General features: G+C 35.0%; 21 protein-coding genes, 3 non-coding genes and 3 pseudogenes across 32 annotated transcripts; 15 read left to right on the top strand and 12 right to left on the bottom strand.

The window, feature by feature from the left end:
- The first annotated feature begins 5656 nt into the window (after positions 1–5656).
- Positions 5657–6588, top strand: LOC132623014 (uncharacterized; annotated as a pseudogene).
- A 149-nt stretch (positions 6589–6737) lies between these two features.
- Positions 6738–10642, top strand: LOC132623013 (AAA-ATPase At3g28610-like). Its single transcript, XM_060337713.1, has one exon. The coding sequence runs from the start codon at positions 8789–8791 to the stop codon at positions 10319–10321; it is 1533 nt and encodes a 510-aa protein (XP_060193696.1). The 5' UTR covers positions 6738–8788; the 3' UTR covers positions 10322–10642.
- A 3338-nt stretch (positions 10643–13980) lies between these two features.
- On the bottom strand, positions 13981–15434 carry LOC132624748 (AAA-ATPase At3g28510-like; annotated as a pseudogene).
- Positions 15435–19852: 4418 nt separating this feature from the next.
- Positions 19853–21711, bottom strand: LOC132622533 (AAA-ATPase At3g28600-like). Its single transcript, XM_060337139.1, has one exon. The coding sequence runs from the start codon at positions 21573–21575 to the stop codon at positions 20058–20060; it is 1518 nt and encodes a 505-aa protein (XP_060193122.1). The 5' UTR covers positions 21576–21711; the 3' UTR covers positions 19853–20057.
- A 2804-nt stretch (positions 21712–24515) lies between these two features.
- On the bottom strand, positions 24516–26438 carry LOC132621397 (AAA-ATPase At3g28510-like). The gene has a single exon (XM_060335650.1). It carries the CDS (start codon positions 26347–26349, stop codon positions 24832–24834), a length of 1518 nt encoding a protein of 505 aa, XP_060191633.1. The 5' UTR covers positions 26350–26438; the 3' UTR covers positions 24516–24831.
- A 21180-nt stretch (positions 26439–47618) lies between these two features.
- LOC132623973 (AAA-ATPase At3g28610-like) lies at positions 47619–49769 on the top strand (annotated as a pseudogene).
- A 7860-nt stretch (positions 49770–57629) lies between these two features.
- On the bottom strand, positions 57630–57792 carry LOC132625267 (U1 spliceosomal RNA). The gene has a single exon (XR_009576712.1). It is a non-coding gene; the product is annotated as a U1 spliceosomal RNA (small nuclear RNA).
- Positions 57793–57930: 138 nt separating this feature from the next.
- LOC132621630 (beta-glucuronosyltransferase GlcAT14B-like) lies at positions 57931–62168 on the bottom strand. The gene is made up of 4 exons (XM_060335967.1): positions 61304–62168; positions 61123–61198; positions 60708–60823; positions 57931–58873 (listed from the first exon to the last, which is right to left on the bottom strand). Exons 1-4 carry the CDS (start codon positions 61887–61889, stop codon positions 58359–58361), a joined length of 1293 nt encoding a protein of 430 aa, XP_060191950.1. The 5' UTR covers positions 61890–62168; the 3' UTR covers positions 57931–58358.
- A 2721-nt stretch (positions 62169–64889) lies between these two features.
- Positions 64890–67133, top strand: LOC132621980 (pentatricopeptide repeat-containing protein At5g39980, chloroplastic). Its single transcript, XM_060336489.1, has one exon. The coding sequence runs from the start codon at positions 64975–64977 to the stop codon at positions 66991–66993; it is 2019 nt and encodes a 672-aa protein (XP_060192472.1). The 5' UTR covers positions 64890–64974; the 3' UTR covers positions 66994–67133.
- A 647-nt stretch (positions 67134–67780) lies between these two features.
- LOC132624747 (LOB domain-containing protein 27-like) lies at positions 67781–68134 on the bottom strand. Its single transcript, XM_060339476.1, has one exon. It carries the CDS (start codon positions 68132–68134, stop codon positions 67781–67783), a length of 354 nt encoding a protein of 117 aa, XP_060195459.1.
- A 1731-nt stretch (positions 68135–69865) lies between these two features.
- Positions 69866–74158, top strand: LOC132621979 (uncharacterized). The gene is made up of 4 exons (XM_060336488.1): positions 69866–70598; positions 71249–71860; positions 72983–73531; positions 73631–74158. Exons 1-4 carry the CDS (start codon positions 70008–70010, stop codon positions 73922–73924), a joined length of 2046 nt encoding a protein of 681 aa, XP_060192471.1. The 5' UTR covers positions 69866–70007; the 3' UTR covers positions 73925–74158.
- A 1076-nt stretch (positions 74159–75234) lies between these two features.
- Positions 75235–77940, top strand: LOC132623855 (pentatricopeptide repeat-containing protein At3g28660-like). The gene has a single exon (XM_060338663.1). It carries the CDS (start codon positions 75574–75576, stop codon positions 77119–77121), a length of 1548 nt encoding a protein of 515 aa, XP_060194646.1. The 5' UTR covers positions 75235–75573; the 3' UTR covers positions 77122–77940.
- Positions 77941–81811: 3871 nt separating this feature from the next.
- Positions 81812–99006, top strand: LOC132622651 (inositol hexakisphosphate and diphosphoinositol-pentakisphosphate kinase VIP2). Of its 5 annotated transcripts, none has more exons than XM_060337294.1 (31): positions 81812–81830; positions 82313–82480; positions 82621–82680; positions 83106–83152; positions 83323–83406; positions 84405–84468; positions 84954–85107; positions 85496–85566; positions 85908–86012; positions 86927–87019; positions 87570–87644; positions 88177–88262; positions 89672–89878; positions 89959–90058; positions 90151–90221; positions 90454–90535; positions 92122–92277; positions 92409–92451; positions 92773–92855; positions 93071–93133; positions 93221–93295; positions 94264–94389; positions 94650–94891; positions 95093–95137; positions 95303–95369; positions 95661–95732; positions 96215–96465; positions 96622–96679; positions 97232–97399; positions 98069–98143; positions 98363–99006. In XM_060337294.1, exons 2-31 carry the CDS (start codon positions 82325–82327, stop codon positions 98624–98626), a joined length of 3243 nt encoding a protein of 1080 aa, XP_060193277.1. In that variant the 5' UTR covers positions 81812–81830; positions 82313–82324; the 3' UTR covers positions 98627–99006. The 5 variants fall into 5 exon arrangements, with proteins under 5 accessions (XP_060193277.1, XP_060193278.1, XP_060193276.1 ...); XM_060337295.1 differs by lacking the exon at positions 81812–81830 and adding an exon at positions 82012–82168 and having other exon boundaries at positions 82313–82462; XM_060337293.1 differs by lacking the exon at positions 81812–81830 and adding an exon at positions 82012–82168.
- Positions 99007–99617: 611 nt separating this feature from the next.
- On the bottom strand, positions 99618–100819 carry LOC132622652 (thioredoxin H2). Its single transcript, XM_060337298.1, has 3 exons — positions 100627–100819; positions 100419–100541; positions 99618–99973 (listed from the first exon to the last, which is right to left on the bottom strand). Exons 1-3 carry the CDS (start codon positions 100771–100773, stop codon positions 99824–99826), a joined length of 420 nt encoding a protein of 139 aa, XP_060193281.1. The 5' UTR covers positions 100774–100819; the 3' UTR covers positions 99618–99823.
- A 989-nt stretch (positions 100820–101808) lies between these two features.
- Positions 101809–108274, bottom strand: LOC132622019 (uncharacterized). 2 transcript variants are annotated; one of them, XM_060336526.1, is made up of 10 exons: positions 107980–108274; positions 107605–107666; positions 106708–106851; positions 106468–106578; positions 106139–106343; positions 105893–105951; positions 105271–105323; positions 104953–105175; positions 102767–102875; positions 101809–102644 (listed from the first exon to the last, which is right to left on the bottom strand). In XM_060336526.1, exons 1-10 carry the CDS (start codon positions 108185–108187, stop codon positions 102382–102384), a joined length of 1437 nt encoding a protein of 478 aa, XP_060192509.1. In that variant the 5' UTR covers positions 108188–108274; the 3' UTR covers positions 101809–102381. The 2 variants fall into 2 exon arrangements, with proteins under 2 accessions (XP_060192509.1, XP_060192510.1); XM_060336527.1 differs by lacking the exon at positions 107605–107666 and having other exon boundaries at positions 107980–108113.
- A 25-nt stretch (positions 108275–108299) lies between these two features.
- TRNAA-AGC (transfer RNA alanine (anticodon AGC)) lies at positions 108300–108372 on the top strand. The gene has a single exon. It is a non-coding gene; the product is annotated as a tRNA-Ala (tRNA).
- Positions 108373–123276: 14904 nt separating this feature from the next.
- Positions 123277–124478, top strand: LOC132623640 (uncharacterized). The gene is made up of 2 exons (XM_060338423.1): positions 123277–123680; positions 124105–124478. The coding sequence occupies exons 1-2, from the start codon at positions 123425–123427 to the stop codon at positions 124317–124319; spliced, it is 471 nt and encodes a 156-aa protein (XP_060194406.1). The 5' UTR covers positions 123277–123424; the 3' UTR covers positions 124320–124478.
- A 4132-nt stretch (positions 124479–128610) lies between these two features.
- Positions 128611–131648, bottom strand: LOC132624896 (auxin efflux carrier component 8). Its single transcript, XM_060339636.1, has 6 exons — positions 130475–131648; positions 129568–129748; positions 129346–129431; positions 129093–129250; positions 128949–129025; positions 128611–128853 (listed from the first exon to the last, which is right to left on the bottom strand). Exons 1-6 carry the CDS (start codon positions 130980–130982, stop codon positions 128787–128789), a joined length of 1077 nt encoding a protein of 358 aa, XP_060195619.1. The 5' UTR covers positions 130983–131648; the 3' UTR covers positions 128611–128786.
- A 14908-nt stretch (positions 131649–146556) lies between these two features.
- LOC132622401 (probable pectate lyase P59) lies at positions 146557–150056 on the top strand. The gene is made up of 4 exons (XM_060337008.1): positions 146557–146901; positions 147570–147982; positions 148634–149145; positions 149647–150056. Exons 1-4 carry the CDS (start codon positions 146714–146716, stop codon positions 149872–149874), a joined length of 1341 nt encoding a protein of 446 aa, XP_060192991.1. The 5' UTR covers positions 146557–146713; the 3' UTR covers positions 149875–150056.
- A 944-nt stretch (positions 150057–151000) lies between these two features.
- LOC132621686 (FACT complex subunit SSRP1) lies at positions 151001–159422 on the bottom strand. The gene is made up of 16 exons (XM_060336035.1): positions 159266–159422; positions 158287–158472; positions 156920–157025; positions 155766–155902; positions 155529–155612; positions 155318–155412; positions 155128–155236; positions 154891–154977; positions 154722–154814; positions 154374–154571; positions 154141–154286; positions 153908–154052; positions 153412–153507; positions 153150–153320; positions 151717–151795; positions 151001–151529 (listed from the first exon to the last, which is right to left on the bottom strand). The coding sequence occupies exons 1-16, from the start codon at positions 159317–159319 to the stop codon at positions 151402–151404; spliced, it is 1914 nt and encodes a 637-aa protein (XP_060192018.1). The 5' UTR covers positions 159320–159422; the 3' UTR covers positions 151001–151401.
- Positions 159423–161986: 2564 nt separating this feature from the next.
- On the bottom strand, positions 161987–164552 carry LOC132621489 (uncharacterized). The gene has a single exon (XM_060335777.1). It carries the CDS (start codon positions 164396–164398, stop codon positions 162368–162370), a length of 2031 nt encoding a protein of 676 aa, XP_060191760.1. The 5' UTR covers positions 164399–164552; the 3' UTR covers positions 161987–162367.
- Positions 164553–165149: 597 nt separating this feature from the next.
- Positions 165150–189164, top strand: LOC132623117 (uncharacterized). The gene is made up of 9 exons (XM_060337824.1): positions 165150–165256; positions 165406–165588; positions 166216–166402; positions 168365–168462; positions 171410–171515; positions 172158–172375; positions 187247–187289; positions 188039–188301; positions 188458–189164. Exons 2-9 carry the CDS (start codon positions 165422–165424, stop codon positions 188858–188860), a joined length of 1485 nt encoding a protein of 494 aa, XP_060193807.1. The 5' UTR covers positions 165150–165256; positions 165406–165421; the 3' UTR covers positions 188861–189164.
- A 26222-nt stretch (positions 189165–215386) lies between these two features.
- LOC132622522 (plant cysteine oxidase 2-like) lies at positions 215387–219501 on the top strand. Its single transcript, XM_060337128.1, has 5 exons — positions 215387–215841; positions 216844–216962; positions 217411–217564; positions 218288–218515; positions 219154–219501. The coding sequence occupies exons 1-5, from the start codon at positions 215649–215651 to the stop codon at positions 219258–219260; spliced, it is 801 nt and encodes a 266-aa protein (XP_060193111.1). The 5' UTR covers positions 215387–215648; the 3' UTR covers positions 219261–219501.
- A 2864-nt stretch (positions 219502–222365) lies between these two features.
- Positions 222366–222454, bottom strand: LOC132625380 (small nucleolar RNA snoR116). Its single transcript, XR_009576812.1, has one exon. It is a non-coding gene; the product is annotated as a small nucleolar RNA snoR116 (small nucleolar RNA).
- A 521-nt stretch (positions 222455–222975) lies between these two features.
- Positions 222976–227106, top strand: LOC132621219 (ubiquitin-conjugating enzyme E2 2-like). 4 transcript variants are annotated; one of them, XM_060335395.1, is made up of 6 exons: positions 222976–223133; positions 223924–224057; positions 224161–224186; positions 224784–224873; positions 225571–225659; positions 226746–227106. In XM_060335395.1, exons 2-6 carry the CDS (start codon positions 223933–223935, stop codon positions 226872–226874), a joined length of 459 nt encoding a protein of 152 aa, XP_060191378.1. In that variant the 5' UTR covers positions 222976–223133; positions 223924–223932; the 3' UTR covers positions 226875–227106. The 4 variants fall into 4 exon arrangements, with proteins under 4 accessions (XP_060191378.1, XP_060191377.1, XP_060191379.1 ...); XM_060335394.1 differs by having other exon boundaries at positions 222981–223133; positions 223858–224057; XM_060335396.1 differs by having other exon boundaries at positions 222993–223133; positions 223842–224057.
- A 5408-nt stretch (positions 227107–232514) lies between these two features.
- LOC132623800 (protein IQ-DOMAIN 31) lies at positions 232515–238950 on the top strand. The gene is made up of 8 exons (XM_060338615.1): positions 232515–232661; positions 232783–232830; positions 233825–233946; positions 234506–234790; positions 235306–235509; positions 235807–235857; positions 237049–238072; positions 238701–238950. Exons 3-8 carry the CDS (start codon positions 233869–233871, stop codon positions 238727–238729), a joined length of 1671 nt encoding a protein of 556 aa, XP_060194598.1. The 5' UTR covers positions 232515–232661; positions 232783–232830; positions 233825–233868; the 3' UTR covers positions 238730–238950.
- A 1813-nt stretch (positions 238951–240763) lies between these two features.
- On the top strand, positions 240764–243593 carry LOC132623802 (uncharacterized). Its single transcript, XM_060338616.1, has 5 exons — positions 240764–241072; positions 241625–241674; positions 242333–242456; positions 242557–242664; positions 242769–243593. Exons 1-5 carry the CDS (start codon positions 240901–240903, stop codon positions 243383–243385), a joined length of 1071 nt encoding a protein of 356 aa, XP_060194599.1. The 5' UTR covers positions 240764–240900; the 3' UTR covers positions 243386–243593.
- Positions 243594–246494: the final 2901 nt, after the last annotated feature.

Genomic DNA, 246494 nt, shown 5'->3' with positions numbered 1-246494 from the left:
TTAGGTTCTTGTTCTCCATTATAATTACGGTTGGTTGTTTCTATTATGATAAAACAAAATGAGGCATCAGTCTATCTCTTGCTTCTCAATGTTCTGTTCCTTATTTTCGCTTCTCTTTGGTTGCTACTAAAGCCATGTGTGGTAGAGTATGCAGGGAGTTTGGTTCTCTGTCCTTTCTTGTTATTCCATCTACAATACTACATGGCTAACAAAAAAAATTTCTTGGAAATCTACATGTTTTAAGAGTAGTGACTGATCCAATATTTGTTCACAGGGATACAGATTTGTCAATATTATCTAACTCAAAAAATGTGAGATTGTGGGTAGGGAAGTGGAGGGGAAGCCAAAAGAAAAAGGTCTTAATATATATGTTTACTGTCTTAGTTTCTTTCTGATGTAACAGTCACTTAATTGAAAGGTTTTGTTTGAAGTAAAACTTGGACAAGCTTCAAGTAAAGGTTAAAGCTTGTTGTCTTATCCACTTTTGTCATTCCTAATGCATATTGTTTTTTGCTACAGGCCCAATCCACTTTTAATTGTTATGTTTTTGACTTAAAATTTGGTGGTGGATTGGATTGTAATTTGGTGTAAAACATGATATAAATACAAATAAAATAATTGAGCTCAATTCTTGTGTATTCGCTATAATTGGTAGTCCTTATATTCTACAATCTCTGATTTAACTTTTCAACCTTTTTCTTTTAATTTTAATATCTTACCTGATTAGTGTGCAGAGATTTATAATTTTCTATCGGGCCCATTAGTAGGTTATAGGTGCTTCCTATATTACTTATCGTTCAATACTATTTTATGGATAGCTCTTACAGAAGCTATGTGGAATTCTTTTGCAAGATATTGCAATCCGCAATCTTGATTATATATTTACGGTCTCAGGCCATGCAGTTGCAAATACTTCACTTGACGTGTTGGTCATGCTTGAGAAAGTGTGGGGTTCCAACAAAGGTAAATGTTTTTCTGATTTTCATATCATGATATTTACCAATTATGTCAGTTATCCCAAGCAGCTAATATTGCTGGAAAATGTTTATGTCCTTGATGTTATTTTAGGTGTATCAAAATTGTCACGCTTCCTCGTGGGCTATAATATAGTGCGTAGGAACTAGTATTTGTAACACGTGTCCTTGCAGTTAATGTGTTTTTGGCTTTCATGCCAAGTGCATATTGATTGATTTGGTGATGATGCACAGAGGATCAACTTGGGTATACATCCCGTTGAAGTTTCATCGTAAGGAATGTCTTCATGTGGTTGCAGTAGCTGCCGGGACTACACATAGTATGGCTCTTACCGAGGATGGAACGTTATTTTATTGGGTGTTATCTGATCCTGATCTGCGTTGTCAACAGGTTTCAGCTGCTGCTAATATTGTGTATACTGTTTCTAGCACTTTGTGAATGAGTCTAACATATCTTAATTATTTGTAGTTATATTCACTATGTGGCACAAATGTAGCGTGCATCTCTGCTGGGAAATATTGGATAGCTGCGGTTACTATGATAGGTGATGTGTTTATGTGGGATAGGAAAAGGGGAAGGAGAAACCTCCTGCTTTAACTCAGTTACATGAGGTTAAAAAGGCAACTTCACTTTCTGTTGGGGAGACCCATTTGTTGATCATTACTTCTCTATATCATCCTGCAGTTGATAACCTGAGTTGGATGGTAGAAGCATTTGATGCTCCAATCATCTATTTATCTTTATTGCAAGGCTTATGCCCTTTAACATGACATATCATTTGATCCCTACATTCTACCTTGTGAACTGATGGAGGTAGTGCTGCTGCTTTCAGGACTCTTCTTAGAGAACATAACATAATATGTTTCCTTTTTAACATGGTAACAGGACTGATGTGTTCTAGGTTAAGCCTATCTCTCTTTGTACCTGCTAAAAGAGTTCATTCACGATTTTTCTTTTTGATGTGTAGATGACAGGTCACGACATCGAGAGGTTGGTCAAGAACACCGACTTGTAGATGAGCCCAGTAGTGGTGATGATGATAGGGAGCACGTGTCAAACACACAACTGCGTGGATTTTAAGTAATTTACTAACTTATGAATTTTTTGGTGGATTTGTAAAAAATGTGAAAGTGTTTGGTGGATGTTTTTGAATGTTGAAATAGTTTGATGTTGTAGACTAACTTAATGTAGACAAGTTTAATGTTTTGTGGATGTTTGTAAAGGTTGAAGTAGTTTAATGTCCTTTGTGAATGTTTGAATTACGTTTTGATTCAACTTTGAATTAGTTTCGAGTTGAATTTTATGTAGCATGTTTTTATATGTGCTTGTTGGATAGTTGGCAGCTCTTTGAGTTGGTTTTGAAAAAATATAGAAATTGTTTATGATTTTTGGTAGGGGGGCAGCTGCAAAAGCAGCAAAATACAGCCAATTTTTCTACAGAAAACCGACCTCATGCGGTTGGTATTCTTAATTTAATTTTCCAGATTTTAAAGAAACCGACCTCATGAGGTCGCTTCTGTTCATATCATTTCCCAGATTTTAAAGAAACCGACCACATGAGGTCGATAAATAAATTACATTTTGCAGAAATCAACCTCATGAGGTCGCTTCTTGATTATCATTATTCATAAATTTATAGTTACCGACCTCATATGGTCGGTTTACTTAAGAAAATATATATATTAAAGTAATTTTCCGACTACGTGTGGTCGGTAAAATTAAACAATAAAAAATATCTTGGACAAAACTGACCACATGTGGTCAGTAAGACAAAAAATAAATAAATAAAATTTCAACATACAGACCTCATGAGGTCGGTAGCTTCTAAAAATAAACGAAAACTAATATAATTTACTGACCTCACGTGGTCGTTAATACTTTTGCTAAAAAAAAAAGAGAAAAATTTAATATACCGACCTCATGAGATCGGTATATTAATTTTCTTTTATTTTTGGACGAAACATGTACCGACCACATGAGGTCGGTTATTACTGACCTCATGAAGTCGCTAAATATTTGCGACCTGCCCATACCCGACCTACTTTTGTGGTCGGTTTTGAGGTCGCTTTTTTTCGAAAACCGACCTCATGAGGTCGGAAAAATCAATTTTTTTTGGTCGGTTTTTAGCATTTTTTTGCGCGGATTGCCCTTCTTTTGGGGTGGTCTTTAAATTTTGCCCCTCATATTTGTGGTCTTTAAATTATGCCCCTCATATTGCTGGTCTTTAATTTTTGCCCTTCGCATTGCAACACTGAGCGTTCACGCAGAAATCATGAGGTTCTGAGTTCGAACCCCCGCTCAAGCATAAATTAAAAAAGAAAACTGCAAGGCAAGGTTTGGGTCGCGTGTATGCCGGACCCGGCATAAACTTATGAAGGAATTACCAAAGTTATGCCGGACCCGGCATACTCATGCCTTATGGGCAGACTTGGCATAAGTATGTCGGGTCCGGCATAACTTTGGTAATTCCTTCATAAGTTTATGCCGGGTCCCGCATAACTTTGAGATCTCATGTCAACTTTTTACAGATTTTTAGTGACATCAAAATGCTCTATTAAAATTCAAGTGGTTTTTGTGTCAATGTGGCCTAAAGACTTTTTTTGCTACATTTCCTGTATTGGATATATTATAACTGCTCTTGTTAATATATTATGGGGTAGTGTTAGAAAAGATTAGTTGTCGTAATTTTGTTCCATTATATCTAAGCCTAGTTTTTCATGAGTATTAACACTATGATAATTGTTGACAGCATTTGCATGACGATGAGTGGAAGAGGCCACGCACAAAGTTTTTACCATGAAGCCTTTTAGTTCTGTAATAATATTGGAAAGAGGACAATGAAATTCTTCCTAGGTACCCTCATCCGGTGGGGGCATATGCCGGACCAGGCATAAACTTGTGAAGGAATTACCAAAGTTATGCCAGACCCGGCATACTTATGCCAAGTCTACCCATAAGACATAAGTATGCCGGGACCGGCATAACTTTGGTAATTCCTTAACAAGTGTATGCCGTTGGGGGCATACTTTTAATGGGCAAACTTTTATGCCCGCACCGGCATACACTTGTGAAGGAATTACCAAAGTTATGCCGGACCCGACATACTTATGCCAAGTCTGCCCATAAGGCATAAGTATGCCGGGTCCAGCATAACTTTGGTAATTCCTTCACAAGTGTATGCCGGTGGGGGCATAGCGAATTTAAACTTTGCCTTGCGATTTTTTTTTTTAAATTTTGACTGTGTGGGGGTTCGAACCTGGAACCCATGGGGTTTAGCCGAAGGGCAAAACTTAAAGATTTCAAATATGAGGGGCAAAATTTAAAGACCACCCCAAAAGAAGGGCAATTCTGCGAATTGCCCTTTTTTTAGTAGTGATGGCCCAAAATCTGCTCCATGGATATTATTATCACTACTTCCTCGATCAAACGCTCAGCATAGAGGTCATAATGTCCTCCGATTAGTAAATAAAACACGAGAAATTTACGCTTCACGTTAGCTGTACAAAAAATAACTTAAATCTTATTTTTTTTCCGAATTTTAGTCGATATGCTAATGTATGAACTGGATATAATTAATGTGTGCACTAATTATATATATTTATTATACATTGAGCATACACCCATGATAGCTACAAATTATCACTAAGTGGGGTGATGTTTGTTTAGTTGGCTAAAAATGTTAAAGATCTCATAAACCCTGGTATCTGGGCCTAAACGGTGAAAGCCCAATTTTATGAGCCCAACAATCAAATTCCCAAAGAAGAAATGAATGGGTCATTTCCACTTTTGGCCCAATTATTGGCCTTCAAATGAACTGGTCTTTAATTTTGGTTTTCAAATGGGTGGTCTTTAAAATTTTCCCTTCAACATCGAACTTATACCTAGAGGGCATAAGTTACACACAATATCTATAAGTTTTGTCAGCTCTCTTAGGAGCCGTCTGGACATAATTTGAAACCCTGAGATGAAATCATATTTGGGCATGCAATTTAGATATCTTAAGTTATATTTTTTCTTATAGACATAAATACCTCACAAGGTGTGAAATCTATCAAAACTTTCCCAATTCTTATACAATCTTATCAAATGAGCAAGTCATAGTTCATAACAAAATTATTACGCTACTAGAAGGTCTTTCTAAAAAATACAACATCAATCGATCAAACTTTAGCTCAATTAAAAAGAAAATTTAACATGAATAGTAATGTAACTATGACTTGGTAGAATTTAGAACATAAATAAAGGTTGGTAGAAATTAATGAGGTTGGTAAATTATTGTTGGGAGTAATTTTTAAAAATATCTACTAACTTATGAGTCTTTTTTTTACAAAATATAAACTTATGGGCTAAGTTTTACATTTAAAATTTTAAAAATCATGATTTGAAGCCCCAACTCATGCCTTTTTGAATGATTTGAGATTTCATCTCATGACATGAAATCGCATGTCCAAACGCTAATTTAATCTCATGTCCAAACGCCTACTTAAAGAATTTATGTCGTACTAGGCATAAGTTCGATTTTGAAGGGAAAAATCAAATAACAACCCATTTGAAGAGCAAAATTCAAAGACCAGTTCATTTGACGGACAAACCGTGCAATTCCCTTACTTCGACTGCGCTCCGTAAATAGGCCCAGTTCCAGCTGGGCTAATTTTTATTATTAGTTCCATCTCAAAGCCCAATGCCACATATCCGCCCGCTCGAAGTTTATAGAACGCCAATATGACACTTAATCAAGAACCCTAGTCTTGTTCCCTTCCCTTTCCTCAATCACTGCAACCATGGAAATCGACAATCCAACAACCCTACCGGCAAAACCCAATTTCCAACCCTTAAAAGCCCACGAAATCTCCGACAACCAAGTCCAGTTTCGCAAAGTAACAGTACCACAACACCGCTACACTCCACTAAAAAAAATATGGTTGGAAATCTACAACCCAATCTACGAACAAATGAAAATCGACATACGAATGAATCTCAAAAAACGCCGGGTCGAACTAAAAACCCGACCCGACACACCCGATATCAGCAACCTACAAAAATGCGCTGATTTCGTTCATGGTTTTATGCTAGGGTTTGATGTTTGTGATGCAGTTGCATTGCTTCGTTTAGATGAGTTATATGTTGATTCGTTTGAGATTAAGGATGTTAAGACATTACGTGGTGAACATTTGTCTAGGGCTATTGGTAGATTGTCGGGGAAAGGTGGAAAGACGAAATTTGCGATAGAGAATGCTACGAAAACTTGGATTGTAATTGCGGATTCGAAGATTCATATATATGGGATCTTTTACGAATATTAAGGTTGCAAGAGATTCACTTTGTAGTCTTATTATGGGTTCACCTGCTGGTAAGGTTTATTCTAAGCTTAGAGCTGTTACTGCCAGATTGAATGAGATGTTTTAACTTTTGTTTTATTTATTATAGAGTTGCGATGTTTAAATTATATCAATTTTGAGTAATACGCGAGTTTATGAAAATTAAGAGCTGATTTTGAAATGATTTGTGATTTCTAATTATGAGATGAGCATGTGTATTATGGTTAACTACTCCTATTACCCGGTAACAGTTTGTATAATTAAGTTAATATGTGGAGTAAGTATTTTCTGTTTTCTTTACTGCTTCAGCATAGATGGATGATTTATGAAAATTATTCACACGTGTAAGCAGAAGCTATCTGTGGTCTATTAGTTGCATACCTTCTATTGTGCCTTGATTATCATAGCATCACCTCTCTCAATTTCATAAGCTTCCCTTATCCCAGCCGGAATCAATTTACTTAAAAAGTCTGTGTTAACAATTTATTGAAGTAATAGGAGTAGTGAAGGGAAAAGAAAAAACATGCCTAATAATGATTTTACCCGCAAGGGTGGCTCAGTTGGTTGAGCATGGGGCTTTCATAATGGAGGTCTCAAGTTCGAAACCCCCTGCCTACGACAGCAGGGGATTTGCCTTCTGGGTCGAACTCGTCGCACGGGGCTTGCCTAGTGCGGGTTACCTTTCCTGTGTGGTTTGCGAGCTATTGCACAGGAGCTGGGTTTACCCTGTGCGCACCCGAAGGGTAGCGGCTGCGGGTTCCCATGTCATAAAAAAAATAATGATTTTACCGGTGATTTTAATACTATAGACTATAATGTTAGTATTATTAAGACACCTAAAGAGAGGTTGATACAATTCGAGAGTTATGTGTTGATACAATTTTGTTTGTTGATAAGAATTTGTTTGGAAGCAGTTCTTTATTTCGAGGGAGTAGTGTGTGTCGAATTAAGGACAGAAAAGGAATAAAAGAAGAAGATTTGATAGCATAGAAAGAGACGACAGCAACATAGAAATCAAGTTGGAATTGTAGTAGTGTTACAATTTTGTAATGAAGAAGGTAGATAAAACAATTGAAAAATTAGATCATTGTCCGAACTCTGAAGTCATATTTAGGTTGTGTTGTTGCACTTCATTTGCGAAGATCAAATTTCCAAGTAAAACAATAGAGAGAAATATGAGTCGAGCATTCATTGGAAAGGAACCTGTTATCCATTTAAGAGGACTTCGTAAGTTCAATAATGTGAATATTTCTTTGGAAATTCAGCATGTTCTTTTTGGTCAGGAGTGAGATGAGCAATTTATGTTTGTGTTGGCGCCTTTAACAGTTTTAATTACTAAAAAAGAAGAAATTAGATCATGAATACTCAAAATTTGTCTAAACGGATCTAGAGATCAATGATGCGTCTGACCCAATTCGTGATTTGAATTTGAAAATCTAGGGGAAAAGAGTATAGAGATAGCAAGGCAACACATTGGCACATAACAAGTTTACCGGAAGATAAGAACTTCTGTTTACACGGAAAGAAGCAATTAACCTGAATATTGCCTTGGTAGAGTCCCAAGTATGAAGTGTTCTGATGTAAAAAGCTTTTTAATTTTCCTCCAGTAACACTAGCATGTATGATGCAAGTGAAAAAAGCCATCAGTGAAGTTTTGTTCTTTGTTCCGCTGGCTACCTTATCTATGTTTCTATGATGGCCCAAGAGCACGCTCACTAAATTGCGGGCTTCATCAAATCAATTTATCTCAGTTTTCTCACATCAGTTCTCTATTTATTATTAAGGATATTAAGGTTACAAACAGTTAGGAAGAACACTCAGTTCTTTAGACCGACATATATGGACCAAATGATGACAAGTCAACTTGTTCTCATTGTCATGATAATCAGTCACTGGAATAATTTTTCTTAGTATGGATGCCAAATATAGTAAAGTTTTTTTGAAGTACGAAAAAGGTTTTTTTCACAATTTCTTTCAATTAAATTACTTTTGCTCTTATGCAAATTAACTAAATCCTAAATTACTTTAGGACAACTGTAGAGTTAATTTTTTGTTTGTTGTAGAGGGAATTATTTCCTGTCGGTGCTTGACCTTTTTTGCCAAGTTATTTCCTCCGTTATTTACATTAGGAACCTTAGTAAACAATTTGATTCTTTCTTGAAAATGTATTAATTTTAGGAACACAAGACAATTTCTTTCCTTCTTGAAAAGGTGTTTTCCTCTTTTATTTATTGTAGGAATAGAAGACATTTTGTAATAAAAACACAAAATACACATACACGTACATACGACTAAACTTACCATGTATATAATTCGAATCCTACTAAAATACTGCAGACAAGGCTGAATTGTGGCCTGGTTAAACTGATGAACTTCCTTGTTTCCCACGAACTTGATCACTATATATATCCTTGCATGTATTAAACCTCAATTGCATTCACAAAAATACACCCCTTCAAGAATACCTTCATATTCTTGAAGGTGAGGAAAAAACAATGGGAGCTTCATTGACTGACGTAGGGTCCAGGCTTGCTGGACTAATGTTCATATGGGGCACAATTCAACAACTCTTCCCTCAAATACTCCGCAAGCGTCTCGAATCCTTCTGGAATCGACTCGAAAATTATTTCTATCCTTATGTCCAGATTACCATTGACGAGTTCTCCAATGAAAAAAGCAACGAAATTTACAGATATGTCAACACTTATTTGGGTACTAAGTCCATCGACAATGGTGCTAAGTATCTCAAAGCTGAAAAGCCCGACAACAGCAAGTCTTTTGCTGTTATCTTGGACGAAGGAGAAGAAATAATTGATGAATTCCAAGGGGCCAGACTCTGCTGGCGCAGTCACACGGAAAAATTCAACAGCAATTCTCAAGGCAAATCCAAAATACCGATTGAAAAGAGAAGCTACACAATAACTTTCGATCAGCAACATAGGGAGATTGTCACGGGAAAATACTTGAAGCATGTGATGGAAGAAGGCAGGGCAATCGAGTTCAAGAATAAGAAACAGAGGATTTACTGTAATGACAGTACTAGTTGGTGGGTTTTGGGTTTGTCCACTCTGTGGAAGCACATCAATTTCGAGCACCCTGCAACGTTTGATACTCTGGCTATGGACCCTAAGAAGAAAGAGGAAATAATTAACGACCTCATTGCTTTTAGCAAGGGCATGGAATATTATTCCAACGTTGGCAAGGCGTGGAAGCGCGGCTATCTTCTTTATGGTCCACCAGGAACTGGAAAATCAACTATGATTGCAGCTATTGCCAATTTCATGAACTATGATATCTATGATCTTGAGCTCACATCCGTTGATGATAACTTGGAGCTTAAGAAGTTGCTCATGGAAACAACAAGCAAGTCCATTATTGTCATTGAAGACCTTGATTGCTCCGTTGATCTCACTGGTAAGAGAAAGCAGGAAAAGAAGAAAGAGGCAAAGAAGAAAGAAGAAACAAGCGACTCTGATTCTGATTCGGACTCGGACTCGGACTCAGACAGAAAAAAAAATAAACGAAAAAAACTTACACTTTCGGGGCTGTTGAATTTCATAGATGGAATATGGTCAGCCTGTGGTCAAGAGAGGATTATTATATTTACCACTAATTATGTGGACAAACTTGATCCTGCTCTTATACGTCGAGGACGAATGGATATGCACATTGAGATGTCGTATTGCAGATACGAAGCATTCAAAGTGTTGGCTAAGAATTACTTGGGCATTGAAACACACCCTTTGTTTGAACAGATTCAAGGTTTAATAGAGGAAGTAAACATGAGTCCTTGTGATGTGGCAGAGAGATTGATAGTCAAGAATGCTTCAGGAGGGATTGAGATTTGCTTGAATAACTTGATTCAGGCTTTGAAAGAGGCCAAGCAAAAGGCAATACAAGATTCAAAAGAGGCCAAGGAAAAGGCAATACAAGATTCAAAAGAAGTCGAGAAAGAACCCAAGAAAAACAAAAAGTTGTCAACAAATTTAGTCAGGAGTTGTGGCCGTTTAAAAAAGCTTTTTAGATGATGTTTTCATATTTGTCTTCTTAGGTAGCTGTTTATTACTATGTTGTTATATACACGATATAGCTTATTATGTTGTTATATACACACGATTTAGTTTATTTTATGTTGTTATGTTATTCATGGTTGTTTATAAGTTGCTAATTTAACAGAATGGCTAGTTACCCTCCAAAAAAATTAATTTCTTTTCAAAAGAAAAAGTTTTGAAAGCTTTTTATTTTTTATTTTGAATTTTTTTTCTTTTTTGATTTTTTACACCCCCACCGTCCACCCTTACCCCTTACCCCCTTCCGAATTTTCTACTTCATATTTAATTTTACCTTTATAAAAAATTTATAAAATTGAAAAGTTTGCGTGGTTAAATTTGGTGTGGGTGGTTGTGGGATGGATAAGAAAAAAATTCGCATTTTTATAAAAGTTATATAAAATATATGAAATAGAAAATTTAGGAGGGGGTGGGTGAGTGGGAGGGTTGGATAGATCGGTGGGTGAAGATGTGTGGTTGGAGGGTGGTGGTTGGGGTGGGTGGTTGGAGGTGGGGTGGGTGTGGGGGTTTGGTGTCGTATGGGGTGGTGGGGGCTGGTGGTGCATGGGTGGTATTTTCCATAAAAAGTTTTCTACCAACCAACCAAACATGAGAAAATAAATAAGAAATTCACTTATTTTCCATTTCTACCAATCAATCGAAAATTAGAAAATAAGTAAGAAATTCACTTATTCTTCACTACCCAACCGAATATGAGAAAATAAGTAGGAGTTCCCTTATTTTTTATGAACATATTTTTTAGGAAAACATTTTCTCCGTACCGAACACACCTAAAACATGGTTAACACGAAAAGAAGCAATTAGCCTTAATTTTGCGTTCGTGGAGCCCAAGTAGGAAACGGGCCTTCTTTGTTTTTTGGAGTAGGGAGGCCGAATACAACAGTACTACACCTACGTCTTTCTTTAGGACAAATGTAGAGGAAAATGTTCCCTGTCGGTGCTTAACCGTTTTGAAAAGGTATTTCCTCTTCTATTTACGTTAGAAACCTCTGTAAACAATTTGATTCCTTGTTGAAAAGGTACTAATGTTTTAGGAATAGAAGCAATTTGTTTACTTCTTGAAAATGTGTTTCCCTCTTTTATTTATTGTGGGAATAGAATTGTAGAAGACAATTTCTTTTATTTTGTAATAAAAAAACAAAATACACGTACACGTGCACAAGACTAGTTTTTCTAATAAGTATTATAGATTATAAGATAAAAATAGAAACTTGCCTTACTTCATAAAAAGAAAAGAAAAGAAACTTACCATGTATATAATTCGAATCCTACTAAAATACTACAGACAAGGCTGACTTGCGGTGTAAAAAAATATGAAAAACCGACCGAACCGACCGAATCTAACTATACCGAACATATTTATAGGGTTTTTTTCAATAAAATCGTGGATTTTTATTTAAGCTTATAACCGTCCCGAACAATTAGGGTGGTATTTTTAATTTATAAAAAATCCGAAAAAATTCCGAACCGAACCGAATAGCCTTACATGTAGAAATATATTTTATATATTATAAATAATTAAATATATAAAATATATTTTATAAGTTATGTTTCAATTAGGGTGGTATTATAAGTTACTGCCTGTCATAGTTTTTCATTACCATCCCTATTGTATATAAATAACATCATACTAAAATAATACAAACTTTCAATAAAATCTAGAGCGGCATCTTATTACATATTTCCAAGATTTAACACCGAAGTTCTCCAATTTGGTCAGGTTAAATTTTACGGGCAAATCTTTTAGACTTTTAACATAAGTTTGCTTTTGGTTGCAGATGTTCCATTCATTTGTTGTTCGTTAAGATCTTGAAACAAAGATCTTGCCTTCAAATGTCCTTTTTTTTTTCTTTTCAAATTGTGCGTTTTCATGATTTGTTCCAATTCAAATTTTGCTTCCTTAATTTATTGTTGATTGATGGTGCAGTTACACTAATAATAACCTTTCACAACTCTTTATTGTAGCAGAAAAGATATTATTGTTATATGACTGTTATGACGTCCAAATACCAATTCTTATGTAGTTGTTATTGAATAAATGCGTGTGTTCTTGTTCGTTAGTCCTTGATTTAATTCTATGACCTGGAAGATTATAAGTGTGAAGTTGAACAAGAGTTCGTGAGAGGTGTGCCAAGATAGATGTAAAAATTTAAAATACGACCATTATGAAAGAAGGATATGTTGAAACTCAAGAGCAAGAAATGGCTAGAAGAAAGGTGATTATTATTGGTAAAAGTTCTCATTTATAATTGATTTGGAAATTATCTACAATATGGAGATATAAGGATATCTCATATCTACTTTGCTGGGATATCATGATGAAGAAGATCAAAAGCATTGTACATTATATTTATAGAGAGTTTGAGTTTAAAACAATGATAAAGAGGAAGTTGTAAATATATTTCAAGAATTGGCTTTCTCTAATGTCAAATCCCATTGACTTTAATCTGCCAATTTTTTCCAATTTTTTGGTCCATCGTATTCCTACATAGGAAAACTATTACATCGTCAAGTTTGAAATATGATGGGAAAGCCGGTTTAGATTTACAAATTATTATAGAGAATTCATTGGTAGAATGAGAAACACTGGGAAAGAAGGGCTCACAAGGAATGAATGGGAGCATCAAAGTGATTTTATTTCGGAAGGCAAATTTGCCGAGTTAGTCGATCGTAGCGTAAATACTTTTTATTCATATGTTAAACTATTAAGGATATTGAACAATGCTAACTTTTTGTGTATTTTAATTCTAATATATAGTTTGATCAAATATTGTTAGAATATGTATGCATAAGTTCTACCCAATTTATGGGATACACATGCAAAACACGTGTCCAAGAACTAGTATAATAAAAACTGAAAAGGGTCAAAAATCATAATATTTGTGTTTGCCTACAACTCAACCAAATTGCTTCATAAATGCAACTTTATAAGTTGTTGCATAATTGCAGTTAGAAACTAAATTGGATCAAATAAGCTCTTAATGTATGCATGTAGGTTCAAATATGCTCTTATTAGTCTTCTTTATGGCAAATGTTTATCAATTTCGCATACTTTAGAAGCGGTTTTGACCTTGTTCCGCAACAAAAATGATATCTTATAGAAGGATCATATTTTCATATACTAATGAAATCTATTTCAGAGATTTCTGTCTCACACGCACTCTCTCCCTCTCACACACTCTCTCAAAACATGTTCTTTTCACAACTTCTTTTAACAATTTTGCACTTATCCAAAAGCATATATAACTCAATTAATGTATCTTCTTGTATTGTTGAGCTCTCTGCTTGTGACATGCCCGAGTTCTTGTCTTACATCAAATGATCTTTGTGCTATGCGTTAGTTACATGATCCGAATAAAACTTTTCTTCTGTTATTTGTATTTGTGAGTTGTGACGGCAGATGAGTCTATTTTAAGGCATGATGTTAGACATAACAAAATTGGTCAATGCTTTTGGAAACAAAATGAGTCTGTTCTGTTAGACAAATACTAAAACGAAAAATAGAGAAGGAAGAGTACAACATCTTATTTTTGCTAAGAATCAAAATGGACAGTATACATGGAAAAAGCCTACCATAAAGAAGAGTAGGAAAGCCTGATTAAACATGATAACATCATTCAAACTACATTTTGAGATGGCCACAAGTTTTTGAGTAATTTTGTGGGTAACTTTTTGTTCTTCTGGGAATTCAAGCTGGCCTTTTTCTTGGCCTTGTTCAAAACTTGGATCAAGCTCTCCAAGCAAACCTCAGGCCTTCCTGAAGCATTTTTAGGCATCAAGTTCTCGGCCACATCACAAGGACTCACGTCTACTTCCTCTATTAGACATTGAATCTGTTGAAACAAAGGGTGTGTTTCAATGCCCAAGTAATTCTTAGCCAACACCTTGAATGCTTCGTATCTGCAATATGACATCTCAATGTGCATATCCATCCGTCCTCTACGTATTAGAGCTGGATCAAGTTTGTCCACATGATTAGTCGTAAATATAATGATCCTCTCTTGACCACAAGCTGAATATTCCATCTATGAAATTCAACAGCCCCGAAAGTGTAAGTTTGTGTGATTCCTTATTTCCACTTGCTTCCTCCTCATCTTTTGTCGTTTCCTTATTTTTCTTCTTCTTATTCTTTCTCTTGCCTGTGAGATCTATAGAGCAATCAATGTCTTCAATAACAATGATGGACTTGCTTGTTGTTTCCATGAGCAACTTCTTAAGCATGGAGTTACTATTAACTGATGTGAGCTCAAGATCATATATGTCATAGTTCAAGAAGTTTGAATTGCTGCAATCGTAGTTGATTTTCCAGTTCCTGGTGGACCATAAAGAAGATAGCCACGCTTCCAAGCCTTTCCGACGTTGGAATAATAGTCCTTCCCCTTGCTAAAAGCAACGAGATCATTGATTATTTCCTCCGTCTTCTTAGGGTCCATAGCGAGAGTATCAAATGTTGCAGGATGCTCGAAATTGATGTGGTTCCACATGCCATACCAATTCGAATACCCATTGTCATTAGAGTAAATCCTCTGTTTCTTGTTCTTGAACTCAATGGCCTTGCCTTCTTCCATCACATGCTTCAAGTATTGTCCATTGACCAAGTCTTGAGGTTTTTTATTGAAAGTTAGCGTGTAATATTTCTTTTCAATTGGAAATTGGGAACGGCCCCCTGGAGAATTATCAGGGAATGTTTCCGTGTAAGAGCGTCACCAGAGTTTGGAACTTTGAAATTTATCAATGACTTCTTCACCATCATCCAAGCTAACAGCTAAAGACTTGCTCTTCTTGAACTTCTCAGCTTTGAGATACTTTGCATCCTTATTGGACTTAGTACCCAAATAAGCTTTGACAAGTTTGTAGACTTCATTTCTTTTATTATTGGAGAATTCATCGATGGTAATGTAGACATAGGGGTAGAAATAGTTTTCGAGTCGATGCCACAAGGATTTGATGCGCTTGTAGAATGAATGGGGAACAAGTTGATGAATTGTGCCCAAAATGAACATCAATCCAGCAAGCTTGGAGCATAATTCAGTCAATGTATCTACCATTGTGTTTTCCTTCTTTAGCTATATTTGTGGGCAAGATTTTTAATGAAGAAAGCAAGTGTATTTTGTGGTTAATGATGGTGATTACTACAACTAACTCATACAACTATATATAGAAGGGGAAATTGATGTCCTTCGCGTGGCACAAGTACAAGATAGTTGGCCGGTTGTACGCGGTCCCCTTTAAAGGAACTTCACTACTGTAAGATTTTATAAACTGTTATATAATTCTTAATTTAGTGTGAGCATGGAGAGAAAAACAAATATTAATGTATTTCCCTAAAAGATGGGTTTGACTCATGTATTCAAAAGGAAAAGATAGAGCCAATATGTTCGTTTTCGAAGCTTCGGGGTGGCTTTTCACACAACTTTGTGGAATAAAGAAAGGCAAAAACTGAAAAGATAGTCCAACTCGAGCTATTAACTTATCACTTATCACTTTTGCTTTTTCATTCAATAGAATTTCTTTTGTAAGCCTGGCTTCAGTTTTTCAGTATAAAATTGGACATGTCTGCATTCTGCACGTTCCAATAGCCTTGCATCAATCGGTTAGTGCGAAATAATAGTATATATTATACAATGGAGTAACTTGGGCACGAAGCATTTCGTGGAAAGATTTTAATTAATTACATGCACTGATAATTTACAATTTTTTTACATTATCAATGAATTTTAACAAGTGATGGCAGATTACTTACTCCCTCTGAGTCTCCGGCTCATTTTTATATGAAGGGGTTTGGCTGGGCACGGAGTTTAAGAAGGAAAGGAAAGACTTTTGAAATTTGTGGTCCAAAATAAGTCATAAATATTTGTGCGGCTATAAATCATTGAGGGTAAAATGACAAATTTGAAGTTAAATTGTTACTGAATATATAAATGTGTCATTCTTTTTTGGACTAACTAAAAATGAAAGAGCATATAAATTGGGACGGAGGGAGTACCATTTTCAATAGATTACCAATTAGGGTTTGTTTGGAAAGCCACGTGGTAATTGGATTGGTGTAATTACTAGGGTAGTAATTACACAGTATTGTAATTACAACGACCTGTTTGGTTGCACAAGTGTAATTACACAGTTTGTTTAATTTAAAAATAAAATTTAATTATCAAAAATTTAAAATTAATATTAAAAAATATGTGCCTTTATAAATGATATAAATTAGTTATTTAATAACACGTTGTTTCTAGAAAATATATTAATTAATAATCATATATTTGTAACTAATGTTGTAAAAAATAATCGATATATATTTTTCAAATTAATAATATTTTTATTTTAATTAATTATAAAACTTAAAAGCAAACTTTTTTTGGTGAGAACATCATGGATGGGATGTCCGACAAACAAATTATTTATAAATATAATGCCATAGCATTATTCAAATGTTTGACAAAAAACTCTATCAACTGTAAGTGAAAAACAAACAACATGCAGCGTGAAATAACAAGTCAATAGTACTAAAGCAAATAAATTAAAATCGAAAATATAACCTAAATTCAAAATCCAAAAGAAAAAGTTTAACGTAATACTCTTATGTCAAATTCCAATATTACATAAGTAAGTTCCAACGTGACTTAAGTAAATATAATTCAAAAGAAAAGAAAAAATAAAGTCTATAACCTCATTCATAACGAAATTCTACTTTAATAACGTCACTCATTATATGTCAAGTTTGTTAATGACTCATTCTTTCTAATATTAAGAGGTGTAGTTTCAAAAATTAGAATAATAGCACAGTTATGTTAAGTTAATAAAATTAAAAAAAAATACGAGCAATTATATGGAACCACATGAAGTAAAGGCTGGGACTGAGAAGGAAGGAAATAAAAGATAAATAATACTGCCTATGTTTCAATTTATGTGGACCTATTTCTTTTTTAGTTCGTGCCAAAATTAATGACCTCTTTCCTAATTTGGAAACAAATCCACATTATGAAATGATTTATAGCTACACAAATATTCAAGACTTATTTTGAACCACAAGCTTCAAAAGTCTTCACTCTTTCTTAAATGTCGTGCCCAGTCAAATGAGTTCACATAAATTGAAACGGAGGGAGTATAAAAGAAAAATATTTATTTAAAAAAATAATTTAAAAGTAAAAATAAAAAGAAATTATAATAATAGAAATAAAAAAATAAGTTAAAAAAGAAAAGAAAGAAAAAAAAACCTAAAAAGTAACTCTGGAATTATAGGGTGTAATTACACCTAATTCTCAGCCCCCTTGAGAATTGAAGAGTGTAATTACACTCAATTCTCACCTAACTGTGTAATTACTTGGTCAAACAAACAGATCAAACTGTGCAATTACATCCAATTACACCCAATTCCAATTACCTGGGTGGCTTTTCAAACAGGCCCTCAATGTTTATCAAGAGACTTATAGATAATTATGTTCTAAATGACATGATTGTGTAAATATTCTTAATACCGTTTAGTGTGTAGAACTTAAACTTCTGGAGGAAACTTCTTTGGCTAATTTACCACTATCACACATTCTTAATTCCTGTACTACATGAAATGAAATGAGAGTGAAACAATTTTATGGAAGGATTTAAGTTATACATACAACGTCACAAGTATTTATATTTTTAGTTAAACTCTTTATCTAGTTTTGCATTTAAATTCCAAATTTTGCAGACTTGGCTCAATCAAAAAACCCCAAAATTCAATTGGTATTATAGGATTACCTATGCAATATATATGAACAGGTTACTTTTTTTTCTGTTTAAATCACTAGATTATCCAGCTTCTTGGACTTAATTGTCAAGATATCTAATGAACTCTTCAAATATTATCCTTACTTTTACTTTTGATAGAATGAACGGAAAACGGCCTAAAATACCCTCGAACTATTGAAAATGGAGCAAAAATACCCTCCATCCACCTTTCAGCCCCCAAATACCCTTACCATCCACCTATTGGGTCTAAAATACCCTATTGCTAACAGAATATTCTGGTCAAACACGTGGCATTTTTTTATTGGTTGACTTATAAAATTAATTAAACTAATTGACCAGATAACCCAACGCAAAAAAAAATTAATATTTTTGAAAAAAAAAGTTTTGACGTTTTTTTTTGGGTTTTTTTAGCTAGGAGGGGAGGGGGGCGTAGGGGGAGGGTGCGGGGTGGAAAAAAAGCCAACTTGTGCCTTTTAGATTTTTGGGGGGTGGGGGGGGGGTGCGGGGGAGGTGTAGGGTGCGGGGTGGGGTGCAAAAAAAATATTGTAGTCTACACTTGTGCCTTTTAGATTTTTGGTTGAAAATATACCATGTTTTTTAGGGTGAGATATTTTTTTTTTGGTAACTTAATTACATTAGACATTTTAATTTATCAAGACATTTCACAGTACTTGTGCTTTTTACTAGGGAGTTGAGAAGCGTAACAATATTTTTTTTGCACCCCACCCCGCACCCTACACCTCCCCCCCCCCCCTCCCAGCTGAAAAAAAAAGTTGACTTTTTTTTCCACCCCGCACCCTCCCCCTCCCCCCACCCCCCAAACCCCGCACCCTACGCCCCCCTCCCCTCTTTGCTAAAAAAACCCAAAAAGAAACGTCAAAATTTTTTTTAAAAAAAATATTAATTTTTTTTGCGTCGAGGGGGGGGGGGGGGTAGGGTGCAAAAAAAATGTCAACTTTTTTTTCAAAAAAAAAAAAAAAATTCACGGGGGGGAGGGGGGCACTATCTGGTCAATATTGCAAAAGTTAATTAGTTTAATTAATTTTATAATCCAACCAATAGAAAAATGACACGTGTTTAATGAAAAGATTCTGTTAGTGATAAGGGTATTTTAGACCCAATAGGTGGTGATAAGGGTATTAGAGGGCTGAAAGGTGGATGAAGGGTATTTTTGCTCCATTTTCAATAGTTCAAGGGTATTTTAGGCCCTTTTCCATAGAATGAATTACTTATCTCATAAAGCCTTCCGAGGTAAATCATGAGAACTATGTTGGAACAAAAGAAGTTAAGTACAAAGAGCATATCACTAGTTGAGATTAACACTAGTAGATACGTTATCATAAAACCTCAAATGAATCGAACATTAATCTGAATTACAAAGAGATAATTTTAAAACTCTTAACAATCAATTATTCTATGGTTATATTGAGTTATAGTGGCAAAAGTACTCTTAAAACAAAACCAAAATAAAGGAATACAAGATATAGCAACAATTTAACAACTCTTAACAGTCAATTATTAAGATGGTTAAGATAAATATATTAAAGGAGTCACAAATGTTTTACATGGTTCTGCCAGCAGACCTATGTCCACCAGTGCAGATGAGCACAATTTCAGAGATAATACAAGAGATAGCAACAACTTTGAAATTACACGATACTTAGCTCGAAAGTATCGGACATAATAACCTCATGAAATGCCTATTACAAAGTCAAATTGAGCATGCTGCCTACAGATTTCAATTAAGGATTGCAAACTAGATAGTACACCAAATACCTAAGAAATGTTATTAATTTTGACGTTTGACATCCTAAGTACTTCATTGCAGTTGCCAATGCCTCAAAGAGCAAACAGCATCTTACTTCTGGTAACAACAATACAGGACTATACATGGAGAAGCCCCAATTCCCTAGCCACCAAAAAGAGAAGGAAAGATCGGGTAGTTGGAAGTTAAAAATATATGAAAACATCATTCGAACAAATTTTGTACACTGCCAAAACTTCTGACTAATTTTGTCGAGAACTTCTTAATTTTCTTGGAATTTTGCTTGGCTTTTTCCTTGGCTTGTTTTTTGTCTTTATCGGCCTTTTCTTTGGCCTCTTTCAAAGCTTGAATTAACTTCTCCAAGCAACTTCCAGGCCCTCCTGAAGCATTCTTGAGCATCAAGTGCTCTGCTACATCACAAGGACTCATGTTTACTTCCTCAATTAAACCTTGAATCTGTTGAAACAAAGTGTGAGTTTCAATATCCAAGTAATTCTTAGCCAACACTTTGAATGCTTCATATTTGCAATAAGACATCTCAATGTGCATATCCATTCGTCCTCTACGTATTAGAGCTGGATCCAGTTTGTCCTTGTGATTGGTGGTAAATATAATAATCCTCTCTTGACCACAAGCTGACCATATTCCGTCAATGAAATTCAACAACCCCGAAAGTGTAAGTTTGCCTGATTCCTTGTTTTCAGTACTTTCTTTTTCTGCAGACGAGTCCGAGTCTTCTTCCTGATCTTCACTAGTTGTTTCCTTTTCCTTTTTTTTTTTTTTTTTTCTCTTGCCAGTGAGATCGATTGAGCAATCAATGTCTTCAATAACAATTATGGACTTGCTTGTTGTTTCCATGAGCAATTTCTTAAGCCCCGAGTTGTTCTTAACAGAGGTGAGCTCAAGATCATATATGTCATAGTTCAAGAAGTTGGCAATAGCTGCAATCATAGTTGATTTTCCGGTTCCTGGTGGACCATAAAGAAGATAGCCGCGCTTCCACGCCTTACCAACCTTGGAATAATAGTCCTTCCCCTTGCTAAAAGCAACGAGGTCATTAATTATTTCCTCTTTCTTCTTCGGGTCCATAGCCAGAGTATCAAACGTTGCAGGATGCTCGAAATTAATGTCCCTCCACATACCTTTACCATACCAATACCAACCTTCACTACAACTGTTGGAATAAATCTTCTGTTTCTTATTCTGAAACTGAATTGCCTTGCCTTCTTCCATCACATGCTTTAAGTATTTTCCAGTAACAATTTCTCTGTGTCGTTGATTGAAAGTTATTGTGTAACTTTTCTTTTCCATTGGAACAAAGTTATTAGACCGACGCCCTGTAGAATCATCAGAAATGTTTTCCTTGTAAAAGCGCCACCAGAGTTTAGCACCTTCAAATTCATCAGTGATATCCTCTCCTTCATCCAAGCTAACAGCAAAAGACTTGCTGTTCTTGGATTTTTCCGCTTTGAGAAACTTAGCATTCTTGTTGATTGACTTAGTACCCAAATAAGTGTTGACCTGACTGTATATATCATTGCTTTTACCATTGGAGAATTCTTCAATTGTAATTTGGACATAAGGGTGGAAATAATTTTCCACTCTGTGCCACAAGGATTCGATGCGTTTACGGAGAGAATAAGGGAAAAGTTGCTGAATTGTGCCCCAAAGGAACATCAGTCCAGCAAGCCTGGACATCATTTCAGTCAATGATGCTTCCATGGTGTTTTTTTGTTCTTTGAGCTTTGAGGTATTTTTGGGGGAAGATTTTGAATGAGGATGAGAAATGAAAATTGGTCTGAGTGTATTTTTGTGATTTGAAGGGGTACTTAGTACAACTATATATATGAATATTTTTTTGCTTAAGTTACATCAGAAGCAGTAAATGACGATAATACTTTTATATTGTGATTTGCGTCAAACTTTCATCATCCAACTCATTGAGAAAATTGATGGGGTCCAGCCCCATATTGTTGAAATCCCATGTGCCAATTTACTTGGCTGATTTCTTTTGCCTTGGAGCCAAAGTTTTGCAAGCTGTGGAGAAAAGTTATTTTCCTCCTGTAGCATTCTTGGAGGCCACTCTTTGGAGAAGGTTTCTCTTCATCTCAATCACGCCAATAAAGAGAGAAAGAAGAGTGAGTTATTCACAAATATAGAAATAGTTTGTAAGGAAAAATAGAGAGCGTGAGCGATATTATAGTGAGGTGGAAAAATCTTAAAAGATGCTTATTTCTTTTGAGTGTTAAGTGATCTTTAGAGTATTTTACTCACACCTACAAAGTGTAAAATCCTTGCTATAGTGATATCAATTGTTTCTCTCGGCCCGTGATTTTTTCCCTTTTGGATTTTCACGTAAAAATCTTGGTGTCATTATCGTTCTTTTGTTATTCTTGTTGATTAGCCGTATCACAGTGCTACATTATTATTCCGCTGTAAATACCGTGAATATTATTTATGTGGTGGGTTTATTCCCAACAACTGGTATCAGAGTACAGGTCTTGCTCATTTACAGAAATATTTTTTGCGGTCGGTTGTACTATATTCAGTGGAAAAAAAATGTTCGTAGTAAAATACGAGATGACAAAATTCAACGGTGATAGTGGTTTCTCAACATGGCAGAGAAGGATGAGGGATCTGCTCATCTAATAAGGGTTGCACAAGGCACTAGTGGGACAATCCAAAAAGCCCGAATCCATGAAACTTGAGGATTGGGAACTTCACTACTGTAAGATTTTATAAACTGTTATATAAGCATGGAGAGAAAAACGAATATTAATGTATTTGCCTAAAAGATGGGTATGACTCATGTATTCAAAAGGAAAAGATAAAGCGAATATGTTCGTTTTCGAAGCTTCGGGGTGGCTTTTCACACAACTTTGTGGAATAAAAATAGGCAAAAACTGAAAAGATAGTCCAACTCGAGCTATTAACTTATCACTTATCACTTTTGCTTTTTCATTCAATAGGATTTCTTTTGTAAGCCTGCCTTCAGTTTTTATAAAATTGGACATGATCTGCATTCTGCACCTTCCAATAGCCTTGCATCAATCGGTTAGTGCGAAATAATAGTATATTATACGATGAAGTAACTTGGGCACGAAGCATTTCGTGGAAAGATTTTAATTAATTACATGCACTGATAATTTACATTTTTTTTTTTACATTATCGATGAATTTTAGCATGTCATGGCATATTACTTACTCCCTCCGTCTCATTTTATATGAAGGTGTTTGACTAGGCACAAAATTTAAGAAGGAAAGAAAAGACTTTTGAAATTTGTGGTCCAAAATAAGTCATAAATATTTGCGCAACTATAAAATCATTAAGGGTAAAATGATAAATTTGAAGTTAAATTGTTACTGAATATATAAATGTGTCATTCTTTTTTTGGACTAATTAAAAAGAAAAAGAGCATATAAATTGGGACGGAGGGAAGGACCATTTTCAATGGATTACCAATTAATGTTTATCAAGAGACTTATAGATAATTATCTTCTAAATGACATGATTGTATAAATATTCTTATACTGTTTAGTGTGTAGAACTTAAACTTAAGGAGGAAACTTCTTTTGGCTAATTTACCACCATCACACATTCTTAATTCCAGCACTACATGAAATGAAATGAGAGTAAAACAATTTTATGGAAGGATTTAAGTTATATACACAATGTCACAAGTATTTATATTTTTAGTAAACTCTCTATCTTGTTTTGCATTTAAATTCCAAATTTGCAGACTTGGCTTAATCAGAAAACCCCAAAATTCAATTGGTATTATAGGATTACGTTATGCAATATATATGAATATGAATAGGTTCGACGAAATCCCGGTATTATTTTCTTTGATTTCTAGATAAGGAGCAATATGACGAGCGGTAGTTCAAATTCTATACAATGTTAGTATTGTTTTTTTCTCTCTAAATCAATTAAATTATCCAGCTTTCTTTTTCCCTTGAAACTAGTCAATTACACAAATTCTCTAGACCGTTGCTTCGTGGAAGTTGGGATCTTTTAAATGCATTACCTTTGGATAACATTTTAAGTGAAAAAATCGTTAAAAATGATGTCAAAAGAACTTTTCTTTAGGAACATGTGGAAAGAACCTTTCTGCAGTTTCTGGGAATATATTCGTTTTCACTATCATCCCAATCTTGGACTTATTTGTCAAGATATCTAATGAACTCTTCAAATATTATCCTTACTTTTTCTTTTGATAGAATCAATTACTTATCTCATAAAGCCTTCTCAGGTAAATCATGAGAATTATGTTGGAACAAAAGAAGTTAATTAAAAAGAGCATATCGCTAATTGAGATTAACACTAGTAGATACGTTATCATAAAACCTCTAATGAATCGAACATTAATCTGAATTACAAATAGATAATTTAAAAACTCTTAACAACCAATTATTCTATGGTTATATTGAGTTCTAGTGGCAAAAGTACTCCTAAAACAAAACCAAAATCAAGGAATACAAGATACAGCAACAATTTAACAACTCTTAACAGTCAATTATTCAGATGGTTAAGATAACTATATTAAAGCAGTCACAAATGTTTTACTCGGTTCTGTCACCAGACCTATGTCCACCAGTGGAGATGAGAACAATTTCAGAGATAATACAAGAGATAGCAACAATTTTGAATTTACACTATACTTAGCTCGAAAGTATCGGACTGCATAACCTCGTGAAATGCCTAACTATGATGAATTTATTACAAAGTCAAATTGAGTATGATGCCTACAGATTTCAATTAAGGATTGAAAAGTAGATAGTACACTAATACCTATTAATTTTGACATGTTTGACATCCTAAGTACTCCATTGCAATTGCCAATGCCACAAAGAGCAAACAGCATCTTACTTCTGGTAAAACACCAATACAAGACTATACATGGAGAAGCCCCAATTCCCTAGCCACCAAAAAGAGAAGGAAAGATCGAGTAGTTGAAGTTAAAAATATATGAAAACATCATTTGAACAAATTCTGTACGCTGCCAAAACTTCTAACTAATTTTGTCGAGAACTTCTTAATTTTCTTGGAATTCTGCTTGGCTTTTTCCTTGGCTTCTTTTTTGTCTTTATTGGCCTTTTCTTTGGCCTCTTTCAAAGCTTGAATTAACTTCTCCAAGCAACTTTCAGGCCCTCTTGAAGCATTCTTGAGCATCAAGTGCTCTGCCACATCACAAGGACTCATGTTTACTTCCTCAATTAAACCTTGAATCTGTTGAAACAAAGTGTGAGTTTCAATATCCAAGTAATTCTTAGCCAACACTTTGAATGCTTCATATTTGCAATAAGACATCTCAATGTGCATATCCATTCTTCCTCTACGTATTAGAGCTGGATCCAGTTTGTCCTTGTGATTGGTGGTAAATATAATAATCCTCTCCTGACCACAAGCTGACCATATTCCGTCAATGAAATTCAACAACCCCGAAAGTGTAAGTTTGCCTGATTCCTTGTTTTCAGTACTTTCTTTCTCTGCAGACGAGTCCGAGTCTTCTTCCTGATCTTCAGCCGTTGTTTCCTTTTCCTTTTTCTTTTTCTTCTTTCTCTTGCCTGTGAGATCAATAGTGCAATCAATGTCTTCAATGACAATGATGGACTTGCTTGTTGTTTCCATGAGCAACTTCTTAAGCCCCGAGTTATCCTTAACCGAGGTGAGCTCAAGATCATAAATATCATAGTTCAAGAAATTCGCAATAGCTGCAATCATAGTTGATTTTCCAGTTCCTGGTGGACCATAAAGAAGATACCCGCGCTTCCACGCCTTACCAACCTTGGAGTAATAGTCCTTCCCCTTGCTAAAAGCAACGAGATCTTTGATTATTTCCTCTTTCTTCATCGGGTCCATAGCCAGAGTATCGAAGGTTGCAGGGTGCTCGAAATTAATGTCCCTCCACATACCTTTACCATACCAATACCAATCTTCACTACAATTGTTGGAGTAGATCTTCTGTTTCCTATTCTGAAACTGAATTGCCTTGCCTTCTTCCATCACATGCTTTAAGTATTTTCCAGTAACAATTTCTCTGTGTCGTTGATTGAAAGTAATTGTGTAACTTTTCTTTTCCATTGGAACAGAATTATTAGACCGACGCCCTGTAGAACCATCGGAAATTTTTTCCTTGTAAGAGCGCCACCAGAGTTTAGCACCTTGAAATTCATCAGTAATTTCTTCTCCTTCATCCAAGCTAACAGCAAAAGATTTGCTGTTCTTGGACTTTTCAGCTTTGAGAAACTTAGCATCCTTGTTGATTGACTTAGTACCCAAATAAGTGTTAACCTGGCTGTATATTTCATTGCTTTTACCATTGGAGAATTCCTCAATTGTAATTTGGACATAAGGGTAGCAATAATTTTCCACTCTGTGCCACAAGGATTCGATGCGTTTGCGGAGAGCATAAGGGAAAAGTTGCTGAATTGTGCCCCAAAAGAACATCAGTCCAGCAAGCCTGGACATCATTTCAGTCAATGATGCTTCCATGGTGTTTTTTTTGTTCTTTCTGTTTTGAGGTATTTTTGGGGGAATGAGGATGAGAAATGAAAATTGGTCTGACTGTATTTTTGTGATTTGAAGAGGTGCTTAGTACAACTATATATATGAAAAAAAAATTGCCTAAGTTACATCAGAAGCAGTGTCTGCATCGTGTAGCGCAAGGAAAAAAAAAGGGGGCGTAGGTTCAACGCGGCCAGAGAGCTTTGACGTCGGTACTAAACGTGTCAACCGGTTCCGTGTAACCGGTTTTAACCGGTAACCGGACCGGTTAAACCGGAATCGGAACCGGAACCGGTATAACCGGATATTAGTTAACCGGTCCGGTTCCAATTTTTTTTTAACCGGAACCGGTTTAACCGGAACCGGACCGGTTAAACCGGTTAAAATTAAGAAAAAAAATTAAAAAAAAAAAGTAAAGAGCCGTTGGGCCTCGCCTCGGTAATTGACCGTTGGCAACAGTCCATTTGCAAAAATGGCCGTTGCCAAACGGTCATTTTCTTAATTTTTGGCCCCCAAATTATTATTTTTTAACACTTTAACCCCTCCCCCACCCCTATATAAACCCTTCTTCATTTTCATTTCAATTCACTCTTCTTCATCTTTCTCTCAAATCTCAATCTCTCAATTATAGTTACTTTGCAATAATTAGCCACAAAGTCTTATTATAGTTTCAACTTTCAATTATTAATTTTGCAATTATAATATTGTTGGTGGAGTTGGTGATATTGCAACAATCCGAAGTAGCTTTGGTGGATTTGCAATTCTAGCCGTCTTCGCTTTGTTAGAAATTAATCCGGCAATTTGGTACCTTCGTTCCAACTCTGTCTTTAATTTTTGCAATTTAATTCTAGCAATTTATTTTTCGAAATTTAATTTACGCAATTTAATTCTACCAATTTATTTTTTGAAATTTAATTTACGCAATTTAATTCTAGCAATTTAATTTGTTGTAATTTATTTTCTTGTGATTTATTTGATTGTGATTTAAATTATTTCTATTTAATAATGTCAAAGAGATTAAGACGTGGTGCCGGTAGTAGTAGTCGTACTGTTAGGGGTGCGCTTAATGAGGAAACTTTTGTGGAAGAAACACCTAATTTAGGTATTGATGTTGGTGGAAATAATCCACTTTTAGGTCATGAGGCAATGCAACAACATTTTACCGACACTTTTAATGAAGACTTAGATGATGATGATGATGAAACACAACCCCCCGAAAATCCCATAGGAGATACAGGTCCTGCACAATCACATACACAAGACAAACCGCCTAGAACTCGTAGGCCAACAGCTAAAGTTTGGAAATTTATGACTAAGGATAAGGAAAATCAATCAGTTACATGTACCCTATGTGGACAAATATTTAGTTTTAAGCAAGGAACTGGTAAGGATGGTGGAACGGGTACACTAAATGCTCATATGAGAACCAAACATATGGATGTTTGGGGAGAGCAAACGGGTTCAAATGTGGGGGGGATTCAAATGACGATAGACCCATGAACCGGTAGAAATTTTAAGTATGACAAGAAAAAAGAACGCGTAGAAATAGCTAAAATGGTAGCTTATGATTGTTTACCATTTTCCTTTCCCTCGGGTTTAGGGTTTGTTACTTACATTCAACGTTGTTATAACCCGTTATTTGAGGGTATTCCTAGAAGTACTTGTAGAGCCGATGTTATAGATTTGTTTAAAAAATATAGATTTTATTTGCGCCATGTATTTAATTCTTTAAATTGTAATGTTTGTCTTACCGCTGATTTGGGTCTTAGTATTAACCATTTAGATTTCTTTGCTATTACATGTCATTGGGTTGATGACAACTGGGTTATGCAAAAAAGAATTATAGCTTTTTTATATGACGAAGGAAAAGGTCGTCACGATGGAAAATTTTTAGCCGATTCAATGTCTACTATAATGAGATTTTTTAACATTTATAGAAAAACACTTTGTATTGCTTTAGATAATGCTTCTAATAATACAAAGGCAATTGGTCTTTTAAAAAGAGAAATAAACCCTCCTCTAAGAAATATTTTTCATGTAAGATGTAGTTGTCACATTTTAAATTTAATTGTTAAAGATGGTCTTATGCATTTTGATGATTCTGTTCAAAAAGTTAGAAATGTTGTTGCGTTTCTTTTTTGTAATGCTAATAGGGGAAGAATTAGAGATTTTAAGAATGCTTGTGTGGAAAATAACCTTAGACCTAGGAAAATTCAAGTACAAATTGAGACTAGGTGGAACTACACTTACATTATGCTACAACAAGCATATGAGTATAAGATTCTCATACAACAAGTTCACAACAAATATAATATTGATAGTGAGGATTGGTTAACTTATAGGCATTGGGAAGATGTTAAAGAATGTATTGAACTCTTAGAAAATTTTTATAATGCAACTCTTGCTTTTTCTAGACAATTCTATCCCACGGTAACCGGAATTTTAGCCTACTTAGCGGAAATAGCTAGAGTTTTACAAGAGTATAAATATAAACCCGATTATCAAGTGGCTATTTTTGAAATGATAATCAAATTTAAGAAGTATTTTTTTCCCATCCCAACTTTATTTATATTGGGTTCCCTTTTAAATCCTTGTTTAAAAGTGTCTTATACTAAAAATTTGGTTAGTCAAATTTATACATTTTTAGAAATTGAAGAGGGAGTTCAACCATCTTTAGCTGAAGCCGATCTCGCTATTGATGATGAGTTTAGAAAAGTGTTTACTCATTATTCTAGTTTGGAAGAACGTGCTACACCAGTTGCTCCACGCCCTACTACTTCTCATAGTAGCAAAAAGGACTTGTCGGGTTTAAAAGTTTTACATTCACAGCCTACTTCTTCTTCTACTGCAAACTTTGATGAATTTAACTTTTATTTGATGCAGCCAAATGTGGATATCAGCCAACTGGATGAGGTGGACGTCTTAGCATGGTGGAAGAAGTACAAGGCAAGTTATCCGATACTTTCAAGAATGGCTCGAGATATCCTTACGGTTCAAGTATCAACCGTGGCTTCGGAGAGCGCATTTAGCCAAGGAAGACAGCAAATTGGAGACCATAGACATTCATTATCCGGCTTTAGCTTGCAAGTACTAGTGTGCATTCGAGATTGGATTAGATCGGAGCGACGCAACCAAAACTCAGAAGCGGAGCAAGGCGAAGAGGAAGAAATTGAAGATTTGATAGCTAGTGGACCGGACCAAATGGAAGACTTTGAAGATATTTCCATGACCGAATATGATGTGGGGGAAATTAACGAAATGGTTCAAAATTGGTGATTTTATTATTCTACTATTTTTGTATAACTCATGTATTATTTGCAAGTTAAAAAAAAAATACAACTTGCAAATAAATGTTATCCAAGAATGAATAAAATATATGGCTCATTGAGCTTTCTTCTATTTACTTGTGTTCATATTTTTACTTTTATTAAGTTAGGAATATACCTAAAATATACTAAGAATATACTTATAAGTATATTAAGTTATATAGTATACTTAAACATATATAAGTATATATAGTATATATAGAAAAAATAGTATATATAGTATATAAGTATATATAGTATATATAAAAAAAAAATAGTATATATAGTATATATAGTATATTCTTAGTATATTTTAAGTATATATAGAAAAAATAGTATATATAGTATATAAGTATATATAGTATATATAGTATATAAGTAAGTATATATAGTATATAGTATATAAGTAAGTATATATAGTATATATACTATATATATTAAGTTATACACATATATAAGTATATATAGTATATAAGTATATATATTATATAAATATATATAGTATATAAGTAAGTATATATAGTATATAGTATATAAGTAAGTATATATAGTATATATACTATATATATTAAGTTATACACATATATAAGTATATATAGTATATAAGTATATATATTATATAAATATATATAGTATATATATTAAGTATATATTGTATATATAGTAGATATGTATATATAGTATATATATTAAGTTATACCTATATATATATTAAGCTATCCTATATATAGTATATAGTACATATATATAAGTATATATAGTATATATATTAACTTATACATATATATATATAAGTATATAGAGTATATAGTACATATATATAAGTACATATAGTATATATATATATATATATATATATTAAGTTACATATATATAAGTATATGTAAGTTATACATATATATGTGTACGAAAAGCACTATTCTGTATTGCTGACTTGCTGACTTGCTGTTAGGCTGTTAGTCAGTAAATATTTAAACTTTAATTATAAAATTGTATAACATATGTAAATATACCTACAATATACAAATAAATACTATAATATATATATATAATACAAAAAATAAAAAAAAATATTTTAACGAATCCAAACCGGACCGGTTCCGGTTTGGACCTTAAAACCGGTTAACCGGAACCGGTTAGGCGGTTCCGGTTTTGGAACCGGAACCGGCCGGTTTCCTAACCGGTTCCCGGTCCGGTTCCGGTTGGAATCGGTTGACAGGCATAGTCGGTACGAAGTGAAGTGATAAATGACGATAATACTTATATTGCGATTTGCGTCATACAAACTTGCATCATCCAACTCATTGAGAAAATACATACTCCCTGCGTCTCAATTTATGTGATACAGTTTGATTGGGTTACAAAGTGTAAAAAAAATAACTTTAAATCTTGTGGTTTAAAACAAGCGAAAGATATTTGTGTGGTTATAGATTGTTTCGTTAAGCGTAAAATGTAAAGTTTAAAGTTAAATTGTTCACAAATAAGGAAATGTATCATTCTTTTTGGACGGACTAAATAATAAAGTGTATCACATAAATTGAAACAGATGGAGTATTTGTTTTACAAAGACAGCTCAAATAAGACACATACAAATCATAAGTGGATTCATGATTTGAACTTTATGGTTCCGAAATACTACTTGATGCATACATATTTGAATTATATTGTACAATATTTATTATGTGTATATATTTACTAAATATCTTAACATATTATAAAAGTTTTGCGAAAGTTAGTGGGTTAAGTTAAGCCATAACTTATACGGAGTTTTCTCTATTTGTCCCTGTTACAAATTATTTTTTGTAAACTCTAAAACAAATGCCACTTCTCACCCCAAATTTTCATATGTGTGACTGGTCATGCTGTTCAAGAAACAAAAGAAGTTGTTCTATTAAAGTAAGTAATGTTTGTCGAATTTAAGTTTTTATAAGCTTACAATTTGTTTGAATTTTCACACAATTAATATAAAATGAACCAATTCTAGCATGGTATTTACTATGTTTTCAAGTTTTTAATTTAGCTTAATATAAAAAATTACCTTTAGTTGATTATAACTAATAATGCAAAATGTTGAAGGTTGCTCTAGTAATAGAAATCTCTCTTTGTAATTAGAGTTACAAGCCACTCGAAAGGCAAAAATCATATGCTCTCACTGATGAGCCGTGTGGATTTTTGTGACTTGGGAAAAGGGTTAAGGGTTGGTTAACATAAAACAAAAGGATAATGCTTCTTTTTTTGTAGGGCCACGTTGGTACATAAGTTACTCTAAATTATTTGCAACGTTTGTGAGGATGTTTCCCCATACTTCCAATGGGGATAGCTTTTCTCTCAACAACCCTCACAGAAAGGCCACAAAGTCAAAAGATAATTCATAGCGTCAAACTCTAGCCGTTAAAATACTCACTCTACTAAAAGGCAAAAGCTGTCACTCTCGAAAGACTCGTGTGGAACTAACATGCTTCGTGTTCTCATTTACATTAGAGAGGAAACTTCATAGGTAAGTTTCATTACATTTTTAAATTGTAAATTTAACTTCAATTGTTTCACATATTAGTTATGCGAGGATATAATGTAGGAATTGTAATGATTAATAATGTAATGACTAATAATGACAGAATTAGTATGCAGTGATTAATAACGATGATTTATTATGTATAAATTGCCTATTTTCATAAGGTATTCTTATCTTTAAATAAGTTTAATCTCTGCATTGTTATATGTGTTTTTATTTCATACTGCTAGTCAATATTATAATTGTATAGTTATTACAATAGATATTCCTTCCTAGAATAGAATAGGACTTTGATTGTATAGTTATTACAATATATACTACTTCCTAGAATAGGACTTTAACCCTACAGTTGTATAGTTATAAATATTCCTATGATATTATTGAACAAGTACAGAAAACAATTCTAAAAGTCTTGTGTTTCTTCTATCATAGTATACAGATCCAAAATCTATTTTTTTTTCTTGTGCTCTATATTCCTCTACACAGGTACTTTGCTACCTTCTTGTTTCTCTGTTTCTCTAAACAGGTACCCTGTACCTTTTTTTTCTTTCTTTTTCTCTCAGTCGTATTTTGTCGCTCCATGGATTCGAAATCATCCTCACATGATTTGCTCTCCACAAAATTGGACGGTTCCAATTTCGCTCTATGGGAATTCCACTTCGGAATCTTTGTTCAAGGTAAGGGCCTTTTTGGGTTGTTAGATGGTTCTACTCGTCAGCTAATAGATCCAAAAAAGATGGATCTATGGAAATTAAATAATGCAAAGGTAATAACTTGGATGCTGAATTCGGTACATGTTGACATTGCTATGGGACTTAGACCATTTAGGCATGCTTCTGAGATGTGGCTCCACCTCCGTACAGTCTATCAATAAAGCAATCTTGCGCGAGAATTTGAAGTGGAGCGAAACATTGCCGATTATACACAAGGGGACAAGAATGTTCACTCTTTTTAAGCTAGTGTTCACTCTTTTTAAGCTAGCTTGCAATCACTCTGGTCAGAACAAGATCAATTTTCTGGGCAGAATATGTCTACGGCAGGGCTCAAGGAAGTCCTGAAAGAAAGGGAGAAGACAAGAATGGTGCAGTTCTTAATAAAACTCAGGCCTGAATTCGAGTCGATTCGTGGCAGCTTGTTGAACAGAGAAGTCACACCTGCTCTGGACGTTGTGTTGGCAGCCGTTTTGCGTGAAGAGACCAGGCTTGGAACTCAGGCTGCCATGGAGTCCACGCCATTACCTCTTGTTGCATTACTTGCAGAAAAATCAAATTGTGTTACTTCGACAGGAAATACTAAGCGAAGTGTCCAATGTTATGAAAGCCACGACTTCGGTCACATAGCAGCCAATTGTCCAAAGAATAAAAAGTATTGTGCTTATTGCAAGATTGCTGGCCATCATATTTCGGACTATTGTCGTCGCCCAAACTGTTATATCCCGTAATTTTATACGTCGAGTTATTCGCAAAAGAATCGACTCAAGTTAAAGATGGGATCATTTTCAGGCACGAAGTAGAAATCTTTAATTTCCGGTCTCTATTAGAAAATGAATTGTTTAAAAAATTTTACCTAGTGTAAAAATATTAATGGAAAGTTGGATTAATTTACCATGATTAGATTATTAAGTGGGGATTAAAATTTAATTATTCATTAAACAAGTCACTAGTGCACTAAGTGGGCCCCACCAAGACATGTGGCCAAATTTGATAGGCTCTAGCCTTGAGTGGGACACTTGTCACTCTTAGGGGCTGCTATATAAGAGAAAAATCTGCACTAAGGAACCATTTATCATCTTCAACATTACAAGAAAAGAAAAACCCTAAAGATTGAGAGAGGTGCTCACGGCTATGGTGGAAAAATCAAGTTCACCAAGCTTGATTCAAATTAATTTTCCATGGTGTTCTAAATCAAATGAAGGTCTATGGTGATGTGAATTGGTCCTTGAGGGCAGCAAGGGTAGCCTTTAATTGGAGCCATTAAATTCAGAAAATTAAGGAGCCAATTTGCTAAGGTAAGAGTTGATCATTTTCTATATGTTTTAGGATGAATTTGCAAGTGTTGTGGAATGCCGTAGGGCTGTTTTTTTTTTAATTGAAATTTGATGGACTGTTTTGGGTTTCCTATTGAAACAAAATTGAAGTAATTCTTGTACATGGATGGTTGTTGTTATTAATGTTATGGATTATGTAAAAGGTGAAAGGAAAGTTTAAATCATGTTAGAACCTGTTGTGAAGTTAGACCAGTTTCCTCGCACATAATAGTTGATGTTGTTGTTGTTGTGGGCTGTTTTGATAAGGTTTTTGGTGGAAAATCTCATGTGATTATATGGCTATTTGAGGTTGTCATTGTTATGGTTAAATTATAGTTAGGGGTTGTTCTTGAGGAATTGGAGAACTAAGGATAGTTAAGATTTGTATTGTGACGTTATAATGGGTGGGGCTGTTTTAGAACTTGTTGTAATGTTACGATAGTTTTCTTGCATATAGAGGTTGATGTTGTTGCTGTGTTGTTGCTGATGTGAATCATCACACTTGGAGGAAAGAAGCGTATAAAATATCGTATGCGAAGTGTGTGCGATCTGCTTGGTATATTCTTAGATGTTCGTGAGATTATCGGTCATTGTTATGTGGTAACTAAGGGCTGTTTTGTGATGAATTTCATGGCTGTTTTATGATAAATTTTGTGGCTGTTTTGGGGCTGCTTGTTATAGATTTTGTGGCTGTTTAGTAGTGACATTTTGGGGGCTGTTTGTTGTAATTTTCGTGGCTGCTCTTGTTGAGTCGAAACGCAGGGATTATAATTATGATTATGTACAATATATGTAGTATATTTGCTGGAGTATGGGTTGTTCTTGATGGCTGGTCTAACATTGTTAAAGGGGCTGGATAAGCATAAGGAATTAGTGTATTAATCACTTTGTTGTTGTGATTGTTGATTTGGCCGAGCTAGATTCTCAGGGTTGGCCTATTTACAGGGGAAATGCTGCCGAATTTTCTGTAGAATTTAACGTTAGTTTGGAATAAATGACTTAAGTACCCTTAGCTAATGTTTGATATTTGTTGGCATACTTGTAGACCTTGGGGAGCCCGAGGCGTAGATTGGGATTAGCTTTAGTCGGGTTAGCTTGGAGTGCGTACGAGGTATGTAAAGCAACCTTCTTTTCTTGGCATGTCATAGTTTCACATAGGCTAGATTAGAGCCTTAAGGAAATTCCAAATCCGAAATCCGAGCATGTTATGATCTGTATATGTTCCTTGGCACTCTTATGTATAATTTGATGAAATATGAACCTTTATGTATTTGAAATATTCGCTTTCCGAACTTTGCGCAAAAAGGTTTCACTTTAAAGAACTTCGAAATTTCTGAATGCCATACCTTTCGCATGAATGCTCGGATTGTTCCAATATTTTTATAAAAGTTTGCATTACGTATAATGAGTATGTTTTCCATAAGCGGGCCCGACTTGGGTAAATTCCCGTCTGTGGGTCCCGCGACTTTCCTTTATGTAATTCGGAGAATCTTTAAAAGAATTTGGTATGACTATTATTCCGATTTCAAATATGATCATTTTACTTATGTTTGAATTTATGATAAGGATTTTATGCATATGACTACTCACGACTCTATTCGTGCATTCTGTTATTCCTTTCGCCGAGTCTCGGGCCGGTTCTATTATCGTGCGCACTTTGATATACTCTGGTGTTATGCTGTGTTTATGGTTCAACGAGCTACTCGATAAGGGGTTCGGGTTCCACTTATATTTGGTGTTATGTTGTGTATGGCGTTATGCTGTGTTGTGATATGTGACGGGGATACGGAGATTTGAAACTTTCTGGTGTTATGCTGTGTTATGGCGCCATCGACGGGCGGGCGACCATATTCTTCTGTACCCTACGCATGACTTATGTTTTAAAGTAAACCTTTTGATATGTTGGATTTATACTTATGTTCTGTACTACTATTTCGTTTATGCCTCAGATTTGTTTCTGTATTTTCTGCTTTGTATACTCAGTACATATTTCGTACTGACCCCCTTTCTTCGGGGGGCTGCGTTTCATGCCCGCAGGTACAGACGCACAATTTGGTGATCCACCGGTTTAGGACACCCTCTTTTGCTGTTGGAGTACTCTTCTCCTTTCAGAGCATATCTTTTGGTATACACTTTTGTTCGATATGTATGTATATATTCGTTCAGGGGTACGGCGGGGCCCTGTCTCGCCATATGATTCGTTTGGTCTGTTTAGAGGTCTGTAGACGTATTTGTGGGTGTGTGTGCCTACTTCTGTACAAATGTGTTTGTATGACCCTGTTCGTTATGGCAGCCTTGTCGGCGTGCACTTTGTATATGTTTTGGGCCGTTGCGCCATCTGTTAGCCTTGTCGGCTTTTGATTCATCTGTTAGCCTTGTCGGCTTTTGATACATTTGTTAGCCTTGCCGGCTTTTTGATATATATATATATATATATATATATATATATGTCCGCATACGGTTGCGTTGAAATGTGTTTGATACAGTTTGATATAGTTTGAGACGGCATATAGTATTTGTGGCCGTATATGCTATCTATATGTATTCGATTTGGATAAGTGTGTTACGATTTGGTATGTTTGTCTGTCTGGGTGTCCAAGTAGGGCACCAGTCACGGCCCACGGGGTTGGGTCGTGACACAAACCGTTCGCGACCTACTCACCAAGCATATCAGACAGATGTCACTACACCATCTGTTTCCTTCTCTGCTGGTCGTGATCTCGAAAGACTAATTCGAGATTCTATAGCAATTGTCCTTCCCGCTGCCATCTCAAGTGCACTCTCGGTATCCTCTTCATGTACAATTAATTCTATTAAATCTACTTGGGATCTCGATTCAGTTGCTTCCAATCATATGACGGGAGATTTATCTCAATTTTCTTCATTATCTGATGATGTTTCTAAACATGTTATTCATACGGCAAATGGGCACACATTGCCCGTGTCGGGTATTGGTTCTGTTGGAAATCTGTCTAACATTCTTTATGTACCAAAGTTGAAGGCTAATCATGTTTCAGTTGGTCAACTAGTTAATCAAAATTGTGTTGTGAAATTGTCACCTAACGGTAGTGTTGTTTAGAATCTGAAAACCTGAATGAACATGGCCACGGGGCGTAAAGTTGGCAGAATGTTCTACTAGAGTCAGTTCATCGTCACTTGCATCATTGTTTTCTTTCAGTTTCTGCAACAGATGTTACTCGCTCGAATAAGTTGCTCACTCTTTGGCATAATAGGATGGGTCATCCTCATTCCTCTTGGCTTCAGCACATGCTTAAATCATGTCTTCCAGCAGCACATGGCATCCATTCCAGTCTCTCTCTGTCATGTTCTAATTGTGCCGGTTCGAAAAGTCACAAGCTCCCTTTTCCATCCAGTTCATCTGCTTATAAAGATCCGTTTGATCATTCTCCTATTTTTTCAAGGATGGGATATAAGTACTTTGTTTTATTTATTGATCATGTATCTAGATACACATGGGTGTTTTTTATTCGAAATAAATCTGAGGTTCCGGCTTGTATTATGAATTTTGTTGAGTATGTGCATGCACAATTTCATAAAACTATAAAAATATTTCGTTATGATTCCGGGGGAGAGTACATTAAGACTTATCTTGTTGAGTTTTTCAAAAATAAGGGAATTATAGCCCAACGGACTTGTACTCGTACTCCAGAAAAAAAGGGCATCATAGAAAGGAAAAATCGACATGTTTTGGAAACTACATTGGCTCTTTTGGGTACGTATAATATGCCAAAGAGTTTCTGGCCTGAAGCTATACATACTTCTGTCTATTTGATCAATAGACAAACTTCCCCAATCATTGGCAATGAGACTCCATACTTCAAATTATTTCACGGGAAGCATGATTATTCTCACTTGCGAGTTTTTGGTTGTGTTTGCTTTGTCTATCTTCCAGCACATGAACGGCAAAAGCTTTCAGCAAAAGCAGCACAATGTATTTTTGTTGGCTACAGCTAGAGCTGTAAATATGGGCTTGGCCCGCGAGGCCGGCCCAACCCAACCCTTTATTTAAGTAGGGTTGGGCTAAGATTTCTTTGGCCCATATAGAAGTGAGGCTCAAAAGCCCAGTCTCTCTTAGCCCTCTAGCCTCAAGGGTTGGGCTGAGGCCAGCCCTTGAGGCCAAAAAAATAATAAATTAATTAATTTTAAAAAAAATATAAGTAAGTTAAACAAAAAGATAAAAAGTAATGAGAAAAAATAATATACTTACTGCTAAGTAGTAATTAGAAAATGGAGTAGTACTTTTTAGTCTTAGAATTTATATTATGTTTAATTTCTTTTGAATGTGATCTGAATTAGTGATTAAAAATAATAATTTTTATTTGTTCTTTTGATTTTTTTTCTTCTATGATATGGATTAGCGCAAGAATGGGTGGTAAGGATTCTATTTTGCAAAAGTTTCATGTTCAAAATGTACCAAAATTCGCTTAGAAAATGTTATTTCGGAACACTAAAAAACTTAAAGGGCTGGCCCGTCCTAGCCCGCGGCCCGCTTAGGGTTGGGTTGGGCTGCCATTTTGCAGGCCCTTCAATTAAAAGGGCCAGCCCGTCCTAGCCCATTTAATTCTTTGGCCCTTTAGGGCTAGGTTAGGTTGGGCCGGGTCAGCCCATTTTGACAACTCTAGCTACAGCGACACGCAAAAAGGGTATCTATGTTATGATGCCTTTTGTCTTCAACTCCGAGTATCTAGACATGTTATTTTCTTTGAGGATCATTTTTCTTACAAACAAGATTCTAAAAAGCATGATTCGGAATCTGTTTCTTTTATGTACAAGTTTGATGATGATGCGGTAGCTACTAATCCTCCGCTTGACCCTCCAGAACAGCCCGTGAACTACGATAACAATGATCCCCAGCTCTCTTCTACTTCCAGTATCTACTCTTCATCTGCATCGTCAACTTCGGAAGAGGTTTCATCCCATTCAGTTACTCCCCCATGCCGGTTTGGAAGGACAAACCGTCACGCACCTGAACGGCTTGGTTACTCTCCAGGGAAATTTGGTAAATCTTACGCCATGCATACTACATTACATTTTGTTGATGTTCCTACATCTTGCTCACAGGCTTCTACACAAACCTGTTGAAAAAAGGCAATGTCGGAAAAGCTCCGTGCACTAAATGAGAATTCTACTTGGGACTTCGCTGATAAACCAGCAGATGGAGTTCTCATTAGAAGTAAGTGGGTGTATTCCATTAAACTCCAGGCAGACGGTACAATTAATCGCTACAAAGCTCGGTTGGTTGCTCAAAGGTACAAACAGGAGTATGGTGTGGATTATGAGGAGACATTTGCCCCTGTTGCTAAGATGACAACAGTACGAACATTATTGGTTGTGGCTTCGATAAAAGGATGGACCTTACATCAAGTGGATGTGAAAAATGCCTTTCTCCACGGCGACCTGCAAGAAGTTGTGTTTATGAAACCACTACCTGGATGTGTTTTGCCAAGACCAAATACAGTTTGTCATCTTCGTAAATCTCTATACGGCTTAAAACAGGCTCCCCGAGCTTGGTTTGATAAATTTCGATCAACGATTCAGACTGCGAGCTTCTCTCAGAGCTCTTCAGATCATTCCTTTCATACTTCTCCGACAGGTATCACAATACTTCTCATTTATGTTAATGATATCATTATCACAAGAAATGATCCAAAGAATATTACGAAGTTGAAAGAGTTCTTGTATGCCTCATTTAAGATGAAGGACTTGGGACGACTGACATACTTTCTTGGGCTTGAGGTTTTATACTTGCCTATTGGGATCATGCTTACACAACAAAAGTATGCTAGTGATCTTGTTGTGACGGCTGGTCTTACTGATGACAAGGTTGTATACACCCCGATAGAGATTAATATGAAGTATAAAGAGGCAGATGGAGAACTATTCAGTGATCCTACATTGTATCGGCAGTTGGTGGGATTATTAGTTTATCTCACTATGGCAAGGCCGAACATCTCATATGTAGTACAAGTTCTAATTTAGTTTGTGGATAATCCTTACCGTGTACATTACATTGCATTACTTCGTGTCATTCGGTATGTTCGGGGTTCTATTAGTCGAGGTGTTCTCTTCCGTTCTGATTCTCCTTTATGACTTGAAGGTTATACTGATGCAGATTGGACTGGTTGTCCAGATTCTCATCGCTCCATTACTGGTTGGTGCATGTTTCTTGGCACATCCTTGATATCTTGGAAATGTAAGAAATAATCTCGTAAGTCTAAATCATCTACAGATGCTGAGTATCGAGCTATGTCGGTAGCAAGTTCAAAAATTGTTTGGCTACAACGCCTATTATCTGAGCTCGGTATTGCTTTTACAACTCCTATGGTGTTACATGCTGATAACACTAGTGCGATTAAAATAGCCACAAATCCGGTGCAACATGAAAACACAAAGCACATACAGGTGGACCGCCACTATATTCGGGAATTGGTCGTCGATCGGCTCATCACTCTACAATACATTTCTTCTCATGATCAGCTTGCCGATTTGTTTACAAAGGCGATGACACGTGCACGACATCACTATCATATGTCCAAATGGCTACTGTGTGATCACCAGTATCAATTTGAGGGGAGAAGTTAGTCAATATTATGATTGTATAGTTATTACAATATATATTCCTTCCTAGAATAGAATAGGACTTTGATTGTATAGTTATTACAATATATACTCCTTCCTATAATAGGACTTTAACCCTATAGTTGTATAGCTATAAATATTCCTATGGTATTATTGAATAAGTACAGAAAACAGTTCTAAAAGTCTTGCGTTTCTTCTATCACATACTAGTTTTGGATACGTGCGTTGCACGTGTATTCCTTGCTAATTAATACAAATATCTTAAAATGGTATAAATAATTTTAGAAAGCGTGTGATCAATTATAGCAACACATATAAATATACATATACATATCAAAAAGTTGTTGATTGTACAGAATTTCAATTAACATATGTTTCCGGAAGACTAGTAGATATTGTCAATTTCATGGCATATACCGACAAAAAATAGTAGTTATTTGTGATATGTTTATTTAATAGTCATTGGCATCAGAAAACTGAATTAATGTATATAAAATATAATTGCACGTAAATATACCTTTTGTCTAATCAAACTTTTGAGTCCTTTCATATGTAAATTTAACATAAAAATAATATTACTGCTGAATTGTATAAATATAACTCTATTACGAAATATAACAAAACAATCGCGAGTAAAATGTTGGTAGTTTGATATTTTAAAAACCATAAAAGAACTTGACAAACAAAAGCGCATACCTAGATGCATGAGAAGGGTCATATCATTGAATTCGGGAAAGGAAAAAATCCCCAAACTCGATCATGAGTTAAACAACAGCTAAACCAAGTCTCTCAATTTGCAAGCTTATTTTCATTCTCTCTTTCTTTTTAAAGGTGAAGAGAGAAATCCTGATTGATATATATTTAATATTTCTATGTTGCATTATTCAGTGCAATACTTAAATTGATAACTGGGGTCGGAAATCGAAAGAGTTGGGATGGACTTGCTGAGTAGATGGAAGCCATGGGAATACTGGGTGCCGTGCATGAAGAGATTTAAACAAATTAATAGGAAAATAAAAAGACTTCATCTAAAAGAGATAAATAGTACTCCCTCCATTCTAGTGGTTTGGGATTTCAAGAAGAAATTGGTCTTCTTCTTCCAAAATGACCCTTATTTAAATAATCGAAAATCATTAAGCTTTTATTTTTCTAGGCATTTAATTAGGAGTAAGTTAGTAAAAATACTCCTAATTTTCTAGGAGTAAGCACTTTCTTAAAGGGTGTGCATAAGCCTAAAAAGTCACTTATTATGCAATGGAGGGAGTAGAACTAATAATTACTAAGAGAGACATAAATGGAGTATGAAAACTGAAATTGAGAATTGAAAAGGTCGGGTTGAACATGGTGGATAGATGAAACAGTGGCCTAAGTTTAATGTGTCATAAAAAGAGATCTACATAATTAAAATATTAAATAGGATAACAGAGAGACTCTAGAAAAGAGATTATCAGTGATAAGTGATAACTAAGAAATAGATAAATAGAGTATTTTTTAACTTTTTGCCAATTATTTAAGTGAAAAGTAACGGAAAAAAATTTTAAACTTCAGGTGGCGTTCCACATTCCCTTCTTTATAACCACAATTATTGCATCTCTACATGTTTACAATGGTAGTAATTGATCATTCATTGGATTTCATCAATTAAGCCAAATTTTAAGCAACAAAATTTAATATTTAATAAGAGGTTATATTGGTCAATTAACTTTTGAAAGGTATTATCGTAATTCAACTATGATGCTTCCCACTTTTAATATAATATGATTATACCATGTATAAAATAATAATAATAATAATAATAATAATAATAATAATAATAAATTCCCATATAATTAATGTAGGTTTATTTAGTATTGCTACCAAACACGACAATAGTTAGAAGCAATTATTATATTTTTTTCCTAACGTGGCCAACTAGCTAGGCGTATCATCATCTGCATAATTTCATACTGGAATAATTTTGCCCATACCTTCAACCGAACGACCCTTAAATGAAAGTTAGAATTTTATTAAGTAGTCCTCAAATGAACATCATAAGAAGAAGAAAAAAAATTAATTAATTTTGCAAAGTGTTCACAATACTTTGTGAGAAGTTTAGGTAAACAATTATAAGTACTTGAACAAAAATTCTGTGACATGTATTATGATTCCCTGTACTTTTCCACCGCAAGTTCTCAACTTGCATGGTATTAATGTTAAACGATTTGATAACCTTTTTTTACAAATCCTCAAAAATATTGTGAGGTTTACTGAAAATTTTGTATCATGGGTTGAGCGCCGGCGGAAGGGGGAGCATATTACTCTGCGACAAACAAGAAATATTGTACAGTTGTTTAATTGACCAAAATAAATCAAAGACTATGATCTGTTATCAATTAGACGAATCAGCATTACGTTTACCTAAAAAATCACCAGTGAGCTTCTTGGAACATCCTAAAAGCATGATATTTGTTTTGATAAGTGCAAAGTAGATTAAAGAAGTTGTGAAAAGAACCTTTATCGTACTTCTAGATTAAAGACGTTGACTCATTTGTCATGACTCATTTTGCCTCCAAAGTCCGAACTGATAAGCCATGCTGTCATGCTGATCATTGATCATCATGAAATATTTGTTCACACTCAGATCAATGTATGACACAGTATTTGTCCTTTACATACCTTTACTTAACATGATCAATCATATACATATATTTCCACCTCAATTTATAACTATCATACTATATTAATTTTGTTGTTGTTAAGGACAATGAGGATTCGAGCAATTATGAAAAAGAAGAACAAACAATTTTAACATGGAAATTCTCGAGGGAAAGAAAATCACAATTGTCACCACTCTTGTTATTCAATGAAAGATGTATTAACAAGGATACATAATTATAAAAGAAAGACATGTATATATAGCCTGCGAAAGATCCTAAATCTAGTCTAAATAGGATATCCCCTGCAACCCCTGCGATCGATCCAAGAAACTGGTCCTTACATCAGTCCTACAAACATAACAGTTATAAACACTAAACACTAAAACATAACGGTGTATAGTAAATTTTCTGAACAATATTATTTGTTCGAAAAACAAAATGGCTCTATTACTTACTGTTTACTTGTAGATCGATTGCAACAAAAAATAATTGTGATATGGCGGTTGAAAATTTGGTTTAGCGGTAAAAACGTTTAGCTGCGGTTTGGACTGTCGCTAATAAAGCCATCATTGAAGTATTTTGCGGTAACTTTTCGTGAATGCTGGAAAACAACTACAATTAGTTCATTTAATTTATTTATACCATGTTTGGCCAAGCTTCTATTAATTTATTTTGAAAAATGTTTTTCAAACAAGTACTTTTGATGAGAAGCAGTTTGTGTTTAGCCAATTAATTAAAAAACACATTTGAACAACAATTAGTGTTTGACCTAGTGGTTAAAAACTCTTTATTTTGAAAATAGCTTTTCAAAAAAGTACTTTTAATGAGAAGCATTTTATGTTTGGCTATTCATTTGAAAAGTGTTTTTGATTGCATATTGTGTTTGGCTAATCTTCTTTAAAAAAAAATGCTTTTGAGTGTCAAATTACGAAAAAGGACATGTATCAATAAACGTTTATTATCAAGATTATTTTATAGAGAGAAATTATTTTAAATATCAATTATGAAAGACTTTTTTTAAGTTTTACATTTAACTAATTAAAATTTAAAATTACATATTAAATTTTTTAATTAATATATACATAAATAAATAAATAAATAAAATATTAAACAATGATATAATATCAACACGATGATTTAAATATACTCAAAAACTACAACCAAAATAAAATTCAACAGAAAAATAAGTAGAATCCTTCGTACATCACGAAGATCCTCAATTATTTCATTCCTAATGGATTAATGAGGGATATACTTGGTAAATATGTATTTGTGGTAGGGATATTTTTGTCTTGAAGAAAATTAATTTTTGCTTCTGCTTTTTTCAAGAAGCAGAAATTTTCTACTTCTCCCTAACCGCAGAAAAACTTCTTCTGCTTCTACTTAAAAGCAGTTTAATTAGCATATTTGGCCAAACTTATTTTTTCCTAAAAGTACTTATTTTTTTCAATAAATGCTTATTTTTTAAAAAGTGAGGTGTTTGGCTAAGCTTTTAAGAGAAAATAAGTGCTTCTGGAAAGTAGCAGCAGTTTTCATAAGGATTTAATTAATTAATGTAAAGTCTTATGTTTAATGATGAGTACTTGCCCTCAGCATTTTAGAATTTATGATCAGACTCCACTCACTTACTTACCACCGAGTCAAAATTTCTAATTCTTTATTCAAGATTCAAGAGGTCTTTTTGCCATCTTCTCCTCAAGTTTACCCCAAATACTTCGTGGCCAAGGTACTGGAAATCATAACGTGCATATAATGACAATATTTTAATAAGGCAAAATCAAAGCCCGACGTTCAAATTAAAAGGTGATCTACGGACTGAAAAAGTGAAACACGTAGCAAGACACGAGGTTCCAATAGAATTAGTTAATAGCTCGAGTTTGTCTATCTTTTCACTTTTTGCCTTATTCATTTCACAAAGCTTTGGGGGAAAGTCACCCAACCGAAGATCAGGGAAACTTCGAAAACAGACATTAGTGTATTATTTTTTATATTTTTTTTTAACAATTCTTAAAACATTTCACAATATTTCAAAGTAAAATATATTCTATACACCTTTTACAATTTTCAAGAGTTCGAGTTGTTTTCATATTTTTATAACATATATTCTTGTACGTGTGCCACATGAAGCAGACGTAGGAACTTGGCTATCTCCTGTCCTATATATATATATATATATATATATATATATATATATAATATACTAGTGTTGTTTGGCCCGTGCTTAGCCCAAATTAACATTAAAAATTATATTTGTAGATTTAAATTTTTTCTGCCCTTACTTCTCTGTTTTTATAACATTAGTTTGACATTTTTTAAAAAAATTCTAAAATTTTAAAATACAAAAATGTATTTGAAAATTATAAAGGGAAATATTTTCTTAGTTTATATATTAGACTTAAAAGAATCAAACAAATGAAAGCTCTCCTAATTTCTATTTTACTGAATTTTTTGAGAATATAGTCTCTGATAATTCAAATTGAGCATTTCACCTGTTTCTATGAATTGACTCCACAAGCTGACTTATTTTTGTAAAAGGATTTTTCAATATTCAAACTGTTGTATGATGAAATAAAAAAAGTTCACGTATAAATAAAGATAAAGAGCCTTGATATTGTAAGATACTTTTGTAGATATTTTTTCAAATTAAATCACAACAAAATATATTAAAACGTCAATGAAATTAAATTATTCTTATTCGAAGTTTTCTTTTTCCTTCCAAAGATACATGTTAACAAATAATTTTTTTTTTTCCTTTTCCTTAATTTAATGTAAAGAAGCAAACTTTTAGAGGTTTAAACCAAATAGAGAGAAGAATATGGAGAGGAACATATGAGATGGGCCATGTTTTGTATGTAAAGTAAGCCCTAATAAATACTTCAGTTAAAAAGGAGATGTTGCTCCAAAAGTTATCTAAATTAATGTATAAGGATAACATAATGTAAAAGATACTCCTTCGGTCCATATAATAAGTGCTTTTAGCTTGGGCATACACATTAAGAAATAACTCACCCCTTAATGTAAGAAGTGTTTTTCCAAAAATATTCTTAATAAAATAATATCAATGTAATATGTGTTCTTAATTATGTAAAATTCACTTACCTAAATAAGGATAAATTTGAAGAAGAAAAACTACTACTATCTTTTTAGTTATATAGAAAAATTATTTATTTTGAATTAGATATAAAAAAATAAAAATACCACACACTCCCAAGTAAATTTATACTGAAGTAGATGAAAAATAAAACTGTAGCAAATTTTTGAAGGACTAAAATTGCTTTTAAGCTTTTAGATATAGTTATAAAATTGTCGTTTACAAAGTATGTTACTTCTATATTCAGATCAAGAATGTTTTAGGAATTAAAGGGTCAAAAACACCCCTCTACTTTTAAAAAAAGGCTAAAAACATCCTCCAAATTTATTTTAGGTCAAAAATATTCCTCCCATCCTTAAAGTTTTCAAATATACCCCTGTCTTGACTGAAATTATCCCCCAAAATAACCCAAAATTATTTTTTAAACCAGCTCTATCATTTAAATCCTACCCAACTAAATAATAATCCATAAGATTCCCTGATTCCCTCAATACGTAGGTATGAAGTTTGAGGAATTGGGGGAATAAGGGAATCTTATGAGAAATTATTTAATTGGATCGGGTTTAAATGATAGAGCTGGTTTAAAAAATGATTTGTTTTTATTTTGAGAAATAATTTCTATCAAGATAGAGATATATTTAAAAATTTTAACGACCGAAAAGATATTTTTTACTCTTTTTTCAAATTAGAGGGGTATTTTGACCCTTTTGCATTGTTGGATTGCCTCTATGGTTAAAAGAAGGCCTTAAAAGATTGTGGTCCGTCTGATAGCACATGTCATTTCTTACAATGGAAAATGACAGTTAAGTTTTCTTATAGAAAGACATGTAAAGATGACCTTATTTACAAGAATATACAAGGCAATTGAAGTAATAAGATGGAAAGCAAGGGTAATAAATAACGCGTAAAAGTAGAATCGGATCATTGGACCCACTACCAAAAAAAATGACTCAACATACCAATTGTAAGGTCACCGGTAGTGCTCTTCCGAAAATGAATTGAGGGCAACGCAATCAATAGCCAAATTACAGCCACGTGTAAATAATCAAAATTCCTATACAGTCCCCTGTGAGGGTGACAAATTTTGGCAATCCTTGTTTATATATAGTACTAACTAATACTAATATATTTGTATATTACAGCAAGATTTAAGTACCACAAAGTCACTCATTCTCATCTTTTTTCATAATCTTGTCTGGAAACTTAACCTCAAAAAAGAGCAACAACATGGTAGATACACTGACTGAATTATGCTCCAAGGCCCAAGCTTGCTGGATTGATGTTTATTTTGGGCACAATTCAGCAACTCTTCCCCGATGCACTTCACAACCGCATCGAACATTTGTGGAGGCGATTGGCCAATTTCTTCTACCCATATGTCCATATAACCATTGATGAATACTCCAATGACAAAAGAAATGAAGTGTACACGCAAATCAAAGCTTATTTGGGTACTAAGTCCTTCAACAAAGATGCAAAATATCTCAAAGCTGAGAAATTCAAGAATAGCAAGTCTTTAGCTGTTAGCTTGGACGACGGAGAAGAGGTCATTGATGAATTCCATGATGTCAAGCTCAAGTGGAACTATTATAAGGAAACATTCCTTGATAATTCTTCGAGGGGTCGTTCCCAGCTTCCGATAGAGAAAAAAATGTTACACGCTAACTTTCAATAAAAAGTATCAAGACATGGTCACGGGACAATATTTGAAGCATGTGATGGAAGAAAGCAAGGCCATTGAGTTCGAGAACAAGAAACAAAAGATCTACTCCAACGACAATGAGGATTGGTATTGGTATGGTAAAGGTAAGGAGATAAATCAAGAGGCAAATGAGCAGGTTAGATTAAAATAAATTGGGTCGAAATGTATTAAATAACAAGTCATAGCCCAATCCGTCCAACTTGATCATCGTCCCTTCCTTTTTAATTTGCTTTACACATGTACTCCAACCTGATTGATTTATTATGTTTGGGTTGCATTTTGACCTATTAGATTGCACTATTTTGACCAGTTTGACCCAATAATTTGATTTTTGTCATTTTGGGTTCAAGGTGTTGAATTGAGTCGACAAACATGGCCGAACCTGTTTAAACTTGGATGAATTACTAAAAGATTGGTTCTTTTTTGCCATCTCTAGGTATGTGGACGCACATCAACTTCGAGCACCCTGCAACGTTTGATGCTTTGGCTATGGACCCTAAGCAGAAAGAGGAAATAATTGACGATCTCATTGCTTTTAGCAAAGGGAAGGACTATTATGCCAAGGTTGGAAAGGCATGGAAGCGCGGTTACCTTCTTTATGGTCCACCAGGAACTGGAAAATCAACTATGATTGCTGCAATTGCCAACTTCTTAAACTATGACATTTATGATCTTGAGTTCACCTCTGTTAAAAATAACTCGGGGCTTAAGAAGTTGCTCATGGAAACAACAAGCAAGTCCATCATTGTTATTGAAGACATTGATTGCTCTATAGATCTCACGGGCAAGAGAAAAAAGAAAAAAGAAAAAGGAAACGACAAACGCTGAGCAGGAAGAAGATTCGGACACGTCTGAAGAGAAAGAAAGTCAAAACGAGGAATCAGGAAAACTTACGCTTTCGGGACTGTTGAATTTCATTGATGGAATATGGTCAGCTTGTGGTCAAGAGAGGATAATTATATCTACGACTAATCATGTGGACAAACTTGATCCAGCTCTAATACGTAGAGGACGAATGGATATGCACATTGAGATGTCGTATTGCAGATACGAAGCATTCAAAGTGTTGGCTAAGAATTACTTGGGCATCGAAACTCATCCTCTATTTCAAGAGATTGAAGGTCTAATAGAGGAAGTAGAAGTGAGTCCTTGTGATGTGGCCGAGAACTTGATGCCCAAAAATGCTTCAGGAAGTCCTCAGATTTGCTTGGACAACTTAATACAAGTTTTAAACAAGACCAAGAAAAATGCCAGCTTGAATTCCCAGAAAAGCAAAAAGTTGTCCACAAAATTAGTCAAAACCTGTGGCCGTCTAAAAAGGTTGTTTGAATGATGTTATCATGTATACTGTCAGTTTTAATTCTTAGAGAAAATAAAATGTTGTTGTACTCTTTCTTCCGTTAAGAGTGTTTCATCTACGTACGTAAACAATTCGTGTTTCTCAATACTTTCGCTGTTAGCCCAATGGGTTGTATCCAACATCCTGCTTTTGAAAATAGACTCGTCACAGTATGGCTAAAAGAAAAAAAAGTGTAACTTGGATCATGTACTAATACTGAGCCCACAGACGATTAAATGGATGTTTGGGCCAAAAGTCTTCCACCGAGAAATAGAAAAAATAAGGTTCTACGACATGGAACTTAAGAAACTTCATGATATTGTAATCTTTAAACTCTAAGTAAGGTGTTTGGCCATGAAAATCTAATATTTTTCACTTTATTTGGAATTTTGAAGTTGGAGTTGAAGATGGAGTTGTGTTTGGTTATAGATTTTACAAAGAATATTTGGTGTATGAAGGTACTGGAAGTGAAAATAAGGTTTTAGGTGTTTTTCAAATTCCAAATATAACTTCGAATTTTCATGGCCAAATGCTGATTTTCAAATAAAGTGGAAAAAAATTTCAAAAAAAGTGGAGTTATGTACCAATATTTCAGCACCCTGGCGTTCCTAATAGACTTCTTCTCCTGATTGGCTACCAAATGAAGATAAAAGTACGCTGTAACATACAGCTAACATTTTCAAATTAACTGATCTGGGTTCAAGTGGCTAATTAAGTTCACTATGATAGGAAGTGTGGGAAATTCAAGTAAGCACTGGGCAACTTGGACAACCTTATGTCACCCACAAGAAGAAGGTGGCATCGGGTTTTGAAGCCTACAAGATATATCTAAAGCCCTCTTTGCTAAACTGTGGTGGAACATGAGAACCAAACAATCCTTATGGAGAACTTTCATGAGTAATAAGTACTTAAAGAAGTTTCATGCTGTGATAGCCCCTACCGGATCAGGTACTTATGTGTGGAAGAAGATGATTAAATACCGAGATGAGATGGAACATGAGATATGGTGGAAGCTTCAACAAGGTAATTCTTATTTTTGGTTTGATAATTGGACAGGACTGGGAGCCCTATACCATATTACTCCACCAGATTTTGAGTGTGATCCCACAATCATCCTTGTAAAAGAAACTGGAGAAGTGGGGCAATGGGATGAACAGTTGCTAAGAAGAATCCTTCCTGAGGATCTAGCAGACCATATTGTGAAGCACATTAATCCACCAAATGAAAATGGCCAAGCAGATAAGGCTTTCTGGAAATTAGATTCGAGGGGGAAATTCACAGTTGGGTCTGCATTTCAATTGCTCAGACAAAGAAAAGACCCCAGTAATTTGTATAAGCATATGTGGATCAAAGGACTACCAATAAAGATAGCTTTTTTTATTTGGAGATTTTGGAAGTTCAAGCTACCACTGGATGATAAGTTGAAGAAATTGGGACACCAATTCCCTTCCAGATGCTATTGTTGTCAACATCCAGAAGTGGAAGATACCTCCCATGTCTTTTTACACTCACCAACAGCGCAAGCCATCTGGAAGTATTTTTGTGGACCAGTGGGAATAAATACTGAGAATTTGCAAGTTACCCAAATAATTAACAGATGGTGGGATATGCCTAGTAGATTACATGTCAAATGCATCAACCAAGTTGTCCCTGCTATTATTATTTGGGAACTCTGGAAGAGGAGAAACACTATGAGACATGAAGGGAAGGTGTCAATCACAAAACCCATTTACCAGGTGATGCATACTTTGATTCAATTCATGAAGGTGAGAAGGAGAAATTTTAGGTATGCACCATATAATTGGAGTGTGATTGTTGAGGCATTACAGAGATATTCTCCAAATATAAGAGTAACACCAGTGACTTGGAGAACTCCAGATATTGGATGGATAAAAGTCAATACTGATGGAGCCTCAAGAGGAAACCCGGGTATGAGTTCATGGGCCTTTTGTGTAAGGGATGAAAGGGGAGATGTGATACAAGCACATGCCAGAGAAATAGAGGATCTTCAAAGCACCAACACCGAGGCAGAGGCCCTAGCCATTTTACAGGCTCTCAGGTATTTAAAAGACAATCAATGGGATCAAATAAGGATAGAGACAGATTCACTTTTGCTGAAGAACTCTATTCAAAGGACATGGGAAATTCCTTGGCAAATCATTACTATGGTGGAAGAAATTTGAAGAATAAGTGAGGAAAAAGTGGTGGTGATAGAGCATATTTATAGGGAAGGAAACAAATTAGCAGATCACTTGGCTAATTTAGCTTTGGACACAGGGGACATATAATTCAATTCCTTTCATGACATGGAGAGCCACTGTAAAAGAATTGTGAACAGTGACAAATTACAGCTGCCCTATCTAAGAATTAGGTCATGTTAAGGAGACTGAATATAGGGGGAAGGTGGGAGAAAAGGAGGTCCTCACACTCAAATCCTTTGGGAGGAGAATGTGAAGGGTTTGGTTTACACTAATTGTTTGCTAATGGTTGCAGGTACACAAACTAACATAAATAGAGGATTTTAATTCAACAGGTATCACAGAACAACCACACCGAAGGAATACCAACAAGCAGCGAAACACAGTGTAATCAGGATGTTGAGAAGTTTTACCAGCATAAATTGCAACTGGTTGGAGGCACTTTTGACAAATGACATGAAGTGGAATTACTGCTCTTAATAATTGAGCACATCGAACACAACAGACCTCTTGAGTACACATGGGCATATAGTTTCTATTTAGTGGTTGTTTCTTAGTTAGTGGTATTAGCACCCCGGGATGCTCATCCTACTGAGAACTGGTCATTAGTTAGAAAATGTACTGCCTTGGTACATATAGAGGGCCAAATATAGAGCATGTGAGATATAGAAACAGAAGTTCTTTATGGAACAATTATTTCAATTTCCATTCTATTATTAATTTTTTAACAATTTGTAATATCAAATTAAGACAAGTTATAAGTCTTATTTGATCATTAGTTTAAATTTTGTATTTTTCATTAGCCTTTTTGGCTACAATTGTACAGACTTCTGGATTTTTTGATAAAATTTATAAAATTAGCCCTAGGCCAAAAGCCTAGTGGACTTTAATTTAAAAAAAAAAAAAAAAAAAAAACTAAGCACGCCTTTCAATTCATTTTCAATCCAATAAAATTTCATGCACCATAAGATCAATGGTGTCAAACTGAAAATTTGTCTTACTCCGTTTGATTAAAATCCAGCTAATTAACAGCTAACAGCTGAATTTTATAAAATTCGCACTAAAAAGTAAACCAAGTACTATTTTCTTGGAAAATAAAATGTTGCAGTAGATAATAATTTCTAACTATATGTTGGACTTTCCCTCCATACGAGTCATACATACAGAAAAAGAAAAGAAATGAAGAAATTAAGATGACACTGAAGGACCAATGACCAGGAAGTCAAAGTCTTTTGGTCTTAAGGCAATGTGAAATTGAAAGAACTATTCAAATGTGTCCACATGACACAGCATAGACCGAAGACTATTTGACTCTTTCACATGCATCAATCACTACTCATTCAAGCTCGTGGGTTGACTTGGTTGTTGGTTTTATCACACATAGAGCTAAATAATTTGTAAATGTACTTAATTTGGCTCTATAAATGGAGGATTTTGTGTACTCATCATAATTCATTAGTCATTGAAGCAGGGAAAAAGAAGAGATTTAGGGGATCTTGTCGCAGGAGAGATGGCACTTAACATTCCTTTAATTGGTAAAATGCCTAAAAGGAAACAATTAAGTGCCTCTGTCTTTCGACACGATGCCCACAATTTCTGTTGCATGATACATCAATCGTCTGCTCAATATATAAGTCCTTTACAACTATACAAGATGAGCATCTCCATTTTTTGGTTTCAATAAGGTCAGGTCTAATTGGGTTCTTTCTCCTTCGTTATCTGTAGGCAGTAACTCTTCGTTTTGATTGTATATGTTTCTAGATTTCTTTTTCTATTTTGCATTTGAGTAACAGACACCCATAGTCTTCACTAGTATATGTAAGTGCATTTGCAGTCCCTACAATGTCTATATCTCTTTATATTGACATTTGCATCTCCAAGAAGCCGCATAAACAAATGTGAAAAGGATTCATTCAATGTTTCATCAGCTGCATAATTTATTTACATTAGAACTCATATATTTCCAGCTCATTGGAAGCTCCAAAAAAAAAAAAAAAAAAAAAAAGGAATAGTTTTAGACACGATGCGACCAAAGATGGACAAAGTATTTGAAATAATTGCCAGTTTGCCCTTTAAATGGGCTGCTCTTTAATTCTTGTTCTTCATAACCGAACTTATAGGCATAAGTTGTTTAAAGCGCCGGCAGTGGCGAAGCCAAATTTTTTGTCTAGGGGTTCAAAAATATGAAGCAGTAATACAGGAAGAAGCCGAGGGGGTTCAACATCTACTATATATACACAAAAACAATATTTTTAACCTTGTTATATACAGTGTAATTTTTCGCCGAGGGGGTTTGGATGAACCCCTTGAGCCTACTTACCTCCGCCCCTGAGCGCTGGAGTTAACTTGTGAGATATTATGATGTGATAATATTAACTTATGCCCCACAAAAAATTGTTTGTTTTGAGGGACAAAATTAAAGACCAGCACAAAAAGGGACAAAAGTGCAAATGACCCAATTATTTTTGGATTAGTAGCCTGCCATTATTTAAGGGCAATTTGCAGGATTACCCTTCGCTGGGGATGGTCTTTAATTTTTATCGCTCAAAATCCGCGCAACTTATAGATTATTTGTTGAATGTGATATGTGAATTCCTTGACTGTGATAAAGGAATCTTGAAATTCTGCAAGACCGAGTCCTGTCACTGTGAAATATAGTTTTATTTAGCATTTGGGCTTCTAGATGTAATGGATCAGATGGAGAAATGAGGCCTCTACTTTTGGGCTATAAAAAGCGGCCGGCCTCCATGACGGGTCATTTGCACTTTTGGCACTATTTTGTGCTGGTCTTTAATTTTTGACCTTCAAATGGTCTGGTCTTTAATTTTTGTCAAAACCGAACTTATGCCTGGAGGGGCATAATTTACCCACAAGTTATGTCAGTTCCTTTTTAAAAAAAAATGGGCAAAAAAATATATGTATATGGTAAGAAGGTATATTTATAAAACATGATGATATTTTTCAGTTTACAAAATATATCAATAGACTTGTTACAAATCTATACGAATTAGGTAAATTAAAAAGAAGCAAATAAAACACATTAAATAAGGTAATAAAATCATTTTACTTATTTTATCCACTTTTCTCTCTCCATTCAAAATTTAGAGATATAGTTTCCTACTTTCTCCAACTTTTACTTTCTTATTTCATCCACTTTTCTCTCCTATTCAAAATTAAAAGATATTGTTACCTAATTTTCTCCAACTTTTACTTAAAAAGTCCATTATAATCGGTAATTTTTATGTAAATAGTTCATACACCAAAAAACATATTTGTATAATTTTCGTATGCAATATGTATAACTGTATAGATTCTTATAATTTTTATATATGAAATATGTACAAAAAATTGTATGTGTATTTTGATTAATATAAAGTACATATAAATAGTATAAAATCTAATCAAAGTATGTATAAATTTTGAGAAAAATATGTATAATAAACTTGTAATTGATACAAACCAGATTCTATACAAAATTCATACACTAGAAAATTAATATATATTAATTTTTGTATGCAATATGTATAAATGTATAAATTCGTTATAATTTCTACGTATGAAATATGTATAAAAGTTATATATATATTGTGATTATGATAAAGTACATATAAATTATATAAAATCTAATCAAAATATAGATTATGAGAAAGTATACATGTATAATAAGTTTTCTGATTGATACAAACCAAATTCCATCCACATTTCATACACATATCAGCTATCAACATTTTTAAGACTAATTGATATCGAATTTGTTCGAATTTCATATACATTGTGCCGCATATATCTAAAAAAATGACATATAGCAGACTCCATACACATTTCATACATATATTAGTTTTCAACATTTTTTAAAACTACAGTTTATATAATTTATACAAATTTTCAAAACACACAATGATCATATATATAGCAAAATGATACAAATCAATTTTTACATACAATTAATACACAAGTTAGTAATCAAAAATACTTTGTAATATTGATTTGAAAATTTATATTACGAGACAAGATGGATTTTAGGTATGAAAATGGTGTCTATCATAGAAGAAGAAAGAGAGAGAGAAATATTTTTAAAAAGAAGAAGAAGTTGAATGGTAAGTATCCTAAAATTAAGTCCACATTTAAAATCAGATTTTCTTCCTTAAAAAAAGCCTAAAATCGTGGGTATCCCATTAAGCTCAAATCTAGTATACGTTGTAATTTTGTTGGTATGTTTTGTAAATAAGGAAAAGTATACTTATGTTTTGTAATACAAAGTCTTAAATAGGTATTATTAGGTCATTTTTCCAAAAAAAAATCTCTGCTAGGCATTAGTTCAATTTTGAAGGACAGGAATTACAGACCAGCCCATTTGAAGGGAAACCGGTGCAATTACTTGCTTCGAGACCAAGCACATAAGCAATAATTTAAGTTTTATGCTTTGCTGTTCAAAAATAGGATCAGGATATGTATTAAATTATTACCAGTAATTCTTTTGATAAATATTATTGAAAATCTGGTAAAAGTATTTAATAACTGATATGTCACCACAGATTAAGTTCACAAATAATATAAAGAAATCATTTACATTATTAGTATATATAACATAAATCTCGTAAGGAATAAGGGACCACAAAGTGTAAAGTAAATTATGTAGCAGGGGCAATGGCACTGTGTGCCTACAAATATGGTAGCAGCAAACGTACCTTCCGACACCCAATAGCGATCCGAATAATTTATAATTTGGATATTTTAGGTTAGAGTTAAAAGTGTAAATTGTAAATTGTAAATTCTATATACCAAACATTATTTATAATTATTTTTCGCGCACGTATGTCAAACTACATTCGTCATGGTCCACCTAAATCTGTCACTATTTGACAAGGAAATTATGACATGCATTAGATTATGTGAAGGTGAAAATCAACGTTGAAACTCCCTTTACATTACACAAGATTTGGAGCGGTTTGGATGGGCTTATGCGTATAAGCTGTTTGCAGTTGATAAGCTAAAAAATAAGTTGGGTTAGTCTAATTTTTTTTTTTTGGCTTATAAGCTGCTTTAATAAGTTAAGTTAAATGGGTCCAAATATTTTTTTGAGTTTATTTTAAGCCCAAAATGACTTTAAGTTGACCAGCCAAACACTCAAAAAAACTGAAAACAACTTATAAGCAACTTATAAGCCAATCCAAACGGGCTCTTGATCTTTTCATGATGATGAACTCATTATTGACAGCAATTTCTGTATTTAATATCTATTTTAATCAAGCCGGCAGAGGAAAATAAATGGTACGGATTGGTGGTTTGGTACATAGGGTCGGTATGGCTAATGAACTCATTTTATTATGCTTCTAGATTTACTACTTGCTAGATTATTAGTTAAGGTGCCTTTTTTATTTATAGTTGGTCGTTAATCTGCCAATTAGACGTTGATTTGCACATTAAAAAATAGGAGTGCTTAGTAGGAGAGATCTGGTACAGATGCTTAGTTTATACATGCAAAGATTCGGTAGACAACTCACCTACTATAGTTGAGCTCAATATTCTAAGTCCTGATATATATAATCTTGTTAGTCCACCTAACTTATAATTTGGTGACTATGTACCTCCCACTCTCCGCCAACTTCTTTCATTGACCAACCAGTTGGTATATTAATCAAGTATGGTTGCCTTAAAAAGTTATAAAGCTATATGGATTATAGATAAAGGGAAAACCAGGAACTGTCTTTACTACTCCACTATTACATAAATAAGAAATAAACAAATATTTAATATATAGAATTCCGGAAATTGGGAAAACCACATTGCCATTCTAGACCAGAGGGTTAGGAAAGGTAGAGGGGAAAAAAGTAGACCGTGAAAACTAAACACACACATTGGGGGCCGAGCAGATGCAGGCCAGCCCCTGTTGCCACAAATTATGATGTAGGTCAAACACTCAGGTTGACCTTAGGCGGGCACCCAGCCGAAGTGCAATAAAAGTAACCAGCCTAAGCCATGGGTCTTCTTGGTCGTCCATTGACTCCATCAAAGTAAGTTTTCCACAATGTACAAGCCATAAACATACGTTGGGGAAGCTATGGCATTTTCCCATGCAGGCAATTAGAGTCTTTACATGTGCAACAATAGGGCAGCACTTTGACAGTAGTGAAGATAGCATTGCAGATTAAACATAAAATAGAAATATTTTACCAGATTAAATCATGTGCAAACCTCATAAAAGAGACTCCAATTAGTCTTGTTCTACAAGCCTATAACAAAAAGAAAATATCACTACACAGTAGTTTCACATGTGAAGCGGAAAGGAAACCTGATACACTTCTTTCCTTCAAAGGTCTCACGTTGTCAAAATGCTCCATTATAGTAAAGTGACAAGAAGTTCAAAATGAGGAAATTGTATCCTTTGTCAATGCAGGGCAACCTGATTCATACAGTGAGGAACAAAGAACAGATACACATGCCCTTGTGTTCCCGGAGCATTACTCTGCATGTTTTTTCTTTTCTGCAGATTACAAGAATTACTGCAGATTGGATACATTTAGATATTCCTTGCTTTCCTCTGAAGACTATGATTAAGAAAAACAACCTTCTAAGGCATGCTTTTTGCTATATGCACTGTTTGGGGCGGAAATTCTCATTTGATAGGAGAGATCCTATCAACTTCTCCAACCTCTTTGCCCCTGAAGTTGGTTTGAGGACGGTGATATTACCTGCGACGGAGCAAGGATCTGTCCCATTCTTCTGACTTCCAATGCACCACCCACCAGGAACAAGCCTGTCTTTACCTCGAAATAGGAGTTCAGAATCAATTTTGTCAAGCACGGGATCATCCCTATGGAACTTTCTAGCAAAAGGAGCATTACTGTCAACCATCCTTTGCATGTCATTAAGTGTAAGGTAGTGAGGGTGCTGCTTTGGAGGGTTATCCCACGATATATAGTGAAGGTCACTGTTTACTGTGGTGTTGCGAAATTCATGAGCATTACAGATGACAGTATGGAAATAGCCTTCTGGAGAGGAGATGAAATTTGCGTAGTACATAAGAACAGTCCTGGGCAAGTTGTCCCATCCCCATATGCAGAAGTCAATGAAAGGGCGAGAAAGAACCACCCAAGCAGACCCTGTAAAGTGAGCAACCGTAATGTTTTATACCTAGTATGTGGAATTCAAGCAAGCAACAATTATACTATTACTAATAAAAGTCAACAACAAAAATAAAAAATTCAGCTTTCTTTTAAACAAATCTATTTTAGCTAGATAGGGAATAAATGAAGCAATATTTCCCCATGTTAAAATATTGCCCATTGTATACTGCTTTTTCAGCCCCCTCCAATTATAAGGATAGTTTCCCTTATGTTCCCCTAAAGTAGCTTTCAGAAAGTCATGTTAAACAGAAATTTGAGCTGCTTATATTTTGTACTGGCATAAAGAATGAGACTTAAAAGTTTCTTTTAGAAGTCACGAGATATAAACTATATTTACCGAATGTAACAAGAGATAAAATATACAGCGTATCAATCCCCACACTTGACAAAGTTGGCAATATTCAACAACATAAATGTGATCCTATGGAGAGTCTCTGTCAGCAAAAACATTTATCCTAGTGAACACAATTTCTTGATTGAAACAGTCTGATACATCAAGCTGTAGGAACAGAACTTGTTTCCTATTAGCAAACAGAACGATGGAGGCAGAATGACGATCAACTATTCCCCCATTCTGCCCATAGGAAGGTAAGTGAAGGGTGTGGCTATATTGTTGATAAAGGTTCCAATGATGTGTCTGAACCTACTACTTGCTATGGATGAGACCTGAAGCTCAGGCAAGGTAAACTTTTGACAATGAAGTCATGCGATATATGGGAACTCTTAAAATCTTCAGGCAACTAAATACTTTCTACACGGTAGTTACTGAATCCGCACTGATTTTGGATACATTTACCATCCACCCCAATGACAATTACAGTTGCTACTATAATCAGACACCACTTCCTTCATAGAAGCTGTATCATAATCTATTAATTTGTCACGGGGCATCCGAATCCTCCAATGTGGCCGTTATGGATTCCATTTATCAGTGACAAGTGTCACACAGCTCAAATACTTTAAAGACTGTTCAGTACAGGGGGACATCTAAGTTAATACACCAGGTGAATTGCTCCGATAGCCCATGTTTCCAGATATTAAAAGTCTCAATTAATACCGTGTCTGTATGTTGTCAAGTGTCACTAGGACGTGCCTAATCCTATAAAGTGTTTCCACTATGCCGGAGCAAACTTTTGGAGCAAGATATCTCCCTCCTACATCTAGTTTCCCTATCCTTCCACTTTATTTGTAATATATGAGAAACTCTCTTTTAACTGTCCAAAAAGTACTTGTTAATTATGACATATGACCTCTCCCAATTCAATTAACCAAATTATGTTGTACTAAAGCATAGAGCAAGTTTCTTTTCAGGTTCACTGGTAAAGCAAACACAATCTGTTTGGAAAAGAAAGAAGTCAAAGTTGAAATTCCCTTACAAAGAAAATGTCTATTGACCATGAATTATTAAATCTTGAGCATCTTAAACAGAATTTTGTGTCCTTGCTCTTCACCAATAAGTGATTTAACAACCATTCCTGCAAGTTCTAATTCAGGTTACAAGGTGGACGCCACCAAAGTCAAGCCCTAGACTAGTATATGATAGGAAATCAAGATACACGGGGACAGGGGAAGTACTTTCTTTTCTCCTGCTTTTATTCTTCACATTTTCAAACTTCCTAATGTGACCAAGCAAAAATTCAGATCGATTCAGACTTGTGATTGAGTAAGGAATTGAAAGCGACACAACACAGTTTAGCAGGGGTGGACTGAATAATGATTAACACATCATCACATATAAATAAAGTATAACATGTCCAAAAAGAAAAAGTTCAAATCTTTGAGCTCAAGCATAAATGATTCCAAACCTCACCAGTAAAAAGCTTAAAAGCTGTTGGCACACTTCTTCTCTGTGTAATCCAGAAAACATCTGCCTTTTTAGTCGCATACAATCCTGGATCAACAATAATTGGCTTTGCCCTTTGGAACCTTCAGAAACATGAGTCAAGTTAAACTCATATAATCAATCCTACCCGTTTGGCCATGAGAATCATTCACTTTTTACCGGAATTTTTTTTTCACTTTAAATCATGTTTTCACTTTTAGTACATTCAAACAACCAAATATCTTTTCTGCAAAAACTATAACCAAACACAACTCCAACTTCAAAAATTCCAAATAAAGTGAAAAATATTTGATTTCTATGGCCAAACGAGTACTAATTCTCAACCAAAACAGAACGAAAAAAAAAAATCATTTCCTTTGTGGTACAAGATAGAATCACTTACTCTTTCCAGCCAATTTTGCTTGTATGATCAATGAAGTTAAGATCCCGCGGTAAATACGAAAATGTATGAAGCAGATCTAATCAAACAGGAAAAAGAAAAATCCCCATTAAACTCCATATAATCAAAAGCAATCAGAATCAAGCTAATTAATTAACAAGAAAATAGTTTTTTTTTTTTTTACCATCTTGAGTAACAAGTGGATAATCAGAAGCACTTAAATTAATAAACCAATCCCATTCACCAGCTTCCTTAAGCAAAATAGCAGCAGCATGAAGTGTATTAGCAACCATAGTAGGTCCTCTATAAGTCACCAGATTAGCTTTAGTAATCATCCTAACATTCTTAAACTCGTTAAAAATGGGATGATTAGTAACATAATTATGCAGATCCAAACGCTCTTCAGGTGATGACTCAGCATCTAGATGTACAACATACTGATTATTCGGATGATAAAGTGCTTGTAGTGTACGTTTCGTCATGCCACCGTCACCGGCTGAACCGGAGATTAGATAAGCGACACGTGGCGGCGGAGGAACGGTGGAGATTGGTAAGGGTTTTAGCTTTGACTCGATGAATACATTAACGGCGTTATAAGAAGAGTAGTAACGGTATAAAGGGAGAAGTGGGGTTCCGTTTGGTGTGGTTAGGGTTGTGAGGAATAACAGGAAAAGGGAAACAATGGAACCAATTGCAAGTGGAAAGATCCATTTACGTTCCATTGTTGTTGGGTGACGAAGGTGAAGGTAATACGTTTTTAGCTTCTTCATTTCAATCTTTTTTTTTTCATTAACAAAGAAAAAAGATTGAAACAAAGGAGCAATAGAGACAGAGAAGTCTTCAATAATTATGTAATCTGAAGAAAAAATTCAACATTAACTGCTTGGTGTAATCTTTTCGCGAATGTATATATTTTAATGGGTTTTGTCAAAGAGGGTGTTGTTGTTAAGAGTGGTGGAGTGAAGTTAGGTGGGAAGATGAAAAATGGAAGTTGTACTTAACTGGTGTGTATACTGGAGGCCGGCTAGTACAAAGGACTATGTTCTCATCATTTATAGTTTTTTGTTTTTTGTTGTTTTGGGATTGCAGGAAAGTGATTTGGGGTGAAGTAGTTCTAATTTTAATTGAGTTTAATTTTTATATACTGATATAAAAAAAAAATCTTCTTACTTTTTATTATTTATTAAAAGATAGAGATGAATTTTAGATTTTGAATTTATGAGTCAAAGTTTGAAACTTCTTATTTGTACTTAAATCATAAATGTCTATAATGGGCGAAGTTGATTTCTTGAAAAGAGTTACACTAAAATGGATATGAGTTACTTTTATTCAGTAAAACTTTTAAAATTTGAGTCAATTATTGATTATAAACCCAAAACTTATATGCTAAATTTTGCCCTGACTAAAAATAAATAGATGTCTATAATGAGTGAAGTTGATAATCTGGAAAAAATTATATTGAAATGCGTATAATTAAGTTTGGTTTTGCGTGTTTGAAGTGTCTACGGTCCACGGTCTCCAACCCCTGACAAGGGGAATCGCTTGATGACTTGTGACGTGTTAGCTTCTTTGAGTAATACGGAAAGTATCATTTTTGCTATTTTTGTTTGTAAGTTGGAAATTTATGGTGCACTCTTGTTTTATTACTATACAAGTAATTGCACAGTTGTCCTTCAGCTTTTATTTTTGTCCTTCAAAATTCAAACTTATGCCTATTGAGCGTAAGTTCTTTAATAGCACAGGCATAACTTGTGAATATTATAATATGTAACTTATGCCTCTATAGATATAAATTCGATTTTGAAAGGAAAATTAAAACCAGTGCATTTGAAGGCAAAAATTAAAGATGAACACAAAATAGGGACAAAAGTGCAAATGATCCGGTACTATATGGACTCAAATTTTTTTATTGCGCCGATTGTCCTTCATTTGGGGTGGTCTTTAATTTTTGCCCTTCAAATTGGTGGTCTTTAAGTTTTGTCCTTCGCTTAATATCCCGAGGTTGTGGGTTCGAACCTCAGCTCAGTAAAACAAAAAAATAAAATTGCAAGGCAGAATTTTGCAAATTCTACCCATGTGTAATTCTGCTTGAAGGACAAAAGTTAAAGACCACAAATTTGAGGGTAAATATTAAAGATCACCCCCAGCGAAGGACAATCCTGCAAATTGCCCGAATTAAATTGGCCCCAATGCTGGCCCATACTGCGTAATTACGAATCTATTGTAGTTAGATTTTGTAATTGTTGATGTTACAACAATTGGATATTAAGTAGGAGAGAATGTGATTGCCTAACTAATTTTAATCATTATATAGTAACTATTTATAATAAAAACATCCATTCTTCCCAATAGCATAATTAAGCTAATCGCAATTACCCTATGAAAACGCACTTTAGCCTCGTAGAATTTGCTGAAAAGCTGATTGTACACGTTCAGTAAGGATTTTCGGTCATGTTCGGCATATGAAATGAACGTACGCAAGAGAATACATTAGCAATGAGCATTCATTAACGAAAGTCCACTTCATTTATCAAGTTAATAATGATTTTGAAGCCAACTAAAACTAAAGCAATTGAAAAAATTGAGAAAAACATAGCGTTTACACTTCAATATAATCATGATGTATGTTGGTTGATGTTGGTAAGACTGACGTACCATTGGAATGAGAATATATTTCTAACAAATTGTGTTCATGTCAACAAGCTCCGTTCTTAAGTTACGATTCACTTTACTTGTATTTGTCCCTTAATCTTAGATGGTTGAAAAAATTGCTCGTTCTCGAGTCTCAATCTCTTTCTAGCCCCTAGCGTTTTGGTCTAATAGTAAGAGCGCAACATGATGTGTGAATTAGGCGCACGTTATGAATTCGAACCCTACTCTAGAGAAAAATCTAATCTTTAAGTGGAGAATGTAAAAAGACAGACTCATACCAAATGTTATATAAAGCGATCAAATCATCTAGCCATTTTAATTTCAATTGGATATATTTTCTTAACTTTTTCGTTTTTAGTTGGAAAATGAATTTTTAATGCAAATAAGCTGTTTGTATGTTGAATGGGGATTTATTCTGTAGTAATATTTTTCATACACATGCTGCCATGCTTTTGATACCATAGGTCCAAAGTAACCTGGGACATGCAAAGAAATTATAGAGTAGGACATATAACTTATTATTTATTTTTATTTTATAAAAAGGACGATGTGTATTCTTTTTGTTCTAAACCAATGGGAGATCAGTGTTAAAATTTCAATAGAAACAAATATAAATCTCTCATTTGTACAGTCTTGTGAGAAAATTGGAGACAATATTTGGTGAAGTAATGATCGTACAAGTGCTTTGGGTACCTTTGTTATTAAAAGGAAAATTCCCATTTTTTTCCTTAAAAGGGTCGTTTGATTAGTGGGATGAGATAGATAAGGATATTCTAACTTCTAAGGGTTGAAATATCCCATGAGATTAGTTATCCCACACTATATGAATAGCTAATTCTATCATTTTAGTACAATTTTAGTACGAGTGTTGAGATAAAATAATCATGAGATTAATTAATACACATAACCAAATGCTAATAAAATAATTCCACATTTTATCCCGTGATTATTTTACTTATCCCACCAATCAAATGACTCCCAGAGTACACGTTATGTAGTTATTTTGATTAGACATCTGATTAATTTGAGTTTGTGCTGAATTTTTTTTAATTTAAGGATAAAATATTTATTATCAAAGGCAATTCTATTTTGACACATATGTTATGGTTAATGACATTGATATTTTAAGCCGGATAAAACGTATGAATATGAAGCACATATGAGATTAACGGTTTGGACCCATGTTCCCCCCTGAACGGTACTATGTCCACGCTTTTGCTCTCAACTTGTGCTTCCAATTTCTGCATTCCATCATCTCCATTTTCTCAACAACATCGAATCACTATCCTCGTACACTACACTAAACATAAGCCACTACGAACCCATTTCATTGTCTTTTCACTCTCCGCCACGTCATCAACAAAAGATGTCTGGAGAAAAACAACACTTAAAACGCCGCCATTTTCGTCTTCTAACCATCGACCGTACCGGCGAAAACAGCAGTCAAATTCGTACTTGGACCATAGCGTTGACATGGATGATTTATTGTCTTCAATTGGACAGACAACTAATGAACACGAACTGTTTGCGTTAATGTCGCCTTATAAAAACCGAAATCTTTCAATGCGGTTTATGGTCACGCTTCTTTCACGTGAGTCTGACTGGCAACGCTCGTTAGCTTTGCTTGATTGGATTAATGAAGTGGCGCTTTACACTCCCTCTGTGTTTGCGTACAATGTTGCATTGCGTAATGTACTGCGAGCGAAGCAGTGGGGTCTTGCATATGGACTGTTTGATGAAATGCGTCAAAGAGCTTTGTCACCTGATAGGTATACTTATTCTACTCTTATTACCCATTTTGGTAAAGAGGGGTTGTTCGATGATGCTTTATCTTGGCTTCAAAAGATGGAACAAGATCATGTTAGTGGTGATCTTGTTTTGTATAGTAATTTGATCGAATTGTCAAGAAAGCTGTGTGATTATTCTAAGGCGATTTCTATTTTTTCTAGACTGAAAAGCTCAGGGATTACTCCTGATCTTGTTGCTTATAATACCATGATTAATGTGTTTGGAAAAGCAAAGTTTTTTCGCGAAGCGAGGCTGTTAGTCAAAGAGATGAGGTCAGTGGGTGTTATGCCGGATACAGTAAGTTACTCGACGCTCTTGACTATGTATGTTGAGAACCAAAAGTTTCTGGAGGCGCTATCAGTTTTCTCCGAGATGAATGAGGAGAAGTGCCCTCTTGATCTCACAACTTGTAATATAATGATTGATGTTTATGGACAGCTTGATATGGCAAAAGAGGCAGATAGATTGTTTTGGAGTATGAGGAAAATGGGAATTGAACCAAATGTGGTCAGCTACAATACTCTTCTGAGGGTTTATGGTGAGGCTGAGCTTTTCGGGGAAGCTATACATTTGTTTCGATTGATGCAGAGGAAAAGTATTGAACAAAATGTCGTGACTTACAACACGATGATTAAGATTTATGGGAAGACATTGGAGCATGAAAAAGCTAACAATCTTATTCAAGAAATGCAGAACATAGGAATTGAGCCTAATGCCATTACCTACTCGACCATAATATCTATATGGGGTAAAGTGGGAAAATTAGATCGAGCAGCTATTTTATTCCAAAAGCTGAGAAGTTCTGGAGTTGAAATTGATCAGGTTCTATATCAGACGATGATTGTAGCATACGAGAGAGCTGGTTTGGTTGCGCATGCTAAACGTTTGTTGCATGAGTTGAAGCGCCCTGATAATATTCCTAGAGAAACTGCAATAACGATTCTTGCTAGATCTGGACGAATAGAGGAAGCTACATGGGTGTTCAGACAAGCTTTTGATGCTGGAGAGTTGAAGGATATTGCAGTTTTTGAGTGTATGATAGAGTTATATTCCAGAAATAGGAAGTACACTAATCTCATAGAGGTATTCGAGAAGATGAAGGGAGCAGGATATTTTCCTAATTCTAATGTGATTGCTCTAGTCCTTAATGCTTATGGGAAGTTGCAAGAGTTTGAAAAGGCAGACATGGTATATAAAGAGATGCAGGAAGAGGGATGTGTCTTCTCGGATGAAGTTCACTTTCAAATGCTAAGTCTTTATGGTGCTAGAAGGAATTTGGAGATGGTTGAGACATTGTATCAGAAACTAGACTCGAATCCTAATGTTAACAAGAAAGAGTTGCATCTAGTTGTTGCTGGCATTTATGAAAGAGCAAATAGAGTGAACGATGCAGCTCGAATTGTAAATCGGATGACCTATAGAGGGACTATGTGATCTCAACTCTTGTATGCTTGAAAGTAAGTAGTAATATTTGTTGTTTCAGCTGTAGATATTTTGAAATATTAATTCTTGTCATATGATTGGCTGTGTTTGTAATTATATGCATTTAGAATTAAAGCTAGATGACAAATGGATAGTATAGTCTCTTCTAGTTAAATTTTTCACCAAATTTATCAGAATATTTTACTAAATCAGTTTCGTAAACCAGTTTGGCTATATATAAAAAATCAATCTTTGCAACCAGTCTGAAAATTTTGCTTCAATAAATTGATTGAGTCCTTATATTTAATTGACGCTTTTAGTAAAGCAAAATTTATATTAATGCCATTATATATTAGTTTAATCTTTTTTTTTTAAGAGAAAATACATCTTTCCCGATAGAAAAAAGAAAACAAAGATCTTAAAAAATGTCTAAAGAATATGCTGGTGCCTTTTGTTTTTCCTTTGAGCTAATTGTATCAAGATCTAACTTGTTCCAAGTCCCTTAAGAGTGCACAATTGGATCTTCTTTTATCCTAAAAACTTACATTCGAATTTTTTCAAATTAAGATAATAAAACAGATTCAAGTGGGCAGTAAACATAGGCAAAGCGTATCTCCATGTACTTTAGGAATTAAGAAGAGAAACAGAAACATTAGCAAAATACTGAATGAGTAGGTCTAAATCTGACTTTTTCATACTCATAGTTTAACAAATTGAATATCCATAAGAAACAATAGATGACTTTAAAAGAAAAGGAAGAAACAACCGAGACTTGTCACAAAATTGACACTAGTTTGGCTTAAGCAGATAGTTGACTACTAAGCTCATTTGACATATCAAAATCAGGATATGTGATTCCTTCAGTACTGGACTCACCTTCAGTACTGGAGAAGAATGGGACCATGAACATCCCATTGCCAACAGAATTTTCACTAGAAGAAATTAGTGCTAAATTTTGTTGTCTATAGATATCAAGCTGAGTGTATACATACTGAAGTTCTTGTAAGGCAAGCTGCAACTGTTGGCGAAGATAAGAAATACACTCCACACAACCATAGATTGGAAACTTTTCCCTCATATCAGACTCGAAAATTATAGATTTCATGGCATCAGCTTTTTGATCTTCATCCTCCAATTGCTCCAAAATTTTCATGATATTGCGTACCCCAAAGAGGCGATGCGCGTTTTGGAACTTTTTCGGCTGATCTGCTGGGAAATAAGAAGCTAGAACGCATTGTGGAGTGCATTTTCTTCTTTGGTACTTGCACGCAGCGCAAGCAACCCGACTCGTCCCGCCTTTCACTGTCATTTTTTTTTCAGAATAGACGACTCTGTTTAACTTTCGAATTTGGTATTATGTATCATATCTTAATATATCAATACAAAAACACATTTTGAATTAGTTAGGATTATATGAAGCTAGACCAAGTAAATATTTTTTGAAATCCGTTTCTTAAGGAAGTTTGGTAAATGTGCAGTAAACAGTAAATCTAGGTGTCAAGCGTACGTACATTTAGCATGTTATATTGCTAATGTCCATTTTCCAAATCAATTAATCAATCTATTTATTGAGTAATTAATTCTTTGGTGTGCTTGAGAAAGTAGTTTTACTTTTTTTTTTTTTTTTTTTTTTAAAAGAGAAAATAGATTTCTACGTGGTTAGTATTTGATACTAATTACGAACTGATTTGCCGTGTGGAAACAAAAAAGCCTAAGTATTTGACTGGAAACGGAAAGGTAAACGTGTTAATTCGAAAGTTACATTTTGTTGGAGTCTGAGACTGTTATGGAAACTTAGCTTGAAACTTATTCTGCAAATTTGAATTATACTTGTCTAATTTTTCTGAAAATTGTTTCTTAGCAACAACAACAACATATCCCCTGAAATCGCACAAAGTAGGGCCTAGAGAGGATAGAGTGTATGCAGACCTTACCCCTACTTTGACAGGTAGAGGGACTGTTTCCGGCGGAATTGTTTTTCAAAAACAAAATCTGAATATCTAATAACGTAGCACCGGTTGTGATTTTTGGAATAAAATGCATTCACATGAAAAATTGAGCATGAACCAAATTAAAATAGAGTTAGTAATTTAATAAGCTGAATTTATTCCGGCAGAATTGTTTTTCAAAAACAAAATCTGAATTTCTAATAACGTAGCACCGGTTGTGATTTTTGGAATAAAATGCATTCACATGAAAAATTGAGCATGAACCAAATTAAAATAGAGTTAGTAATTTAATAAGCTGAATTTAGCTAGAAAGAACCTAGCGCAACTCCATTGGCCAAGTTGAACGAAAGAAGCACATGGTGATAGATGCAAGTAAAAATATGTTACACAATTTGGGATTAATCCCATTAGACGTAATTTAAAAATCCAATCTAGGACTATCATTTATTAAACCCCTGTGCAGACCTTATAAAACATACGTATAACAAGTCCAAGCTGAAAGGAGGACTCTAGGTTCATTGACGATCGACTTTAGATTCACCATATAACTTCAAACCTAACAGGCCTCACTGAAATAATAGAAGAGCTCGAAAGTAATTTGTATCTCTAATTTAGTCCTTGTACTTTCAATTATAAATAGACAATTATGAGGTAGTTTCCAGTTTTCCATCCGTAAGTCTTCTGAAAATTAATGTAAAAGTTTCAAGTTTTGTCTTTTCTATAAGCCAACGTCTAGTTACTGACCTTGTGACCCTATAATTCCACAACGTTGATTTGGTCTTCCAAAACTTTCAACTAAACTGCATATAGACTTTTGTTTCTTCCTATTTTTTTCCATTTTTATGCCGCAACAACTAGCCCAATCGTTATGCGGTCAGGGAAACACGTGTCCCGCCCCAGGCTTCCAAAAAATCAATTTCTGAAGTCAACCCTCAAAGTCGTCGATTTGAACGAGTTGAATAGTATATTATTTTCAATATTAGAGAGCAGAGTCCTTTAAATCAAATGACCATAAGAACCAAAGACTACCAAACAAACAATTGCTTTACAATACAGAAAAAAAAAAGTTAATAGACAATGGAGTTCTTCAACAAAGCTAAAGTTGTTAGGCTCAAAGGTCATCTTGGCAAGTACATTGTCGCCAATGATGACGAACAAACCGTCCGACAAAGCCGTAACGGTTCATCAAAAAAGGCACGTTGGATAGTCGAACTGGTCCAAGGCAATCCTCACGTTATACGTCTCAAAAGTTGCCATAACAAATACCTCTCGGCTTCTGACGATGCTTTCCTTCTTGGCATGACGGGTAAAAAGGTACTCCAAGCATTAGCAGCTACTGCAACGGACGGTTCAATTGAGTGGGAGCCTATAAAAGAAGGATACCAAGTGAAGTTAAGGACAAGGGGAGGCAAATTTCTGAGGGCAAATGGGGCAACACCCCCTTGGAGAAACTCTATTACTCATGATTTACCTAATAGAACTGCAACACAAGATTGGGTGTTATGGGATGTGGATGTGTTAGATTCTGAATCTTTAAAGAGTTATCCTTCAACTCTGTCGAGCTTCTCTTCTTTTGGAGATGATGAATGCACTCATCGCTCTGTTTCGTCAATTCCAAGCTGGCCATCAATTGAATCTGATTGTTCTTCACATTCAAGTTCAGGACAGGTAAGACAGTAAGATTTTAGAGGTCGCAAATGGATGGGTGGGATTAAAAATTTGAGTGGATGAAAACGAGTCAAAATCAATAATGTGTATAAGGCAATTACCTAAAGTTTGCTTGAGTCAAAATGGGTTGAATGAGGATTATTCAAAAGATGGATCATAATACAATTTTTCATTTTTTTAATTTTTATGTTAGAAAGAAAAAGGTGAAAATTAATGTATTTTTCTTAAATTACAAGCTTAAGTTCTTTGAAATTTATATAATTTTTGCTATCCAAGTTTGATTGTATGTTTGGGATTAGGTTTTATTTTGACCCGCTTATTACATTGCCTTCACTCATTTTAACCGAATATTTGATTGGTGCGGAGCACGATTACAGCCAACAGTTTTGGCACAGACCATGTATTTGTGTTAACAAATAGACTTAATACAGTATATAAATAATTTTGGAATTAGAATTTATAAACTCAAAATTCTAGCTTCGCCATTGAATTTAACATGTTGAATCGAGTAAACAATGAGTGATAATCCGACCGTTTAACATGGAGGATTGGAAAATGAATTGATTGTATCTTTACAATGTTTTCTTCAATTTAGCTCATTTTTTCCTTTGACTGGTTAAGCTGATGCTCCCTTTGACCTATGAATGTAGAATGGCATGGAATTTTTTGAAGGAGCTAAAGCAGTAAGGCTTCAGAGCCACCTCGGAAAATACCTAGTGGCTGACGAAAACGAACAAATTGTCCGACAAAGCCGAAACGGGTCATCGCACAGAGCGCGATGGACAGTCGAATTAGTTGCCGCAAAAAGCAACGTAATTCGACTAAAAAGCTGTTATGGGTTGTACTTAACAGCAACTGAACAGCCATTTCTTCTGGGGATGACTGGTAAAAAGGTTCTTCAAACTGTTCCAACAAAGAATACGGATGCATCAATTGGATGGGAGCCAATACGAGAAGGATTACATGTGAAGCTTAGAACAAGTGAAGGGAAATATTTGAGGGCTAATGGAGCTACACCACCTTGGAGAAATTCTATAACTCATGATGTTCCTAACAGGACATCTACTCAAGATTGGATTATGTGGGGTGTAGAAGTTGTGGACATTACTATTTCAGATACTAGTGAATCAGTGTCAAGTTGTTTATCGCATGCATCGAGTTTTAATTCTGTGCTCGATGACTATACAGCTTCTCCTGATACTGGATCCCTAAATGACATAAACTATCAATCCCGGAGGTCTAAGAAGGCACCAGTTAAGCAGGTACTATCTTTTTCTAATGAGTTTAATTTGGATACATTGTCAATATAAATAAATATAATTGCGGATAACCGTCCAAAATAAGTGAAATTAGCACCTTGAAAAAATAAGGCCGCCAATAACATGCTACAATAGGCTAATCTACGTCAATATTGTACAAATTCTTTATGTCATCCTATAAAAGTTAAATTCTTTTCCAATTACTAGTAACGATGACAAATCTATGGCTTTCCTCCATCAGCTGTTATTTTACTGAAAAAACGTTAAAGCTTTTGCTCTAATAAAACTTGATTTTTCATTTTATTTTTGGTTGCACTGTGCTGTGGGGTCTAGCAACCCACTAGGCCACGTACTGGTCAACAACTAAATTCGGTAAAGTCAACGTGCAAGGCTGGAATTTTATCCTTGTCCGATATTGATTAACTAGGGAACTAGCAGCTCAGTTCCCTGCCCCTATCTAATAAAATTTTGAAAAATAATAATTTATGATTGAAATTTATAGTGAATCTTCAATATTCAAACCGGCTAAAAAACAGATCATCAATAGTCAAAATCAATAAAGAAGTCGATGTGGCCGTGTCAGAGGTCATAGATCAATCGGGACATTCTAAAGTGACGGTAGTGGATTAAAAAGAATATGTTCATATCTAGGGATAATAATATAATGGAACTTTTAAACTATTGTGCAAAAATTTCGCCTGTCTATTTTTCAAGTCAATTCTACTTGTTATAATAATACCAACAGTTTCTTTTGAGTGATTTCAATAGCGCCTATTTTTTGCATGCAATGTACAAAAATTGTAAAAAAATAAAAAGAGCTTCACAAGATCCAAAGGTAAACTCCTTTCAACCTGTGACTGATTTTTTATCTCACACGTGACATGCCTTTAATAACCGCTAAAGCACACCTAGCTTCCATTGTTAGTTTCGTCATAAATTTGCAAATCTTTTTCCCGTGTCCATCCACATGGATTATTCTTTCTAAATACTCAAAGAGTCTATGATTCAGGTTGATTTCAAGATTGTACCAACAACAAAAAAATTAGTTTTTTTTTTTTTTTTTTTTTGAAAAAAAAGGGTGTTTGATCATTGCAATTTGCATTATTTTTTTGTAAATCATTGCAGAATTCTGGGATGGAATTCTTCCAGAGAGCCAAATCCGTTAGGCTAAAAAGCCACCATGATAAATTCTTATTAGCCGATCCCGATCAAGAAACCGTGTATCAAGATCGCCATGGAACTTCCAGGAGTGCAAAATGGACAATTGAATTCCCTGAAGAAGTCGAAAATGTTATCCGGTTGAAGAGTTGCTATGGCAAATATCTAACAGCCACAGATGACCAAGTCCTTCTTGGTGTCACAGGTCAGAAAGTTGTTCAGAGTTTGCCTAAAAGGTTGGATTCCTCAGTTGAGTGGGAACCAATGAAAGATGGATTCCTTGTGAAGCTTAAAACAAGATATGGGAATTATTTACGCGCTAATGGTGGCTTACCCCCTTGGCGAAATTCAATTACACATGACATACCTCATAGACATCACGATTGGATCTTATGGGAAGTGGATATTGTTGAGAAATTGCCCGAACCAACACCAAAAATTACACAATCAGAACGATTAGATGATGATTCCAGCTCTTCTTTTCATTTTATATCCCCTACGTATTCCGCGAGTGAGGTTAGTTTTCTCTCAAAATAACTAGTGTGTTCTTTAATCATACTGCAAAAATGAGATAACAAGTGATTTTTCTTATTATTGTTATGATTGAATTTGCAGTCAAGAGATGGATTTGATGCTTCTCCGATGAAATCTGAAGGCCGGTTGATCTATTACCATGTGGCAGATGAAAATGGAAATGCGAATGATGCAGTGGAAGGGCCTTCTTTTCATTTCAAAGGGCATGGGCTAGAGGAACTGACTGAAAAGTTGGAGGAAATTACAGGGCTGGAGAATATTACTGTCTGTTCACGCAACAAGATCAATGGGAATCTATATCCTCTTCGGTTAGCATTGCCTCCAAACAACGCGGATATGCATGTTGTGGTAGTTCCTGCATCATCCAAAACTTAGTAGAATTCACCATGTCATTGAGAAAGAAGTTGTATATTCTACCATCTCTTCAAGAAAGAAGCTGTATATTAGACCATCTCCTCTTAAAAGAAGCTGTATATTTCTTTTTTCTTTTTTTTCTTTTTCATGTCTCAAGCTGGTAAACTTGCCAATATCCTTAGATACATTTTTCTTAACTGCTATTTTCACAGTGGCAGTTGTAATGTTACTTGGTCTTTTCATTCATGAGCACAAGCCTATACAGTTTTTTTTTGGGAGTGGAATTTGTCTTGATTATGCAATGCTGCTAGATGCTACATTTGCATGCCTGAAGCACTAACACTATGCCATTGGTTAAGTTTTGTATCTGTTTAGGAAAAGAACTGCAGATTCTGTTCGAGAGAATGAAATTTTAATGAATTTTAGACAAGATCCCAGGCCGATTTTGGATGTATGAACCAAATAGGCAAAAGCCAAACCAGAATCACAATCTTTACATTTGGTTTCCTGGAATCAATCAGGAATTCAGAACCCCCAAATATAGTCTTGTTTGATGATTCACTTTAGTTATATCAGTCTAATCGACCAACCACCTTGGCTCTTTGCAATAATGTGTTTTCTTCTCTGGCTGTGTATGTACAGTTGGAAGAGAATGGATGATAGATACTCCCACTTCCAACTGATCAGTGGTGAAAATCCTGTCTTGAAACACTACACCTCGCTACTGGAAGTAGAACCAAAATATATTTCTTCCTAGGCTACTGGAAGCAGAACCAAAATATATTTCTTCCCAAGAGCTGTTTCATTAATCTTTTCTTTTGGTTGTAGACTTTTAGTCTTCTAGGGTAGTTAGATTTTGGCCAGGCAACTTCTGGATTGAAGTGTGATGCATTTGCAGAGAATCATCGATGAATGTTACTCACTTTACTACAAAATATTGATGACCTCCCTTTATTTGGAGATCAAAACTAACATTTCCTCACTTTTGCCTGCAAATGCAGTTTTCTAATATCTATTGCTTCCTCTTAAAACCTCGTTGCCCATAAAATTCTGTATTAACTTAGAAAACTTGCACAACATTTTAGACAGTGCTAAATGTAGTAAACGTAGTCCACGAACACAATAATTTAGCCTTGAAAAGTAAAATAGAGATGCATGTGAAAAGATTACCCTTCGCAAATGGTGTTCCCTACCTGAAGTGGGGGTTAAGGGAGCATGCACATATGCCATTAAGCAATATCCAGCATTCTCCATGCATTTCTGAACCGGTAAAAATCACGAACTAGTCAAATCAAAATTGAATAAAAAATATAGGTATAATAAAAATACTCTACTACCAACGAGTGTGGTGGGATGGATAAGATTCCTCTGCTCTTAACTAGAGCCTCAAATTCTTAGATTCGGGCTCTATAAATGGAGAAACTCCAACAAAGAGCGTTTCATCCCTTAGTCGGGCTACTAGGTTTGGAATACCCATGAAAGAATTTAAAAAAAAAAAAAAAAAAGGATAGCACTCCACACCAAAGCAAGTTTCTTCTTTGGCGCCATACGCCCTAGTTGGTATAGCCTATGTTTGAGTTTTAAGCCTTTCATTACTCGTTTACTGCAAGCAGCAATTTGCTTCTTTTTAGTCAAAACATGAACATTTTCTTCCTTAACAATGCCCGCTTATGAACTATCTAAGCAACATCCACCTCCAAGTTCGACCCAACAACAGTTTCCAAATATGGAAATGGTGCATGTCCATGGCAGAAAACTGCACCACTATGCGACAACTCAAATCCATCCACGCCATTTACATTACCCTCGGTCTTCACCGCAACACTTACGCAATTAGCAAACTCCTCGATTTTTGTGCCCTCTCAAGTTCCAGCAGCAGCAACCTTAACTACGCCTCACGAATATTTTCACAAGTTCAAACACCCAATACATTCCTATACAACACTCTTATTAAGGCCCACTCTCGAAGCCCGCAACCCGAATTATCCCTCCATTATTTCAATCAAATGTTACAAACAAATAATAACGATGTGGTACCTGATAGTTTTACATTTCCATTTCTCCTTATTGCTTGCGCTAATGGTAATTTGGAAGTGGAGGGCAAACAAATACACAGTTGGGTAATCAAGAATTCATTTTCCGGGTCGAATGCACATGTACAGACTGCATTAATTCGGTTTTACTTGAATTGCAAAGAGTTGGGTAATGCTCGTAAACTGTTCGATGAAATTACTGACATAGATGTTATTCAATGTAATGTTCTTATGAGTGGGTATCTTCAATGTGGACAAGCCAAGGAAGCGTTGAGTATTTTTCAAGATATGATGGGTCGTGGAGTTAGTCCGGATGAGTACTGTGTGACAACAGCACTCGCGGCGTGTGCTAATTTAGGTGCACTTGATCAAGGAAAATGGATTCATGAGCATGTTATGAAGAGTGAGTGGGTTGAATCTGATGTTTTTATTGGCTCTGCTCTTGTTGATATGTATGCGAAGTGTGGGTGTATTCAAATGGCTTCTGAGGTTTTCGAGAGCATGCCTACAAGGAATAAGCATTCATGGGCGACAATGATTCGAGGGTTCGCTGTTCATGGTCGTCCTGAGCTAGCAATAAGCTGTTTGGAGAAAATGCAAGTGGTTGATGGGCTTAAGCCTGATGGCGTTGTCGTTCTTGCAGTGTTAGCAGCATGTGCACATGCAGGGCTTCAGAAAGAAGGCGAGTTTTTGTTGGAAAAGATGGAATCTTTATACGGTGTTGCACCGGAACATGAGCATTTCAGTTGTGTAGTGGACTTGTTATGCAGGGCTGGACGATTGGATGACGCACTTAAGCTTATTAGAAGGATGCCAATGAAACCGCGGGCCTCAGTTTGGGGGGCGTTGTTGAGTGGTTGCCGAAATCACAATAATGTAAATCTTGCAGAACTTGCTGTCAAAGAGATTTTGTTGGTAGAAGATGGCAATGAAGCTGAAGAGGATTCTGCTTATGTTCAGTTATCAAATATATATTTGGCAGCTCGACAATGTGATGATGCACGTCGAATTAGGAGGATGATTGGTGACAGAGGGCTCAGGAAGACACCTGGTTACAGTGCAGTTGAGATTGACGGGATTGTTAATGAGTTTGTGTCTGGAGATGTCTCCCATCCATGTCTAGCTGACATACATGTGGCTCTAGACTTGATATATGTTGATCCCGATTTCAGCAACCTAATATAGCATAAGCAAGTTTACTTCTGTGCCACAAATGATATAATGAATATGGGACAACATATTGTTTTACCCTCCCCAGACCCCACTTGTGGGATTACACTGGGTATGTTGTTGTTTTTGGGAGAGCATATTGTTGTATGGGGCATTCAACTATTATTTGGAGATCAATAACTGTAATGGATCACATCAATCAAACAAAATCTGGAGAAAATACTAAGGCACGAATCCGACAGGATACTACTGCCCAGCAGTTGTTTTTACACTGACCATTGGAAAGCATGGAACTTGGAGCAAGTAAACAAGTATGGATTGTTGTAAACTTCTAATGATATGCGTGCTGCACTAATAAATCTACTATTTCTCAACCCAATTTTGCATCGTTCTAGCCTCACTAATTACTTATCTAGATGAGAAGGTGATGATAATTTAGGACTTGTTGCTTATTTCTTAAAGAATTATGCAGTTACATTAGGGGAAAGGTATCATGGGCGGCCATGATTTTCAGTTATGCATCTCCTTATGAGGTTAGATTAATTTGATTGGGTCGTGCTCTCTCTTTTTCTCTTTCGGAGAAAACAAAGGGCCAATTTAAGGTCACAGCTGGAAGTATGCAGAGTCTCCACTTTCTTGATTCCCTGCCTTACACTCCACATTGAACTGAGGATGTTCCATATTATCTACTTTCGTCTTTACTACTTAGTGCCAAAATTGTCTGGTTATATTAAGCAGATCTAGGTAAAGAACTGTTTGCTTCTGTAATTTCTTTTGTCGTCTCAAGTTCTATGTCCCAGTGAAAGTAAAAACAAAAATACTTATTAGGTGATATTTTTCCATTTGCATAGGCTGCGGAGTCACCCAACACTTGTGCTGATGGAGATAACAGGTACTTGATAGAATAGTCAAGGTGTACATAAATTAGCCTAGACACTACCATCATAAAAAAATGTCTTTTGGATTGAGCATATTTAGGAGATTTTAAAATTTTCACTAACAAAGATCAACTGTATTTTCACGTCTAAATACAACTTCAAGTTTCAATTTTTTTTTTCTAACTTAAATTTAAATACCATTTAATTCATGTCCAAACGCCAATTTTAATTGACTGGTTATTCTAAGCAAATTGTCTTTCTATGGTGTGTTTGCTTTCTGTTTCTACGACTACAGTCTGCGTGCATTGGTCGGTGCCAATGCTGTACAAAGCAAATCGACAAACTGCACCAAATCGATAAATTGAGAAAAAAAATCCGACTAGTGGTTTGGTTTGACTTGGTTTGGTGTTGACAAAAAAAACCCGACCATAACTGCTTTGGTTTGATTTTAGCTAAAAAAAAGTCAAACCGAACCAAATCGACCCGACATTACGTGTATTCGATTTTTAAAATATTTTATACATAAAAATATATATTTGTAAATATTTCTTAATAAATTTCATAATTTTTTGTCTTTTATCATATTATTTTAAGCTTGAACTTAAAATTTTGAATGTCAATAAGTTTTATATCCCGTGGATGTTAGTAACTCAAATAAAGTCCAAATCAAAATCAACTCAACACTAATGCTAACAAAAGAAATTCAATTCTAACACTAAAAATGACAGTAATGTTGGATATCTATTATTTAATTTTGCATTATTAGTTTAGAGCGTAAAAATACATAGCTTAATTTTTTTCTTTGTCATGTAGTTAATACTTATTAGCCGTACTTATTTTAGTATAACTTAGTATTTAGATTAAAGTCATTTTCTTTATGACATATTAATTAGCAATATTTATTTTAACCGATTTTATTATTTTTTTTGTTGAATATTTTAATACGATGTCATCTCATATTTTATGTTATTTTCTTAAGAAACACCCTTAGTTATATAGTTGTATGTAACTAGGACTAAAGAAACATTTGAAGTAAAAGTCATATGTTTTGTATGAAGACTTTTTCGGAAAAAAATCCAAAAAAATCGAATAACCCAAAAAAATCTGAAGTTGAAAAACTTGAATTTTATTAATTTGATTTTAGTTTAAAAATTTAAAAACCCGACACAATTGATTTGGTTTAGTATTTAAAAAATCTGAATACACCCTAGTCGGTGCTATAACCCACAAGTAAACAAAATTACAGGCTGGAATTTGCAATCTCTAATTGACTCGTTCATAGATCTGATGTGATGGTCAACTCAAACTCCTATTCACTGCCACCAGAATCACACGTCTTTTCTGTTTTCCTTCAATTATTTTGCTTTTGACGTATGTCATTAGCCTACATCATTTGAGACATCACAATTTATGGGTGAAAATATAAGTAAAATGAAAAGAAAAAAAAAAACCTCATTATGAGGTATAAATATCTTGATATCTTATTGAGGAGGTTCAAGTCATACAAAAGTCTAGCATTATCACTGAATTGTTCTCTTCAAGATAAATAATTCGAAAACATTATGTGACTCAAATAAATTCTATATTAGTTGTCAAATTCAAAGTTCGATTACTAAGAACACATTTCTTCAAACATATAATACTTTTTTTAGTGAATATGTTAAAGGTTTAGACTTTTTCTCTTTCACATACTCTTTTTCTTTTACAAAATCGACCTCACCTTTCGTACAAACTACTAACACTTCTTTCACACACCACAGGAAAGACTCATATTTATATGTCTGGATTTCTTTCATTAAACAAATAAAATATTAGTGGAGTAATAAAATTGTAAAAACATGTGATAATAATGGGTTGGTGGATAATTTAGTGGCGAGTAGTAGGATAGATCACGAGTGAGCGAATGGAAATAAATTATGTCCATTTTTTGAATCAAAGGATAGTGGATACAAAGATATAGTAACAGATATTTATCTTAAACCGGGTTTATATTAAGTTGATTTAGTTTGTCATGATTAAGTGATTTAATAAAGTAAAATTATGAATTAATTAATCATAATTTAATGATTTTTTTTATATAAACACATATTATGCATCTATTGATTTAGTGTAAACAATCCATACAAGTAAACTTCGAGTCTTTATAGCAACTGAGGAAAGTTAAAAGGTCATAAACTTTTAATACTACTTCCTCCGTCTTATAATGAATTGGAAAAAACTAGTCAATTTATGTCTTGATTTTCTAAGGTGATACTTATTATGGGATAAAAAAATTTGGCTAAGATAACACTTATTATCGGACGGAGAAAGTATATCTGTTTCGAATATTAAAATGCTAAATCTATAGCAGAACTGGAAGGGAGTGTTCCACCGAAATCAAACCCCGTTCCTAATTGGTCTCTCTAATTCGGATACTAATGTGATAGTAGAACATTAGCTTCCCAGGGACATGATTAACCTTAACCTTTGTGGTCCCGGGATAATCATGCCATGTTGTAAATCCCATTATCCTTTGACCACTAATGACATTGAACCAACAAATAGAATAGATAGTGGAGTACTCCATAATAAAAAAAGACCACTAAATTTAACTTTTCCACTTGAAATGAATATTATAGTACTAAAATAAATTTGTTCAGGATGAAACATTCTGAACTTATAGTTATGATAACTATTAGCACTGACTTGTATCGAATATGGAAGGTATTAACTGATAACCACCTATATAAGAGGAATTAATTTTACAAAGGTTTTATATATTTTATTTTATGAAATTTCATATGAAAAGAATCATATAACTAAACCAGCATATACAATGATAGTAAAGGTAATGTCCTTTACATTTGGAGGACCTATCAAAAAGTTCTATCATTTTCAACGAATACACCTGCAAAGTGCAATGTTTGTTAAGGCTCTGAACCGCCTAACTTCTCAAAACTTTTGCTTTTGGCATGTGGGTGTTGTTTGTAATTGTGGGTGGCGTGATGGTCCTTCATTGCCTCTATGAGTCGCTGTCTTTACAAAGGAGATTTGATTTATGTATTGCTTCTTTTAAAGTTGTGTACATAATTTTTTGAAAACTTTAGAATGAACTCTTTAAAATGAGTGGGACTCTTTTAAAGAGAGTCTGGTATGTGCTCCTTTTCTACTTCCCATTTTTCCTCAGTCATTATCCCCATTTAAAGTGAAGACTTAAATAATCGTCCACCCAACCACGTAAATTAAAAATAAGTAGACGGACGTATATGATACATATAGTCCAAGTATAATGATTAATATGTATATAATCATATAAAATCAATGTATAATCGATGTATACTAACTATAAAAAATCTATAGTAGATTCAATTAGAAAGATTCTTTTGAAAGAAAACAATGGTATTAACAACAAATTAGATATCAATCGACTATTTTTTTGTTGAAACAGTTGGATAAACAAAATAGATTATTCGCCAGTTATTTTAGTTTAAGCTGTCAGGTAACAAGGTTGTTTAGATTAGTTTTTCCAAAAAAAAAAGAAAAAACATATCACGCTTCGATCACGTGCCAAAACATGTACATTAACAAAATGACAAATTGTAAGCCTCGAGTTGGGGACCTGATATATATTTTTAAAAAATGGAACATGATAGACCAAAAAACACTAAGATCTTTATAACAAACAATGACAGGGATAAAGCAGCACCAATCCTTAAAGATTACTATCCTAAAAACCTTTCCACGTCCCTTTTCCAGTTTCGTTTTGTCTCTCACTTTCTCTTATATACATTCCAGAATCCACTACGTCGGCGACCCCCTCGTGGATTTGTTATAACAAAATGGTCCGCAAATTAAATACCATATACGGTAAATTAGTAACCACTCCATTAGTAGCAATTGATGTGCAGCATTATTTTATTAGACACAAAATTAAAAAAATAAAACATTTCTGAAATTTGTAATTTAAAATATCATCATAAGATTATCTTTAAATATAAAAATATGATTTTTTTTTTTTGACCACGTAAATTGGGGGCTATGTGTATTATTTTCTCGTGGTGGCGGTTTTCCAGCAGCCTTTTCTCTCTGTACTCGTGACTCCATGTGTTTGTAACTTAAAGCCTTATCAACATTCTCAAATTATTTGCATATAATACGGTGGAGTTTTAAGTATTTTTCTTTATCCACACGGGATTCTTGAATCTGTGGGTATCTTTTACTTCTTTCAAACTCTTTTTTCTATTTTCATGTAAAAGAAAAGGACACTTTTTTTTTTTTCGTTTCCTTTTCATCTTCCTTTATAATGTGTGCATACACGTGTATTTAATGTGTTTGTTTGCTTGTTGAAGTGAAAAGAGAGAATGAGAAGTGGGGTTGAGAAAAGTGGAAATCTTGGAGGTTATTGTCATCAGTCAGAGAGAAAGAAAGAGAAAAAGAAGATGAAGAAAGAGAAGAAGGCAAAGAAGATTGTAATTGGTGTTTGTGTAATGGAAAAGAAGGTGAAATGCGGCTCCGAGGTTCTGTTCTATGTTTTGGTTGCAATTGCATAACAGCATGCACCAAATAAAAACCACTGTATTCTTTATTACTAGCACATATTATAACCCCCCCCCCCCCCCCCACTGATTCTTTTTCCCTTTGTTCAATGAAATTTTAGGTCTTTTCAGCACCAATGGGAGAGATTCTTGAAAGGCTGCAATGTTTTGGTGAATTTGAGGTATCCATTTTCTATCCAATGGGTCTCCTGAAAAGTATGTTTCTTGAGAAATATTCCACTAAAACCATGAACTGATTTTGCAGAGTGTATTTTCTAGTTTGTTATTAAGAGTATAGTAGCTTTAGTAGGCTTTTGGCCATAGATACCAATATTTTTCACTTTATTTGGAATTTATGAATTTGGAGTTGTGTTTAGTTATACTTTTTGCAAAGGAGAGAGTAGAGCATTCAATGGAATTTGTGAAGATGGAGTTGGAAAACAGGTTTGGAGCACTTCTCCAAATTTGGAATCCTACTCCAAGTTGGATTTGAAAATTTTTATAACCAAACACTGATTTTGGAATAAAGTGAAAAATTATTCCTGAAAAAAGTGAATAATTCTCATGGCCAAACGTCTCCTTAAGAGTATATTATCTTTACTTGCAGGTTGTGTACTTTGGGGACAAAGCTATTCTTGAGGATCCAATTGAGAGGTACTGTACCCCCGAGCAACAATGACATCCATTCCTACTTCGTATTCTATAATCTTTTTTTTTGAGTTTTACATCTTTTCCGTGATAAATTGTGTCTGAAATAAGCTAGTATTAAGTTTGCACTATATACTATGCATCATGTTGATTAGTGTACTATGTCATGGTGGCAGCTGGCCGTTATGCGATTGCTTGATTGCCTTCTACTCCAGTGGATATCCTTTGAAGAAGGCAGAAGCATATGCTGCATTAAGAAAGTAAGTTTCTATCCATTGCACTATGTAGTTTCAAATGTTCGGCCATGCTCACTTTCCCTTTTGTGGCATTCTGTGTCCTCTGAATATCTCTTTTGACAAACATAAAGACTCTTTCGCACGCTTGCACCATCAGTGTTATGGATCTTTCTCTAATTATTAATAGTCCAGACAATGTGTATAGCCATATAAAATCACAGGAATTGTCTGTCTGACCATGTATAAAGTAAAAACAACAAGCTTAAGGTTTTTGATGTATTGTCAATCTCCTTCTCTTTTTACTATTTTGGCTTCTCAAATTTGATAGCAACATATACTATGATTCAGTGTAAATCTGTTGTTTGTGATTGTTTCTTTTGGGAAGCTATAATGATTGGCTGGCAGATCTGAAGCATTCATTAGGAGTTTAAGACTAGTAAATAACGCAGGATAGACTTAATTGGAAAATAATGCAGGACAAAAAAATGAAAGTAAGAGTCGTGCGCCTTTTGCTTGTATCTGTGATGTTCTTTTTTATTCCTCATTATCTCCTTCTCCCTTCCCTACCGAGATGATGCACCAGTCTGTCCTCGGGTTTTCAAGAAATTATTGTTGATCTCTTTTGCAATCTTTCCTCCCCAGATAAAGTTGATTTTTCTTTTGTGTCAGAATTCGCTAATTTCTTTTGCAAAGACATTTCTTAAGTTACCGCTGGATCATCATACTTGAAGTTATGGTATTCGTTATAATGACAACAACTGTCAGGTCATAATTCTTTTTGTCTAGACAAGGTCTCAAGGTCTCAAGATCAAGAAGATCTGATACTATTTGAGTTGTGAAGCTCCAAGGATAAATATCTCCTTGTAATGATGAGAGTTTGGCATCATAACAGAACATTCTTTTTGAACAAAATTCTCTTGTTTTTCCCCTGTAAATGTTGGAAAGAAATATCTAACACAATTATATAGACCTTGGCATCACAGTGGACAACTTATGATGCTATATTATCTCCTCTGTATTAGGCCTTTCCTTGTGAATGAATTGGAACCACAATACCTTCTTCATGATCGGAGGAAAGTATACGAGGTATGTACCAGATTTTGGTTATTTTTTCCAATTGTATGCTTGGTTATCGAATGAAACTTCCTCATCTTGATGTGTACAAACTACAAAGAAATGCATAATCCTCTATAAGAGTCAATGAGTATGTTGATTTTATCAGAAAAAAGTTATACGATCATATCTGTCTGACTATTCTGCAATAATATTTATTTCATCATTGAACTCTTGCAATATAACAACGATATAGGAATCCGACTTAATTGAACATATGTATTGCCAATCCAAGTTTCATTGCTTCAAGTGGTTGAGCAACCTTAGGCCCTTAGCCTAAGTGTGAAATGAAGAAGCTGCTTATAAATAGCTCATTGTGGTGGGCAACTCTACCCTGGTGGGGGTGCATTTGTTTAAACTGCCTTCTATAAATTATTCTACTTCTTGTATTTTTCCTTTTCCTTGAAACAGAAAATGATTTAGACATTTTCCTTTCTATTTTGATTGGGGAAATTCAGCGTCTTGAAATGTTTGGGATCCCTGTGCCAAGGTATGCTTGCGTTCACAGAGAAGTACCTTACCAACATGTGGATTATTTTGTTGAAGATGACGACTTTGTTGAAGTTCATGGGAATCGCTTTTGGAAACCTTTTGTGGAAAAGCCTGTAAATGGTCAGTCTCTGTTTCTATTGTTGATCAGTTCGGCATATTGTTTGCATTAGAAGTAAAATGCATGTGTTTGGCAGACTGCCAGTGCCAATTAGATGAGAAGACAGGACTCATATTCTCCGAGTTCCTTGATAAGTTAACCACTTTGGTGGTATCATCTAATTCAGACAAACAAGATGCCTGTTGGTTAAGATTTCATATTTGTTAGGTTCTTGTTGGTAAGATACTGTTTTGAAAGTTCAGTTTGGTTTTATTCAGAGATTTTTATTTCCCTTACATATGATAGCTGCTATTAGTACTGCAGGCTTTTTGAACTATGGAATTGTTGTCTGATATTGTAAAAGTACCACTCAGGATGGGAAAGTTCAATCTCTTATTTGCTTTTATGTAGCTGATGACCACAGAATAATGATTTACTATCCCAGTTCAGCTGGCGGGGGAATGAAAGAATTGTTTCGGAAGGTAATACATTATATAAAACAAAATTGGAGTTGCTTTGCTTTCTTGATCTGATTCTGATTTGACCGGCTTCCTTTGTGTATGATATTGCGACTGCCACTGCTTCTTGTTTCTTGTAAAAGTCCTTTGTATTCAAGCGATTGTGCATCTTATTTCAATTAGCAGGCTTTATAGATTTGCAAAGCATCATCATTTTCAGCATTAAATGTTGGTTTCTATCATCTCTCATCTCGATAATAGTTTACGTTTACTGTTGGATTCATCTATGATGACCATCAATGCTTATGACGTGTTAGAATATGTAATTTAAAATTATGTATTTTCACTTCTTGCTTTTCCTTCAGGTCGGTAACCGCTCAAGTGAGTTCCATCCAGAGATTAGAAGAGTAAGACGTGAAGGATCCTACATATATGAGGAATTCATGCCCACAGGAGGAACAGACGTTAAGGTTCCTAACATTATACTTCAGTATCCCTGCATGAATGATTTCGCTTTAATTGGCAAGCGGACTTTAGTTTTTTTCTGGTCTACGATGAAAGTATACTTGAACAACCCCTATGCTGCTTGAGGTCGTTCTCATTTTTGGTTAACTCGGATCTACCAGTTCATATATCGTTGAAATATAATATGATAAAGGACATCATTGTAATATAGTATGCTAAAAGGCGTACTAATAACTTAGAGCATAAGACACTTGTTATGACTGGCGTAAGGATTTGATTTAGTGAGGAGAAACTATAGGTTTGCTCAACATTTGCTCATACATCATAGGGCCTTAGGAGCACACTAAAACAACAACAACAACAACATAGCCAGTGAAATCCCACAATGTGGGGTCTGTGGAGAGTAAAGTGTACGCAAACCTTACCCCTTAGGAGCACACTGAAAGATTCAATTTCATATATGAACATGTGCATATTGTGCATGATTATCAATTAACAGCGCACATATAGGTATTACTCTTTTTGCATAAGTTTATGGTCCTTCTCATTCACTTATAAAATAAAATGTTCTGTTTTGAACTCTTTTTTTAAGAGAAGAGGGGGGTAGGACCGTAGGAGGGGGTTGAGAGAGAGGAAAGGATGGATTTATTTTTGCATATACATGTGGCCAGTCCAACCCTCATAGCCTCAAAAATAAAGTAGAAGGGTAATGTTGCATAACTTTGATGTATCTCATATATTTATCCTAACAAGCAACTTTCATAACATATCATAGCTTCGGACTTTACAACTTGGTTTCATTAGTCTAAACCTGTCAAATGTCTTCTATAGATGGGAGTAATCATACACATGTTTTTGCTTTGTGTTAAAACTTTGTAGCTTATCCCATGATCTGAGCTTTCTTTTTGTATTTATGTAGGTGTATACAGTTGGTCCAGATTATGCACATGCAGAGGCAAGGAAATCTCCTGTTGTTGATGGTGTTGTTATGAGAAATCCTGACGGAAAAGAAGTAAGTTGTTTCTTCAACATAAGTCTTCCTATTTGTTCCTATTCTGTAATTTGGATTCCTGTTGCCATATAGCAAAGATTAGAACAGAGAAACAAAGTATCATCTTCTTTTCCCTACAGGTTTAATCTTCGTCTTGCGCTGTGTGAGAGACGCACTTATATCCCCCAAAAGCTCCTTCATATTTAAAAACTGTATGAGAGACACACTTATATCCCCTTAAAAGCTCCTACAGATTTAAGAACTATTGAAGTGATGAGAGATGGTCGTTGTAGTGATATAGTCCCTCCACATCCAACTATTAGGCTTAGGGTTTTAGTTAAAACCACTGTTGCCCTGGGGAGGGGATGAGTTTGCATCAGGGTTGGGGCAAACAAAAAAAAAAAAAAAAAAAGAACTTATCGAAGTACTGAGCTTCTCTTCCCCTAATATGCAAGGGTCCAGCATTATCTTTTCAGCATTTAGATTAAGATATGTAATAGTCAGTTGCAATCATTTTAAGTTTCTATAGAAATTTATTCAACAATATACTGAAAGTTGCTTCATTTTGCAGGTTCGGTATCCTGTTCTACTTACCCCTGCAGAAAAGCAAATGGCTAGAGAAGTTTGCATAGCCTTTAGGCAAGCAGTAAGTCATCTAAGTTTACTATTACATGTCAACACATATTGGTGTACGCTCTTATTTTACCTTCAACAATCAGCTATTTTGGGTAGCCTCATCCTTATCCTCGGTAACCCCTCCTGGTAGAGGCTAAGCAGCATCGTTCTCTGCAATATGTCTCATATTCTACTGCATTTCATGTTTTGAGTAGGTTGACTGTCCATTATCTCACAGTCAATTAAAAGATTCCTTTCTTTGCCTCTAATCTCTTGTGACCTGTGCATATAATGTTCCAACTGCAGAAGATAGATGGCACTGATGTCCTTGTAAACCACACTTGTAAGATATGATTCCTTTAATCTATATACAACTGGATTTGTGGCTTTTCTCTGCCAAATAAACATGAGTTATCTTTTATATCGGGGCTTAGTGATACATGAAGATCTCAGGGCTGGAGCATATACACTAGCTAATTTTCCCTTCTTTTCTTTGATAGTGTTCACTAAATTTATCGCTGTTTTCGATGAGAAAATAAAGCAATGAAAGTATCTCGTTTCAGGTTTGTGGCTTCGATCTATTGCGTAGTGAGGGACGTTCATATGTTTGTGATGTGAATGGCTGGAGCTTTGTGAAGAACTCTTACAAGTGAGTTTCTTCATCTTCCTTAAAAATCAATTAAATAATACATATATTCCAATCTAATCAGTGTTTTAAGCATTTTTCTCTCAGTTTCATAATAAAGGTAGTCTTAAAGACAACACAGGTCCGTTAATACGATGATTAAGAGTGTTAAAAGGGTACAAAGTTGACCTAAAGTCAGACGAAGTCATCTCACAAAGACCTGCATCTTTTAGAATTATGCAAATCTAACAAAAGCACAATAGAAGCAGAAGATTCATATAGGCGATACCAACTATTAATATGGAGAGAATTTAGTGTGAGGTACTCGAAATTATTGACCATTGCATGAAATGGGTCCAAATGGAGCGAAATGGATATTTAGGATTCATATAGTCGAGCCCAACTACCTTGGGGTTAAGGTAGCTGACATAGTCTTAGAAATACCACACCTAACCCAACCAGAAGTTGAAAAAGAGAACACAATTAAAACAGAATCTCTTCCTTAAAAAGGAAAAGGGAGAAATGATGACTGGATGGTTGTAAAAAGTCATCTTTTTGCTGGATATAGCCTTACTTGTTTGCGGGAATATTCCCTTTCACTCAATAGAATTACTTGCTAATCGAAAAAATGAATACAAAAAGAAAACATTGCTTTCTTGGAGGTGCAACTTTCTGTTAGTCTTGACTCGTCCACTTCGCCCTGAACTCCTAGAAGATTATGCATGGAAAAAAACAGGGGTTTCGCTTGATCAGTTATGGAATTCATCCACTGATGATAGTCACTATCCCAGTGAATATAGCCTCTTCTACTTTTGTGCAAAGTGATGTAAGGGTTCCTAGCATATGTAGTACCAGTGACCAACACTCTGCAAGGAAGAATGAAAGTTAGCAGAATGAAGAAATAAAAAAGGAAGTACTTGAACCTAATATGTGTGAAAAGTGAACATATTTATACCAATAGGTCCACTTGTAGTTTCTTATCTTAAAACAATTTCTTTTGGGGATTAATGATCTTAGTTGAATTAAGATGCATGCCTCTTTTTCACTTCCTTCCCCTGCCCGATATTTGTCTCAGCTAGGTAGGATACTTTTACTAAGATTCTCAAAGAACAAATTTCTTTTATCGGGGAGCCATCTGCTGCCTCAATTGATTCATGTTGTATTGTTTGATAACCAGAATTTATTGTTGAATGTTCATCACTTTTAATGTTACGTTGTTGCATGCTTGTTGGGACCTTCATTCATACTTCATGTGTTTTCGTTTATAGATTTTTCCTACTTTTTTAATGTTAGTGCTGTTGGTGTATTGTCAGTAGTCATTACTGATATGACTAAATTTATAATAGTAGCGGCTATATGACTTGTATTGTCATCAGTTTGTGCATTATTTGATTGGTTCTAAAGATAGTTATTGCAATGATGGCTGAGTAAAGGTACTACGATGATGCTGCTTGTGTGTTGTGGAAGATGTTTCTAGATGCAAAAGCTCCACATCTTTCATCGACAATCCCACCAACTCTACCGTGGAAAGTCAGTGAACCAGTTCAGCCTTCTGAGGGGTTAACACGTGTAGGAAGTGGGCTGATCGGCACATTTGGACAATCAGAGGAGCTACGATGTGTAGTTGCAATTGTTCGGCAGTAAGACATACTCCTATGCCTCTTACCCTTGCAAAATAAATCATTTGTCTACTTTACTTAACCATTCTCAACTGGAACAGTGGTGATCGAACTCCAAAACAGAAAGTGAAGTTGAAGGTTACTGAGGAAAAACTTTTAAATCTGATGTTAAAGTACAATGGCGGTAAACCTAGATCAGAGGTGCTTCTTTACTCTCATGATACAATTTCTTTTTCTTTTTATCTATTGGTCTTGGTGATTAATATTGTTCTTTTGCTTTTAAACTTGCACAGACAAAGCTTAAAACTGCTGTGCAATTGCAAGATCTTTTGGATGCCACCAGAGCCCTAGTGCCACGTTCTAGGTTAGGGAAACTCTAATTTTCTTCAGCTCATAGTTGCTATTGCTATAAGGCCGTCTGAACTTTGCTACTTTACTATAATTTTCTAAAGTTGAATAAAAGTCATGATTTCCCTTGCACTTTTGAGACAACTACATGTTCTTTATCTAGTAAACATAGTAGTTGTTGAATTATATATTCTAATTGTGTTTAAACTGTATGTTATAGTGATCTTTTGTTGCTGATTCTTATGTAGGCCTGGTCGGGAAAGTGATAGTGAAGCTGAAGACATTGAGCATGCTGAGAAACTTCGTCAAGTAAAAGCTGTCCTTGAGGAGGTCAATACAATTTTCTTGAACTATGCATTTGGCACTATGCAATACTATAAATTGGTACACGTAGCCACTAGGAGAAAACGCTAGAAAATATACATGTTCACATCGATTGTCTGACCATTTCTCAATAGAATAATAGTGGTTTTGGGATCTATAAATTTAATATACGGGCCTGAACTTTATATTTTTTGTCCTTTTTCCTTGCTCGTAGGTGAAGGAAAATGAATCGTGATCTAGCATATTATTCTCAACCGTTTAAGAAAAAAACATCATCATTTATCACGCTTATGATGTAATCTAATATCTCGTGTATTCTGTTTCACCATCTAGGATAGTTTTGAAGGTTAGCTTTTGGATTATAGTTATTATTTTTCATTAATATAGTTCCTTTTCCTTGTCCTGCAATTCAAATTTGGGCCTATATTTGCAAATTGCAAGTTGTGATAATTGTAGATCGATACCATTGGACAGGACATTCTAGAATAGGAAGTGGAGGTGGAGAATTAAGTGTTGAACTTCTTCCTTGATTATTAAAAGGTTAATTACAGAACTTTCCTTGAAGTTTACCTGATTCACTCAGTGCTTTCCTTCTGGTTTAAAAATTACAGAAAACTCCTCTATTCTGTGAGTATTAATGGAATTTTTCATCATGCTACTTGATTGTTTTCCTTTCTACCTAGAAAAGGAACCAGCATTCTTCTTAAAATTCATTATTTCCTCTGTTTCAATTTAAGTGTCTTACTTTCCTTTTTAGTCTCTTTCAAAAAGGATGTAATTTTCTATACTTAGCTAGCTTTTTAACTCTAATATCCCACATGGTATGTTTAAGACCACAAGATTCAAAGGGCATTTTGGTACATTAGACACATGTTTAGTTAATACCATTCAAAAATCTCCTTTACTTTCTTAAACTTTGTGCCCAGTCAAACTCAAATACATAAAATGAAACAGAGGGAGTAATATTTTTTACAGTATCTTTTTTCAATTTCATTTCTTATTACTAACTTTGAGTATTGGGTAATAATTGATCTCTCTTGCTCTTATAAATGATACTCTCATTTGACACTCTTTACTTTTTAGTCAATACCAAAAAGAATGACACCTTTCTATATTTAGTAATAATAATTGAACTTTAAGCTTCCCATTTTACCCTGAGATGATTTATAGCCACACAATTATCTAGGGCTTGTTATGGACCACAAGTTTCAAAAGTCTTCCTTCCATTCTTAAATTCCGTGCCAAGTCAAATACCATCACATAAATTGGGACGGAGGGAGTATTATGTTAGGTTGAAAGAAGAAACTATTTTAAAATCCCAACACAAGTTGATAATTCCTGAATGACAAATCTTCAAAAAAAACTTTCCAGTATAATGGTAAGTGTTATGGCAAGTATAATGTTATGGCAAGTATAATGGTAGCCAGTATCTTCTTTTGTTTTGCTTCTTCTCTGATTCCGTTTTTTTTGTGCTGCTGGCATGTATTTTCCGGAAAATTACCTAACTAGATGAAGACATATTATACAAAAACTTTTATGTTTTCAATTTTCGCTGTTTGTATTCATTGTTAAAATGTTAACCTGGATTGCAGGGGGGGCATTTTTCTGGTATTTATAGAAAGGTTCAGCTAAAGCCACTAAAATGGGCTAAAGTTGCAAAGTCAAATGGTGAAGGTGAAGAACGGCCTGTTGAAGCTCTTATGATTCTAAAATACGGGGGCGTTCTCACTCACGCTGGCAGAAAGCAGGTAGATTATGCGTGAAAAATGATTTATATACTGTGAACTAGCTCGGTCTGTTGAAGTGAATAGTTTCCTTGTGACATGGATCAAATACAGTCTTAACCTTTCTTTCTTGCTTTGATGAAATTGCTTGGCAGGCTGAAGAGCTTGGAAGATACTTCCGGAATAACATGTATCCAGGTTGGGTGGAGCCCTCCGCCATCTTTTGTTTAACTTCCCAAAGTTTTCTCCAAAATCAAATCTTCCTTTTCATCATCTTTTGCCAAATGTGGTTTAAGAAAGTTTCAGATAAACTACTTCCAGCTGAAGCATTTTCAATTTAACAGTATTAGAAAAGTTTATTTGGATCGTCTTTTGAAAATGGTGTATCAAAGATTTGCAGCTACGCGACTTAATGCTTTGATGATATCCCCTTTTTCCTATTTGATCAAATCGGGTGTTGGGGGTGGGTGATATTCTCAGTGCATCTCCTGCTTAATCTCCATTTGCTTTGAACCACAGGTGAAGGTACAGGCCTCCTTCGCCTCCATAGTACATATCGCCATGACCTAAAAATATACAGTTCCGATGAGGGCCGTGTGCAGGTTACATCCTTGCTTTTGCTCAAGAATCACTTAGTAGTCTTAGTATCGCTTCATAGCTGTTTTGTTTTCTATTTCTTTTCTCCTGGTTGGTGTTTCAAATTTTCTTATACAAGTACTCCAGTTTTGTTCCATGACCTTTAAATTGTTAATTATGTCCTTGGCTATTTGTTTTGTCCGCTAATGTTGAGTTTGCATGATGCATTATATTTCGGCAGATGTCTGCAGCTGCTTTCGCCAAAGGTCTACTTGACTTGGAAGGACAATTAACACCAATCCTGGTTTGTATGTTGTTATAAAGGGTATACTTCTAGAGTTGAACTTACAACTGAGATGATTGAACAATGTGTTTTCTTCTTCGCTTGAAGGTGTCACTGGTTAGCAAGGATTCTTCCATGCTTGATGGACTTGACAATGCCAGTATCGAAATGGAAGATGCTAAGGTTTTCCTTTTCTTACACTTTGTTCAAATTTACAAGCACATTGGAAAATCTCCTGCCAGTAATGATTCAAGTTTGTGGTTGTTTCAATCCATAGTGTTAATTTGATTCTAAACAGTGATAAGTTATCCATTTCAAATCTGGTGCTATTGGTGCAAGTGTCAGTTATCTGATAATTAGCTTGTTAGAATTTTGTTTCATTGGTTCCATGAACTTGCCAGTTTTAATTTGAGGAATCCAAACTTTTTGAGGAAAACTTGAATTCATTTGCCTAAAGAATTTAATCATCTTTTAAGAGAAGTCTCTCTTTTCCATTATCAAAAAAAAATAAAAAATCAAGGATTTATTGGATGAAAGTTGGGGACAGAAAGCCTTAAGTGTTTCATATTTACTGCCTGAGGCAGGAACAAACAACAATTATGGCTCAATCCAAACATCTTGGAGTCTAGGACAGGATATTTAGAAAAAAATCATGTTGCAGAGGCTGGGATGGATGCTGTATCAGATAGGTCTACCTGTGGATGGACTTAGTATTCTTTATAATGACTAGACTCAGTGTCTCTGTTAGTTATCTATACTGTATCCATTATACTGGAAAATTTTAAGTCTCACTTGTGTACAAATTGACATTGAAGGACAAGGCATGTGCTGCAATTTTGTTGCTTTTTCATGTCGTTGTTTGGTTGAATTTGGAGCGAATGAGAACCTTTGAAATTATACAGTCCAATACCATAAAGAAAGTATTTTCTGGTGGATGCTGTTGTATAAAACAAAGACTGCATTAATTAATTCCGTGGATGGATATGTTTGGCAATCACTTGAAGCACTAAAACTAATAGATTACATTTGCCGTAACTGTTGAGTATAATCCTGTTTACCGATTCAGGATCTTTTAACTTACAGATTTACTTTTTTTTTTTTTTTTTTTTTACGTTCTGCTGTTAAAATACGTCTCCTCTTGTTGTCATTAGGCAAGGTTGAACGACATAATTACTTCTGGAACAAAGATACTTCATAACAATGGATCAGCTGAGAAACCTTGGATGGTTGATGGAGCAGGACTCCCTCCTAATGCATCTGAACTTCTACCTGAATTGGTAAGTCTTAATTTCTATCTCCCATTGGACCAAGCTTCTACTCAAAATCAATTTAAAGTTCATGATTCATCTTGTTATTCCCTTTGATTCTCGTTGAGTATTTATCTTTTACCCGCTTCATATGCTTCTTTTCCTTGTCAGTGGAATCCTTTGTTCTGAATCACTGATTTCAGTCTACTAATACTGCAAGCATTTGAATTTGGTTCTTTGGTGCTATTTCCTCCTTTTATGTTGCTATGTGTATTTCTATACTTGCATAGGTGAAATTTACTAAGAAGGTGACAGAGCAAGTGAGGCTTCTTGCTAAGGATGAGGATGAAGAACTTGCCGAGGCAAGCCCATATGATGTAATCCCGCCTTATGATCAAGCTAGAGCGCTTGGTAAAACAAATATTGATGTTGATCGTATTGCTGCGGGTTTACCTTGTGGTAGCGAGGGGTTTCTACTCATGTATGCAAGATGGAGAAAACTAGAGAGGGATTTATATAACGAACGGAAAGAGTAAGATTTTGCTTTTGCTAGATTAATGAGTAAGATTTTGCTTTTGCTAGATTAATCTTAATTCGTCTGAGCTTGAACATATTCGTGTTGCTTCTTGGACCTCCGCTATCCAGATGCTAATAATTTTCACTAATCTGCTGGCTGTGGATTAAAATGGTTTCCTTCTTGGTGTTTTCCCTAACACACTATATTTAATTACAGTCGTTTTGATATCACGCAAATTCCAGATGTTTATGACTCGTGCAAGTAAGTGAACTCTGTAACTTAACATTCATAGCATAATTGGTTAATTTAAAATACTTGTATCTTTTTTTTCATCAACATGCCATTGAAAAAGCATTTTCAAGATTTTATCTTGTCTGTTACGCCCTTGTCTTTACGTTCTTTTGAACTTTTTGATTTTGTTTACAGGTATGATCTTTTGCACAATTCACATCTGAATCTAGGGGGCTTGAATGAACTTTTTAAGGTTGCTCAGGTACTATTAGGAAAACCCTTCCCCCCTCCCCCCCAAAAAAAAAAAATGGAAATGACTCCAACACAAGATTAGGGTCTGGTACCATATTTTATTACCTATCTTAATTTTCTCTGTAGCAACACTTCTATATGGCATTGCAACTTTTCCAGCTTTTAGGCTATGAGTCTGTTGTCTCCAGTATTCCGGAATTTTTTTAATTTTTTTTTCAAATGTACAAGGGTTTTGCAATGTTGTCTTAAGAGTTAACATGATTGACTTCTAAAAGAAAGTATGATTGTGTTCGAATTTCAGGTACTTGCAGATGGTGTTATTCCAAATGAATATGGGATAAATCCAGAGCAGAAGTTAAAGATTGGATCAAAGGTAAAACATCTTACATTCAGAGCCAGGTCCTTTCCTCAGTGTTTTCCTTTATCTGTAGCAGAATGACTTCATGCGTTCTTTCTTGTCTACCTATTGTTGGATAGAGGGCAGCATCATAATTTCGTTTTATACCACCCTATTCACTGCTATTGGCACCGTTAGATTTCATATCTTAATCTAAATGAAGGAGTCTTTAGTTATCAAAGAAGAAATCTGGGCAAGTTGTGGTTTGCTTAAGAGTTCCTGGTAGATCGATTAGGTATCTTTAGTTCCTAGGGTTCAGTTTCCTTCAAAAATCTGAAAAATGTTTTTAAAAAATAATTCTTCTCCTCCCCAGCTAACTTATCTTGGGTCTGCCACTATTTTGTTACTCACTTTTCCTACCAGAATGTAATAAAAGAAGGGTTGGGTGATTAGTCTGTTTACATGGTAATGAAGGTTTATAGAGACATCAATGCATAATCTATGAGTTGTTCATTCAGATTGCTCGCCGCTTGTTGGGTAAAATTATGATTGATCTAAGGAATACCCGTGAAGAAGCTCTAAGCGTGGCTGAGTTGAAAGGTAGTCAAGACAATTTGGCTATGAATAAGACAACAAAGGAAGATACAGAGTATCATACCAAGCCTAACACTCGGAATGAAGAGTCTAGAAGAACTAGCTTCAATAGTGAGAGATCTATGGATCAAGATGATGATGATGACAAAGAGACAAAGTACCGCTTAGATCCAAAGTATGCGGTTCTATTCACTTAAGTAGATGTTCGGTTGAACTTGTATTTCCTAGTGTTGCTTTTGTGTTTATCTAGATATGTCTCTGTAATTTGAGATAAGAATGCAGAGTACTTCATTGTATTCTACTTGATTATTTAGTTGTCTACCTTTTCCAGGTATGCAAATGTCAGAACACCTGAAAGACATGTGCGAACACGACTGTACTTCACATCAGTAAGTGGAAACTTGCAATTGGATTTTCTAGTTATTCTAATGTATTTTCTTGCTGCTGTACGTGCTTTTGGCCCAAAGAAACTTTTTTGACTCGCACGTGACCAGCATCTTGAAGATCAGAATAAATAAATTAACTTGCCTATTTTAGCTTAACATTTTAGTTGAGATGGTTCAGATAACTTTGTTATAACAGCTAATTAGCAAAGAGCAAACACTAAATCAACTTCTATTTATCAAACATGGATGGTTAGTTCAAACTTTGGAGTTTATAAACAGTTGATGCATCAAGGAGAATACTCCATCACTTCAAAACAAATTCTCATTTTTGTTCAGCCGACTCATTCCATCATATGTAACAATAAAATATGTATGCAATGTGGTATTTCTCCCTTTGAACTTATATTAACTCTGCTTGTTTGATATGAATAGTATTTTGTTCGACACCCTAGGGTTATTAACAGTTTGCTTACTGTTATTTTCTCTATTTAGATTTTTCTCCCCCTCCTCCTTCCCTTCTTCGAATTCTAGTTTACTGATTATTTGACTTGACAGGAGTCGCATATTCATTCCTTGATGAATGTTCTTCGTTATTGCAACCTGGATGAGTCTCTTCAAGGAGAGGACAGCCTTGTGTGCGACAATGCTTTGGATCGCCTGTTCAGAACCAAGGAGCTGGATTACATGAGTCATATTGTACTGAGGATGTTCGAGAACACTGAGGTTCGTACATCTTTTTTTTCCCCTACTGGAGAACAAAGAAAATGAAAAGGCAGGATAAGTAATTGCTCATGTGAATCAGTATTTTGGTGTACCTTAAATATATGAAGCTAATACTGCTTTCTGGGGTGTTTGGAGAAGGGGGGGCCGGAAAGAGAACTATGCAGGCGGACACAGCCGTAGCTCTGCATCTTTCTCTTATGGCTTTGCAGGCGAAGAGAGGTTATCTTGAATGTGACTGTTTTAAAGAACTGAAATTATATAGTATTCTCGTTTTTTATTGGTAAGTAAAAAAGTTGTGTTATTTTCAGCACATCGCTAAACTTTGCCAGAACTCTTGTAATAGAACCAACTCCTCAATCCCCCCCCCCCCCCTGCCCCACCTCACATCCCCGGGGAAAACTCAGGTATGATTCTTGATATTTGTTGACTTGGCATATGAATCTCCGGGACAGCAATGTTAGCGAGCAGATTTCTTTTCCTGAGAATTAAGGAATAGACAATAAGTATGATATATTCTAGAAGATTTTAGATCCTCTTTGGTTTGAATACAATGTCTGGATTAAAACTTGATTAGCATTGTTGCAACATGTGATGTAGTAGTGTTTTTGTATGATGAATAACTCCTGATAGATGTCTGCCGGATTCATATTGTATCGGAATTTGGTGCAGGTGGCTCTGGAAGACCCTAAAAGGTTCCGCATAGAGATGACTTTTAGCCGTGGCGCCGATCTGTCACCACTGAAGGTATTGTCTCCTCTTTAAAAAATGTAACTGAAAAAGATAAACCTTTTCGATAAATCTGACTGCTGTAACCACCTGTCATGCCATCTCATTTGATTAATGCCTTTGTAAAGCTGTGTTTAGAAATGAGTATTCCGACTTGTGTACAACAATTATTTTCAACTATAACATGAAGATGATAGAGAAACTACAGCTTCTTTTCGTTTCATGGTTAATTTGCAGGTAAATGATGAGATAGCTGCTTCATTGCATCAAGAGCACACACTGCCAATTATGGGTCCTGAAAGGCTTCAAGAAGTTGGTTCATATCTTACGTTAGCAAACATGGAAAAACTAATTCGTCCATTTGCCATGCCGGCTGAAGATTTCCCACCACCGTCAACTCCTCAAGGGTTCTCTGGATATTTCTCGAAAAGTGCATCGGTTCTAGAGCGCCTGGCAAAAATTTGGCCCTTCCACAAGCATGGGAACAGTAATGGGAAGTAGTACAAATTTTCCCCTGTTGGATGGTTCTGCTATCAAACTGAGGTTTGGAGATTGTTTCCTCTGGAGGTATCTTTTACATTCGAATCAAGAATCAGCAACTGAAGAATTCCGGAAGAGGAACTGCACTGTCAATTATCATCTATTTAGGTGTCCCGTTTCCTTATTCGTTCTTTGTTCTCTCTATGTTCTACCATTCATTCACGTAGATAAGGAAAATTTTGCAGTGTCCTTTAGCACCAGCTTAAGCTCACATACCTACATTTATCGCAGAGTCAGTTTAAAATGTAATTGTGCTCTACTTTGAATTCTTGTTAGCTATGGCCGGCCCTTCGGGTGTCTCGGTGATAAATTTAGTCTTAAACTCTTTTTCCTCTTGCTTAGTTATGGCTTTTGTCTTTGTGCTAATATTCGTGAGATGTGCAGTTAGAAGCAGGAAACTCCTAATGGTAGTGAAAAATGAATGAAATACCTTTATTTTTTCTCATTATTATTCAAAACGTTTTATGTCATTTAAGAATTTTCTTGTTTCAGTTCTGGTATTACCCTCTCCAAACCCCATATTGTCGGACTTAATTGGGTATGTTGTTGTATTCGATAAATCAATTCAGAGAAGAAAGAGCTTCGGGGATGCCTTTATAATGGTTTGCATAGCAATTGTAGAAATGACACGAGAGAGCTATATACTTCAGCTTCTACTGCTATACTGAAGAACTTTCTGTGACTTCAACAGCTTTTTCATAATTAAGACCCCAAAGGGAAACATGAGACTCTTCAAGATTCAGAATCGAAAAGACGCACAACCCTTCTTTCCCCCTTTTTTTTTTTTTTTTTTTTTTGTCTGGTGATTTTGCTTGTAAAATACTTATTACACATATATCAAATTCAAAATTCCACCCTTTTATATCAGTATAATCGATATTGATCATTTCAATTTTCTACCCGATTTTCCCAAATGCTAACATCCTAACTGAATGAGCAATTAAGACCACTCTGAACTCCAATGTTCTTGCATTTTAAAGCAGAATAACAGATCATGAGTTCGCAATTAGAAACTTAAGTACAGAGAAATGAAAAAGACTTGACAAGGTCCACCATAGTCAAATCACATCAGAGTATGGTAATAATGTATGCTTTTTTGCAACTTATTGGATATAAAATTCAGAGCTCCGATATTATCAAGAGGATGTAAGATAAAAACTAGGCAGCATATTTAGGGGCTTCCCTGTGCTTGAGAATCTTTTGCTCGAGCTCATCTTTCTTAGCCCCAACCACTCTCTCTACTTCCTTGCCTTGCTTCAGTAGCAAAAATGTCGGCATAGCTTCAACTCCGAACTCTTGTGCTACATCCTGTTACAGAACCAAAGAAACAAAATCAACCACTTCTTCAAGCATATAGTTGGGTAATGGTCAAAAACACACCTCAACTATCAACTTTTTTCGCGAGTTTCACACCCTCAACTATCACCTGTACCTGCCTGAACCATCATCTATGTATTAGTAACACACCTCAACTAACGATGGTGATAGTTCAGGTAGAAAAAAGGAACAACCGATAGTTAGAGGTATGTTACTAATATAGTGATAGTTCAGGGAAAAGAGTACAACTGATAGTTGAGATATGAAACTCGCGAATAAGTGTGTTTTCATAATTAAATCAAACTTTTAACTCAATTGGTGTGAATTATCACTAATCCTGCTATTTTTTCGGTAATTATAATGTTCTGGCTTAGTAGAACTATATAAATAAAAAAGTTTATGACAAGTTTCCAAATTGAAATTTTGGCGTACGTACCTTGAGCTCATCGACGTCAATTTTGACGAAGTCAACGTCGGGATACTTAGAAGACATGGCGTTAATAGCCGGTTCCATGAACTTGCAAGGTCCACACCATGCAGCCGCAAAATCCACAACTATCTGGCAATTAGAACAAGAAAAGTCAGATCTCTCAAAATGTTAACCCTAAAGTTTTGCAAAAGCGAATAGATAAGAGAGTTAATACGAGTTTATTTAATTGCTTGGAGGAGTTGAAGTGAAGTTGCCAGCGATTGGAGGAATGAAAAGCAATCACACGTGACGGCGATCCTGACTCTTCCGTTGCCGCCTGCGCCTCACCACCGCCTAGAAAACTCGAAAGATACGATCCCATTCTTCTCTCTTTCGCTCTCTTCTTACGCAAAGTATAGTCAAAATAGGGAAGAAACTATTGAGCCTAGTAATATATACGCAGATGGGATTTTTTTGTTTTAGCTTAGTTGTCATTGACCTATTGGTCTTTTTAATAAACAATTAGGTGTCCTTGTTTTTTCTATTGTCAAAAGTGCTATACTTGAGTGCATTAATCAATTCAACTATGTATTCAAACATTAATTTATTTATTTCTCCAGTATAATTTACTTTGGAAAGAAATATGGATATATTTTAAATTTTTTTTTTTTTGAGAAAAAAAAACAGTAATGGAAGAAATAATTGTTTAATTTTTCAAATAATTACGACATCTTTTTTTATAGGGAAAAGAGTCAAAAATGTTCCTCTACTTGAGGAAAGGGGCTAAAAATATTCTCCAAACTAAATTTGGGTCAAAAAAATACTCCTCCCGTCATTAAAGTTTTCAAATATACCCCTATCTTAGCAAAAATCCGCAACATAACCCGATTTCATTTTCAAACCCGCTCTATTTAAAACCGACTCAACTACATAAAAAACCCATAGGTGACTAACATGTTCCCGAGTCCTACATCTGAAGCCACTAGACAGTAGACACAGGAGCGGGTAACCCATATTTCTTTTTTATTTAGTTGGATCGATTTTAAATGGAACAGATTTAAAAATGAAATCGGATTATATTACGGATTTCCATTAACACAGGGATATATTTGAAAACTTTAATGACGGGAGGGTATTTTTGACCCAAAATTAGTTCGAAAGATATTTTTAGCTCTTTTAGCAAAGTAGATGGACATGTTTGACCCTTTTCCTTTTTTTTTTTTAAAGACTGAAGTACTAAAAGTATCAAGGAGATTTCACATTTTGTCTTTATTCGATTTTATTACTTAAGTAGAAGTAAAATAAAACAAGAAACTTTAGAAAAAACAATTTCTTTAATATATGTCAGGCCATTTTCAATGGGTAATAGTGATGTAGTAGTATTTCCTCCCTCCCAAAATGCACATGCTAGAGCCTACAGTATCAACCGCTTCTCTTCAACGAATCGTTAAAATAAAATACAGCAAAATATTCAATGAAGGAATAGTTTCATATAATTACTTCAGGAAACTTTGCCGGTGAAAACCTAGATACTAGTAAAACCAAGAAGAGCCATCATTTATACAGCTAAACATGCAACTATTATCCTTATGAACTTATTCCTTTGCATACAGTTTGCTCAAGTCTCAGCTTCTTGCATAAGCTTTAAATAACTAAACCGGTCCTACAAAAATCTTTCAGTATTCAAGCTTCGACTGAACTTCAGCACCAATATAGCTTAACAACTTGATGTAGAATCTGCATTCTTCTGCTGCCCCAAAGAACTGAAGAAATAAAGACATTATATGAAAAGACAAGGCATTCTCTCCTTCAGAACTAAAGGAAAAGACTCATTGCACGGAAGCAGGGATTAAACTTCAGCATCCTGTTTGGTCTTAGCCTTCACCCAGCTACACAAGCATTCAGGACAGATGAAAAAGTTGCTATCCCCAAGAACTAAGGGGATTTGGCCATTTTACCAGTTCAACCAGAAAGGCCATTCACAGATTTTTCATGGAAATGGAACAGGTACTCCTTGCTTCTTGTTCACAATTGCCATTGCCAAATATCTGGTGCCCATCCCAATAGGAGCCTTCTCCTCAGGACCCTCCCAGAATGGGGCCTCGCCTTCACCCACCAAGCGCCAGTAACCTGTTCTTAAAGAATCAGCTTGTTCATCTGTGCAATTCTCCATCAATGCCTCAACCCGGAAATTTATTCCAAGTGACCCAAGAAACTGAGACTGAGTCATTGGGCCATGCACAGCCACGTCATCTACGAAGTTGATCATTTGAACAATTAAATTAACATTAAGCATCTACTAGTAAAAGTTAACCTTGGGAATATAGAAGAGAACTTGAAGAGATTGGAGCTAAGCAGATTCTAATGCAACGTACCTGAAGCTTCCTCGGCAGAGTGCCTGATTGCAGCAAAGTCAACATAAGCACTAAGATCAGCACTTCCAGGATTATCCATTATATCAACAAATTTATGCTTTCGGATAGCCTGTATGATAGAAATAGGAGAATAAGCATCACAATCAACTGATAAATAGGAATGAAAACATTAAGATTCTTCATCATCTTCTTAACCTAAATGAAACCTCTTAATTCATCTCTAGCGATGAAAAACGATTAACGACTCAGTCACCAAAATTTAATATGGCAATCGTGAATAGGTATAGCTCCCAATAACAGCTATTGTTATTTTGGGTTGTACTAACAGCACGGAAACTAGCTTCCTTCGTACCAAATCAAATAGTGTGCTTATCTGCAGTCAATTTTAAGAAACTTTCAGGTTTATTTTGTCTTTTGGAAGTAAAACTTAGATAGATACTGCATAAATAATACTTTGTCTCAATATATGTGGCATACTATCTTTTTTATTTTATCCCCCAAAGAATGTCATATTTCTGTCTAAAAACAATTTTAACTTTAAAATTCTCATTTTACCCCTAATGAGATGATTTATAGCCATACAAACATCCAAGGATTGTTTCCGATCACAACTTTCAAAAGTCTTCCATCCTTTCTTAAACTCCTTGTCCGTACAACAGTGCCACATAAATTGGAACGGGGGGATTACACGTTAGTGAAATTTTTAGCACTTCAAAGTTATTTCCATCTCAAACTATATATGTTTTCTAATTGAGAGTTGGAAACATCCCAACATGACGACACACTTACAAAGCAGTGACAATATACAAACTTCCTCATGATATTCACAAACTTTCAGGAACTTTAAATCATATTTACTTCATCAAACCAGCTTTACAAGAAAGTAATTTTGTCCTTTATGTACGGCGAGAACAAGGGAAAAGTTCTCTCCGGTTCAGCAAAGGTCCGTTTAACATTGGTTCGTGAAAGGGAACCTCGGAAATGTCTGAGGCGGTAAGTCTGTGATGCGTCACCCGAGGTGTATACGAAGGGATAAGTCCAAATCAACGAGAGGTTATCTTCCCCTGATTCATCGCCGAGGATCAAGCCACCAACGAACGTGTCCGACAATATCGGAACCACTTTATCCACGTGATGGTTCGTGTATCCTAGTTCTAGAAGGGTACTTCCACTATTTAAACGCATGTATCAGCTCCATTAGAGGGCATCAGAATCATCTTACGAGTACATCAGTTACTAATAAGAAACTCAAGCCTTTTTGTTCTATCGTTTTTCATTTAGTTCGTTCACAGTCCGCTCCAAGCATTCCGAGGGAGGAACTCCACCGATCGGACCCATTAAGCACAGTCCGATCAAGGACCCCCACCCCGTCAGATCTGCCATCTCAATAATCAGGATTATTTACTTTGATTTTCATAGTTCTGTCGTTAATTTTTGCTTGTTAGTTCTTTTATTATACAAGTTCCTAGCCGCGTATCCTTTAAACCGCGTACAGCTCTCTGAGGGTAAATATCCTTCCTCTACTACCCAAATCACATACAAGTCAAATTAACTGCTCAATTTCATGCCAAATATATTTGTAATAAAACAGAATAAAGTTAGTTCCCTTATCCCTAATTGCATGCCATAGTTAGACTTTGCCCGATTACTATATAAGAGTTCAAAATTCATAATGTTAAGGTCCTTAAGGATACTTGTGTGCCACATAACAGGTTCAAAATCTTCTTTGATGTATTGCAGGATAGGTCAGATGGAGCGACATAGACACTGATGATTTATGTAGCCCCCACTTGCTTGGGATTGAAGTGTAATTATGATGTGTACTGCAGGATAACTCAAAAAGGAAAGTGAAATTCAATTTGGATGAAAGAAGCAAATCTTAAGAAAGAATAGTTTGTTTGCCTCCTAAGCTGAAATGTAACATTGAATTTAGAAAGGTGGACAACTTAAGAAGTTGTGCCAAAACATCGAAAGGTCATTGAAAATAACTATTCAAGTAATCATAAGATCTTTGACATACTCGCATTTATTAGACACTATGCACCATAGATCACACTTTTTCAACCAGTTTCTTGTTCCAAGCACTGTTCCCACGTTCTATGAAAATGCGGCAAGGCAGAAGCAAATGGATCTGGCTAGCCAAGACCAATGAAGTAGGAAAGAGTAATTTTAGTATTGCAACTGACCTGAAGACTGTCTGAGACTATTCCATTTAGACCATAATCAATAACGAGAGCCCCACCACCATCTGAGCCAATTCTTTTAGCAATTTCTTGAGTCAAATCCATTGCTTTGGGGCAAACCTCAACTTGTTCAAGCTTGCCTATTTCTTCATTCTCAGCCCATTTGAAGCGCTTCAGAAGATACAGAGTTGCAGGGGTTGGCTGTTTAGATAAAACGAACTGAAACCTATCCGACAAAGTACAAAAGGAAGTTATAAAGGGGCAATATTACAAGAAATTAATGTAGGGAGAGACAAATGATAGACTAGCTTGAGACCTTACATTGAATTTTCAGCAACATCAACCATTTTCTCACACCAGCCTCGAGATGCTCTCTGCAGGTATACAAAGAAATCAAGCTGACGCTCACGACACTAAATACATGCCAAGCCAGATAGGAAAAGATCCATGATTTAAACATTCACAGGCACAAAATTAAGATTCGAAAGAACCACTTACCAAGATGATGCCAATAATACTAATAATGCTCACTATACTAATAAGACTATATGGATACATTCTTTCATTTAAATTTACTTATTTTATCATTATTTTTTTTATTTTTTTTGGTGTGTGGTGGGGTTTTTTTTTTTTTGTGGGTGGGTGGGTGGGGGGGGGGGGTGTAATTCCGTATGGCACAAAATTAAGACTCCAAAAAGATCAAATATTTTCGTTGTATTTCCATCTCCAGGATATTCTTAAGTTGTTTCTTAGTTGGAAAGAACCACATATCAATTTTCCACTGTAACTGTATTTCCATCTCCATGATATTCTCTGGTAGTTTCATAGTTTAAATAATTGACGAAAGTAGATAATTTGCAGTAAAATGTTTAATTGGAAACTGTTGGGCAGAAATGGTTTAGCAAATGCTATCATACATAAAATAGAGGTTATACAAACGAACCTGAAATTGATGAACAGGTAACGCATCGTAAAATTCATGGGCAATGATGATTGTAGGTACTGAGAAGTCAAAGAAAAGAAAATGTAAGAAAACCTATATATAGATGATAATACAATTTTCCACTGAAGCTTCAAGATCAAATAGAAAAAATCAATAGTATGTCTGTATGAGTCCATGAAACATTTGAACTGGTTTACACTTCAAAGAACATTTAACTATTAAAAGTAGCAGGTAATAATTTCTTACTTCCTGCCGGAACCTGATCCAGGGTGGCATGCCATGATACACTGGTCCCAGTCAACCTGCTAATAATTTGTTCCTCTGCATCTCCATCTTCGTTATTCTTGTTTATACACTTCAAGTTCTGATATTGGAGTTTCTGTAGAGTTGGACTACATTCAACCATGTGTACGTGCAGAGAGTCTGTGAAGTTCCTAAATTTTGATGCACCCTGTGGTTCAGAAAATTACAAGTGCATTTTAGGCATATCAGAACTAGATCAAATACTTTAAGAATCAATATAAGAAACTTAAGAATATGCAAGTTAGAGAGGATGCAGATCAACGGGACTGTACTCGTAGAAGATCAGCTAAGAGAGTTCCTCGTCCTGGTCCCAGCTCTACAAGATTTAATTTTTTTGGTTGCCCCATTTGCTCCCAAAGACACATTGCCCAAACACCAACCATCTAAAGAAAACGAAAATCAGGAAATCAAACAAAAACCTGGTGTTAAATTGGTTATTCTTTTGTTTCTGAAACTCAATCAATGATGAAGGAAGAAAACCAAGAAGAAAAACCCCACTGTAAATAAACTACCTCTCCAAACATCTGGCTTACTTCAGGAGACGTAATAAAATCACCTTCTGCACCAAACACATCGCGATTAATATAGAACCCTGCCTTTGGGTTCGTCAAGACTTCCTCCATATATTCGGCAACTGAGATGGGCCCGCCTCTGAACTGAAAAACTTAACCGGCTTGAGATACTGAATCTCACTATTAGGGGGGGGGGGGGGGGGGGAACAAAAGATACAGAGTTTTCCACTTCACCATTCCATATATGCATTCAACAGCTGAGAAAATTTAGATTAATGATCTTTCACGCAAATGAAAATAGTAGTATATCTTCTACAGTTTTTACTTTTTAGCCACCAAGAAATGGTTTCACCAGCAATTAAATTTTACCCCATACCAATCAGGGATTATGGCCAATATGCTGGCGTAGACTAGCAAGGGATTGAGGTGCTAGTTGTTGATTGATTCATATATACCAACAACAACAACATACCCAGTGTAATCCCACAAGTGGGGTCTGGGGAGGGTAGGTGTGTACACAGACCTTACTCCTACCTCGTGGAGGTAGAGAGACTGTTTCCGAAAGACCTTCGGCTCAAGTGCAGCAAATCAAAGTGGTTATGGAAAAGGAAATACGGCAGTGAAGAAAATATGGCAACTAATAAGGATAGCAGTACAAAGCATTCAGAAGAAGGAACAGTAACAACAGCGAAATAATGTGATAACCGAACTGAGTCATATATATATATATATATATATATATCACACAAGGATTAAACCTGATTGATACATTGCTAGAAAAAGGAAGAGAAATTCTACATCTTCGCTAAATTCAATCTAAAACGGCAGAATAAAGCACGGAAAGGCAAATGCACACACAAGACATGCTCAAGTCGGGAAGGGGCGGAAATTTAAAACCTTGATAATGCTTTTAAGATGCTTAACAAGCTCGGAATCCGAAGACGGTTCATGTGAATGCTCTGCAGTTTAAAAGGCAATTATCAAAAATTAAAAATCCAGCAGAATAACAGGACAAAGAGTAGGAAATAGTACTCCCTCAGTTCACTTTTACTTTTACTTGTCACATTTAGCTTCTCCAGAGTCCATCGACTTTACCAACATTTTAAGATGTATTTTTTTCATCATATTACTATGAGAAAAATTGCAATTTATAGCATTCAAATATCTAAATTTTAATTATAAGTAATTGAATTAATGAAAATTAGTGGAATTGACTCCAACAGGACAAGTAAAAGTGAAGGGAGGGTGTGTAGAGGTAGAAAGAGGAAGTACGAGGAGGATTATATAAGCCGGATCGGTCGACTGAGATTGCTGCAGAGACGGGAGTTTTGGTGTCCTCCAAGTGTTCGACAGAAGTACTGTGAGGGGATTGGGAAGTTGAAGTAGAAGAACATGGTCGACACCATGATGAGAGTGTGGCGGAAGCACCACACAGTGAACGACGCTGAGTTGAAGCCTGCAACACTAATCTTCTCAGCATTTCGACGAGCTCCACTCTGGTAAATTGGACCGCCTCCAATTTTTCTATACTCCGATTCGGAAGAAGACGGAATTATTTATATTTTATGTTTGACAGCCGTCTTAGCATGGATGGGGATGTAGCTCAGATGGTAGAGCGCTCGCTTAGCATGCGAGAGGTACGGGGATCGATACCCCGCATCTCCATCTCTTTTTGAGACTGATTTTTTTCTGTAGCATTTATAGAGGTTGTACATGTCTCACCAACTTGTGCTTTGTGTGTACAGTGTACACAATAGCCTAAAGAATAGTGTACACAATAGCCTAAAGAATAAGCAATAACCCAACAAATGAAACATTGCTCAAAAGTATTGAACAAGAATTAGGACCCTGGCCATGAGAATTGTTCACTTTTTTCATGTTCAGTCATAAGTATTTGAAATTTAAAAAATAATCAAAATCTTGTTTTTCACTTTTTTCCATTTTCTGTTTTGGACCATTACTTTTGTTTTTCTCTTTTCAATTTTTACTCTAAAAGTTTTTCTCTTTTCAATTTTTACCCTAAAAGTTTTTCTCTTTTCAATTGTTGCAAAGTACAAATTACCAAGAAACTTCAATTCGAGACTTATAAAAATCGTCTATTGATATTTTAGTCATGTCAGATCCTGCTTATTATAATTTCTTTATCGCCACATTATTGAGTTCGTTGTTCCCTAGCATAAGATCCTTTTTTCCAACAAACTACTGCATAACTCAAAAAAGATTGATAAACGTCAATAAAAGAGGATTTGTAGCCATCACAAGTGGATAATGGAAATACCAAAAAGATACACACTATATAGTTGAAGACAAATAACTCAAAATATAAAGGAAAAATTTACACTAACTTTATTTCTTAAAATATAAAACTCGCATGTTTTTTTAAAAGTTAAACTTGTACGGAAAATAATATGTGTTATCTGTGTAATTACATTTCAATGTGGAAAGAATATGTCTTTAATGTGGAAAAAGGTATGATATTTAAGAATATTTGAATTTGAATAGAAAGATAAAACTAACTAAATCTTAATTTAAATTAAAAGATAATACATTTGAATTGAGATAAAAGCATTTTAGACTTGAAAAAGTGGCTCAATAAAAAATATTGTTTGATTCCTTTACCGCTTTTTGACCGGATCATATTTGATTGGTATAAAACATGAGTGTGGTTAAATGGGTTTGATGAGTTAAATAGGTCTATTATTAAAAAATAAAAAAAATTGGCTTTATTGACATGGCATGCCAACTAGAAGAGAATGAGGCTTTTGAAGTGTTTTGTATATTTTGAGAAAAATAGTAATAGTTGAGTGATTTTGTTATCCTAAAAAAAATAAAGATGATATCCGGAGCAATTCCCAATTTTAGGTGATCATCTAGGGAATTAACTCCCATTTAAATAAGGTATAAGATACTGTTGAAAAAAACAAAGAGGGGTAAGATAAACTTCAATTTTTGTTCGCATCTGTCACAGAAATATGCAATCACAATTATATATTAGGAGAAATTAAAAGAATATGACATGATAGACAAACAAAAGGGCTTCTATCCTTGAAAATTTTCAGAAAGAGGCTTTGGTCCTTGAAAATCCTCAAACGGCTTGGGTCTCTCAAAATAATTTTTCAACCTGTCACTCCATCGAATTCATCGGCATCCATACATGCCAAACAATTGAAATATTATATTAATCAGTTCTTCTTGGATCCCGATGTCATTTTCACCACAAAAGCATATAAGTATAAAATATTGGCTAGGTTGGTAGGCCACCTGTCTTGCTCCCGTCGTAAAATCAAATAGAAATAAGCATCCAAATCAAATGATATATTCCCAATAGTGCTAGTAGAAATGACGCCAGACCAATAATAATCTCCAAAACTGGCTTTTAAATGGGAAAAAAACCTCAAAGTGAAATCTCAAAAGTAGTACAATGGGAGAACTCATTACCAGTTTCGCAAAAGGGTGTGTAAGAAGGTATGAACTCGGGAAAAGAAGACATTGGTTCTAGCGACCATCTAGAGTCATTTTTACAGTCCAAACACCATAATCGCCACAGAACGAGCATCATTCCAATTGGGCTAGTGACTCCTATGGCTAAAGCCAATCCATATATTGCCTTTGTTAACAGCTTTGGTATCAATTTCACCCATAATGCTGAAAAGAAACTTTGGACACCACTTTTGTTGGAGCAGCGCAGTTGCCTTGCCAAAATTGTTTACACTCGCCTTCACAGTGGTCTGCTGATCCAACTGATGCTGAATGCCAGCAGTTATGGTATTCTCTTTGGTGGACAAGCTATGGGCCACCTCCGCTCCAACAATAGTATTGGTCAGAGGGCTGAGCGCGTGGTAGTATGATGAACTGAGTGTTTCCCTTGTCATTCCTGGTTTGTCAACCAATACATGCACAATTTAAATAAAAAGCTAATGCTGAACTGAATTAGAGCCCGTTTGGATTGGCTTATAAGTTGCTTATAAGCTGTTTTCAGCTTTTTTGAGTGTTTGGCTAGCCAGCTTAAAGTCATTTTGTGCTTAAAATAAGCTCAAAAAATAATTGGGCCTATTTGACTTAGCTTATCTAAAGCAGCTCATAAGCTGAAAACAGCTTATAAGCAAAAAAAAAAAAAGTTAGACTACCCCAACTTATTTTTATAGCTAGACATAAGCCCATCCAAACAGGCTCTTAAGCATTCAAATAAAATCATTCCAACGGAGCAGCCAAAGATTACACCTTGTCAATAATACTGCAACAATTTCACAACAGCACACAATTTTCTAAGAGCACAAAAAGCATGGGAACTGGGTTGATTAGCTACTACAAGTTCCTAACATAGCTTGCAGTCAATATATGCTCAATTTCAAGCAAGATATACTTTTTTTTATGAAGTAATTGATTTCATTAAAGGCAACATGCAGGTGCAAAATGATAATGAGTACACTCTCAGTAGCTTTGATGCTGATCTTTTGGATTTCAATACATGTTATTAGGAGTACCTTTCTCGGGGGGGAAAAAAAAACAATGATGAGTACAAAATATAATGAGAACAAAGATGGTGTAAGTTCCTATAAAAGTTTACTGAGATAGATCCAGGGAGCTAACAAAACTCAAAAATTGCTCAGGGGAATTAACATGGGTATAGTTACATCAACTAAAAGAAAAGTTTCAAGGAAGATATCATTACAGTAATGGATGCAACTTACAGATGCAAAGAAGCAATGAGGTCAGCATTTGTGAAACTCAAGCCAGCGTTGCATTTGGAGACTGTTCCCAACTTGGTGTCAAAGGACACATCAGTTCCAAGAGAAAGAACATTAGTTCCCACTAGACCAGAGAAGCTAACAATGGGGTTCTCTGTCAATCCAATATTGGTGCTTATCCCAGCAAAGTCATGTAAATATTGAAGTTCCAACTGTCATGACCACTACAAAACATCAATAACAAGGAGCAGTGATTTTCTTTGAAACATTTTCTTCTTTCAATGTAACTATTCGATAGCATTGACAAAAAATGATACAGCTTCTTACCTCTGACCTTTGGTGAGGACCTCTGAAGCTAAAAATTGTTTTCAACCCAGGAGCAGCTTCATCAATTGTAATGGTTGTCATAAGCTAACATTGATTACATAGTTATGTCAGATTAAGTTCATTGTATAAGACAAAGAAGAAAAAAATGAAGCTAAACAAATACCATAAGAGCAAATAATAAACGCTACAAACATAAACATGGAATTATAAATCAGAAAAGGGTTGTGAGCTCACAAATATATGAGTATTATCAAATAACGAGTCTAAAGATGGATTTCCAAAGCTGAAGTGCCGAAATGAGAATAGCTCCATCCAAAAGTGAGATGACAAAATAAGCAGTGAAATAGAGGAGAGAATTGCAGTACTCACATTGGAGCTTGTGCCTACTTTGATGTCAGTTGTAATGTTATTGTTCTTCAATTGAGTGCTGATATCAGCACTAAACCGCTCATCCTTCTTCGATCCTGATAAAGTGATAGGCTACCAGAACAAAGAAATTGTTCAGAAGGTGAACATCATAGAACAAGAAAATATCTCAAAACACCTATTCGAGCTAATACACAATAAATATGCAGATATTCAGATTATAACTAAAGCGACTAAAAGTTTACATAAAAGTATAGTTTCTCAAACATAACGAGCATTAGCGTGAGGAAAAGTTGAGAGAACGCCTAAAAGATGATTAGATGCAACGGACATAGAGGCCACCAACAAAGGGTGAAAAGTTCTAGTAACAATACCAACATAAACAGGTATCTCGACTTCCAAAAATCATTATTATCCAGATACTGCTTTACTTGAGCCAGGGGTCTACGGAAACAGTATCTCTATCTTCACAAGGTAGGGGTAAGGCTGCGTACACACCACCCTTCTCATAACTCACTTGTGAGATTACACTGGGTATGTTGTTGTTTGTTGCTATCCAGATACCGCAAACACAATATGTACAAGTATATACAATTTTTTTTATCTGAAACGAATCGTAGTTAACAGTAAAAGTAAAGGTCAACGAGTCAACTTTCAATCACACAATGACACGGATACACATAAAGAACATAACTCCAGCTAAATCAAGCGTAATATATACTCCCTCCGTCCCTATTTACGTGACACTTTTTTCTTTTCGAGAGTCAATTTGACTAACCTATGAAGCTAAATTGGATTGGATTAACTCAATATTTTAACATTAAAATTTATATTTATGAAAACTACATAAGGTACTTTAAGTTGCAACTTTTCTCATATCATTTTGGTGAAAAAATAATTCTTTAAAATGTTGGTCAAAGTTTATGCAGTTTGAATCTCGAGAAGCGAAAAGTGCCACATAAATTGGGTACAAAGGAATGAAAGAGATACTCACAACTCCGGTGGCAGAGTAGCAAATAATTGTTAACTTCTCCTCTGGCTGGTAGTCCTTAAACAGAAGATCTAATTTCAATGCAACATAACAATATTACCAACCAAAAACAAAAGCATCACAATTTACGTTCCAAACAACAAAAATAAATTTAAAGGAAACAAGAGTCTCTTTCCTCTGTTCTATCACATTTGCACATAACGGTAACGTCCATAGTAGAAATACATATCCATACACGTACAAATAGTGGCGGAGCCAGGAATTTGGCAAAGGGTGTGCAAATTTTCTTCCCACTTGTGTTAAGGGTGTGCAAAATTAAATATATACTCATAGTAGTTAACATTTAACCTATGTACACCGCGTAATTTTCCAACAAAGGGGGTGTACCTGACCACCCTTGGCCCCCATGCGTACAATATTATCTCTGTCTCATAGTCCTTGTACAGAACAGCTGATTTCAGTGCAAAACAACAATATTACCATTTACCAACCAAAAAAATAAAAACATAGCAACTTAGAATTCTTGTTTGTGCTATCACATTCGCCAGAACGAAAACGTCCATACTCGAAACACACATACATATACACATATTATCATGCAAAAAGTTTAGTAAAAAAAAAATAGAAATTTATGAGAGGTACCTCGAGCCTTCTTGCCAATGTCACTGTAAAAACCAGGTCCCTTTCCCATTGTTGAAGTTAAAATCAAAGATTAAAATGTTAGCTAAGAAAAAACCGAAGAAATGCAGAGCTCTGTAAAGCTTTGTAGCTGTGAAGTAGCAGTGAGCCAGTGACAGGTAGGGGGGTTGTACATAAAAATGGTGAACAGTGTACTATTATGTGGTTCGATTGATCTGGACCGTAGATCTAAACCTTGTAAGCTTTAGCTCATTTCGGACCGTTGATTATCCTGTTATTCGGGTGTTAATGGACACGTGGCTCGTGAATGTTAAATGGTGCGCTGACATAGGGTGGGGCCGGCTGCACACTAGTTTAGGATTTAAATCATTAGGCAACAATATAGTAGGAAGGAAGGAAAAATAAGTTATCCCAAGATAAGTTATTCCGATATATAGAAGAAACCTCTTCTTTTTAGAAATTATCCAATATATAATACTTTTAGTCTAATATATCAAACAGTCAATAAAAAATAACTCCAGAATAACTAATCCCAGCATAATTTATCCCAACGTAATTAATCGCAGCATAACTTATCCCAGCGTAATTTGTTTTGAACCAAACGACCCCTAAGATTATGATCATTTTCTACATGCCTTATAAATTAGTTGTATTTATTGTAGCATGACTTAGTACTTTTAGATTATGACAATTTTATTTTATGCAATTTCATTAATTTTTTTCGTTGAATATTTTAGTACAATGTCATCTCTCATCACGTTTTGTGTTATTTTCTTAATAAATATCTTAATTAGATAGTCGTATCTTATTAGGACTAAAGAAATATTTGAAGTACAAGTTATATGTTTTGTATGAAAACTTTACCGGAAAAAACCCGAAAAACTCGAGCAACCCAAAAAAATCGAGAAAACCCGAGGTTGAAAAACTCGACTTTTGTTAGTTTGGTTTGGTGTATAGATTTAAAAACCCGATACAATTGGTTTGATTTGGTCTTTAAAAAATCTGAACCAACCCGGTTCATGTACACCCCTAGTTGAGAGTTTATAGAGTTTATAGAAGTGGTGTTGGGCTCTACCTTCAGCGTGTATGGTCTCAACGTCTGGCAATGAGGATTACTCACATTTTGTCAGAAATATTTTTCACTTTACGGAAAAGGGTCAAAAATATTCCTGAACTATCCGAAATAGACCACATATGTTCTCTGTTTGCATTTGATACCAAATATACCCTCGTTGTCACTCCAATGGACCACATATACCCCTCATGTTAACAGACTCGCTTGGATGCGGGGCAGTCCCACGTGTAAAAAAACCTCCACATGGTCATCCAAATAGGCAATTAACCCGACCTAACCGACCCACCTTGGCGTCTAATTGAAGGGGTAAATTATTTACCCCTCATTTCACACTTCTGCACCCAACTCCAAATTAGAACCTTAATTTTTAAATTCATCTTTCCCATTGATTCTCCAAGCAATGTCGGAAGGCTCCATCAATTCGTTTGAAAGTCGAAATGCCAAAAATGTAATTGTGGACTGAATGCGCTAAACTTGATAGCTTGGACTGATCCCAATGTTGGGAGAAGGTTTTGGAAATGTCCAAGACCCAAAGTAAGTTGTACATTAAATGAATTTATAGAGCCTTCCGACATTGCTTGGAGAATCAATGGGGAAGATGGATTTGAAAATTAGGGTTCTAATTTTGAGTTGGGTGTAGAAGTGTGAAATGGGGGGTAAATTAATTTTATCCCTTTAATTAGACGCCTAGGTGGGTCGGGTTAATTGCCTATGTGGATGGCCGTGTGGAGGTTTTTTTACACGTGGGACTGCCCCCTTAGCATCCAAGTGAGTCCGTTAACATGAGGGGTGTATGTGGTCCCCTAGAGTGACGGTAAAGATATATTTGGTACCAAATGCAAACGGAGGGTATATGTCTATTTTGGATAGTTCAGGAGTATTTTTGACCCTTTTCCGTTCACTTTATTTGAAATCAGCTTTTGGCCATTTCATTTTGGAATTTGTAAAACCTTGTTCTAACTTTTCTTCCTGTTGAATAATGTTGCCATTAAGCTAGAAGAGTATTTTGGTCATTACATAGTCTTAAGTTTGTTAGTTAGTTTGTTAATGGTTCATAACTATAAATAGGACCATTAAGTGTAATTTGGCATAAGTTGATTAACGGCTATATTTTCCTTCTCTCTTCCTCTTTCCTCTTCTTCTCCAATGTACATCTCTTTGATCCAATTAGGGTTCATTACTTGAATTCATTGATTACTTCAGTTCCCTTTTATAAATTTGACTCTAGTTATACCAGTCACCAAATTGTTGCTTGATCTACCACTCATTACCTAATATTCTAAACTTCATAGATAAAAAATTGGCACTCTTTAGGAGTTGATCAATTTGAAAAAAATAATAAGCATTAGAGTTAATGAATGCGATTTTTATATATTGCATAAAATAATAAGGATTATAGTTAACGAATGTGATTTGGATAGAGGAAGAAAATAATAAGGAAGGTAAATTCAGGTAAATTAGTCAAGTTGGATGATTTTGCTAGTTTTTAAGAATTGGGGTATAAATCATATTTCATACTTTTACGAAAAATACATTTAAACAACTATTTACAAAAACTATAACCAGACACAATTCCATCTTCAATTCCAATTTGAAAAGTTCCAAACAAAATGAAAAATTTATTTGGTTTCTATGGCCAAACGCTTACTTAATTAAATGAGGTAGTCTAGTCTTTATGTGTTTCAGTTTCACTTTCACTCCAATAATTATGACTTTTTGGGTTCGTTTGGTTTGAAGAAAAGTTATGATGGATAAGTTATATTGGAATCAATTATACCGGGATTAGTTATGCTGGATAAGCTATTCTGGTAGTATTTTTTATTGATTGTTTGGTTCGTTGTATTAAAAGTAATATACATTGCATAATTTCTAAGAAAAAGTTGTTTGTTTATTAAAAATATCCTCTACCTTATGTAGTAGAAAAAGGATTTGAGGGGCCTCAGAGTTATTTTTGTCATTTTCGTTGTTTTATCCCGGGATAACTAATCGTGAGATTGCTATTCCACCCTCTGATAGGAATAACTAATCCCAGCACTATTTTTAATCTTCGGATAACTTATCCCAGAATTAGTAACTAAACAAGAAATATAGTGGTATTAAATTTTTATCCTTATCCATCATACCAAACAGACCCCTTAGCAAATTCTTACCACCTTCCACTTATCAACACATAGGTCTGTGCCTTGTATCATTAATTCAAATTGGTTTCGTGCTTCGATTTCTTATTTCAGTAATGTCAAAACTCAAAAACGCAAAGCAATTTTGAACTATACTAAGTTTGATTTGGTCTAATTTTTGTACTTTTTTTTTTTAAATTTTGATTATATTGACATTCGTTATAATAATAATAATCACATTTCAGTCTCAAATAAATAGGGATAGTTATACAAATCCTTTGATCATGTTACTCCATATAAATTCATCTTAAGCAATTATTTATATCAATATTGAACACATCAATCTGTAAAACATTCAACAACACTTAAAAAAGTGTATGTCATAAAGTAAAAGTGATCAATAGCGATCATTTCAAATAATTTAATATCTACCTTGTTTCCCTAACGCACTATAGTCTCACATCTACTGACATGTCATCGGGTGGTCTTTGTAGGACATGACCAATCCATCTCAAATGATCTTTCTCTTATTTTATCTTCGATATGTGCTACTTGAACCTTCTTGTGAATGTTATCATATCTAATTTTGTCTAGTTTTTGTATGATTACATATTCATTTTAACATCTGCATCTTAACAACGCTCATTTTGTGAAATATGTTAAATTTTGGTGGTTCAGAATAGAGGTGTAAATGGTACGATTCGGTTGGTTATTTTATAAAATTTATACCATATCAAATTTTCGGATTTATTTTATATAACCAAAATTAGACTTTTCAAAACTGTATTATTACCATCATTTCGATTTCTCTTTAGTATCGATACAGTTTGGTTAATTTTCGATATTATTTTGTTAAAACGTCATGTTTGAGTCACAATTAGAGATTAACCATGATAACATGCATATTTCCATAGGACTTTGACAATAACTCTCTAAATTTTTATACTGTTTGAAAAGTGATGAGCAACAGAACTTGAAAGACAACAAGAATAGAGATGCATTCACTATTTTACGATAGTGTAAAACAGAACTAAGCAAAGACAAAAAGTCTAAATCACACGAGTGAAAAGGAATTAACCAGGATGAGACTCAAGAATTGGGTCTACTAAAATTAGGTTTCCAATAAGAGAAATTTAAGTTATACGTGTTTAAAAGTTATCCAGTACCTTGTAGTTTACTACACGTATTGTTGTAAATATCTTTTAGCTTATTACTCAAGATGCTAGAACAAATTTGGCTCAAACAGGAGCAACATAATAGGTTTCGGAGTTGAGATGGGTGTTAATTAACGTTTCCATTATCTTTAAACTTATATAAAAAAATATATTCTCATATAGATTAATTATTCGGCTGTACGGTATATTTTTATAAAATTAAACGCTACTTAATTATTCGGTACAATTATAGAGGATTTTTTTTCATAATTCTTAATAATAATCTATTAAGTTTGTTAAATACAATAACAACATTTCTAATTGCGGATCTAGGATTTTCTCTGGGAGTTCGAAAAATAAAAACGCAGTGTCGAGATTTAAACTTGGAACCTCAAGATGAATTTTGAACCGCCTAAACCAACCCCTACTTTTGTGTTCAGGGTGTTCAAAATCTCTCTCTCTCTCTCTCTCTCTCTCTCTCTCTCTCTCTCTATATATATATATATATATATATATATATATAAAAAAAAAAACATAAAAAATACCGTAATATTTTGTCAAGAGTGTTCGGGTTAACACCCTTACTGGGTTGTTGATCCACCCCTGAACATGTCCATGTCCGTTATAATTTTACAAGTGGAGTCTGGAGATATGATAGAATATATGCAGAACTTAATCTCACCTTTATTAAATATTGGACAAATGCCTTTTTAAAATATTCTAATAAAGTTAAAAGATCAAAATTATTTAGGGAAAATTTTACAAAATCCCTTTGAACCTACGGACCTACCCCGTCACCGACCATCAAAACACAAGGGATTGTTTATCACTAGTAAACATAGCCGCGCTTCGCGCAGTTTATTAAAAAATTGAATTTAGGAAATAATTTTTCTCTAATATTTAACATTAAGTAGTAATAAGTATAAACACGAAAGATCTCATTGAAATTCACGAGCTAATCTTCTCCTAATATTTAAATACTAAAAATTATTAACATTTTAAAAAAGGAAAAAAATCACAATAAGAAAATGACTTGGAAGAAAATTAATAGAAAAAATCTTTTTTTTTTTAATTCATCTCACTCTTAGTCCTTAGGGATCATTTGGTAGGAGTGATAAGTTATCCATATAAACGGGATAGGATGGGATAACTTATCACACCTTTTATCTCATATAGATGAGATTGGGTGAGATACCAAAAGAATTTTCCCACCAACCAAACATGGGATAATTTCAATTCCATGAGACCAATAGTCCCATCCTTCCTACCAAACGAACCTTTAGTGTTCTATTTTGTAACTATAATTCATCAAATGTATTCAACCATTTGATACTGGGAAAGCGCACATATAGCCAATTCTGAAACCCTTATTTAAGTTACAGTCTTAGGTTGTAATTTCTTTTAAGTTTCACCAATTTGGAAATAACTTTCGACATACACAATTGAAGTTTCAAAAATTTGCATTTGAAATCATAAATTTTCCTCAAAATTGACATTTCTTGTGCCAACAAACTTCCAATATACGAAGTTTGGCCTTGCAAGTCAAACCTCGGTAATTATATATTGAGGCTAATTATAACTAAAAATATATTCTGAAAACATAAATCTCGAATCATGCTGCAATTTATAGTTACAAATAGATCAAATTAAAAAGAGGAAATTAGATTGAGCAGTGAGAGTCCGACTGCTATATCTCTACCAGTTATGCATGCATTATTGTTTTTGGAGCGCATCTTCCTTTTGAAACTTGAGAGTTATAAATTTCTCTAGTGTCCTATCTTTTCTAATTTTTGTCGTTCCTTAAGTAACTCTTTCTTTCATTTCTATACTTACCCTTAGAAAAGACAACTTTATGTAAACTCAGTAGAATACTGTCTTGTCTGAGTAAAAGACATTCCTCATAACCATGAGTACAAAAACTAACATTGAATGAGTGAATATAACAATTGCACTAAAGATCTGTATTTAAAAAATTAACATAATATCATTGAGCAAATATTTAAATTGACTCTAACCCTAGGGATAATCAGCACTAAGAGTAAACAAATCAATAACACCTATTCCTCCCCAGCATAAAAGTAAAAGTACTTATAATATTTTGAAAAATTACATGAGAAATCTACTCTACATATCCAATAAAAAGAAAAAAAGAAAAACACCCAAAAACATGAAATAATGCTTTCATTAGTAACCATGAGACCGAGAAGAATGAACATGCTCAGCAATGATTTACCAATTTATATCCAGTAAGCCTTCAACACAAAGCTTTACAGAGAGATTCTTGTCAACTTGTTGAAGATCCTTTTCGGTTAGCATCCTCAAATGAGTAACATTTTTATGCTAGCTTTGCCATGGCAGGTGAAGAGTCTTCCGCTTGAATTTTCTATACAATAACTAAGACATATCTATTTCTACAATAATTAAGACATCTATTCTTGAAACTTTTAAAAAATAAAATAAGGAGAATTGGCGTGAATTCAAAATCCTGAGGATACAAAAAACACACCAATTTTAAAGCAAATTAAATACAAACTTGCAGCAAACTATAGATTTTAAGCAACAAATTGTAAATTTTGGACCTTGGTTAGTAGTTAGCATACTTCCAACAAAATCACAAATGACTAATTTGAGCCCAAACAAAAATACAGACTTGAAACAATTAGAAACTCATTTATAGAAAACTAAATTAAAGAGGTCTCACAAAGAAAACAAACGAAAAAAGTAAACACGAAAAAAAGTACAACAAAAACATCCTCCTAATTAGGAGCCTAGGACCTTAATCGTATATTAGTGCATAATCTTTCAACTTTGGTCGACGTCCCTTCTCGCAAACCGATCAACATTCAAGAGCGTTCTTCACCAAGCCAAACTAAAGCATGAATCTAATTTACAGTGATGATATATGGGCATTGCTACTTCAAATATGGAATGAAAAGCATAACATTAGGTAGGGGTCTCATAAAATAAAAATTATGAATTTATATAGATAAAATGGAGGAATATCATAAGGTATCTTAAACTTTTGCACTAAATATTTGGGGGTTATGAATATAAAAAGCATGTGAGTTATGAATATAATTAAGAATAGAAATTGAATAAGTAATTAAATATGAGTTATGGAGGTGAAAATTTTAAAGCAAATAAAGAAGAGGAAAAAATACTCCTACATGGGGTTTAAGAAACGTACCCCCATTTACTTTCAGACTTTATTGGCTATTTGGACTTTGGTAGGCAGAGCGAAATTCTCAGACACTTCATTTTCTTTGACGATGGAGAAAAAAAACTTTCTTTTTCTTTGACATTCCATTGTGTTAAATAAATTGAAGGAGCAAAATGAAAAAAGAAAATTAAAAGAAAAAGGAGGTAAAAGAAAAATGACTTGCTGGACATAATTAAGATAATTAAAAGTATTTTTTTTTTATAGTTTTTTAACATATATAGCATATTTAATGTAATTAAGAGAGTTAAAGGAGTGACTTTTAAGTTTTTTTAACATAGCACATAAATGAGGCAAAAAATAAAAAAGGTCAAAAAAGGAAAAAAAAAGATAATTGTGTTTCTTGGCCATAGAGAGGTGTCACAACCCCTTGTCTATGCCTAGCTTTATATTATATATAGATATAGATTAGATGTAGCTTCTAATAAAAACTTTTACAAAACATCTACCCCTCCTTCCTTTTTTCTTTTTGCTTCATCCCGTGATATGATACTTTAAACTGCTCACCAAAAGCTTTCTGATTCCTTTTGTTAAGTCCATTTGATTGACGTTTGGTGACCGTTTGGTGACCCGAAGAATGAATGAAGAGCTAATATGGTACAATGTTGATTCCTTGAAATTACCAATGGCTTGAATTGTTAATGCCTTGATTCTCTAGCTCTGTTCATGTCTGTATTATCTGACCGATTTTTGCTAATGCATATTGCATAAGATTTGGATTTGATATGTGAAAAAGTGAGATGGTGAATGCATATGGTGTAATCTCATGAATATATATATTTTTTACAAAAATTAGGTGAAAAGCCTAAAAAATCAGAAAAAAAGATAAATAGTAAAACGGATCATAGAAAGGTGTCACATCGCTTTGCCTAATTTAATACTTCTTTAAGCAGGATGCACGTATATTACCCCAACCAATGTTACCAACCAAAATATTATATAAGTGCTAAATTAGAAGTATTGGATAAAAAAGGTAGGTTTGATGCCATAAAAGACAAGATAAATGAATGCTTTATTAATACAAAATAAATAACAATTACTCCAAATTGTATGGGAGAGTCTCAATTACCTTACTGAAGACGAAGCAACCACCAAAGGATGTGGTGCAGCGGATGGGGCTACTCCTCCTTAATCAGAGGTTTCGGGTTCGAACCATGGGTATGGAAAAATCTTGGTAGGGAGCGCTTCCCCCGAATGAGGCCCTAGGCGCCGGGAATCCGAATATAATCAGGCTCTAATGCGGATATCGGATATCGGGTGGAAAATAAAAAACATAACTAATAGTGTGTATAAAAGTAAATAATACTATACATGCACTCGCAGATTCCACCATGGCCTTCAAATTAAGAAAAATGCATGCTAAATTTGGGTTTATTTGACATCTTACGAATATGCAAACTTACCATCATAAACTACATAAATTCGCCGGTTGACAGAGTGTGAGAGAGAAATGAATCACACTTGCGGAAACAAACATAAATGAATTACAAAATTATCGAGGTTCCATCATGGCCCAAAAGAGAAAATATTTGGGAGATGCTCCGATCTTGCAATATCCTCATTGTTCCACTATGAAGAGGAAAATGCGTAAAGGATTGGTTGTGAAGACTGAAGAGGCAGTGTATTGCTTTGTTACTACTTTAATAGCTATCATTACATATTTACATTCGATGTTGTAACCTTCCAATAAGGCCATAATCAGGAAATTGCCCATTCAAATTGCGTCCGTTATTAGAATTAATTGTTGCAACTGATTCACTCTTTTGGAGGAACACGATATTTGACAACATAAATGCCAATCTTAAATGGAAGTTTTCTTTGATATATTAATATTTTTATTACAAAAAATAAGATAAAAAGCCAAAAAAAATCACAAAAAAGATAAATAGTAAAGCTGGCCACAAAGAGGTGCCAATTACGTTGTCTATTCATAACTTTATATTATATATAGATTTTGTTTTGGAAAGCAGCCTATAAAATAAAATCCATCCGTATGAAAATCAAAATGATAATTTCAACAAACCCGGAAATAAGCTTCCCAAAATTTCCTCCTCCTCTAATACTCGAAATCAAAGCCCAAATATCAAAAGTAGGCTCAATAATTACTCTCTCGAAGTAGCACTCTGGACACTAGCCAAACACGATGCGTAACAAAGCAGGTGCTCAAATTGCAAAATCATTCGATGCCCAGAAATACCTGAAGAGAGTTGGATTGGGTAAAGAAGATTATCACTTCTGGAAACAAGTAGGAAAAGCTCTACTCTGTACTTACACTCTGTTTGGCGTGATGTGGGTGTGGAATGAAACTTCACCGCTTGGTTGGTGGACATTAAAGCCACGTCCAAAAGAAGAAAAAGAACTAGCACATCTTTACGAACGCCGCAAATTTCCATATCCAGGTACGCCTGAATTTTGTCCGGTCAAAATGGGTTGAGCCCAACCTGGCCAATTCTTACTACTAACTTTTTGACTAGGCGTTTGGCCATACAAACCAAATATTTTTCACTTTATTTGGAATTTTTTGAAGTTGGATTTGTGTTTGGTTATACTGTTCGCAAATTGTTTGAATTTACTGAAAGTGAACAAGTGAAAACAGGGGTTTTAGTTGTTTTTCAATTTTTAAATATAATTTGAAGTTGTATTTGGAATTTTCACGGCCAAATGCTGATTTTCAAATAAAGTGAAAAAAAATTTCGGGAAAGAAGTGAATAATTCTCATGACTAAACGGGTCCTTAATTTCTTTGTTTGTTCTTCTATATTTTTTTTTTTTTAAGTATGGGTTATATGTTTTTATGGGTTAATTTTGGCACCTCTATATCCAGGTGATGAGAAGGCCATGGAAGAGTTTGTTGCTAAAGGTGGGATGATTGGTACAACTATTGGTCCGAAGGGAGTAATTGAATCTGATAAAGATTCGTATAATTATCAGAAAGCATTGCAGGATAAGAAAGTTGATCAAGAAGCGTTCAAGCTGTGGACGAGGATGAGGAATGAGGTTATTTCTGAGCTTCAAGAGAAAGGGTTTGATGTAGAGTGAGTTAATATAGTTAGTTACTGTTATTGGAATTGCAACTCTGATTCCTATACCCGAATTACGTTTTTTTCATCTTGCAAATTTATTATGTATTGTGGATTCTGTAGTTGGATGTTTTATTTTATGGAATTATGGATTAAGGTTTTGGCTATTTTAGCTCAATCAAGTGTTATCTCGGTTGTGTTGGACCTTTCTCATTTATCCTACTTTAATTCGCAGAATGTGATTTCATCCCTTGTAGTCGAGCGTTGTCTAGTTTTTCTTACCAGTAGTATTACTATTATTACTACCTTTCTATTATCTTATTCTGTGATTTTTATTACCACCTGTTGTTTCCTTTGTTTCGGTTATCGTACTATTTGCTGTGTCAAAGTGGAAGAAGCTGCACTCTACCAGCAAACTTAGGTTTTTGGAGAAGTAAGGAAAGAGAGAAAAATCAGCTATGAGTAGGGGCTTGGGCATACCAGTGAAGCTTCTACAAGAAGTGACAGGGCATATAGTGACAGTAGAGATGAAGAGTGGTGAGGTGTACAGAGGTAGTATGGTGGAGTGTGAGGACAACTGGAATTGCCAACTCGAGAGCATTACTTACACAGCTAAAGTACGCTTAAGCATCTTTTCTGGTTTGTTGTGATTTTCCTGATTTTGTTATGCGTATTACCTGTGCTTTCTTTGCTGTTTCTTAAACCCTAAACCCTAGATATCTCCTATTATCTTGGCTGCTTATTAATTGATCTTACTCTTGTTTGCACGTATCCTATATTCTGTTGAACATGTGCATTAGTTCGGAAACAAGCTAATTGTTAGTGCAGTATTTAGGGTTACATTTAGTGGAGACTTGCTTAACTTCCACAGTGGAGAAGTAGTACACAAAATGGCATGTTCTTATTTCCTAAGTTTTAGCCATTACCAATTGTTCTATATTTTACTAGGAGTGTCACTTGCCCTGGTTAAGATCAGTGGAAATTATGGTCATTCACATTGCTCGAAGTAGGAAGTTCTCGATCACCTGAGTAGCTTGATTTCTGTGAGTTTGTTCCTGGAGTTGTACTATTTTGGTTAGGCCTTTCTAGTAACAACAACATACTCAGACATTTCTAGTCTGGCATTAAATTCCTGTATCTTCTAGGGTTTAATACAAATATAATTGCTTATTGCTCTGAAGTATATCATATATTGACTTTTAATTTCAAATTGTGACCTTTATAATTATATCAAGCTCGCTTTTATCCTGTGTAGTAACCAAGCCTACTTTATCACTTGGAAACACTTATGTTTAGCTCGAGAATTGTACCTTAAAGTCAGTTGCTTTGTCTCTTAAAAGTTAAAAGCGATAACGTGATGGGAAGCAACGGGTTATCACTTCATGGGTGAAAGCATGCATTTCAAAGAAGTGTGTGTTTCACACAATGATGCAGAAAGGGATTCCAACGAGAAGTAGTTGATTCTCTTAATCTCAACTTTGAGGATTTGGCTTAATATCAACATTATTGTTATTGGATGGAAATTAGTTATTTTATTTAAAATTTGCTTACATTGTATTTTTTAATCTTTCGCAAATTGTGTGTATCACTTGTTGCTTTTCGCTTCAAGCGCCGTGGACCTTGTCATTCTTCTGGGTGTTTTTGGTAGCTTTTGATTTACTTTTATCAAATCTCAACCATGGAAAGCAAACATGGTGTTGACTGTCATAGTTGCGTAGCTCGAAAACAAAGATTTAGGGTATCTCTTACCCAATGTTGTTAAGATAGCATAAATAATTTGAGAACCTAAAGAAACAAGAAAGTTTTTGAAGTTTCAGTTACCAAGAGTTTGCTCCTTTTCCTTTTCTTCGGCAGGAAAAAGGGGGAACTGCAGAAAGCCTCATTCAACAATACCAAATGGGGGCAGTTTACTGACAATTCTTGGAGTTGAATATATTGTGATTCCTCGAGACACAGCCCATATGCGAAAAGCCAAGGGTTGTTTTCCCTTCTTCTCCTAATTATGAGTAAAAAGGCAATACTGTTCATTAATGAGGTAGTCAGAATAACACATCTCCTATCTCCCTTGTTTCTTTACTTCCCTCTGTCTCTCATCAATATGAAAACGGCCTGAGGACATCCATCCATAGATCCGAGTTACTTCCAGGCATAAAATTCATATTGTCAACTAAAGAAATTGGCTCAATAGGCATCTCAAATATTGATAAGGGAAGAATCTGATTTTCCCTGCCATGAAAACCCATTTTGAGGTCCCACCCACCAATAGAATAATGACCAGTAGATCTTCCTCTCTGTCTTTTTCCTTTCAATAGAAACTGAAGAGTTCATGAAATTTCGTTCACTTGAAAACAGAAGATCTTTTCTTTTTCTTGACTGATAAGATGAGAGTTGGAGTGAGTCCCACCATCTTTACGGGGCCTTCAGAAATCATCATAGCTCTAGAAAAACCAACTATATTGGCATACTAGTGTGCTTTGTTTGCAAATTGGTGCTTTTCATTCACCCTCTTTTGGGGATAAGGCAGGTCGTTCTCAATCACTTCCGTGGGTTAATGCTTTCATGTTCTTGAGAAATCTGCTTCGTGTTAATGGAGGAGCTAGTTCAGTCATTAGAGAAATGTCTTGCCATTTCTAGTGTTGAACTATATTCACCCAAAAAAGAAAGTCACGGGAAGATGAAAAACAAGAGATCTGAAAAAGGACCTCAACTGTCTAAAGAATGGAGAAAAGGGAATGTTCCGAATCGAGCAAACCTCTATCTTCCAAGTTCTTTTTCTTTCTAATCTTGGGCTTACTGATGTCATACAAAATGCTGATAGTTGAAGTACCAGTAGAAATTTAGTGTTTGTGGCATTTTGTCATTCTTATATTCATAAGGTGTTCTACATATTATTTTTAACTATATGCTTTCTTTTGGTTGCTCACTGTTTTTCTTTTGCTTGGGTAGGTGTATGCAGTATGCCCAATAAATTATGAAAAGTAGGAAAAACTGAGTCGGGCCTACTGCTGTGCCTATCCTTGATTTTGATAACAATGTTTTATCTTTAGTAAAAGAAAAAGGAAACACATTGTAGCAAATGCAGAAATTTTTGGCCAGTGAAGAGCTCCCAAGTCCAGAAAATGCAAGTAGCGAAGATGAGGATGCTAAGATGGATTTGTAGGCATACTAGGAGGGATATGATTAGAAATGAGGATATTCAGGGCAAGGTGGGAATGGCCTCCTTGGTGGATAAGATGAGGGAAGCGAGGTTGAGGTGGTTCGGACATGTGAAGAGGAGAAGTGCCGATGCACCAGTAACGAGGTATGAGAGGTTGGATATGGTGGGTATGAGGAGAGGTAGGGGAGGCTGAAGAAGTATTGAGGAGAGGTAATTAGACAAGACATGGCGCAGCATCAGCTTACCGAGGACATGACCTTAGATAGGAGGGTATGGAGATCACGGAGTAGGATAGAAGGTAGGTAGGTTGCCGAGCTGCTATACTCTCCTTTTCATAACAGATTTGTTGTACTTGAGCCGAGGGTCTTCCGGAAACAGCCTCTCTACCTCACGAGGTAGGGGTAAGGTCTACGTACACTCTACCCTCCCCGGAACCCTTTTGTGGGATTACATCGGGTATGTTGTTTTTGTTACTGTTCATTTCTTTACTATTTTCGCCATGGCTCCTTCACTACTGTATTTCCTTTTCAAACCTGTTTAGAACTGTTTTACTTGAGCTGAGGGTCATTCAGAAACAATCTCTCTGCCTTCAGAAGGTAGGGGTAAGGTCTGAGTGCATACCACCCTCCCCAGAACCCACTTGTGGGATTACACTGGGTATGTTGTTGTTGTTGTCACTTGTCAAAGTTTGAGAATTTACTTCAATCATAGTACCTACATTACTACATATCCTTTTTTGGTTTGCCTCTTTTACATCAATTGATACGAAGCTATACTTGTGAATTCATTAGTTTTGTCGTTAAAATGCGTGCTGACTATCTTAATAGTTTCTTGACCTGGAACACCTCCTAGTTGTTCTCTTTGATTATCTAGAAACTCTTTTATCTCAAATATTTCAGTTCTTCTTTTTCTTTAGTCAACAGTTGTAATCTTGAAATTGTTTTATCCTAGTATGGTGGCTGGTTTAGTTATCTTGTACTTAGGTTTTATGTAATTTTATGTTTTAGAGAACATAAAATGGCATGCTCTCATCAATACCCGTTCATGTCATTCTTGTTCTCTCTGAAATGTTTGAACTTGGAGACTCTGCATTGACTAAGTTTGGATTAATTCATGTATGCTAGCTGATGTTTTAATATAATAAAGCAGCTGGTAAGATAAAATGAAACACATTCATCCTTTATTCTTTTATACAAGATCTATAGTTGCTAAGATTTTTGTCCTTTCTTCATTGTAATCCCTCTACAGTTGAATGTTGTTAGAGAAGAGCAAACTGTATCTTTGATGAATTTGTGAATAACTGCTAATAGTCATGACCATGTCTGAGTTTCATATTTCCAACAGGAAATAGTATGCCAAAGCAATTGGAATTGCAATCAGCATGCCAAAGATTACCCTGCAATCAGAATGAAACCACATTAGAAATCATATCTGCTTAAAATGTTCTTAGTGGAGGAGTTAAAAGTTTGAGATGATAATTGTATCTGGTACCCTGTACTTAAGATGGTTGGATGCACGTTATACTCCTTGGCAAACACAAAAGGAACGATTCCTTGGGGAAGGGCTGCCTGCAGTACAAAGTACATCATTGAGTAATCTGCCATGAATTGACAACAGAAAACAATGTAGTTTCACCTGCACTATTGCCAATTTAAACAATTTTCCCCTTAGTCCAACAGCAATAGATGAGATTGCCATGAGGATAGGTCCAAGCACAAACTTCAATGCCATTGCTAATATTGCCTTTTTCGTTCCGCATGCTATAATACTAGCTTGGGATGCCATGAAAACACCTGTAGGATTAATGCAATATGAGTAGCTGGCATTTTTTCGTTTTCGGTAGTTCTCTAGCAATTCATGCGATGAGTGCTTATTTTATGTTGTGTACCTATGCTAAACATTGCCATTCCTAGCCCTCCATCTGAAAGTATTGATATTGATTGTTCAACAACTTTTGGTAGATTGACTCCCCACCTGCACTTCATTTTGTGTAAAAAGAAATAAGTCCATTGACTTTTAATTTGGATTTTCTGTAGAAGATAGGTTTTATGTTTCTAGAGAGGCTTAGTAAGAGGTTTTATGTTTCTAGAGAGGCTTAGTAAGGCTTTACCTGAAGTGTATGCTTGACCAAATAATACCGGCCAGAGTTGCATGTGTATTAGGATTTATTATGAGTTTCCTTCCAACTGTTAGAAGAATTAGCATAATCGTTTTCTTCCTTGGGGATCTATCTTTTGCTTCCTCCTCCCCATCCTCTTCTGGTTCTGGTTCTTCAGGTACCTCTAGCTCAACTTTCAATGGCAGAAATACATGTATAAGACAAAAGAGCTTGCATAATGATGCTTGCATGAATAGTCGACGCGTCGGAATGGTCATTACTTAAAACTTACTAATTGCTAACTTCAAGTGAGCTGTTCTTGTTTTTGTTTTGGTGGCTGGGGTTTTTTTTTTTGGTTTGGGGGGGGGGGGGGGGGGGGGGTTAAGGGAAAGGAAGGTGGTTGCATCATACTCCGGGGACCAATTATGGCTACTGTCTACTTTTTTCACTGTTGAAGGGGTTGTCTCAGCAAACTTCCTGTTTGTTTCATTTAGGTGAGTTGAAAGTATTTGTCTCGCACAAGTAGATGAATCAATTCATTGTGGTAAAGCAAACCTATATTTCGTTGAAGACTGTTCACCTCTCAGTTCTTTAGCTTTTGCTGCCAAACTACATTAATATTTTTTAGGAGTGACTTTACTCTAATTTTGAATTTTGACTAGTTTTGAAAATGGGAAAAGAGCATCTCAGAAATTGAGCGCTGTCATGCTTCACGATATCACAAATTAGTTCATCTAGAAATCATATGTAGGCTAATCTGAAATTTGTGGGCCCAGAATAGGATTCTTTTTTCACTTGACACATTTACAATCTATTGCTTTTTGGTTCTTAACAGTTAAATTTGGAGAGCTTTAAATTGATGCCATCCAAATAGATATTCTACGTTTAGGAGCCATTATTCTGTTATCTGTGTAAATACCTGCTACTTCTGAGCGTGATGTCACATAAGATTCTGTTGTTGCATTGAGCTCAAACAAGAGTAGGAGGAGGTTGTACCAAACTAAACTCTGCAGTGCAATTAGCTGGGCTAGTAATTCTGCTTCCGCATCACCAAAAATGGCCTTTACTAGCGGGATCCCCAAGATTAAGGTGTTTGGAAGGGTGGAAACTGAAAGACCTGTTATGATCCAAGTCAGGCTTCCTTTTGGCTTCAGTTTGGCAAAAACTGCCAGCAGAAACACAGCAAGAAATTTTTGAATGAAATCTGCTAATAGAAGCTTCAGGTTTACTTTGTAGAGGTTGCTTCCTGATATCACTTGGAAGGACAATAAAGGTATTGAAAATTTCGCCACAAACTTATTGATGCCAGAGCATTGCTCTGGTGAAAAGAGTTTCCACCACTTGACTGATATATAGGCTAAGATCATGACAACATATAAAGGTATAGTGGCTACCACAACATGGTAGACATCACGTAGGGATATCATGGTATTTCTTGTAGATTTTCATATGTCGAAACCTTAGTAACAGGGCCTTTTATGCTGTTTGGTTTGCTTTATTGGCATATGATAGGAAAGTGACCACTACATCTTTCTGGTGAAGCTCTCAGAATAATCTTTTTGAGTTTTATCCCAGCATCTGTTGGTTATCATATATGAAAGTATTTACTTACCTATGGCTTTGTACCTTCACAGACAGTGCAGAAAGTAATCTGCTTTTTCAGTGCGTGTGTCTTCCCTCATGTAACACCTTTTTTAGGCTGTAAATTTGATATTACTGATGTTTACCATGCTTACATGCTCAAAAGCCAGGTATCTAATCTTGTTTAGTCAAAAAGTTGATTCTAGTTGTCTTCATGTGGTTAAGCCCTTTTTGCTTATTTGTCTTTTGCTCATTTCTTCATGCGGCATAGATGTTAGCCTATACCTATCTCAATAGGCTGAAAATAGTAAGCTATGCATGCTTTAATTTGTCTCCTGTTTCGTGCCCCCATTTGCACTTTATTTCCATGTAAGATTTCATTTAGGAAGAGGTATTTCACTACACTTTACATGCAGTGATACATGCAGTGATCTTTACTGCACCAAAATGCCTGACATTCGAACTATTTGTCTTTATCTTTGGTGGCAGCAAAATTCAGGAGGGAAAAATGTGTTAAGTTGATCCTGCCTAAGTCTCCATTTATGCAGTTGCATAGCCTTTAGCTGCCTGGTTATCTGAAAAAAGTAAGCTAGGAGAATAAAGATGTAAATTGCAAAAGAAGTAACTGACTTGAAATGAGTAAATAACGTTCCTGAAGTAAGAATTTTTGATATATATGGTCAAAGTTTTGGAATAAGTATTACAGGGTTTTGCTTTTAGAGGTATGCAAATAAGAATTTTTGATATATATGGTCAAAGTTTTGGAATAAGTATTTCAGGGTTTTGCTTTTAGAGGTATGCAATTTTCACAGCCAAGTTCTGGTGCCTCTTTGTTACTATTATTTTTATTATAGTTCTTTTTATTTTTGGGTATTCCTCCACTGTTACTCTTGAAATACGGGCAATCTAGCCAAGACACACCCCGGGGGTGGGCGTGGGGTGGGTGGGGGGAGTTTGGTTTGCTTTTCTCTCTTAAAAGACAAATTATTATCATTGAACTAATTATATTTTTAAGATTATGGGTTCATATCTATTATTTATTGTAATTTTAGTAGATTTTTACACGTAAATATATGTTGCGCATAGGAAATATTGAGTTCAGATGAACCGAGCATATAAACTGCCCCTGAGGTGGGGAGAGTTGATTGACTTTCTAATCAGGGGCGGATTTAGCATATACTATGGGGGTTCTTGGGAACCCCTATGTATTTGTGCGGATCCTATATTTGTATTGAAAAATTTAATAATTATATAAGAAATACGTTTTGGGAATTTATTAATAAAGTGTGTTGGTTCAGTGGCAAAGAAGGAACTTTGTTTCTTTTGGTCAATGGGTTCGAAGCCTTGGTCACCTGTAGGTTTTTGTTTCGTCTCTTTGTATTTTTTAATTTGAAATGGATTGGAACCCACAAGCATCAAATTCTGGATCCGCTTCTGTTTCTAATGATGATTATTTGCAGTTTCGAAATGGATGTACATTGCGATTCACATGCGTTTGACTGTTTATATATACTTTTTTCTTTCTGTTTGACTGTTTATACTGTTTATATTGTATGTTTTGCTTTTAACAAGTAAACTATTCTTAGAGGTAAGCTTAAGCTTAGCACATTCTTTCCTCTCCGGAAAATATGCAGATCGCTTTTTCTGAAAAAAATGCTCTTTTGAAATGGTTTTCCCTTGTTAAAGAAGCCTTCTTAACAATGGACTTAATCCCTAGGAAATTACTTATCCGCTTTGATTTTGGCGAGGGCAATATTAATCAGAATAAATTAATCAAGAAACTGGACGAAAAAATGTTATTTCCTTTGTCTCAAATTATCTGTCATGGAAATTAAAAATAGTTGTCTTAAATTATTTGTCGTTTTAGGAGTTCATGACATAATTAATTTTTTTTTCTTATTTTACCTTTAGTAAAATTTTGTCATTAATAAAGATGACATATAAATAGAATAAACATTTAGTGGAGAGATAGTATAACTTTGACACAAATAATAATAAGTTAGTCAAGTATCCCTTCAAATTAATATTTCTTAAAGGACGTATAAAACAAAAAAACAACAATAATTTGAGACGAAGGGAGTAGTATTTGAGAAAAAAAAAAAACGTATTCGAAGTTCAAGTTGGTAAAGGCTCTTATTGGGGGCACCTAAATCAATTGTTGCTGTTTAAGAAAACAAGTCGCTTAACCTGAATTAGAAACTTCAAGTTACATATTTAAAATCAGTTTTTGAACTTAATTTGTGTGATGTTTTTTTACTATACATATTTCACTTGATTGTCACTTTTTCAATCACTTTATTCATGTCGTTGTTTGCCACCGTACAACTTTATGGTATGCCGCTGTCTTGTGGAGGCATAACGCAAGGTAGGAAGTAGAGTACTATTCCGTTCCATTTTATATGCATTAATAGTAAAAAAAATATTATTGTAAACATTTATGTTATAGTTAATATATAAACTTTACCAAAGCTAATGTGAGATAATAAGTAAAAGATGACTACTTATTACAATTAGGAGACTTTGCCAAAAAAAGGTAATGGAGATTATGAAATGTCATTTGCGTGATCTAAGCATTAGCCAATATATGTGATGTTTGTTAATCCACATTGAATTTGGTATATCAACCCACTAATGTAATGTTGATGTCGAATTAAATACACTACATCCAACCAAATGATTCCCAAGTTTCAAGTTTTTGCACTATTCAGTGTTCAATTGACAATAGAACTTTGTGCCATTTTGAAATTGAGTCAAAGTTTTGCGAAGAATCCTCGAACATTTTTGGACCCATAAACTCAGAAACGTAGTTCTATTTCATGGACGATATATGTTCACGGATTAGCTGCCGGGCCATTTGAGATAGTGTACACTTGGTTTTTTACTCTTCTCCATCCAAATACCAGGTATTAGGGTAATTATAGAAATGCCATGACTGTCATATCACAGTGCAGGGTCAAAATATGCTATATGTCCTGTATTTTTTTTTCCACCAAATCCAAAACAGAGAAAATAAAATTCAGACCAGTGTATCTAAAGCAAAAATTGTGACTTCAGTGACTATCGTTTGTACATCTTGCGGTTCTTGTATTTGGCGTGCTCCATCAAGAGCAAAATACCCAATGTATATTTGAATTATATCTATGAAATTATTAATATTCTATTTAGTGGTGAAAATGGGACAATTTCATGACGAGAATTTAGGAAACATATGTAAGAAGCTACTTTTTACTTAATTATCCACTCTCAACTTACAGAGACAGGCTATAATTATAATTGTGAATTAAAAAAATTTGAATAAAATAAAATAAAGAGTTTGATTCAAAAAGTCGAAAAGAGTAAGTACTAAACTAATAAAAAGACTGAAACATAAGCTAAATACAAGAAAAGATACGAAGAGATGCGTCCACCCCCTATATATTTGATACCTAATAGATTTGAACTATGTATGAAATTATTTCTGACATTATACTTAGTGATTAAAGTTGAAATCCATGTGATGACAATTATTAAAAATATTACCCTAACCTTGAATATTTTTTAAAATATTAGATAAATTCTGGTGAATGGTAGAGATGCGTACAAGATTGCCTGAATAAGTCCACTTGTTACGCTAACTTTTAGTGTGAGTCACTCTTCTTTTAGTTTGAGTTGCTCTTCAAGGCTGTCTCAACAACATTAGGGGGCTAAAGTCAAATTCAAACAGAGGCCCAAATTTTTTTAAAAGGAAAGATCGTGATATATAGTTTTTTACTTTTCTAGCTTTTTTAGATACGAAGTTATTGTTTTATTATCGATTTGTTCTAACAATTCCTTTTCAATTGATAATATGCTAATTCATTCAATGTTTATCATTAGATCATACAGAATTGACAACAAGAATGGGTATGGATTGGCTCGATCAGGAGGTATCTTCAGGGTAATTGTTAAACATCAAAATTGATGATTAAATATTATATCAGATTTATAATTTAAATAACTTAAATAATCCAAAGACTTTCTTGAACATTTTCCAGTGGAATTCTAAGAAGTTGATTATTCTCTTCTACCCTTGCTGGTGCATCAATACCCACGTTTGTTGGAGCATTTGCAGCGGCGGCCAAAGGAATTTCATGAACTTGATCATTTGTCACGTTTTCTCCAAGAAAATCAGCAACGTCTATCAGATTTTCTTGAACATTTTTCAGTGGAATTCCATGAAATTGATTATTCTCCTGTCATGACCCAAATCTGACACTCAGGTCGTAACCGGACACCTGACGAGCTTCTACCCATAAGGCGAACCCTCTAAGAAAATCATGCGAAAATTAACGAATAAGATGAATTATACGCAAAGTCTCATAATATAAAGAAAAGTGCGGAAGCGAAATACAAATACTGAGTCTTACCCATAAACCCCATAAAAAAATGTCTAAGTCATGGAACTATTAGTCTGAATATAAAAGTACGAGACGTAGCTCGGAATACTACTAAGTCAACTAAAGAAGAAGAGGCCGCCATGATCTAATGGTGGCTCATCTCTACTGAACTGGACTGAACAAAGCTGGAATGAATCAAGTATCGGCTACCTGGTCACTGTCAACCACACCTGCACACATATAACATCAATAAGTGTGAGTTTAAAAGACCCAGCAAAATCATCGACACTCTCAGCTTATCCCTGGGGCAAGTCTTTGAAATCCCCGATAATGCATAAAAGCAATTACACAGTACAAGTATATCAAATATATACAAACACTGAAGCTAAAGCTGAAATCATGAAGCGTAAACAAGCAAAACATGAAATACTCTAAATCTGAGTCTATGCTCATGGGACATAGTACGTATTTATCTATGTCTTACCCCGTCTTCCAGAAAGAGCATTATTTACCCCCATCTTACTCGGACGAACAATACATGAAATGCACTAAATCTGAATCTATGCTCACGGGACATAGTACATATTGTCCCCCAAAGAAGAATACTTGGCATTATTCTATAAAGAATTAATTGTACTACTCATTCTAGTTCATTCATGAAACATAGCCTTCCTATATATAAATAAATATATTTGACAACAACTATTCAATCCTCTTAATTTGGCAGATTTTGTCAATTGGGAAAATTAACGTAGAATTAAAAAAGGTTTTCACGTTTTAGTTTCTCTGGAAACAACTTAAATATACCCTAAGTTCATTACTTAATTATCAACTATCACCATAAGTACTATAAACCAATTATCACAAAGGTGAAGCTATGGAAGGAATTAAATGTAGTACCTGAAATTGTTGGGAATTCTACTCTTTTGATGTTCCCGGCTTTCCCCTCACGTAAAATAAAGTAGCAGTTGCTTCTTCTTCTTCTTCTTATTTTTTTTTTCCAGCCAATCTGTAGACTAGGTAGAATAAATAGGTTCCTCCATTCACCACATACTTCTAGGGAAATTAGGTGAATAGAGGGGTGATGGGCTTGGCCCACTACTCAAGTCATTTATTATTAATTAAACAATTGCACTTAACTAACAACTCCTTCATCCCACTGATCGTAAAAAAAAAAAAAATATAATAATACATCTCATACCTTATTGTACCTATAAATATGTAAACTGTATACATATAAATATTTATGTCTTACTTACCTACTTCAGAAGGTGAATGGTTAAAACTAAGCAAACCACAATAAAGGGTTAATTCTAAAATTCACTCGAAAAAAATATCGGTTGTTACATCTCCTCTACCCCTACTAGTTCATCAATGTTTCCCACGTTTGTTGGATTTGCTTGAAAAATTTGAATAGGCATCGTTAAATTGAAGGGATTATCATCATGCAATTCATTCCATCTGTAAGAATCTGATTTGCACCAAGTGCTGCATCATCATTTTATTCCATTAAGAAGAGATCGAATGAAGTCTGGTAAGAGAAATTAAAGTATGAGAAAAGTGATTAGAAGGAGGAAAATTGAGGGGTTGTAAAGTGTAGAGTTAAATCAAATAGCGACACAGATTATATATTTCTTGAATTCAAGTGAAGTGAGTAGAGTTGCAGTGGGCGATGTATTTGAATAAAATGGAGATATTCTTGATTCTTGAAATTTACTCCAGATTAAATCAAAATAGCGACACAGATTATATATTTCTTGAATTCAATTGAAGTGAGTAGAGTTGCAGTGGGCAACGTATTTGAATAAGAACGGAGATATTCTTGATTCTTGAAATTTACTCCAGTATTAAGAGTTTCTATATTTTTATATTTATTTTATTATGTTCGGATTATATTGTACACTTTTAGTCCTTAAGGACCCATTTGGCCATTAGAATTATTCACTTTTTTTTTTTAAATTAACATTTCGGCGTGAAAATTGGAAGATGCCAAAACCTTGTTTTCACTATTTTCACTTTTAGGTTTTAAATGTTGCTTTTGTTTTTTCTATTTGGAATTTTACCCTAAATCTTTTATTTTTATAAATTTGACCCCATTAATATCGGTCAACAACTAGGGAAATACCCAACTTTTGTTTCTTGAATATTTCCCAATTTGTTTCTTGTTGGTGCCTTACATTGTGTGAGATTCAAGATTGTGATCTGATTACTTTATATGGTTTCCGTTTATTTTCCTACCTCTGCTTTGCTTTGCAACAATTATGATCTACTCTTAAAGTGTGTGTATCACCTCTACCTTCACATGTGATGTCTGAATTACGTTGCAGAGAAACAACAATATCTGAATGTCATATATGAAATAGAACATTTCAATGTAATTCTTGCCAATTGACACTCTTTGGGAGTTAATCAATTTGAACAAAATAATAAGCATTAGAGTTAACGAATATAGTTTCATATATTGCATAACATAACTAGGATTAGAGTTAACAAATATGATTTGGATAGAGGAAGAAAATAATAAGGATAATAAATTCGGGTAAATTAGTAAAGTTGGTGATTTTGCTAGTTTTAAAAAAAGCGATTTTGTTTTGTTTTTATGGCCAAACACCTACTTATTAAATGTAGAGTTTAAGTTCTATATGTTGACTAGTGGGCATTTGGCCCGGGCTTAAAATTAAAATTAAAAGTTAAATTTGTAATTACTTTTTATTTTTTTCCCTCTTCCTTGTGACATTAAGCTATTGAAAGATTAGTTTGATTTTTTCTGCAAACTCTAGCACGGACCCAAAATCAAGATTGAAAGTTACAATTGCAATTATTTTTTATTTTTCCCCCCACTCATTATGACATTAAATTATTGAAAGATTAATTCGATATTTCTTGCAAACTCTTAAAAACTAAAGGCTTCCCATATATTTAAATTGCATAAAAATATTTAAAAATTGAACAAAAATTCTTTTTTTGTCCTTACTTTAGACCCCCCACCCCACCCCACCCCCACCTTTTTTTTTTTTTACCTTCAAACAAATACATGACATAAAGTATCTTAATTTTTAACAACAGATATCCAATATAACATTTTCTTTAAAAAGAAAAAAATAGTTTGGTTCTAGAGACATCAATTAGATATGCTATATTTATTTGTTTGTTGAGATTTTAATGAGGTTACTTATAAATAAAAATAAAATTTTATACTTTATAAATGTTTGTAGATGTTAATTCAATTAAATTATACAAAGTATATTGAAAAGACGAAGAAAATTAATTACTTTTTCTTGGGTGAACAATTACATTTCTTAATACAATTAGACTTTCCTTTTACTTTCTAAAAATTTACGTGAAGAGAAAATGACATTTTTTCCATTTGCTAGTTTAAATGGTACATTATTTTGTAAAATGCATATTTTAATTATTTTCTCAAACACAAATGAAGATTCAATGCTTCATGATTCATTTAATCATGTTTCCCTATACTAACAAACACTGCCTAACATATTTTTTACCGCGTAAAAAAAAAATGATACTCAAAAAACATAACAAGTTTACTCTCTTTTGTCACAAGATGTTGGACATTACTACTACTAGAAAACTAAAAATGTTTCATTAGCTACATATTTTTCAAAGATGTTCTCAACATTTAAACTACTCAATCAAGTTCATATTATAATTTCTTTTTATGTAACTTTTAAGAGTATTTTATATATTAAGAAATATATTTATGAATTCATACCAAAAATTGAACTGCCTAACCACATAGTACGTCTTGCATTATTTTTTTTCCAGATGAACGCAATATAAATTACAACTTACATTGTTCATTATGCATAGAAAATGTAATTAAGTATGCGTGCATCATATTTAAAAAATAAAATATTATAATACACAAAATAATATCCAAAAAAAAAAAGTTAATTTTGTTGAGCATGAACGATATGGCAATCAACATACAAACCAACAAAACATGCCGATGAAAAGATTCAAATTTCAATGTTGTTAACAAATGATTAGATAAAAAAAAAAACTAGGTAACAATATCTAATCCAAATTAAGACCAACTTTATCTATTAAATTTTCAAAGTTTCACACTAAGCAATTAAAGAGCTGTTAATTAGAGAAATTTCAATTTTTTGTGCAATACATGTTTTAATTAAGGTAACTGCAAATGTGGTGTACTCTCCCATTCAAATTATGCATAGTGACATGTTTTTTTTTTTTAAATTGACATCATCACAATTCACAATTTCTTAAGCGTAAAAAGAGGACCTTAAAATTTTCTAAATTTACCAAAATTTGGTGTGACACCTTAAATAATAAAGAAATAAAGTAGGACTAAAAATAAGCCATATGAAGAAGTTATAGGACATGTCATCACCTTCAAAAAGTTAGTCTAAGGGATTTTCTATAATAAAAAAGGCTTAGGAGTGCCCTAATATTTCTAAAACACTCCATAGTAGAAGAAACAATAAAAGACAAATATAGGAATAAATTTGGAAGAGGAAACCTTTAGTTGGCAACGTTAGTTGTAATGTAACCAAGGACTCTAACTAAGTACTACAAAAAAGTTATATTGATCCTTATTATATATAGTAGTGTTGTAAGAATATATATATATACAATCAGGTTGTTTATAAGGTAATAATAGACGAATGTTTTCATAAACTTTAATTGAATTAGTTGTTATTACATGTGAATTTCCCTTTTAATATAACTCAAATTCTGACATGTATAAGTTATTCTCTAACCAGCTTCTTGTTTGCAGCGGGTAGTGCCGAAATTAATACGTTATACCGCACCCTTCTTCATTTTTTTTCTCTATTTGGCCCTTAATACATCCTTCTTAGAGTTAATTCCCTAAATAGTCATTCATGTTTTGACAATTATCTCCTAATATCACTTTTGTTTCTTTTGGGACTAGAATATCACTTAAATATCACAATTTTTCTCAAAAAATACTAAATATAACAAAACTCTTCTTCTCTCCTAGTTGGCATGCCATATCACATTATTATTTTTTTAATAAAAAATTAACGAAATAATTTCAAAGACCTCCCTCCAAGTTTGTCTTGATAACACTTAGTTCCCTTGTGGTTTTAGATATTTACACTAACCTCCCTTATTTTGATTATTGTAACCAAACTTGTTTAAATAATAAAAAATCTATATATTCCAAATTTACCCTTTTATAACTTAATTATGGCTCATAACAGTTCTCTCCCCTAAAATTGTTAGGTATTATATTAATAGTTAGGCTAAAAATGTACAACTATCTTATATCTAAATAAGAAATCCTAAATTCTAGTGTTAATGTAATATATTTTTTCGGTAGTGTTAATGTAATGTAATATCACTGTGACAAATCCAAATTCTAGTGTTACGGTAATATTTTTCTTTGTTCTTATAATCATGTTATTAATAACAATATGTAACACCTCGTAGCTTCGGGCGAAGGTTTGACTCATAAGATGATAATATAATGGAACCAATATGAGGGTTATAGGAAGTGTTTTAAAAACCAATCAAGTCATAAGAAATGTCTTTGGGCAAAGCAAAGTTGGAAGCCACTCTACGGGGAATGTTTGCAAGTGAGTTTATAGAAGGTCTTACTTCCAACGACCATAACCCCTCTATTAATTTGGAATTTGGGAAAACTTCCTTGATGAAAGTTGTATCCCTTTGAAATAGCTTTCCAACGATATATTATGGGTCTTGAACAGAGCTATGCACAAGAAGTTATGCCTATTTTACCGAACACTGTGCAGAACCGACACCCGTCGCTTCTCGGGGCGCGTGAGGGCGCGTGAGAGAGCGCGCGATGGCCCTGCTTCGCGGACCGATCGCGAAACTCTGAGTTTTTAGCTGCAGACTGTTGCGCGATGCACCCGCATCGCGAAACAGGTCGATTTCGGGTCAAAAGTCGGGTTTACGCGTTTTTTTTGTTATATTTGGGATTTGGGGTTTATTTCCCCAACATCCCATTCACGAAAACTCTCTCTAAACTCATAGAGAACAAGTACCCAACCTTAAGAACCTTCCAAGGTAAGTTTTATCATGATTCTAGGTTGAATCCAAGTCCCCAAAACTCTTCTAATCCGTAGAGTTATGATTGGAACATATTTGTTGGATGTGAAAACCCTAGAACCCGAATTCAAGAGGATTGGACTTCAAAAAGGTAATGTTTCTTGGGAGAATAGTAAATGGATTTGATAAGAGAATTATATGAACTATGCTAGAGTTTTTGGATTGTTGACTTGGGATTGTTGTATTCATGTGAGTGATGAAGAATGATGTTAATTACATCTAATTGAGATTGTAAAATCATCTAGAAGTAATAGAATGGGGATTGGGTGAAGAAAACACCATTAATGAAGGTTGTGGAGCTTCATGCCCACCAAGTGTTTGATAAAATGCTTAGATGATCAAAGCATGGATATTGTTGCTAATATGGAATCCCTATGACCTGTATTGTTATAGATGAAGGTTGATGGGATTGAAGGACATAGTGATACGCTCAAAAGCAGGAAGTCAAGGTATGTAGACGCTATCCACGTGTGGGAACATCCTTGTTCTTCCTCATGTTTCAGTATTCCATGATTACACACCAAGTTTTAGGATTCTAGGTATATTCATGCTAAACCCTAGACACTTGAACCATGATGTATATTATATGGTCAGTTACAATTCCGTTTGATTAGTCTTAATTTACTGTTTTGGTAATTGAGACTCAGTCCGTAATCTATGAAAAACCCATAACTTGCATCCCATGGGTTCTATAACACAAGATATGAGATATTATGCTTATTTTCATGAAAAACTTTTATATATGTATTTATTGTCATGTCTTCATGTACCCATGTTCATGTCAAGATTCAGAAATCATGTTTTCAGTTATTTTCATGTTCGGGAGTTGTATTAATACCGAGAAGGCTCAGATAACCTGAAACTACGTATGCCAACGTAGGATAAGGATCGCTCCGCCCAGTCAGGACGATTCCTTCATGTTTTCCCCATTGAGGGATTTTGGATCCATTCATGTCATGTTCATGTCTCGTGCCCCGGCAAGGTACGAGATGGCTTAGCTGATCGGGCAGAGATCAGACTCCACATTTCTCCCCGTGGTGGTTCATGTCGGTATTACAGATTATTACAGATTATTTCATGCTTACAATACTCATGTTTATGTTCAGTTTCAGTATTCAGTTTCAGTTTCAACTTCATGTTTATATACTCATGCTCATGCTCATGCTCATGTTCATGTCCAGGTTTTCAGTTTCAGTTCTTATCATGTTATTTCATGTCCCATGTTATTTCATTCAGTTGCTTACATACCAGTACATTCAATGTGCTGACGTCCCCTTTAATTGCCCGGGGGCCTGCATTTCACGATGCAGGTACTGATATACAGGACGACACATCTGCTCAGTAGGACAGCATTCGTATCAGCTTATTGGTGAGCCCCATCTCATTCGAGGTTTAGTCAACTTTTGTTTATGATTAGTTATGCATCTAAGGTATGCTGGGGGCCTTGTCCCAGTAAGTATGTTTTCCAGTCAGACTCATGATAGAGGTTTCATAGACTAGACAAGTCAGTTATGTCATGTCAGACATTCGGAGTCGTATAGCCATTTTGGCTCATTCATGTTATTTCTGCACTCATGTTTAAACAAGCATTTTTATTAAGTATTATGACTTACTACGTTTTACAAAGGCTCATCATGCATTCACGTTATATTCCGCTTATGTTATGTATCATGATGATTCAGCAAGCCATGTGGTTCGCTCGGTCACATGCAGTCAGGGACCGAGTGCCGTGTTACGTCCAGGCCATGGTTCGGGGCGTGACACAATATTTAGGCTAAAATGAGCACATCTCGCTTTTACAATTCAGAGGGTGAGATGAATAATCGATTTTTTAAATTCTTATAGTTGTATAACTGCAATAAGTTTTAAACTAATTATTTGGGTAGAAGGAGCATAATTATATTTACGAAAAAGGGTTGGAAACTGTATATACAACATGAGACTTTAAAAATTATCAATGAAGCCCAAGCTTTTTGAATCAATTTTCATATCACAATTGTTGAATGTCATATTTTAGCGTTTGAGATTAAAATTTTCAAGCACAAGAAAAAAAAAACCCAGCACTTTACCTATCAAAATTAGATAGTTATAAACTAGAAAAAATCTTACGATCAATGAGAAGCTATTATTATCAAAAGTTTAAACATTATAAATAAGGTTACAAAAGGGTATATTAGGAACATAAATAATTTTTAGTATTTAAAATTAGTTTGGTTATCAAAGAATCAAAATAAGGAAGGCTAGTGTAAAGGAAACTAAGTGTTATAAAGACAAACTCGGAGGGAGGTCTTTGAAAGTATTTTATAAGTTTATTATTAGAAAATAAAATTTTACTGTAACATGGCATGCCAATTAGGAGAGAAGGAGGTTTTGTAATGTTCAGTATTTTTTGAGGAAAATTGTGATAGTTGAGTGATATTCTAGTCCTAACAGAAACAAAAGTAATATTAGGAGGCAATTGTCAAACCATGAGTGACCTTTTAGAGAATTAAATCTCTCATTTGATAACTCTATGTTTGTAAGAGCGTTCATGGTGTAATCATTCCACTAAATTTCCTTCATTCATGGACATTAAAAATCTACTATCTGGAAAGTCATCTAGGAATTGGATTTGTATATAATTGGACCTAATTACACAATATTACATGTATTTGTTTTATGGAATTCAGTATAATTAAAGAGTGCAATTACATCTCCAAATCTTATATGGTTTACACTGCAATTACAATCTAAGATATTTTTTCTAAATATTTTTTTGTTTCTTCATATAATATTACTATTTTTTTTACGAGCTGAGGATTTATTGGTAACAACCTCTCTATCAAGGTAAGGTCTGTGTACACCTTACCTTCCCAGATTCTACTTGTGGGACTACACTGGGTATTGTTGTTGTTGTTGTTGTTGTATTACTACTTCTTTTTTTTTTTTTTTTTTTTTTTGTTTTACACTATTCTCTTCCATTTCTCTTATTCACTTGTTTCAACCTTCCAACACGTTATTTATGGTATGGTTCCATATAGTTTTGCAACTTCTCATATTTTGCTTCTTCCTTTTTTATTTTTCTTTGTTTTTCTTAGTTGTTAAACATGATTCATATTTTCTCAAGCGTTGTTTTCTATTCATTTGTACAAATACCTATTATGAAAAAAAATTATATTCTATGCTCATATTTATCTTTTAGTTATTTAAAAAGTGCAATAAATCATAACTTTCATATTATATTTATATGAGTTGGTAAAAAATATTAAATTCCCAATTGAACTATTATTGATTATTTAAAGCTAAGATACTATTTATTTAAAAGATAATCAAGATACTGCTTATTTTTTCTTTACTATATCAGTGTCAATTTATAATTATTTAATATTTTATTTTAAAGAAGAATATGTAGTCTAAATTTCTAGTAATACATAATATTTAATATTTTTTACATATATATGTATTTGTCACATATTAAAGTTTGTTTACTTCTTCAGCTGAAAAGAAGTTTATTTAACTTCTTATAAATAATTTTATCCTTAAAATAATATGTGATAATGTAATTACACCTTTTCGACCAAACTAGTTTTTTTCTATCTAAAATGACTCAAACGTGTCATATAACTTTCATCGTACTAATATTCTTCAAAGAGCAACTTTTCCAAAAGTTTCAGTCAAAAATAAAAATTACGAGTTTGTGTGAACTGTGAAGTTTTAACTTAGCCTTAAAGGAGGTATGTAAAAAATGCACGTAACTTGTAAGGGCAAGAACACTTGGATGGACGTAGTTAATTAATTCAGACTCCATGCAATTGAAACAATTAAATAGATGTTGACTGGGAGAGCATATATATGTGATTAAGCAGCTAATATCAATCCCAAGATTGAGTCCATTACTGTAATCACCTGGGCTGCTACAATATTGTAAAAATAACACAGATGGCAACAAAAAGGATTGGTTGGACAGGAGGTATCTTCAGGGTAATGTTTAAAAAGCAAAATTGATGATTAAATAGTATATCAGATTTGTAATTTAAATAACGTAAATAATCCAAAGACTTTCTTTAATTAAAGTTCATTTGGATGTGAGAATTCAAATATATGGTTAGCTAGCGGTGTTCACGGAAAACCAAAAACAAAATCGAACCAAATCGAAAATCGAAGTAAAAAAAAACACCTTTTGGTTTGATTTGATTTTGATTTTTAATTTTAGAAACCGAAAATTTGACTTGATTTTGATTTTAAGCAAAATATAACCGAAATAACTAAACAAAACTGACAATATAAATATCTATCTAAAAATTATAATTTTTATATAAATGATGTCATCCAATTTGTTACTAGTTTAATTATTATATGTGATTTAATAAATATTAGATTAATACGCAATTGGTAATCTTCGATTTTTAATTACTCTACGTACATCAAATACTTCTTTAAGAGGAAAACTAAAATGAGGTATATGAGAGTTGATAAGTAAGCAAATCGTGCATTCCTCTTTTAACATGTGAAACTTACTATAAACATTTCTTTTGATGTTGTGATTAATATTTTAAACTTTACCAAAACAAATGTGAGATAATAAGTAAAAGATGATTACTTATTACAAGCAAGAGACTCTACAAGAAGAAAAAAAAAAAGGCAATGGAGATTATGATTTATGGGTGCTGTCATGTAGGTGATCTAAGCATTGACTAATATGTGTAATGTTTGTTAATCCAGATTGAATTTGGTACAAAATACTTAATTGTTATTTATCAACGGACAAATGTATTTTTAAAGTACCAAAACAAAATAAAACATAGTACTTCCTGAAATTGAGTCAAACTTTTTACGAACAATCTTCGGGTATTTTTGGACCATAGGCAAGTAATATAATTAACCATGCACTTGTATAAGCTGTTTGCCTTTGAAATAAATGGCTATGCGCATCTTACGGTATTTGTCCTTTAATTTGCCCATTAGCATCTAGTATTTAACCCAACATTTTTTGCCAGAAAAAAAACACATCTTTTTAACGTTGTTGCTTTTTTAGGCTACAACAAAGAGGGTCTCACCCCTAAACATCCAAAGGGTTTGACCCAATTAAGACCTTCTTTCATATATTTTAAAAACCAAGAAAACTTCAACTGTGATTCTTAATTAACTATAAATCCTAATTAATGACAGGATCTAAGCTGATATATTTGTGTCTGTTACTATTTTCCACATTTTTGGCAATAAATGGCCACATTGGTGACTTTGATGAGGTGTGGCGGAGGAGAGCCCAGGAAGCTGATGAATGGGCTCTTCAGGCCTATAAGCCCGACCCGATGAATGTCACCCTTGCATTTGCCAAACAAACTAGGGAGTACGTTCATTAATTTCCTCCCTCTCTAATTTCTAGTAATTCTTTTTTGTTTGTTGTGCTTATAACCCTTGCAATTATAGTAACATCAATAATTAATTTAGGTGGCATTTGTCCATAAAAGATGCCTCGAAATCTTTCTATAGTTTCTTCTCTTTCTTTTATTTTTTTTCAAAAATGTGCCCCTTCAACAAGTTTTACAATTTTATCCAAAATACTATTTTTTGCAATAACTTTTCTTTTCTCCAAAAATTTAACAAATGGCTCTTCAACTATTTACTCTATTAAATATGACACCACCACAATTTGTGGAGCCGAAATATTTATCCTTTCATTTATAGCAATTTTTACGTTGTTTCTTGTTATCTAATTTAATATTAAAACAGTAAGAATTGGATATTTAAATTGAGACCGAAAATTAGAATTTTTTTACCCTCATACACTGAACGCTTTCCAAAGAGAGTAGCATTTTAGGAAATTATAAATATTGTAACGCAAAAAAGGTCCAGAATGCAATTTTACAATGCATAACCATCTGATCCTGTAAAAAAAAAAAAAAAAATCTAGCATCACAAAATTCAAATTCATTCTAGTCCCAAAAATGTAAAACTGGCTAAAAATTTAATTTCTGGACTCGATTACTGATCATTTTAACAAAAACTATAAAACAGGACCTTGGAGGACATAAAGGAAGCGAAGAAGCTGGCAACAAATGAAACAAGGAGACAATTAAAAGGAGACAAAAAATACAACGGGCCTTGTTTAGTCACAAACCCAATTGATAGGTGTTGGAGATGCCAACCAAACTGGGCTGACAATCGTCAAAGATTAGCAGATTGTGCAATGGGCTTTGCAAAAGGGACCACTGGTGGAAAAGCTGGTGATATCTACATTGTTACGGACAATTCGGATGACAGTAGCGATCCAAAACCAGGAACTCTCCGTTACGGTGTAATTCAAAAAGAGCCATTGTGGATTATTTTTGCTAAAAGCATGAACATTAGGCTGACTCAAGAACTCATAGTGCAAAGTGATAAGACCATTGATGGCCGTGGAGTTAACGTTCACATTGCAAATGGCGCAGGTATATATACATACGAACGAATTTTAAGTGTTTGGATAAGTTCATAAATAACTAGGCTGATCAAACTAGCTTATAAATTTTTTTGATTGGTTTATATACGTGTTTAATAAATACTAATAGAGGCGGAGCTAAATTTAAAGTTTATGTGTTCTGAACTTACTAACGTACCCATAGCTCGTTTTAGTTAGTACTAAAATCGCAATTAAATATACATATTTAATAAATTTCCTAGTACAAATACACAGTCTAAGCAAAAGTTACTGAATTCGTCGAACCCGTACCTGATAGTGTAGCTCCGCCCTACATACCCAAAACGTTTATAAGTCAAACTCGGTCAAAAGTCAAAAGTTGGTCACCCCTAACTTATGAGTTTTCAGGTAACAATCACTTTTGATTTTGATCAAATCTTTTACTATTTTATACAAACTATTTTAACCCTGTGTACGTCATTTTTCCTTTTCTATACAAAAATATATACCTTTTTTTTAAAGAGATAGTTTAAGGGCATTTTGGTCATTTTAACAAAGGACAGTTTCATTATTTCTATTCAAACATGTAAGTGCTTATTAATTGATAAAAAGTCGAGGCTTGTCAACTATTTTTAAGCAGCTATAACTCAAACGAACTTCTAATCATATTATGTCTGGACAGGTATCATGTTACAGTACGTCAAGAACGTAATCATCCACGGTCTCCACATACACGACATTCACGAAGGCAATGGTGGGTTGATCAGAGACGCTGTGGACCACATTGGCCAACGGACAAAGAGCGACGGAGATGGTATTTCTATATTTGGTTCGTCAAATATATGGGTCGATCATGTGTCAATGTGGCGTTGTTATGATGGGCTTGTTGATGCTGTGGAGGGATCCACTGCTGTTACAATATCTAACAGTCACTTCACTGATCATAACGAAGTTATGCTTTTTGGTGCGAGTGACAGTTCTTCAATTGATCAAAGGATGCAAATCACTGTGGCTTTTAATCATTTTGGGAAGAGATTGATACAGAGAATGCCTAGGTGCAGATGGGGTTTTATTCATGTTGTTAACAATGACTATACTCATTGGAATATGTATGCTATTGGTGGTAGCCAACATCCCACTATTATTAGCCAGGGTAATCGTTTCATTGCTCCACCTGACCAGTTCAAGAAAGAGGTAATTAATCAAACATTCCCATTCAATTTTTTTGTGGCTTCTTGGTTAACCTCAAGTAGTTTGGGCATGAATATGGAAGTGTATCACTTAAAAGATAACTATACTAACTGACCATAAAGAGTGAAAGTAGTAACTTCGAAGATAACTAAAAGATAACTATAGACGATGCTCCATAAAAAGTAGGACTCGTAATATGAAAATAGAATGTACGCAGAACTTACGGTAATAGGATAAAATAAATCGACAGTGTAGAATTTCTTACGGTAATAGGATAAAATAAATCGACAGTGTAGAATTTCTTTTACATTGTCGGCGCGTATAAGTTATATCCCTAGAAAATAAGGCAAAGTACTTATTACAAGTTAAACATGCAGTGTAAAAATCCTTTACATTGTCGGCGTATACAAGTTACGTCCACTTGGGGCTGAGGTATAATAGCTCTGGTTTCCATACTATTGCTGATCTTTGCATCTGGATTTTTTTTTTCATGTGCAAATGCAGGTAACAAAGAGGGACTATTCCCCAGAATCAGTATGGCAACAGTGGACTTGGAGATCACAAGGTGATCTATTCATGAATGGAGCCTTCTTTGTTGAATCTGGAGATCCAGATTGGACCAAGAAACACATCGACCTTTTTGATGGGATTGCATCAGCCTCAGGGGATGACGTCACTTGGATTACAAGGTTTTCAGGCGCACTAAATTGCAAGCCAGGACAAGCTTGTTAGGAGAGTTTTGTCCTATACATATCCTATACATATTATCACCACAGCGAAGTCGTTGTCATCATATATATGTCCTTAGTTTTACGCTGTATGCACTTATTGTATCAAAATTCTTTGTAATTTTGAGTTGTTAAGGATTACAAAAGCACAACGAAATGAAAAAGGGACTAAAAATTGCAAATTCATACCAATTTACTGGCTATGCAACTCTGTGTCGATGCTTTGGTTCGCAAATTTAGATGCAATCTCTATATCAGTACGCAGTTTGTTAAAAGCTAAAAAGAAAAATATACGAACCATTCCACGAGTTTGAAAACCGAGGAAAGACCAAGACATGGTCTAAAGAACCATACTAATGCATTTTCATAAATTAGTTTATAGGCCATATTACAATCAAATTTCTGTTGTAGTATTAGTACTTTATATTTCTTCTGTTGGGGATGGATACTAGTCGTTTATCCATAACTGACATTGCTTTAAGAGGAGGGATTTTAATGAGAGCTAGTTGAAAGCAATCTTTTTCTTGAAATGTGAAGTTAGGTGAAAAAATCTAAAATTTGCTTGTTGGCTCGTAATTAATCAACCTACTATGGTACAAAAATGTAAAAAGACAAATATCATGTAGTACAAATTTTCGCAGGACTAGCTTTTTTAAGTGATTCGACCAAAGACAATATAACAGTCAAGAGATTTACTATTTCCCCTTATTGCTTCTTAGTTGTTCCAACATAGTCCCTGTATCTAAAGTCTAAAACACTCGTGTTTGTATTGGTCCACTAAGAATTATCTGGCTTATAGAAGTTGACAATTTTTGTTAGCCTCCCCATTTCTTCGGAAATACAAATCTTTTCCCCTCATTTGTCTTAAAATGAATTGTTTATAATATTAAACAATTGTACTGCTTTCTTTTGAAAATTTGAATCGAAAATGATTTGATTTCTAAGTCAGATTTTCCAAAGTTTCTGCCGTTCACCAAGTTCACATTCGAAGAAGTTCTACAAATTATTGGCAGCAATAATCATGTATAGAGCAGGGACAGATCTACAATGTCACTGATGGGTTCGTGACCCAATAACTATTGCCCGGAACTTATGTATGTGTTTTCCAATTCACTAAATATATTTAAATATTTAACCATAAATCTAATGGATTATATATTAACTTAAAAATTCTTACAGGAATACAAAACTTTTAAATCCTAGATACATCTCTGGTAAAAAGCACACCAAACTATAAAACTACATCTTTATATTCTGAAAACACAAGTTAAGGATAATTTATGCAGTTAGCTCCCAGATTATGCTGCTACACATACATAGGAATATCTAGAAATACTCAGCATGTCGTGGACAATTAGATTCGTTATGCTGTCGATTAGAAGTGCCTCATGACACCTATTTCTCATCTGCCCCAAAACTTGAACTTGACATAAACGTCAACAGCAAGCACTCCCAACTACGAACCACAAATGCTGATTAGGCACTTCTCGACCTTCTAAGTTCCTATTCTCAATCTAAATGATTTTTGCACTTAGGAACTCCCAGAATCATTCCCTGAATCCACGGCAGTCGGCTGAGGGTTCTTGTAACCACTGATCTGATCGCTGTAGCGTTTCTTATCTGCCTTAGCCATTGCCTCATAGGGTTCTTTCTCCTCAGCTGCAAAATCATTAATCCAACAAGTGAGCCAAGGATGTATCAATTGCCCTTAAATATCAAATAATCTAAGAAAATAAAAACACAAAAACAAACTGCAACAAGCATGACCAAGTATTGTGTCAACCGCCTTTAAATATAAAATAGTTGAAGCAAATAAAACGAACGAAAAGAGACAAAAATAACCAACCTGACAGCTTGTTCCATCTCTCTCCAAGAACCTTCCCAACGTCAGTGAAGGAGATTCCAGGATTACTTTTCTTCACATTCTAAAAAATAAAACGGAAGGCATGTAAAGAACCATGATGAGCCTCAAAAGGTATCTCAAAGCAAGAAAAGCACACCAACTTAACAAAGCAGCAGGTTACCATAGACTGATGGCGCGTGGTTGAAATTTCCATAAAACCAGAAAAAATTATGAAAAACTCATCTAGGGAAGTTAATGAGAAATGAATACAGAAAACTTATCACAATGATACAAACGGGTACACAAATATAGAAATGCTTCCCGAAGGACTCCAAACAGTCACCATTACCGCTGATCAGCAATTACACTCACTACAAACATATCCAGTCAACTGCTTTAAGAACTCTCATCACAAACCTTTTGCAAGTAATGAAATCAAAATGATAATTACTCCGAAAATAAGATACGTGAGATGATTCTTCTCTCGAACCAGATATAATCAAATTTTAGGAAAGGAGACAAGCCCATTTACATTTTGTGGTGCATTTTGGCTCCCAGATTATCATCCCACCAAAGGAATAACAGAGTTGTGCTTAAGTCTACTCATGGTTTTTTTTTTTTTTTTTGAATTTGATTATGAACTCTGTTTGTTAGTCCTATAGCTCCTGTAGAAACATCCAACAAACAAAATATTGGTAGTGTGTCCCTTGTTAAATTTATCAGGGATCCAAAGCCTGGGTTTCGTTTGTATTTCCTATTTTCTTTCCACCCCGAGCATTCTACTTTAGCCACTAAGTCTCTCAGTCAACCCTGCACGAGAAATAAGCCCTTTTCACTATCCATGGTTCTTACAATCTTATCTATCCATGCCTTTGTCCTCAGGGACACAGAATTTGTTAATATAGGAAATCAATCTACTATCCAGAATGCTTTTAGTTTGGAACTCTCCCCTAACCATGTATGCTAGATGTGCTACTGCCCAAATGTTCGATGAAATTCCCATGAAAGGTACCGGTTCAAGGAACTCAATTAATTCAGGATTTATAAACAAAGGGATTCTAGAATGGGATTAGGGTACTCAAAAGAAATTATGGGCTATGGCAATTTTTGAGTTTTACGATTTTATCAGCTTGATCATGGACTAGATTTTCTTGTTGTTAATAACACGATGATGCATGGATTGGTTGTTTTGAGTATCCTGGACTCCAAATACATTCATGTGAGAAAAGCTAGACTTAGTTATGCAGCACTGGGTGCTTGTTTTTATTCCCGACGAGGAAAGAAGACCTTGTTCCCTTCAAAACGAACATTATATTTTAGTAACTCTCATCACCAAAAAGCTGGGACACAGACCACGGAATGCAGGGAAAAGTCATCAAAGTTCCATCAGCATGAGAAACACACACAGATAAGAAATCCTGTAACAGAATACCTACCTCTCTTTCACTCTGCGAGAAGAACATAAAAGCACTAATTGCCCTCTTTGGGGCATTTGGATCCTTCTTCTTTTTCTGTTTTTTCTTCTTCGACCCATCATCATCTGCCTTTTTCCTGCTTGTAGACGGCTTTGAAGTTACCTCCTTTTTGGGCTTCTTTTTTGCAGGTTTCTGAAGCCACCATACATGAACATCAGCTCATACTTTTCCAATTTGCAAATTAGGACATGAAAATATATTAAATGTAGAAGGGAAATTATACCTCCTCATCACCGCTACCACTGGCATCAGATTCATCCCCTCCAGAATCATCAGTAGGAGACCCTCCATCATCCTTATCGAGGACAAAATCTTCGTCCTGAAAAGGTCATGAACATCAGACAGCATTTCAAGTTTTTTTTTTTTTTTGATGAATTAATTGATTCTATTCAAGGCATTAAGAAGATGCAAAGTAGTTACAAAAGATTGAGCACAAGAATGTTAGCTCTAGTACATAACCAAAGAACAAAAAAATTCCAAAAGGCTATCAGGGGAATCTACTGGGGATAAAAAAGCCCAACTATGTAAATAAAAAAGATATTTAGCTTTGAGCATAGCTTGACTAGTTGAAAGACCATCAAAATATCTTCTATTCCTTTCAAGAATTTTTGACAACAGAAGAGGTAAGAGAAAGATACAATCCAACAAGACACTTGAGGATGAGTTAGAAAAAGACGATCATGGAGTTCAAGATGAAATATACAAATAGGCATGTTTACCTCTTCATCACTATCATCTCCACCTGCTTCATTCTTAATGCGCTCAAGATGCGGATCAACAGCATCATCGTCATCATCGGGCAAAACAGGAACACCTTCTGTAGCCCGAGCTTCATTAAGGTTCATTATTTTCAAACCCTTTGAACTGCATTACTCGATAATTGTGTCAGAAAGACGAAGTAGACTTTTTAAAGCCCATATTGAGAAAGAAGAAGCTTGAAAGTCACGCTTACTTGATGAAATCAAAAAGATTGTGGTACTCATTTCTCTGGATATTCCGGAAAAGATGTTCTTGTTCAGTCTTCAGTCTAATGAGAAGATCAAAGTAATGCATGTTTGCTGTTCCCGCAGCATGCCTCTCAAACTCCACATAATCAATCTAATTGCATAATGAAATAAGTCAAAATTTCAAGAATGAAAACGTATAGCTCACAAGATTTTGAGCCTTATAGCAACTTGAGTATACCTCCTCATGCAGTATAAGAGTTGGTGGTTTAGGTAAGAAGAAGAAGCTCTTCTCCAGAGGATAGAGGAGTCCATCTTCAGCTTTCAATGAGGACTTCACCGCATACCCATCTTGACTGCTACGAAACTTCCCTGGTTTAGTGACTTTGGCACCGGACAAGCCCCGTAAAATTTGAGTAAAAATGTCATGGATAAGACCCTGGTTCATAAGTCAAATTATATGCTAATAAGTAAACAAACACCAAACACGTGTCCATAACTTTAAGCAGCAAAAATGGAATATAATGAACTTGCATTTCTTCTTTCTCAGTTGATGCAAATCCAAATGACTACCAAAAAAAAAAATTACCTTGTAACCCATTAGCAGCCTATCCTTGTATTTCGTATTTAAAAGATCTTCGCTTAGAGCCAGCGAAAGGTCTACCACATTGTCAGTCTCAAACTGGTAAGACAAAAAGTCAGCAGGTTGATACCAAAAATAGAATGTATGTCATTATCCAATATTCATCAATCAATACCTGCAATACAATGTGCGGATACAAAGTTTGGCCCTTCCTAATTGGAGGATCAAGAGTGATAACTACTAAAGTGTGCGGTTGATTATGCTGCAAAAGCAGAGAAATCGCATTTTCAACGACACTAACTTAAAAGTTCAATGAAGACAATTTCAAAAGACTCCATGTAGAAATTAAAAGGAGTAGGCATAGCTAAAACATTGATGAAGGCGCTAAAAGGTGAATGAACATAGAAATAACCTTCGGCAACAAAAAAATACGGACTACGCTGCTGTACTGAATTTTAAAGTCATTGGCTTGCCCTTGCAAGCGCAAGAATGAGAGATGAAGCTCAACATTGTAACGACCCCTGCAGCATATGGGCACATGTTAATCTCTGAAGCAAAAAATAGATAGTAATAATGAATGACATGAAAAGCGCTTAACCAACCTTGGAGTAAGAATAGCAATGCCGTCAAATGTGACAACAGCTTCCTCGCCTCCAGCACCCACATCAGCCATTGACATGATTTTGTCACGAAAAACCTAATAGGTACAATCACATTACTCAATTTCTACCAAGAAAAGTTACCATGTCATGGAAGGGATTAAGGATCCTCTCCAGTGAATTCAAATAATTGAATTGATACGCCTTTGCTTACTTGAGCAGGAGGTCGGTTTTCATCACCAACAAATTGAGTGTTTGAATTAGGGATGTGAAAGCTGATTTCCATCAGCGAGTCTTTCTGCAATCAATAAAAGTGTGGCTTACTAAGACTAGAGCGGCTTCAAAGCATTAGTCAAGAAGTGTGCCATTCAAGTAGGACTGGGCATGACTACCAAATTAGGAACACATTAATGTAAAGGGAACTCCTCAGCAATCATCGAACAGTGAGTACCTCATTAGCTCCAGTTGTATCATCTACATGGAACTCCAACATAACATCATTTTTTCCTTGAAGCTGTGTTTGAGAAACATCTGCTAATGATATCTCAAATGCTTGCTTCGAACCAACAAGAAAAGCAAGCATATTCCCTGCAAAAAGAGAAGTAGAGTCAAATGTGTCTGCACATTCCAAATAAAATTGATGTTCCAAGAGAAGATCATGTTCAAAAGTATATACTCCCTCTGTCCCAATTTATGTGATACACTTTCCTTTTTAATCTGTCCCAAAAAGAATGATACATTTCTTTATTTAGAAATAACTTAACTTGAAACTTCCCCTTTTACCCTTAATGAAATGATCTACAACCACACAAATATCTATGACTTGTTTTAGACCACAAGTTTCAAAAGTGTTTTTTTTTTCTTTCTTAAACTTCGTGCCCAGTCAAACTATATCACATAAATTGGGACAGACGGAGTACCAAAATAGAAAGAAAAAGAAAAGTAAGTATCAAACAAATAGAAAAAAAATATCAGTACACACACAGGTGGAAACAAATAAATTACACCATTGCGCCCGCTCTTTCATGTCATATGAGTTGCCCAACTCATAGAATAGAGCAGCTTTTTAAAGTGAGGTAACTAACTCATAGAATAAAGCAGTTGGTGATCTACTAGTAATCTGACACCAGAAGTAGAAAGAATGGGTCTCATGCTGGTAGAGAAGCTTAAGGACTGGGTGGGGGTGGGCGGGTTGGGGTTTCTCTTTTCCCTTTTGCCTTTGTGCCTTCAATATTTCCTCCTAAACCTTCAACTTTCCCATGTGTATTTCAAAAAAGAAAGTCCTTTGAAGATTGTGTAAAACCAATAGTCACTAAGAGTGCCCCATGTAGACAGAAGAATTACTAATATAACAGCTCTCTTCAGTATTAAATCTTGCTTCCACATATGATCTGTTGCAGACTATTAAAAGCAATATGTGCGTTGCAAACTTTCCATTTAGACCACTCTCATTCAGCCAGTTAAGTTGAGGCAAAAAAATCAGTATATGCGTGATTAAGGTTAATTTCAATTACAACTCATTTACACAAGAAGAAAATACATGTATGTCAAGCATAAGCAAATCAGGGAAGCCAGAGAAATCATGAAGAAAGTATATCTGCCAACCATTTAGATCAACTTCTCCCCAATTTTTCCCACTAACTGATAGCTGCTTTTCCTCCGGAGATATCCCGCAAGAATTCTGGAAATAGGTGGTCAAACTCACAACATCCTGCAAAGCAGTAAATACACAACTAAGGGACATCAAAACTGATAACACAAGATAATAATGCATGAATGTGCTCCATCCCAGAGGTCCTCCAGCTATCACATACATTGAAAAGATTCAGAGGCATAAACTTGTACAAAGAAGTTAGAGATAATCAACCTTTACCCATATCTTCATATGCTCCCTTCGTTTCAATTTGTTTGTTTGGTTTTGACTTGGCACGGAGTTTAAGAAATAAAGAAGACTTTTGAATCTTGTAGTCTTAAACTAAAGATATGTAGAATGTACCGAAAAGCTTTTTTATCTTGTGGTGGTCTCAAACATGCCTTGTGGAAAGTTGGAATTAAAGAGTTACAAAAAAAAAGGAAAGAGGAATTCTTTTTTAAACGGACTAAAAAGGAAAGTAAGACAAACAAATTGAAACGGGGGGAGTATCACTTTCTTTGGCTTCAATAAACAAACACCACAATAAACTCAGAACTTTGCTCCCCTTGTTTCTCTTTTTTTTTTTTTGGTAAAGTAATAAAATTCATTAGTAAAACATCAAGAAGATGCAAGGTTACAGATGGGAAAAGCTGACAGGCTTGGCAAAACCTGTAGAACAATCTAAAGATATCCTATCTCTACTGAACTAGAGAAAAGGAGCTGATAAAATCTAGAAAGTTACCCACATTGTTTACAGGGGCAAAAAAATGCCAACTAAAAAGACTAACTAAACACCTAGACTTTAGAGAGCAAATAGGAGTTGAGATTCCTTCAAAGCATCTGTTGTTTCTCTCCTTCCATAGGGTCCAAAAAATTACTGCTGGGATCATTCTCCAAATTCTTTTAATGGATTTGTCAACTCTCCAGAGTATCCAGCTAGCATATGCATCTTTGCTCCCCTTGTTTCTCTTTCCTCACAGCCTGTAATACAGTAGTGAATCTGCGACACTAAGCACTTCCAGTAGCCAGTTCCAAACTAGATGTGTGTTAGGTGTCCAAGTCACCCCTAATTCAATTAATTTACCGGTCAACGTGTAAGATTGATAACCATTATGAAGCCTGATGTGTCAATTCCCTGGGTTTCCCAAAATCAAATTATTCTTAAGTTGCTAATTACCATGTACTGAGTAACCTAGTAATAATATTTTCAAACCTATTCTGGCTAATCGTCTATGCTTCTCTCCATTGGTTAAGCTGTTTCTATTCCACTCCGTCAGCAATGTAATAGTTCAAGAAGCTGATAAATTGGAACTTACTAAAAACAAAATAAAAGACTTACCTGGTCACGAAAGCCAGTAAATTTGTAGTAAAGACCATCCTTAATCCGCACACCCAGCTGATTAGATCGAGGAACCTTCATCCAAGTAAGGCCCACTATATCATCCTTGTCCACTTCCACAGCCTTACCACCACCTTGTTTCTTCCATAATATACCTCCAGACTGAACCTTGAGCTGCCCTGGATTCTGCATTTCTCAGAAATGAAAAATATAAGTTTTAACGTTAACAAACATGGTAGGCGTTTACGTCAAAAAAATAAATCTTTCTACCAAGGTAACATTGCACTCCCCTTTTTCATGGTATCCTAGCAATTCTTTTGTTTTTCCCTTTACTTTTTGTCCAAATGGATCCAAAACAAATGGAAATGTACCATAAAGACACTAAATTAGAACTAAAAACTAAGAAAAGCAAGAAACAGATAGAGTACAACATTAAGGTTTGCAATTACATTACAGAATCATCAATTAACAGGAGCTAGGGTTCCAAGTATCCATCTAAATACAACAAAAAATGAAGAAATTCTAACAAAACAAAACCAAAAAAAAAAAAAAAAAAAAAACAGGCTTTAACATTCACCATCCCCTTTTTCGGGTGTATAGTGGAAATTCTTTTATTTTTTTTCCTTTTCTTTTGTCCAAATGGAACCAAAACAGATGGAAATGTACCATAAAGACACTAAATTAGAATCAAAAAGTAAGAAAAGCAAAGCAGTAAACAGACAGAGCACAAAATTAGGGTTTGCGATTACATTACATTACAACAAATTCATGAATGAATAGGAGCTAGGGTTCCAAATGTCGATCTAAATCCAACAAAAAAAGACGAAATTATATCAAAACTGGAAAAATAGGGTTTGAGAAGAAATCATTACAAGGATTTTATCGTAAAAAAGTAGGGTTTTCAGCATGCAAAAATCATATAGAACAAACATATGACACTCGAAATTAAAGCAGCAAAGATATTAAAAAAAAAACTTACGGTGCCTCCACGGCCGCCGAGGGAGATGTTGTTGAACAAGTGACCGTCCGTCATTGCTCCGTCAATAATATCAAAGAGAATGAAAAAATGCACACTGCTTGCACTGAGGAAAACCTTATATATATATATATATATATATACACATATCAACCTCCTCCCGCGCGAAAACGCATTAGGCGGTTGGGGAATTTTCGACCCGACCCGGAACCGACTTTTTGCATTTTGTATGTTTCTTTACACGAGTATACTAAAGGACAACTACGTATATATGCATCTCAAGTAGAAATATTTATCAAATGTGACGATAGTTTTATATTTACAAAACATAACATTACAAACCCTATACAAAACATGCTTTTAAAAAAAAATATATATATATATATATATATATTTTTTAAAATATTTTTTATTTTAAAAAAATGTTTTTTTAAAAAAAAATTATATTTTTTTTCGCTCAAAATTTTATGTATGAAAGTTGTATGAAATGTGTATATCTCGCTCAAGGCTTAAAAAGTTCGCTCAAAATTAGTGTATGAAATGTGTATATCTCATTCAAGGCTTTAAAAATCCGCTCAAAATTATGTGTATAAAAACAGTATGAAATTTGTATCTCGCTTAAGTCTTAAAATTTCGCTCACATTTTTGTATATAAAGTTCATGTTAGATTTCTGTAAAATTAATACAACTACAACAACTTTGTATACAACTTTGTATACAACTTTGATACAACATTCAAGACTTAAAATAATCGCTCAAATTTTTGTGTATGAAATGTGTATATCTTACTCAAGGCTTAAAAAGTTCGCACAAAATTTATGTATGAACAATGTATGAAGTGTGTATATATTGATCAAGGCTTAAATATTACACTCAAAATTTAATGCATGAGAATGGCATGAAAGGTGTATATCTCGTTCAAGACTTAGAATTTCATTCACATTTTTCGTATATAATGTTCATATTAGGTTTCTGGAAAATTAATACAACTACAACAACATTGTAACAACTTTCATATATTATTCAAGGCTTAAAGTTTTCGCTCACAATTTTATGTATGAAAATTATATTAAAAATTTCGCTCATACATACAAATTTCATACACAAAAATTTGAGGTCATTTTTTAAGCCTTTGAGCAAAAAATATAAAAACAATTTTTTAAAAAATATTTAAAAATAATTTTTTTAAATATTTTTTTTAAAAAAATATATATTTTCTGGAAAAAAATAAAAAACAAAAATATATGAAAATCCGTCATGTTTCGTAATATATCATTATGTTTTGTAAATAAGGAAAACTATCGTCACGTTTCGTAAATATTTCTCCTTAACATATATATATATATATATATATATATATATATATATATATATATATATATATATATATATATATATGTAGTTTTCCCTATACTAAATTGTATTTTAATCACACAAACTGTTATATGAGACTCGTTTTTACATTGTTAATAACATATATCAGGAAATTTTGCTTCTTCAAAAAATGGTTTTCAAATTAAAGACGGAGTATTTCCTAGGTTAACAATCTCTAGATTTTATGCTAATTATTTCGTTCAAATTACAGAAAATAGCATTTCTAATATTGAATGAAATATCATTTTCCTTTTTAATAATTGTTTGAGAGATTTTAATACTTTATTTTTTAAAATTTATATATGGCAGTATTTGATCGGCCGCATAATATAAGATTTTCTTTTAAACATGTGAGTCTAAAAATCATTGCATATTACCTACTCGAGTTTTACTTGGAACGCGTGTCACATATATGTTGCCTCTTGCTATAAAACAAGTTTGGAGTTATTTTTTCCAATGACGAGAAACATTTTGAAAGACCCAAATCGATCATTAAAGCTTCTGATTTCAAAGCCCGAATAAATAGCAATTTCATGCATGTTCATTGTTCAGTACTAATGCGGAGATTCCTTTTTCAGAAGAACAATTGTTTTTGCACTTCATGTTCAATTCTAATATACATTCTTTTTTTCCTTCACAAAAATAATTGTAGCATATTCCTTTTGAAATTATTCGACCTTAGGAGCTGCGTAGCAGAAGTAACCACAAGAGCAATCATACAATTGCACCGAGATTAGGCATCTTCAAAAGCAGTGTTAAAATTATAACTCAAAATCCTCAAGTTATAGCATAGAGAAAAGGAGTTGAACAAAATTTTCTATCCGTGTCTCCCCCTTCCCTCCCCGACCAACCCCCCCCCCCCCCCCCCCCCCCAAAAAAAAAAAAAAAAACACACACACCCCAATCATGGATTAACATATTTGACTAAGATTTCTAATATGTGAAGTCAAAATTTTGAAATGCCAAAGTTAGACATTTGTAGTAGAGCTCAGAATTTTAGATTCTAGTTTTATTTCCAAAAGATGAATAATTTGGCGCACAATGTTGCACCAATAGGAATATGAAAACAGGACCAAGGGAGTAAGTGTCTACCGCCATTACATCCACATGTCTCATATTCTTCCTGGTTTTCACTAATTTCTGTTGTCATCATAGAAAGGGTACTTAAAATAACAGAAGGTGAATCAGATGAGGAGCTGAGAAAATTAAAAAATAGTATACCAAGAATTAGGAAATTATCATTTCTATCGAATAAAATAAAAAATCTAGAAACTATCATTAGAGATCTTTGATAGAGCAATAAGCATAACTCAGATATAGTTCTCTGCCCAAGATAAAAACACTGATCACTAAATCGAGCATAAAATTCTTCTCTTTGTTTTATTCAATTTAGAGATTCTTTGTGTTCCTAACCCATTGTGCAAGGAGCTAATTCACAAAACTCGAAATTAAAACTCTTCCTTCTCGGAAAATAAATTACAGATGGGAGGAAGTTGGCAAACAAGTTAGTTGATGAGTTTATAATCTATTAAGTCTCCGATGACACATCCATAGGAAGTTCGACCAAAAAGTTCAAATATGATCATCAGCAAGCACAATCAAGATGTTCCGTGCTAGTTGAAAGTTGAAACTGCAGTACCTTTTCTTAACAAAATGAATTCTAATTTCAGAGCTTGCAGCATACAGGCATTGTATCAACTCAGATCTTACAAAACAGCGCTTCCGAAAATATCAAAATTGTTTTCGCTTGTTAGAAAAGAACTTATCTCTCTTTACCCAAACATACAGAAGGAATATTAAGACTCCAGCAGTCATAGAAACTGACGCCCAGGGAAATGGTGGGTCCTTGAAACAGACTAGCGATGCTTCCAGCTCTTGAGAAGCATGATAAACAATAGAATGAATGGCATATATGTCGTGATCCGATGCCCTCAGGTAATACAAAGCCATTTCAAAGTCAAAGTGTGAGAGCGCTGAAACTGCCTTGTCTAGCTTGTACTTGAACAAGTTCCACCTTTGCATGAACTCAGTACGCTGATTATGCTTTAGAAGCTTTCTCTCCCCGCCATGAGCAGAAATGGATTCAAGTACTTCGAGAGCACTAGTAATACTGAAGTTCAACGATGTCAACAATACATTTCTCCTTGCAGCATCCTTCTGTACAAATGACAACGAAGAAACCTCCGAAAACGGGCCAAATGGTGTTTGCCCGACACTCCATGTATAGTCTACGAAAGTACTGTTGTGTCTTGGGCTCCAGACTAAATGTGTTGGTGAGACTCCCCACATGCTCTGTAAAATGGAACCTACAATAGGCCTCTCTAATTCGCGAGTCTGAGTAAACACATGACGCCCATTACAACTATAATCACTCACAGTCTGTGTACTCTTGGTCCTGACCGCTATAACCATATCCTTAAACGCCACAGACTGATGATGACGGTCAAGCAACAGAATCGAGCTAACATCCAAATCAAAAACATAAACCGGAAGTATCCTACCACCAAAGTCATCTTCAGGAATCTTAGCAATCCGCCTAAACTGATCAGCTGATTCAGACAATGTCTGGTGTAAACGCTTCGAGTCCAGATATTCACTAACAATCAAAGTATAGTTATCAAACAAGTACCTAGAAGTATACGAGGTAGCTGCCCTCGAAATAGCAAAAGAACAAATAGGACACTCAGCTAAATTCACCTCATACTTCTTAAATCTCAAAGACTGATCACCAAACAACAACCCGTTTTCGTTTACTTCATCCCTGAAATTCCTCTCTATCAACTTCCAATCTAACCCAAAACTATCTTTATTATCTGAAGAACCATATATATGTATAAACTCAACTATCAAAGAATTCTCAAACGGTACAGGAATTCGTAAAGAGGGAACCATAAGAACCTGATAAGCACTCCATACAAGCGACGCCAAATCAGAAAGCAATGCCTTTTGAGATTTAGGTCGACCGTGCAACGTCGCAAACGGATGAAACTCGCCACGTGGCAGCACGCCATCACCTGACAACCCTGGGCCATAATCAACCGGACCAGCCCCCAAATCAACCCATAAATAACGTTCCTTTCCAGTCCAAACAGTGCCTAAACACTTGGTAAAAGCAGGTGATGGATCACCAGGTGTGTAAGTATAAGCATAGGGTTTTGATTGAGAACCCAAATTAAGAATATATATGTAAATCCCATTAATGGGTTTCTCTTTTTCGAAATCTTGTTTGATAATTTCATCAATTATTCCATGCGGGACAGATGCAAGAACAGATCTGAAAGATGAAGGAACAGTAGCAAGATGGGTTTTTAGGGTTTGAGATAAACGTGAAGAAAGAGATGAAGGAGATAGTGACACGTCAAGGTGAAGCGAATGGGAAATAGAGAGGTGATGTGATGGTTGAAAAGAGAAAGGGGTGATGACGTGGAACTGATCGGAGGTAATAGCAGAAGTGAGAAATGAAGAGAGTTGAGATTTGGCGTTAGAAGAGAAGTTCGTGCCGACTAGTTTGACGGTTACGGGGACGGAGATTTGGAGGCTGAGGAGAGAAGACGGGTCGACCCGGGATTGTTGTTGAGAGAGAAGTTTTTTGAGAGAGGATGGGAGAGAGAGGAAGGAGTCGTTTGAGGAAGTCGGGTCAACCCGGGATTGTTGGTTGAGGAAAGAGTCGAGACCTAGGATTGGGGCGGAGGAGGTGGTCGTGGTGGTGATGACGTGGAGGAGGAGGAGGACGGTGGTGATGATGGTGGTGGTCGGAGGCATTTTGGGAATCAGGTGGGGATAGGGTTTGGGGTTTGAGCAAAAATATGATGTTGAGTCAGGTTGACACAACTGGGAGGGATTAGTGAAGGACTGAGGAGAAGCTGGTCAATGATTTTTTTTTTTAAAAGATTAAGATAGAGAAAACATAGTCCCTTCCCTTGTAATTAATTACTCACTATGTAGTCTGTTTCAGCTTATATGACTTGGGTGCACACAAATGTTATGATACTCCCTATTTTAGATAATTTAGGAAAGTAATACTCGAAACAATATTAATGTAATACTTACTTATTTCAGCAATATTATGAATTGATTTTGCAAATTATGAAATTTCTTTAAAATAGTAATATGATAGGTAACTTGATTGAGATTGTTGTAGGTCTCTAGTTCAAACTTTTATATAAATACATTACTTGTTTGAAAGGGAAAATATTTTTATATTTCTTAAAGAATGCATATGCATATTTTCCCACTATTAAGAACTTTGCACTACTTATATTTTTGTTAATCTAACTTTTAGAGTTTGGTTTTAGTTATATTCTATAAATTCGTCTTTTATTATGTATTTGTGTATATAATGTATAAATACATTTTATGATTTTCTTGTCCAAATAATTTGTGCTGTAATTATATAATTTTGCATCACTTTTAGATAGTTAAGTAATAATTTTTTCAATTTCCTATAATTAAAGGTGAATAAATAAAGATGAGACAAAAGCAAAAAGGTAACCCATTTTGGAAATCGTGAAACTAACACTTCTATTTAAGTACCAAAAAAAAAATAAAAAAAAATCTACTACTTTTCCCTATAAAACCCAATTTCAAATCCATTTTTGCACTGAGTTCCTCTTCGATCAGGTTAGAAAAGCCAAATGTTCCTGTTATTCCTTCTTTTTTTTTCTTGTAGATTTTAGTAGAACATAGTACTTCATTACACATTTAGTATACTAGTACTAGTACTAATTAACCATCGAAGACGAAGGGTTCTCTTATAATTGTGATTTTAGGGTGTAGAATCCAAAGATGGAGGACACTTCAAATAGGTCGACAAGCATAGCAGACCTAGACATGGACTCATTGGTTCAGTGTGCAAGTTACTTGAATCTCCATGACCTATCCAACATGGCCATGTCTAGTAAATACCTTCAAAGAGCTGCTTATTCTGACTCTATCTGGCAATCCCTTTTCAGGTTACACTTTTTTCTCCAACTATTCATTTGTCTTAATTGTTGGAATTTCAGGTTACCAGATTTATGAAGATGTAAACCCTTGCTAATGGTTAGATAAAGATACAATTTTTAATACTTTTAGCAACTGTGTAAATGACCCTGGGAGCACTGCTATTGTCCATCTAATTAAAAAGAAAGCATTATTTATCTCTTTGTAAAAATTGCAGACATGGGACAATAAAAAAAAAAAAAAAAATCAAAGCTTTTAAGTTCTAAACTATGGGGATGTGGAGCAACTTTTAACTGCTTAACATATCTTTAAATCATATATCTTCTTAGATATTGGCTAAATCTGTCGTCTGTGAACCGATGAAAAAGAATTATCTTCTTAGATATTGGGATTCTTGGTTTCTGAATAACTAACACAAAAGTAGAATCTCTATTGCATTGGAAGCTAAAGAATATTCAGAGATAGACCTTTTTTCTTTTTAGCTAATTCTGAAAAGGAATCTTGAAGATGCTACAAAAGTACCTATGATTGGAAATTGTGACTGGGTTGGTCTGTTATTAACATATTCTCCGCGCTACTTTAAGTATTTCATTGCTTGCCGGTTTCTTGGAGAGTAGTACTAATTTTATGTTCTGCAGACAGCAGTGGTCTCCAGTAGTACCTTCTGGCTTTCCTCAGACATCAACTGCCAGGGAAGCATATCTTTCCAGGCGTACTGATTTGATGCAATTCAAGTTCATTGACCCTCTCGTTATAGACTTCCCTACTGAGGCAAAACCTCATGAAAATCTGCATCTTGACAAAGACAATATCTTATTTTCTCAGGTAGTATATATATCATTTCGTCAAATTCCGGTCATAGAACTCCAAGTGCTTACTCTAACTTCTTCTTCAGTCCTTCTCAAATGCTACAGCAATTTATGAAAAAACTGAGACTAAGAATGAATGATGTGTTATATTATTTGTACCCTAAAGAATGTGGGTGTCTAGCAGCATAATAAGCACTGCACTCTTTTACTTTTTGTAGGAGTTTTGGTGTATTACATGTTTCTGTGACCTGATGCAGGTTATTAGATGTGAAAAGTATTTATTTGGCTCAAAGGGGGACTTCATGTTGTGTTTAACTTTCTTGCCTCCTGAAAGGTGGTCACTAAAACAACCAGTTTTAAAATGAGGTATAACAGGACTTCCGACAGCCTGTTATTGTGATCTTGGCATTTCCATTCTTCCCTCTCTTCTGCCGCATTGGATTCCGTCATGCTTTTTACTTCCTTTAGCTTATATCCTCTCTAACCTTGGATCCTTGTGTATGAGAAGAACCGGCACATAATGAATTTTCCTCGGTATGGTTTGCATCTAGATAAGTGAAGTGATGTTTGACAGGCTACTCAGAATGTAACTGCCCCTTGAGCTAGTTTGTGCTGCACGCCCCTCGCATTGTTCTTCATGAATGGAAGGAAATCCATTGCAACTTCTTGATTTTTTGCTATATGCTAAAAGGCTGATAGTTTAGCAGCATTACTTTCTGAATAATGAATTTGATTTCTACTTTTGACTTTCTGAAGCATCCTTTAGGATCTGGAATGTCTCTTTTTTTTTTTTTTTTTTATTGACAAAGAAATTTCTGAGCGCCAGTACTGCACGTTTGGAACTCTGGTGGGTGATGAGCCTGCTCTTCTACCCTTCTCCGCTTAAATATCATACTTTTCTTTGTGCCAGTGCACATAAGCTACATATCATGCGCTGCACTCTTACCACTAGACCAAATTTCTGGGTCCCTTTAAGATCCGGAAAAGCTGCTTGCCTCTTTCCATTACAGGCTTGTGCGTTTTCTTATAACCAAAAATTTCCCAATGGCCAAGAGCGCTCGTTTTGGATCTCGGTGGATTATGAGCCCCCCTCTACCGTTCTCCACATTTATGCCTAGTTGATTATAGTCTAATTACTAATCTCGCCTCCTTTTGACCCTTTTGTTATTCGTGCTTGACAAAGTTTAGGTATCCAAGGGATTTTGTGTGGTCAAGAGATGCCCCTTTTCTATTTTTAACATTCCTTAGAAAAGCTGGTAACATCACCATCACCTGGATTGTCCACTTAATTAGGTTTCATTTCTTGGTACTTATTCTTTCATCCTCCATAGTAGGTGTCTGCACTTCACAATCACCTTGTGGTACTTCTACTTTTATTTTGTAAAATATTGGACTGAGATGAACTTAAATGGAGTGACATGGTCAATGAGGGTTCATGTAGCCAACCCAACTTGTTTGGGATTGAGGCATAGTTGATGTAAAGACTGCTTATTTCCAGAATCCCATCTGCATTATCTTCGTGGGGCGGCGGAGTATTCTTTCTTCGGATTATCATAAAATATACCTTCATTCTGAAATCCATTTGTAATAACTTGAAATTCTGATGTTGTAGAAGTACTATGTTTTTCATTTTACTCTGTCGTACTGATGATTATGTTATGATACTAGCTTGCCAGCTTATTATTCGGATCTTAGATTTGCTCTGTGGAATGGACTGTTTAAAGCTTTCAGTGTTCTTCATAAATAAATAAAAACACTCCCCCCATCCTGCCACCCCTGGAGTGGTGTGGTGGTTGTATGTGCACGGAGGAGGTGACTATTAGCTTTTACTCGACTGCATTATCTTATGTATTTGTCATCAATAGCAGTGCGGACATAAGACCAGCAATTGTAATCCTTATCTTCTGGAGTTGGTTGATAAAATATTTAATCAAACTATTTTTATGACATGATTTTTTTGTTGATAACTTGTATGCAGGGCTCTTCAGTTCATGTATTGAACATTGACAATTTTCTGAATGGAAGAGATCCATATGTCACACTGAGGGATCACACTGCCAGAATTACTTCTATGAGGTTGGAGTTGCTTTATATTTTCTTTTATTTGAGAGTTAGCACAGTGTAGCAAACCAGATGGATATGTTGGACCTGCTTCTGCTTCAAGGTAGGAAATATTCTTAGGAAGCCATAGAGTAACTATCTTTGGAAAATGTTAGCTGATGAGGAGAAGTTTCTAAATTGTTCCCTTTATAGACTTCACACTTCTTCCAAGATAGACTTGAAGGATGTCACTGATGTTTCCATTTGTAAGTGTGGCTACTGAAATTTTTCAATCTTAGGTTATTTCATCTATTAAAATGATAAATGATTCTTCTCACCTAATTGAAGAATACAATGTATTTATCCAAGTAGGTTCTTTCTCATTCTAAACTTCTGTGCTTGTCCATTGAGACTTTAGATTCTGGATCTGGCCTAGATGAGTTAGCTTTTTTAGGTTTAGAACCAGAGGCAGATCTAGGATTTGGAGGTTCCGGGTGCCACATTAGGATAAGCGAGTTGGGTTGTTCAATTTTGGGCTTCGGTTCGGATGCATTTTTTTAATTTATATAGATAATTGATTGAATATGCAGATTTGTCTAATTATGTTCTCTATCAAGCTGTCTAAATTATTTGTCTAATTTATATAAATAATTGATTGAATATGCAGATTTTTTTTTTTACACAGATAAAAGGCCTTATTCTCTAAAATTTTGAGAAATTAAAAAAATTCTGTGTTAGAAATTTGAACCTGTATAAACCATTTACTATTGTTACCTCAATATATTCATACTCCATTGCCTATTGTGCTGATATGTTGTTGAGAATAAAAAAATTTAGCCTCAATCCAGTCATCTTCACTTGGTTCGAACTTTGGTAAAAGATCGAAATAACCCTTTAAATTTTGAAAACTATGATATAATCAACATTCATTTTTTTTTTAACTTATATTTTACTTTTCAAGCATATTTTTATTAATATTAATCTAACTTCTTAAAAATAGTACTCATCGAGTCTAGTTCTTGAAGAAAGAGGAAGTAAGAAAAAAAGTCATTTAATCAAACCAAAAAAAGAGCCAACTAGGATTTTTTAATGACGAATAGCAAGTAAAGAGAAATTTATAAGAAATGAAAAAGGAAAGAAAAGAACTGAAGTAAAGACACGTTGTACTTGCAAAGGAATAAAGCAAAACGTGTACCTTGCAAGAAAGCAAAAAGAGCAAAACTTGCAGCAAGTGTGAATCGAACTCAGTCACTCGCGTTGAATATATAGCCCTTTGCCAGTGGCATCTGGTGTTCACTTATTGCTACGGGTGGCAGGTTTAAGATCTATACAATTTCTTATACATATAGACATGCATAAACAGAATTTCAACCGAGGAGTCCAGGTGGCGTGGCACTCGGAATCTTCTACGTAGATCCACCCCTGTTTAGACCGGAGTACTAAATATTGGATTTGAATCAAGGTTCTTTTGAGAAACTCGACTCAATAGATTGACGCAAATGTAATATCTGGGTGTAACATAGCTTATCCCGACGAGATTGTCATGAGATTTTTTTTCTTGAACTAATCAATGAAAAATAGATCTGAAGCAACGAAAAAAAAAACCGTTCTTTGCTGGCAATTTAGATCGATACAGTAGACCTTTATTGCTGGACAATGTTGTCCCCAGTGACTAGTACAGATCAGTTTTTGGATTTTATTAGCACCCTAGTTTTAGAGGGAGCCAATGTATAGGGGCTTATAATTCTCTTTTGCTTTTGTCTATTTGTAATTAGCCCCTGTAATTATGCATCTGCTTGATGCCTTTTCTCAATGAAACAACTTACTTCATCAAAAAAAAATTTAGATTGATACAGTAGAGTAGAATGATTAATTAAAAGGAGGTTGCCAAATAAGAACCTGTATCTTTTTTTTTTTTTTTGATGAAGTAATTGATTCTATTCAAGGCATCCAGAAGATGCAAAGTAGTTACAAAAGGTTGAGCACAAGAATGTCAGCTCTAGTACACAACTAAAGAGCAAACAAAATCTGAAAGGCTATCAGGGGAATCTATTGGGGATAAAAAGGCCCAACTATGTAAATAAAAAAGACATTTAGCTTTGCGCATAGTTTGACTAGTTGAAAGACCATCAAAACATCTACTATTCCTTTCATTCCATATAGTCCAAAAGATGGCAGCTGGTATCATCTTCCAAATCTTCTTGATGGTTCTGTCAACTTTCCATTGGCTCCAGCTTTCAAAAACTTCCCTGATAGTGTTTGGCATTACCCATTTGAATCCAAAAAAGGTGAGGAACATATGCCATAGATCTGCTGCAGCTGAGCACTGCAGGAAAAGATGGCTGTGGGTTTCTGATTCTCTATTACACATGTAGCACCTGTTCACCATAAATAAAAACCTGTGTCTTCTTCCATAACAAAAAGACAAGCACTATATGTAAGAGCCTAGGTCTTCATTTGCTTTCCTTTTTTGAATTGTTTGAAACCTTCATGTAAAAATTTAAATTGATTGAAACAAAATATTTTACGTATTTATTTAAATTGGCATATGCCCCTCATGTGAGGAACTAACTCTCTTGCTTTAGGGGGAGCTCGGAGCTTTTTTTTCTTTGGGGGTGGGGGCTTGCAAACATGTGAAACTATATGTTCATGGGTGGCAAGTGAGACTCAAACTTAGGATCTCTGGCTGCCGTTATATCATGTTGAATGTGTGATTTACCTCAACACTTTTATTCGTCTTTTAAGGCCTACAACAATTTTATTCTTGTTTGATTGATTTTTGGAACAAATAGAATTCTGATACAGATGTATTGTCAGACAATTATAATATTTGTGGTAAATAGCATATGAAGTTTGGTAAGTCAACAGAACAAGTTCTTGATTATTCAATTCAGGATCGTTTAATTCCCCCACAAATGTAGTATGTCTTAGTACGATATTTCTTTTTAATGTGTATCAATAGCCATAATACTACTAACTGCAGATTAATTCCATTTGAAGAGACATGCTTGTATAGTTGCAAGATGCAGAAAAATGATAATCTTTTGGTAACCTCAAGCTTTGACCATTCAATTCGCCTATGGTGGAAGGTAGTTTAAATAACTCAAGATGAATTTTAGTTCTTTTAACGTTCACTTGAATACTTGTGTTTGTCCGAGTCTCCTGACTAATTGACCTAATGAGCTTATGAAACTCATAATCAAATTTTACCATCTGTGACGTTCTGTTCTGCATATTCTCTTAGTTGACTCTCTTTTACCTTGTTATTACTAATTTTAAGTTTTGTTTTCACTATATCATGCAGTTGTTGTACTTACAGTTTTTCTCTTTTTTATTCTTTGCTGAATATCATTTTCCTATTGCTAAAAATAAAGAAATTGGATATTCTTCTGATGCATCATCGCTGGTCTATAGTCTATAAGGATTGTGGGCAAAAGTGTATTTACATTACGATGCATCAGTGGAACTATTGATGTTTTTCACATTTACTTTGCGCAAAAGTATGTGCAAAAGTATGTTTAGTTTACGATACAGATTCCCATCAGCGGAACTATTGAAGTTTTACCTAGAGAATAAGCTAATATTTTGAACTAGGTGAATGTCACGTTCTATGCATATGAGCATGCATCAGTTTCTGGTTATGTTCGTTTTAGATTCCATGTATGGGTATCCAGTACTCTTTAAATAACTATGTTTTCCGTCACTTTCTTAGTTTTGTCTGTGGTTCCTAGGGGCGTTGTCAGCGATGTTTCAGAGGCCATAATGGTGCAGTTTCCACACTTTCAGACAAATTGCTGGGTGATTGTCCTAATAAAATACTTGCAAGCGGTGGTTTAGATGGAACTGTACGATTATGGTCCCTTGATTCTAGTGGAAAGCGCGGCCAACATGCTTTAAAGGCAACACTTTACGGGCATGAGAAACCTGTAGCGCTGATGTCAGTTGCTGGGTATGATTTAATTTCTTTTGCATAGTTGTTGAAAATATCAATATTATTAACCTGTTGTGCTGCTAAAACTTCTTGCTTGGGAATTTGACATCTGCCTTTGCTTCTAGTTGCCCATTTTAGGTTGGTAATCAGGATTTGTTTCTTTTCTCCCTGCATCATTGCAACAGAAGAAGTATTTATTTTTGGTCCAACGGTACTGAGTCTCTAGAGTATAGATTCCACGAAACGAGCATCTCCAAATACTCTTTGGAAGTTCCTAAAAAGTTTATAAGACTTTATCCCAATATAAGTCCTTTTTGGAAGAAAAAGATTTCACAATCTTTGTAGGTAATTTTCTCAACTTAAGATTGGAGGAAAATAACCATAGTATACAACAACAACAACAACAACAACAGCCCAGTGAAATCCCACATCTTGGGGTCTGGGGAGGGTATAATGTACGCAGACCTTACTCCTACCAAGGTAGGATGGCTGTTTCCGAGAGACCCTCGGCTCAATAGAAGCATAAAAAGGGGGTCAGATAAGGTTAAAAGATTTAAAACGATATTGCAATGAAATAATGCAAGCGACACAGTAAAACAGGATAATCAAGGAATTCAAAGCGATATGGAAATGCAAATCACGAAAGCGGCACAGATAAAATAGAGTAATCAAAGTACAGAAAGTAGCAAATAATAACATAAATCAAAGCACAAGAAATTATAATGCGCTAATGCGCCTACTAATAAGGAAAGATAACGAGACTTATGTACTAGCCTTCTACCCTAATGTGGGTCCTCCACACCTTCCTATCTAAGGTCATGTCCTCGGTAAGCTGTAACTGCGTCATGTCCTGTCTAATCACCTCTCCCCAATATTTCTTTGGCCTACCCCTACCTCTTCTGAAACCATCCATGGCTAACCTCTCACACCTCCGCACTGGGGCATCTATGTCTCTCCTCTTCACATGCCCAAACCATCTCAGTCGCATTTCCCGCATCTTGTCTTCCACCGAGACCACTCCCACCTTATCCCGAATAGCCTCATTTCTAATCCTGTCGCTCCTAGTGTGCCCACACATCCATCTCAACATTCTCATCTCGGCAACTTTCATCTTTTGAACGTGAGAGATCTTAACTGGCCAACACTCCGCCCCATACAACATAGCCGGTCTAACCACCACTCTGTAGAACTTGCCCTTCAGTTGTGGTGGCACCTTCTTGTCACATAGCACTCCTGAAGCTAGCCTCCATTTCATCCACCCTACCCCAATACGATGTGTGACATCATCGTCAATCTCCCCGCTGCCTTGCATGATAGACCCAAGGTACTTGAAACTACTTTTCTTTTGGATGGCCTGAGCACCAAGCCTAACTTCCACGCCAACCTCCTGGTGTCTCACTGAACTTACACTCTAAGTACTCTGTCTTGGTCCTACTCAGCTTAAATCCTTTAGACTCCAAGGTATGTCTCCAATCCTCCAGCTTAGCGTTAACTCCGCTACGAGTCTCATCGATCAGGACTATGTCGTCCGCGAAAAGCATACACCATGGCACCTCACCTTGAATTTGTCGCGTCAATCTATCCATCACCAAGGCAAATAAAAACGGACTAAGAGCTGATCCTTGATGCAACCCCATCACAACTGGAAAGTGCTCTGAGTCCCCTCCTACTGTCCTTACTCTAGTTTTGGCTTCCTCATACATGTCCTTGATCACCCTAATGTATGCTACAGGTACACCTTTAGCCTCCAAACATCTCCATAGGATTTCTCTTGGAACTTTATCGTAAGCCTTTTCTAGGTCGATGAATACCATATGCAAGTCCCTCTTCCTCTCCCTATACTGCTCCACCAGTCTCCTCACAAGATGAATGGCTTCTGTAGTTGAGCGTCCCGGCATAAATCCGAACTGGTTCTCTGAAATAGACACGCCTCTCCTTACCCTCATCTCCACCACTCTTTCCCACACTTTCATAGTATGGCTTAGTAGCTTGATACCTCTATAGTTTTCGCAACTCTGGACATCCCCCTTGTTTTTGTATAGAGGGATCATTACGCTCGACCTCCATTCTTCGGGCATCGTTGCTGTCTTAAAGATGACATTAAACAACCTAGTCAGCCACTCCAAACCTGCCGAGCTCGCGCTCTTCCAAAATTCCCCAGGGATCTCGTCAGGTCCGGTCGCTCTTCCCCTGCGCATCCTACGGACAGCACCCTTAACCTCCTCGACCTTAATACTCCTGCAATACCCAAAATCGTGACGCCTCCCTGTATGCTCCAAATCTCCCAACACGATGTCTCTCTCCCCTTCTTCATTCAAGAGTTTGTGAAAATATGACTGCCATCTCTGTTTAATGAGAGTCTCCTCTACCAATACTTTTCCATGCTCATCTTTAATGCACTTCACTTGATCCACATCGCGCGCCCTTCTCTCCCGCACCCTGGCTAGCCTGAACAATTTCCTATCCCCACCTAACCTATAAGAAGATGAAAAATAAAAGCAGCAGGCTAAATGACTAAACAAGAGATACCTTCAACTTTGGCGAAGACTAACAATTTCCAAATACCTATTCCAACTTCAACTTCAAATACTCTTCTTTTCTAACTTCAACTAAATATTTTCCAGACGCCTAGATAAGAACTTTGCTTCCTCCTGGTATCTGTCACGACCCAAATCATGGATCATGCGGGCACCCACACTAACCCTCCCTGGTGGGCGAACCCTTCGGGTAACTACCTTAATTTGATACAACATGCGGAATAAATACTTTTATTATAAGAAATTCCCAAAACCTGGTCTAGACTCATACAAGAGCTTCTAAGAAATTTACAATTTGAAGTAGATAACAGACTCAAACTGGATACGACTTCTGTTGAAGGATAGAGAACAACAGAAATCTAAGGAGAGACTCTGGGTTGCAAGATCTCAAATAGCTCACCCAAACGCACTTGACGAATGCCTCGACACGGTCGTGAGACTCCGAACATCACCTGAAAATAACTCTACACTCCACAAGGAGTGTAGCAAGAGTAGTATGAGCACAACACAAGGCTCGTAGGTATCATAGGCCGACAATGGTTAGTTCACGCCTATAAACAAGAAGCAACTAACAAGTAAGCAGATAAGTAATCAAACACAGTCACAACTCTAGCACATATGAAAGTCTTGCAGTAACGATAGTCACAAGGGATTTCAATATCTCAAGTTATAAGCCTAGGGGGAAATCTCTAAACCTCGAGTCCATCAAGCCTCTAAAATAAATACCGTTTTTCTTGATTCATTCTATTCCTACTCATATTTTGAGCACGCACTCCATATGCACAATATCTTCAGGAAATAGCCGCATGAGTTTGCTAGCAGCATATTTGTGATTGTAGGAGACATCATTGTCCACGTGGGACTAAGAGAATCAGCAACCTTATAATTCATTGCAAGGTGGCATATGTATATATTGGTGGTAATTTATGACCAAGCCTTTTTGCTAATTAAATAAGGATTTGGTGGGCCTTACAACACACTATGTAATGGCAATCCATGGGATTTCATTTCAGAGTAAGAAATCTTCTTCACAAAGTATGAACAATATATTATGGAGAATTGTACCACATCCACGTTTGACCAAGAAAAGTGGGCAGCAAATGACTAGTGTCCACACATGGACATCATGACCCTCTGCGTGGCTCGTGAATCTTGAGGGAAAGTTGGCCTATACGAAAATATAGGAAAATTTGGGATTGGGATCTGCCGTGTGGAACAGTAGTCAGTAGTAAGTGAAGCCATGTGCATATCTCAAAAATAAATACTTACAAACAACAACTCAATAATTCACAAGTCAAGAATCAATCAGAGAATGTGCCATGCAATGACATGAATAGCAATTCAAATGGAGTGCTATGCAATGCAATGTCGTGCTATGTAAATGTTATGCAATGCAGTAGTCACCTCTCACGCTCCACTCTCGTACACACATGCTATGGCAATACCTCATAGTCATGACCCATGGGGGACCCGCGAAGTCCATGTACCCCCTCGTGCTCTCCGGCGGAAACCTCGGAGGCTATCAATTATAATCAATCTCCGGCAAAGACGTCGGAGTCTCTCTGTCACTCTCAATCTCCGGCAAAGATACTGTCCTTTTTTTTTTTTTTTTTTTTGCCTTGATGTAATGACCCATTTGGTCGTTTAGCACTTTTTGGCCTAATATCCCTAAAACACCCTTTTCGTGGTCTAATTTTGGTGTCTATAGCTTGCGATAACGGATGATTCGGTTATTTAATTGACGAATAAATTTTAGAATATATGTATTTAACGTGTGTGAATGGTTTATTCATAGAAATAATATTTGCACACATATACGGTGTAAGTGGGTAAATACGATATTTGACGGAGTGGATAATTGGTTATATGTTTAATTTTAACGAGAGATTAATTACCTATAAGTAGCTTATGATTAATGATTAAGGTGGACATGATGACCCTCTGCGTGGCTCGTGAATCTTGAGGGAAAGTTGGCCTATAGGAAAATTTGGGATTGGGATCTGCCGTGTGGAACAGTAGTCAGTAGTAAGTGAAGCCATGTGCATATGGAGTGCGTGCTCAAAATATGAGTAGGAATAGAATGAATCAAGAAGAACATAATAATTGAGATATACTTTTAATTTAAAAATTAGTACTACTACTTGGGATTTTCAATTGATTGTGCGTAGCCCACTGGCTGTGTTGGCTATTTAGTCTAAAGGTGATTGCCCATCTATAGATACCAATCCATGCTCCTCTTTTCTTTTTTTTTTTTATAATTTTTTTTTGCCTTCATGTGCAACTTTTACTAAAGCAAGCTTCCTCCCTGTACTTGCCATCATCCACCAAGGTTTGTCCCATTCATTTGATGCATATTTAATATCAATTTCCTGTACAATATCTTCAAGAAATAGCCGCATGAGTTTGCTAGCAGCATATTTGTGATTGTAGGAGACATCATTGTCCACGTGGGACTAAGAGAATCGGCAACCTTATAATTCATTGCAAGGTGGCATATGTATATATTGGTGGTAATTTATGACCAAGCCTTTTTGCTAATTAAATAAGGATTAGGTGGGCCTTACAACACACTATGTAATGGCAATCCATGGGATTTCATTTCAGAGTAAGAAATCTTCTTCACAAAGTATGAACAATATATTATGGAGAATTGTACCACATCCACGTTTGACCAAGAAAAGTGGGCAGCAAATGACTAGTGTCCACACATGGACATCATAATGACACCTTATTTTTATATAGTAAAAAAAAACTTGTCATGAAAGGACAAGTGCATGCCTAACTTTCCATGTGTATGCATAGCAAGTAAACAATTCAAAAGCAATGCAATTTATTGAATCTTGTGGCTGATTTTGGTAGTATAAGAAATTAATGGCACCAACACCATTAAATAAGTGGGCACGGCAATAAAGGAAAATAATTGTACCTTGCATTCTTTCTTTAATTAGCTTCATAAAGAAGGATCCTATATGCAGCATTGGTTCTATATGAACGAAGAGTGTGTGGGACTCTGCTCAAAAAACAAATATATGCAGTTTCTACACTAAAAATATATATATATATATATTGAACGACGTTGATTTTATTATACTCATGGTGGTTTCCTCCAAACGATAGGAAATCGGAAGATTTCTTCAATATGAATTAAGGTGGAAGAAGATTATATTTTTTTAGCCCATAAGACTGTCCGTTCGGAAGCACTTCAGAAGGAAAAAGCTTTGGCGCGAAAGTTCGTGACACCTGTTCGGCTTTGAGGTAGGTTATGGTTTACTTTATGTCTAGACTCCGGTTAGCAAAACGTATGTAAATAGTAGTGATTGACGGGGAAAGCATGATAGGTTTTCAGGCATGGTGTGGAGGTAAATTTCATCTAGGTTGATATTGTCAGCGGTTACGTGGGCTTGTCGCCATTATTGTGATACTGTTATGAGGGCTCGTCGCCATTATTGTGATACTGTTATGAGGGCTCGTCGCCATTATTGCGATATTGTTATGTGATTTCATGTACTTGATATAATTTCCTCTCTCTTGTTATCTCACCGGTCATATGGAAGAGGAAGGTTATTACTGAGAAATTGACTATTGAATTACACTTCCTAGTATGAATCTATGGAACCTATGACTGCGGTGATTATTGAGGTTGATTTCATGCGAGGCATACATCCCATATTCTATGTGATGTAATTATCACCTAGTTGTATCTTTATCACATACTAGCTCACTCACCTTAGGAAAGGGAAGGGTAATATTGATTATTGAGCCGTGGACAATAATATGACTTGTACTTGTTTATTGCATATTGGTGAGATTGATATCATGCATGACATGCTTCCATATTACTTTTATGTTGTCCTAATGGTGAGGAGAGTGACAGAGAGACTCCGAGGTCTTTGCCGGTCACAACAGATAAGCAGATAAGTAATCAAACACGGTCACAACTCTAGCACATATGAAAGTCTTGCAGTAACAATAGTCACAAGGGATTTCAATATCTCAGGTTATAAGCCTAGGGGGAAATCTATAAACCTCGAGTCCATCAAGCCTTAAAAATAAATACTTACAAACAACAACTCAATAATTCACAAGTCAAGAATCAATCAGAGAATGTACCATGCAATGACATGAATAGCAATTCAAATGGAGTGCTATGCAATGCAATGTCGTGCTATGTAAATGTTATGCAATGCAGTAGTCACCTCTCACGCTCCACTCTCGTACACACATGCTATGGCAATACCTCATAGTCATGACCCATGGGGGACCCGCGAAGTTCATGTACCACTCGTGCTCTCCGGCAGAAACCTCGGAGGCTATCGATCATAATCAATCTCCGGCAAAGACCTCGGAGTCTCTCTGTCACTCTCCTCACCATTAGGACAACATAAAAGTAATATGGAAGCATGTCATGCATAATAACAGTCTCACCAATATGCAATAAACAAGTACAAGTCATATTATTGTCCACGGCTCAATAATCAATATTACCCTTCCCTTTCCTAAGGTGAGTGAGCTAGTATGTGATAAAGATACAACTAGGTGATAATTACATCACATAGAATATGGGATGCATGCCTCGCATGAAATCAACCTCAATAATCACCGCAGTCATAGATTCATACTAGGAAGTGTAATTCAATAGTCAATTTCTCAGTAATAACCTTCCTCTTCCATATGACCGGTGAGATAACAAGAGAGAGGAAATTATATCAAGTACATGAAATCACATAACAATATCGCAATAATGGCGACGAGCCCTCATAACAGTATCACAATAATGGCGACGAGCCCTCATAACCGCTGACAATATCAACCTAGATGAAATTTACCTCCACACCATGCCTGAAAACCTATCATGCTTTCCCCGTCAATCACTACTATTTACATACGTTTTGCTAACCGGAGTCTAGACATAAAGTAAACCATAACCTACCTCAATGCCGAACAGGTGTCACGAACTTTCGCGCCAAAGCTTTTTCCTTCTGAAGTGCTTCCGAACGGACAGTCTTATGGGCTAAAAAAATATAATCTTCTTCCACCTTAATTCATATTGAAGAAATCTTCCGATTTCCTATCGTTTGGAGGAAACCAACATGAGTATAATAAAATCAACGTCGTTCAATATATATATATATATTTTTTTAGTGTAGAAACTGCATATATTTGTTTTTTGAGCAGAGTCCCACGCACTCTTCGTTCATATAGAACCAATGCTGCATATAGGATCCTTCTTTATGAAGCTAATTAAAGAAAGAATGCAAGGTACAATTATTTTCCTTTATTGCCGTGCCCACTTATTTAATGGTGTTGGTGCCATTAATTTCTTATACTACCAAAATCAGCCACAAGATTCAATAAATTGCATTGCTTTTGAATTGTTTACTTGCTATGCATACACGTGGAAAGTTAGGCATGCACTTGTCCTTTCATGACAAGTTTTTTTTTACTATATAAAAATAAGGTGTCATTATGATGTCCATGTGTGGACACTAGTCATTTGCTGCCCACTTTTCTTGGTCAAACGTGGATGTGGTACAATTCTCCATAATATATTGTTCATACTTTGTGAAGAAGATTTCTTACTCTGAAATGAAATCCCATGGATTGCCATTACATAGTGTGTTGTAAGGCCCACCTAATCCTTATTTAATTAGCAAAAAGGCTTGGTCATAAATTACCACCAATATATACATATGCCACCTTGCAATGAATTATAAGGTTGCCGATTCTCTTAGTCCCACGTGGACAATGATGTCTCCTACAATCACAAATATGCTGCTAGCAAACTCATGCGGCTATTTCTTGAAGATATTGTACAGGAAATTGATATTAAATATGCATCAAATGAATGGGACAAACCTTGGTGGATGATGGCAAGTACAGGGAGGAAGCTTGCTTTAGTAAAAGTTGCACATGAAGGCAAAAACAAATTATAAAAAAAAAGGAGCATGGATTGGTATCTATAGATGGGCAATCACCTTTAGACTAAATAGCCAACACAGCCAGTGGGCTACGCACAATCAATTGAAAATCCCAAGTAGTAGTACTAATTTTTAAATTAAAAGTATATCTCAATTATTATGTTCTTCTTGATTCATTCTATTCCTACTCATATTTTGAGCACGCACTCCATATGCACATGGCTTCACTTACTACTGTTCCACACGGCAGATCCCAATCCCAAATTTTCCTATAGGCCAACTTTCCCTCAAGATTCACGAGCCACGCAGAGGGTCATGATGTCCACATTAATCATAAGCTACTTATAGGTAGTAATTAATCTCTCGTTAAAATTAAACATATAACCAATTATCCACTCCGTCAAATATCGTATTTACCCACTTACACCTTATATGTGTGCAAATATTATTTCTATGAATAAACCATTCACACACGTTAAATACATATATTCGTCAATTAAATAACCGAATCACCCGTTATCGCAAGCTATAGACCACGAAAAGGGTGTTTTAGGGATATTAGGCCAAAAAGTGCTAAACAACCAAATGGGTCGTTACATCAGATACCAATTAAACAATCGCTCGTCCTCGAGCAACAAGAGAGAATGAACGCTGACGGTAACTAAAGAATCTTTAATAGGACAACGCGGGAAACCTCTACGGAATGCGCCATAAACACTGCTTTCTCTCCTTACTAGCCGGAACTCCCTCTATCTTAGATAAAAGACCTAATTTTCAAATTTCCCTCCATCCTCGGTTTCCGAATATAAGCACTGCTTTTGTCAAGATGTTCTAATCCTATATAACCAAACCCATGAACGTTATCGACAGGCCCCACAATTTTTCCTTATAATCACACCAACCTTAGACTAAGACACAAACCTTGCCCACTCTGAACTGGTAAAGTATTCTGATTCCACTAACCCTTTCTTTCACCCTTCTTAAAGTTTCTTCGTACCACGATTTCTTAGGAACACATGAAGACCAACCCGAAATCACAACTTACTCTTGCCAGGAAAGACTCCTTGCTTTAGCAGAGCAACCTTAAGCGATCCCAACAAACTGATCCACCAATTTTGATAACTCCAAATAAAATTCTTCTAGTGGTCTGTGAGTCATTCACTATAAGCCTATTTTCTGAAATTGGAAATGTGAGTCACCTAGCATTAATCATGTGCTGCTCACCATGTGGACTCATTGCCCTTTTATTTTGTGATGCAATGTGTACTTCTTGTCCCCCTTAAATATGAAAAACGTTGCTGACAATATATTTATTGCCCTGTATAATTTAAAAAAATAACGATTGCAGCCGATAATGTCAAGAAAAGGGCTACTGCATACATATTCTTTTGGGAACTTGTCCAACTAAAATGAACCTTACTGTAATCCTTTTCTAATGTGGGGTTCCTTTTTATGTATATAATAATACTCTCACAATAATTACATGCCACTAAAATCTGCCACCAACATTTTGAAAGGAAAAGTCATACATTGCTTAATTCCTTGTTGCCACGAGTGGAAGTGTTATCATTAGCACTAATCCATTAACCAAATTATTTTTATCCTTTATCCCCACTACAATCCAACATTTATAACAAAAATGCCCAGCTGTTCCGTCTCGTTTCTCGTGCCAACTGATCCCAAAACTCGATTTTGATGCCTCCAACGAATTCCTTGTGAAATTTCACTCAAGTTAGGCTTTTGAATCACTCAATTTGACCTTATAATGAATGAGATATGGTGGTTTCAAGTTTTGGAAAGAATGCAGATTTTTAATACGAATTTCAGTAGCAATTTCGCAACTTTTAAGCAAAATTACACCAGAAAAACCAGCAGTGAATTCCTTTAGTAAAATTGTGACGACCCAAATCATAGATCATGCGGGCACCCACACTAACCCTCCCTGGTGGGCGAACCCTTCAAATAACTACCTTAATTTGATACAACATGCAGAATAAATACTTTTATTATAAGAAATTCTCAAAACCTGGTCTAGACTCATACAAGAGCTTCTAAGAAGTTTACAATTTGAAGTAGATAACAGACTCAATTGGATACGACTTCTGTTTAAGGATAGAGAACAACAGAAATCTAAGGAGAGACTCTGGGTTGCAAGATCTCAAATAGCTCACCCAAACGCCATTGACGAATGCCTCGAAACGGTCATGAGACTCCGAACATCACCTGAAAATAACTCTACACTCCACAAGGAGTGTAGCAAGAGTAGTATGAGCACAACACAAGGCTCGTAGGTATCATAGGCTGACAATGGTTAGTTCACGCATGTAGACAAGAAGCAACTAACAAGTAAGCAGATAAGTAATCAAACACGGTCACAACTCTAGCACATATGAAAGTCTTGCAGTAACAATAGTCACAAGGGATTTCAATATCTCAGGTTATAAGCCTAGGGGGGAATCTATTAACCTCGAGTCCATCAAGCCTCAAAAATAAATACTTACAAACAACAACTCAATAATTCACAAGTCAAGAATCAATCAGAGAATGTGCCATGCAATGACATGAATAGCAATTCAAATGGAGAGAGTTCATTCAATGTCTAGTAGAGTCCTACTTATGGGTGTGTTGCGCGCCACACTTATAATTGGGAGGCTATGGGACATCTAGGAAACTTCAGATTCTTTCATTATTTCGTGCTACTTCATTCAAATTGGTGTCTAGTTGATCCCAATTGATATCTAGTTGATCCCAATTGGTATCTGAACTTCTCTGTTTTACCTTCTCCCAGATGATGGGAGCTCGTCCTTAAATTCTTGCGCGAACGGTTGTTTACGACATGTTATGGTACTCGAGGTTGAAAAATAAAACTCGATTTTAATAGTAACTTTACTATTATGAATGTTTTAGTGGTGGGCCCCACGTCCAAATAAAGGAGACATAATGATATGGTAGCACTTTCAAATTTTATGTCTTCCACGTCTAGCATATGTATTTGCAGCAACTTCTCTTAAAAATTAATCATTCACTTAAGAAATCCTAGGCAACATCTATTTTACAATATTAATGACCTTTTAGTTCTTGGACTATACATTTAGTTCCTAAGAAGATTAAGCAGCAACGTTGAAATATTTTTAAAGAGAGAGAAGCTCCTAAGCCATGGCAACTCACGACCATGGCAGCTCTTGAAAGCTCACGTCCATGGCAGCCCTTAACCCACTTCAAGTGTTGCAAGAAAAATTAATTTCCTAAGGTGTTCTAGGCACTTAAAGGAGCAGCAAGGTTAGAGTTTAAGTTGAAGAAGATAAGGTGTTCTAGGCACTTAAAGGAGCAGCAAGGTTAGAGTTTAAGTTGAAGAAAATGAAGTGGTGCAAATGGTGCAAGTTATTGTAGGGCTGTCCAAATAAAATTTGAGGTAAGATTTCGTGTTTTTGTCATGAAATTGGGGTTAATGATGTTGTAATGGAGAGATTAGTTTGTATTATGTGAAATTGGAAGTAAGAAAATTGTTTGATTAAAGTTGACATTATAAGTGGGCATAATTGGAGTTGTTTTAATTGGGTTGAGTTGAGTAGTGTTGTCATTAGTATGGTATTGCGCTTGTAAATAATTTGTTTATGTTGAAGGGCTGGAAACATGGTTATAGACATGTATGGGTACTGTTGTCTATGGTAATAATATACTCGTTTTCATGTGTTTGTGATTTTGCGGAATAAAGGTCAAAGATTGTATTTCGATGTTGTAGTTTTGATGGACTGTTTTGGGCTTGCTATTGAAACGATATTGAAGTAATTTTTTGTACATGGATGGTTGTTGTTATTAATGTTATGGATTATGTGTTAAAGGTGAAAGGAAAGCTTAAATCATGTTAGAACTTGTTGTGATATTAGGGCAGTTTCCTTGCATATAGTAGTCGATGATGTTGTCCTTGTGGGCCCAAGGCCACTTTTTGGAGTTGGGTTTCGAATATAGGTATAGCAATATGGGTGCTCTTGAATTCGTATTCTAACGTAGATTATATATTTGATAAGCTTTGTCCGTTCGGAAGCACTTCAGAAGGAAAAAGCTTTGGCGTGAAAGTTCGTGACACCTGTTCGGCATTGAGGTAGGTTACGGCTTACTTTATGTCTAGACTCCGGTTAGCAAAACGTATGTAGATAGTAGCGATTGACGGGGAAAGCATGATAGGTCTTCAGGCATGGTGTGGAGGTAAATTCCATCTAGGTTGATATTGTCAGCTGTTACGGGGCTTGTCTCCATTATTGTGATACTGTTATGTGGGCTCGTCGCCATTATTGCGATATTGTTATGTGAGCTTGTCACTGTATTGTGATTTCATGTACTTGATATAATTTCCTCTCTGTTGTTATCTCACCGGCTATGTTGCTCGGACTCGAGTGCGGGTGTCGGATACGGGTACGGATTTAGAGGTCGGACTCGGCATGATCTAAATTTTAAGATTCATGGGTACGGATCCGGGTACGGATACGGGTGCGGGGATTCGGCAAAAATAGTTCAAAATTCTAATAATATAGCTACAAGAATATGCCTAGATTATGAGAGCTTTTTGTGGAAGCACTTACATGTAGTTTGTACCAGACATGTGATTCAATCTTCCATTCTACTAGGTGCTAGACTGCGTGCTCCGAGAAACTAGTTAAATTTTCTACATAATATTGAAGGTATGCCATCTCATGTCTTCAAATCTCTACTTTTCGTTATCTTGGGAAATCATAATCTCAAATTTTTTCTTTAATTTGGTCATGAATTTCGGTCAAAGTATCCGATCTCTATTGACCGGATCCGACACGAATTCCGTACCCAAACCCGTGTCGTGTCGTGTCGGACACGGGTACGGCGGTAAAAGTGAAGGGTCCGAGCAACATAGCTCACCGGTCATATGGAAGAGGAAGGCTATTACTGAGAAATTGACTATTGAATTACACTTCCTAGTATGAATCTATGGAACCTATGACTGCGGTGATTATTGAGGTTGATTTCATGCGAGGCATGCATCCCATATTCTATGTGATGTAATTATCACCTAGTTGTATCTTTATCACATACTAGCTCACTCACCTTATGAAAGGGAAGGGTAATATTGATTATTGAGCCATGGACAATAATATGTCTGGTACTTGTTTATTGCATATTGGTGATATAGTTGAGACTTCATGCATGACATGCTTCCATATTACTTTTATGTTGTCCTAATGGTGAGGAGAGTGCTTGAGAGACTCCGAGGTCTTTGCCGGAGATTGAGAGTGACAGAGAGACTCCGAGGTCTTTGCCGGGGATTGAATATGATTGAGAGACTCCGAGGTCTTTGCCGGAGATTGAGAGTAATTGATAGCCTCCGAGGTTTCTGCCGGAGAGCACGAGTGGTACATGGACTTCGCGGGTCCCCCATGGGTCATGACTATGAGGCATTGCCATAGCATGTGTGTACGAGAATGGAGCGTGAGAGGTGACTACTGCATTGCATAACATTTACATAGCACGACATTGCATTGCATAGCACTCTATTTGAATTGCTATTCATGTCATTGTATGGCACATTCTCTGATTGATTTTTGATTTGTGAATTATTGAGTTGTTGTTTATAAGTATTTATTTTAGAGGCTTGATGGACTCGAGGTTTAGAGATTTCCCCCTAGGCTTATAACTTGAGATATTGAAATCCCTTGTGACTATCGTTACTGCAAGACTTTCATATGTGCTAGAGTTGTGACTGTGTTTGATTACTTATCTGCTTACTTGTTAGTTGCTTCTTGTTTATAGGCGTGAACTAACCATTGTCGGCCTATGATACCTACGAGCCTTGTGTTGTGCTCATACTACTCTTGTTACACTCCTTGTGGAGTGTAGAGTTATTTTCAGGTGATGTTCGGAGTCTCACGACCGTGTCGAGGCATTCGTCAAGTGCGTTTGGGTGAGCTATTTGAGATCTTGCAACCCAGAGTCTCTCCTTAGATTTCTGTTGTTCTCTATCCTTAAACAGAAGTCGTATCCAGTTTGAGTCTGTTATCTACTTCAAATTGTAAACTTCTTAGAAGCTCTTGTATGAGTCTAGACCAGGTTTTGGGAATTTCTTATAATAAAAATATTTATTCCGCATGTTGTATCAAATTAAGGTAGTTACCCAAAGGGTTCGCCCACCAGGGAGGGTTAGTGTGGGTGCCCGCATGATCCATGATTTGGGTCGTGACAGTATCCTTCTTTCTTGTTATGATGGTCTGCTGGCTGCTTCAGCATTTGGATCACACAGTATAAGGATTGCAAGGATTTTTGCTATGAATATGAATTTAGAGAAATCTATTTTATAGCTTGGTGGATCTTAGTTTTTCTGATGGAAACATTAAATTTCTTTTAAGAGGTTGCAATCTGAGTTTATCTTCTTCTCAACTATCTTATTGTCTGAATCTCTCTGGTTTCAGGCACAAGACATCTCTTCTGGTGAGCATGTCAAGGAACTCCAAGGTATAGTGAGATCTGTGTTGGGACATTTAAGTTTGAGTTATGAGCAAGCCACCCTGAAGGTGCCAAATGTGATTGTGGTTCTAAAATTTCCATGGCATTTTGTTTGATTCTGTTGACAACTGGATATTGCAGATTCTCTTTTTGAGTTATTATATCTTTTTTGTTTACAGTGATTTTCATCTTATTTAGTAGGAAAAACTTCTGATTTGAGTATTAGCTAGAAAGTATTAATATCCTCAGCTAATATTTCCAAGAACTCATTTGCAGAGTCAAGTTTGCACAAATTTTTGGATTCTGTAGCTTTTATTCGTTTTTTTCTTTACTTTTTTCAATGTAGTTTTGCAGAAGAGTGGATTTCCGTTTCTTTTACCATTTATATGGCCCAATTAACAAAAATAAACTTCTATTCCCTTTTAGCAAACATCTTTCTAACTCTCAGTACTAATCTTTTTCACATCACAACAACATACCCAGTATAATCCCACAATGGGGGTCTCGGGAGGACTGGAGGGTTGAGTGTACGCAGACCTTACCACTACCTCGTGAGGTAGAGAGGCTTTTTCACATCATACCATTTGAGGGAAAATAGGCTTAAGTGGCTGAAACAAGCATTGTAACCACTTGCCAAGCTAGTGCAGTTAAAGGTTTAATTGTTTTGCAATGATCTTCGCATACATGTTGCCATGATGAGAAATTACTTCTTTAGTTTAGCATCTTTTGTAACTTTTATGCTTCTGCCTTCCTTGTAGAACTCGGGGCAGGTGATGGTTTGGGACACTGCTACTTCATCTGCAGTTCGTTCTTCATGCTGTGTGGGGAAGAGCACTCTCCCTGGCGCACCTAAGGCAATGAAGTGTCACGAATCACTGATCTATGCTGCGGCTGGCTCCTCGGTCGTTGCAATTGATATAAGAACGATGCGTCAAGTCTTCAAAGTGAACCATCAAGAAGAGCTACATTCATTTCAAATGTTGCCAGAGAAATCATTGATCTGCACAGGGTTAGCTCAAAGGTATGATGTTTCCAACTCACTGATAGTGTTCTTCCAGCTCATATGGTTGACTTTGTTTGACAAGTTCGTCCTTGAGCTGTGTCTTTTAGGTTTGTGTTATATACCACTGTTTTAATTGGAAGAAAACTGATAAAAGCTAATGGAAATGGTTGTTAGAGCAATGCTTTGGGATGTTAGGAGAGGCTGTGACATACAGCAGGGAGAAGCAGTAGCTGAATTAGATGGACATATAGGCAATGTAAATCTCTTGCACATGGATCCCTACAAAATTGTTAGTGGTGGCCAGGAGGATTTCCAGGTACATGTTTGGGAAACGGGGAATGGCAGGCGAGCAAGTTCTTTGATTTTATGTCTTCAGTGTGATTCCCATCGAGGCTTTGGTTGTTCTGCAATGGCTGTCAATGGATGTAGAATAGTTACAGCTTGTAATTACGGAGACCATAGTGCCTTGGGTTTCCGGGACTTCAACAATGCCATGGTTCCTATCTCTTCAAATTCAAGCGTCCTCCAATCAAAATTTTGGGGTCCTCAATCACAGAGTGATACTGAAGAAGAATGAGATAATGACTCAACTGAGCTACCCCTCTGACTCTGAAATCTTGCAAGTTCACAATACTCATGCCCGCCTTTTTGCTGCTATCATTGTTTTAGTTATGTTGTATATTCCTTCAGTCTTGTGGCATGCACTGTGTAACTTCAGTAGGAATTGTCAATAGTTTAAGGCAAACACACATGGATTAAAAGTGTCTTCTAAGTGGGATGCACTGTTTACACAAAAGGTGAAATGTAGGAAGTTAGAGAGAGATTGATAATGGCTGAATTTCTACTGGCATTACACTTGCAAGATTCATCTTTTGAATTTACATTCTTGGCATTACGTTCTTCTTATAGCTTATGTAATATAAAGCTCTCTATCACGTAAATTTATGAATTTGAGTAATCTTAATCTAAGTATGTTTGCGCTCTCGCTAGGTTGATTTGACGAGCGTCAAAGTACTTCGGATCAGATTATTCTCTACAATGTTCTTGACCTAATTGATGAGTCTTTAGATAAAAGAGCATAGTAACATTAATATGAAATACCTCGTCCCATACTTGTTCTGCTTGGCGTTGGTTTTTCTCGGTTATTGCCATTTTACGTTGCACTCTTTTTTTAAGGTCTGCTTCGAGAAGAGCGATGTATTTTATTAAGCCCCCGTTTGTCTATAGATACCAAAAAAAAAAATCACTATTTTTTGAAATTTTGGAGTTGGAATTGTGTTTAGCCATAATTTTTTAAATTGTAATTTTTTGTGAAATGTAATTGTAAAAAAGTGATTTTTTTTTTTAAAAATAAGTTTTTTGAGTTTTTGGTATTTCGGAATACAACTTCATGTTGTATTTGGAATTTTCATGGCCAAACGCTGTTTTCGAAAAAAAGTGAAAAAAAAATCCGGAATAAAGTGAATGATTGGTATGGCCAAACGGGGGCTAAGTTTAAGCTTATACTTTTTTATTAACATTATTTATACTCACAAAAATATGACTATAACATATTTAATACTTCCTCCGTTTCAATTTATGTGAACTTTTTCGGAGTACGAGGATCAAACTTTATAACTTTGACCATATATTTTCACATAGATTTTTCTAGTTTGTAAAAATAAAATTTATATATCTAGAAACTACATAAAAAGTATTATAAGTCATAATAATTTATAATTCAAATAATTTAGAAAAAATGCCAGCAAAATGTCGTCAAAGAACTGTCTCGTAAACTCTCCAAATAGTAATAGGTTCACATAAATTGAAACAGATGGGGTATTAAAAGTCTCAAAAAAAAGGTTAATCTATTTTTAAGATCCGCTCCCTTCATAAAACTTCACAAAATGAAACATAGAAATACCCGAAAATTTTATTACATAAGGGCAAGGGAAGGGGAAATAGCGAAGGGAATTATAATGTGGAGATTTGAAATCTCACTAACAAGGTGAAAAATTCAGATAGTCAACCAACTGAATTAGTAGATATCTACGAAATACCCAATATGACACGTGAAAGGTGATGAAATTATTCGAACGGAGCAGTCACGTCAAGTAATAGGCATGGGACTACATAAATTATAGATGACGCGTTGCAGCAGCCAGGAGCGTGCTCAGTTTTTGATGTGGCAATTATTTCCAATTTTTTTTATTTCGTATTAGAATGAATGACAGAAAAAAAAAAAAAAATATGCGAATCACCCATGGGAGCAATAGTTATCCCAGATGTACAAGCATGGGCCAGTGCTTTATAAGATGGGCGTGCGTGCGGCATCAAACAAACTAGGCAATAAAAAAGAAACATAGAAAGAACCGCTAAGACACGTGAAAGTCGATGTACACGTCAAATGAGCTTTATCCAAATGAGCAGCCACGTCAGGAAATAAGCATGGGACTACATGAATTATAGATGACACGTAGCAGCAGTTAGGATTTAATGATGACGACATAAGAGCAGAAAGGAGAAGCATCTAGAAGTTGGAAGGTACAACTGTTCAGTGCAGGCAATGATGATGACAGCAGCATAGATTGGGTAAACGGTGGTACATTGTATTTTGCCTTCACTATTTTCGATAAAACTCCCGTTTTTCGCATGTACAGGCCTAACTTAAATTCCCCTCGAAAGGGAAAGAAATATAGAGCCCATTTGGATTTAAATAGATGTAAGGGGTCATTTAGTAGGCCGCCAAAATTATTCCGGGATTATAATTTTTGGATTAATTTATTCTATTTCTTGAAATTATTTTATGTCATTTAAAAGATAGTATAAAATAATCTCAGGATAAATGGGATAAGAAGGGATATTCCATCTTTTAAGTTGGGATGCATTTTATACCTTGTTTGGTACAAGATATAAATTTATCCCAGGATAAATTTATATCTTCTACCAAACATGGTACAAAAAATTAGTGCTGGGATATCCCAGCTTATACCATGCACCAAACGACCCCTGAGAGTTACTCTCATTGTCCCAAAAAGATTATCTTTCTTCCTTTTTTAGTCCATTCTAAAAAAATTATCCCCTTTTTATATTTAGAAATAATTTAATTTTATAAGATGATTTACAGCCACATAAATATATAAGGCTTGTTTTGGACCACACATTTCAAAAGTCTTCCTTTATTTCTTAAATTTTGTGTCAAGTCAAAAGATGACAATCTTTTTGAGACAGGGAGAGTACTTTTTAATGCTAAAATTAATTGTATAAATAAATAATGTGAAGCCGGTGATGTATTTAATTAGTGAAAATGCTATTAAGTAACCTTTTGTTAAAATAAATAATTTGTTCTTAGAGCTACTTTATTTACACTAATATAGATTTAAAAGCATGTCAATATAGGGATAATAACAAATTAAAAGAAGAAAACGGTGAAGAGAAAGTTAGGAATTTGGGACAAGTGGGGGTCGAGGTTTCAATCACCAAGGAAGCAGAAAGGGGAGCTCTACGAGACTACGAGAGGGGAAAAAAAATGTAATGTAAAAGAAAAAAAGAGAAGTTAGGAATTTGTAAAGAATCTGTGGGAATTAAAAGAGATAATAGGGAAAAAAATAATATTTTCAAATCCGAAATGCTTATAAATTGAAAATTCATAAGTCGAAAATGGTTAACTTATGATTTTGAACTGATTTTTTTACTAGAGGAAAATACCGACATATTGAGATGCTGAATTTGAACGCACTTGGTAATTTTTGATTGGTTTTTAAGACGCACACACTGTCTTTCTTTTGATAAACGAGTTACAGTTCGTCAAGATTCACGAAATCTTCGTGTCATGAAATGATAATAATTATTACAGAAGCTTTAGTTGCAGGCAGCCACGATCAGGTAAAAAAACAAATTCCACCTCAAATTACTTTTTTTTTTTTTTTTTCATGACTTCACTACCTTACACAAATGGCATTAACTACCTAGGCATTTTCACTTTCCCTGGACTTCTCTTGCTTGTAATTTTGGTTTACACATGCGTCTTGGACCAAGGAGCACAGGCAGGCTAAATAGTGGTATCAGAAAGACGGTATAAAACTAAATCCGATTTTACAAAAATAATTCAGATCAACAGGAAGTAGAATTCATTGACAAAGTTCATGCCATAACGATATATGTGAAGGGTAATCTCATTAATATATTAATGAATTTGTCCGCGCTCGCGCGTCATAAAAGACATCAATTATTTATTAAATATAATATAGATAGAAAGATATTTACAATAGATATACACATGCATACATAAAGGGCAACCTGATACGCTAGGTTATGTTATGCGTGAGACTCGACGAAGAGCCGGACCGCAATAACATAAATCAAAAATATAAAGTACTTTCAATAATATGGTGGAAAATTTCATACTTCAATCAATGCGACATGTTGAAAGATATCCATAAAAACGTACAAATGATCCGACTTTTATAAATGGACTATATTTGTAATATGAATTTAAAATATCTAATGCTCAAGAAGGGTGATAATCTTGACCAATGTTATTATACCTAATTGCAATAAAGTCTTAAAATGCTTCTATTTATAGGACCACAGTATGAAATATCAGATAATGCCATGAACATGACTAACAATTATTTAGGGGTTCCGATAATTAAATTTTGTGGGAGTAATGAAAATAAAGACCATTAAATTTTTACATTAAATAATATAAATGAATGGAGAAGTATTAATTGATATATTTTTTTCTTGCACAATATAAAATAGAGAAGTATCAGAAATTGTAAAAAAAAAAAGATATAAAAATATCAATTATCTTCTTTATTTCTTAAAATGTTGAAGTTTGAATAAAATTGATGTCCCTTTTTATATAAATAACAATTATTTAATATATGTGTATCTAAGTCAGAGTTTTAAAATCATTTTCGAGAGTTTTTCCTTACATAAAAAAATGTAAAATAGAAAAATACAACAAAAAAAATTACACCCACTTGGCCGTTTCTATATAAATATCCAGACGTACAATTAATCCCATAGCAAAAAAAACCGTTTGGTTAGTAGTTAGCAGACTTCTAACAAAGTCATGAGTTAATATTTTCAACCAAAAGAAATTACATACTTTACGACGATCAGAAATTCATACAAAAATCAAACTAAAGAGAAATCATAGAGAGAGCATACAAACAAACAAACAAACAAAAAAAAAATACAACATACACATCATTCTTACGACCTTAATCATTAAAAAAAATAGAAGAGAATCAATGCATAATTTTTCGAGCTCTCTCATCGACATTCACTCCTACAAGCGGCCGATCACCATTCAAGAACCTTTTTTTTCTTCAAGTAAAACTGAACATGAATATAATATTGCAATAAATGTAACAACATTACTACTTCAAATATAGAATGAATCCAACAAAGTCTGAAGTTACTATTTTGAACCAAAAGAAATTACATGCTTATGACATCAATAATTCATATAAAAATCAAAATAAGAGAAATCATAGAGAAAATTATACAAAGAAAATAAGAAAATACAACCATAATCATAAAAGAATAGAAAAGAAAAGTACGCAACCAAAGCATGATTTTTTTAACTCTTGTCGACATTCACTCCCACAAGCCAATCACCACTCAAGAATCTTCTTCTTCTTCAAGCCAAACTAACGCATAAATATAATACTACAATAAATATTACTACTTTAAATATGGAATGAAATGATAACTTTAGGAAGGGTCTCACAAAACAAAATATATGAATTTCCAATAGTAGATGCTCAAGAGATGGGTGACATTCTTGACTAATGTGATCATTATTTTTTGCAATAAAGTCTTACAATTCCTCTATTTATAGGGCTATGTACAATATGAAATGCCAAATAATGCCATGATCATGCTTATTAGTAATTTAGGAGTTATAGTACTAAAAAGTTGTGGGAGTACTGAAAATAAAGACCATTAAGTCGTGGCTATTAGTAAATTAGGAGTTAGGTAATAAGAAGTTGTGGAAGTTATGAAAATAAAAACCATTATGTTTTTACATAAAAACATATGAATTTATGATGGAGTAGTAATTGATATATTTATTCTTGTACAATAAAATAAAATAAAATAGGAGAAATTGTAAAAAAAAAAAAAAGATAAATAGGATCCTTGCCAAAAAAATGTGCCACATCACTCTTTTTTTATCTAGTTTTATATTATTATATATAGATTCCTCTTGTTTTTTTTTATTTCATGTTCTTCACACGCATATATAATGTTGCGGTAACTAAAAAATATTAAGGGGTTCAATTAAATCTCATTCAACAGAGAAATAGGCTTTATGACATTTTAAAGTGTTATTTTCATTATATACTTTTTAATTTCATCACAATAGATCAATACAGCATAACACATGAAACTTTTATAAAATCATTCTTTTATTACGAAAGAAAATCATTTTCTCTATAATTGTTTAAAGAATGCATGCATAATTTAAAAATCATTTTAGGTTAGATAACGTATCAGAAACTGAGGAGGAAGAACACAAGAACTAGCATACCTTCCATGTATAGAGACAAAAAAAATTGCTGACAGTTAAAAAGTACGATGACTAGGTTCATATCCCCATTGTCTAGACTTCTTACAACGTATGTAGGATAAAGCTCTCTTATCACGTCAAGTTGATATTGATTAGCCTCTCAAAATCGTAGAAATTTGAGTAATCGTAAACAAAGAAAGAAGGTTTCCACTCTAGATAGGTTGATTTAACGGACGTCAAAGTATTTTCTTTTGAATGTTCTTGGGCTAATTATGAGCCTTTACAAAAAGAGCATAACAATAATATGAAACTTTAAAGACTGCATTTTATCCTCGTACGCATTGCACCCACGACGTAGTAGTTCTTCTTTCATTTTACTTTCTTTAACTGAACAATGAAGGGGACTATACGCAATACCACCAACACCTACTTCTACTGTTTGGCATTGTTTCTTCTGGTATAGCAGCTACTCCCATTGCGCCATTTTACGTTGCGCTCTTTTTTTAAGTCTGATTTTAAAAGAGCGATGTATTTTTATATTTAAAATAATTTAATTCTAAACTCACATAAATTTTTTATTAACATGATCTATAATCACAAAATATCATTAAAAAATTAATTTATTTTTAAACTCCTCTCCAATTATAAAACTTCACAAAATGTAACATTGAAATACCCGAAATGGTGCAGCGGATGGGGCTGCTCCTCTCTTAATTATAGGTCTCGGATTCGAGCCTGGGTATGGAAAAACCCTTGGTAGGAAGCGCTTCCCCCGAGTGGGGCCCTACGGGGCGCAAATTCGAATATAATCGGGCTCTAATGTGGGTACTGAATACTAGATGGGAAACTAAAAATAAAAATACCCAATGAGAATGACACGTGAAAGATGATGAAACATGTCAAAAGACTTTTTATCCGATCGGAGCAGCCACGTTAGGTAATAGGCATGGGAATTCATGAATTTAGATGACACGTTGCAGCAGCCAGGAGCTTGCTCAGTTTCTGACGTGGCAATTATTTTTAAATTTTTTATTTGGCATAATGCAGCCCCTTAAATTTGTCCGTATTTTTCATTTTGAGCTAACAGGTAGTACAATTTGTCTTGAGTTCAGATATTTAATCGGAACTAAGTTAAATTTAGGTGTCTAAATGGAAAAAAAAATAGACAATTTTAAGCAATTTCATATGTATTCAGTCAAAAATTTAATATATGCAAATCACCGATTAAATTAATCTCTCTGCCTCACGCACGCCCATCTTATAAAAGACTGGCCCATGCTTGTACTTCTGGGATAACTATTACTCCCAGTCTCCCATGGTGCCCATTATACAAACTAGGCAAAAAAAAAAAACATAGAAAGAACCGCTATGACACGTGAAAGTTGATGTACACGTCAAATGAGCTTTATCCAAATGAGCAGCCACGTCAGTAAATAAGCATGGGACTACATGAACTATAGATGACACGTAGTAGCAGTTAGGATTTAATGATGACGACATAAGAGCAGAAAGGAGAAGCATCTAGAAGTTGGAAGGTACAACTGTTCACTGCAGGCAGTGATGATGTTAGCACTCAGATCTGTTCACGGTTTTGGTTAAAATCAAAATTAAATCGAATAAAAAAATTAACATTTGGTTTGACTTTATTTGATTTTAAATTTTAAAAATCGATAATATTTAGTTTGGTTATGATTCTATTAAAAAATAACCGTATAACTAACCGAGCCAAATCGATAAATTATATACATACATTTTATAATTATTTATATGTATAATATTAGTTTTTCATAAATAATGATAAATATTTTATACCTTTTAATCATTAATTTGATTTTTGGTCTACTTATTTCACTTGATTGTTTAAGGCCCGTGTTTTTAAGAATATGTCCAAGTCCATGTCTTTAAGTCTTTTAACTCTTTTAAGTGTTAAGTGTAAATCTACTAACAGAAGCTCACGTTAGAGTCTAATGTCTTTAACTTAAATTTTTAGCCTTTCTTTGTCAGCCATTTGATTTTAGGTTGTTTCTTTTTTCTTTTTCGAATTTATACCTTTTTTTTTTTCTTGTCTGAATGGGTCCTAAACTTCTAATATTTTTCATATGAAAAGGACAGAGGTTGTAGATTTGGAGGTTCCTATAGAAGATACTTCAGTAACATCAGCATTTGCTGCAACTCAAGCACATGATAATGCCCTAATACTTCTTCCGTGGGTAATCCTCCTAACTAGCAGAAAAGAACAACTCCTTGTAGTCGAGACCCTAGCCTTGGGGATAATGATATAAAAACATCTGAAGTTTGGGATCATTACATAAAGCTTTTTTAATAAAATGGGAGAATTGAGGGCAAAATGCAAGTACTGCCCCAAAGTTTGGGATCATTACACAAAGTTTTTTTATTTCATATATTTTAATTTTAATTTTAGGTGTCTTTATGTTTAATTAATATGTATGTTTGTAACAACAACTAAAAGCTCATATGCTCTACTTTATTTCCAGGTATGTGTATTAAGATGACAAAAATGGTGCAGCCGCTACTAAGTTAGTTTTTAGCTCTATATGTAATAGTTTAGCAACTTTGGATAACTTGAGTACTACACTATCACTAATAGTAAAAATGTTTCTATGATGTATGTTCCACTTTAAATTATAAATAAAAGTTATCGTTTGAAAAAAAAAAAAACTTTTTCAACTTTTTAATGTTTTACTGATAAGTCTTATGGCTACTAGTCATAAACCGAAAAATCGAACCAAACCGACAATAACCAAACCGCTGGTTATTATTTTATTTGGTTTGGTTATGGTTTTAGAAATTTAAAAACCGACTAAATTGATTTGGTTATAATTTTAATCAATAACTGACGAGGCCAAAGTGCATAGGAAAATTCGCTCGTACTCTGTCAAATTCTAGTATAGTTTAAGATATCGTCTCACAGAGATTGGAACCACCTAGGCTACAGATGTGTATTGTCTTGGTTACTATTTGAGAGAATCAAATTGATGAAAGAAGAGGTTTTGAAATTATAAATTACTTAAAATAAAACAAACAACTTATTAGAAAATTTAAAAAGAAAAGAGTTGGGAGTTGTTGAATCCACTTGGTACAATTATAATAAAATCTCATTCTATTAAATTCCACAAAAGAATAGAAAAACTTATTTGACTTGATTTGTGTTATGAGGAATAAATACCTCTTGCGATTAGCCCTTAAAATCACTAAACTTATTTGAGTCAGTCCATCCGCGAGAATTAGAACTGAAAGAAATAAGATAGAGACCCCTCAAATCATTAAAATTATTTGAGTCAATCCCTCCGTGAGAATTAGGACCGAAAGAAATAAGATAACAATTTTAAACCAACAAAATTATTTGAATTAATCCCTCCATGAGAATTAGGACTAAAAGAAATAATATTGAGATTTTTGAATCAATAAACTAGCTTGAATTAATCTCTCCGTAAGAATTAGGACTAAAAGAAGCAAAATCAAAGATTTGAATATCAAGACATGGATAACTATTATAACATCAAATCAAGATTCTTCAACTATCCCAACAAAAACAAACTACTCCTTTGAGGACTATGTAAGAAAGAAATGAAAATAAAATACTACTCCTACAAAAATATATAAAAAGAAGAGAAATAGAGCAAAGACTATTTCTTACGTCTTTCTCAAGATTTGATTATATTCTCTCCTTTGTAAGCAAAGTGATGCTTCTATTTATAGGAGAATGTAGTGTCTCCCTTACAAATGCATTATTTGAAGTAGTGCTCACATCTGTGACCTTACTTGATGGGTGAGAGTATGATAACGGTAGTCGCACCCGTGAATTTTGCAACTCTTTTCTTAATGCCCACAGTTGACGGGTGTGAGTATGAAGCGGCAATGATAAATAATGTAAATATGTAGTCAAAGAATATTTCGTAAATCTTCTAATTTAGGTTAGTATATTTTGTAGCCTAATAGGACACTGTAACGATGGTATATTTACCAACTCAATCAATGAGAATAATGACGGAATTAATCTCTTTCATGGTATCAGATACTAAGGTTTCTTTTCCTACTCTTTCACTGCCCTAATTTTTCCGTCGTCCTCTTCCTTCTTTTTTTCCGTCCACCTTCTTGCCTTCCATCAATGGCAGACACCAAGTTTCATCCTGCTATGGCTGTCTCCAACATCAAGAATCACATTCCTATCGTTCTTGAGATGGAAACAGATCATTATTCAGCTTGGGCTGAATTATTCAAGCTTCATGCCCGGTCTCACCGTGTCCTTTCCCACATTCTCCCGACCGGAAAGGAGAAGGCTCCTTCCACCGACGACGAAAAGGAGTTGTGGTCCACCTTGGATGCCACGGTACTTCAATGGGTGTATGCAACCATCTCCACTGACTTATTGCATACGATCATCGAAGAAGATCTATCGGCAAAGGAGGCCTGGGATCGCCTCCGTAATCTTTTTCAAGACAATAAAAACTCCCGAGCCGTTGCATTGGAACATGATTTCTCTCATGTCAAGTTGCGGGATTTTCCGAACGCTTCGGCGTATTGTCAAAGACTCAAGACCTTGACCGATCAACTCAAGAGCGTGGGGGCTCCGGTGACCGACAACCGCCTCGTTCTTCAACTGGTGGCTGGCCTCACCGAGGCATACAAGAATGTGGGCACCTACATTCGGCAAAGTAAGCCTCTTCCATCATTCTCCGAAGCTCGGTCAAGTTTGTGCCTTGAGGAAAAGGCGTTGGCTGAAATGCATGATGACTCGCCCACGGCTATGGTGGCTAATTCCCAACGTGAGTTTGATGACTCCACTCCTCTGGAAAATTCAGGTCGTTCTCACCATCATCGAGGCAAAAATAACCACAAAAATCGTGGCTCTAGCGGCGGGAACAATAACGGCGCTGGCCGTGGTTCTGGCGGCGGCAGTGCCAACCAACGTCATGGTGGTCGTTCCTCAGGCGACCGGCAGCAGGTTCCCGTGCCGCAGCAGTGGCAGTAGTCATCTTCACCGTGGCCATGGGGGTGGATGCCGCAATGGGCTCCCCCTTGCCCGTATCCCACCCAGCAGTGGGCTCGGCCACAGCAATAGTGGCAGCCGCAGCCACCTTCTTCTGGTGGCAGGTCGATGGCCCAACCTGGAATTTTGGGCTCGCGACCACAGCAGCAAGCGTATGCAGCAGCAGGTCCAACGACGCAGTGGACTCCAACTGATATTGAATCGGTCATGCACATGATGACGTTGAGCCAACCCGATCCAAATTGGTATATGGATACCGGCGCCACATCCCATATGACATCCACAAAAGGTACTCTCTCGTCTTATTTTAATTTGAGCGATCATAATACTGGCATTGTTGTTGCTGATGGTAAGTCAATTCCAATTTGAGGTTGTGGTCATGCTAAATTGCCTCCCGCGAACCCTCCATTATTATTAAATAATGTCCTTCTTGCTCCAAAACTCATAAAGAATTTAATATCGGTTCGTAAATTTACTACTGATAACTTTGTAAGTGTTGAATTTGATCCTTATGGGTTTTCTGTGAAGGATTTCCGGACGGGGATGGCTCTCATGAGATGTAATAGTAGGGGTGCTCTTTATCCATTTTCCACCTTCAAACACCCCATCCACTCACCATCAACTTTTGCTGCCTTGTCTTCTACGCGTTGGCATGATCGTTTGGGCCACCCGGGAGCTTCTATTTTGGATTTTCTTAGGCACAATAAAAGTATTGAATGTAATAGTTCTAGTTCATCTAGTATTTGTCATTCTTGCGTTCTTGGTAAACATGTTAAGTTGCCCTTTTCTAGTTCTATTTTCGAGACTTTATTTCCGTTTGACATTATTCATAGTGATTTGTGGACTTCTCCCATTTTGAGTTCTATGGGGCATCGTTATTATGTTTTGTTCTTGGATGATTTTACTAATTTTTTGTGGACTTTCCCTTTGGCTAGAAAATCTGATGTTTACTCAAAATTCATAGATTTTAAGTCCCATATCCTTACTCAATTTGAACGTCCTATCAAAAATGTCCAATGCGATAATGGGAGGGAATATGATAATGGTCAATTCGGAAAATTTTATGCGTCCAATGGGATGTCTTTCTGTTTTTCGTGTCCTCATACATCCTTTCAAAATGGGAAAGCCGAAAGAAAAATTCGTTCAATAAATAATGTCATCCGAACTCTTCTTGCCCATGCCTCCATTCCTCCATTTTTTTGGCATCATGCATTGCAAATGGCGACTTATCTCCTTAATATTTTACCAAGCAAGTTGTTGGGTCACAAATCCCCTTTAGAAGTCCTTTACCAACGGAAACGATCTTATTCTCATCTCCGGGTCTTTGGGTGTTTATGTTATCCCCTTTTTCCGTCTACTACTATTCACAAGTTGCAACCTCGGTCAACTCCATGTGTCTTTTTGGGATATCCACCAAGCCATCGTGGCTACAAATGTTTTGATTTATCCTCAAATAAAATCATTATTTGTCGTCACGTGTTATTTGATGAGACTCAATTTCTGTTTTCTAAAATCCACACTCTCACTCCCACCACATATGACTTTCTTGATGATGGCTTTTCCCCTTACTTGATCCGTCATCTCGCCACCAGCCCCCCTCCACCGCTGCCGTGTCCCCCTCCCCCGCTGCCCAGTGGTTTTCCGCCTGGTCTGGGCCAGCTGCCCACGCCACCTTCGGCTGGGCAGCAGCGTCTGCCTTCCTTTACGCTGGACCAGCCCGCACCTATGCCAAGCCAGCTTGCCAACAGCCCACAAAACTCCACCACTCCTCCTCCTGTCCAGCAGCCCCCTACCCAAATGCGTATGGTCACTCGTAGTCAGCGCGAGATTTTTAAGCTTAAGCACCCTTTTAATCTACATACGGCAGTTACCAGGTCCTCCATACCTCGTAATCCGTTAGATGCGCTACGTGACCCGAATTGGAAATTGGCCATGGATGATGAATATGATGCTCTTATTAAAAATAAGACGTGGGAGTTGGTACCCCGTCCACCTAATGTGAATGTTATTCGGTCTATGTGGATTTTTACTCATAAAGAAAAGTCTAATGGTGATTTTTAGAGGCATAAAGCCCGTCTTGTAGGTGATGGCAAAACACAGCATGTTGGCATTGATTGTGGTGAGACTTTCAGTCCGGTCGTAAAGCCAGCTACGATTCGTACTGTCTTAAGTCTAGCGCTCTCTAAGCAATGGCCCATTCATCAGTTGGATGTCAAAAATGCATTTCTTCATGGCGAGCTCAAGGAGACGGTATATATGCATCAGCCAATGGGTTTTCGAGACCCATCTAATCCCGATTATGTGTGCTTGTTGCGCAAGTCCTTATATGGGCTTAAACAAGCACCGAGAGCTTGGTATAAAAGATTTGCTGACTTTGTTTGTTCCATTGGTTTTGCTAATAGCAGGTCCGACAACTCCTTGTTCATCTACAGCAAAGGGCACGACTTGGCCTACACTTTACTATATGTGGATGATATTATTCTTACTGCATCTTCAGATAATCTCCGCTGTTCGATTATGGCACTTCTTGGCTCAGAATTTGCAATGAAGGACCTAGGTCCTTTGAATTATTTTCTTGGCATTGCGGTGACCCGTCACAAGGGTGGTATGTTTCTTTCGCAATGAAGTTATGCTTCAGAGATTATTGAACGTGCAGGCATGTCATCGTGTAAGCCTTCTTCCACTCCGGTTGACACTAAACCAAAGGTCAGTGCCTCTTCTGGCGATCTTTGTGGAGATCCCACTCTTTTCCGGAGTCTTGCAGGTGCTCTTCAGTATCTTACGTTCACTAGACCGGATATTTCTTATGCCGTACAACAGATTTGTCTTCATATGCATGCTCCACGAGATACGCATATGCTTGCTCTTAAACGGATCATTCGGTATATTCAGGGTACTCTTGATCATGGTTTGCATCTCTACCCATCTTCGGTCACTGATTTGATTTCCTATACTGATGCTGATTGGGGGGGATGTCCCGACACACGATGTTCAACTTCAGGTTATTGCGTGTTTTTGGGAGATAATTTGATATCTTGGTCATCCAAGCGCCAACCTACTCTATCTCACTCTAGTGCAAAAGCAGAATATAGGGGGGTTGCTAATGTTGTCTCTGAATCATGCTGGATACGTAACCTCCTCTTGGAACTACATTGTCCGGTCCCTAAGGCTACTTTGGTTTATTGTTATAATGTCAGTGTCATTTACCTGTCAGGAAATCCAGTTCAACATCAGCGCACCAAGCACATTGAGATGGATATCCATTTTGTTCGTGAGAAGGTGGTGCGCGGCCACGTCCGTGTCCTTCATGTTCCGTCGCGATATCAGCTCGCCGATATTTTCACTAAAGGGCTGCCACATGTCTTATTTGAGGATTTTCGGGACAGTCTCAGTGTTCGTAAACCTCCCGTTTTGACTGCGGGGGTGTGATAAATAATGTAAATATGTGGTCAAAGAATATTTTGTAAATCTTCTAATTTAGGTTAGTATGTTTTGTAGCCTAATAGGACACTGTAACGATGGTATATTTACCAACTCAATCAATGAGAATAATGACGGAATTAATCTCTTTCAGGCAACACCCGTGAATTTCAACACTTGACGGCTGTGAGTATGAAGCGGTGACACTCGTGGATTTCAACACTTGACGGGTATGAGTATGAAGAGGTAACACCCGTGGATTTCAACACTTGACGGGTGTGAGTATGAAGCGGTGACACCTGTGGATTTCACAACTTCTCCCAATGTTGACTTTTGTAATTCTCACATGTAAAACTCCACGGTTATGACTTATGAATTCGTGGTTGCACCTATTGAATTCTTTGCTTACTTCTTTGACAATTCGCTTCTTCTCTATTCTTCTACAGTACTCTTCTTCCTGTAAAATTCTGTCAGAAAATATGATAGAATAAGATATAATTATTCATGTTTTATTTTAAAACTTATTTTTTTATGTATAAAATTACATGAATAATTTACACCCATCAATGACCGACCCAAACCGAATCATGAACACTCCTAGTCACTTAGCAGTATAGGTAGGGCAACGGTGGTACATTGTATTTTGCCTTCACTATTTTCGATGAAATTCTCGTTTCTTGCATGGACAGGCCTAATCCCCTCGAAAGGAAAAAGAAATATGAGTCCGCAACTTAAATGATCGCAAGAGTGGGATTTGAGTCCCAAATAACCCACAAAAAAAAATTAAAGTAACTTTTGCGCACATATTTTATGTGCAATAGCAATTAACGGTAACGGTCACCGTTAAATGCTATTGGGATTTAATAAAATGGCCCACTGTCTTCCCCACCCGATCGGTCTCTAGTTCCATTTTCGCCATTAACAATAATTTTCCGAGGTCCCACGTTCCAAAAGTGTCATTTTCGTGTTATTTTTTAACATGGAAGTCAATATTCTCGGTATATTCGAGTCAAGGAACAAGTTTGGAAGCTTAGATTTCGGAATAATGTGTCGTAGAACTCGATTTCACAAACTCAAAAACAACCTTTAATCTAGGTATTTTACTATGAATTTTGCAATTAAATTGTTAAATATATTGTTATCCTAAGCATGATTAATGTTTAATAGTTGTGGATTTCGAAAGAAAAAAAATTACACACTATTTTTGTGCGCAATAAGGCTGTCTAGCCCCTTTTTTGATTTTTTTATTTGTTAATTACTTGTTAATTATTTGTTAATTGTTTGATTATAGGAAAATATACTTCTCTCATAATAATATCTTTATTTGTTAATTATCTAATTGTTAATTTATTTATTTGTAAAAAAATTTAATCCATGTTAATTATTAATGTGCTAATTGGTTATCTAATTGTATGTGTTAATCTAATTTTATTTGCTAATTATTTATCTAATTTTATGTGTTAATGTGCTTATTAGTTATCTAATTAATTATCAATTATTAATTATAAATAGTTAATCCGTAATATTATATGTGTTAATTAATTATAGTTAGTATAATAATTAATTAGAAATACTTAATCCTTAGTTTAGGCTGAACATCCTTAGTTTAGGATTAAACATCATTTGTTTAGGATTAAAATATAATTAATATAATATTAGTTAGTTAATTGTTGTTAGTATAATAATTAATTAGCAATTATTAATTAGAAATAGTTAATCTTAGTTTAGGTTGAACATCCTTAGTTTAGGACTAAAAATATCATTAATATCCTATTAGTTAGTTAGTTAGTTAATTGTAGTTAGTATAATAATTAATTAACAAGTATTCATTAGAAATAGTTAATTCTTAGTTTAGGATTGAACATCCTTGGTTTAGGATTAAAAATATCATTAGTATAATATTAGTTAGTTAATTGCAGTTAGTATAATAATTAATTAACAATTATTAATTCGCAAATTTAGATAGTTAATATAATTTTCCGTTAAAGGATTAGTTAGTTAGTATATTTTTTCGATAAAGGATTACATAATTAATATTACATGTTAATGATTAATTAAAAATTATTAATACAGATACGACACCTCCATGGATCCCAACCTTCATCTAAGGCCTTTCGACCCCGTCTCCTGATGCTGATGAGATTCCGACCGTACATAGCGCACGTAGACCCCAGAAGAAGCATATTATGGTCAAGGGCGCAAGGAAGGGAAGGAAGGATGATCATGACATAGAGCATCTTATTATTAAGAGGAAGAAGATGATGGTGACGGTGGTGGGGGGTGGTGGGGATCGCCTTAGGCCTAGGGTTACTCCAAAGGGTCCCACGTGTGGGATCTAAGGTTACTCTAAAGGCTCCCACATGTGGGACCCATTAAAGATTATGTATATGTAAATAAAGTACATTTTATGTTAATATTATATTTTTGTAGTATTATTTTCTTAATGATATTTAGTTATCTTAGTCTTTATTATCGTTTATTAATAACTCGTGCGACGTCCTAAATTAATTATGAAAAAAAATCTCGATATATTTGAAATAAAGTAATGCCTTGACTAAATAATAAAACTCTTAAATCAAAACCTTACAAAATAAAACACTTAAACCTAATGAAAACAAGTTTCCAAACAAAACTTACTTCAGGGCACTTTATAACCCCTAAAACGACGATCCAAACGTTTAGGTATACTTGATGTATTGAGCCTACATTATTGTTCGCAGAAAAAGATATCAGGTTCTATATAAAATATTGATATTCCAGAATTTTGAGACATGATTAACTTTATGGAAAAGACGTGAATTTCAAAACTTTGAAATTATACAAAGTGTGGGGAAAATAAAACTAAACCCTATTGCGCACAAAATTAATGTGTAATAGGACTTGACTGTAGCCGTCACAGTTAACTGCTATTACGCACTAATTTTGTGTGAAAAATGCACTTTTGTAAAAAAAAAATTGTGAGTTATTTTGGACTCAAATCTCACTTTTTGGGTCATTTAAGTTGCAGACTCAAAGAAATATAGAGCCCATATGGATTTAAATAGTAAAAGTTACTTTTTAATGCTAAAATTAATTGTATAAATAAATAATGTGAAGCCGGTGATGTATTTAATTAGTGAAAATGCTATTAAGCAACCATTTGTTAAAATAAATAATTTGTTCTTAGAGCTACTTTATTTACGATAACATAGATTTAAAAGTATCTCAATACATGGATAATAACAAATTAAAAGAAGAAAACGGTGAAGAGGAAGTTAGGAATTTGGGACAAGAGAGGGGTATTAAGTCGACAAAGGGTAGCCACGTTCAGGTAAAAAAACAAACAAATTCCACTTCAAATTACGCTATTTTTGTTTCATGACTTCACTACCTTAAACAAATGGCATTAACTACCTAGGTATTTTCACTTTCCTTGGACTTCTCTTGCTTGTAATTTTGGTTTACACATGCGTCATGGACCAAGGAGCACAGGCAGGATAAATAGTTGTTTCAGAAAGACTGTATAAAACTAAATCCGATTTACAAAAATAATTAAAATTAATAGGAAGCAGGAATTCATTGACAAAGTTCATACCATAACGATATATGTGAATGGCAATCTTATTAATAAATTCCTCTTTTTTTTTTTTTTTTTCTAATTTCATGTTCATCACACGCATACATAATGTTGCGGAAGCTAAAATACATTAAGGGGTTCAATTAAATCTCATTCAATAGTGAAATAGGCTTTATGGCATTTTAAAGTGTTATTTTCATTATATACTTCTTAACTAGTGTATTTGCCCGCACTTCGAGCATTAATTAAAAAAATAATCAAAAGTGTGATTGGATATTAATAACAAAACATGATGTATAAAATTATTTAATGAACAGAATTTGTGAAAAATATATCGTAGGTTAAATATGAAAAAAAAAACAATTTAAATTGATGTATGCAGAATTTAAATAAGAAAATCATATATAAAATTCTAACATAAATTTAGTGTAGGACCAGAATACTTCATAAAAAGAGGAAATTTAGATAAGATGAGGAAAAATTAATATGATAAGAAATTTGCATCTAAAAGTACTAAATTTCTAGTCACATATATCTGATGAGAAAACTTAAACGAAGATTAATTAAAAAGTTAAATAAAAAGTAAGTTTTACTGAAAATTATTTCCAAACTTCTCTGATTAAAGTGATCTATTTAATCCAAAATTAAAGTTTATAGGCCATTCATCGTAAAATATAATATTCTAAGATGAACTAATTGAAGTATTGCGCAAGTTTCACATAAGTAATTGAAAAATACGTGAGTTAATATGCATTTAAGTCATATCAGTCGGTAATCTACAACTAAGGTGAGAAAATATGAAAATTTTGGTGGAGAAATAAGCTCTTAAATACAATGAAATTTACTGTCATATTGTCATAGTATTTTCGCATCATCTGATTTTAATTGAGAAAACAAACACACACATAAAAAGTAGGTTCATAAACAGAAGGACAAAAAAGAAGAATGAAGCAAATAGATGCAAGGACAAAAAAGAAGAATGAAGCAAATAGCTGCAGAAGGCTTAGGAACCAGCAAATATAGACTACGACATGTTTATAAGCTTGTAACAAAAAGGACGAGTTCTAGAAAGTGAATAGTAAGTTCTAGCGAAGGCTTGGAGACTGGTGAAATTTATGTTGGGTGTTTTCCTGTCGTGCGACCAGGGGGAAGCCAGGAAGCGCTGAGGGTTCATCTGAAACCCCTTCGGTAAAAAATTACACTGTTTGTATACGATTAAAATTATTTTTTATGTACATATAGTAGGCGTTGAACCCTCTTTGACTTCTTTTTGTGTTTACTTTTTCATATTTTGAACCCTCTTTGCAGAAATTCTGACTCCGCCACTGCGTGCGAACCGGCTGTTGCAGTCCTTCTCTGCTACATTGGTCTTTTCACTCCCCACTCTCCACCATATCAGAAGTTTTCCACTGTATCTTAGGAATAGTTTTTCTTTTAATTAACGGTATAAATATACTAAATTCTCAAATAAACCCACGTCATTTGCACACCTTGCCAAATGAAATATTTAATCTGACAGATTAATTTTAACAAAATACATTAAGATATGAAAAATGAATTTACCTAACACATAGCTGTGTAAATATACTTAGAGAAAAGGATACATACAACACAAGAAAAGAATAAACAATGAAAATGACTTATGTTACAAATTGATAAATCCTTCAATAGAATTTACGGTTGCCGAACTTGTCCACCGCTAGCTCCTGGAATTCGATTGAGAAATATGTACTGCAACATCATCGTCATCATCATCTTAGTCCAACATTATATACATATTTTTTATATGTGTGAGTGTGGGTAATTGGATTTCATCTAAAGTATTTGAACAATAAATTTAAAAAAATGTGAAGCTGAGAAAGAATTAGGAATTCATGTAGTTTGGGCAGAACTGTGGATCATTATATATTTATATGTATATTTGGATCTGAATTGATTAGTCAAGTAGAATAGAAAAGGTAAATCTCAAATTAAAGTGCATTTTAAGACTCATAATTTGATAATGAATTCCTATTCCGTTACCAAAATCGCTTCCTCTTCCCTTAATGACACGTTCAATTATGGATAATTATTTAAAAGCTTTTAAAATCTGGTTCATCAGAAAGAACCTTTTCAACATGATAAAAAAATAACGAAAAAATAGAGAAAAAGGTTAAAAAAAAAGAAAAAGGAAATGGCTCAAATATGTCATCGAACTAGCTCAAATATGTCATCGAACTATCTCATTTATGCCACTCATCAATAGTTTGGCTCATTTATGTCACTCATCAATAGTTTGACTGATTTATGCCATCGAATTATCGGAAATAGTTCATTTATGCCACTCATCAATAGTTTGGTTCATTTATGCCATCGTCCGTTACTAAAATGACTCATCCATGCCATTTTTCATTAACACCGGTTTTATAATACCAGTTATGACACGTGGCCTCCAATTAGAGGTCTACGTCGTTTAATTAAATCAGCCCAATTTTAAATCTCAAATTAATAAAAAAATCCGACCCATACACCTACCCACTTACAACCATAATCTAGTTGGAGGCCACGTGTCATATCTGGTATTGTAAAACCGGTGTTAATGAAAAATAGCATGGATAAGTCATTTTGGTAACGGGCGATGACATAAATGAGCCAAACTATTGATGAGTGGCATAAATGAGCCATTTCCGATAATTCAATAGTATAAATGAGCCAAACTATTGACGAATGACATAATGAGTCATTTCCGATAGTTCGATAGCATATTTTATCCCTTTTTGAAGAAAAAAAAAAGAGAAAAAGGATACTCACAATCTGCAATAAATAATCCTTTTTTGCTTGTACGAAATTATGTAACGTTTGTTTACAGATGAACCTTGACCATAAAGTAATCTTTAATGCTTGTATTGAATTAAGTTTCTGTCACGACCCGACTAGGAGGCCATGACAGGTACCCGGAGCTAACTACCAAGCACCACTCCTACTGCTAGTTATCACACTTATTCTGCATTTATCTGTTGCTCCACACTTCTAGTCGTAAGGAAAACCATTTGCAATTTGAAACACATATACGTTTATGTATGCTCCACACTTTTAGTCGTAAGGAAAACCATTTGTAATTTGAAACACATATACGTTTATATACATAAGCCCTCTCGGCTATCAAAGTAATATATATACAATGAGGAAAAACATGAGACCATATTACCCACACATACGTATCTACGAGCCTCTACTAGAGTACTAGACATATGGACGGGACAGGACCCCGCCGTGCCCAAATATGTACACAAAATAATAAATCAAGTAGCACCTCCGGAACAATTGAGTGCTCTCAAGTCTGCTGGTAGCTCCTACGAGGCTGGTTCACCTGCCTGTCTACCTGTGGGCATGAATACAGCGTCCAAAGAAAACGGACGTCAGTACGAACATTTTACTGAGTATGTAAGGCATCAACAATAACAATACATCAATGAAATAAGGAAGCATCAAATGAGGAGCAACTTGTAACTGACTATCAATTATAAAAGAAATAATGCATGCTGGCTTACTCCATAATCATCATTGTATCATGTATGTATATATGTTTAAGCTGCCCGACCATATAGGTACGGTGTGATAGTCATTAGCCCGCGTCCGGGGTACCATCTCATGCCGCCCACTAGTAGTGTCAGCCCATGCCATCTAGACATGGTGTATACGTTGCCCGCTTTAGCGGTGTCTGCCCGGCCATATAGGCGCAGTGTGATATCATCATGTACATCTCATAGACTTATCATAATCTTATCATATTATTATCATAATGCATCCTGGGAACTCAAGACAACTATACTTTATTGGGGTGACATAAGGTCGTGAACCCCCGATTCCGTTATGGAGCATTCATAAGCATTCTGCCTCACCTTGAAATAATTAGCATATAAGGTGAGTGTATACAATGAACAACATCAATGGATCGTAGTTAACATCATTAGCTTTGTAGAAACATCATATTCGTGAACTCTAGAATCTTTGGACTTTAGCTCATCATCATCATGTTCATAATATCTCTTATTTTTAACTCATATGGCTATTCATGAACATAGACTCTTAGTTTTCTGGAATGTAGGAAACTCATGGAGAAAGAGGAAAGATCATGTCGTAAGATTCATGCCTTAGAAAGAAGGGACTAGCCTCACATACCTTTTCCTTTAGCTATTCTACCGCTTGATCGTTCTCCTTCAATGCTCGCGTCTTTACCTTGAAGGGAGTTCGTACTAACATTAGCTAAACGATTATAAGAACGTACTTACTAAAACTAGAGAAAATTGGGTAGCATTTCCTTAGTTTATACAACTTTCCTTATATCATATATCAATTCCCAAACGTCTGTAATAACATTCTCAACATTATAACCAACAATCTTCATTCATCTACATTACCCACATTCCACAATTTCACTTTAATTCATCCATAATCATGGTTATAGTATACTAATACGTTTTCTTGCATGTAATGTTTATCCCATGTTCTTAATATCATTCATAACATATTTACAATCACAATATCTCAAGAATCATGACTCATCTCAGGCTACTACTCAAAATCTCATTATTCTCACATTCATGACCTATTTTCTATATCCTTCTACAATCCAAGTGTTTCAACTTCTCAATATCTTAAACAACATGAAAAGATCATAAAACTTACATTTGAATGTATAGGAATGGGTTTTAGTTGGGGTTGCTTTGCTTGGAGAAAACCCTTGCTTCAATTCCAAAGGAAATTTCTAATTTCCATAACCCTAGCAAGCTTCCATATGCTTGATTTCCCTTGAATATTAGTGTTTGATCTTTGGTTTCCCTTGATTTTATGTTGAAGAAGTGTATGGAATAGTCTAGAAGTTTGGAGAGAAGTGGAGAAGTGGAAAGAATGAGAAAATAAGAGTGGAAACATGTATATGTATTTATACTTACAACGTGTCCAGCCCGTTGGATACTATACGGACCACTTATACGGTCCGTATAACCATGTACGGTCCGTATAAGTGACCATGGTTCACCACCATGGAAAACATTCTTCCTATTGGGTTATACGGACCCTTATACGATCCGTATAAAGTTCTACGGTCCGTGTAAGGAGGTCGTGTAACTCACAGCTTTTCCGAAGTTGTCCTCGTCGTTTCGTTTGATCTCCAATCCTTATACAACCTTCTTAACACTTGTTTAATACTTCATTAATGATCTAAACATCGCTATAACTCGTCCTCAAGGCCTTACCAAACAATTCTTAAGGCAATAATTTACGAAACCTTTCCTAACCCCACTTATACTCCACTTGTCCTTATTAATCCTTATTTCATCAATTCATATGACTTTAAAATCTTAACGTATGCATTCTAAGACTACTAAATATCCGTCTTATAGTCTTAAGAACTTCCTATTATCCTTAAGCTCGCATTGGTTCATTCACTACACGACGACATGAAATTTTCAAGGTGTAACAGTTTCTTTTTCATGAATATATTTAATTTTTAATCAGAAAATGAGGTAAAATGTCAAAAAATTGAGAAAAAAGATAAATAGAAATGGTGGTAATAGAGAGGTGACACATCACCTTGTCTATGCCTAATTTTATATTATATATAGATATAGATGTCATCACAATAGATAAATACAACATAACATATGAAACTTGGGAAAAGGGCCTGATTTACCCCTTTACTATTGAAAATAGTCCACATTTACCCCCTGTTGTACTTTCGGCACAAATTTGCCCCTACCGTTACCTAAGTAGCAATATTTTTCCCTCGTTTGGATGGCAGCCCACCATGGCAATTAAACTTTCATGTGGCCTGATATTTGGATGAGGTGGCATGCTACATGACATGCCACCTCACCACCCTCTCCCCTTTCCATTTCTTTCTTCTACCTCCAACCAAAGCCACCTCCAACCACCATTGAAGCCACATAATTTCTGCAAATCAGATTCAAGTAACCATACCACCAACCACCCTCAAACATCGGAAAACCGCCGCAACCACATCACCAAAACAACCTTAACTCCGGCGAACCCATCCCCACAACCACCACACGCCACTGCCCCGTCCTCTCTCTCTCACCTTTTTGATACACCACACCACCACCCCTAAGACAACCAAACAACCTTTTTTCCCTTTCTCCTCCATCTCAACCCAAATGAAAAGAACCCATTACCAATCAAAATCTCTACCCTATCATACCATTTCCCCTCTCAAACCCCAACTCAATCTTCCCACCACCGCCCTCAAATTCATTCGAAATAATCCTCTTATTTTCAAAACTTTCAGGCATTCAATACCCAAATGTTGTATTTTTACACAATGATGAAACCCTTTTTCTTAATCTTTCACATTATCGTAAAGATTTAGTAGAATGATTAGCAATGATGTTGATGCTTACAAGAGTTAAAAGATATTCTTTTATGTTATTGAAAGATTTAAACTTTTTATCTAAAAGTATCTTTAGATTTGTAAAGTGGGTTTTAAGATTTTTAATGGTTTTGAGGTTTTTGGGTTGAAGTTAGATAAATGGACAGTATCCGGGTAAAGTGATAGTAGTGGCGGTTATGGTGATTCCGGTGAGATGGGTTAGTGAAAAAGAAGATATAATTGTTGGAGGAGATGGTGGTGGGGTGTGGCTTTAATGGTGGTTGGAGGTAGAAGAAAGAAATAGAGAGGGCGGTGAGGTGGCATGTCATGTGGCATGCCACCTCATCCAAATGTCAGGCCACGTGGAAGTTTAATTGCCACGGTAAACTGCCATCCAAATAGGGGGTAAATATTGCTACTTAGGTAACAGTAATGGCAAATTTGTGCCAAAAGTATAACAAGGGGCAAATGTGGACTATTTCCAATAGTAGAGGGGCAAATGAGGCCCTTTACCCGTGAAACCTTTATGAAATCATTCTTTTCTTCATAAAATCATTTTCTCTATAATTGTTTAAACCAATGAATGCAAGCATAATTTAAAAATCATTTTAGGTTAGATATCGTATCAGAAACTGAGGAGGAAGAACACAAGATCTAGCATACATTCAATGTCTATAGACAAAAAAAATTGCTGACAGTTAAAATGTACGATGACTAGGTTCATATCCCCATTGTCTAGACTACTATTTAAATTGGTCTTCCCAAAAGATGTTACTACCTTCGTACAGAATTGAATATTTTTGTAAGTATGCTACGGTCAAAAGTACGCATATACTACGGAGTATTTTTGTGCATAAATGCAAGCCGTCACCGAATGAAGATTGCATATTGTTTCAAACGATGTCAAACAATAATCTTTTTACTTAGTTGGAAAATGGTTAATATGCATCATATATAACAATTTATGGATCAAGGCGGACAAATTAGCGGAAGAGCAAACGAGTTAAGTCTTAAATTATTATTGAAATAGTTCTAACAAAACAATTCTTAATTCGTCTATTATAACTACTTTTAGATAAGTTTCTTCTTAGCTTCTTTTGCAAGAAGATCACTCATTCGATTATGCTATGTATAACTGCATCAAACAAGATTCACGTTTCTCTGTCGTCAATCATTCTTTGAGTTGCTTCTTAATCAATCACCTTATTTGTTAGAAGTTTATAAATCCTTATGTTCTTAAGCTTTTTAAGGAATTATATATAAAGCGTCTATTTTGGTGTATATTTCTCCATTATATTCTTATCTTTCTAATAAAATATAGTAAAATTTCATTGTAACGAGGATATAAGCTAGATATATGACATAACATGTTAAAATATGCTTACAATTTTAAGAGAAAATGGAAAGTAAGAAATTAAATCTCTTTTTTATTTAGCTTTTGAAATCTAATGACTTGATTAATTTAGATCCATGATTTTACGCAGTATATAAGTATTAAAAAGAAAAGCGTCTCTCGTCACGAGATTCTCAGGTCTAAAATCTCGAATTCTTGATAAGTGATACTGATACCTCTTTTTTTTTTTTTTTTTTTTTTTTTTTTTAAATAAAAATAAAAAAAGAAGGATCTCATTCGTCAAAATACCAAATACAGTCACACCTCACAAAATCTCTCTATAACAACCAACTTTTTTCGGAACCGATTTTTTATGTTAAATTTTACTTCTCTATAACAACATTTCACCTATAACAGCAACAACCAACTTTATAACAGTACGCTCTTTGTAAAATTATCCCCGTATAACAACCATCTTCTTTTTTTGGTAATATAATAATTAACTATCTTTATAAAAATAGCATATTTATGAAAATAATAAATGTAGAGATTTTGATCAAATATTTAATCATTTAATACACTATTACAATACAAAAATATTATATGAATGTATATATTTTCATCATTAAATGATTCTCCTTCGTTATACTTATACAAAATGTGATTAAATTTAGAATTGGACAATTAAAAATGAAAATTAACTTTTATGCATTTTTTACCTATAAAAATAAAATATTATTTAAATATCAATACTGTTATAGATGTATAACAATGCTTCTCTAACAGTTTTGTAACAGTTAAAAAAGAAGATAAATGATTAAAGGGTTAAATTAGGAAAAGTAGAGGGGTGGGGGGAAAGAATAAAATAAACAAAACAAAAAAAACCGGCTAGTGGCACAGCCCATAGGAAAAGCCCCTGGTTTCGTTATTCCGCTCTCTCATCCCAATTTACTAATTCTGTGTCTTTGTTGAATCATCATTTATACTCTTTCAAGAACCTGTACTCTCTATTTCTTTCTTTTTTAACCCCCTCTACTCCAACATAGTAAATATCAACAACTTCCTTTGTAACCAAAAAAAATCCGGTTTTGCTTGTTTTTTTTTTTGACACCCAAGATCATAGTTTTCTTGAATTTATTGGAATTGTGATTAAATTTGAAGTTGGGTATTAATAGGATGAGGATTGAGAAAAATGTTGTAAGTGAAAGAAGAGGTAGGGAATATAGTGACTCCAAAAAAACCCGGAGAAGACAAAAGATGGTTTCTCCTGTTCAAAGACTTTATGAAACTTGCAAACAAGTGTTTGCTAATTGTGGTCCTGGTGTTGTACCTTCTGCTGAAAAGATTGAACGTCTCAAGGCTGTTTTGGGTATACACTTCTTGTCTTTTTTCCTAATCTAACTTCCTAGCTACTATTATGTGTTAAGCAGAAGCTGTTCATTTGTTAAAAAATTCGATTTATTTGAGGTGTTTTTTGTTAATGTTGAATTGCTGCTGCCTCGTAAAACTGGCAAAAATTCAGTTACCTTTTTTTTTTTTTTTTTATAACTATAGTGCTAGTGCGAATTTGCTTATGTGGGCCCAAGTACATTATTTCTGCTACAAAGTACAACCTCTCCTTGCATGATCTGGCATTGTCATTTTTTCACTACTTCGTTTTAAAGTTGATTTGGACATTATAAATAGTACTCCTAATGATGACAACCATTATTGGAATCAGTTTAGTTTAACACAATTCTAAAGTTATCACCACTTTGCTCAAAGATTCAACTTTTGTGTTCTTTAAATTACAAAAGTCAGGGAAGTAATGCAGAAAAGCAGAAGAATGTCGAAATGGGTGCCAAAAATTAAATTTTTTGAATGCCTCTCTGCATTTGGTTATAGGTGCAATGGTTATGTTGTTGACATTTCCAAAATTATAAAGAAACTGATGTTGATAATTTTGATTGATGATATCCAATTTTAGCATGACAGAATCTGATTAATGCCTTTTCATTTAGAACTGTTATTTTCTTTCTAGATTTGGTTAATACTACTCTTTTCAGGATAAGGCGTTTGAAATTTATCTTCATTATTGGTTTCTGTTTAGATTGCTTTCTTGCTAGTCACAAGAGAGAATAAAATTATTGCTGCACCTTTTCTCTATGGTTCAACAGTTTTTTCTTGCTTGTTATTGTTCAGGGTTTTATAATGAGAATGAGGATTTTTTCAATAAAATTATTTAGGTGAATATAGATTCTGGAAAGGAAAATGAGTTGCTAGTTTGTTTTGATGTGAATGCAAATTTCTCCTTCCTTTGCTACATTAGTTCACCTTTGTTTTGATTTAGACACAATGTCTAATTACTTACTTCTCCTTCCAATGTGTGCAGATACCATGACTGAAGCGGATCTTGGCTTGAGACCGAACATGCCATATTTTAAGTCAACAACGTTTGATAAACCTCCTAAAATAACGTACCTGCACCTCCATGAGTGTGACAAATTCTCGGTTAGTGGCCAAATATCACTCCAAAAATAATTAGTTACACTTGGGTGTTTACACTAAACCATATCAACTTATCCTAGTTAAGATAAGCGAGAATTTATATTAATTAACCATGGTTTTTATAGAGATAAGTCTATGTGCAACTTCATTTCATGCACTTAGGGGTCGTTTGGTTGGGGAAGAGTTATCCCGGGATTGTTATTCCACCCTCTACATGGGATAAAATAACACTTTAATATCGGGATAACTAATCCCGGGATTAGTTATCCCGTGGTTTTATCCCAATCAAATGTGGGATAAGATGGTACTAAATTTTTATCCCAGGACTACTTTTGATTATCCATCATACCAAACGACCCCTTACTGTTTCACTTTAATGAATCAGTTCTGTATGTTCTTCTCTTCAGTGTTTTCTTATTGAGGCTTATAAAGTCTTTTGCTTCTTTGGCAGATTGGTATCTTCTGCTTGCCTCCATCAGCTGTCATTCCACTTCATAATCACCCTGGAATGACGGTTTTTAGCAAGCTTCTTTTTGGAGATATGCACATAAAGTCGTATGACTGGGCTGTTGCTGAACCAACTCCAATTGCTAATCCTTTAGATAGTAAGTTCTTTTTAAGCGTGAGATTGCTTCGTTTAGCAGTTGTCTTCTCTATTTTAAAATGGCATGTGTAACTCTTCTAGCCCTGTGATATAAAATCACTCGGAATTTCTTATATTAGGAAAACGGCAAGGAGGAACTTGGAAGTGTAGGAAGCATGTCTTTACGTTGGGGCATAGTGTAGCTGGGTGTCTTGGTGGCTAAGTTAAAGATTCCTTGAAAGTAAAGTATAAATATGTGTATATTTCTGCAATTAAGATTTGCTCTAATGTACCAGGTCTTATTCTTTCAAATTTTTCTCGGATACTGAAAAATGTCTTGCTTCCCGAACTCACTCCACTTCTGTACTATCTTGGTATTTTTTTCAATAAAAATTTACCTTATCAAAAAAGAAACTCCACTTCTGCTCCTAGTCTTCTAGTTTTAGCGGGATAGAAAATATTTTGCTAATGGTATTGCTCTGGCATTTCCTTCTTGGGGAAATAGTCTCTTCTTTCTTGTTCAGATCGGTCAAAGGGGTCATTTCTTGTTCCTTGTAAATTTTTTGTGCACCATAACATTCTTTAGCTGAGCATCATAAAGTTTTGATGTTTCAGTTAGTATATATCATTTGGTTTTATTTTCTATTTTCTTGTATACCACTTTTATAATAGTGTATCCGTTAGATGAATTTTAAAAAAATAGGATCAAAGGGGCCTAACTAATTGGTGATTATTTCTTTATCAGATGGACTTAAGGATTCTACTGGACTTCGTTTAGCAAAAGTGAAGATGAATTCGGAGTTTAGAGCTCCTTGCAAGACCTCCATCCTATATCCAGCAGATGGTGGTAATATGCACTGTTTCACAGCAAGAACAGCCTGTGCCGTGCTAGACGTGCTTGGCCCTCCATATTGTGATCCCGAAGGTCGCCACTGTCAATACTACTATGATTTCCCGTTAGCCAATATCTCAGGTATATGGCTTGTAATTTTTGGGGATAATGCTCAATTACTTTCCATTGTACTTTGGGGTTATTCATACCCTTAGGACGAATAAGACATTTGCCCTTGATTTTGACGGAGCGCTAGTGTGAATTCTATGGATTACAGTTGTCAAAATACTTTGGTAAAAAGGTCTAAATTAGCCTCTGTTATAGTTCAGGAGCCCTTAGAGCCAAGGATAAATACGAGACAGATTTGCTAACTACAAGGCTAAGAAAGTGCCAATTTTAACAATGGATAAAATTAAGGTATTTTGATCCTTAGGTTGATGCCTTTTAAGTAGTAACATTGATATTTGATTCTCCAAATTGTTGTCTGGTCGGTGGACAGTTCCCAGAACAGTTGAGTGTGTACAAAATTGGCAACTTGGTTTGCTGCTTGATTTTTATTCTATTTCTGGGATCACATGAATAGACAACAAGAATCTTTGTTCCCTTTTTCTTGGCAGAGTGGTTGGATAATTATGGTAAATTGATCTGGATGTGTACTTGAAAGGACATTTTATATACGGCACTAGCCCTTTCATGCAACAAAATGAGAACTTGTTATCCGACATTATCTTTAAACATGGAGTTACTAATATTAGGCTTTTTTTTCCTTTCCATTTCAGTGCCTGAGGAACAGAAGGGTGAGTATGCATGGCTGAAAGAGAGGGAGAAACCTGAAGATTTAACTGTAGTTGGAGCACCGTACAAGGGACCAAAGATAGTTAAGTGAGTGGTATAATTCCCCACCAAGAGAATTTATGTGGATGATGACGACAGTTGCAGTGAAGCAGAAGAAAAGAACTCCCTTTTTCCTTTCTCATCTTTCTTTCCCTGTTTTCCCCCTCATTTTTTCTTTGTTTTCCTTGGAGGGAAAAGGGACATTCTTTTCCCTTCTTGCGGTTTGCTAATGTACATATTTAGACAGGAGGAAACAAACAATGGTCAATGCAACTCAAAATGGTTGGTGAAAATTTGATAAAGTAGTGTTTTTCTTAGTAGGTGTTTGGACAATTGGTTTGAAACTATGAGAGGAAATCAGCGTTTAGACATGCATTTCATCTCATAGTTTCAAATCATGGTTTGAAATCCTAAATCATTCAAAAAGACATAATTTGAGGTTCAAATCATGATTTCAAAAAATTTAAATATAAAATTTGATTCATAAGTTTATATTTTATAAAAAAAAAGACTCATAAATTGGTAAATATTTTTAACAATTACTCTCATCAATTATTTATTAATCTCATAAACTTTCACCAATTTTTATTTATGTGTATCATGAGTATTATATTAAAGAGTAGTTATATTACTATTCATGTTAAATTTTCGTTTTTATTTAATTAAAGTTTGATCAATTAATGTTATATTTTCGTTTTTATTGAATTAAAGTTTTGATCAATTGATGTTGTATTAATTTTGTTATGAATTATGACTTGCTCGTTTGGTAAGATTGTATAAGAATTGAAAATATTTTGATAGTTTTTATAACTTGTGAGATTTTTATATATCCAAATATAATTTCAAATCATGGATTGAAATCGTGATTTCAAATCATGTCCAAACTCCTCTTTTAACCTTTGGATATTTCTAAGATGTGGCTCTGTTTTAGCATTTGTTTACTCCATTTCTTGGTAAAATTTGTAGCAGATTAGCAGTTCAGGTTGTCCTAGATTTATATCATGGTGAATCTGAATACGACAATAACAAGTATGTGGTGACAAGCTGTTTTCTTGTTGGATTCGGTTTCGATGCACAACAAGAATACTCCTTAATATCTTGAGAACTGAAAAGAAAAACTACTTGCCACAATGATTGTGATTGGTCATTGGTACTTTCATGGAATTTGCTTAGTACTCCCTCCGTCCCAAAAAATTATATTCCTTTTTCTTTTTAGTGTATTAAAAAAATTAACTTTTTTTTATATTTAGAAATAATTTAATTTTATATGGTGAGTTATAATCACACATAAATATTTAAGGTTTATTTTGAATCATACACTTCATTTTTCTTTTTTTTTTTTTAATTTTATATCAAATTAAATTAAGATAATCTTTTTGGTAATATCCATTATGTGTAGCTTTTCATGAGTCGCTAATTTTGTGAAGGCTCTTTTATTGTGAACATGTGATTTAAACTCGATATGTCCCATCAAACCTCGGATGCTTAGGGAATCAACTAGTCAACTAGTACTCAAATATTATTGGTTTAGTCATAGACTATTGAGTTTCACCTACTAATATTGTAGCCTTTTTCACGTCAGCAAAATACGTAAAAAAGTGGAAAATAGATGGCTGGAATTTCTCAACTTGGCAAAGTGGGCCTTACAAAAAAAACCAGCTGTAATTGGTGGCCCGTCCAATTAAGGGCGAACTTTGTTGCTAATGGGTGTGTCCTTGTAAGAAATATCACAGCTTCTTCTACAAAAGTTATGGTACCTTTCACTTAGATCTTTATTTAAATGTCAGAAAATCACAGGCCAATATATTACTCCATATAAACGACATGTTCACTGGTAAACATATTTATGTTTTAAAGCGTATTTGGCATATCTTGAATCTAGCTCGAAATTTTTTCTTGACTTTCTCTTTCCAAATTTGAATTTGTGATCGAGGACGATGTAAATAAATTTTTTTCTTCTTTTGATGTAAATAAGTCCATTGTCTTATTTCATCTGCTCCGGTAAAGGGATGCGTAGTGATAACTATGATCAATATTTAAATGCCATGCAGAGTTTATTACAAGTGGTTTTTCTTTTTTTTTTTCTTTTTTTTTTTAACCTTGATTAGTAAGAAACAAATAAAAAAAGATCTTAGTTTATAGAATTAGATCAGATCCAGTTACGCATATAAACACAACTGTTTTGGCATGGATAATAATTAACTTGTCCGTCGTTGTAGCAATTAAGGGTGTGTGTGGTAAGGAAGAAAATATTTACAATTTTCTAGTGTTTGGTTGGCAAAAATGCTCTTAAAAATATTTTGTTTAGGAAAGTAACATCTCTAATGGAATTAGAAAACAAGTTGCACAAGTAACATTTTAAGTTTATTATTTTTTCTCCATCCATCCAATACCCCATCCCCCAACACTTAAACCCGCCGCGCGGCACCCTGGAACCCCAATTCCCCACCCCAAGTCGGTAGATATAAAATTTTATGTTGAACGAAAATAAAATAGTTGAAATTGTTTCTTCGTATGAGTATTTCATTATAAAAATTACTGTAAAGTAAAAAAAAATTACGGCGATGAGAGGATTGGTTTTTAATGTTAAATATTGTATCTTACTTTTGTAATCATGTTAAATTTTATAAAAATAAAGAATTAAATATTTTTAAAATTGAAAAACATTCTTATAATTTGATTTTGTTTATTAACGATATTCAACACTTTTATATTTGTAAATGACGATAAATAAATATATGATCGCTTAATCGCTAATAGTGGATTATCTTAGTTGTAACGTGTTTCTCTTATGAAGAAAAAAGGAAAAAAAATATATACCAAGAACATCTTTTCAAAGACATATTAAGTGGATACGATCTTATACCATAGTAACATTTTTGTATTTCATAAAATAAATGTATGCAATTAGAAAAACTATCTAATATTTTCTGTGGTGATTGAGGTTGTCAGAAAATATAAATATCATGCGAGACACGTTTATAAAGACTAGTTTTATTAAATATTGTAATGCGTCCACTACTATAAGTACAACAAAGGGTCCCCAATCCATAAGATGGACGGCATCATAAAACTAACACGGCTTAGGTAAGTGCTCTAAAGTCCTTTGACTCGAATCATGTAAGCATTTAAAAAAAAAAAAAAAAAAAAAACTTCAGGCATCAGAGGGTGTTAATTGTAGTTGCATAAACAAGGTTTTATAAATAAGCTTTCGAAGTTTGATGGTATAATATTTTCGTCATCACTGTAATTCTTTAAATATATGGTAGTTAGAGTTTTGCATATTTTCTATTTTCTCTTTTAAGCATTAATTTTTTTTCAAGGTCGGTCGCCAAAAAATCATGTCATTAATACTAAATAAAACATGATAAAATTGAACAAGTTACAAAAAGAAAATCGTGTCATTACTTTTTACACATACTAAATGGATTAATAACTTTTTGATCCCTTATTTATTAGTCAATTTTATTTTAGTCCTTGTGATGTCAAACAAATTTATTCTTCAATTAATTAAAACGTACAATTCTAATTCCTATGCTTATGAATGTTCACAAATTCACCATGATTATCAATTGTTCCATATTAAGCTCGCACTGTTACCCCCATATTCAATGAATACTATAGTTCAAAAAACAATTCAATAAAACAAACCTCCCATACAAAGTGACAAAAATACGCACTTTACTTAATTTACACAGATATCAAAATTAGAATTAACGTTTACTAATAATAAAGGGTGTTGCCTTATATATATATATATTGGGTGTAGATACGCGTATCTGATGTGTCAGGTCATGTATCTGACCCCAGCTTACATATCACGCAACGCTCAATAAGCAATAAGCTCAAAAGTCTTAGCTAACCACCATTCAAAGCTCAATTTTCAATTTCTCTTTGAAAAATTCTTGCCGCTTTTAACACTCAGGTAATTGAATTGATCTTCGTCCTTTGCATATTAACCTGGGATAATTCAATCAACTGTGATGTCTTGTATAATAATTTTCAATTTCTTTAGGGATCTAGGGTTTTCTTGATTTACTGCTATTGGCTCGGTTCGATTTCATAGTGTGTAATTGCTTAATCTTCTTAGTGTGGCGACCTGAAAACTTTAGATTTTTGTATTGAATCTTCTTAGTTGTTGAATTGTGGAATATTTTTTTTTTTTTTTTTTTTAGGGATCTAGGGTTTTTCTTGATTTAATGTTTTCGACTCGGTTCGATTTCATAGCATGACACTGCTTATACTGCTACGTAAATTAGTACTTCCTTTGTCCCAATTTATGTGTCACAGTTTGGATTTCGAGAATTAAACAATTTAATTTTGACTGTGAATTTGGGCATGGAATCTTTTAAGTTTTTTGAAATAAAATTCATATGTTGGAAACTATGTAAATAGTACTATTATAAGTCAAAATAATTGATGATTCAAAATATTTTCGAAATACGAAAGGTGCCACATAAATTGAGATGGAGGGAGTAGCTTACTAGTGTATGGGCATGAAAACTATGGATTTTTGTATTGATTTAACATGTTGAATAATTTGTGGAATAATTTTCATTTTCTTTGGGGATCTAGGGCTTTGACTTGGTTCGATTTTATAGTATGTGATTGGCTAAATTGCTACATAAATTAGTGGCTTGTTAGTGTAGGTACCTGAAAACACTAGATTTTTGTATTGAATCTAGCAAGTTGTTGAATTGTGATTCGTGGATTAGGCGGTGAGGATGTCGACGCCGGCTAGGAAACGATTGATGAGGGATTTTAAGCGGTTACAGCAGGATCCTCCTGCGGGTATCAGTGGTGCTCCTTATGACAACAATATAATGCTTTGGAATGCTGTTATATTCGGGTATGGCTTTGGATTTTGATGAATATGTTTAACTCATTATTTTTTGTAAGCTGTAGTTTCTCTGTATTTATGCTCTTTCTTTTCTTGTTTCTTTGAAATGCAGTCCTGATGACACACCTTGGGATGGAGGTGAGGAAATTGTTGCTCAATTACAATCTTTTTTTGCCCTTATATTTATGCTTAAAATAAGAACAGAACTATATGTTTGAATCTAAGTCCATCATGTAGATACATCCGAAGACATAGTAACAGTGTCAAATGCCACGCACTATTTTCTGCTTTACTTTGTGATTTTTTTGTTCCTTTTAGATGCATAACTTGCGCTTTGAGGCACTTGACTATGTAGATGAAATATTTTGTGTGGATACAATCACTACCACCTGTGTAATGCATATGCCTTGTGCTTTTGATGCCGGGGATGCTCTGTTTCCAATCTTCCAGTGAAGGGTTTCTAGGAATCTGTGTTCTGTGTTTCATGACCATAGTCCCCACCCTGTCCTTGCTGAATATTCTTAGTTACTTTTAGGTGGTTAAGGTAATTAATCATTTTTGAAATATCGATTTGTCATTATTAAAGTTTGTTCTCTCTTTTCCATCATTGATTTTCCTCTTTCACTAGGATGTAGGATGAGCAGGGTCGCCTAGTTTGTCTGGACAAGAACCCTCATAATTTATAGCATGCCCTTCCACCCAATTTTGACTAGTAAATTTGTGATTTGTGTACAGGTACGTTTAAGCTGACACTACAATTTTCGGAGGATTACCCCAACAAGCCTCCAACGGTGCGGTTTGTTTCCAGGATGTTCCATCCAAATAGTAAGTAGCTCAATGCATTATCTTTCTCTCCCACTCTTCGCATATTGTAGTCCTTACTAAAGGTAAAACTTTCTACTTTAAGCTTAGGTCGTTTATTCAGTTTATCTTGATGGATTTTTTCTAGAAAGTGTCACCAAGACTTGTAGTATCGATAACAAGAGGTTATATCAATTCCAAGTTTTCTTAAAATTAGCTACTATTAGTATTGTGTCTCGCGCCACATGCGCCGAGGAGGAAGCTAGCTTCCTAGGGTTTCTGATATCCCGCATGGGTCACACATTCTGCATTACCCTTCAATCCCCATTTTGAAATTCCTTGTATTGCGCTCTCTCCCTCTGTATCACCCTATCCCGCCTTTCACCACCAACAGGCCACTCATATATCCTGTGAAGAATCAGCTCCCTCTCAGTTGCTTAGCAGCCTTGAGTTTTTGCTTCTAGTTCTCAACTCCCGGCTCATACTAGTTTTTTTTTGCAGTATTTGGAGTTATAACCATATGATTTGTAATCATTCATGCATCTTCTTGATGCCTTTTTAATGCAACAACTTAATAAAAAAATCATATCCTGTGACGAAATTCCTCAATCTTCTATTATTTCACCCAGAGTTTTTCCACCACAACGCTTGTTACAAAGTGTAAATTTGAGTAATTTTTAGTTTTGCTGATGTCTCATACCTCTGTTTATCTATTGCTCAGTTTATGCCGACGGAAGTATTTGCTTGGACATACTGCAAAATCAGTGGAGTCCTATATATGACGTCGCTGCTATACTTACTTCAATCCAGGTATGTTGAAGTTGTTGTTAAATGCACATCATTATGCCTGGTGTCTACAAAATTTTAAAGAAACATAACATGGAAAGTATCTTTCATTTTATTTCCCTTGTGAGTGTTTTCGACGCAGACAGATGGACATCCCTAGTATTGGCATTTATTTTATTATAGGCCATGTCTTTTGTCCCCGCCTTATTTAGCTTTGTGGCTTTGTGTCCTTTCGTATTTCATATTATGTACTAATAGTCTACTGCTATTTAGACATGATATTCTTAGTGGTCAAGTAGCTCATTGTCTGTAGCTATTAGTGGACACTTTATTGAGTTATGTTGCTTCCTTTTGCATGTCTCTGCTTGAACCGGTGGCAGGGTAGGTAGTGTACAACGATGGGAACATGATATCTGTTATTTTGGATAAGTGGGGAATGCAGGCTTCATTATTTGGTTCAGATGAGATGATAATTTTTTTTGTAGATGCATATTCCGTGCTTGGATCACTAGTAGTAAATTAACTAATTTAACGAATAAACGCTCACTCAAAGAAAACTCTTTTAGAGCCTGGTACCAGTCATGCCCCCTCAACTCGGCAACAAGATTTTGTTATGGAATTGCCTTTTAAAATAAACAAAAAAGCAATACAACCTGCTTTAAAGCAAACAGGTCAAGTTCTTGTTCTTAAAACATTGATACATCTATACTTGCTGGAGCGGCAAACTTCATTTTATTTTGTTGCATTTATTTGGTTCAAGCAGTTTTTTACTCGACATCAATATCATTCTGTCTACATTATGTTTCACCTAGGCACTATCTTGGGAGTTTGAAACATCTTCTCTTACTGCCATCTTTTATTTATCTTTGCACAAAGTCCAGTTCAATTTTTTGGTGGCAGTGGTTTTTCCTACAGCATCTTAATCTTCTCATTTGCTTTTAGAAATTAATCGATGTCTGTTCTGTCTAGTGTGAGACCGAAGTCAAGTAAATTCTCATTAATCAAACCAGTGATAGTAGTGTGCTGGAGTAAATGAAACTGAGCTGAGAAAACATTGACATTAGTATCCGTTGTTAACATCCTCTAATATTTGACTTTCTCTAAATGCAGTCTTTGCTCTGTGATCCAAACCCAAACTCACCAGCTAATTCAGAAGCAGCGCGCATGTTTAGTGAGAACAAGCGCGAATACAACAGGAAGGTGCGTGAGATTGTTGAGCAGAGCTGGACAGCTGACTAACATCTCTCTGAATCTGCTTCGGGAGATTTTCCTGGTAGGAATGCCCACCGTCAAGCTGCAATGTTCTCAGTGTTGTTGCTACATTAATAATAAATGTAGCATGAAATTGTCCTTTTATGTGCTGTTTAGGAACTCTGATTGCCTTTATCTTCATGTTCTGTTACTCGACTATGAGACAGTGTACATATGATCACTTGTATTCAATTTGTATGAAACTCTTTTCTGTTTGTCATCATGAGACTTTCAACGAAAAATGGATAAAGATCTGATATTTTTGTCAACCAATTTAATTCCCTGTGGATGTGCATTATCATTCATCTATCATTGTCCGACTCAGCAAATAAATTCTTGGTAGAAGTGAGCTTTTAACACCAACTGATTGAGGAGATAGGGAAGTCGAAATTCTTCTGCCTGTCTTGAGTGTTGCTCTAAGATCTAAGTTGCACATATTTCTTGGCTAGTTTTAATTTCAGGCCATGAGATCTGTTAAAATGGGTAGTGGAGAGTTAAAGGACCACCAATATTGGATATAGAGAGATTCATAATGAGTCCTTTACAATGGCATCCAACGGATGATTAACGTTTCTAAGTGTTACAAGAGGCAGTTTCGGTTTTACTTGCCACAAATGTCAAAAAATTAAACCTCATGAAGGCAGACAGTGTTTGCCTTTTTGTGTGGTTCGTAGTAATTGAAGAGCTTCTGGATTTAGGCGAGGTAGTGGCTATTGTTCTTTATTGTTTGATTCGTAATCATAATCTTTTCTATAGTTGGAGTTTTACAGGTGTGCAGCTGAAATGCTCACTGCTTGTATGAAAACCTCCATTGCGTGTGTTGTCTAAGAAGAGCTATATAAGCAGCTAAATATGTTGCAACTATATTGCTGCTAATGATGAGCCAGGTTTGAGGAGGACTAGAAGTATTGCCCGTATCCTGAAGTAATCTATACCATCCCAGTGAGGAGATTTAGACACTAGGATGTTTGGCTCTCTCGAGCCTGTATTGTTAAGGTCTCCCCGTCGTTATCTTCTTTTTGCAATTCTTATCTCAATGATGCTTTTTGCAGGGCCAGTTTGGCCAGTCACTTTGTAATTGGAATCGAGTGTAATTACTAAGTTTTGGCGTGTTTGTCTACCAAGTAACTAGTTGATCAACATGTAATGGGTCTAATTGAGGGGGAGTATCACACCCTTCAATTTATGGAAAGAAATCATCATGTTAACAATTGTCGTGTGTTTCTTTTTATTTTGTTCAAAAAAATATAGGACAAGGATGCGACAACTGGAAGATGCTCCTCCTTAGACGTTATCCTTTTTTCTATAATAGCTGTGTGTTAGCTTGGCTGTCAGTTTCGTGTGACAGAAAATCCTGTATTACTACGGAGTACAACGATGTCGGTGAAGGGTAACATTCTCGTGAAAGTCTGTCACAAGGGAAACGCGCAATGGCAATGAAGCGGCAAAAAATACTGCCTTTTCCCCTTTGGATAAGTGCGCCCCTCCACTTGTTACCTTAATCTTGGCAATTTACAAGGATCTAAAAATGTCGGTGGATTCATTGTCACGCATTCCTTGCCTTGAAAACTCAATACGCTCCATTCCTCAACACGTCAATGAATGACGCGATATGATGTCTCCCGTTACAAAGTGGGTCTGGCACCCAAAAAGCGTGATTGTGTGACTTAGTGGTCAATAAAGTAGATTGATTGAAAATTTTGACATCTCAGGGTTCAAATTTTAGTGGTGGCAAAAATATCAGGTAATTTCTTTTCATTCGTTGAGTTTCAAGGGATAGAGTTATTCGATATCTGTATTGGTGGGATGTGCTAGATATTTTGTGAAATTAATTGAGTGTGTGTGGATTGATCCAAACATCATGATTGTAAAAATAAAATGAGTATTTGGTATAACATTATTGAGGAGTAACACATTTTTAGTTGCTTTCGTATTTTTATCTTAAAAGTTGTGACAGGATTATGATATTTATTGTTAAATCACTCCCATGGGGAAAACGTTGGCGATTCGTTGAGATATATGATGACAAAAGACATGAGAAAGTGTCTTTTTTAACCGTTGTTTGAGCTGGAAGAATCATTTATATGTTGTAAATTTAAGTTAAGACTTAAACTGAGTATTTGGTATAACATTATTGAGGAGTAACACATTTTTAGTTGCTTTCGTATTTTTATCTTAAAAGTTGTGACAGGATTATGATATTTATTGTTAAATCACTCCCATGGGGAAAACATTGGCGATTCGTTGAGATATATGATGACAAAAGACATGAGAAAGTGTCTTTTTTAACCGTTGTTTGAGCTGGAAGAATCATTTATATGTTGTAAGTTTAAGTTAAGACTTAGTAGGCGTTTGGACATCAATTTTCAAACCATGGTTTGATGGTATCAAACCATGGTTGGACATGCGTTTTCAGTCATCATCCAAAAAGGTATGATTTGAGGTTTAAAACCATGGTTTCAACTTTTCTAAATATAAAATTTAACCCATAAGTTTATATTTTGTAAAAAAAAAAACTCATAAGTTGGTAGATATTTTTAACAATTATCCCATCAATCATTTACCAATCTCATTAACTTCCACCAAATTTTGTTTATGTCTACCAACCTTTTAATTTATATATGTTTACCAATTTTATTTATTGAACTAAAATTTGATCAATTGATGTTGTATTTTTAGAAAGGTCTTCTAGTATTAATTTTGAGCCGGTTGTTATGAATTAGCGTATTAATTTTGTTATAAACTATGACTTGCTCATTTGGTAAGATTGTATAAGAATTGAGAATGGTTTGATAGTTTTCACGACTTGTGGAGTTTTATGTCTATAAGAGAAAATACTCCTTAAAATATCTTAATTGCATGTCCAAACATAATTTCAAACTATATTTCAAACCATGTCCAAACGGGGCCTTAAAAAGAGTTTGAAGCCTTTCAAAGTCGTGTAAAAGAGGCAGCTAATTATATATCTATGTTTGTTGATGGGCACATGGGGTTTAGAAGGCCCCTCCATGCCTATAGGTAAGTTCAGGAATAATGAAAATGAAATATATTTGTTTGGTGCACCTAATGAACGAACCTAGGGGGACCGCAGCTTTAAATCATTATTAAGTGTTTATGGATTGGGATGCTCATCTTTCGATATTTTGTAACTTGGATGCTTCTCCCTACACCTTCGTACATCGTTCTCAACGTATCTTCAATCATAAGACACTTCTTGTCTAGTGATTGGCACTAAAATATCTTTGCATAATTATTAAATAGTCTCCCAAAAGTTTTTTTGCGATATATGTGTCTAGATTTAGATACATGAACTACTGATAGTACCACTTCTATATAGTGATGGGTGTTTGACACATTCGTTATCTTCTATTAGAACTATATATAACACAACAACAACTATAACATATCCAATGTAGTCCACAAGTGAGGTCTGAAGAGAATAGAATGTACACAAGTTTTTCCTTTGTGGGTAGAAAGATTGTTGGCTCAAAAGAAGTATAATCATAACTATTAAGAATATAATTTGTACTACCATGTATTACTTCATATTTGAATATATTAAATTTTAAATCTGTTCCAATATCAATACTACAAAAAAAATCTCAATTTTTTTAAAGCAACTTATAATAAACTTTACATAAACATAAGATAAAAACTGATGGTGAATCAGTGAGTTTCTAAATTTGAAGAGTATAGAGCTCCCAACAGATTAAAGAGAAAATAATTCAGATATATAGGTAGTCCTCTTACTAGTGATACTATAAGGGAAAGGTTCATTTGGGATGAAACAACTTAAGTTGATAAACATACGGTCTTGATATGTTGACTTCATGTAGGAAACAATCAACATCTTTCTTGTATATTTTTAGTAAAGTTTGATTTAAATTAAAAATACGTGGCATCCGACTTTAGCAGGGATGTAAATTTTGTTATTGATTCGAGGCTTTCATAATTACTTTCATACTGTATATTTTATTTAAAACACTGTTGGTGTGCAGAATTACTTTCATATATTTTATTTAACACACTGTTTGGAGGAATAATGAGAGAGAAAAAGCCTACATGAATTTTCAGAAGGATAAAACTCATTATCGAAAATAATCTTATAACGACCACTTTTTCTATAAAAAGTCGGGTATTATTAAACTGTAATATATTGATATTAGTATGTATCATTGGCACCAATTAAACCCTTGAACTATGTTGGCTCTTGAAATCAAAAGGGTCCACTATGCGAAAGCACTCAAATTATAACTTTTTTGGTACTTATTATTTTGTTAAATGAACACGTATTATCTCTGATGTAATCTACGTCTCTTTTTTCTTTTCTCAGATTTTCTTTTTACCGTGGACTGTATATAATGCACATATCATGATAAGTAACCTGTAATGACTTTTATCGATTTAAATTCGAAGGTTGGGCCCCTATAGAGAGTATAGCACTAACTAATCCTTTGCTTTTTTTGTTCTTTTCAACTTTTGTTTTATATAATGAGAGTCGTTTCCCCCTTTTTCCTTTCACAATCACATTGTTTAACAAATGAGTAGAAAAGACCAAATAGACAGCATGACCACAAATTATTGAAACTTAAATGATCACTTTACTTTACTGTTAAAAATATGATACTTTAACTAATGAAATGTCATCTCAGAAACTTGTTTTCTCTCTTTTTGAAAAAGGAACAAAACAAAAACAAACGAGTAGAAAGACCACATAGACAGTAAGAACAAAAAATATACTAAAGATTGTGGTGTATGAATAATAATATGACCCTTCCATTCTTATTTAGAGATTTCGGCTATGAGGATAAGAATTTAAATTTTTTGGTAGGGAGCGATTTTCCTTTAATGAGCTTCACGGGCCGAAAAATCCATATTAGCGATCCCAATATAAATATCAAACACCGACTAGAAGAAAAAAGAAAAGGAAAGATTGAAATTCAAATTATGAAATTACTATTTAAAATGTGACACCTTAACTAATGAAGTGTCATATGAGGAACTTGTTTTCTTTCATTCTGAAGAAGGAACGAATCAGAAAGAGAGTAAAAACTGACCGTTGATGGAATTTGGTTTGTTTAGTAGGTGATTTATACAACTTACCACTAGTTTGTTTGTCATGGTTTAGGTGACTCGAATAATAAAAAAAAAAACTAATTATCTACTGCTTTCTTCGTTTCAATTTGTTTGTCTGATTTTGATTTAGCACAAAATTTAATAAAGTAAAGTTTTTATTTGAATCTTATGGTCTTAAATTAAAAATATGAGAATGTATTAAAATATTGTTTAATCTTGTGGTCATAGAGATACTATGTGGAAGTTGGAATCAAGAGTTGCCAAATAAAAATAGAAATACTACTCCCTCCGTTTCAATTTATGTGAATCCATTTGATTGACACGACATTTAAGAAAGAGTAAAAACTTTTGAAATTTGTGGTTCAAAATAAGTCTTGAATATTTGTGTGACCGTAAATCATTTCATAAAGTGAATTTGAAACGGCCTAAAAGAAAAGTAGGAGCAGTTCAAACTTGGAAGGATAGTTTCCTAAACCAATAACGCAACGACGTCGTGCCGCTTAATGAAGAGTTTAAGAAAAAGGGAGATTAGGAGGAAATCACCAACTTTAGTAAAAGCGATAGTATAACAACTAAACTAGAGTATACAGTTGTACTCATCTCGTATACAGTTGTACTCATCTCATCAGTGTTCACTACTTCTCAGAGAGAGAGTAACAGAGAAGCGGTGGAGTGGAGGGGTCCATTTTTCCCACAAAGGTATGAAATTAGCATCTCCTTTTTTTTATATTTCCTTTTAGATTTCATCTCAAATCAAATTTTCACCTGAATTCCTGTTTTCTACTAACAATTCATATCTCTCTTCTTTTCTTACTTTCAGCTCAGTTATGCTAAGTTTGGGATCTTAAAAGCAGCTTCCTTTCTTCAGGTACTTCTCAGATCTGACCTACATTTGCTCCAAAAACCCTATTCCACCTTTTGTTTTGCCTAATCTGTGTTTAATTTTGCATTTCTTCATTTATTAGTGCTTTTTTCTTGTGATTTCACTACAGATCTTGTCCTGATTTAGTGTTTACTCGTTTTTAGCACACTGATCCAGAGTTAGCTTGATTTGTTTTACCTATTTTCTTTGGTTATCTTCTACTATTTGATAGTATGTTATTTCAGGAAATTGCAGTGATGCTCTCAAATGGCTAGCAGTACTTCTATTTATAATAATACGAAACCTACTTTAACTCAAAATAGGAAAACTTACTCCTATATAAATTTGACTATAAATCCTAACTAGACATGAATTGAAATACCAAATCCTAACCGATTTTGGTTTCCTACCAACTCTGAATTATTTTTTCCAACATGTTCTGACTTTACTTTTTCGAATTGCAATTTCTGATTGTTGATGCTTGTTGTTCATGTATATTAACTGAAAATTTAAGTGTATTGATAGGAGAACACCTACGTTACTCGGACTCTTTAAAAAATGTTGCTGCACCTGTGTTCGATCCTTCAAAAATGCACTATGTTTGGAGGATCCGACACACACCCATCGACATTTTTGAAGAGTCCGAGCAACATAGGAGAACATTGTTCACAAATTTACACTACGTTTTCCCCTTGTTCTGTTTCTTCATTTCTGTCAGTAGTGGGTGCTGTTGTTGTAATCCTGACTCAAAGTGACTGGTTGTATTGAGAAAAGCTTTGATGTCCCAACCTAACTTTAGCATATAGATCTTCACTATTTATTGCTGTAGCTGATCGTGTGTGTGTTGACGTTACTTGGGAAGAGTTTGATTATCCTTACAGTGATTCTTTTCACACATTGTTTCTTAGGGAAACTATTTTGTCTTTGATGTTGAATTAGTGCAAACTACTTCATGTTTACTTGTTCTAAGGAGAACTTGTTTTTTTATTGAATAATGCAGGATTCAGTTGAAATCCCCTTTAATTCAGCAGCTTGCTGTCTGCGATGGGGAAAAAATCTCCTGCCAAATGGATCAAGTCTGTGCTTTTCGGAAAGAAATCTTCCAAGTCTCCTTTATCAAAAGTAAGAGAATGTTTCAAATTTTGTCATAATTCCGCATAGTCTGGGTTCTAAAAGACATATTTTCTGGTCTATGGTTGAGTGTTGATAATTCAAAATTGCGATTTGTTTGGTTGTAAAAGACAATGTTAACTCTCTTGTTCCTCCTCTTGCTGTTTCCTCCTTTATAGTTAATCATGGATGCCCCCCACTATGTCTGATTGTGTTTTCCATGATTATAAGTTTCTCATATTGTTATGAAAATTGTACTACTCGTGTTTGGTTTGATCTGGTTTTCAGCAATTTGGCACTCTGGCTTCTTATTAACTAAATGTCACTGCTGTATGAATCCAATACCTTCCGCTCTCTCTCCAAATCTCTTTCTATCTCTGTCTCTCTCCATTTATCAAGTTGTCAGAATTTTGTATATTGTTTAACATCATTTAGGAACACTGGCATGAAAAATTCGTAGAATTAAAGAAAACAGGGGTAAACCAAGATCTTTAGAGATTTCAACATAATGCATATTACTTTAATTTTTTTATCCTATATTATTAAGTTACTGTCTATGTTTCGTATGAAGGATGTTACCGGTGAGAAAAAATCTTCTGCCAAAGCACCGTTGGAGGATCTTTCTCTTAATTCACCAACTTTAGATCCACCAGTTCAGAATTTTGATAATGGTGGTGAAGAGGCTGCATTGGAAAAGGGGACAAGCACTGACTTTGCATGTGAAACTGCCTCATTATCCTCTGCAACACACGATATAGATCCGCATGTGGAGCGGGCAATCTCCACAGATGATGCTGAGCTGAAAAGACAAGAGGATGCTGCCACCAAAGCACAAGCAGCCTTTAGGGGTTACTTGGTACTGTTTAATAGCAGAATTTACAACTTTAATCTCTAAAAAACCTGTACGATTATTAAGATTTTAGTTTGGTTTTAAGTTCTGAATTAAGACTTGAGGTATTCACTCTGCTGAATTTATTCTCTCTTGGATTGTGGAACATTTGAATGTTTATGCATGTATAAAATTTGTAAGAGTTTAGAGCTTTTTCTTCTGCGTAACTGGGACAGTAGAATTTATGTGATCCTCTACATAGTCATTGCTTGTGTGGCACTAGGGTTCCGAATTATCTGCTTGTGAATATTAATTCTGCATTAGATTTGGAACCTTTTCTGTTAAGTCAAATAATCAATTGACGCTTTTTAGCATGCATACTTTTTTCAAAAGCCCATAACTTTATGTAGAACACAGTAGTTGGACTTAAAACTGAAGAAGCTTCAATGTCTTTTCCTCTTCTAATTTCAAAGCATGATCTACTTTTCAATTGTTCTTTCTTTGAAAGGACTATGTCCTTATCCACTTGTAACTTTCCTCAGGCTCGTCGGGCTTTCCGAGCTCTCAAAGGCATCATAAGGCTACAAGCCCTGATTCGTGGGCACTTGGTAAGGAGACAGGCAGTTGCTACTCTACGCTGCATGCAGGCAATTGTCAGGATTCAGGCATTAGCACGTGGTCGAAGGGTTAGACTCTTAGATCCTGGGCATCAGCTGCTTGGAAAGTATAGTTTTCAGGAACTTAAGGTAACTCTTGCAATGCAAGTCTAACTAAATGCTCTTTTTCCCTAGCTCTTGTATTCTCATACCTTTGTTATTGTAAAAGCATAGGCATAAAGACGAGATGGGATTTGTTTTCATTGAAATGTTTTCTTTTTTGACTTTGTTGCGAGTCTTTTGACATAGAACGAGTAGGAATCTGGTACTGTTTTTCTTTTCCCCTTGTTTCAGCTTTGACTTGTAGTAGCTATTTCGAATTTATTCGAGTTGGTACAAATTGTTTTGGCTATTGACTCTGTGCTCCATGTATTCTTCTTTAACCAGGATCCTGAGCAGAGGCCTACGAAACTGACAGCTTATGCATTTCCATGCAAGGTATTGTTGAGCTCTCTGCCCCTTTGTTAACTGACAAGTTACCGTTGCATTACATGTTTTTCCTGTAAGGTGTTATTTCTTTCTTTTTCTTTTTCTCCTTTTGGCCCTGGGTTAGGATGGAGTTGAAGACCTGTGTGTGGCTGATAATGTATCTGAGTAGGAGATTGGAGTTAGAAAACAAAAATGTTGCCTCATCCTTTTACTTTTGGGGTTTTATGTTGACGATGGGTCAGGGTGGTGCCAAAAAACAGAGAACCAAGTATAAGGAGACGGGTATGAATTTATTGGCGCTGCTTATATAAGGTTGAGGAACCTTGAATATAGTCAGTCCCCAATGTGTAATAAAAGCTGGGGGTGAGTAAAGATTGAACAAAACTGGAGGAAATGCATCTTAGAAGGTTGGAAAATCTGGTTTCTGATACAGGTTCAACATTCTGTATATCCAGAGTGCAAAAGTGTTGCTGTATTTTCTGCAACATTGCTTTCATTTACTGCAACATGGCTGCAGAATGAAGTATAATGGGTGCCTCTTTTGACTCTTATCTGATCTGCAACATTTTGCATGTCTTTGGTTAAGGTTGTTTTGTGCTTATAAAAAAAAAAGCTTCTTCCCTGCTAGTATTTTCTGAGAAAGTAGAGCAAGTCTGGTTTTAAATCCATCTTTGATGCCTTAGTAGAGTGACTATGCTAGACGTGGGTCTTTACAAAGGAAGAATTGGACGTGGAGCTGAAGTTACTTACTATGAAGAGAGAGAATGTTGCTTTGAAGAGTATGTGTATCACAAAGGTCTAATGGATATCCATAAAAAGTTGAGATAAAAAATCCATATACTAGCTAAAGTGGATGTGAAGGGTGAGAAAATCAACATAGGAAGTTGAAACGGATGTCAAAAGATAGATATTCCCTCCATTTGAAAAGGAATGGCGGGGTTTAGAGTGCCAGAGTCAATATGAAACATTTTGTTATTCCTTGGAATAAAATTAACATATCTCGGAATTGCACGAAAAGTACTAATTATGAACAATTTTAACAAAAATATTTGAAAAGATCTTTTAAAAACAGTCAACCATAATTTTTTATTTTTTATTTTTTGAATAATGCTAACCATTTGGGACTGTGACGAATTTCTTATTATTTTTCTGATATAGACATAATTCTGTATTTGATGGTAATCTCTTGCTTTTTTTAAGCTACTTGTGTCAGTGCCAACAGCCATGCCCTTGAGCCTTCAGTATGATGAGTGCGAACCTAATTCAGCTTGGCAGTGGCTTGAAAGATGGTCACTATCTCATTTTTGGGAACCACTCCCACAACCAAAGAAAGTTGTTGAAGCAAAGTCGCAGAAGAAGCAGGGTAACAGGCTGAGTGTTGAAACAGAAGCAGTAAGACCAAAACGAAGTGTCAAGAAGGTTCTTACAGCATCAAATGGAGATGCTAATGCCGTAAGTTCCTCTGAACCAGAAAAGGCTAAACGCAACCCAAGGAAATTTTCAAATCATCACATAGAGCCAGTGCAGGATCAGCCTCAAAATGAACTTGAAAAAGTCAAGCGCAGTTTAAGAAAAGTTTCTGCAGCTTTGACAACACCTTCAGAGAGGTCAGAAACAGACACTGAGAAGGCACAACAGACTCCTAATCTGGCTCACGCTCACGCTATAACATCAAAATCCTCAGCTCCAGATGTTGTTGAACAAATGGTTGTTAATTCTTCTGAGAAAACGAGTGATTCAGCTCCTGAAATTGAGAAATTGGCTGTAAGTGAAGCTCCTTTACCTGTAGCGATGGATGAGCCAAGTAATGTACTGCCTGATGATCCTACCACTGAGCAGCAGCAGTTAGAGGATGTTGGGAACGCTGCAAACAGCGCAGTTGTCAATGAGGAACTTAGCGCGATGGAAGATCAGACTGCCAAAGAAAGAACTCGGAGGAGGAAATCTCTTCCCACTAAGCAGGACAATTCTGAGAATATTTCACAGAATACACCAAGTGTGCCCAGTTATATGGCTGCCACTCAATCTGCTAAGGCAAAGCTTAAAGCTCAAGGATCTCCTAAGGTAAGTGATGATGGAGCTGAAAATGGTTTTGTCCGCCGTCATTCCCTACCATCCTCGGCCAATGGAAAATTCAACTCATTGTCACCTCGGATGCAAAGGCCAGGGCAAGCAAATGGAAAAGGTGGAAACAAGAACAGACCGGTGTCATCCTCAAAAGATGGTAAGAAAATATTAATAGGGACCTTTTAGTTTCAAGTTGGTATTGCTACATGTTTCTTGCTATGTGAGACGATTCTTTTGTTTCCAATAGCGGGGTACGTAATGAATGTGTCATAGGTTGATGTGAGTTTTTCTCTGTTTGGGCCTTTGAAACGTTTTTTTTTCCTCATTAGCTGAATGAGTAATATAGTTGGGAGTTTCCAAATTTGATCTTGATCAAACCCAAGAAAATTATGTGCCCACTTGTTTTCTCAAGTAACTTATCAAATAACTTGTTTTCTGTAGTGATTATATGGTAATTATTAATGTTTGGGTCCGGATGAGGGGCATCATTTTTTTTTTCTGACCATTCATAAAGTTAAAGACAATATCAAGACAACCAAATTCTCAAAAGAAAAGAAAAGAAAAGTAAATGCATGGCTTTAGCGCTATACGATATGTTAAAGACTCCATATGTAATATGGTCTGACATTTATTCTTGTTCTTCGTTGTGATAGTCTTATGCCTATATCTTTTGGTAAATGGTTCTCTTAGACCATCTCAGAATTGATGGGGTTATAAGCTCATGTACTTTCATCAACTTTGAACACTTCACTGACTCAATGATTACCTTTTGGCTCCCTCTTCAGAAAAGGCGCTTCCCGGTTGGAGGAGATGAGTCCAACATTCTGCCTACTCAAGGAACTTTAGTACTGCATGTGTTGACATCAATTGTTTCTTCTGCTATTTTCTGTACAAGTTTAAACTGCAAATTCCGAATAACTGTGGTTTGATATAAGCATCTTTATCGTGTTTCTATTAGTATTGTGGGGGCGTTTGCAGGGATTGTATAGTTGAGACTCTGTGCTTTGTTTAACATAATTTCCGTCATATTCTTTATATTCCTTTCCAACTTACTGGCACTAGTACCCCTTGGCCTGAATTTTCTGGCAAAATGATCTTGATTTTTCTTCTTCACATAATTTTCATCACTGCTACCTGCAATGGTTAAAAATATTATGGGTTAAAAATTGGTTTAAAAATATTTTGCTTTATTTTTAAAGATGCAGTAGCAGGGATGTTGAAATTCATCTTCACATGTGGTACTTCGGACAAAATCTTCATTATCGTGAAATCGATTGCAGCTTCATTAGAACATGCCTTGAACCTGTCTTCAACTCGCTAAACCATTGGTTGAACCATCAGTTTTGATACTACTTGTTGGGATAAAAATAATCAGGGCGTCATGTGAAAGCTAAAAATTGTAAACTTTGAATATGATAAATCGATGACAAAGAAAAAATATACTAAAAGAAACATAATATTTAATATTGTTTGGTCATGTGACCTACATATTAAAAAAAATTTAATTTAAAAAAAAATCATTAAAATTATGTAGTGAATAATTTTTTCATAAACAAGACTTTCTAAACGATTACAGTATGTTAAAATATAGTTAAATTCAAATACGGAAACCCTAACAGTAGGTGGGACATAGATTTGTTTGATTAGTTGGAGGAAGTGCGACGATCTTGTATAATTGTAATCATGTCGGAAAGACGAAAACTTGCATGTTTTGGAAATTTAGAAGAAAATATGATGCGATTGATCCCTTACGGTATCCTTTTATATCAATTCCAATATCTTTATAATATATACTATTTTCCTATATATCTCTGTCTATTTTTCTATATTTATGCCTCTTAATATATTTCCCAGTCTTAAGGAAGATGATGGGGTGCCCCTCCTAAGCTGGCAAACCAATTATCTTTTTTAAAGCATTTTTCTCCTTATTTTTCTGTTTATCTTTGAACACAAAGTGCTTGAGTATAACTCATCAATCCGCAATAAGTAATTGGTCATTAATATGGCCAAATAAAGGTCATTAGCATGGAGATATTGAAGTTAACCAAAAGTAATAACGATAATGGAATAACGAGATTAGAGTTTTGGGATTTCCTTAAATTAATAGGCAAATCCCGCGTTTTCATCAAATTCCATCCTGTTTTTAACATTTTTCTAACCACTCAAACAAATTCAAGAGAAAACACATTAAAGAAGGCAAGAAGCTGAGTTAAAATTATACAAAACATAAGGAAGAAGCAAAGTGCTAAGGGTACACACTCTCACTTCCTTTGTCATCATCAGACAGTCGTTTTAGACTATAGGTTATTTTTTACATTCGCTTGTGTTCTACCTGAATCTCATCTTTTGCTCAATGTATAGCTTTTTAGATGAGGTGTTTGTTGCTTCCTTTTCTTAGTCATCATGGTACATTACATATTTTATCAAAATTAATTATCTAAGACTATTTCCATAGACCAAGAGAGATTTCGTACTGCAAGTCAAACCTTCATGTCGACCATGACTTACTGATGGTGTAAGTTTTATCAAGTATCAATGACTTTTAACGTGTACAGTAGTATTTTTCTAAGTTACTAATTTTAATTAAATATATTTATCTTTTAAATGATCTAATAATATAATGTCAGATAGACTTGAAAGAAAAATAGAATTCAAGAGATGGCAAATCATATGATTGATTTTAATGTCTCTTATGCCAAAAGGGCCAAGATTTTATTTAGAATGAGCATCATTCCAACTTGGATGCCATTTTTTTTTTTACAAGTCAACACAAACGGCTACTTCTGCATAAACCTATACATAAAACAACTTCACTCTGTCTAAATCCAAGACTGTACCCACATCATTATCAGCTGACAAGTCCTCGTTTGTGCACATGCACTTAACAAACTTTTCTATAATAAGACCAGTGGATAACCTATTCTATTCAAAGGCTTGAATAAGCTCTCATCAAGGCACACTCTCTGAAGTTCAGTTGAGTTGACTATGTCTTCAAAGGTTAATATGTTGATCTGTTTTTTCATGCTTCATCTATGGGCTGCTGCCAGTGTTACAGAGAACAAGATAGGAATTTATGAGATAAAGAAAGGAGATTTCTCTGTTAAGGTCACTAATTATGGTGCCAGAATCATCTCTGTTCTTCTTCCTGATAAGCATGGTATGTCTGTGTTTTACATAATCACTTCACAGGCGAAATTCAAGATCTAAATTTGATGAGTTCTATTTTTATGGTTCTTAGTACTGAACCTATTGCATTTTTTTCAATGATGAGTTTAGAAATTAATACTTACTCCATTTTAATTTATATGTCTTACTTTTCATTTTAGTTTGTTTAAAAAGATGTCAATTTCTATATTTAGTTACTCTTTAGTTGTAACATCTCACTTGACATGCTGAAGAATACAAGATTCAAAAGGCATTTTAGTACATTATACACATCATCTTTAGTTTATGACCAGAAGATCCAAAAGTCTCTTAATTTCTTACATGCGCTGCCCGGACAAACTAAGACACGTAATAAAATAGAGGGAGTATTTGTTAAAATTTCAGTGGGTTTTCAATTTCACACATATATGTTCATGTTCCTTGTCGAAAATACTGGTTGCTACTGCTATTGATCTTGTTTCAACCTTCTTGATGTGTATATGTGTAATGTTTCTTCTGTTCCTTGAAGAAATCAGTCTTATAGTTTCTTGCTGATCCTTTACAGGAAAAGTGGGTGATGTTGTTCTTGGATATGATACCATCGAGGAATACAAGGTTAGTTCACTTTGTTCTATTTTAATGGATCTATTTGAATTTGCTCTTTTCCTTGCTTCTTTGAACTTTGGCCTAAACTAAGTGAAGTTTACAGTGAAACAAGTTCAATAATTTAGTGTACTCTGTACTGCACAATAAAATATATGCTTATCCTAACTGGTTGGCACTATGAAAATTCACGTTTTGAAGCATCTAAATGTGGTGGACCATCATGAACTACAGGGATATCAATGCTCTTCTGTGGCCTGCATTTTTTATGCCTCTTTTTATCATTTTAGCCTTTAAGTAGCTAAAATTACCTCATTTCTTCTATCCCTTATTTGTTTTTATTTGTGTGTTTGTATTTGTTAACTGAACAATGCCCCATATTGATAAAAAGGAATCCAAAAGGGATTTATGAAGGTTTTTAGCTACTCCACTTATTGCATTGAAGTTTTAGGTTTGATAGATTATCTCACATGATATCCAAACCAACACTTGACAAGCTCATTTTAACAGGTTGGACTTAATGATGCCATATTCTAAGTTAATAGTGGCATAAAGTATGTCAAATTTCGAAATTCTTTCCGAGTAATTAATGGATGCGAATATGGATTCAGCCTCTTGATGCTTTTCAAATCTTCATAGGCATAAGCAAATATGAAATAATTTTGTGCAGAATGATACAAGTTCTTTTGGGGCAATAGTTGGAAGAGTTGCTAACCGGATTAGTGGTGCTCAATTTACTTTGAATGGAACCCTTTATAGGCTTATCGCCAATGATGGCAAAAACACGCTGCATGGTATCCTCACTAAATTTTCTTTTATAATTGCTTTCTCTTCCAATTTCACCACCATATACCCAAATTTCCTTCCTCTTACGTAAAAACTTCAAATATCTAGGTGGCCCTAAAGGATTTAGCCATGTCGTTTGGAAGGTGAGCAAGTACGTGAAAGATGGTTCCCATCCTCACATTACTTTAACATACCACAGTGCTGATGGTGAAGAAGGTGAATATATCTGCTTGGTTATTCGACAAGACAATTAATGGCAGCAACTAATTTCCTTTGAAGAACATAATGAATGCAACAAAATCCACTTTTTTCTTATGTAGGATTTCCTGGTGATCTTCTTGTCTCTGTTACCTATGCATTGAAAGATCCTTACAAGCTTAGGGTGGTAATGAAGGCAAAAGCTCTAAACAAAGCCACTCCAGTTAACTTGGCTCAACACACTTATTGGAACCTTGGTGGGCACGACAGTGGCGATATCTTGTCCAACGACATTCAAATCTTTGGATCACTCATCACTCTATTAGATCAACATCTCATTCCAACAGGCGAAATCGCCCCTGTCAAGAACACGCCCTATGATTTCCTCAAACCCCGTAAAGTTGGGAGCCAGTTCAACAAACTCCAAAATGGATATGACATCTACTACGCACTAGAAAACACTGAAAAATTGAAGCCTATGGCAATAGTTCATGATAAAAAATCTGGAAGAGTGATGAATTTACAAGCGTCTGCACCTGGTGTCCAATTCTACACTTCAAACACACTTCAAAAGAAGGGGAAAGGTGGATATGTGTATCAGCCTTATTCAGCCTTGTGTTTGGAGACTCAAGGTTATTCGGATGCTGTGAATCACCCAAATTTCCCATCAACAATTGTGACTCCGAAAAAGTCCTACTTTCACAAAATGTTGTATACGTTCTCAATCAAGAAATACTAGAATGCTATATGTTCTGTCGAGGTTTTATGCTTTTTGTGACAAATAAAACATCTATCATTTGGACTCCATACAGTTTTGCTTGGCTGGAGTTTTCTAAAGAAATGTTTTCAAACATGTTTGGTGAGTGCTTTGTATGTGGACTCGCTGTTTTTGGAGTGATAATTTTGTTTCTAAAGAACAAATCAATTTTGTACCTCTATTGTTTCAAGTTAGGTTTCTGTTTGAGTTCTCTAATCACATTATCCATGAAAATAGTTAGCAGTTTCATAAATCGTATTTACCAAAGACATGCTTTTGGCGTTGATCCTGTCCTACTCTTCTAAAAGTATCTATTGCACAATAAACAATTACTACTACTAAATATGTCCTAAAACATATTATAAAAGAATGAAATAGCACAGTTACTACATTCCAGAATGAATTAGGTTCATAAAGGTACAATCTGATAATCTCAGAGTTTATTCTGGACACAATATACAAATGCATTCATTACTGTATTTTAGAATCAAAATAGGGACTTATGAGATAAACAAAGGTGATTTCCCTGTTTAGGTCACTAATTATGGTGTGCCACAAAATCTCTATTCTTCTTCCTGATAAGTGATGAGCATGGTATGTCTGTCTTTTACCTTCTTGATGTGCAAATAAGTACTGTTTTCTGCATTTCCTGGAAGAAATAGTGCATTGTCAGTTGTACTCTCTGAAAAGATATAGTAATTCAAGAAAAGGAGAATCACGTGATTGATTTTAATATCTTCTATGCCACATGGTCCAAGTCTTTATTATTTCTACAATAAGATCTGGTCAACTTTGGCGCCATTTTTGTAATTTCTGAGTCAACACAAACTGCTATTCCACTACTACATGTAACTATACATTAAATAATGGCCAAAATAAATACACGAGCACCCCTTAGAGTTATTATCAACTTTTATTTTCACACCTCTATTAAAAGTTTAAAACTTACATTCCAAGCGTCTTTCAAAGTGTGACATAGCATAATATCTATTTTGCACACTTTTACAGCGCGGGAAAGGTCTTCATTTTTCTTTTTCTCTTCTTTATGGTTGTGGACAGTAGTGGACCTCCTCTCTTACGAGGTTGTCCACGAAACTTTTTTTTATTTTTTTATTTCCTTTTAAAATAATATTTGATATATATATATATATATACTAAAAATAACTAGTTTCTGGACAGGTGCGTTACAAGTGTGTCTCATGTCAGTCTCTACATATTTTTTAAAGTTGTACATACAATATTTACATATGTGGGTAATGAGTAACTAAAATCAAAAGGGGTGAATCCAGGATTTTAAGAAGATAGGTTCACCATTAATTTTAAGATAAGATATAAAATTTTAGAGCGACATCAACTTGGCGAGCAAACGCTAAAGGTTGCTTAGAATTTATTTTTATTTTTAAAAAAAGGACAACAAAAGTGCATTTAGTCAGGTTTGATCCTGCAACATTAAGGGATTAAAAGCACTTAACCAGTGCTCCTCTTAGTCTTGTTTGACCATGTTTTCCTTCGGTTAGTATTACATATATTTTAAGGATTATATACATAACATACAACGTTTAGTCGGGTGACTATGAGTTCACGTGACCCATTTTTGATACACAAATTCACCCCTGGGTAAAGTGCAAGCTCAAATCGATGATCAATGAATATTGAATGAGTTGATTATTGATCACAAAATTATTAGATATCATTTGGACTTGCAAAATTAAACAACTAAATTTAGCTATGGAGTAGATCCAAATATACTATAGTTGTAATGCAAAAGTGCCTTTTACTATAATATGAGTGAGATACATTTTTATTTTATTTTAAAAAAGTGAGCAACTTCAATTGATAATAGGGCATAATTGAAAACGAATTATTAATAATTTTGAATAAACAGGTATCCCGTGGAGTTAGTCGAGGTGAGCGCGAGTTAACCCGGACACCACGGTTAATTAAAAAAATCTTGACTCAAATTTGTAGCAAAATTGAGAAGTCTCAACTAAAACTTGAGACTTGCAAGATGTGTCCCATATTTATAGTGTATAATAAAAAGGGAAAAGGGTAAAAAATACTCTTCTACTTTGAAAAAAAGGCTAAAAATATCCTATGAACTTATTTCGGATTAAAAATACCTCTCTCGTCTTCAAAGTTTTCAAATATATTCCTGTCTTAACGAAATTATCCGCCAAAATAATCCGAAATCATTTTTTAAACCAGCTCCATCATTTAAACCCGACCCAACTAAATAATAACCAATAAGATCCCCTTATTCCCCCAATTTCCTCAAACTTCATACCTACGTATTGGGAGAATAAGAGAATCTTATGGGTTATTATTTAGTTGGGTCGGGTTTAAATGATGAAGCCGGCATAAAAAATAATTTCGGGTTATTTTGGTGGATAATTTCCGACAAGGTAGGGGTATATTTGAAAACTTTAAGTCGTTTGGTACGTAGACAAAATTATCCCAGGATTATAATCCTGGGACTAATTTATTCCATCTCTTGGGACTAATTTATCTCATCTAGGAGATGAGATAAAATAATCTCAGGATTAATGGGATATTCCATCTTTAAGTTTGGGATGCACTTTATACTTTGTTTGGTACAAGGTATAAATTTATTCCGGGATGAATTTATACCTTCTACCACACATGGTACAAAATTAATCCCACAGTTAGTACTGAGATATCCCAACTAATACCGTGTACCAAACGACCCCTACTAAATCGGTCGTTTGGTAGGAGGATAAGTTATCCGATGTAGATGAGATATGGTGGGATAAGATGGGATTACTAATCCCACCGTTTATGTGGGATAACTTATCCCACCTTTTATCCCATGTACGATGGGATGAAATATCAAAAAGGTTATCCCACCAACCAAACATAGGATTAATTCTAATCCCATTGGATTAATAATCCAGCTCATCCTATCCCTCCTACCAAACGACCCCTTACACGGAAGGGTATTTTTGACCCAAAATAAGTTCGGATGATATTTGTAGCCATTTTTCCAAAGTAGAGGGATATTTTTGAGCCTTTTCCCTAATTAAAATGACAAACAAGCTAGCATATGATGAATAATTATTGTTAAATTATATTG

The sequence above is a fragment of the Lycium barbarum genome, chromosome 12 (genome assembly GCF_019175385.1).
Source record: "Lycium barbarum isolate Lr01 chromosome 12, ASM1917538v2, whole genome shotgun sequence".
Taxonomy (NCBI): Eukaryota; Viridiplantae; Streptophyta; class Magnoliopsida; order Solanales; family Solanaceae; genus Lycium; species Lycium barbarum.
The sequence above is the reverse complement of the archived record's forward strand: the minus strand, read 5'-3'. Positions and strand labels throughout refer to the sequence as shown.

Bases quoted from the DNA above. Each gene is read 5' to 3' on its own strand.
- LOC132623802 (XM_060338616.1), top strand. From the start codon at position 240,901: ATGTCTTCAAAGGTTAATATGTTGATCTGTTTTTTCATGCTTCATCTA. The intron at 241,073-241,624 runs GTATGTCTGTGT...GATCCTTTACAG, and splicing joins TCTTCTTCCTGATAAGCATG to GAAAAGTGGGTGATGTTGTT. The intron at 242,457-242,556 runs GTATCCTCACTA...TCAAATATCTAG, and splicing joins TGGCAAAAACACGCTGCATG to GTGGCCCTAAAGGATTTAGC.
- LOC132622651 (XM_060337294.1), top strand. From the start codon at position 82,325: ATGAGAAGTGGGGTTGAGAAAAGTGGAAATCTTGGAGGTTATTGTCAT. The intron at 87,645-88,176 runs GTAAGTCATCTA...ATCTCGTTTCAG, and splicing joins GCATAGCCTTTAGGCAAGCA to GTTTGTGGCTTCGATCTATT. The intron at 98,144-98,362 runs GTATTGTCTCCT...GTTAATTTGCAG, and splicing joins CCGATCTGTCACCACTGAAG to GTAAATGATGAGATAGCTGC.
- LOC132621630 (XM_060335967.1), bottom strand. From the start codon at position 61,889: ATGAAGAAGCTAAAAACGTATTACCTTCACCTTCGTCACCCAACAACA. The intron at 60,824-61,122 runs GTAAGTGATTCT...ATGTTTCTGAAG, and splicing joins AGCAAAATTGGCTGGAAAGA to GTTCCAAAGGGCAAAGCCAA. The intron at 58,874-60,707 runs GTGAGGTTTGGA...CTCACTTTACAG, and splicing joins AGCTTTTAAGCTTTTTACTG to GGTCTGCTTGGGTGGTTCTT.
- LOC132621219 (XM_060335395.1), top strand. From the start codon at position 223,933: ATGTCGACGCCGGCTAGGAAACGATTGATGAGGGATTTTAAGCGGTTA. The intron at 224,187-224,783 runs GTGAGGAAATTG...ATTTGTGTACAG, and splicing joins TGACACACCTTGGGATGGAG to GTACGTTTAAGCTGACACTA. The intron at 225,660-226,745 runs GTATGTTGAAGT...CTCTAAATGCAG, and splicing joins CTATACTTACTTCAATCCAG to TCTTTGCTCTGTGATCCAAA.
- LOC132621686 (XM_060336035.1), bottom strand. From the start codon at position 159,319: ATGACGGACGGTCACTTGTTCAACAACATCTCCCTCGGCGGCCGTGGA. The intron at 154,572-154,721 runs GTAATTTTTTTT...CTTATGAACCAG, and splicing joins GGCTGCTAATGGGTTACAAG to GGTCTTATCCATGACATTTT. The intron at 151,796-153,149 runs GTAGGTATTCTG...TTTATTTTTTAG, and splicing joins TCTCGCAGAGTGAAAGAGAG to AATGTGAAGAAAAGTAATCC.
- LOC132623117 (XM_060337824.1), top strand. From the start codon at position 165,422: ATGGAGGACACTTCAAATAGGTCGACAAGCATAGCAGACCTAGACATG. The intron at 166,403-168,364 runs GTAGTATATATA...ACTTGTATGCAG, and splicing joins ACAATATCTTATTTTCTCAG to GGCTCTTCAGTTCATGTATT. The intron at 171,516-172,157 runs GTAGTTTAAATA...TGTGGTTCCTAG, and splicing joins CAATTCGCCTATGGTGGAAG to GGGCGTTGTCAGCGATGTTT.
- LOC132622401 (XM_060337008.1), top strand. From the start codon at position 146,714: ATGACAGGATCTAAGCTGATATATTTGTGTCTGTTACTATTTTCCACA. The intron at 147,983-148,633 runs GTATATATACAT...ATGTCTGGACAG, and splicing joins TCACATTGCAAATGGCGCAG to GTATCATGTTACAGTACGTC. The intron at 149,146-149,646 runs GTAATTAATCAA...GTGCAAATGCAG, and splicing joins CTGACCAGTTCAAGAAAGAG to GTAACAAAGAGGGACTATTC.
- LOC132623013 (XM_060337713.1), top strand. From the start codon at position 8,789: ATGGGAGCTTCATTGACTGACGTAGGGTCCAGGCTTGCTGGACTAATG.
- LOC132622522 (XM_060337128.1), top strand. From the start codon at position 215,649: ATGAGGATTGAGAAAAATGTTGTAAGTGAAAGAAGAGGTAGGGAATAT. The intron at 215,842-216,843 runs GTATACACTTCT...CAATGTGTGCAG, and splicing joins ACGTCTCAAGGCTGTTTTGG to ATACCATGACTGAAGCGGAT. The intron at 218,516-219,153 runs GTATATGGCTTG...TTTCCATTTCAG, and splicing joins CCCGTTAGCCAATATCTCAG to TGCCTGAGGAACAGAAGGGT.
- LOC132622652 (XM_060337298.1), bottom strand. From the start codon at position 100,773: ATGGGATCGTATCTTTCGAGTTTTCTAGGCGGTGGTGAGGCGCAGGCG. The intron at 100,542-100,626 runs GTATTAACTCTC...TCTAATTGCCAG, and splicing joins CCAAGCAATTAAATAAACTC to ATAGTTGTGGATTTTGCGGC. The intron at 99,974-100,418 runs GTACGTACGCCA...GTTCTGTAACAG, and splicing joins TTGACGTCGATGAGCTCAAG to GATGTAGCACAAGAGTTCGG.
- LOC132622533 (XM_060337139.1), bottom strand. From the start codon at position 21,575: ATGGAAGCATCATTGACTGAAATGATGTCCAGGCTTGCTGGACTGATG.
- LOC132623640 (XM_060338423.1), top strand. From the start codon at position 123,425: ATGCGTAACAAAGCAGGTGCTCAAATTGCAAAATCATTCGATGCCCAG. The intron at 123,681-124,104 runs GTACGCCTGAAT...CTCTATATCCAG, and splicing joins CCGCAAATTTCCATATCCAG to GTGATGAGAAGGCCATGGAA.
- LOC132624896 (XM_060339636.1), bottom strand. From the start codon at position 130,982: ATGATATCCCTACGTGATGTCTACCATGTTGTGGTAGCCACTATACCT. The intron at 129,749-130,474 runs GTATTTACACAG...TGCCATTGAAAG, and splicing joins ATCACGCTCAGAAGTAGCAG to TTGAGCTAGAGGTACCTGAA. The intron at 129,432-129,567 runs GTAAAGCCTTAC...AATGAAGTGCAG, and splicing joins TGGTCAAGCATACACTTCAG to GTGGGGAGTCAATCTACCAA.
- LOC132623800 (XM_060338615.1), top strand. From the start codon at position 233,869: ATGGGGAAAAAATCTCCTGCCAAATGGATCAAGTCTGTGCTTTTCGGA. The intron at 235,510-235,806 runs GTAACTCTTGCA...TTCTTTAACCAG, and splicing joins ATAGTTTTCAGGAACTTAAG to GATCCTGAGCAGAGGCCTAC. The intron at 235,858-237,048 runs GTATTGTTGAGC...GCTTTTTTTAAG, and splicing joins CTTATGCATTTCCATGCAAG to CTACTTGTGTCAGTGCCAAC.
- LOC132624747 (XM_060339476.1), bottom strand. From the start codon at position 68,134: ATGAAAATTTTGGAGCAATTGGAGGATGAAGATCAAAAAGCTGATGCC.
- LOC132623855 (XM_060338663.1), top strand. From the start codon at position 75,574: ATGAACTATCTAAGCAACATCCACCTCCAAGTTCGACCCAACAACAGT.
- LOC132621980 (XM_060336489.1), top strand. From the start codon at position 64,975: ATGTCCACGCTTTTGCTCTCAACTTGTGCTTCCAATTTCTGCATTCCA.
- LOC132621489 (XM_060335777.1), bottom strand. From the start codon at position 164,398: ATGCCTCCGACCACCACCATCATCACCACCGTCCTCCTCCTCCTCCAC.
- LOC132621397 (XM_060335650.1), bottom strand. From the start codon at position 26,349: ATGGAAGCATCATTGACTGAAATGATGTCCAGGCTTGCTGGACTGATG.
- LOC132622019 (XM_060336526.1), bottom strand. From the start codon at position 108,187: ATGCTGAGAAGATTAGTGTTGCAGGCTTCAACTCAGCGTCGTTCACTG. The intron at 105,324-105,892 runs GTTCGTTTGTAT...GTATACCTGCAG, and splicing joins TACCTGTTCATCAATTTCAG to AGAGCATCTCGAGGCTGGTG. The intron at 102,645-102,766 runs GTACGTTGCATT...TCAACTTCGTAG, and splicing joins CTCTGCCGAGGAAGCTTCAG to ATGACGTGGCTGTGCATGGC.
- LOC132621979 (XM_060336488.1), top strand. From the start codon at position 70,008: ATGGAGTTCTTCAACAAAGCTAAAGTTGTTAGGCTCAAAGGTCATCTT. The intron at 70,599-71,248 runs GTAAGACAGTAA...CTATGAATGTAG, and splicing joins CACATTCAAGTTCAGGACAG to AATGGCATGGAATTTTTTGA. The intron at 71,861-72,982 runs GTACTATCTTTT...AAATCATTGCAG, and splicing joins AGAAGGCACCAGTTAAGCAG to AATTCTGGGATGGAATTCTT.